Raw genomic sequence first — 288,358 nt, 5'->3', positions numbered from 1 at the left:
AAAAGCAGCATTGATTTTTAAAATCCAAGATTTATTTCTTCTGTGGGAAAAGTATAAAAGATAAGCATCTAATCAAGATTTTAAAAAACATATAAATATAAAAGTAAATATAGAAAGTTACCCAATTTTTTCATAGAACTAAGACAACTGTAATACAAAATCTGTAAAACAAAACAAAACAAGACAAACAAACAAAAAATGAAGGAAGGAAGAAGAGGGTGGGAGGGAGGGAGGAAGGAAGGACAGAAGGAAGAAAGGAAGAAAGAAAAACATATCAAACTTCAGAGCAAACTTCTTTATGCATCTGGAATCATAAACCTACTAAATTTAATTCACAGTATATTAAATGGCTCATGCGTCACAACCAAGAAACCTTCATTCCAGAAATGTGAGGATAACTTGATATCATAAAAGCATATTAACATAATATAACATGATATGTCCTTTTTCTTTCAGTGAGTAAAACCTATTTTATAATTACAATGGGTGAATGAAGGCTTTTGGTAAAATTCAATACTTTTTCTCATTAAGAGTTTCCGTGGCAACTTGGAAGAATAAGCTAACGTGGACTTCTTGCTTCACTCAACATGGAGAAATGGTAGATAATATGTAAAACATACAATTAAAGTAACAGGTGGGCTCCAAAGAAAGAAAAAACTAGGTACATAAACAATGAAGGAACTTAAAGCCAAAATTATAAACTAATATATTGATGACTTAGGGGATGGGGAGCGAGGGGTATCAAACTCCATTTGGCTCTAATGGCCAAAAATAGGCAGTTTTTTTTTTTGTCCATTAAGGGATAAGATATATAGTTTGGAGCCTGCATAAGGTGGGAGGCTCTGACTAAGATCATTGTATGAAGTTGGGACCTCAAAGGATGCTCTCCAGTGAAGTAGGAACAAGAAACACTCCATTCCCTGGACAAGAATAGTGATAAGGAAATTTGAATCTGCCTAGGACTCTGATTAGAGGAAAAATTCTTCCTTTAAAAACTAAAGCCTTGAGCCTGTGCTTTGCATAAGCAAGGAGCTCAAATGTACATTATCCAGGAGCTGTAGGTAAACCCAGGTCAAGAAATTATTGTAAAACTTGTTTGGGGCTAGCAAATCCCTGGAACCCTCAGCAGATGGAAGCACACACTTCCAACATCAAGAGTGTGAGCTGGCAAACTAAGACCCGGGGCCAGATACTGCCCATAACCTGTTTAATGTATGACTTGTGTGTTAAGAATGGTTTTACATTATGAAAGCAAAGAAGAAGGAGGAGGAGAAGAGAGATAGACACTGTATGACTGTCTGTGGTCTACAAAGACTAGAATACTTACTGTCTGGCTCTTTACAGAAAAAGCTCACCAACCTCTGATCTAGAGCACAAAGGAAACCCCAAAGGGGAAAATATCCCTCACTAAAGATCAGCTTACAATAAAAAATTACTATGTGACAAAGCCATCAGCTATATAGGAAAGTCAGTAGACTCAACAATAGTAGAATAAGCAGCCTTGCAAATGTTAGACAATAATACAACCTGAAGACACTATACAATAAATATTTTTAAATGATTAAGAGATAAGAGGAGGTAGATATTTAAAAGAACTTCTATAAAAGAAAAATCTAGTAATCGGAATTAAAATTCAAAGGAAAAATTAAATAGCAGATTTAAAGGCAACTGAAGAAACAATTAGTGGTCTGGAAGGTAAGTCTGAGAAAATTAACTGGAATGTAACACAAAGTTATAAAGGAGTAGAAAATATGAAAAAGAAGAGTCAAAAGAAGTAAACTAAGAGTAATTAGTTGTAGCTCCAAAAGCAAATGTTAAAGAAAATGACAGAGAATAAATATTTGAAGAAAAAAATTTTGTGAAATTTTCAGAATTGATAAAAAACATTGATTGATAAAAAATATTCCTTCAGCAGGAATATATATATTATATTATAATATAATATATATAATATTGTATATTATAATATTATAATATAATTTTATATTATATTATACATTATATAATTATATTATAATATTATATGATATATAATATATTATATAATGTTATATTATATTATAATATATATTTTATATATAATATATATACACACATACATATACAACTACACACTTTATGGTAAATTATAAAACACAAAAGAAAAAGAAAAAATTAAAAGTAAGCAGAGAGAAAACACAAATTACCACTGTGGCAGAGGTTGTTATATGTCCACCTGAATATATTCTAAATCTTCTGGAAAAACAGAGTTGTAGTTGGGCATATGGATGCTAATGCATATGGATGCTAATTCTATAAATAAAGCATGCCTTGTAGATTTAACTTTATAGTCATGTAATATTTTACATAATTATGAAACAAATTTTAAAATAATTATGAAACAAATTTGTTATGAAACAAAATTTAAAAATTAAAAAGCTATCTCTAAAAACGAAAAGTAAAAGGAAACAATCCTAACTTGTGTCTAAATGGTGGCATAACCACATGGAAAGAAACTAGTCAAAGTGACTTTAAGACATAGGAATTTAACTGTTTACCTCTAGTAGTATATAATCTAAGAACAAAACATTACATAAAAAATTTTAAACTATTTACAGTAATCATATTATTAGTGGCAGCAATGGTGTTATTGTGTGTGCATTGTGGGATAAAGCAAATGAGTAATTACGGTACTGCATTAGTCTGCTAAGACGGCCATAACAAATACCACCGACTGGGTGGTTTAATGGAAATTTATTTTCTCAAGGTTCTAGAGGCTAGTAGTCCAAGATCAAGGTGCCATTAGGGTGGGTTCTGGAGAGGCCTCTCTTTCTGACTTGTAGACAGCTGCCATCTTGCTGTGTCTTCACATGGTCTTTCCTCTGAGCACAGGCAGAGAAAGAGCTCTCTGTATCGCTTACTCTTCTTACAAGTGCCACTCTTATGACCTCATTTAACCTCCCTAAAGGCCCTATCTCCAAATACAGTCTCATTGGGGTTAAGGCTTCAACATATCAATTTGGGAGGGACACAATTCAGTCCATAATAGGTATACTTGAGAACAGAAATTTCTCATATGGGAGAAAGGAAATATGGATGTAAGATGAATAAGGCTAAATAAAAACTCTGTAGTCCTGAATTCAAATGAAACTATCAGTATCAGCTCATAATTTATTTTAATGAATAATTATTTATAATTGATATTAATTTTAATATAAATATGTTATAATTATATAATATATACTATATACAATATAATATATATTACATAAATATGTATACTACATCTATCCATTGAAAAGACATAGAAACAAAGACCAATCCACTAACAATGAGACCACTAGTACCCCAGATTATAGCCTATAAATACCATTTCCCATTAAAATGAACCAGAGCTCCTTAGAGAATGTCTGATTCCAGGCTTGAGAAGAGAAATGTACAAGCTGGACATAGAATATCTTATCATCCAGGTAGCAGAGAAGTTATTAAAGTTATTTCAAAGGCCTCAGGAACTGACTTGAGTAGTCTTCTCCTAGACTAAGATGGGATAATTTGATTTAGAAATTGATTTTGACTACAGAATATCTGAGCCTGATTGCCCATTCTGACTAGCAATTTTATGAATCATCCGATGTGGCTTTAAGACAGTAATTTGACTGTGTGTGTCTCATAGTACATACTCTAAGGACAAAAAAAATTACAAAAAAATTCTTAATGATTTCCGCTTCAGCTTCAAAAAATAGATCAGAATTGTTTCTGTTACTTGCAACTAAAGAAACCCAACAGATAGCCTGAGGAAAATTGCCTAGCACAAGGTAGGGCATAATAGATATTCAGTAAATGTTGGCCTTCTTCCTAGGAGTCAAAAACCTACAATGACTTCTTTTCAGATGTTAAAATCTGTACAGGAAATTTCCTCTCCATGCATGAGGGAAATTCTACCTCTGTTCACACCCTCTGTAGCTCTCCCCAATTCCTCCAACTCAAGGCAAGAATATCTGTAAACTGATTTTCCGTCAAAGGTTTTGATTGGAGCCAGTTATTGGTGGGGAGGGTCACTATGTTGACACGTCAGTACCCACGCCCTGTTCTTTTGTACTTTCTACTTCCTATCTGTCTTTAATATGCAGCCATGAGCTCTCTTATCTCTTCCTCAACATGGTGCTAGGAAGATAAGTGAATTTAGCACTCTTCTCTGGGCCTGGAGCTCTCTATCTACCAATATGCCTAAGATTTTGATTTGAAGAAAAGTAAAAGACCCCACATAGACTTTGAGGCTTAAGCCACAAACTCAAGCTCATCTTTTACCAGAAAACCCTGCATTGAGAATTATCAGGTGCTGGCTCAGCTATTGATTCTCATTTGCTGCTGTTCCTTGCTTTGCAGAGAACTCCCTTGGGAAACTAATGGCAAGAAGGAACTCTGAAAGGGCAGAGCTCGGGTATTCCTGGGTTCCCTGGGTCGGGGGAGAAGAGAGGTAACACCATCAAGTAACACCAAAACCCCTCTCTCATTCTTACAGAACCACTAAGAGGCAGGAAGCAGAAAGTGCAAGAGAGAACAGAGCATGGGTGCTGACATTCAACACAGGACACTCAAGTTTGTAATTAGGGGCTCTGACAGCTGGGAATAGGGTAGACAGAAGGTGAGGAGGAAGCAGGTGGGAGGAGAAAGAAGGGGGAGTAAGAAAATAGTCTCCTTTATGTTCCCCACTCCATTCTTCTTACCTCACTCCCCCCCCCCATTAATTCCCACCCACACATCCAAGGAAGAGAGTGATAAAAAGGGTAATGAGGATGAGTCAAGTTCATAGGTATTTTATTGGCCTCATCATTCTCTCGAGTGTACATGTCTTAGGAATTTCTCTTTTGTACCCCTGTTGTGCTAGCAAGGCTTGTAGTAAGCGGCTTATGCTATCTCTGTTCCAGAACTTTAGGAGAAACTTGTTTTGATCTCCTTTCCTTGACATGCTTTTCCTTGGATTCATCTTTTCTTGCCATCAGAAAGCTAAAATATATAGAAACAGTACTGTTCTATACGAGTGACCGATTATGTTTTCTTTGGCCTACATTCTTTATTCTGCAGTGAAGTTGAGGCTTATAAGTCAAAACAAAGGAACTAACTTACTGTCCACCAGTTTATACAGAACTCACAGTATATATGAGTTTTTTAAACTAAGATCTGTTAAAAAGAAATCTGTTTCAACAGATGACCATGTAAAATACCATGTGGTGAAAATGAATTCAGACTTATTAAATGATGAACTTGTTAAAAAAAAAAAAAGTTAAAATATAGAAGCTCAAGAAAGAGGTATAAACAAAAGAAGTATAAACTGAGGGGAAAATGTGCCAAGGAGATCACTTAGCCTACTTTTAATATTGAATTTTGCCTTTAAATTAGGCAAGAAGAATCTTTTGGTGGTTACTCCTGGCTTCTCAATGGCCTAGAGTAGTGTTTGAGGCCAAAATACCCTAATAAAATACATGCACTTGCCTGGCCCTGTCCTCTGAGCATGATATCTTCCTTGTGGACCCCATGGGCAAGGGCATAGCTCTGGCAAGAATGGATTTGGTTTTCAGAACCATGGGCCCAAGCCCAGTACTACCCCAAAAGGGTACCATGTCATCCAAAACAAGCAGCACAGGTGATGAGAGATTTGCCATTCTAAGACCACTGTGCCTGATGCCTTGGCAGGCGACTCCTCTGATCTGAGCCCAGCCGAGCAGTGGCTGCTCATAGGGATCAGAGGGAGAAAACACGCAGCTGTGAGGAGGACCTAGCTCCTGAGAATCGTTGCTGTGACCTCCAGGTCTGCTCTTTCCCTGGCTGTGCCTCCCGGTTTTCTGCTGTCTCAATCAGTCTCTTCCTGATGGACCTCCTGGTGCTCCCCAACTTTAAGGAAACCTATTCCCTATGGAAACTCTGAGAAATGCATAAAGGTGCAAGGTGATGGCCTCCAACAGTGGGACACATGTTCTGCCGATGATGTGGCTGAAATGTGAATGGATCACTCTACTTGGGAGATGATCCTCTCAGGACGAACTCCTGGACTGTTGCCGCCTTGTCTTGGGTTTGTTCCCAAGTCGCAGGTCCTCTGCTTCCCTCTTCTGGTCAATTGGAAGGACTCTTAATAGCCATTTATAGTTCAGGGAAAAGATTAATCTGTTGGTAACTAGTAATAAAACCAAATCATAATCTCCAAATAAACTTTGGACTTTCAACTCACAAAAAGCTACACCCAAGAAGTGGGATAATTAAAGACAACATGATTGCAGTTCAAATACGATCATGTTAGGCAGTCATGACATCTACTCTGTTGAGTAGACCTAGAGGGAAGATGTGAAGTCAGCAGTTCCCAAATGTGAGGTGCAATGTGCATTTTTTCAAAAAGAGAAATGATCTGTGACCAAATAAGTTTGGAAAATCTTAGGGTAAAGAAAGTTACACAAGTTTCTGTACTAAAAAAATCTCTCAGGGCCTTTAAATTAGAAACTGTGAATCCCTAAGGGAGATAGCACATACAGTTTTTGAATAACGAATCCTTCACTGAGGAGCACTCCAAGGGCTAGTGTCCCATCGTGCAGATGACTCTGACATTGCAACACTAGACATTGAAGAGATGTACTAAGAAAGAGAGATCTCCCTCCACATTATAAAATGACAGGCGTTATCTCACCCAAGCCAATACCAGGACCAATGATACAAATGGCCACCAATACCTCGCGAGTTAACATTAGGCTCAGTTTCAACCACCAAGCTCAGAGTTGGAAGGGACCCTAAGGTCCTAAATGTCTCTTGCAGTCTAATACCTTTATTTTGTAAATAAGGCTGGAGACTCAGAGAGCTATAAAGAAAGTATAGTCTCAAAACCCAATGAAGAAATATAACCACAATATTTCTCTGTGGGAGTCCAGTACTCATGACCATTTTCCCCAGAGGAGCTATCCATTGCAAAGAGTACACATTTTGAAATACTAGACCAGCAGGTAGAAAAAAAATGCTTAGCTCGAAAGAGTGTAAATCAGGCCATCCCCTTCACTGGAAAGATGAACACAAGATGTTGCAGCATTTGGCAAAACAAGACCAGATTTATTATTCATTTATAAACCCACAGAGGGCACTTTTATAAAAGTCATCATCCTCATTCACACATCAAATGGAAAGTCAGGAAATATAGTGTGTGTTAAACTGTAAAGTGCTTTGATGCTTTTTCATAAACGTTAATACATTTGGGAGAGCATCACAGCCTTCTGTATTAGCTAAGACTATTCTGGTTGCTAGTGACAAGAACCAGATTGAACTAACTTAGGCAGACCAACAAGGAGTGAAGGGAATAACTTATTGCAAGGCTCTCTTTCCGAAAGGAAGAGCTGGATGTGAGTGAAAGAGCCACCGGGATTCTCATTCTTTCTCTCTTATGTGCTTCTCTCTGTCAGTCAGTGTCACTCACTTCCTCTGTAGATGGGATCAGCCACCCCATGGGGTTTATGGCTGTCATTGGCTCACAGCCTCACAGGTCCCCCATCAGAAAGGAATGGACTCAAGTTCAAAAGTCCTTCAAAACAGAGAAGGGCTCTGATGGGCTTCTCTTGTTGAAGTGTTTCTTTCTGAGACAAGGGATATAGGATCTTAGGAGAGGCAGATGGCATGGTGGGTAAGAGGTCCAAACACTGACCTCTCTTCCCGCTAGCTATATAATCTTGGGAGAGTTCTTTAAGCTCTTTTACCTCAGTTTCCTTCTGTAAAATGGTTTTAATAATTGTGTCTACTTTATTAAGTTTCATGTGATGATTAAAGGAGATGAAACATGTAGTAAAGAATATTATGTAGTACTTGCCACAGGGTAAGCAATCGATAATCATTAGCTATTATCATTACTGGTTTAGCTGGCAGGGTTAGGAAGCCATGCTTAAATCACTCACTATGGCAATTTAATGAAGAGATTAAAAGCATAAACTCTGTGGTCTGATGATTTGGCTTCAAATTCCAACTCCCACACTTACCAGCTATACTTTATGCAAGTTATTCAACTACTTTGTGCCTTTGGTTTCTTCATCTATAAAAAAAGGGGGAATAATGGTTCCTACCTTGTAAGGTGGTTTCAAGGAATAAATGGGATGATAAATGTCAATCATTTGGCATCTGGCCTAGCACAGAGTAAGCATGCAGCAGAAGTTATCATTAGTGTTATCGTGAAGGCTGTGTAGGTGGTCTATGAAAAGATGACAGCTCTCATTTGAACCATGATATTAGAAGGAGTATTTCAGTCATTCATTCAACGAATATTTGCTGGGCTATTTCTGCTGTGCTAGGTACTGTGCCAGATGTGGAGCTCAAGACGCTCAAGGCCTGGCCTCATGAGGCAAACATTCTAGCTAGGCCTTCAGAAGAGGCCTGTCACTCTGGCCAGGAAAAACAATAGGTGTCCACCACACCTACCAACTGTTAAGACTCCTAACTTCTCTGTCAATAACCAGTCCTTCAGATTTCCTGTCTTCTGCCTTCTCTCAAAACATTGTCACCTTCACCATCATATCTTTCCATCTCCTTGCAAAGAGTACATCTTCCTATTCTTGATAGATAATTATCACTCTTATTTCTTGAATGTATGGGTGTACTGCATGTATAAATCCTATTATATATATACTTTCTTTTGGGTATTTTAAAGACCTGGTAGATCACTACTCTTGAGGGCTTGCCACCTTGACTAACCTTATATTTAGGGTATGTAGAACCAAGCATGCAGATGCTCAGTGTCACCAAAAGAGAGCCGAATCCTTTAAAATCAGTGAATAAACTCTTACATCACACTGTATAAAGAAATCATTTCCAGGTAGATCACAGATCGAATGGGAAAAGCAAAACAATAAAGCTTCCAATAGATAATATAGAAGAATATCTTTATGAATTCTGTGTCAGGAAAAATTTCCTAAACAAGGTACCAAAGCACTTGCCAGTAAAAAAAAAAGTTGAAAAAGGTGACTACATTAAAATTAAGAACATCTGCTCATTAAAGTATCCCACTGAAAGAGGGAAAAGACAAGCCTCAAAGTGGGAACAACATTTTGCAATGAGTCTAACCGACAAGGGGTTCATATCCAGAATATATAAAGAATTCCTACAAATCTATAAATCAAAAAGAAAACAAAAATAAACAACACAATGAAAAATGAGCAGAAGATTTGAACAGGCACTCCACAAAAGAGAAACCAAATCAACCACATGCGCAAGAAAGATGCTCAACTTCATTAGCTGGCAGGGAAATGCACACTAAAACCACACTGATATACACTCACTAGAGAGCCATCGCCAAGTGTTGCAAAGATATTGAACGTCAAGGACTCTGATACGCTGCTGGTGGAACTGTAAATTGGCATATTACCATAGAAAAGATTGACATCATCTAGTAAAACAGAAGATATGCATAATTTATGACCTAGCAATTCCCCTCTGAGGTATATGTTCCCAAAAAACATATGCTTATGTGCACTAGTATACATATTTAAGAATGTTCATAACAGTACTGAATAATAGTCCCAAGCTGAAACCACCTAAATGTCTATCGAGAGTGGAATAAATAAAAATTATGGTATATTCATATTATGAAATGCTATAGAGTGAGAAACTGGGTGGGGGAATACAGCTATATGGTGCATAGAAGATGAATCTTAAGGACATGATATCGAATGAAGACAGCCCAACAGTACAGGGCACATACTGTATGATATAATTTATATTAAAAATTTGTAAAGCAAGATTAAATAAATTTTAGGGACTTCCCTGGTGGCGCAGTGGTTAAGAATCCACCTGCCAATGCAGGGGACATGGATTCGAGCCCGGGTGTGGGAAGATCCCACATGCTGCGGAGCAACTAAGCCCGTGCGCCACAGCTACTGAGCCTGTGCTCTAGAGCCACGAGCCACAACTACTGAGCCTGCGTGCCACAACTACTGAAGCCATGTGCCTAGAGCCTGTTCTCTGCAACAAGAGAAGTCTCCGCAATGAGAAGCCCGTGCACCGCAACGAAGAGTAGCCCCTGCTCACCGCAACTAGAGAAAAGCCCCCGCGCAGCAACGAAGACCCAACGCAGCCAAAAAAAAAAAAAAGATTAAATAAATTTTAGGACAAACTATAAAGAAAAGTAAGGAAGTAAACGCTGTGAAAATCAAGAAAGTATTTACTTCTAGAGGGAGAAAGGGGTTATAATTATGAAAGGCTTTGGGGGTGTTAGCAATATTCTATATCTTGATACAGGTTACACAGGGATTTGTTTTACAAACTGTTAAATCATATTTTTATTTTTAAAACTTTTCTGTATGTTTGTTATATTACACTTACACGCACGAGTAAATATACTGCAGACATACTGAACAGAGATAGAAATTAATACAGCAGGATAAAGAATAGCATTGTTCAAGTTCAAAGTCACAGCTCTCTAAGAGGGGGCTGAAGGTCACCAGTTTAAGGATGATCACTATCCTAGAGCAAGCACTGATGCAACTTGAAGCTAAATGGGGCAAATGATGTCTTGCCCAACCACATTACATATTCTACTGGTATAACTTATAGAAAGAGATTTAGTTATAGAGAAAATATACAGCAAACATTAAACCCATAGGTTACAGATCATCAAGGCTAACAGCCTCCCAGAATCCCCATCTCAGAGTGGATGTGCAGCTCCATAAATTTACAGTTGGTGGAGGGGAACTCAGATGATGGATGGAGAGTGCCAGTTATCAGAGCCTCTGCTGCTGGGACACCCTCTACTCCTGGCATGCCACTTCTTTACTGGTCCCTAAGCAACTGACCGGCTTCCCAGCAGCAAAAGCTGCACCAGCAGGAACCGCAATCATTTCTGCCTTGCACAATCACCGTCCACACTCTTGTGATGCTGCCGTTTTGCATCCTCCAGGAGTGGGGAGGAGGAGGTTTGTTGGGTGGTTGGTTTGGTTTTCACTGAGAAGGCATAAGTTCCTATCATGAACATGCTCCCACATCTTCCCCATGATTTTTTGTCCATGGACTCTTCCTACATCACATTCCTACTGTCCTCACGCTCTCTCAGTGCCAGTAGGAGGGCAGTTTCCAAAAGTTATTGGGCTCGTACTACTTTTAATCTTTATAATGACCTACAAGATTAATGCATTTTTATCCCCAAGTGGGTTAGTATCTCATTTTCACATCTCTGCTTCCTTGCCCCTACATGTCCAACAACTTTGAAAAGCTCTATTTTTAATTCTCACTGAAATAATATCATAAAAATATTAAAGGTAATTTTGAAAGTAAATTTAACCTCTAATTTCATCATTCTAGGCCTTTTTAAATTTTTTCAAATTTTTGCTATGTATATAAATAATTATTCTAAATTAATCATAACATATATGCACATCTGTGTTTTGTTACATAACATCAGAAACATTTTTCTGGCACTCAAACATTAAATTTTCATTTGGGAATAATATTTAGTATTCTATTGAGAAGGTAAACAATAATTTACTTAACCACGTCCACACTATTGGATATTTATTTTTCAGTTTTAACTGATATCATGTGCAATGATACATTTATTAAAGCTAAGTTTAAAATTTTACATTTAGAGATTGGTTGAAGATGGCAGAGTAGAAGGACGTGCACTCACTCCCTCTTGTGAGAGCACCGGAATCACAACTAACTGCTGAACAATCATCGACAGGAAGACACTGGAACTCACCGGAAAAGATACCCCACATCCAAAGACAAAGGAGAAGCCTCAATGAGACGGTAGGAGGGGCAAAATCACAATAAAATCAAATCCCATAACTGCTGGATGGGTGACTCACAAACTGGAGAACACTTATACCACAGAAGTCCACCCACTGGAGTGAAGGTTCCCAACCTGGGGGTCCGGCAATGGTAGAAGGAATTCCTAGAGAATCAGACTGAAGGCTAGTGGGATTTGATTGCAGGAATTCGACAGGACTGCGGGAAACAGAGACTCCACTCTTGGAAGGCACACACAAAGTAGTGTGCGCATCGGAACCCAGGGGAAGCAGCAGTGATCCCAGGGGAGACTGAACCAGACCTACCTGCTAGTGTTGGAGGGTCTCCTGCAGAGGCGGGGGTGGCTGTGTCTCACCATGAGGACAAGGACACTGGCAGCAGAAGCTCTGGGAAGTACTCCTTGGCATGAGCCCCCCCCAGAGTCCGCCATTAGCCACACCAAAGAGCTGGGTAGGCTCCAGTGTTGGGTCACCTCAGGCCAAACAACCAACAGGGAGGGAACCCAGCCCCACCCATCAGCAGACAAGAGGATTAAAGCTTTACTGAGCTCTGCCCACCAGAGCAACACCCAGCTCTATCCACCACCAGTCCCTCCCATCAGGAAACTTGCACGAGCCTCTTAGATAGCCTCATCCACCAGTGGGCAGACAGCAGAAGCAAAAAGAACTAAAATCCTGCAGCCTGTGGAAGAAAAACCACATTCACAGAAAGATAGAAAGATGAAAAGGCAGAGGGCTATATACCAGATGAAGGAACAAGATAAAACCCCAGAAAAACAACTAAATGAAGTGGAGATAGGAAACTTTCCAGAAAAGAATTCAGGATAATGATAGTGAAGATGATCCAGGACCTCAGAAAAAGAATGGAGGCAAAGATCGAGAAAATGCAAGAAATGTTTAACAAAAACCTAGAAGAATTTAAGAACAAACACCTAGAAGAATTAGAGAACAAACAAAGAGAGATGAACAATAAAATAACTGAAATGAAAAATACACTAGAAGGAATCAATAGCAGAATAACTGAGGCAGAAGAATGTATAAAAGTGATCAGGAAGACAGAATGGTAGAATTCACTGTCACGGAACAGAATAAAGAAAAAAGAATTAAAAGAAATGAAGACAGCCTAAGAGACCTCTGGGACAACATTAAACATACCAACATTCACATTATAGGGGTCCCAGAAGGAGAAGAGAGAGAGAAAGGACCCGAGAAAATATTTGAAAAGATTATAGTCGAAAACTTCCCTAACATGGGAAAGGAAATAGCCACCCAAGTCCAGGAAGCACAGAGAGTCCCAGGCACGATAAACCCAAGGAGAAACACACCGAGACACACAGAAATCAAACTGACAAAAATTAAAGACAAAGAAAAATTATTGAAAGCAGCAAGGGAAAAATGACAAATAACATACAAGGGAACTCCCATAAGGTTAACAGCTGATTTCTCGGCAGAAATTCTACAAGCCAGAAGGGAGTGGCATGATATATGTAAAGTGATGAAAGGGAAAAACCTACAACCAGTATTACTCTACCCGGCAAGGATCTCATTCAGATTTGGCAGAGAAATCAAAAGCTTTACAGACAAGCAAAAGCTAAGAGAATTCAGCACCACCAAACCAGCTCTACAACAAATGCTAAAGGAACTTCTCTAAGTAGGAAACACAAGAGAAGAAAAGGACCAACAAAAACCAATCCATAACAATTAAGAAAATTGTAATAGGAACATACATATCAATAACTACCTTAAACGTGAATAGATTAAATGCTCTAACCAAAAGACACATGTTCGCTGAATGGATACAAAACCAAGACCCATATATATGCTGTCTACAAGAGACCCACTTCAGACGTAGGGACACATACAGACTGAAAATGAGGGGATGGAAAAAGATATTCCATGCAAATGGAAATCAAAAGAAAACTGGAGTAGCAATACTCATATCAGATAAAATAGACTTTAAAACAAAGAACGTTATAAGAGAGAAGGAAGGACACTACATAATGATCAAGGGATCAATCCAAGAAGAAGATATAACAATTATAAATATATATGCACCCAACATAGGAGCAACTCAATACCTAAGGCAACTGCTAACAGCTATAAAAGAGGAAGTCGACAGTAACACAATAATAGTGGGGGACTTTGACACCTCACTTACACCAATGGACAGATCATCCAAACAGAAAAGTAATAAGGAAAAACAAGCTGTAAATGACACAATAGACCACACAGATTTAATTGATATTTATAGGACATTCCAACCAAAAACAGCAGATTACACTTTCTTCTCAAGTGCATGGGGAACATTCTCCAGGACAGATCACATCATGGGTCACATATCAAGCCTCAGTAAATTTACGAAAATTCAAATCATATCAAGCATCTTTTCTGACCACAATTCTATGAGATTAGAAATCAATTGCAGGGAAAAGAATGTAAAAAACACAAACACATGGAGGCTAAACAATACGTTACTAAATAACCAAGAGATCACTAAAGAAATCAAAGAGGAAATCAAAAAAAACTAGAGACAAATTACAACGAAAACACAATGATCCAAAACCTATGGGATGCAGCAAAACCAGTTCTAAGAGGTAAGTTTATAGCAATACAAGCCTACCTCAAGAAACAAGAAAAATCTCAAATAAACAATCTAACCTTACACCTAAAGGAACTAGAGAAAGAAGAACAAGCAAAACCTGAAGTCAGTAGAAGGAAAGAAATCATAGAGACCAGAGCAGAAATAAATGAAATAGAAACAAAGAAAACAATAGCAAAGATCAATGAAACTAAAAGCTGGTTCTTTGAGAAGATAAACAAAATCGATAAACCATTAGCCACACTCATCAAGAAAAAGAGGGAGAGGACTCAAATCAATAAAATTAGAAATGAAAAAGGAGAAGTTACAACAGACACTGCAGAAATACAAAGCATCCTAAGAGACTACTGCAAGCAACTCTATGCCAATAAAATGGACAACCGAGAAGAAATGGACAAATTCTTAGAAAGGTATAACCTTCCAAGACTGAACCAGGAAGAAATAGAAAATATGAACAGACCAATCACAAGCAATGAAATTGAAACTGTGATTAAAAATCTTCCAACAAACAAAAGTCCAGGACCACATGGCTTCACAGGTGAATTCTATCAAACATTTATAGACGAGCTAACACCCATCCTTCTCAAACTCTTCCAAAAAACTGCAGAGGAAGGAACACTCCCAAACTCATTCTATGAGGCCACCATCACCCTGATACCAAAACGAGACAAAGATACTATAAAAAAAGAAAATTACAGACCAATATCACTGATGAATATAGATGCAAAAATCCTCAACAAAATGCTAGCAAACAGAATCCAACAACACATTAAAAGGATCATACACCATGATCAAGTGGGATTTATCCCAGGGATGCAAGGATTCTTCAATATACGCAAATCAATCAATGTGATACACCATATTAACAAATTAAAGAATAAAAACCATATGATCATCTCAATAGATTCAGAAAAAGCTTTTGACAAAATTCAGCACCAATTTATGATAAAAACTCTCCAGAAAGTGGGGACAGAGGGAACCTACCTCAACCAAATAGAGTCCATATACGAGAAACCCACAGCCAACATCATTCTCAATGGTGAAAAACTGAAAGCATTTCCTCTAAGACCAGGAAAAAGACAAGGATGTCCACTTTCACCACTATTATTCAACATAGTTTTGGAAGTCCTAGCCATAGCAATCAGAAGAAAAAGAAATAAAAGGAATAGAAATTGGAAAAGAAGAAGTAAAACTGTCATTGTTTTCAGATGACATGATAGTATACATAGAGAATCCTAAAGATGCCACCAGAAAACTACTAGAGCTAATCAATGAATTTGGTAAAGTTGCAGGATACAAAATTAATGCACAGAAATCTCTTGCATTCCTATACACTAATGATGAAAAATCTGAAAGGGAAATTAAGGAAACACTCCCATTTACCATTGCAACAAAAAGAATAAAATACCTATGAATAAACCTACTTAGGGAGACAAAAGACCTGTATGCAGAAAACTATAAGACGCTGATGAAAGAAATTAAAGATGATACCAACAGATGGAGAGATATACCATGTTCTTAGATTGGAAGAATGAATATTGTGAAAATGACTATACTACCCAAAGCAATCTACAGATTCAATGGAATCCCTATCAAATTACCAATGGCATTTTTTATGGAACTAGAACAAAAAATCTTAATATTTGTATGGAGACACAAAAGACCCCGAATAGCCAAAGCAGTCTTGAGGGAAAAAAACAGAGCTGGAGGAATCAGGCTCCCTGACTTCAGACTATACTATAAAGCTACAGTAATCAAGACAATATGGTACTGGCACAAAAACAGAAGCATAGGTCAATGGAACAAGATAGAAAGCCCAGAGATAAACCCACGCACCTATGGTCAACTAATCTATGACAAAGGAGGCAAGGATATACAATGGAGAAAAGACAGTCTCTTCAATAAGTGGTGCTGGGAAAACTGGACAGCTACATGTAAAAGAATGAAATTAGAACAATCCCTAACACCATACACAAAAATGAACTCAAAATGGATTAGAGACCTAAATGTAAGATTGGACACTATAAAACTCATAGAGGAAACCATAGGAAGAACACTCTTTGACATAAATCACAAGATATTTTTTGATCCACCTCCTAGAGTAATGGAAATAAAAACAAAAATAAACAAATGGGACCTAATGAAACTTAAAAGCTTTTGCACAGCAAAGGAAACTACAGACAAGACGAAAAGACAACCCTCAGAATGGGAGAAAATATTTGCAAATGAAGCAACTGACAAAGGATTAATCTCCAAAATTTACAAGCAGCTCATGCAGCTCAATATTAAAAAAAAAAACACAACCCAATCCAAAAATGGGCAGAAGATCTAAATAAACATTTCTCCAAAGAAGACATACAGATGGCCAAGAAGCACATGAAAAACTGCTCAACATCACTAATTATTAGAGAAATGCAAATCAAAACTACAATGAGGTATCACCTCACACTGGTCAGAATGCTCATCATCACAAAATCTACAAACAATAAATGCTGGAGAGGGTGTGGAGAAAAGGGAACCCTCTTGCACTGTTGGTGGGAATGTAAATTGATACAGCCACTATGGAGAACAGTATGCACGTTCCTTTAAAACCTAAAATGGAATTACCATATGACCCAGCAATCCCACTACTGGGCATATACCCAGAGAAAACCATAATTCAAAAAGACACATGCACCCCAATGTTCATTGCAGCACTGTTTACAATAGCCAGGTCATGAAAGCAACCTAAATGCCCATTGACAGATGAATGGATAAAGAAGGTGTGGTACATATATACAATGGAATATTACTCAGCCATAAAAAGGAATGAAATTGGGTCATTTTGGAGACGTGGATGGATCTAGAGACTGTCATACAGAGTGAAGTAATTCAGAAAGAGAAAAAAAATATCGTATATGAACGCATATATGTGGAACCTAGAAAAATGGTACAGATCAACTGGTTTGCAGGGCGGAAATAGAGACACAGATGTAGAGAACAAACGTATGGACACCAAGGGTGGAAAGTGGCGGGGGGGTGGTGTGATGAACTGGGAGATTGGGATTGACATATATACACTAATATGTATAAAATGGATAACTAATAAGAACCTGCTGTATAAAAAAATAAATAAAATAAAATTCAAAAATTCAAAAAAAAGTTTTACATTTATTCCTATTAAATTTAACTTTATTAGTTTTTGCCAATTACTACAACATATCAACAGATTTTTGAATTTTGACTCTCCTAATGTACCTTGTGATTCATGGTTTTGATGTCACTAACTAAGGCAGTGGAAATGACAGACCCAAAGGCAAAAGCTTGAAGAGGTTTATGTGCCAAAACGTATGCACTGGAATGTTCAAAATAGCATCATCCATGATATTTTCAAGCTGGTAACAGCCCAAATGTCCATTGGTTGTACAATGGACAAATTAATTATGGTATACTTACAGATGGAGTACTATACAGGAACGAACATGAATGAACTGCACTAGTGTGATTACTTGAATAAATCTTGCAAACACGGTGTTAAGAAGCCAGACACAAAAGAATACATACTCTATGTTTATAAAGTTAGAAACAGACAAAGCCGGGTTTGAGCCCTGGTCCGGGACGATCCCACATGCCGCGGAGCAACTAAGCCCGTGCGCCACAACTACTGAAGCCCGCACGCCTAGAGACCATGCTCTGCAACAGGAGAAGCCACTGCAATGAGAAGCCCACGCACCACAATGAAGAGTAGCCCACCCCCACTCACCGCAACTAGGGAAAGTCCACATGGAGCAACGACGACCCAACACAGCCAATAAATAAATAAATAAATGAATGAATGAATAAAAACAGGCAAATCCAATTTATGATGCTAGGTATCAATATACTCATTATCTTTAGGGAGGAGTTAGTGATTGGGAAATTGTGTGAGGTGGGCCCTCGAGATGCTGATGAATGCTTCATTCGTAGACCCAGATGATTACATGGGTGAGCTTACTTGGTGATAATTCATCAAGCTGTACACTTAGGGATTGTGTAGGGATTGTGAATTTTTCTGCATGTATCTTAGGCTTCAATAAAAAGTTAATTTAAAAAAATAGTGATAGGAATAATGAACTCAAAGGACTTCCCTGGTGATCCAGTTGTTAAGACTCTGTCTTTCCAATGCAGGGGGCATGGGTTTGATCCCTGGTCAGGGAACTAATACCCCACGTGCTGTGTGGTGTGGCCAAAAATATTTTTAAAATTAAAAAAAATTTAAAAAAGAATAATGAACTCAAGAGCTCATAGTGATGTTATCAATTATATTTAAATCAATTAAAAATAGTAATACAGGATTGGAGCTAGACTGAGGTGGTAGATAGTGAGTTCAGTTTGAATATATTGAAACTGAAGTGTTGGGAGGATGTGCAGTTGAAAATGTTCAGCAAATAGTTTTATATATGGGTCCAGGGCTCAAGGGAGAGAGCTGGGCCAGAGAGTGATATTTAGGAGTCATAAGCATATTGATAGTAATTGAAACCGTGGGAGTGGATGAGATTATTCACAGACAAGCACAAAGCAATGCGACGAGAGAACTTTGGAAGATTACCAAGACTTAGAGGAAGAAAGCTCATGATGGAGGTGAAGACATCCAGAGAGAGAGAGAAGATTTAAGAGAGAGCAGTGGTAGGAAAACCAGGGGAGGAAGAAACTTTTCAGAGGAGGGAATGGCCAACAGGATCAAATGCCAGAGACAGAAAAGGGTAGATAGGGACCAAGAGGTCTCCATCAGGTGTAATAGCTTGGTCAAAAGTGAATTTGGTGAGCGTAGAATCAGTGGCATCACCAGATCTGAGATGGGTTGTCTACAGGGTTTATCATCTAGGAAGATGGCAGAGTTTGGAGAAGAGAGGAAAAAATTAAATTAAGCTGGATGCCAAAGTATTCAGTGAAGGAAACATTCTATGAAGTGGTTGAGAGAGTCCTTTTATCATGAAGGTAGTTCTGCTTGAAACTGAAAAACAGACAACAGCTCTCTTCACTTGGCTGCCTAAGCTTTACCTCTTGCAGTCTGAATGGTTGTCTTTGTACCCAGTTATCCTTGTGTCCTCGGGCAGCAGAGTACTCTCATCTCCCACCCTGTCTGACAACTTTCCCTGCCCCTTGTTGTCCAATAACTTTACATTCTGGCTATTCACAATCTTTTTCTAAACTAAACATTTTCCTCCTCCAGCCCCAAACTTCAGATTCCTCTTGGACTTTCTGTTATATTCTAAAGCCAAATCCAGTTTCTCTCTCCTGGGGGAGATTAAGGTATGTTTTATTGACTTATGAACATATCAACTACACAGCAGAAGTCTGAAGAGAGAGAAGCTGTCCCAGACTCATGGGAAAATTGGGATTCTTGATTGGTCATTGAGGTCCTGACTCCAGACGTGTACTGTGTGCCCATAACCACCATGCTCAGAGGTTCCTGTGTTCATGGGACTTATCCTTTCACGTGAATAGAACATGAATGGGTGGGTGTACAAAAGGAATGGGGATCAATGTTTTAGTCCTTTCCCCTAAGGCTTTGATTTTATCCTCCACCTTCTGAGCAAAAGAAAAACAATCCCCAAAACCACTTCTCACTTCCTCTTTTACTTGGTTACTGCGTTCTCTTTCCATTCCTCCTTTTGGGGTTCACTCAAGTAGGTGGCACAAGCTAGATTGAGAATTCAGTGAATCAGAGTGTGGGAAAAGCCTAGGACAATGTCTAACATGCCCCACATGTTGGTTTCCTTTCTCCTGAAGTGGAAAATCTGGCGTTAGGTTCTGTCCAATCAGTTCCCATGGGCATTATCTTTCTAACTTTGGGGCTCATTCCAATAAATGTTTGACTTAATTAAAGAAGCATTTATAACCTGTCTATGAAACAGAAACAGAATCACGGACATGGACAATAGACTGGTGGTTGCCAAGGAGGAGGGAGGTGGGAGAGGGATGGAGTGGGAGATTGGGGTTAGCAGATGTCAACTATTATATATAGAATAGATAAAACAACAAGGTCCTACTGTACAGCACAGGGAACTATATTCAATATCCTGTGATAAACCATAATGGAAAAGAATATGAAAAAGAACATAGATAGGTATAACTGAGTCACTTTGCTATACAGCAGTAATTAACACAACATTGTAAATAAAAAAAAAAAGAAGCATTTATAAAGCACCTATTGTGTATACACAGCAACATGGGAAATATACAGAAGCAAGTATAATAGGCTGAATAATGTCCCCCAAAGATAACAGGAACTGGTAATATTACCTTATTTGGAAAAAGGGACTTGGCAGATGTGGTTAAATTAAGGATCTTGAGAGGAGGAAATTATCCTGCATTATCTGGGTGGATCATAAATGCAATTATATGTATCTTTATATTAATACCTGTACATGCTTATACAGGGAGGATGAGGAAGATTAGACATGTACACACAGAGGACAAGGCAATGTGAAGACATAGCAGAGAGATTTGAAGATACTGGCCTTGAAAACTGGATGATGCAACCACAAGCCAAGGAACGCTGCCAACCACCGGAAGCTGGAAGAGGCAAGGAACAGATTCTTCCTGAGAGCCTGTGGAGGAAACACGGCCCTGCTATCACTTTGATTTTGGTCCAGTGCTACTGATTTCAGACTTCTGGCTCCAGAACTGTGAGAGAATAAGTTTCTATTGCTTTGATTCACCAAGTTTGTAATACTGTGTTACAGCAGCCACAGGAACTAATACATCTAATAAGAGATTGGTAACAGATCTGGAACAGAGACAAGAATGGGGTGTGCTGACTTAAACACACACACAAATAAAACCAACAATACAGGGTGACGGGGTGAAATCTAATGTTGAAATGCATTAGTATCTTATGGTGTCGATGGCTTAGTTCCTGTGGAATCGTTGGTGGTCTTTCAATGCCTCTAACTCAGCACTGAACGCTTACCTCACACATGACATCACTTGTAGTGACAAGACCCAGCACAGGACCAAGCAGAACCTCAAGCTTAACAAAGACAGGAGTTGTGTTGGGGCTCTGGGAAGGAAACCATTCTCAGAAATATTGCTGAGACTGGAACTCTTGTCAAGAGTGAACAGAAAAGGAGTAAAACTGACTTTTTGTTTGAAGTACCCAGCTGGATAATGTGCAAGTCCAACGGCCTAGGGTAGAGCTGGAGGTTACCCAGCAACAGAGAGGCAAGTGGGCTCCGGGGGAGTGACCTGGAGACTGAGGAATCCCGCTGAATGCTGGCAGGTCATAGCTCTCTAGTTACCATCAGAGCCCTGAGGATAGTGATGATTTATTGCATCTTTAAAAGGTAAATATTATTTAATTGTGGAAAGGAAAGACTTGATTGAATTTCATTGGCACTATCAATAAGAACATGAGAAATGTTACCCTAGGTGATGAGAATGAATACATTCTCTCAGCATCACCGACCAAGATGACCAACAGAGGTACCCATGGAGGTTTGTGGGTGGACACTCTCAAAAGGTTGGGGATACGTACTTCTCCCCCCAGACGCCTCTACCTCCCCTTAAGAATGATCTGTTGTTAATACCATTAGCATCCATTCATCTTGTGATCCTTTGATTTGCGGATTTAGGACAAGGACTCTGGCTATTGCATTTTCTGCTTAGATGTTGGAAAAGGCAAGGCTTCCATTCAGAATTCAGGAATGGTCCGTGGTACCTTCATAACGTACTTCAAGCAGTCCCAGATTGAGGTCCCTCTTAGCACAAGCCTTGTCTCCATGACAGCTTATTTCCTGTTGCCCTCTGCTATTGAGAACAATGTGAGCTGTTCCAGTGACCAGTATATTATACCACCTCTGCTTGTGATTGTGTAGCCTGAATTAACCTTCCTGTGATTTAGAACCTGATGGGTCTGAATTTCATTATAGATATGACTTCCACACTCTTCTTCTCTGCTGGGGCACAGGGATTCACTTGGAGGGATGCTGTAATTACTATGTAGATTGCTTTCCTATCATTTGATTGAAACTTCAGGAAGAAGGAAGGTCATTAATGTAACTTCTTCAATTTCTCATTTTAGGAAATCTGGAAGCAGAGCCAGGTATAATTCAGAATAATTCAGCCCACTGAGCCACTCTCCTTGGAAAGCATAAATAGAGCACAGAAGTTAGTTCTGAAATGGATTGTAACCACGAGTCAGAGAAATTCTCAAAAGACCCATTTCTTGGAAAGAAATTTGCCAAATGGAGCAGGATCCACAGCTGCTCTTTAGGGTCTGTATTCCCCAGGGGACTGTTCTCACAACCCCACCTGCTTTGTCATCCAGCCAGGGGTGGCAAGTAGAGGGAGGCCTTTCTCCATCTCATGGCCGGTGTGAGGGTGGGCACCGTGGAGGCGAGTTCATGGGTCACCCTATGGTTCTCTTTAGAAAGAGAGCTGCAGGGGGCTTCCCTGGTGGCGCAGAGGTTGAGAATCTGCCTGCCAATGCAGGGGACGCGGGTTCGAGCCCTGGTCTGGGAAGATCCCACATGCCGCGGAGCAACTCGGCCCGTGAGCCACAGTTACTGAGCCTGCGCGTCTGGAGCCTGTGCTCCGCAACAAGAGAGGCCGCGATAGTGAGAGGCCCGCGCACCACGATGAAGAGTGGCCCCCACTTGCCACAACTAGAGAAAGCCCTCGCGCAGAAACGAAGACCCAACACAGCCATACATACATACATACATACATAAAAAAAAGAATGTAAGCAGACAAGAACCTCATTAAAATATTAAAAAAAAGAAAAAAAGAAAGAGAGCTGCAGTTTGTGTCAGACCCACGAGGAGGAAAACATGCATTTCCAATGCACTGCGCATGCCCTTCTGTCCCCAAAGCCCACTCAGCATCAGCCACTAACAGTAAGTCAAGTCTGTAGAAGGCAAGAGATTTGTCAGGCCAAATTCTCCACTGCAGCTTTTGGTCACAATACACTGAAGTGGGCATGGCACTGTGATTTCACTTCATTCTCCTCACCCAAGCAATATACCGAGGATGATATTAAGGACATTTACTGAAATATCAAGGTAGAAAGAGATCAGAACAAATCTAAATATCCAATAACAAAAACTGGTTAAATAGAGTGCATCTATGTAATGGGATACCATATAGCCAGTAAAAAAGAAAGAAGTTGGTTAACCTACACTGATATTAAATTACTTCAAAATACATTAAGTGAAAAAAGCAGAGTACAGAAAGTATGTATAACAGGAACACTTTATGTAAATACTATACATCCTAGTACAGTCATACAATTTTTTCTAGAATGTTCAAGAAAGTGTCAACAGTGGTTTCTTTTGGTGAGATGGAGATTTTTACTTTTATTTCTTTCTTTATATTTTTTTAATATTAAGTATATATTGCTCTTAACTTTATAACATTTTCCCCAAGTTTTCCTGGCCACCCCTCAGAGGATCTTTCCAGACTCTTCCTCTTGACTCCAGGGTGACCTTCTAGGGTTGTACACAAGCACCCAGCCCAGGGGACAAGTAGGGGTTGAAATTCAGCCTGAGGCGTCCTTGCCTGGCTGTGAATCCTGGCACCAGGTTGCATACACACAGAGGCCCATCTTTTCCTAAGTCCCAAAATGCCACCATACGGGCTGGTGCACACAGCTCTTCATTTTACCTTTCACTGCTGGCAACTCTTTATTTGTAACACAGTTTGATTTGGTTCTTGCTCCTAACCTGTCCCCCTCAACTTCAGACCATCCTTCACATCCTAGTCTCCTACCCCCTAGTCTAGGGCTCAGTCCAACTCCAGGCCCACCCACTGCCATGCCCAGCCCTGAACTCTAGCAGCATTCAGGGCTATAAAACTAGCTATGTACACAGAACTTTCTAGGGAGAAAGTTACCTCAAGCACAGGTGTGCCCAGGCACAGTGAGAATTGGGGGTCTGGAGCTCAGGTGGGACCGTGTGTGGCAGGCAGGTGTATGCATGTGAGGACAGCAGAAGGGCTTGGGAGTGGCAGAAACATTGCTGGGGCCATCTGCGGGCTTCGAGCAGCTTGGCTGGGTGGCCTCTTGACTCACCTGAAATAAAGTCAGGCGAACATATTCATGTTGCCCCAACTTCTGCATGTGAATGTGCCAATATTTATCACTCACAAAGAGTCATCTCTTAATCATCCACACAAATGGCAGTGAGCATTGGCACTTATCATTCAAAATAGCAGATGATCACAAAATTAGGGCTTTGGAGAGCTCTCCTTGGAATGTAATTGGTGATTCTTTTTAATGTAGATTTTTTTTCCAGCATAGATTTGCTTGAATTACAATTAACTTGTGTTCTCTGTTTCATATCTACTGAATATAGTAGGACTGAAGGAAGATAGAGCAAAACTACCAGAGATTAAATAAATTAACCAGAGATTAAAGATTTGTTTTGGATGATCAGCATAGAAGGGCTGAGTTCACTCTATTTAAAAACATACTTAGGTTTCTCTCTCTGTTATAACATAGCAGCCTTTCTGCAAAACTAAATATTCAACCCAAGGCCAAAGAAGCATTTCTTCAAAATGTTTTCCTATCTTTAATAAAATTCTTTTGTGTGTGTGGTATTAGCAAATATGATTTTACAAAGCATCCAAAACCTCTTATTTTAGTAGTAATCACTTGAATCTCTAATAAGTCAGCTTCAACCCACTTTCTCTGGTCTAACCTTCAGAGGGAAGCATCGCTAGCTTATGAACTTTTAGGATGTTGGCACTAGATACCACTAAGTAAGGCTTGCTGCATTGTCATAACTACAAACATAAACGGAACTTCACATTTTGCCTGTAGATTTTCAGGCTTAAGGTATCAGGAGAATGGGGTTTTCCAATACATTGATTACGTGCTCTATCTGTGTATGTGTATGTGTGTATACTCATCTTTTGTGATAGTTATACCTGATATAGAATATGGGCACATTTTATCAGGTAACATATCCACAGACCAATACTGTTCCTCACATGACAGAATTAAATTCACATATTAATGAATGGTACTATCAATATGACCCGTCCTCTAAAAAGTATAAAATAGATCATTGCTTTCTACAACTATCAGAGTATTGGGAAGCAGTAAGTTTTCCTTCTTTCTCTTTCATATTTTCATGGGGTCTCTACTGCCCCACACCCAGCAGTCTATTTACTACAAGTGACCCCAGAGTTTATACCTGGGGAAGGGATAAGCAGTGTCAGCCTAGCCCATATACAGGCACGTGACTCAAATACAAGCTGCAGCTTGGGGCTCACCAGATGAGTTGGTCAGGAGAGAAATGTCAATTTGAGCAGATGTGTCTTCTGTTTTTATAATACAGCTTAGAGAAATGGAATGGTTGTCATAGTGTAGGAGTTTTAGCGAGAGTTTTAAATTCAATAGAGAAGGAACCAAGAGGCACATAAACAAGCAAGGAATGAGAAAGGCATTGCAGAATTTAGCAAGAAACTGATGCTTCCCCCTCATCCTTTACTAAAAAGATTTTTAAGAAGCAGTGATAATAGCTCCAATTGCTACCAGCAAATGCCATGCAGAGACGACCAGAGTTGTTCTTTTGATTAGAGGAGCCTGGCTTGTAAGCAGCTTACTGTTTCATGCTTGAGAGTAAGAATGTCCAAGTCAGGTTTGTCTGGGTTTACAGGCAGAATTGGCCACTTACTGGCTAGGTGACCTTGGACAAGAGGTCCATTTCCTTACCTATAAAATGTGGTTAATAATAGCACCTATCTAATAAGGTGTCTAAGAGGATTATGGCTAATAATACATGTAAGGGGTTTTGCATAGCACCTAACACATAGAAAGTGCTCAATAAAAATTTACTCATCAATAGGCGTAAGTATTTGAAGACAGTATGTTCTCTTAAGTAGGCTAATCCACCCTGAATCTTTTTCAACAAATGCTCTCTCCGTAGAATATATACAAGTAAACGCCAATCAAGCCCAGGTGAAATGATCATAAATTCCAAATTAGTGGTGGCTTACATAAATGTGGTGTCGCTGTTTTCTATTATCTGTGTTAATACTTCTCTCCATTTGTATAGCTAATTGAGAGCTGAATGTTAGCGCTGTAATGCCCAAGTGGAACTTATTTAAGGAACAATTATGGCTAGAAAATGGTCTGTAAAAATAGCTCCCGTTCTTGCATCACATTGCTTCTTCCCAGCGGTGCCTTCAAGCCTTTCTGACAAACAAGCCTGCCCTCCTGCAGACCCAGGAGTCTATTCTGCTTCACACGCCCCAACAAAACTGCCAGCTGAGGTCTAATTGCAGAACCTTCATTACCAGGGATGATTGATACTATAAAAAGAACCCAGCTGAATTTTTCACATCCTGCTGGGTGAGCACAAGGGCGGCTCTCCTGTTCCTGCACCCCGCCCCCCCTCCTCCCCCGCCAGCAGTTATCCCTGGTACCTGTGTGGTCTGGTCTCTGCAGGAAGCTCCTAGCAGTTGACAAATGTTACCTCCCTTCTGCTCGGATCCTCCCTCCGCAGAAGGCGGGCTGATGACCATGATAGATAGGTCTGGCCTTCCTTCACAGCTGCAGACAGGATCTTCATTTCTTAACCTCCCCACTTAAGTGTCTTGCTTAAGGTCACCTGGAAGTGTGAGACCAGAGGAAGATGAGACATTTCTCCTGTCCCTGTAGGCCTTTGTGACAGTGTATCGGTGACTCTATCTGTAAATCAGCCTTTTCCAGTTACATTCTTTCTGTTAGTCCATCAACAAGCATGTGTAAAGCTCCTACTCAGTGTTCAGTACTGAGTTAATGACAGTGAAGGGAGATATTCAGAAGCAAGAGGACACTAAGGAATTTAAAATCTAGTTGGAAGGCAGAATTAGGCAGGACTGCTCCTGCTTCTATAGCTAATAACTTTAAGAAGAGAGTGATTTATGCAAATTTTATATGAAATTTATGAAAAACCTTTTTTCCATCTGTGTGTGTACGTGTGTCTGAGAGAGAGAGAGTGGGAAGGAGAGGACAGAGCACATCTATCTGTATATCTCGAAACAGAAAGACAGAAAAAGAAACGTCTGGAAGGATGTTCACCAAATAAGTTAAGTTGCATCTCTAAGACCTGCGTAGCAAAATGCCTGAGAGTGTAGTCTCTGAAGACACAAGGTACATTTACATCCCAATTCTGCCACTGACCGTGTTACCTTGTCCATGTTATATTTAGCCACTCTGAGTTTCAGTTTTCTTAAAGCGGGATAGTAATTGTTGTATCTCATAGGGTTCTCATCAGGATTAACTAGAGCATTGTGTAGTGCCTGGTGCCTGGCATTTAAATATAAGTGTGCAATAAATGTAACTGTTTACAGTGATAAGCTATGGAAAGAGAAGAGGATGGGAGGGGAAGCCTTAGAAAAGGCAAGACTTGAACGGGTCTCTGGAGAACAATGAAGATTTGGCTAGCTAGACGGGAAGGCTGGGGGGCGGGGGGGTGTTTTCAGGGTTAGGGAAACATTCTGAGCAGAGGCAGAGGCAGGAAGGAGCCTTATTTGTTCTCCAAGAAAGAGAAGGCTTGTGTGAAGTGAGAAACAATGTTGCATAAGAAGGGGACCCGAGATAGTGGAGGGCCTCAGGGATTTTGGATGCTGTCCAATAGGGAAAATAAAGCTCTTAAATGTATTTGAGCCACAAAGAATCTCACCAATTTAGTGTGTCAGAAAATCACCCTGTCATTGAGATGAAAAAGTGAAGTTAGAAGAGGAATAGAGGCAAGATGTGGCTAAGATGGTGTGATTTTTAACTTTCCTTACTCCCCCCAACAAAAATAGGGATGACCACTAAGATAGCAAAACAGACAAGAAACAAACTATCAGACTGGAAGGCAGCAGAGGGAAGACAGTTCTAAGAGCCAGAAAACCTAGAGATTACTATTAAGTACTCACCTTCACAAGGAGGGGATTTCATAAAGGTGTAAGTTTGACAGACCCAGCTGAGACTGTAAGGGGGGGCTTTCAGGCTCCAAATGGTGGTATAGTTGGCATGTGGCCAACTCCCCTTGAGAGGAAGAGTCAAAGTGAAGAACACTTTTCTACAAGATTTCAAAAGAGAAGTGCTCTGAATGGATCATTGCCCGCCCCAACATTACTGAGAGACAGGAAAATAGAATGTCAGGCCAGCAGAGGGTTGGTGCATTAATGTTACATGAGTCTAGAAGCCTTGTGTGAGGAGGAGGGAATGGATGGCCATGGGAGCAAAGGTTAGACCAAGGTGTCCCTTCCTCCTGCCTTCCTGTCAAGTAAGTAAAACTCTTGATAAAAACAAACAAACAAACAAATAAAAACAGTGCCAAGGACAGAAGTATGGGGACTCAGGCTATGTGGACAAGATCGTCTTATGAGGAGGCAGCAATGGGAGATGGTCAAACCCAGACTCTGATCTATTGATTCTCTTCCCTGGGGGGCCATCTCTGTCCTCCTTTAAATCAGCAGGAATGACACAAATAAGAGGCTGAGTTGAGGCTTCTCTCCACTAAGGGCACATAAACAGCCAAATAGCTGACACCTAGAAGCCAAAATGAAATTGCAGAGAAAAGTACCCTGATAGCTGAGGAATGCAGCCATTAATAAAAGAAAGGTAATAAACTGAATTATTCATACTAGATGGGATAGGCAGATTTAAAAAATTGAAATAGGTATAATATATACAAGCAAAGAGGGACAAATAGTATATTAACATGAATATAACAATTTTTTAAAAGATCAAGTAAAAATAGTAGGTAGGAAAAATATAACAGTTTAATTAAGGAATTCAAAGAGACAAAAAACAGAATGGCTACAAACAAATTTGAACCAGTGAACAAAAGATTAGGTTGAGGAACTATCTCACAAGGCATCAGGAAGAAATAAAGTGAGGAAAAGTAAACTAGAAAAGGTAAGAATAATGAAAGCAAAAAGTAGGGATTTCAATAGGAGTTCCAGAAGGAAAGAAAAAAGTAAACAGAGGGAGATGTGGTAGACTGTAGCACTACGCGGTCCCCAATGAACCATACCTCTCGCAATGTAGGGTTAGGCCCCCCTCTCACAGTGATGTTGAGTTTGATCATGGGCTTTACTTTGACCAATGGGATATCAATAAAGCAAGTAGAGATGTAAGTGCATGTGCTGGGGGCACATGTGATCATGTGAATTACCCTGACTACTTAGACTAATGTAACATCAGTAAACTTGAAGCAAGCAGAGACTTAAGAAGCACTTGTGTACACTGTCCTGACCATGTGAGGAAGCCTAGTCTAGCCTCCTTGAGGATGAAGGACCCCATGATGAGAGAGGCCTAGTCATCCCAGCTGTCCAGTCCCCTGGATTCCCTTCAGCTGAAAGCAGACATAGGAGTTCGAGACATAGGAGACATAGGAGACATAGAACCGCCCAGACAACTCGGAACCTTAAGAAATCATTGTTGTTCTTTTAAGCCACTACATTTTGGGGTAATTTCTTATGCATGCAGCAATAGATAATTCATACAGGAGGTATAGATAAATAATGACCCAAAATTCCCAGGGTAAAAGATTTTAGACTGAAATAAAAAATATTTGAGACTGAAAGGCTGATACAGTGCAAAAAGGATAAGAAAAAGAATTATCATCTAAGATTTATAGTGGAATGTAATAACTTCAAATTCCAAAAGGCAATTCTAAGAGCATATAGAAAGAGAATATATATCTTACAAAACAACATGAATTCACGTGACATCAGATTTCTAAATTGTGACCCTGAAATCAAGAAGTCAATGGAGTATTATTTTCAAGGAGAAAAAAAGGACTTCTAACATAGAGTTAAACTATCCCATTTAAACATGAGGATTCAATAAAGATATTCTTAGGTAAACAAGGCTACAGGAACTTTAACACACAAGACACACTCCTAAAAATATTCCTGGACCAAAAACTAATGAATTAAGTTAACAACTCAAGAAGTTAAATATAATAAATAAAAACAAATATACTTAAACAAATATATATAATATATAAAAACAAATATACATAATGAAGAAAAAAATCTTTTATTTGAAAAGATTTATAAGGTAGACAAACTTCTGGCAAGAGTAATGAGAAAAAAAGTGAGATGATAAAATAAATAAAACAATAATAAGGAAAAAATACCTAAAGACACGTCAAGGATCGTAAACAAATCAGAGTGTCATGAAGATCTGTATGCTAATAAATTTGACAACATAGATGAAATGGCAGTTGGGGGACTCCTCAGGCAAAATTATTGAGGCAAGAAGAAATAGAAAATTGGGGGCGGCGGCGGAATAGGCCGGGGCAGGTCGCACGCGCTGCCTTCTCCCCTGAAGAGAGACGCGGGGGGGTGGGAGGCGGGTGTGGAAAGCGGCTCTGCGCTCTCCCCATCGCTCCGCTCGTGCCCCAGCGTAATGGGGGCCACCCCCTCCCCCCAGCCGGCCCGGGATGGGGCGCGGGGCACGGTTGATGCTGGCCCAGGATGGATCAGACCTGTGAACTACCTAGAAGAAATTGTCTGCTGCCCTTTTCCAATCCAGTGAATTTAGATGCCCCTGAAGACAAGGACAGCCCTTTCGGTAATGGTGAATCCAATTATTCTGAGCCACTTAATGGGTGTACTATGCAGTTATGGACTGCCAGTGAAAAATCCCAAAATGCTTATGGACAAGATTCTCCATCTTGTTACATTCCACTGCGGAGACTACAGGATTTGGCCTCCATGATCAATGCAGAGTATTTAAATGGGTCTGCTGATGGATCAGAATCCTTTCAGACCCTGAAAAAAGTGATTCAAGAGCTCAGTCGCCAATTGTTTGCACTTCCCTGAGTCCTGGTGGTCCAACAGCACTTGCTATGAAACAGGAACCCTCTTGTAATAAATCCCCTGAACTCCAGGTAAAAGTAACAAAGACTATCAAGAATGGCTTTCTGCACTTCGAGAATTTTACTTGTCTGGATGATGCAGATGTAGGTTCTGAAATGGACCCAGAAGAGCCAGGCACAGAAGATGAGAGTATAGAGCAGATCTTCGAGGAAACTCAGACCAATGCCACCTGCAATTATGAGCCTAAATCAGAGAATGGTGTAGACGTGGCCAGGGGAAATGAACAAGACAGCACACCAGACAGTAGACACGGTGCAGTCAAATCGCCATTCTTGCCATTAGCTCCTCAAACTGAAACACAGAAAAGTAAGCAAAGAAATGAAGTGGATGGCAGCAATGAAAAAGCAGCCCTTCTCCCAGCCCCCCTTTCACTAGGAGATACAACCATTACCATAGAAGAGCAATTAAACTCAATAAATTTATCTTTTCAGGATGATCCAGACTCCAGTACCAATATATTAGGAAACATACTAGAATTACCTGGAACTTCATCATCATCTACTTCACAGGAATTGCCATTTGTAAGCAGTTTTTGGTACAATTTAAATATATACATAAATGTATATATACAGGCAACTTAAAGGGAAACTATAAAAACCAATTATAACTAATTGGTTTTTGGTTGTTTATCAGTTCACAGATGAAAGCCTATTGCTAATGATAAGCTCTTTGGGGAAATTTTACTTTGATTTAAAAAATTTTCCTCTATTGTATGAGTTTGGTTCTTTTTTGATTTTTCCCAGTTAACTCTCCATTGAGGACTGGCTAAGAGTTAAACTTTTAAGGGCATTTGATTGAGTTCAGATTTAAATGTTCAAGATGGAGGTATACATTTGTTTAGCTTTTTCTTTTTTAAGTGGACTCGGCTTTGGTTTGCTGGTATTATGAGTACAGGTGAACCAGTTAATTACCTGGAGTCCTGTTTCTGCGTAAGGCATGGCTTATATTTTTAGTTGATGGGGTGACTTTTGCTGCAGGTTGAAATGCATTTTGGGTAAACATTCAGAGTAGCTAAGATGAGAAGGCCTTCTTGGACATCAGTCAGAATTTAAATTAGGCTAATTTTCCTGAACTACCTGTTGTACAGCATCCTATGCTTTAGGTAACTACCACCATCAGAGTAGGCTCTTGAACCTTTCCTAGTTTTAAATTTTGAAGTGTATATAAATGTGTGGTATGGGTGTATGTGTATAGAAATGGAAAAAAATGTAATTTGAGTTACTCAATAGTGCTACATACTACTGTTAGATTGTGGTAAATGATAAAGTTTTTTAAAAGTTTGGTCTTATGCAGAATTTTTTGACTATTCCTAGTTGGCTAAATGATCAGTTGACTTTTCTTAGCCTCAGTTTAATCACCTTTAAAATCTGATTGTTTTAACTTGGTTGTTAAAAGATTCCTTTCAGCTTTAAATATTTGATTCTGATTTTGTTTCTGTCCAGACACATTGTCATGGTCACCTGTAATGTCACCAAAGAGGATCCCATTTCCTCCCAACATACCTCTGAAATACTATGTAAAGATTTAATCAGAGAAAATTTTATGGTATGTGATGATAGTTTTGAGTGCATTAAACATTCATTTTACTGTAAAAAAGGAAAAGAAGAAATAGAAAATTGGAATCAAACACTATAAATTAAAATAGTCATCAAAAGCTCTGTGCCTAAACACACACATACACACACACACACACACACACACACAAGTAAATTTTACCAAACTTTCAAGGAATGAATAGTCACTATCATCAAAGATGTTCCAGAAAATTTTTAAAGGTTAAAAACTCCCTAACTCATTTTATGAAGCTTATAGGAACCAGGTTCCAAAACTGGATAAGAAGTACAACAAAGCATTTCTATACCAGTAAGATCCAGCTGAAAAAATAATATAAGATACTATTTATAATAGCCAAAAAGCAATAAGGGAATCTAAGAATTAACCTAAGAAAAAAGAACTTCACCAAGAAAAAATTTAAACTCTATTAAATAACAAGTGAATTTGCATAAATGAAAAGATATGCCATGTTCATGGATGGGAAAATGCAAAATTATAAAGAAGTAATTCTCCCCCAAAACTATGTACCTAATATAATCTCAGTAGTACTTTCAAAATAATATTTTAAGATACTAAATGCTATATAGAATAAAGGTCTATAAGTAGTAAAGCAATTTTGAAAATAATGAATAAATGGCAAGAGGGAGGCATGAGAGGAGAGAAATAGGAGAGGGCTCACTATATCAGATATTAAGTTTATAATATAAAGCTGTAACAACACTATCAACAGATGAATGGATAAAGATGATGTGGTATATATACATACAATGGAATATTAGCCATAAACAAGAATGAAATAATGCCATTTGCAGCAACATGGATGGCCCTAGAGATTATCATACTGAGTGAAGTCAGACAGAGAAAGACAAATATCATATGATATCACTTATATGTGGAATCTAAAAAAAAGATACAAATGAACTTACTAACAAAACAGAAACAGACTCACAGACATAGAAAACAAACTTAAGGTTACCAAAGAGGGAAGCGGGGGAGGGATAAATTGGGAGTTTGGGATTAACAGATACACACTACTATATGTAAAATAGATAAGCAATAAGGACCTGCTGAATGGCACAGGGAACTATAGTCAATATATTGTAACAACCCATAATGGAAAAGGATCTGAAAAAGAATAGATATATATGTGTGTGTGTGTGTGTGTATATATATATCTATTCAGTTATATATATAACTGAATCACTTTGCTGTATACCTGAAACTAACACAACATTGTAAATCAACTATACATCAATAAAAATAATGAAAAAATAAAGCTGTAACAATAAATATATTGATACACTGAAAAAAACAACTCAGTGAAGGTAGACTGGAAACAGTGGGATCAGTTGCAACCTTGGTTGATCACAAAAGTGCAGGCAAAGAACGATGAGGCTTGGCATTATCCTGGTGGAAGAGCAGTGGGAAGCACAGCAGGGGTGGCTATGAGGTATATGTCATAAAAATGTCAGGAGGGATTTCTGACTGGGTGGATATGGGGGTTAAGGAAAAGAGAAGATCGGGTTGTGTGACAGGAGTTGAGCCTGCCTAGATAGACCAGGGATAGACTGTGTAGATCCTTTACAGGAAGTTAATCTCAGAAAGGTTAAGTTTAGGGGCAGCAGAGAGGATGATGAACCAGAATAGAAGGAGACCAATTAGGCTAACTGGAGAAACACCCATTAAACTGTTACAATAGTCAGGTTGAAGGACTGAACTAAGACAGTGGGAATTGGGAGGGGAAGGGGGAATTAGAGACAGGAGATATTTAAAATGTTGAATCTGAGTGACTTGGTAGATTAGCTGAAAGTGGATGGTGAGGGAAGGGGGTGGTTCAAGGAAACTGAGTTGTCTAGCTTTGTTAGGAGGTAAGTGGCAGCAGCATTAACCAAGATAGGAAATTCGAGGTGCACTGTTTTTGCTAGAAATTAATCTAATTTTGAATATGTAAGTATGGATGCTTCCAATTACACATGTCCAGTGGGTAATTAGAAATGTAGGTTAGGGCTAAGGATATAGAATTGAGAATCACCAGAGTTTGGGAATGTAACTGAAGCCATGGATATGCCTAAGATTTCACAGAAAATCAATATGGAAGGTAAATGTCAGGTGGTCGAGTTCTCCAGGAGACTGTGGTCTAAAGGCGGAAATTAGTTCTGCCTTTCAGAGGTGCAGGGAAAAGTGAGAGTCACATTTGGCGACTGTCAGATCACATCTGCTCTCTGTGGTGTGTTTTCCTCACTGACTGACAATCAGAACACAAAAAATATATGCAACACATCAAACAGACAAATCCACTCTGCATGGATCTGCCTAAATATTTAGACACAGCCAGGAAGTGACAGAAATTATTAAGAAATTGAAATTCCAATCACTAAAGGTGATCAGTGAAAGAGAAAACATCTCTCATTCCACCTCGACTGATGATCTCATTCATCATCAGACCAGTGGTTGATTTGTCACATCGAGAATGGGGAAAGGACAGTTCAACAAATGTGGAAGGTTCTCTATTTAACTGATTGTTTATACCTCATCCCTTAGTTCTCCTTTGGTGAATTTTCTTCGTGTGACGTCCCAACATGACAGGGTAGACTGAGGAAGTGAGCAAAGGGCAGGGCATAGGTAGGGTTAAAAGGATATTAAATTTGACATCAGTAGATTGAGCTCAAGTTCCAGCTCCGCTGGTTACAACCTGTGTGACCCAGGCTCCCTGAACCTGTTCTTATCTATAACATAAGAATATTAATTCCTGACATACCTACCTCACAGGGCACATGAGAGTCAAGAGCTAATGGAGGCCAGTTTTCGAATTGCATTCTTCTGGGTTCCAGGCTTCCTCAGTGGTCCCTCAGAAGCCACAACTCCAAGGGGGAGGGAGGGGAGGAATTATCCACAGGGGCAGGGCTCTGATGTCTTCTGGTCTGGCTACACCAGAGCAGCTCCACTTTTATCTGCTTTATATCATGAGGTGCCAAAGGAGATTTTGTTTGAGACTATGTATCTACTGCTAAAAACATCCTTGAAACTCACTCATACATATGAAAGGTCCACACATAAACATGAGCTATTATCATTAGAGGGTAAATTCACTGCTCTGGATAAATGTTGGATGAAAAAGAACATGTATCTGAAATTAGCTTTTTGGATTATCTGTGCTCTGCAATTCTGGTATCCTCTCTTGAACTTCATTATCAGATAATTAAGAGTTCACTGTGTGTGAATTTTCATTATAATAATTATAACTTGGCTCCTAGTACTACCCTGAATTACATCTCCTATAACACCCCTGACTTATTTATCTTGATTACATCTGTGGACGGGGTGCTGGGCAGCTGGGCGAGGACTGTTACCATCTTCCATTTTCCTGGTTTAATCACGATTCCCCATCCTGCAGCCCAGGAATTGTTAGGAAGAGGCAGTGTCCCAGCCTTTCCTCACTGCAGAGACACCATGCATGAGAGCAAACTGCCCCCCACCACCCAGAGTTCCTGTGAGAGAACTCAATTTCCCTCCAAGTTTCGGCACATTATTGCACACCATTAGACAAGGCTCTATCACAAGGGAGGGTACCAAGGTTGAGAAGCAGAGCTTAGGTTTTCTGCAGGCAGATCATTAATGACTTCCCTCTGGTGTGTCTTTTTTTTTTTTTTTTTTTTTAATTGAACCCAGTGTTTATATTTAATTAATTTATTTATTTTTATTTATGGCTGTGTTGGGTCTTCATTTCTGTGCGAGGGCTTTCTCTAGTTGTGGCAAGCGGGGGCCACTCTTCATCGCGGTGTGCAGGCCTCTCACTATCGTGGCCTCTCGTTGCGGAGCACAGGCTCCAGAGGCGCAGGCTCAGTATTTGTGGCGCACGGGCCCAGTTGCTCCGCGGTATGTGGGATCTTCCCGGACCAGGGCTCGAACCCGTGTCCCCTGCATTGGCAGGCAGATTCTAAACCACTGCGCCACCAGGGAAGCCCTCTGGTGTGTCTTAATAGGATTCCCAGGAGCTCAGGCTCTGAATGGTCTGTAGTGCTGATCTGCTGAGGAAAGGGAAATGGGTTAACAAAGGAAAAATTTCAGAGCTGCTCTAGTTTTCAAAAGAGCAGCATAAATCCTGATGGGTTTAGTGACCATGGAAGCCGGAGGTCGTTAATTATTATTCATGCATAAGAATATCAAGTTACCCACAAGTCTCTCCTTTTCAGCAATAACATCCAAGCAACGCCAGTCAGAAATAAAGGGAACATTTAATTTAAGAAAGCTCTTAAATTCTTAATTATCTTAGCCTCTGAAAACGGCAGACCTTTCAATCAACATCTCTCGAGGCAGTAGCTTTTGTAGTCAACTTTTTCAAAAATCTGCTTCCACCTCCTCAGGGATGTGTCACACAGCAGCTTGTTCTCTTCAAGTGTTGCTTTCTCTGATGCCACCTGGACATCCAGCCAGGACACCAGGAGGAAGCATTGCAGGTTTTTTTCCATTTCTTCTCAACCAGAGAAAAGGGAGGATTGGAATAGTGTTTCCTAAAGTCATGTTCAAGGCCTAGGTGGCCTCTGTCACAGTAGGAAAATGAGAAAAGTTTGGGCTCTCTAAATGGGAAGCAAGGACATCTTATGGAGGCTGAAGGGAAATTCCAGAATCCTTCACTGGCCCCAAGCTGGAGTAGGAAAGAGACGCAGAGCCCTGTTGGCCCCTAGAAGAGCCATAGGACCCCAGCTCCCATCAGCTTGTTTCATAGAGTTGAGAACAATGATAACTAAAGGGTAGGGAGCAAAGAATATGGTCTACACGTCAGAAGTCATTTGGGAACTTCCAGAACCTTACCAGGAACCGCTGATTTCTTCCTCAGATAACAGAAGAACACAAGAATTGCCATATGAGCCCCAAACATGATCCACCCAACCTAGAAGTTGCTTTATCGTGAAAACCCCAGAGGTATATGAGGGGAAGACATGCTGGCCCCAAAGCCTCAAATCCCAAGTATTTTCAGTGTCCAGCATGAGCATCTCTAAGAGCAAAGTCTCCCTAATTCAGGAGAGCTCTTCTGCAGTGTGGGCCGAGGAGAAGAAAAGGAAGCGGGGAAGAAAACCAGTCTTTGCGGAAAATCTATTTTGTACAAGGCACCTCTGATAGGTGTCTTTACACTGAGCACCTTTAAGGCTCCCAACAACCTTATGAATTAGGTATTACTAATCCCAATTTTTTAAATGAGGGAACTGAGAATTGGAAAGGTCAGGCACTGTGTCCAAGGTCACATCAGTAATACGGGGTAGAACGGAGTTTCTCTCTCTCATCCATTTCATTCAATTAACTAATTGCTAAATCCTTTTGGTTCTGCTGCTTAACTGAGTCTCAGATCAGTCTCCGGTCTGACTGACGCATCTTATTACTATGAGTCTAGTTCAGTCTGGACCATTGCAATGACCACTTAACTGGTCTCTCTACTTGTCTCAATACCCCTGCCTGTCCTGCTGTCCCCACCTCTGGGCCCCCACGTCACCCTCCACTGGCCATACTTTCCCTTCTAAAATACAGAGCTGATCCTATTACTCTATGCTTAGAAACTTTCCATGACTCTGACATCTACATGATAAAGACCAAACTTTGTCTTTGTGTGACTTACGAGGCCCTCCGTGGCCCGGCTCCTGCCAGCCAGCTCCTCCAGTCTCTTCTCTGGCCACACCTATTCTAACCTTAAACTCCACATACGTTAAATTCTCTTGCAATTCTCCAACATGCTGTTTCATGTCATGGAACGTGTCCCTGAACTAGGATGCCCTTACCACCTACCCTAGACTGTCTTGGTAAAGTCTTTTTTCTCCTTTAAGTGCCAACTCGGAACATCACGTCCTTTGGGAAGCCCTGATACCCACAGGCTTAGATGCTCTTCCTCCAGGGCAGTAACTTATAAACAGGTCCTTTATAGCAGTGATGACATTATATCATAATTGGCTTTTTAAGGATATGTCTGTATCCTCACCAGACTGAGCTTTCTGTGGACAGGAATTGTGTTTCTTCATCCATTTACCTCTTGTATTTAACAGTGTCTTGCCCATAGTAGGCACTAAATAAGAACTTGTCAAATAAAATGAATTGAATGATTAATGAGGGGAATTTTTAAAAACTCAGAGTGAAAAAAATGAATAGATGAAATTTAAAAAGAAACAGGTTATCAGACTCAAAAGCTGCACTATAAAGGAATTTTGAATCATTACTAGAATGTTAGATTTCTTTTGTAAACACACAAGGAACACGAAAAATAACTATAGAATAAACTTGATATGTAAAATTTGAATTTAAAATAGACAAGGTAATATTATTACTCATTTCAATTTGCAAAGAGTATACACAGAACTGTGATAAATTATATCATGTAATATTTCATAGTTTTCAAAGGATACTTATATATTCTACGTCATTTGAACTTAATGGCAACCCATGGGGTAAAACAGAGGAGGTATTTACTATCTCCATTTTTCAGGTGAGGAAACTAAGGATCAAAGAAGAACTAAGGACACATCCAAAGTCATACAGAGGCAGAGAGAGAACAGAACCCAAGAATTCTGAATGCAAGTTTAGAATTCCTCCCTCCCTACAGATGACCTCTGATAGCAGGCTTTGATCATTTGACTGACAGTGAAAATGTACTATGATTTTCTAGTCTCCTATTCTGACAGACTTCTTTAATCCCTTTCAGACAATAGGCAATTGGGTCCCATGCCCCTCAAGACCCAAGGCAGGTAAATTCCTTCAGGGTCAAGATTCTACTCCCTTAATCTTCCTAGCAAACAATTGGCACTGTGATTGATTCGGTGACCTCATTGTCTCAAGCTTTAGAGTCACCTTTCTGAAGACTGTGGCCAGAGAGGGTATAGGCAAGGAAAGGACAGAGCAAGGGTGGGAACAGAGAGCAGAGAGGTAGTGAAGGGATATAGAAGGAGGCAGACAGACCTAGGGTGTACAAATTCTACCTCTACCTACTCACTTTTCCATATAGATGTCCAGTTATTCCAGCATCATCCAGTGAAAACACTTTTCTTTCCTCATTGGACTATTAATAGTGCCTTTGACTGTATAAATGGTCTATTCTTGGGTACTCTAGTTGGTTCTATTGATTTATTTATCTCTCCTAATAGTACTCTGTCTTGATAGTGTAACTTTACTGTAAGTATTGAAGCCAGTGTAAGTCCTCAAACTTTGTTCTTTTTCTGCAATTCTTTGGGCAATCTAGGTTCTTTGTATATAGATGTGAGAGTTTGAGAATTTCTACAAAAAACCTTGGTGGGATTATGATTGGAATTGCTCTGAATTGATAGATCAATATGGAGAGAATTGACATCTTAACAATATTGAGTCTTCCAATCCTTAAACATGGTACAGCTATCCATTTGTTTAAGTCCTTTAAAATTTCTCTTTTGTAGTTTTGTAGTTTCCAGTGCAGAAATCTGACACATCTTTTGTTAAATTTCCTCCTAAGTATTATATGTTTTTGCTCTTATTGAAAATGGAGTTAGAGGTTTTTAATTTTTTCATTTTTCAGTTCTACCTACTGAGAGCAAATGTAAATTTACCTTGAGGTTAATAAAGCTTAAGCTTCAGAGTTCTCCCTTGCAAAGATCCTTTGCAAGATCTTTGGAGGTACCCTAGCAGTTTTATAATCATAATTTTGTATTGTTTTTCTTAAATAAGGCCCTTTCTTAAATTGTAAAAAATTCAGACCACACAAAGCTTAGATTCGTCCCCTGTATGATGGCAATGTCCTTGACTTCTCTTAGAGCCTCAGTCCTCTTATCTGTAACGTTGGGATAATGATACCTACCTCCTAGGATTATATTTTTTTATTGTGGTGAATGACATATAACACAATTTACAATTTAAACCATTTTAAAGTGTACAGTCCAGTGGCATTAAGTATACAATGTCGTACAACCATTACCACTATCTATTTCCAAGAATTTTTCATTACCCCAAAAGGAAACTCTGTATCCATTCAGCAATCACTCCCCATTCTTCCCTCCTCCTAGCCTCTGGCAACCACCAATCAGTTTTCTGTCTCTGTGGGTTTGCCTGGCTTCTTTCACTTAACATAATGTTTTCAAGGTTTCTCCATGTTGTAGCACGAATCAGTATTTCATTCCTTTTTATGACTGAGTGATATTCCATTGTAACATACCACATTTTGTTTCACTGTCCATCTGTTTATATGCATTTGGGTTGTTTCCGCCTTTTGGCTACTGTGAATAGTGTTGCTATGAACATTGGTGTATAAATTTTTGTTTCAGTACCTGTTCCCAATTCTTTTGGGTATATACCCAGGAGTGGAATTGCTGGGTCATATGGTAATTCCGAGTTTAACTTGTTGAGGAAACACCAAACTGCTTTCCCTTGTAGGGTTGTTTTCAGGATCAAATTAACCAACACATTTGTACAGCTTTTAGTATAGTGCCTGGCACATAGGACTCAATAAATCACTGCTGAAAGATAAAATTCAAATTGTTCACAAGTTATCGGCAATAGAGTACATCTGCTGTAAAATATGATATGTTGGAGGGAACAATTAGTCGCTGCTCTTCATCTTTTTGTGTGGAGGGACCACCATTAGAATAACATTCCAAGCCTTTGTTCCATCCCTTTTCTTACCCCTTCCAGGAAAAGAGGAGTGACTTTCTATCTGGCAGACCAAACAGGGCGGCGTGCTTATGTCAGCCCATTTCACTCTTCCCTAGGGATCTACATGCTTGTAGGGAGCAGGTACTCAGTCTCCCGTACTCTGCCATAAGTTTTAAGGGGCAGGCCCTTGTAACAGAGGTCTGAGGCTGTTCAGTTCTAAGGCTGCCATAGCAGGGTGGTGGGTAAACTTAATCTGGGTCATAGTACCAGCAAGCACACTTGCTAACAGACCTAAGCACCTTCTCCAAACACCTTCCTCATGAGTAATAAAGATTTTATTGTTGACTACTCAATCATAAAAAAGAATGAAATAACGCCATTTGCAGCAACAGGATGAACCTAGAGATTATCACACTAAGTGAAGTAAGTCAGACAGAGAAAGACAACTACCATATGATATCACTTATATGTGGAATCTAAAATATGACACAAATGAACTTATTTACAAAGCAGAAACAGACTCACAGACATAGAAAACAAACTTATGGTTACCAAAGGGGGAAGCGCGGGGAGGAGGGATAAATTAGGAGTTTGGGATTAGCAGATATAAACTATGATCTATAAAATAGATAAACAACAAGGGCCTACTATATAGCACAGGTAACTATATTCAATATCCTTTAATAAACCATAATGGAAAAGAATATGAAAAAGAATGTATATGTATAGCTGAATTACTTTGCTGTACACCAGAAACCAACACAACATTGTGAATCAACTATACTTCAATGAAATAAAGAAAGAAAGAAAGATTTAATTTTTGATTTACATTTGCCTGACCCCCGTGTGTCTCACACAATTGGTTCTGACAGTGGAAAGGATAAGGATATTACATACTGCTCCCCCCGCCAAAAAAACCCTGAACATATCCAGAAAAATTAACAAGCCTATTTCTAATTCCCATGTTCTTCTACCTCAATTATAAGTAGGTTAAAAGACAAACTTTAAATTGAGATCAAATATAATGAGTGATTATTTGTGTTTTTTAGAGAGTTTTTTATTCTTTTATCTTGGAAAATTTGGAATTAAAATAGAAAGGCTTTGGACTATTGTGTGGTATTGTTATAGTAAACCTTGAGTTAGAAAATGCTTTGCTTGCAATTCTTCATTGTGGAGAGACTTCATTTCAGAATCCCCATATTCTTAAATTAACAAACTTGAGATGGTATTTGTTTTCATTTTTGCGTTTAATAGGGCATAACATCACATTCATTCTTTTTTTCTCCTGGGGTGAGTGTAGAATTGATAAGCAGTGAATGTTTTCTTTTTAATTCAGTTCAATAAACATTTATTGAGCACCTGCTATGTGCCAAACACTGTGCCAGGCATTCTGGGGGAGGCCAAGATGAGTAACCTTCAGTTTCACATGCAAGGAGCTTTTAGTCTAGTGGCAGATGAAGGAAGATACTTACATAAGCAAACACACGGCAAAATTCAGCTGATCTGGCTTTAATTGGGTTTCAGCCATTTGGTTTAGATGATTAAAATCAAATACGTGTCACCAAAGGAAATTGGATTCAGAATTCTTATTTTATTACCTATTCCCATGTTGATTATCCTCCCTTCTGTCAGGCTAAATTCCTCTCTCCCTTTGGAAAATGACATGTTTCCTATAGCTGCAAACATATCATGAACTATTCAACAAACAGTTTTTTATCATTATGAACCATCTTTAAGTAGCTTAATTGTTTAGTCTTTGCTGCTATTTCTCAAGTAGGTAGCAGGCAACATCAGGCTGATGAATGAACAAACTAATGAATAAATAGAATCCTGAACTAAGGCTCAGAAACCATGAATTTTAATTTCATCTCAGCTGTATCCCATACAGAATTCCTTTCTCCAAAGCCACTTCCCAGCTCACACTGTCTAAATCCACACGACAGGTAGATTGAAAGGAGTAGAAAACAAAGTTATCCAGGGCGTCTATGTCTAGGCAAACCTAGGTATGAACATATCCTGGACAGATATAGGTACAGTCAAGGCCCAAATGAGAAGCAGCTGTAGCTAAATGATTTAGGATGGGGCTTTGAAGCCAGACTGCTCAGGCTTGAATCTTGGCTATTTCACCTATTAGCTGTGTGATCTTGGGAAAGTAAGGTGACTTGATTTTTTCATCTGTAAAATAAGGATAATCACAGTGTCTGCTTAATAGGTTTGCTGTGGGGAATAAAAGTGAGTTAATATTTGTATGCATGTGGACTGGCCCCTGGCACATGCTAAGGACCCAGGCACATCAGCTGAAACACAGTCACATGTGTGGAGGGATGAAAACACAGTCACAGAAGGAGGGATGAAAACAGAGCCCCCAAAGGACATGAAGAGGGCAGAATGAGGTGGAATGAAGTGAAACAAAAGAATGGGCAGAATGAAGGGAAAGTTATAAGATGGAAAAGAATATGAGGCAAATGCACGGCTCAGAGTGAGGTGATGATCCCATTGCAGAGTGGGGAAAGAAAGGAATGATGCCCTCCTGCTTCCTGTTCTATGTGATCTTGTGCAACTCACCTGACTTCCCTGCACCTCAGACTTTTTCTCTGCGAAACAGATGGGAGGCAGTAGAGTATAGTGGTTAAATACCAGCATCACCACTGACCAGCTATGTGACCTTGGGCAAGCCATTTAACCTCTCTGGGCCTTATTTTCAACTGTTCCATGGGGATACCAATATTCTTACCTTATAGGTACTATGGGATCGGGAAGTGTGTATTTAACTTGAGGTCTCAGGATATGTTTGTATATAAAGGCATTTTATAAACTTTGAAGGAACCCACCCCAATAAATACTAGGAATTATTATGGCCTTCAAATTTATTTACCATTTTTCATTTTGAGAGCACTATGGCCTAAACATTTTCTTTCTCTCATCATCCAACTGATTTTTGAAACTAATTGAGAATCTCGGTCAGTTAGAGAGATTTCATAGCTTCTATCTCTCCTGTCTGTGGGCTGACTTCCTAGCTAATTCTCTCCCTCTGGATAGCTGTAAAAGCAAGAAGTACTGCCAGGACAGCTCTTATCAAAATATTTTAGCACTTCTGCATCTGGTCCTGGCCATAAAATAGAAGTGAAGAAACACTTATGTAAAGCTTTCAGAGCTGTGAAGGAAAAAGAGAGCTCTTATTTTATTGGCTCTGGTTTGTATATCTCCAGGACAGGAAGGAAAAAAATAACTTAAAGATTTAAAGCAAAAAGGCATTCAGTGAAAGAAACTTAAAGATATGACATGAGCACCAGCAACTAAGATAAATAAGAGAGGAAAAAAGAGTGAATGTTGTTGAGTGAATTATCTTTCCCCTGGGCTCTGTTCAGCTTTGTGTACCAAGTAAACTAATGAGCTGGGCCTGTGGGAGAACTCAACAATCCATATGCTAACAAATCAGCTTTCCACACAATCCTTCCCACCCTTGCGCAACTGCTGCGCTGGCGGCTCACATACATACCAGCCAGTCTCCCGGGCCCCAAACCTCTTCCTCCTATTTTCTTTTGCAGCTCAATTCTTTCTCTCCCAGCCCTTCTCATGATCAAATAGGAAATGGGTAAGACAGCATTCATTTAATATTTATTGGGCATCTACCATGTCCCAGACACTGAGCCAGGATCCGGGGTATGAAGATGAATAAGACAAAGCCCTGCACTCAAAGAGTTCCCTGAGTGATGGGAGAGACAAGTGCAATGCCCCTTGCGAGAACTAGCCCGGGGGTGGGGGGGGATGTCCTGGGGGCACAGATGGGGTGTTATCACTCTCTCTGAAGGCCTTGGAAAGACAAAAGCTTTCACTTGGCATTTCTCATAGCAATTGTCTTAGATAGTCCTCATATCCATTATGGGGAGGTACTGTTTTTATCACTTTATAGATTAGAGAACCAAGGCTCAATGTAATTAAGTAACTTGCTCAAGGTCACAAGTGACTGAATCTAAACATGACAGCAAGGCCTCTGTTCTTTCCAGTAACCTTATGTTGTTGGCATCAGACAGGATGATAATGCTGGTGAGATTCAGAGGAAAGGAGAACGGAAGGAAATCCTAGGTGAAATTGTGGGTAACACGTGGCAGAGAGGGAAGGTAATTGCACAAAACAGGGAAGAGTGAGCAGGAGATTATATGAAGAAAGAGAGAGGAAAATGATGGTGTGCTGAAGCCTGCTCTTACTGACTCTCACATTCAGGATTTTTTTTTTTTAATTTTTATTTATTTATTTATTTATTTATTTATTTATTTATGGCTGTGTTGGGTCTTCGTTTCTTTGCGAGGGCTTTCTCTCTAGTTGTGGCAAGCGGGGGCCACTCTTCATCGCGGTGCACGGGCCTCTCACTATCGCGGCCTCTCTTGTTGCGGAGCACAGGCTCCAGACGCGCAGGCTCAGTAATTGTGGCTCACGGGCCCAGTTGCTCCACGGCACGTGGGATCTTCCCAGACCAGGGCTCGAACCCGTGTCCCCTGCATTGGCAGGCAGATTCTCAACCACTGCGCCACCAGGGAAGCCCCCATTCAGGAATTTTTCTAGCTGGTTTGCCATACCTTTGGTAGCTTAATCTGCCATAGTTGGAGGATCTGTAGAACAGAAATTGCCAAATGTTACAAATCAGCCCTTTTTTTTCCCCAAAGAAGCCAGTTTACCAGCACACCATTAGGAGGAAGCCATGAGAGAAAGAGTGAATGGTCATTGGAGAATTTACATGTACATGTCTTTGGCGGGGAAACTGAAGTCTCAAGTGATACACATCCCATCTGTTCACATACCTCTATTTCTAGTGATAAAGAAGAGAAAGCATGGAGAGTGTGTGTAAATGTTAACAGACTTTGCTTTCCCCTCTTTAACACACTGTAATAGAATTATTTGGATTGTGACAGAAACCAAATTCAAACTACCTTGAGCAAAAAAGGGACATTTATTTGATCAGGCCCTCCAACCAGGAAGTCCAGGAAGGAGATGGCCTCTGGGATCCCTGAGAGTTAGGAAGTGTGTCAGTTGCCAGCTCTAGATCTTTTTCTCCCCCTCCATTTTCAGCTTTGTTCTGCGTGTTCACCTAATTCTTTCCAATTACACAGGGGGGTTCTATGCAGAGGAGGTGAGAGTAGGAGAAATCTAGAGGGGAAGAAGGAGGAAGTGATCACAGATATTGTCAAGCTGGCATCATCCCTGCTTGGTGACCCCAGAGGATGGAGACAGTTTTTCCCATCCAGCATCCAACTCTGTTGGGAACAACTGTGATAGTCCTGGCTTAAGTCATATACCCATGTCTGGGCCAGTCACTGTGGCCAGAGGAATGGGAGCCTGATTGGCTAGACCTAGATGATGTGTGCATACCTGAGGCCAGAGAGAGTAAGGTTCTGTTTAGTAGACATACCTGGTTTGGGGTAGGTCAAGTGGCTGCAGTTACCAGAAGAAATGGGAAAGGTTAGTTAAGTGGACCAAATAAAAATATGCCCCCTCTACCTGCTAATCTTATTTTCATAAACATTAGCATTCTGGATCTTTACAGTACTTAAATGAGGCCCTTATGCTACATGGGGCAAGGACACAATCATTTGACTTCAGGATTATTTCTCTATCAAAGTTGATTTCCAACTACACTTAGAACAAAACTCAAAATCCCGTAAGGCCTTTTAAAATCTGGCTGTCTGCCTACATCTGCATCCCTAACCTTCATAACTATCACCCCAGAGCCACCCCGATCTCTTCTTCATTTACGTCGCTCCAGTTACACGGGCTTTCTTTCTGTTTCTAGAGAAAGTCAAGTTCATTCCCATCTCCCAGATTTCTAAGTGTTGTTCTTTCTGCCAAAAATGCTCATCCCCTATGGCTGGCTCCTTCTCAGACCTCATCTCAAATGTCACCTTTCAGAAGGACTTAACTATCATAGGTAAACTAGCTTTCCCCCCAACTCTAAACAATTTCTGCTTCTATTCTGTCTTATTTCACTTGCATCTATCACCACCTCACACTTTCTTTTTCATTGATGATTTGTTTCCTTGTTAAGTGACTGTCTCTGTCTACTAGAACGTAAGCTTAATCAGAGCAGGAACCATGTCTGTCTTATTCACTGTTATGTCCCCCTGCCCTGGCACAGTTCTTCATACAGAATAGTGCTAAATAAATACCTGTGGAATGAGAAAATGAATGAAATTGCATGTATTATGCTACTCTAACCAGCAGAATGAACTTAGGGCAAGAAAAGAGGTTCAGGCTTTGTGTGGTATTAACTCAGTTTCCTTGATACAATCCCCTCCCATCCCCTGTCTTCTATCCTTATTTCTGCTCCACTTAAACTGCTCAACAGTAAAAGATGCTCACTTGCTGACCAAATCTAATGATGTCTCTTTGATTCATTTCATCTTGATCTTTCTGCCGCCTTTGGCACCATTGCCCAACGACTTACTTGATTTTTCTCTTTCTAATTTCAAGTTCCACAACTTGATGCTACTTTCCTTCTACTCCTCCCTCTTCTGCCCTTCCTCATCTCTCCTTTGCTGGATCCAAGTCTTCCCATTAATCCTGGACAGCCATCAAATCTCAGTCTGTTTTATTTGCATATTTATCATCATGTGAACACAGTTAGGTCCAAAAGAAACTTCCAGAAGCCAAAAGATTTACAGGAACCAAAGCTCAGTCAACCAAGTAAGAGCAGGAACCAGAATTCACCAGTGTTGTCGACATGAGCCTGTAACTATTCTTCCAGGAACGTTAGTGTCGAAGTCGTTTATATACTGACTAGAATAGATTTAGGAGCATTACTAGGAGAATATCAATCTAGTCACAAAATCTGATGTCAGAAGATATGACCTTAACACAAAGAAAAAAAAAATCAGAGATGAGGACAAATATTTATGCCTAAAGTTCTACATCACAGTCTTATTCATAATAAGAAAACACTTGTAAGAAAAGCCAGTATTCAAAAAAAAGGGGAAGAAATAAAGATGTCGTTAAAATCAGATTTTTCAAAACATTTAATGCATGGGAGAATAGTCATGTTATATTACTGAGTGAAAATGGAGGACACAAAAATTTAAATATACATATACACATATATTTGGTATATGTATGTATACATCTATAGCTATAGATATAGATAGAGAAAACAAAGAAGGGTAGATTTATTTATGGGTGATTTTCAATTATGTTATTACATGTTTTTATACTTTTAAAATATTTTCTAAACTGTCTACAATAAGCAAGTATGATTTTATGATGCCATTAATTTTTAAAAGAACAAATGACTACTTTTCTGTAAATACCTTTATACATTTTTTGCATATATGATATATTTCACAATGTAATTTTTAAAAACTTGACTTTGGATCATTTGTGAGACCTGTTTTTTTCCTTTTTTTTAGTTTTTTAAAAAATGAAATATACAGAAAGTTCTGCAGGACTATGCCCAACACACAAGTCAGGGGGTTGTCAGTCCTCATACAAACAGGGCAGAGTAACTATAGCTACACTAAGGCACATGCATCAAATGTCCAGGGTGTAAGGAGGAAGTGGCAAGGGAAAATACAGAATGAACTTTTTAAGTTTCTGTCAGTGAAGCTTGGTCTTGTTTAACTAATGAAGGAACTTGTTTGACAATAGTGGTTTCCTGAGTTTTGTAGGCAAGCTTCATGATGAGAAAACAACTGAAACTACAGATGATGGGATGGATATATAAAAGACAAAAAGAGCTGATACGTAGAAAACGAGATGCTGATTCATAAGTTGAAATGCATAATTTAATTATTAGAGATAATCAGTAAATCTATATCCACTAATGGAATAAAATACAAATTACATAGTCAGCACAATTCAGTGCTTACACACTATGAGGATAATTCAAAACAATAAAGAACAGCTGCTTAGTTAATTGACCATTTCCATTTTTATTAATTGGAGAACTATATGGCAATCATTTAAATTGAAAAGAACTGTATTTGGTGGATAATACATTTAACCATTCCAGATACTTTCTTCAGTGAAATATTTATTTTCATTCTGTTATCAGATTATTTTTATTGTTGGGACTTTTCATGTTAAAAGCCCAAGCAGTACACAACACCTCTGGGCCCCTTTTTCTCATCAGAAAAATAAGGGTGTTGTAACGCTGGGTTCTAATATTTCATTCCATGGCAGTGGGGCTACAGGACTTCACAAAGGCTTTACCCCATTTCATGGAATTTGATGCTACATAAGAGTGTGATTATCATCTGTATCTTTGGAGTTCCAATTTTTCTTAATCAAGCAGCCTTAGTGATCTTATTGATAAGCTTTATAATAAGGAAATATTGTACACTTGAACTTATAAAATAAATTTACTCTGATGTTTTAAAATTGTTTTACTTATTGGGTAGAGTTCCACATAAGATTTTGTTGGGGAGCAACATGGCTTTACTGTTTTAACAACAACAAAAATTTGAAAACTTATGAGCTAGAGGAGCTCAAAGCTGTGCTCAGCTTAGACTCTGAGATTATATACAAGCAGCATCCCAACCTTCTGGTTTCAAAAAGTATTAGATCTAGGCCTTGCCCTAACCTGGCTCATCACCTTGAACTAATACCCTTGCAGGACCAGGGTCCATTCCCTACACTACTTTTCACTTTAGAAAAATCACTCAAACAATCTAATGGTCTCTTTGCACTTTTAAAACTGTCACACAAGGGAAGAAGTTCATGTTATATCATTAGATTAAAAAAGCAGTCTACAAAGAAATATGAATACTTCCTTCCCACTTAATATAAATATATAGCTGAATCTAGGTAGATAAATTCTAGATATATATAGGTAATATTATTTTTTACAGATCTTACCATGCAACATCACTTTTCGAAGCACTTTGTGTATATTAACTCATGTTTTGCCCTCACGCTGAGGTGAATCATAGTACTATTATTATCTTCATTTTATGGATGAGGAAACTGACATACAGCAACTAATTACATTACCTACCCAAGATTATACAAATGCATAGAAAGAAATTTCTGAAAGTATTTGTTCCAAAAATTGTAAGACTATGGGTAATGTTTGCACATTTGCCTGTGTGTAATTTCTAAAAAAGAATTTGTATTACTTAAAGGAGAGGATGTCAGAGTTCCCATGCCATTTTTCCTGGAGAAGCTCTCATGTGGAGTCTGAGTGATGGAAGAGGAACCCCTGGGATCACGGACCCTGCTCTGTTTGGGAATGGGGCAATGATCCATTAGGATTTGCAGACAGCCCTTTGTTCTGCGTAATACAGGATGGTAGCAATTTGTATTTAGTTGGCAGGAAGTGGTTACGATAAAATGTCCTTGGAAATAAAACTTGCTCGTACGGGCTGGCTCCCTTTTACTAAGAGTGAGTCTTCAACCTGCCCTACCAGGCTGTCAGTGTCAGCCCCAGATAAGCCAGGCTTGCAGAAATTATGTCTTCATCTACTTGGCTGCACGAGAATCGGGGATCTGGTGCCAGCTTGCGCCAGAATTGTGTTGAACTACTTATTTTTAAATTGTATTTATCTGCTTTAAGTCTCTGTGTTTAAGTTCTCCAATGAGACTGTGAACTCTTGGACGCCAGTGATGCTCTGGGACCTTATTTTTCCCAGAATGCATTGAGCAAAGAAGGTGTTTGATGAATGGTAGTTGAATGAAATAGAAGCATATATATATATATTTATATGTGTATGTAGATTTTGGCAATTTGGAATGTTTATTTTCTGTGTTAAACTAATGGGCAGCACATTGGTAAGTAAATTCATCACTTCAAGGTAATATCCTTTTAAAAAAAGATCACTTGGAAATGAGTTCTCTGACTGGGTTATGCCAGGTCACACTGTGGTGCTGTCAGCTACCTTAGAGGACCCAACTGCAAAGGTGGACCCCTCTGATGCATGCTCAATCACCAAAAAACAGAAGGGTCTTCTCCTCTTCCTGTCCTCTTCTTCCCTTCCGCTTTCTGAATAATTCAGTCCTAAAGCCATCATACAGGGCAAAGCAATATAGATATCAGATAGGTGGCCTACTGTTGGGTGTCAGAACTCAAGTAGGGTGAGAAGGGCGCTATTCAGGGAAGGGAGCAGCCAACATACTGGGGAGTTGATCAAATAAATAAATATATTAAAAATAATGAGGGCCAAGTTTCTCACTGTCATATAAGAGACTTAAAAATAAGGTAAAGGAGAAAGAATAAACACTGTGGTGTTGAATTGATATCAGAGGCATCAGTGTAAGCTCATAGATTTCAGTAAATATATATAAATATGGAAATCAATTCAAATGTGTATATTCATATACATATATGTGTGTGTATATACTTATATACATCCCTATTCCTTACCTAAATATTTTTCTGACTTTTTTATATTTTCAGTTCCACATTTGCTTTGTCTGGGATTTATTTTTGAGTACAGTGTGAGATGGAGTGCCACATTTTTTTTGACCACATAACCAGCCAATTTCATCAACAGTATTTATTGAATAATTCATCTTTCCTCATTGATCTGAGATACTTCCATTTCTATATTTTATGTTGACTATAAACATCTTAGAAAAGCAACTCTGATCGTCTCATTAATGATGGAGGAATGCTGACACAGCTCTACTTCTGACATCTTCTTGGGGTATCAATGGCCTATTTCCAACTGAGTGTCCAGAAGACATCCTTAAATTCAACACTTCCCAGACTAAACTGACCCTGTTTGTCCTCATGTATTCCTGACATTACCTAACTGCCCGGCAGACTCTCAACTATCTCTGACCGTGCACTCCCCTCTCACTTTTTGTCTCTTCCTCCTTTTCCTTTCCTCAGCAACTCTCGAGTTTAGATCATCAGCCCCTTTCTCCTGAGCTATTACAACAGTTTATAAATGCTTACCCCTTCTAAGTCATCCTTTGCACTGATTTCTGAATAATGAACACAAATAATGAATAAGTAAAACACAATATTAATAATAATCTGATCCTGTCCCTATAACACGGCAACTCAAAAACCTTAAGTTTTGTGCACCGTCTTAATTAAACACCACAGTGGAACACTCAAGGCCGCCGTGATTGACATACCAGACACTCTTTCTTCTACCCGACTTGAACTCTCATTACTCATACTAAGCTCTGGTCCTGGAATATGCCAAACACTTATCCCATTTTGTGTTGTTTCTTTTTCTCCCCCAGCCTGGAAAATCAAATCTCTTTTTAAAAAAAATCTATTCTCTTTTAAGGTCCGGCTTAAACACAGCCCTCTTCCATGAAGTATTTCCCTAATCCTCCAGTTGAAATTCACTACTTCCCACTTGCCTCCAAAGCACTTTGTTTATGCTTATGTGATACTATGCATTTCTTTATGCCTCATAGGTAAGTACTATACACCTTAGTTTTCAGATCCAGATTCTAACCCCTGAAGGCAGGACCACATTTTTGTTACCTCTGACCTCTGCTTATAGCTAACAGTTTTAGCCCACTTCCTTTGACAACTTGCTAATTGTATACCTCCCTTCCTTCATCCCTCCCTCCCTTCCTTCCTTCCTTCGTTCCTTCCCTCCTTCCTTCAATACTGATTTAATAAGTGGCAATTGTACACAGAGCACTATTCTAGCACTGGGGATACTGTGATTAACAAGACAAAGTTCTTGTCCTCATTGAACTTGCATTACACAAGGATTTGTATTTTATCCAACCATGACCCTATAACATAGGGGCTATTGTTCTCCCCCTATAAATTATTCCTCAAGAATGGCCACGTACTTGGTGAGTGGCAGAACTGAAATTCAAACGCAGGTCTGTGTGGTACCACTTGCCGCTAGCACCATAACCTGATGAAATATTTGGGGAACTGAAAAGGTACCTCAAGAGGATTAAATAAGATACCTCTTTAGGCACTGAGCAGAGAGGAAAACAATTATGTGTCACTGTTGAAAAAGCCATGACCCCCTTTGCCATCTCTACATGCTCAGGAAGTAAAGAGAAACTGAGTTTTACACCCAAATTGGATCCTTGTTCTGAGGGCCTGCATCGCTTTATTGCAGAAAATTGAACAGAAAGAAATTCCCATTTATCGAAGTAGAGGCATCTAAATACATACTTTACACTTAACATCTTCACAAGAATGCTTCAGGGTAGATAGTGTTGTCTTAATTTTTATAGGTGGGGAAATAGACCAAGGAGGGAGCATTTCATTTAAGCAACGGTCCACAGTCACATAACTGTTTCTGGCGTTATGTTTTAAATAGAACTTTTATAAGTATATATATAGAGAGCTTGTATAAATTGAATCATATTTAAAATGTACATGGAAAAGTTAGCGATTTTAAGGACTTCTTTAAAAGGAACATTATTCAATAAATGGTAACTGGATTTACTGATTTGCCAAAATAAGTTCCAGATGGATCAAAGATATACATGTAAAACACGAAATCACAGACATCCTATAAGAACACATGGATGCATATTTTTGTGCTTCTAGAATGGGCAAGACTTTAGAGAATATAACACAAAACCCAGAAGTAGTAAAGGAAAGACTGATAAATTTGATTACATAAAAATTAGAGTTTTATATAGCAAACTTCATTCCCTTAAAAAGAAGGCAAAATGTAGACCTCATCAAAGAACTACATAGGGATTTGGAGCCCAAACCTGCTACTAATACAGGACCGCATGGCCTGGCATGTCTTCTGTACATCAATCTTGCTTGACAACCTCAAGTGATAGTAAACAGCCAATAAAACAGGACTAGAGTCAGTATTCTACATCCTGAACTATTTGTTTCCTCCCAGTCGCAAGTTGCAACTAACTCACAATTTACTACTTGGGGGACCTTAATGTAGGAAAGTATATGATGTGCTGTCTGAGGCTTCGAAAATGGGAAGAATAAATGTGAAAGTGAAACATGTGGCCTGTTTGACAGTCAAGGCTGATTTGATGGATCTGAGTGACCAGATCCCTAGAGCTCCTTGTCACTCCTTCCTGAAGATGGGTCTCAGTCATAGAAGAGGGAAGAAAAGCAAGAATGAAAAAGCAGGTGAAGTCTATTTGATTCCTGGTGGAACTGGATTTTCTGCACAAGGTACTACTTTGGTATTGTTTAAAATTGAAGTATAGTTGATTTACAAAGTTGTATTAGTTTTAGGTGTACAGCAAAGTGATTCAGTTATATATATGTATATGTACATATATATGTATATATTCTTTTTCAGATTCTTTTCCATTAAAGGTTATTACAAGATATTGAGTGTAGTTCCCTGTGCTATACTGTAGGTCCTTGTGGGTTATCTATTTTATATATAGTAGTGTGTATATATTAATCCCAAACTCCCAATTTATCCCTCCCCCTCATTCCCCTTTGGTAACCGTAAATTTGTCTTCTGTGTCTGTGAGTCTATTTCTGTTTGTAAGTTCATTTGTACCATTTTTTTAGATTCCACATAAGTGATAACATATGATATTTTTAAAAGATATCTTGTTGAAGGGAAGCTGTAACTGAATTTGTGACTTTCCTTAGGAAAATTATGGAATTTATTAATTTAGAAAACTTTAGGAACTCAGAGGTTTATAGGGGAGTTTCTGTGTGTTTGTGTCCATTTGTATCGGCAAAATGCATATCCTCTATTAAGCTATTTCTTCAGCATGACAAACCTGAGCTTATTGGGGATGAGCAGTAGACTTTTTTGGTATAGCTATGCTTTTCTTCTTCATCATCATTGAAGTTATTTTCTAATGAGATTTTTAGAATCATGCTGACGCTTTATGATAGGAAGATAGCTGTTTAGGGAGGCCATTGACCCATCCCAGTCTAGTCACTTTTGCTTTGTGACAGAACCTCAGTGTTTGTGGTGTGTGTGTGTGTGTGTGTAAGAGAGTTTGAAGACCAGCACGATCAAAGAGCAATAACGCTTTGGGGCTCAGGCAGCTTTGTGATGGTATATCCTTCACAGAGTGTTACCCTGGGAAGCTGGCTGAGGGAATCTTCTCCTTCCCACTTCAGAAAAGATTACTGAGCTGTCACAGAACCCTGAGAATGAGACACAAGATGAGGAGGAGACGAGAGTAAGTTAGATCTTCACACCTGGAACCTTGAATAAGAAGGCAAGGGAGAGAAATTCTCTCCAAGCACGCATTATCAAGGTGGGCAGAGTCTGAGCTTACCAGCTTCATTAGTAAGCCAGAGAGGATGCGTACAAACGCTCACAGGAATTAATGGAAACTGCTAAAGAATGAAACCCAGGAAAGACTGGACTTAGGGCAAATCAGCTAGGAGAGGGGCTGAGGGCAGGAAGACTGTGCTCTGAGTCACTGCAGTTTGGGTATAAATGTCCATGAAGCCTCACAGGTTGACGAAGTCTGAATATTGTTACATTTTAGGGTTCCTTCCAGGGTTTTATGAATCCTAATGCTGTACACACATATAACAAGGACTAATTGTTCCTTCTAAGACCTAGAGTGAATTGGTATTTGGAAATGGCAGCAATACTGCAGGAGGCCTAAATAGGTATGGATCTCAGTTTGTTTGTGAGGGCCAGTGAGTAGTGAGGAAGTAGAAATTACAAACACCTGACAGTCTTCTTGAAAGACCCTGGAAAGGAATAAAGTGCTTGGCAAGTTTTTCGGAAAGGAAGAGAAAGAAAATGCAGCCTTGCTAGAGCTTAATTATTTTGCATCCCTTGGAGAGATAAGTATTGGAAAGTAGTCTTTTAGCCCTGTCCTCTCTACCTTGAATACTGAGTTTCTGTAGAGATTGAATTTCTTCCTGGATCAAGACAGGCAGTAAATGTCAGATATGACCAGAGTCCTTGGATAAAAGATCACCCAATGGATTTAAAACCTAAGCAGGTTACCTGCTGCCATATGCACATACAAGCTCATGTTCTGGGACAGACAGGGGTAGAATCCATGGGGGGTGGGGGTGGGTGGAGGCAAAATGTGGTGTGTTCCTCAAGAGTATTACCACGGCACTGGGGGAAAAAAACATTAAACTGCGGCTAGGGAAAACCACTTAGACACTGCAAAAATGGCAGGTGTCAGAAGTGAAATAGTAACAGCACCAAACACAGCTATGACAATAGCTCACATTTACTGCTTACTTACTAAGTGTCAGGCATTGTGCGAAGCGCTTTACAAGCATTACTTCATTTAGGAAATTGAGGAACGTTGACGGAGAGTGTTAGAAGCTTGACATTTGAGGTTATAGATATCCTAAGTCATGTGCTATTTCAGTAAGACTACCTAATGTTTGAGAACTCTTGAGCAGGTATTTGGAAATGTTATCAACTGTAGAGTTACACAGGCAAAATTGCTAAATCATCAGAGAGCCAGAAAAGACAAAAAAAGCTTACTTATTAAAATTGGAGACCCTATGATGGTAATGAAGAAGGTATAGATCAAGCTCTGTGTGAACAAGTAATTATTGGGGCTGCCTTGAGCAGAATATGTCCATCAAAACTCTGACTGGCAGTCTAAGAACAGACTCCTAATTCCCTCCAGCTGCCAAGACTAAGGACAGGAAGCAAGGAGTCACCCAAACCAACTGGGACAGCCACTGAACTACCAGGAAGACGAAGTCCTGACTAGATCTAGGGCTTCTGAGAAGACCTATAGGTGGCCTCTTGCCAGTCACAAGGCTCAGTCTTCCAAGAAATAATGTGGGGAGCAGTGCTCAGAAAACTGCAAAACAAAAGTGCCCTTGAATGGGTTATTGGTGTAGGGAACGAGGCTACATGCAAGAACACTGATCAGGTAGAAAACCCATCTTTAGTATTCACAGGGTAAAAGCATCATAGAGAGTCAGACACAGCAAAGTGGCTAACATATGAATTGGTCCTCCCCCTCACAATAGCAGTCACTAGGCGTGCAGAGATTCAAGGGTATCAGAGTGGATGCAAAAGGAACAAGGGGGATTTGATGTCAAGTGGTGTGGGACAGCGGATCACAAGCAGTTATTACCTCTCAATCACTCCACGACCTATACCCGACTCACCTCCTTTTACAAGAATTGGGTGCATTAGGATTATGTGGTTTCAGCATAAAGGTTTGACTTTACCCTCTTTGGAACTGTGAGGGCAAGGCTTGAATTTTTCTGAAGGAAAGGAAGAGGTAGGTGTGGATGGCAGTGTCTCTGTGCCTAAAACAAGAAGGTGGGACAAGGAGCAGCCGCATGGGCTCAAACCTGCTCTAGTTTATTCAGAGGGCTTGCTCCACACTGGGCAGCAGGCTGGAGCAGAGATCCAGAAGTTTTCCCCAACCCCTGCAGACTGAAGCCTACCGAGACAGACTCAGGAGGAGCCAAAGGCCTCTGCTCTTGAGGATGTTTCAACTGGTTTCCCAAGAATAAATTTAGAAATCTTAGAGAGTTTCGCTGCTGGGTGAAAAGAGAGGTTGAGAAGAATGTTATCCCCTAAAAGACCAACATTTTTCTTTCTATAAATGGGACTGAGTGGTCTTCAGGGAAAGCAGCATAAAAGAGAGCAGCATGAACCTTTTCCCTTTAGAGAAAAGTTTGCAAAGATTGCATTACTTGGGATTAGTGAGATTATCTTGAAGAATTCTAAAGAAATGTCAAAGTCTTGAAGTCCTATGGCCTATATTCTTCCTCATGGCAGAAGAGGGAAGACGGGGTTGAAAAAAAAACTATAGATTGTAGCAGACCACTGTCCAGAATACTTGCCCTAGACTGCCTACTGGAACATCAGTGATTTTCAGTGTCTATTTGAAGAGAAGCTTGTCAAAACCCTATGACTGAAGGGACCTAAAAGAGACCATGACATAATCAGTGTATAATTTCAATTGGAGAAATTCGGAAGTAGAATGACTTGTGTCTAGACCTGGATGTTATTAACAAGCATGCTTTGAAAACTAACATACAGTACTGTAAAGCAATAAGAAAATAACAAATGTTTATGGAGTGACTCTAGGCTATTATCTCCCAAACTTTAGCCATTCCCACGCTACCACCCTCAACATTTTTGCCATCTCTTTGTGCTTAACTTCACTTAATGTGTTTCTTTAAACCAATATGCACTTTAAACTTACATATACTCTTTTAAAGAAGAGACTTTATAACATGACTGTAAAAAAAAAAAGAAAACACTTGCCATAAATAGGAGGTAACAATAAAAACAAGTACTTATGTAATAGAAACCGAAACAATGCAAAAAAAACACCTCCAGCTAGATACTACTGCATGCCAGAGGCTCTCAGCCTGAGGCCTGCTCTCTCTTTTAAAAGGGAGATTAGGAAGTGATAGCTGTACAAGGACCAAATGGAAACTTTTCCCTTGAAGTAATCAGCAGGACTGAGAGAGAATTGGAAAGGGAATAACTTTCTCACTGTGTGATTCAATGTCATTTTGTCAGCGTCTGGGTACTACTGATAATCCTCTCCCATGCCACTTAAGCCCAAATCACAGTTTGTGTGCTGTGTACTTTGGGAAACACAGTTCTTGACCCTCCCAAGATGATGTAAACCTCATCCACCTTGAATGGAGTGGAAATACAGTGGGGAATCAGAGAAAGAAGGTATAAAAAAGTCTAGAAAACAGATTAGGAAAATTATGAAGCAGAAACAAAGCAGGAGCAAAAAATGAACAACCATAAGGCAAAATGTAAAAGAAGTTGAGGGGATAAACTTATTTGAATGTAAACAAAGACGACTAACAAAAGGAAGAAGCAAAGCTCTTTTAAGACTGAAAGTGGCTACCAAGTGACATCACATCCAACCAACATCCAACCAAGATAAGCATGAGCAGAAATTATCCAAATAAGCATGTGGACTAACTCTGTAGGCCATATCAACTGTCATTCATTGCCCTCTTTTCTTTTTTTTTTTTTTTTAACATCTTTATTGGAGTATAATTGCTTTACAATGGTGTGTTAGTTTCTGCTTTATAACAAAGTGAATCAGCTATACATATACATATATCCCCATATCTCTTCCCTCTTGCGTCTCCCTCCCTCCCACCCTCCCTATCCCACCCCTCTAGGTGGTCACAAAGCACAGAGCTGATCTCCCTGTGCTATGCGGCTGCTTCCCACTAGCTATCTATTTTACATTTGGTAGTGTATATATGTCCATGCCACTCTCTCACTTTGTCACAGCTTACCCTTCCCCCTCCCCATATCCTCAAGTCCATTCTCTAGTAGGTCTGTGTCTTTATTCCCGTCTTGCCCCTAGGTTCTTCATGACCTTTTTTTTTTTTTTCTTAGATTTCATATATATGTGTTAGCATACGGCATTTGTTTTTCTCTTTCTGACTTACTTCACTCTGTATGACAGACTCTAACTCCATCCACCTCACTACAAATAACTCAATTTCGTTTCTTTTTATGGCTGAGTAATATTCCATTGTATATATGTGCCACATCTTCTTTATCCATTCATCTGTTGATGGACACATAGGTTGCTTCCATGTCCTGGCTATTGTAAATAGAGCTGCATTCATTGCCCTCTTTTCTTGAGGGGGAGTCGAGATGGTGTGGGTGAGATGGCCTACAGACCCCTCTGACTGCCCACTGGTTTTTGGTTTTTTGTTTTTTGGCCATGCCGCATGGCTTGTGGGAACTTAGTTCCCCGACCAGGGATTGAACCTGGGCCCCAGGGGTAAAAGCACCAAGCCCTAGCCACTGGACCGCCAGGGAATTCCCTGCCCACTGTTACATCATCACAGGAGGGAACTAGCTGGCTCAAGTAACAGGACGGACGGGCAAGTCAGGTATTTCAGCTACTTCAAAACAAACACATGCTTCATCCCTCTTCCTGTCTTTCCCCCTTCCCCTGGGGAAAAACGGGAATTTGTTCAGCTGAATCTTACTTCTCAGATAGCTGTTTTGCATGTGGAATGTGAGTTGCTCATCACTTAATTTGTTTTTCTAGAAGGTAATAAAATGTAATTTATAACTGGTAGGCTCAATGGCCAGAGAGAGTAATAAAACTCCAAACCCAATGCATTGGTATTCAATACCCTTAGCCATTCCACTATATAATCTAGTTTACGGCACAGCAAAGATGGGTCACCTGGGGCTCCTATAGTTGACATTTATGCCTCGGAAAATAATTTCTAATGATTGGCGCAGGGTAAATAAATAGAAGACCAATAAAGCTCAAGGTAAAAGATATTTTTATATCATAGCAGAAGCTACATGTATGCTAACTAACAGAAAACTGTGTTTTGTTGCTTTAAAAATTCCACCATCTGGGTTATAACAGTGACTCAACATAATAACCATAAATATGTAATAATATACTTAATATATACATAATATAAGAAGACATAAATATATATACGTATTTTTTGAAAGCTTCAAAATGGTGTTTCTCAAATACTGTTCCAAATGTGATTTTCTGAATTTTCAAAGTTCCTTCCAATTTTGGTTTGTCCTCGCATTGAGAGAATGAAGCAGAATGATAAGACTTCCTAGATTTTAATGTAAAATTTAAAAAATAATAGTTTACACCTGTGTAGTGCACTGCAGTCTATAGAGTGTTTTCCCTACTGATCTTCACCGTGACCCTGTGAGGTAGGTAGACTGTACAGGGGAGTTGACTGGTCCAGCAGGGTTGAGTGACTTAAGCCCACACAGCCAGTGAATGAAGCTGACATTCAAAATGAGCATGGGTTGGGGCAGGTGCATTGCCAAGGGAGGAGAAGCTGTCTGTCCTCATTTCCAGGTCTCCTCAGAGACCTCACAGGTGTCCTTACTCCACTGAGTCAGCAAGTTGCGAGATCTGTCCCTAGCTTGTCAATGTCCCAGAATTTTGCTCTCAAAGTCAACTGAAGCACCTGGACCAAACCCAGAAGGGACCAAAGTCTACACCAAAAGGCTGGTCTATTAATTGTGAGAAACGTTACTACCATGTGAAGCAAATAGCATGCAGGTGCTGGCGCACTGCAGTACCCTCTGCCTGTGGCAAATCATGTGGGATGACAAACTGCAATCATGGGGTTCAGTGATGGGTGTGAAGGGAGGGGAGGATGTTGAGAAACAGGCAAGGAGAAACATGTACTCACATGTACTCACACAATGTGCCCATCATGATTTCTAATTCCATTATTACCAGTATTTATTATCATCAACTGTCCCATTCTAGGAAGGAGGAAATTTAGACACAAAAAGTTTAATTAACTTCCCCCAAGTCACACAACTAGTATGAGAGACAGGATTCAAACCCAGGTCTATCTGCTTTCAAGACTCTTGAGCCTTCTAGAAGGGAATGTGGTAGTGATGATAAGGATGGTGGTGATGGTGGCAGAGCAGATGAGACAGGAGAGGAGGTGAGGGAAGATGAGAAAGGAGGCGAGGGGGAGGAAAACAGGGAGATGCGGGAGAGGTAGTAGGGAGAGGAGGAAGAGCGAGCAAGAGAGAGAGAGAATCAAGAAAAAAAGGAAGAGGAAGAAAAAGAGAGGGGGAAAGTGAGGGAGGGCCAGGATATAGCCTCTAATTGAAGTGAATCTCAACATTTCCAGGGTCACCTTACCGTAACCCAAGTGTGAGCAATCAGCAAGACAGGATCGAGAGAGTACAGCTCTGCTCTATTTGGGGAGTAGGGCTGTTCTTCTGGGGGCAGAGGTAGGTGAGGGAGTCAGGGGGAGATCCAGGCAAGCATTGCAGCATGCAGTGCCAGGGTGCACTTCCTCCCATTTGGAGAGGAGACTGGACTAATCAGCCATTTGGGGATTTGTAGAACGACCAATTACAAGAAGCAAATTGTAGCTCATATCCCGTAGAAGTAACTGCACTGTAACACTAGACCGCTAATTTGGGATCCTGACCTCACTGTTTATCTTCTACATTAAATATCTTAACCATTTTAAACTCTCTGAGCCTCAGTTTTCCCATCTGTAAAATGGAGCTAAAACTACTTGTCTGACATTCCTTATTGTACCTAGCATTTCAGAAGCAATTACCAAGTGCCAGCACTATGCTCAGTGTTCTCTCGACAGGCACCACTGTTTTTAGTACTTAGAACAATCCTGTGATTCATAAAATAAATTATGATTTACTTGTTTTATAAATGATAAAGTCTTAGCGAGGTTAAGTATCTTGACTGAGGTAGGATTACTGTAGCTTTGTTATAAAAATCTCAAAGATTTCACCTAAAAGTTCTTTGATTCAAAGAGTAACTTAAAAAAAATTCTAGTCCATGAGACCCCTGGAACCTCATGAGGAGTAAAGCATGTTTGATTTCACTTCTAGGTACTGCCTCTCCAGATGGTGTTCTCACACTGGAGCCGAAGCACCTGATCTGAATTACGGCAGATAAAAGTGGGAAAAGAACTTCTCCTAGAGCAGGTTGGGGCCTACAAGCTTGCAGGGAATAGGTCTCTCTATGAGTAAAACCCCCATGTTAAGGGTCAGGTTGATTTCCTTTAAGTCTAGGCTCCTCGAATGGCAGCATCAGTGAATTTTTTAGTAGGACTCGTCATACAAAGTGGAAGACATTTAAATGATACCCTCCAAGTTGTAGCCCTCTCTAGAGGTGCCCTTTGTGGAGGGCATTCCATTCTCAGTGGAGAATGTCTGCCAGACAAGAAGTAGCTCAGGATTTGGATTTAAAGATTTCAAAAAAACTTCTTGAAATTACTTTTTAAAGAATGACATCAATACCCTATTACGACATATAATTTGATGACCAGTAATAGGGAACACATCCCTTCTCCTTTTGTAATTTTATAGCTTCCACATTATTTTTTAGAGGTTTAAATATATCATCTCTTCAGGACCCTGTAGATTTTAATTATCAAAGCAGCTACATCCGTTTTTATACCAAAAGCAGAGTGACCTTATTTTATAATGGAAACAAAGCCCAAAGCTTGGTCCCAGCAGCAGGCAGTTAATAGGTCATTCCATAAAGATTTATATATACTTTGTGGACAGAGAAGAATTTCAAGTAGGGTAAGTCAAACTTACAGACTCACTTATCTTTAATCACTTTAGGCAAGTTAAGATTTACTTCAATTAGAGGCTTACAGCCTGCCTAAATGAGGTTTGTTTTTATGAAGACGCTCCAAAACACTGCCATTAAACAATTTAGAGAAGAGTAAATTCAGCAACTAATTTTAATATACCTGCAGGGGAAACAAAAACAACCACCACATTTTCTTTTGTTTTAGGATGGAGGTAGCTTCACTGTGGGTTAGAGAAACAGGCAGTATTTCATAATTGCATTTATACTCCTGCCATAAGAAAATACTCCTCCAAAGTGAAAGCAAAAACTTGGACAGAAATAGTTGGAGGGAGGTGGGTATGTGTGTAGGAGAGGATGAGGGCACTCTTTTATTATCTTTTGGATTCAGCAATAGTAATATCATCTATTTTTCAGCTCACTTTAACGCTGTGAAATCCTGGAGAAAAAAAAATCTGCATTTCAAATCCTCAGTCTCCGCAGCCCTATTCCCACACCTGCTATCCTCTTCCCTCAACAAAAAAAATCTGTTGCCAGTGCCTTTGCTATGGTCCTTTCTTGTGTGGATTCTCTGGAATAACAGCTAAATCAGGAAAGGCCTTGGCCACAGCTCACTGCATCGGTGACCACCTTGAGGCCAGCTAGGGATAGACAGTCTCAGACTCTGGCCAGTTGCCACAGATGTAATTGCTTTGAAAAGCAGGTTCTCGTCACCACTAACCTCATGCAGAAAAATGAAAATGGGAAACGCGGTGATATTCTATTCAGTTTCCTCCTGCTCATTCTAGGAAATAGAACCAAGGCAACGTAGGATTGGACTGAAACGAGGTTTTTCTTAGCAAAGAAACGTTCCACATGCAGAATCAGTACAAAATGTGGTTTAGAGAGTATTCTCAAAAATATTAAAGGACCATTCTTCATCTTCCTGTCAGTGAGGGTGGGGGTAAGGTGAGGTGGGAGGTGGGGTGGGTCATAAATGGTTGACACAGAGACTAAGCCACATTATTCTTGTTTGTGAAAATAGCATTCAAATGCCTATAAGCTTTACAAATTATAATGTGGTCATTACAGATAGAAGTATCCTTTAAGCATGTTTTGGATGAGATATGAGGAAATGAGGTTGTTATGATGTTTTGAGATCTCTTAATTAAGACTATTAGAATTTTCTGCAAAATAGGGTATCCTTCATCTGCCGTGTGAAGCCCAGAGCACCTATGCTCTGGGGGAGGGAGATCACGAGTGGCTGGGCCTCAAAGTGAGAAAGACACTCAGCACAAGTGGAATGGAAGTGACAGCTTGCTACCAACTACACTCCACATCATGTCCCTGAGTCAGTGAATACATGTCCTGACTCAGTGAATACATGTCCCTAATAACCTGCCTTATTCCTGGCTCTCTTTCTCCCCCAAAGCTCATGCTGTTGGTTTATAGTCTCTTTCATCTGCCTGAGTGGCTGTGTCCCCTCGGTGGGGGGAGCCTGCTGAGGACTGCATGCCTAAATAAATAGGCAGAGAGAGGAGTTACACTGGTGGATTCCTGCCATGAAATCACAGCATTCCCTTCACCATGGGAAGGACAAGGGCCAGCCTCCCTACAGTTCAGATGTTATGCGAACTAGCAGTAAATATCCCCCAGATTCGTCAGACTAAGAGAGATACTGCTAAGCTCAGGGACCAGAAGAGCTCAGCCTCAGGAAACTGGACACCAGAATCAAATGGGAAATCAGGATGGGGACCAGACCTGCCCACCCAGTCGGGGAGAAGGCTAGCATCTGTTTTGTTTTGTTTTTTGACCTTGCTACGTGGCATGCGGGATCTTAGTTCTCTGACCAGGGATCAAACCCATGCCCCCTGCAGTGGAAGTGTGGGGTCTCAACCACTGGACCACCAGGGAAATCCCAAGGCTAGCGTCTGACAAGGTGGTTCAGTGCAGTGCTTATGAGTTCAGGCTGTGGGGTCTGACAGTCTGGTTCCTACTAACCAATTGATCTTGGGCACATTTCTAAACCTTTACAGTTTCAACGGCAACCTTGAGTTCCTTAATTCTAACAAGGAAATAACTATGTTCCGAGAATTACAAGAGAGAACACGTACGCATTGTCTGTAGTAAGCACTCATTAAATGCTAGATATTATCATCAAAGGCAAAACAGATTTGCAATACATGTAAGTCAAACCATTATACCATACACCTTAAACTTCTACAGTGTTGCATGTCAATTATATCGCAATAAAAATGGGGAAAAACTGAATAAATAAATAATAATACATTATTAAAAAAAAAAAAAACAGACATCTTTTCAAATGGCATCTGATGTGTGATTGGTGGTTCTTTTGTCCCTGACCCCGGGTTCTTGAATGGGGAAAAGGGGCACACTTAGCTGGGCTTTAAATTATGTCTTTTACTTCAGTTCTGCAAATGTCGACTTTGTGTTGGATTAATTTCTGTGCAGAGGAGCTGGTATGAATGTAGGCCGAGCTCTCAGTTGGCCATTTTTCCTGTATGTGCTACCTGGTCTCTACAAGTTGTCTAATCAATATTAATGAGTCAGAATTCATAAATGTCTACCTGAGAGAACGGCAGAGCAGTAACCTCTGACCTTTCATCCTGTCTCCCCTGTTTTCTGGGGTTTTGATAGTGACAATTATGGTCGTAACATCCATTTTTATTAAATAAGGAAAGACAAAATCAGGAAAATGAAAGTCTTGGGTGCACTTGGCCGTGCTGCTTTTCTAAACGTGTATTAACTATTAATATTAACTTTGTTCTGGGCACTGTGCCAGCTGTTTTCCTCATGCTCTATCCTTTAGTCATTGCAAGAACCTACGAGGAAGTAATCTTTACAACTTTCCTGAGGATCAGAGAAGTCAAGTAGCCTGCTCCAAGTTTCACAGTTGCAGGTGGCAGAGTCCTAATCTATCAATAGCTAGATCTAACTATTCATTCCTCAGATATTTTAGAGTGCTTGCTGTATAAATTCTGTAAGCTAAGCCGTGAGTCCATTCTCCGGCAGTATACGGAATAAAACCATTCGAAAGCAACCTTGTGGATAAATCTACCAGCCACCCCACCCCCAGTGCTTTTGACTCATTTCCCCCTGCACCAAACAATAGGATGTCTGTAAAGCTTGTACCTTCAGAGAAGCAGTAACCGCCTGAACCCTGGCTCTCCGGAAGTGGAGTGACTGCCTGCAGGTGTGTATGTTTTTCACCCAGGCTGGAATCCTGGCTTCTCCTCAGGGAGTTCCAGAAATCCTCAGCCTAAGGTCGATGGCAGTGACGACGTGGAAGCTTTCTGTTCTGGAGAAGCGTCTTAAGGTTCATTACATGACCACATCCTGCCTCAGGAGATTCTCACTTAGTGGCTCAGGGAAGGGACAAGGCCTTGCAAATTTTAAAAAACCCCAAAACATAAAAACAACAACAACAACAGCAAAAACACCTCCATAGGTGATTATGATCTACAGCTAGAAGTGAGAACCCCTGGAATTGGTTAATCAGATGGGAGTCATTAATCTCTCTGGTTAACAGAAAAAGGTAAAGAATGCCTGACACCAGTGATGGTGGGGATGATGATAATAATAAATAAATTAGTTGAATAAATGAATGCTTCAATGTAATCTTGGGATTTAAATGCTCCTAGACTATTTGGTTATTTCATTAGAAATAAACATATTTCCCTGCCTTTGCTGTGCCACAGTCACGTCAAGAGACCCAGCTCTTTTATGGAAAGTTACAACTTGGGACCTCTGTGTCCCTTACCCATCATTGACTTGCAGCTCTGTGCCCCTTGGTCCATCTTTCCTCCAGGTTTTATTCATATTGCTTCTCGGTGTTCTTTTTTCTATATTTATGCAGTGCTTAGTTTGATTGCTTACTTTGGTGTTAGTGGTTACTCCCCAGCTCTGCTTTTATCTGTATAAGGGATTTCTGCTTCTTCTGTTACATCAGCCTAAATGAACCTGATACCCAGAAGAGGCTGTGACTATCATTTTCCCCACTGCTTATAGGAATCCCTGGTAGAGAAGTTAAGTCAGGAGAGAAGTTCAGTTTAGATGCAGAGGACAACTTTGTATGAAAGGGCAAGAAAACCATTTGAGGGGTCTTCATTTTCCCCCAATTCATAAAAATAAGGGAACACTGTGGATATTTTGCTGAAAAATGAGAGAAAGCACTAAAGACCTTTCCAAGTTCCTTGTTATTATTGATACATTAACATAATGATTAACATTGCTACTGTGAAAATGATACAATTAATTTTTTTTTTCTGTTGGGTGCTAATCCCATCTTCAAATCTTGATGTAGTTGTAGAGGTAGTAGTAATTTCTGTGTAGTGTGTGTAAATCTTCAGCATTATTCACATCTACTGGTGCATCAATTCCTTCCTTCCTTCCTTGCATATATATTTCCAGGAAGCACAAAGATTTGAAGAAAAAAACTACCACCAACACAAAAACAGAAATGAAAACCCCCTTCAACTTTAATACATATCTGGCTCAACTAGAAATATAAAGAACTATAATTTTATTGATGTGGCCTAATTTTTTTCATGCTGTTTAAAACTAACATGTTACTATAATTTTGAAAAACATCAGAAGAGTGTAATGCATCTGTTCTTTCAACTTCTGTTATAGGGAAGAACCTTACAACATCTTGATAGTGGAATCTCTGATTTTAGCATTTCTGCATCAAGACAGAGATGTCTATATAGCATGATGGTAACCAAATCAGGTTTTAGGTAGGGTGATACAGCAACTGACCCTAAAGGAGAAGAGCCCTCTTCACTATTTTGCTTGCATTGCCCTTGAATGCAGAGGACTGCAATTGAAGGAGCAATATGGTCTGAAGTGAACTTGAACATAATGGCTCATAATAAACAGCAGACTCCAGGTATGAAATTTAGTGCAATATTAGCCCTCAAATAAGTGTTAACTTTAAAAATCAGCCACAAAAAGGGTTTTGTCTTTTCAAAACACATTTTTGCCATCACATGAGAGGCAGTGCTAGAGTCACACATCTCACTATGGCTCTATTCCTACCAGAAACCTTCTAGTCTGCAGACTCCCAAGCAGATTTCTCTTTAAGGCTCCAAAGGGTTTCTTGGCTGTTCAAGTAGTCCTGTTTCTGTATTATAGGCTCAAACTTCACTCCATGCATTAGAATATTAAATTGAAATTGCGCAGCATGTTTGGAACTTGGAACCTCATTTGCATTTTGGAATGGCTGTAAAATAAATACAAAAGCTTAAAATTCATAATTGGAAATCTGTAAGTTCTTTAAACTTTTTTCATGCTTGAAGCTACTGAATAAAGTGTCTTTGGAAAAATAGCTCCTAATTTCCAGCATTTGTAAGTAACCTCAGTTTGGTGTATAATTTGACACCCCTCCCAACTTAAGTCAATGCAGAATCATTGTTCTCTGAAAGATAAACACACATTGTAAACTTGGAATTAGTTTAAGGTAATTAATAACAACCAGGAAAAGAAAGGGAGTTATGTGCCATGAAATCTATGACTCTGTAAAAATTCACAGGTCAACAGATTGGTTTTCCTTATTCTTAAGACCAGCTGTGCACTAAGGAAAGTCATGACTACTTTATTACTGTAGTAGTTAGGCAAATAGGTACGTCTGAAAATCCATTATGTACAGAAAAGTATGAAAATCTACAATAAAAATATAAATAATCTTAAAGGACTATTATTATTATATGGAAAATGATTATTTAGAATATACACACATTTTTCTGATATTGTTAAAGTGTAATTTTCCCCCAGATGATTGAAACATTCCCTAAGCACCAATAGTTTACAACAGAATACTTTTTGGTAGACATCTTTTAAAATTGATTTACATATTCCTTGTATATTGAATATAATTTAACTTTTTAATGAACCAGTTTGAATGTCAAAATTGAGGGGCTGAGAGTTAAGTGGTATAACCAGAAACAAGGAAACAATATCTCTACCTTTCCCTACCTCCACCCACACCCCGCTCCCCCCACCTCCAGCAAAACCCTGCTCTTCCTCCTCATTGCTATGCATCAAGTCTTGTAGGGCACAGATACGGAGGCTATCTTTGATCCCCTCCCCTGCCATTCGATCAACAATGCTATCTGAATGTCCCTTGAAATGCCCACTAATTTCCTTCACCAATGACACTACTATAGTTCAGGCCATTAATATCTCTTAGCTAGAGGGTAGGAAGAGTTTTCTAAATGGTCTTCTTGCCTTTATGTGGTCTGACCACCCTGAAGTCCATTCTCCATTTTCTAGCCAGAGTGATCCTTCTAAAAAAGGACAACTGATCTAATCATTACTTTGTTTAGAACCCTTTAATGGCTTCCTATTACTCTCAGAATAAAACCCAACTCCTTAATGTGGCCTTCTTAGAGGCCCTTCATGATTCAGTCCCTATTACCTCTGTTTTTTTTGTACTTCTTGATCTAGTTGTGTCTGATAGATTGTTAAAATCTCCCACTCAGACAGTGGGTCTGTCAGTTTCTCTTTGTAATTCTGGTGGTTTTTCTTTCTGTAATTGAAAGCTATGTTATTAGGTACATTTGACTTTTGGTACTGACCCTCTTTATTTTATTTATTTGTTTTAAAAAAAAATTTATTTATTTATTTATTATTCTTGGCTGTGTTGGGTCTTCGTTTCTGTGCGAGGGCTTTCTCTAGTTGCAGCAAGCAGGGGCCACTCTTTATCGCGGCGCGCAGGCCTCTCACTATCGCGGCCTCTCTTGTTGCGGAGCACAGGCTCCAGACGCGCAGGCTCAGTAGTTGTGGCTCACAGGCTCAGTTGCTCTGCGGCATGTGGGATCCTCCCAGACCAGGGCTCGAACCCGTGTCCCCTGCATTGGCAGGCAGATTCTCAACCACTGCGCCACCAGGGAAGCCCCCCTCTTTATTTTTATTAATACATTTGGTTTAAAAGACGTTTTTTGGTCTGATATTGACAATGCTTCATTGACTTTCTTTTTGACAGTATTTTGATAATTTCTTTTTTTATCCCTTTATATCCAATATTTCTGTGGTTTAGTTTTGTTTTTTGCTAGCGTTACATACCTGAATATTATTTTAAACCAGTCTGATAATCTGACTTTTAATAAGTAATTTAAATCTGTTCAGTTATTGTGCTTGCTGATATTAGAATTTAATTCTACTATTCTATTTAATTTGTGTGTTTTGTTTGACGTGGCTTTTTCTTTTTTCTCCTTTTCTGCCTTCTATTGAATGATCAGTTTTCCCTATCAAATCTCCTCATCCCTTGCTACTCTTTTCTCTCTGCATGTTTAGAAGCTCTAGATCACTTTTTATTAATATAAAATATCTTATAGACAAAGTATTCAGACACAGTCATTATTTATATTCCTCTTCCAAACATGACAAAGACCTTAGCATGTTTTAACTACCCACTGTAACCATTTCTTTCCTTTTCTTTTAAACACTAAAGTAGCTTTGTTTTTTTATTGAAATATAGTTGATTTACAATATTGTGTTAGTTTCAGGTGTACAGCAAAGTGATTCAGTTATATATATGTATTTTTTCAGATTATTTTCCATTATAGGTTGTTAAAAGATACTGAATATAGTTCCCTGTGTTATATAGTAAATCCTTGTTGCTTATCTATTTTATAAGCATAAAATTATTTATGCTTATAAGCATAAATAATTATTTATTTATGCTTATTTTATAAGCATAAAATTTATTTTATTTTATTGTATTGACCTACCTTTGCTGGCACTTCTGTTCAGCCCTTTCTGTTCAGTCTATAGTAGCTTGTATCTGTTAATCCCATACTCCTTAAGTAGTTATTTTTAATTCTACCATCACATTTTGTTAATGTCTTCCCTCCCTAGTATCTTTTGTATCTTATGCTTTCCCTCTGGGCTTAATTTTCTCATTGGGGGAAGTACATTCTTTAATAGTTCTTTTGGTGTAGGTTTGTGGGTGGAAAACTCCCTTGCCTTTTATGATGGAAAATGTCTTTGTTTTGCCCTCTCCCTGAAATGGCAGTTTATCTGGAAATCAAATTCTTGGTTGATAGTGTTCCATTCAATACTTGGAGAAAACTCAATTGTTTTCTTGTTTCAGTGGTTGCTTTTGAGAACTCTAGTCATAGTCCCTTTGTAAATAATCAGTGGCTTCCCTTGGGTAACTTGAGATTTTATCTTTATCCCTATTACTCTGTAGTTTCACTATAGTGAGAAAAGTGTTCCTTTACTCTTATTTACCTTGCTCAGTACATATGGTGTTCTGATGTTTTGATTAGAAAATCTTCAGTCATTTCTTTCTTCTTCTTTTTTTTTTTTAATTTTATTAATTTATTTATTTATGGCTGTGTTGGGTCTTCGTTTCCGTGTGAGGGCTTTCTCTAGTTGCGGCAAGCGGGGGCCACTCTTCATCACGGTGCGCGGGCCTCTCACTATCGTGGCCTCTCTTGTTGCGGAGCACAGGCTCCAGACGCGCAGGCTCAGTAATTGTGGCTCACGGGCCCAGTTGCTCCGCGGCATGTGGGATCTTCCCAGACCAGGGCTCGAACCCGTGTCCCCTGCATTAGCAGGCAGATTCTCAACCACTGCGCCACCAGGGAAGCCCTCTTTCTTCTTTTTTAAAGTATAGCTTATCCACTCTTCCCTTCAGTTTTTCCTTCTGGACCTCCTATGAGACATATGTTGAAGGCACTCAATATAACCCCATGAATCTGAATTATTTTTCACATTTTAAAATCTCTTTATTTTTCTATATTATGTTCTGGGTGAATTCTTCTGGGTGAATTCTTCTATACTGTGTTCTGGGCGAATTCCTTTTTCTCTTCAACTTTCGCCAGCTCCAGGGTTAACCCCATGTATTGACTTTTTAAAAAATTTCAATGACCAGATTTTTATTTTCAAGATTTCTATCAGTTCTTTGCCATGTTTACCTTATTTACCTGTTCTTTATTCAGCTTATCTGTTTCCTAATTTCTTTTCTTTTTAAAATGAGTGCTATGCCTTCATTTATCACTTTGAGAATGCAAAAATATTAATTTAAAAAATCTTTGTCACACAGTACCATAGAGTTAATTATTATTTTTTTTTAAATTTATTTTTAAATTTTTATTTATTTTGGCTGCATTGGGTCTTTGTTGCTGTGCACGGGCTTTCTCTAGTTGCAGCGAGCGGGGGCTACTCTTCCTTGCAGTGCGCGGGCTTCTCATTGCGGTGGCTTCTCTTGTTGCGGAGCACGGGCTCTAGGCACACGGGCTTCAGTAGTTGCAGCACATGGGCTCAGTAGTTGTGGCTCGTGGGTTCTAGAACGCAGACTCAGTAGTTGTGGCGCACGGGCTTAGTTGTTCCGTGGCATGTGGGATCTTCCGGACCAGGGCTCGAACCTGTGTCCCCTGCATTGGCAGGCAGATTCTTAACCACTGCGCCACCAGGGAAGCCCCCTATAGAGTTAATTTTATTAGGAGTAAGTTCATATTCTGAGTGTTCATTTTGTTGGCAATCTTTCTTAGTATTAGACATCTGAATGTCTTTGGAATTTGGTGGTCAGGCTCATTTTGAGTGGAAAGGTTCAATTTGTTTTTTTCTGTCTTATTTTAATTTAGTGTGCTTTTTTTTTTTTTCCCCTCTCACCCTCTTTGTGCTCACCCCTCCAGGCTCAGTGATTTTTGCTTCCACCTGCCTCACTGAACTTCCATTATGGAATCGGGACTACCGTTGGCATTTTGATGCTCCTTCCCCACAGTGATGTTGGGGATATTGCAGAACTAGACACTTGGCCAGCTGCTTGGCTTGGTTCTTGATTCCAAGGCTGTGTTTTTGTCCTTCTGCTTCCCTGGGCAGTGGGTTGGCAGCAGTTTATTTTCGGCCTCCTCTCACAAGTTCCTGACTTTAAGAACTAAGCCTGGCTACTGTCCTCCACCCAGTTTGGAGCCTCTTTAGTTGCTGTCACCTTACAAGAGACACAAATCTTGGCTTTCGAACTTTAGACCTCAGTGGGCCTGTGGCTTCAGAGTTGCTAAGTGCTTTCTGTTTCAATTCCATTTCTGATCTATGAAAAGGATTATTTTGTTTTTGAGTTTGGTTATGTCTTTTTGGCTTTCTCTTTCTATATTTTACCTATCATTACTATTTGTGTGAAGTAAAGTTCGTGGATCAAAGCATGACCTTACTGCACCAACTTGAGCAGAAATCTTTCTATGTTTACCCTTCTGGCTTTATCTCTCACCAACCTTCCGTCTACAATCTATGTTCTAGCCATAATTACTTATTTGAGAAGATCAATGTATGTCTCGTCCCCCCCAGCCACTGATTTTGAATGAAATAAAACATAGAGGATGGTCAAGTGAAGGTTTTTAAAAAATGTCAGCTCTTTTACAGATAAGCTAATAAAGAACAAGTTCCTAGATCTGTAATCCCAAAGGGCTTAACGATACTCTCAGCCAACTCCTAACCACCACAAAATTTAGCCTCAGAACAGCCCACCAAAGGGGAATGTTGGGTCTGCAGAGCACACATGTTTACCCAAGATCGTTGCACTGGTCTGAGGCAGAAAGGTTAACAAGAGAGTGAAACCTCAGTAACTGGCACTTTTTAATAGATTAGTTCCATCCAGTCAAGGACTATGAGCCAATGAATGCAATGGTACTCACCAATCAAGTAACTCACTCCTTTGTGTGAAGGATAGTGGTGTAAGGAGCCAAAAGTTGTATTCTAGTGGAACACCCCCCTACACACATCCCCACCATGGAAAAACGGGGCCAAGGGGAAGGAGTTGCTGCTAACACATGCCACGCTATGCCTATAATAAAATGCCATGCACATGCCATGCCTATAATAAAAACAATAGTTAATATTTACTGAATTCCAACTATGGGGGAAGCACTATCATATACATTATCTCATTTAATTCTCATAACAACTCTATGAGGTATGTATTTTTATTTTAATCTTACGGATGAAGATGCTAAGCATAAAGAAGTTTTCCAGTGTTTCCAAGGTCACACAGGTAAATGGCAGGGCAGGATTAGGCCCAGGATTCTCTAGTTCCAGAGCCTAGATTCTTTTCATCATATGCAACTGCTTCCCATATTTCGTTTACCTTTTTTTTTTTTTAAATTTTTATTTATTTATTTATGGCTGTGTTGGGTCCCCGTTTCTGTGCGAGGGCTTTCTCTAGCTGCGGCAGGTGGGGGCCACTCTTCATCGCGGTGCGCGGGCCTCTCACCGTCGCGGCCTCTCTTGTTGCGGAGCACACGCTCCAGACGCGCAGGCTCAGTAGTTGTGGCTCACGGGCCCAGGTGCTCCGTGGCATGTGGGATCTTCCCGGACCAGGGCTCGAACCCGTGTCCCCTGCATTGGCAGGCAGATTCTCAACCACTGCGGCACCAGGGAAGCCCTCGTTTACCTTTTGATAACTAGAACATAGTATAGCACTGGCAGAGAGTGGATGCTCAATAGTGTTTAATGAATGAAAATATAAATCAATGACACGTATTGTCAAGATAACTGCCTTGAGTGGATTAAACACAACTTTAATATGATGATTTATAAAGAATGCTTAACCTCCTTTGGCATCAGATTGCTCTTTATAAAGGTGGATGTGGGCATCCAATTTTGAAGGGTTCTGTACGGGCTGCTAGGTTTGACCTACCTTTGCTGGCACTTCTGTTCAGCCCTTTCAATTTTAGGTCTTCTCCCCACTTTTGTCCCTGGCCCAAGCCTGTCGGTTGCCTGAAAGAGTGGGCTCCTTCTGGTTCCCGATCCTTTACACTTGTGAAACTACTGGTGCTTCACATACTACAGGCAGCCACAGCACCTCCAGGCAAAGACACGCTGTGTATTAGTTAAGACTTTACATTGCAAGCCACAGAAACTAATTGACTGCAAAAGAAATTTATAGGCTTGTGTAACTGAGAGGTTCAAAGGATGAACTAGCCTTAGATATGGCTGGGTTCAGAGCAGACGCAGATTTACTATGAGCCCAGTGAAGCTGAAGCTTCTGGCTTCCTCATTGCTTGGCCCTGTCTTAGGCACTGGGAGAGAGTAATGTGTTTCCACAGTCATATGTTTTTCTAAAATTTAAAAATTTCACTTTCCCCCTTCAAGAGTATTGGGGGTTTAGGGCCAGGCAAGCTATTTATTGGAAGAGTAAAGCAGGGAAGTTTCTGGATAAGTGGCAGGAACAAGCAGCTGTGGATGCCTGTGCATGTTCTGCTCCCTATGTTGGAACACCACCCTTCTTCCCTGCTGGTTAATCAAAGGCTCAGCTCAGGTGGCACTTGATCTAGGAACCTTCCTTGACACATGCCCAATCTCCCTCCCCTCACTCTGGTGCCCTTTCAGTGAACCATGAGCCTCTGGGGCTTTAGTCTAACAGCACTCTTCCCTGTCAGGTAATTGTCAGTGCTCATTTACCACCCCACACAAGACTTTGAGTTCACTGAGATAGGGATTCTGACTTCTCCAAACCTCTAGCACCTAGTAGAGGCTGTATCACACAGTGGTCCTTCAACAAATGTCTTTTATAAGCAAATGAGCCTCAAATACTTTGGCTCAGAGAGACAGGTGAAGATTTTTGGCTCTCCTGACTTAACATGGAGCTAAAGTGAGAGTTTCATAACATTGAACTTAGGTTATCCCTGACCTGTAGGAAAAAAGCTTTATAGAAGAATGCAAGAGTGGAAAGAGCAGGGCCAAAGCTTGGTTATTTTTCTACACATTTAGTGGTCATGTCTTTGGGATACTTTGGGAACCAGTTGAAACTAAGAAGGAACAAGTCATATAAGTAAATCAAAAGCCTCTTTTTGCATACCAGCTGTATTTTTTTCCTCTAGCATATGACTTCAGTTTCACTTAAAACAGAGCTAGATGGTGTGTGTGTGTGTGTGTAATAGGTGTTAATAGAAAAGTTAACGTATGATTGAACAAATACAATTAACTTTTGCATTGTAATATATAAGCGTATCCCAGTAATGGTCCTATAAATCTGAAATATGTCAGGGTAGATTTTGTTTTGTTAGGAATTGAACAATTCCTATTTCCTAGAATATTAATTAATTTACATGGATTTATAAAAGGGAAATTACCACTTTATCTGCCACTTTGGAATCTTGCCTATACCATTGATCAAAGCACAGCTACTCCTTGGAAATGAAATATTTTCTTTGTACTGTCTAGAATGAGATACGTCCCTGTTAAACATATATATGAAAAAAATATATATGTATATTTCATGTACGTTCTGCTTTCTGTTGATTGCCCTCAGACATGTGTTCATCTTGATACAACTGAGTCCACCTATTTGAAATCTGACCTTAACTTTCTCAAGTACCACTTTATTTAAAAATTATTTATTTAATTATAAAAGTAACACAAACAGAACACATGGGGAAAAACTATATATGATACCAACATCTTAACACAACAGCTATAATCTTTTTCAAATATTCCCTTTTAATTTTCTATATGCATTTTACGTACTTGTAATCATAATTTATGAATACATTTTCAACTTTCTTTTAAAAACCAACAAAACAATACTAATTCTTTTAAAACTCATTTGAGAGGGACCTAGTCTCTAGAAGAGAATACACACACACACACACACACACACACACTTTTTGATGCTGGTGTAGGATTATAATAACTGATAGCATCATCAAGGGCCTTAGAATTGCAGACTGCATTTGGACATCTGCAATAACCTCTAATTTAAATAATGTTCTTACTCTCCTGAAGGAAAAATGAATTTTGCAAAACAGGCAAGGGCTAGAAAGAGGAAAGGACACAGATAAGTCTTCTCCACTGGTTATGAGGTTGAGCCTGCTTAAGTCATGCTTGTCAACTAGGTTAAGGCAGGTTTCATGATCGATGTTTCTGTGGTTAACAATTTGGTGTCAACCTAGATAATATTTACCTTTCAAGGCTTATATAACTTGCTATTTCATTCAGAGGTCAATATTTATTTCCCCTGATCTTTCCATGGAAATTAATGACCTCAGTAGTTGGAAACCCAAGTGTTTCTCTTCCTTTGGCTTACAGAGAGGCTCAGCATTAGAAACTTATTCATAAAATTGGCACACTTTATAAAGACACATTGGGAAGGCAGGGAATTTCTTATACCTACTTTTCACAAGTGTCCAACAAAAATTTCATTTTGGATTGGGCTGCCAGCCTGACTGGGTGAGAGGTGGTACTTAACATTTTTATGTCTTTATTTGGTGAATCAATGACAATGACTTCTTTGGCATATGGTAGATAGTGAGACACGCAGAGCTTTTGGAAATACTGCGGACTGGAATTGTACTTCGAATTGTGCCAGTGAAGATGAGGATTTTTGCTTGATCTTTAACTAAGGCTGACCTTTTGTCCCTGCCGCTGAAGGGACTGCTCTCCAATTCCCAGTCATCACTAAGGATGTGTAGAGGCACTGACATCTTAATATCAAACAAGTGAGAATATTTGGGTATTACACAGAAATTTTTTGGACTTAATCACAACATGGTTCTTAAGATTATGGATAACAGAATCAACTCAGGGTGCTTTTAAGCCTGAATTTAAACAACATTGTTGTCTTTTTGGATTTTAGCACCTTCTCGTTCATACTTATTATCTTTTATGGGAGGGGTGGTGGTGAGGGGTGTGATGATGGGAGAACGTCTTCCAGAAACTGAACCACGAGGAAGCTGCTGTCCTGTAGGATCATATGGGCTGCTGTCAGAGACACCTCTGCCAGGAAACCTAACCTGAAGGTCGCCATTTTATTCTTAACACAGAGCCTGGCACACAGTTGGTGCTCAGTAGAGATGACTTGAGCTTCGGGTGCCCAACGACGTGCACATGGGCTGCAAGGAAGAAGTTGGAGACTCAGTCGTTGAGCCCTAGGGACCAATGGTCCATAACTGAAGACACCATCTCCACACAGCAATATTAAACGTTAACCTTGGCCATCAGATCCCTTTAGTCCTAGTAACCCTTGGATTGCAGCGAAGCCTTCGGGACCTGAGCCTCCCCGCCCTCCCCGCCCCCAACCTCCCAAACGCCGGGTCAATCCCACGAACTGGCGATGGCGAAGCCTGGCACCGGTGAAGTTATCAGTGAAGCGCGAACGGTCGACCTTCTCCCGTCACGTGCCCAGACGCAGGCTGCAGGACGCTTCCGGGGGGCGCGCCGCCGACGTGCGGGAGGGCGGGCGCTGGGGCCCGCAGCACCAGCGCGAGGCCGGAGCGCGGGCCGGGCCGGGCCGGGCGGGGCGGAGAAGGGGCGAGGGTGGCGGCGGCAGCGGCGAGGCCGGGAGCGTGCGCGCGCACCTCACACTCCGCCGCCCGGGGACGCCCACTCGCGAGTCGGGGCCGGAGGCAGGCCCGAGCCATCCGCCCCACCCCCACACGCCGGCTCCCCTCAGGAGTGTGCCTAACGGGTGTCGGCAGTCGGCTGCTCCGCGCCCTTCCGGCCTAGGGAGCCACGGGACGAGGACCGGGCCGCAGCTCCGCACCGCGTGGACGCGCTGCCTCTCCCGCAGCCGCCGCCGCCGCCACCACCAGAGCGAGCGGCTGCGAGCGACCGGAGGTTGCGCGGCGGAGGCCCCCCACGGCGGCCAGGGAGGAAGGAGACGCAGCTGACCTCTGCCCGCCCGAGGCGCGACTGCTCTCGCGAGCCCGGGGCCGCCGCCGCCCCCGGGCTGAGCGAGGAATGAGCAGGCGTCTGCCCCGGGTTCTCGGACAGGGGGGCCGCGGCTTTGCTTCTTCCCACGCCGCGGGGCCGCGGGGGCTCGGTCGCCGCGGCCGGGCGCGGCGTGGTCAGAGGCGGCCTCTCTCTGGGAGCCGACACCGGGGTTAACTTAACCAGCCGCCCCGAGGAGGAGGAGGAGGAGCCGAGCGGGGGCGGCCGCCGCGCCTCCCCTCCCCCCGCACACGCCGGGGCTTCTCAGTGGCCGCCGAGGAGGAAGTTCCGCTCCCTGACAGACCCGAGCGGTAGCGACAGCGGCCGCGGTGGCCGCGGCTGGGAGGGCGCAGGTATTTTGGACGTGGATGCCCTTCGCGCCAGCCGTCGAGGGAGCAGCGTCGGAGCTGTCGCCGGCCCCCGGAGCCCGGGGACAGCGTCGGGAGGCGCGGGCGTCCGAGCCCTCCTTCCTGCTTTTCGCCCAGCGCCGCTGCTTCGGCTTCCCGGCGAGGCGGGTGACCCTCCTCCCGGTTGACTGACTTCCGAGGAGCCCCTTGTTTTTCCACCACTGAGGTTCAGAGATTCTGTAATCGAAGCATCGGAGGAGCGCAAGTGAACCTTCCACAACTCCTTGGATCACGTCAGGCTCCCTTTTGGGGCGGGAAACCACGTTGGAGCATCTCCTGGAGGTTCAGGAATGGAAGAACCCACCTTGCATCCTCTGTGCGGTGTTGCTTGTCTGATCTATCCTTAGGAATGAAGAGGAGACTTGTAATCACCCGGTGAGGTACTGAGAGCCAGATGGCAAAGAAAATATCACAGGACTTAAACTAGGGATCGTTTGGGGGCCACACTCGTTTCTGCATGTAATAGGATGAGCGTGAAAGAGGTGCCCTATTGAAAGGCACAGCAGTCCTTTAAGAGGAGGAAAATTGAGTTTCCCCATTTTTGCCAGGATTCTGAAGACTGTTCAATGTATCGTACATTTGATGTAAGATGAGAACTTTATAAAATATTCTGCCCAAGAGCGTAAACGATGACTACCCCAGCGCTGCTACCCCTCTCTGGACGAAGGATACCACCTCTGAACCTGGGGCCGCCTTCCTTCCCGCATCACAGGGCTACCTTGAGACTTTCTGAGAAGTTTATCCTCCTCCTTATTCTAAGTGCCTTCATCACCCTGTGTTTTGGGGCATTCTTCTTCCTTCCAGACTCCTCAAAACACAAACGGTTTGATCTGGGTTTGGAAGATGTGTTAATTCCTCATGTAGATGCCGGCAGAGGGGCTAAAAACCCTGGAGTCTTCCTGATCCATGGACCAGATGAACATAGACACAGGTTTGTTTATTTCAGAAGTTCTGGTATTAACATTTGGCAGAGCAAGGTATGGTTTATTGCATCATATCTGTCATTTCTTGGCAGTAAAACGTAACTTTCCCTGAGTCGTGAGAGTTGTACTTTTTCACGGCTAGTTAGATAGAATCATAAACTGGAAGGACACCTAGAGCCCCATCCAAAGTCCAGCTCCTTCTTTTTATGTAGGAGGAATGTTTGTGCTCAGGGGTGTTGTGTCTGATGTGAACAATTGGGAATGGAGGTATGAAGACTTAACCTGAAGAAATAGTGACATATGCTGCGCCTTCATTTATTAAGAATGTGTTGCATTCAATCATTGTGCCACCCTGTGAAATAGATCCATGGAATCCTGACATCTCCTCTGGGTTCTCTCCCAAAGGGCTCTCGTCTCTGGCTGGTAGTTAAAGCTCAGTAGTGAATCTTAGCTTTTTAGGAAGACAAACACAGGCACAATGGATGTGTTTTGGTGCTCTGTGTGGAATCAGTTAAGTTAAAGAGATCACTGAATCTTAAGTCACTCACTTTGTGACTCTTGTAGACAAGGTTTGGTTATGTTTTACAATTTAATTTTGCTCTTTTTTTTTTTTCCTAAATGTGAAAGATGGAGTGTATCAAATAACTCTTAGAATTTGCTTGATTAAATGGTTCACATTCTTTAAAATCAGTAAATCCGAAGTGAGCTCTTGGGAGAATATGGGTAAACTAGGATAAAATGGGAGCTCTAGTTACAGTATCTTAAAATCGTTTATGCAATTTGTATCAAAAGAATCTGGGAAAGTAGTTTGCTTTCTTCAAACGTACAGTTTTTTGTTTTTGTTTTTTACCTGCTAAACCTTTCCCCTTTTTTTTCTATGTCTTAGAATAATTTTTGAGTATGTAAAAAAATCATATGTTTTAGTTCTCTTCTCAACTGATGTTAGTTTTAACTTTTCATCATGCACGAGGTTTTTGAAAAAGCTTGTGTTCAAATGTTATCCTAAGTTAAATACTTTAGAAAAATGCACTGTTGTAATGAGAGCTGGTTTTTCCTTTTTCTCAATCTAGTTAATTTGTTCTTTGCTTGCTGTTTCTTTGACTTTGGGCTGAACCTTATGGAGTAATTACTTCTAAAATTGTTCCATATCATTCGTCTGTAACCAAATTAATTTGAAATTTTTGCCATCATTTTCAACTTCTGTACTCTTTTCATTTGTTTCTTTTATTTTGCCCTTTGCTCTTGGTGACTTCAAGAAAAATCTGATATAATCTGTGAAATACGTTGCTGAAAAATTAACACTGAAAGTACTGATTTCCTTGATACCCTTATTTCCCATGTTATTTATATTAAGTATTTTTATAAAAAAAAGATGGTAAGACTAACTTCAGAGCTCTTTGAAGCCATGAATTAACTTTATTTAACTCTTATAAGTTGTCTGTCATATACTTAACAATTTACTTTATATTTTGTGTGGTCTAAAGGTTAAAAAATATGGCACTTTCTAGTTTAAAAACACTCACATAGAAAAATTCTTTGTTAAGTGGAATTTAAATTTCAAATTTGAATGAAAATACAGATATGTCCATTTTTTCCACATTTAAAAAGATCTGCTTAAATCTCTTAAAACAAGAATTCTAAAATTTATATAGCCCTTGAATACATATGCTTCTGTTTCGCTGTACAAGACTGTTGGATACTGTTGGATCCCTGAGTTTGGAGTGAGAGATTGGTTATTGAGTTCTCTTAACAAGGGATGGTGAGTGAGCCAAATTCTGGGTTTTGGGTAGTAAGAGTCTGGATAACAAGTGGTAAATGTGAGAACTTATTCAAATCTGTTTGGTTCCTGAGTTTTGGAAGGCAAGAATTCAAATAGAGTTCAGGTATTGAGGGATCCCTGTATTAACTGTGTGTATATTTTATGTGGTTATGTCAGTTTATTTTTTTTTAACATCTTCATTGGAGTATAATTGCTTTACAATGGTGTGTTAGTTTCTGCTGTATAACAAAGTGAATCAGCTATACATATACATAGAACCCCATATCTCCTCCCTCTTGTGTCTCCCTCCCTCCCTGCCTGCCTATCCCACCCCTCTAGGTGGACACGAAACACCAAGCTGATCTCCCTGTGCTATGCGGCTGCTTCCCACTAGCTAGCTGTTTTACACTTGGTAGTGTATATATGTCCATGCCACTCTCTCACTTCGTCCCAGCTTACCCTTCCTCCTCCCGTGTCCTCTAGTCCATTCTCTTATGTCTGCGTCCTTACTCCTGTCCTGCTCCTAGGTTCTTCAGAACCTTTTTTTTTTTTTTAGATGCCATATATATGTGTTAGCATACAGTATTTGTTTTTCTCTTTCTGACTCACTTCACTCTGTATGACAGTCTCTAGGTCCATCCATCTCACTGCAGATAACTCAGCTTTGTTTCTTTTTATGGCTGAGTAATATTCCATTGTACATATGTGCCACATCTTCTTTATCCATTCATCTGTTGATGGACACTTAGGTTGCTTCCATGTCCTGGCTATTGTAAATAGAGCTGCAGTGAACACTGTGGTACGTGACTCTTTTTGAATTATGGTTTTCTCAGGGTATATGCCCAGTAGTGGGATTGCTGGGTCGTATGGTAGTTCTATTTTTAGTTTTTTAAGGAAGCTCCATACTGTTTTCCATAGTGGCTATATCAATTTACATTCCCACCAACAGTGCAAGAGGGTTCCCTTTTCTCCACATCATCTCCAGCATTTACTGTTTGTAGATTTTATGATGATGGCCATTCTGACCAGTGTGAGGTGATAACCTAACCTAATTGTAGTTTTGATTTGCATTTCTCTAATGATTAGAGATGTTGAGCATTCTTTCATGTGTTTGTTGGCAATCTGTATATCTTCTTTGGAGAAATGTCTATTTAGGTCTTCTGCCCATTTTTGGATTGGGTTGTTTGTTTTTTTGTTATTGAGCTGCATGAGCTGCTTGTAAATCTTGGAGATTAATCCTTTGTCAGTTGCTTCATTTGCAAATATTTTCTCCCATTCTGAGGGTTGTCTTTTCATCTTGTTTATGGTTTCCTTTGCTGTGCAAAAGTTTTGAAGTTTCATTAGGTCCCATTTGTTTATTTTTGTTTTTATTTCCATTTCTCCAGGAGGTGGGTCAAAAAGGATCTTGTTGTGATTTATGTCAAAGAGTGTTCCTCCTATGTTTTTCTCTAAGAGTTTTATAGTGTATGGGCTTACATTTAGGTCATTAATCCGTTTTGAGTTTATTTTTATGTATGGTGTTCGGGAGTGTTCTAACTTCATTCTTTTACATGTAGCTGTCCAGTTTTCCCAGCACCACTTATTGAAGAGGCTGTCTTTTCTCCATTGTATATTCTTGCCTCCTTTATCAAAGATAAGGTGACCACAGGTGCATGGGTTTATCTCTGGGCCTTCTGTCCTGTTCCATTGATCTATATTTCTGTTTTTGTGCCAGGACCATACTGTCTTGATTACCGTAGCTTTGTAGTACAGTTTGAAGTCGGGGAGCCTGATTCCACCAGCTCCGTTTTACTTTCTCAAGATTGCTTTGGCTATTCGGGGTCTTTTGTGTTTCCATACAAATTGTAAAATTTTTCGTTCTAGTTCTGTGAAAAATGCCATTGGTAGTTTGATAGGGATTGCATTGAATGTGTAGATTGCTTTGGGTAGTATAGTCATTTTCACAATGTTGATTCTTCCAATCCAAGAACATGGTATATCTCTCTCTCTGTTTGTATCATCTTTAATTTCTTTCATCAGTGTCTTATAGTTTTCTGCATACAGGTCTTTTGTCTCCTTAGGTAGGTTTATTCCTAGGTATTTTATTCTTTTTGTTGCAGTGGTAAATGGGAGTATTTCCTTAATTTCTCTTTCAGATTTTTCATCAGTAGTGTATAGGAATGCAAGAGATTTCTGTGCATTAATTTTGTATCTTGCTACAGTACCAAATTCATTGATTAGCTCTAGTAGTTTTCTGGTAGCATCTTTAAGATTCTCTATGTGTAGTATCATGTCATTTGCAAACAGTGACAGTTTTACTTCTTTTCCAATTTGGATTCCTTTTATATGTTTTTCTTTTCTGATTGCTGTGGCTAAAACTTCCAAGACTGTGTTGAATAATAGTGGTGAGCGTGGGCAACCTTTCCTTGTTCCTGATCTTAGTGGAAATGCTTTCAGTTTTTCACCATTGAGAATGATGTTGGCTGTGGGTTTGTCATATATGGCTTTTATTATCGTTGAGGTAAGTTCCCTCTATGCCTACTCTCTGGAGGGTTTTTATCATGAATGGGTGTTGAATTTTGTCAGAAGCTTTTTCTGCATTTAATGAGATGATCATATGGTTTTTCTCCTTCAGTTTGTTAATATGGTTTATCACATTGATTGTTTTGTGTGTATTGAAGAATCCTTGCATTTCTGGGATAAACCCCACTTGATCATGGTGTATGGTCCTTTTAATGTGCTGTTGTATTCTGTTTGCTAGTATTTTGCTGAGGATTTTTGCATCTATGTTCATCAGTGATATTGGCCTGTAGTTTCTTCTTTTTTTGTGACATCTTAGTGTGATTTTGGTATCAGGGTGAGGGTGGCCTCGTAGAATGAGTTTGGGAGTGTTCCTCTCTCTGCTATATTTTGGAAGAGTTTGAGAAGGATGGGTGTTAGCTCTTCTCTAAATGTTTGATAGAGTTTGCCTGTGAATCCATCTGGTCCTGGGCTTTTGTTTGTTGGAAGATTTTTTTTTCATGTCAGACAAGCTTTTATTTTCAATGTGAACAATACTGTCAAATTTATCTGTAAAGGTAAGAGTAAAGTCAGATGTCAGTTAACATCATTTTGGGATGTTGAACTTTGAAACAGAATTTGTGTTGTGGGCTAATGAAGACTAGAATATCCATGAAGAACAAATTCTTCTTTTCTTTCGATGTCCACTTCTTTTTATGCCTTCCAACTGTACTCTCCAGAGCTGCCCTCTGCTGAGACCATGTCCAGTTTGGATCTTTCTTCTGGTTTTTCATTTCCATCCTCTTTCTCTTCATCAGCATTTTCATAATGATATTCACTCTCTTCTTCAGTGTCGAATGATACAGACTTTGGCATCACAAGGTGGTGGGAAACATGTCTCGATTTAAAATCAGAAGCAGAATGTAGTTCTCTGCCCTCAGGAGGATCAATCAAAGAAGTCCAGAACGACGTCAGGAACGTCAGACGAGAGGTTAGAAGTCAAAGTGGAATTTCTAGCTGGGATTGGGGTCGTCGCCCTCCAAGGGCCGGGTCCTGATGAGCAGCAGGAGCACAGCGGCCCGCCGCATGTCGGGACGCCATGGCTCCAACCGTCGGAGAACCCTGGAGACTGCTGCGGACCGGGAGGAGGGAGACAAGGGGGGGGCGCGGGATAACCAAGAGGAGCGGGGTGAGGAGCTCGTGCTTCTGCAAAGAGCCGCCTGTAAGGTGAGAACATCGAGGCCAAGGGGAGCGGGGAGGGTGGGGGTCGACCAGCGGCCGTGAGCCAGGGAGCGGCAAGAAGAGCAGCAGCCCAGAAGCTTCCTGTTGGAAGATTTTTAATCACAGTTTCAATTGCAGTGCTTGTGATTGGTCTGTTTATATTTTCTATTTCTTCCTGGTTCAGTCTCAGAAGGTTGTGCTTTTCTAAGAATTTGTCCATTTCTTCCAGATTGTCCATTTTATTGGCATATAGTTGCTTGCAGTAATCTCTCATGATCCTTTGTATTTCTGAGGTGTCAGTTGTTACTTCTCCTTTTTCATTTGTAATTCTATCGATTTGAGTCTTCTCGCTTTTTTTCTTGATGATTCTGGCTAATGGTTTATCAAGTTTGTTTATCTTCTCAAAGAACCAGCTTTTAGTTTTATTGATCTTTGCTGTTATTTCCTTCATTTCTTTTTCATTTATTTCTGATCTGATCTTCATGATTTCTTTCCTTCTGCTAACTTTGAGGTTTTTTTGTTCTTCTTTCTCTAATTGCTTTAGGTGTAAGGTTAGGTTATTTGAGATGTTTCTTGTTTCTTGAGGTAAGATTGTATTGCTATAAACTTCCCTCTTAGAACTGCTTTTGCTGCATGCCATAGGTTTTGGGTCATCGTGTTTTCATTGTCATTTGTTTCTAGGTATTTTTTGATTTTCTCTTAGATTGCTTTGGTGATCTCTTGGTTATTTAGTAGTGTATTGTTTAACCTCCCTGTGTTTGTATTTTTTACAGATTTTTTCTTGTAATTGATATCTAGTGTCATAGGACTGTGGTCAGAAAAGATACTTGATATGATTTCAATCTTCTTAAATTTACCAAAGCTTGATTTGTGACCCAAGGTATGATCTATCCTGGGGAATGTTCCATGAGCCCTGGAGAAGAAAGTGTATTCTGTTGTTTTTGGCTGAAATGTCCTATAAATATCAATTAAGTCCATTTTGTTTAATGTATCATTTAAAGCTTGTGTTTCCTTATTTATTTTCATTTTGGATGATCTGCCCATTGGTGAAAGTGGGGTGTTAAAGTCCCCTACTATGATTGTGTTACTGTCGATTTCCCCTTTTATGGCTGTTAGCATTTGCCTTGTGTATTGAGGTGCTCCTATGTTGCGTGCATAAATATTTACAATTGTTATATCATTTTCTTGGATTGATCCTTTGATTATTATGTAGTGTCGTTTTTTGTCTCTTGTAATTGTTTTTATTTTAAAGTCTATTTTGTCTGATATGAGAATTGCTACGCCAGCTTTCTTTTGATTTCCGTTTGCATGGAATATCTTTTTCCATCCCCTCACTTTCAGTCTGTATGTGTCCCTAGGTCTGAAGCGGGTCTCTTGTAGACAGCATATATATACGGGTCTTGTTTTTGTATCCATTCAGCCAGTCTATGTCTTTTGGTGGGAGCATTTAATCCATTTGCATTTAAGGTAGTTATCGATGTGTATGTTCCTATTACCATTTTCTTAATTGGTTTGGGTTTGTTATTGTTATCTTTTCCTCCTCTTGTGTTTCCTGCCTAGAGAAGTTCCTTTAGCATTTGTTGCATAGCTGGTTTGGTGGTGCTGAATTCTCTTAGCTTTTGCTTGTCTGTAAAGGTTTTAAGTTCTCCGTGGAATCTGAATGAGATCCGTGCTGGGTAGAGTAATCTTGGTTGTAGGTTTTTCCCTTTCATCCCTTTAAATATGTCCTGCCACTCCCTTCTGGCTTGCAGAGTTTCTGCTGAAAGATCAGCTGTTAACCTTATGGGGATTCCCTTGTATGTTATTTGTTGCTTTTCCCTTGCTGCTTTTAATATTTTTTCTTTGAATTTAGTTTTTGATAGTTTGATTAATATGTGTCTTGGCGTGTTTCTCCTTGGATTTATCCTGTATGGGACTCTCTGCACTTCCTGGACTTGATTGACTATTTCCTTTCCCATTTTAGGGAAGTTTTCAACTATAATCTCTTCAAATATTTTCTCAGTTCTTTTCTTTTTCTCTTCTTTTTCTGGGACCCTATAATTTGAATGTTGGTGTGTGTAATGTTATCCCAGAGGTCTCTGAGACTGTCCTTAATTCTTTTCATTCTTTTTTCTTTATTCTGCTCTGCAGTAGTTATTTCTACTCTTTTATCTTCCAGATCACTTATCCTTTCTTTTGCCTCAGGTATTCTCGATTGATTTCTTCTAGAGAATTTTTAGTTTCATTTATTGTGTTGTTCATCATTGTTTGTTTGTTCTTTAGTTCTTCTAGGTCCTTGTTAAACGTTTCTTTTATTTTCTCCGTTCTATTTCCAAGATTTTGGATCATCTTTACTATCATTACTCTGAATTCTTTTTCAGGTAGACTGCGTATTTCTTCTTCATTTCTTTGGTCTGGTGGGTTTTTACCTTGCTCTTTTCATCTGCTGCATATTTCTGTGTCTTTTCATTTTGCTTATCTTATTGTGTTTGGGGTCTTCTTTATGCAGGCAGCAGGTTCGTAGTTCCTGTTGTTTTTGCTGTCTGCCCCCAGTGTGTAAGGTTGGTTCAGTGGGTTGTGTAGGCTTCCTGGTGGAGGGGACTGGTGCCTGTTTTCTGGTGGATGAGGCTGGATCTTGTCTTTGTGGTGGGCAGGACCATGTCCAGTGCTGTGTTTTCGGGTGTCTGTGAACTTATTACGATTTTAGGCAGCATCTGTGCTAATGGGTGGGGTTGTGTTCCTGTCTTGCTAACTGTTTGGCATAGGGGGTCCAGCACTGTAGTTTGCTGGTCGTTGAGTAGAGCTGGGTCAGCCAGAGGCTGGCGTGATGTTGCAACAGTCTGAGGCGTGCTGTGTGTTCTCCGGGGAAGTTGTCCCTGCATCATGGAACCCTGGCAGTGGCGGGCTGCACAGGCTCCTGGGAGGGGAGGTGTGGATAGTGACCTGTGCCTGCACACAGGCTTCTTGGTGGCTGCAGCAGCAGCGTTAGCATTTCATGCTTGTCTCTGGTGTCCGTGCTGATAGTTGTGGCTCGCGCCTGTCTCTGGAGCTCGTTTAGGCGGTGCTCTGAATCCCCTCTCCTCGTGCATCCCAAGACAATGGTCTCTTGCCTCTTAGGCAGGTCCAGACCTTTTCCTGGACTCTGTCCAGGCTAGCTGTGGTGCGCTAGCCCCCTTCAGGGTGTGTTCATGCAGCCAATCCCAGTCCTCTCCCTGAGATCTGACCTCCGAATCACGAGCCTCAGCTCCCAGCCCCCACCCGTCCCGGCGGGTGAGCAGACAAGCCTCTCAGGTTGGTGAGTCCTGGTCTGCACCGATCCTCTGTGGGGGAATCTCTCTGCTTTGCCCTCCGCACGCCTGTTGGTGCGCTCTCCTCCATGGCTCCGAAGCTTCCTCCCCGCTCACCTCCCGTCTTTGCTAGTGAGGGGGCTTCCTAGTTTGTGGAAACATTTTCTCCTTCACAGCTGCCTCCCAGAGGTGCAGGTCCCTATTCTTTTGCCTCTGTTTTTCCTTTTTTCTTTTGCCCTACCCAGGTATGTGGGGAGTTTCTTGCCTTTTGGGAAGTCTGAGGTCTTCTGCCAGCGTTCAGTAGGTGTTCTGTAGGAGTTGTTCCACATGTAGATGTATTTTTGATATATTTGTGGGGGGGAAGGTGATCTTCAAGTCTTACTTCTCCACCATCTTGAAGGTCCCCCTCTCAGTTTATTTTTATATCGATTGTCACCGTATCTGAAAACACAGTCTGTAGTTATAAGAATTCTTTTAATTTGATCAATGAAATACATTTCAAATTAGAGATCATTCCAATAATAAGACTACAATGTAAAATATAAAACATTAATATATAAACATTAACATTTAAAAGTAATTCGGAAAGATAGCATTTTAACAGATATAGTTGGTACTAAGATCATGCTTATTTTGGATGTGGGTCAAAGAACCATCTTTCTTAATTTGGAAAATACAAATTGATGATTTATCTTAATTTCATATGTGTGGAGAGGAGTGCAGGATAGAGGGATGAGGAACCTTACTTTAACGGAGAAGTAATGAAAAATAAATCATGGCCGTTATTTCCTACTCACAGTATTTAACAGATACTTGTTGAATTGGCTTTTCTTAATTAGTGCAGTTAGGTGCTTAAGCTCTGGAGTCAGACTGCGTGGATTCGTACCCTGGTTTGTCACTGATTAGATGTGTGATTTTGAGCAAATTTTTAAACTCCATGCGTAAGTTGCTTCCTCTGGATGATAGTGGCATCACTTTATAGATTGTTATATTGAATGAGATAGTACACATGAAGTACTCAACATAGTTTTTAGCATTTAGTAAATGCTCAATAAACACTAGTTATTATTATCATTATAGCTTTAATTGAATATTTTAATTCTGAGTCTACTTACCTTAAAATATTGTACATGTTCCTGAAAAGTTGGGTAGAGATTAATTAATATTTTAAAAGTACACCAGACTCTTACTGTTTAAAGGAATATTTTATAACCAGACTATTTAGCAACAAATGTGTATTGCATGTCTGCTGTGTATCGGGCCCGACTTTTACGGAGCTTCCCATCTTGGGGGAGGGGTGGGAGGGGGTGACAGGCATTAAATAAACAAATTTATTTTTTAGGTGTGATGAGTGTTATGAAGGTGTACTCAGTGTTATCAGAGCATATAATGATGTGTTTTAGCCTGTGGAGTGGGGGTCACGGGGACAGGCAGTGGGAGTAGGGAAGGCTTCTTGAGGAAACAACTGCTGAGAAGCTTACAAGTAGGAGATTGCTAGGTCAGGTAGAGTTGTGGGAAAAAAAGTGGTCAAAACAGAGGACACAACATGTGTGAGAGCCCTAAGTAGTACTGTTGTTGAACCCAAGTTATGTGCCTGATGCTCAGTGAGGCCAAACAAACCAAAACGTCAGAGTTTGGAGTGGAGAAAGGTTTATTGCAAGGGCCAAGCAAGGAGAATGGTGACTCATGCTCAAAAGACCCGAACACCCAAAAATTTTGGGGGAAGGGTTTTTATAGGCAAAATTTCAGGGGAGAGCTGCAGGGTATGTGACCTACTTCTGACTGGTTGGTGGTGAGGTAACAGGGTGGTATTCTAGGAATTTGAATCATCAGCCTTCTGGTTCCAACCAGTCGGAGGTCCACATGCTTGTGCTCAGCCTGAAATTACCACCCTCCACCTGGATGGGGGCCTTAGTTCCTGTAGAAGAACTCAGAGATAGGTATGAGATTGTTATGCACAGCCCTGAGGAAGAACCAGGCCCCTGCCCCATCACTGCACTATTGTTTCTTTCTGCTGTTCCCTCACTTCCCTAATTAGTAACTGAATCTGCCCTGTGGAACTTAGGAAAGGTCTTGGAGGTGGAAAGCCTTTTTCCTACAAACAAGAAACCAGAAGCAGAAAGGGTTTTGTGCCCTGGAGGTCCCCACGGGGTCCTGCTCCGTTTCAGTATCATTGAGGATCTGAGAAATACTCTGATGCAGTATGGCTGGTGTAGAGATTAGTGGTGTGCGGCTAGGTGAAGAGACTAGATGACAGGTCAGATTTGGCCTCCTTATTGTTTGGAAAGTTTGAATGAGTTGCCAGCATTGACGTATCAGGAAAATTTCACACGAAAGTGTGGATTTCTGGCTTCTCTTGAAAAATGAGAGGATATGACAACATCCAAGTCTGTATTTTCAGATGGCAACACTCAGCTGGATCCAGGCAGCTGCTACTCCCTCTAGTGGGGCATGGACTCTTCATTTTATGCCACTCAATTAAGTTGCCCGATAAGTAAATTTAATGAATCAATATTTAACCTGGTTGTTGTTGAGTTTGGAATCCCTAGGCAGGATCCTGGAGAGTTTATAGTCAGGTATTTTGATCTTTATCTTAAGTACTATGGGAAGTCATTGAAGAGTTTTCATTAAAGCAAGGGAATGTCATAATCATTTAATATTTTTAAAAAATTTAAATAATTACTTTGGTTGCAGCGTAAACAGTGGATTGGAGAGCAACAGGAAGAAATGTAGTGAAATCAGTTAGGAGAGCCTAGGTCACAGAGGATATTGGCTTAGACCGCAGTGGTGAAAGTGGAGAAGGAGAGAAATTAGTGGAGAAAAGTAGTTGATTCAAGAGATGTTAAACTGTTAGGTTTCACAGAAGTTGGTGGTTGATTGAATATGGGGGCTAAGGTAGGAGGAGGAGGTAGTCCAGGATAACTCCCAGTTTCTGGCTGACATGGTTATGGATTACTAAGAAATATACACTGTATTTTTTAAAAAAATATTTGTTTTATTTATTTATTTTCCTTATTTTTTTTGGCTGTGTTGGGTCTTAGTTGCGGCACACGGGATCTTTTTGTTGAGGCATGCGGGATCTTTTCGTTACAGCTCACGGTCTGCTCGGGTTTCTCTCTAGTTGTGGCATGTGGGTTTTCTCTCTCTAGTTGTGATGCGCAGGCTCCAGAGTGTGGGCTCTGTAGTTTGCGGCACGTGGGCTGTCTCATTGAGGCACGTGAGCTCAACAGTTGTGGCACACAGGCTTAGTTGCCCCATGGCATGTGGGATCTTAGTTCCCCAACCAGGGCTCGAACCCATGTCCCCTGCATTGGCAGGCAGATTCTTTACCACTGGACCATCAGGAAAGTCCCAGAAATATCTGCTATATTTAACTAATACTTTAATTTATGTAATTGTTACTACATGAATTTAAGATAAAGTATTTTCATGAGAAAACCTACATGTTCCCTTCTGTTAAGTGGTTCATAAATAATCCAGAGTTTTCAAACAATATGTATCTTCCAGATGATGATGTAAAATGTATAGTTTGATGTTCATGACAGTCATGTTTAGCATCTGTGATTCTGAAGTAACCAAAACAGGTATTGGTTATAGTATACATGAATACTGTTATAAATATACATTGATACACATAAAGTATCATGTTCATAATTTGTGTACATAATAGACTTATCTAATAAGAATTTTACTTTTTTTCCCCCTGAAACAGGCCTGATAGTAACACTTTATTCACAGTAGTTTTATACGTATGTATATAAAATACATACGTACAATATATTGTCAGTGTGTTATTTACATTTTCCTATTTCTGTGTCTACATTTAGTTTTCATTTATTACATTCATTTTATTTAAACCTTTCTAATTTGTAAAATGTAACTATTATACAAAAATATATAAAAGAAAAATCCACACTATAACAGATAGTATTTATATATAAATACTCATGCAACCACCTCCCAGATTGAGAAAACAAACATTGTCAGTACCCCAAAAGCCTCCAGATCATCACTTCCCAAACCAACCCTCCTCAGTATTTCCTGGCCCCATTCGTGTGTTTGACTTATATGGTAATTACAGCCGTGTGTTTCCCTACGGTTTTACCACTAGGTAAACATTACTAAACAATATAGTTAAGATTTTCCTGTTTTAACTTTTACATAAGTGTATAAATGATGTATGTACTGTGTCTTGCCTTTTTTTGTGTGAAGGGGCTCAATATTATCTTGCTGAGATTCCATCATGTTGAAGTATGTGGTGGTAGTTTATTTTCATCACTATGTAGCATTCTATTATATGAAAATATTACAGTTTACTTAATTCAGTCTCTTATTAATGGCCATTTGTGTTATTTTAAGTTGAGGATAATATAAACAATGTTTCTTTTATAATAAGAATTTCATTAATTTTCACTTATGAAATTGACATTTGTTTTATATATTGGCAGTATATAAATGGGCTTTGTGGTTTTGTTTTGTTTTTAAAATATTTAGTTGAACTGCCAGTAAGTTTCATCCTCCAGTCAGGATTTTGAATTGAATACTTCAGGGTCGGGTGTATGTTAACTTCTGATAGTTTCCTCAGACGTAAAGAGCATAGGCTTTGGAGTTAGAAGGACTTAAAGTTGCATCTTGGTTCTACTAACTAGCTGTGTGACATTGTACTAGACATAATCACTCTAAACCTGTGCTGGACATACGGTAGTCACTAATGTCATGTGGCTTTTGAACTTGACACCAGATTGTAGCATGCTTTGGTGAGAGTTTCTCAAGTTTTTCATGTCATGATTTGTACTTTTTGCTTGATTCATATTTGCTTTCTGTTGCAAGGGTAGAGATTTTATATCTCACTATTGTGATTTTAGCTTTCTTATCATCTTTCCTCATGTCATCTCTCTTCCATGCCTCCCCCACCCCCACCCCACCCTCATCCTGTTCTTTACTTAGGGCTTACTGCTCCTGTTTTAGGGAGGTCACACATTTTATCCTCTAAGTCTGCTGGGCTTTCCTTTGTTATATATTTCCCCTAATTGGCTCGTGGTTATTTTTCCTACTTCCCTTTACTCAGATGTGAATAAGGTAAGATCAGTTTATACTTGACATTTATCAGTAATCTGTGGTGTAGATGTCTTTGTTGCTTTTTTCTGGATCTCCTTGCATATTGAGTGAATACCCTTTTCAACTCCATAGTTGGAGGGCAAATTGATCTGTATAGCTCTCAGTCTGTTCTCCTCTGTTCTAATATCTTTAGTCGTCTCAACTGTGGCGCTAGAGTAGATTTCACAATTCCGAGTACAATTGGCATCGTGGACAACTACTGAGATTCTTCTTGTTCTGCCTCTTACCACCTAGAATACAGTTTTTCATTCTACTTCCCCCATCCTCCAGGAGTTGTTCTCTGACATAGCCTAGCTAGTTAAATAATAAGGAAAGAATTGGGAAGAGACTGTGGGGAAAGGAAAGTTGAACAGTGCTCTGACTACATAAAGGTTTCTGTCCCATTTTATCATTGGGTCTCTGAGATAAGTTACAATTGGGGTTGTGTAGCAGTTTGGGTATTTTTTGTTTCATGAGTAAGATATGGTTATAAGTTACTGAAGAATTCTTCCAGATTCTGACATGATGGCTTTTATTTCTTTGATAGTCTGAGTTTTTATTATTTTCTGCATCTTTCATAAGTATTAATAGTAATTTGGAAGCAGCTGTGTTTTGGGTCTGCTCACCAGATGACATTTTGTATACCCTTATTTAAAGTCTAATTTTGATCCTAAGGGAAGTGATAGTGACTTTGCTTTTATTAGTTCAACATTATAAAATCACTGATATAAAATCAGTATGTTTTTCATTCTTTTCAGACATGAATAAAGTGTTAGTAAGGTATGGTTAAATTGCAGAATGCCAAGGTATGTCCTGATTTTCATGTTGGTCAGGAAGTGTTGGAAATTGCAGGAGATGACATACTGTTCAGTGCCCCAGAAGTTGAACGCTAATAGGCAAACATTATTTATTGGATGAAGTTAAATATTTTAAGGAAATAAAATTTGTTCAAACATATTGATACTTTATTTGCTTTAAAGCTATAATAGCCTTTCCAAAATTTCTCTTGGGTTTCATAACAAGTGTTTTAGGGCTATGAAATGTTTATTTTTATTTATTAATATTTCTTTTGATTTTTCTTATTAAAGTATCAAACATACAATCTCAGAATATTCCTTCTATATTATTAACATAGACTTATGTAGATTATGTAGCCTCTATAATATGTAGTCTAAGATTAGGTTTTATTTTTTATCATTTAGTATTATAAATCTGCTTGAATTACCTTGATTTGCTTTTAATCTTATTTCATGATAGTGTTCTTTGATCTACAGCAGTCTTGTTAATATTAATTTACCCATTAACAGCTGAGATTGCCCACATCCACAGATAGATTTATTCCCTTACTTTCCCTGCCTTTAATCTTTTTCCCATGTACTTTTATCTTTCTCATGTATTGTCTGTGACTGCATATTTATAATCATCTGCTTACTTATCTCTTGTTCCCAGTAGAACATGGACTCCTTGAGGACAAATGACTGTTCTTTTAATTATTTTTATATTTCCAATGCTTGAGGTACATTTGACCCTTAATGAAAGTATATATCTTTTTATTTTAAATTGAAGTATAGTTGATTTATAGTGTTGTATTGGTTTCTGGTATACAGCAAAGTGATTCAGTTATATATACATATGTTCTTCTTCATCTTCTTTTCTGTTGTGGTTTATTACAGGATATTGAATATAGGTTCCTGTGTTATACAGTAGGACTGTGTTGCTTATCTATTTTACATATAGTAGTTTGTATCTGCTAATCCCAAACTCCTTATTTATCCCTCCCTCACTCCCTTTCCACTTCGGTAACCATGTTTATTTTCCATGTCTGTGAGTCTGTTTCTGTTTTGTAAATAAGTTCATTTGTGTTGTATTTTAGATTCCATATATAAGTGGTATCATATGATACTTGTCTTTCTCTTTCTGACTTTATTTAGTATGATAGTCTCTAGGTCCATCCATGTTGCTGCAAATGGCATTATTTCACTGTTTTTATGGTTGAGTAATACTCCATTGTGTAAATATACCACACCTTCTTTATCCATTCATTTTGTTTGTTTATTTATTTGTTTTATTTTTGGCTGTGTTGGGTATTCGTTTCTGTGTGAGGGCTTTCTTTAGTTGCGGCAAGTGGGGGCCACTCTTCATCACGGTGCGCGGGCCTCTCACTATCGCGGCCTCTCTTGTTGCGGAGCACAGGCTCCAGACGCGCAGGCTCAGTAGTTGTGGCTCACGGGCCTAGTTGCTCCGCGGCATGTGGGATCTTCCCAGACCAGGGCTCGAACCCGTGTCCCCTGCATTGGCAGGCAGATTCTCAACCACTGCGCCACCAGGGAAGCCCCATTCATTTTTTGATGGACATTTAGGTTGTTTCCATGTCTTGGCTATTGTAAATAGTGCTGCTATGAGCATGGGGGTGCATGTATCTTTTCAAATTAGAGTTTTGTCCAGTTCTGTTGCCAGGAGTGGGATTGCTGAATCATATGGTGGCTCTGTTTTTAAGCTCTATTTTTTAAGGAACCTCTATACTGACTTTCATAGTGGCTGCACCAATTTATATTCCCACCAGCAGGGTAGGAGGGTACCCTTTTCTCCACACCCTCTCCAGCCTTTGTTATTTGTAGACCTTTTAATGATGGCCATTCTGACCAGTATGAGCTGGTACCTCATTGTAGTTTTGATTTACATTTCTCTAATAATTAGTGATATTGCGCATTTTTTCATATGCCTGTTGGCCATTTGTATGTCTTCTTTGGAGAAATGTCTATTTAGGTAATCTACCCATTTTTTGATTGGGTTCTTTGTTTTTTTGTTACTGAGTTGTATGAGCTGTTTGTATATTTTGGAAATTAAGCCCTTGTCAGTCACATCATATGCAAATATTTTCTCCTAGTCCATAGGTTGTCTTTTGTTTTGTTGAAGGTTTCCTTAGCTGTGCAAAAGCTTATAAGTTTGATTGGGTCCCATTTGTTTATTTTTGCTTTTATTTCTGTTCCTTGGGAGACTGCCTTAAGAAAACATTGGTACGATTTATGTCAGAGAATGTTTTGCTTGTGTTCTCTTGTAGGAGCTTTATGGAGTCATGTTTTATATTTGTCTTTAAGCCATTTTGAGTTTATTTTTGTGTATCGTGTGAGGGTGTGTTCTAACATGGATTTGCATGCGGCTTTCCAGCTTTCCCAACACCACTTGCTGAAGAGACTGTCTTCTCCATTGTATATTCTTGCCTCCTTTGTTGCAAATTAATTGACCGTAGGTGTGTGGGTTTATTTCTGGGCTTTCTATTCTGTACTGTTGATCCATATGTCTGTTTTTGTGCCAATACCATGTTGTTTTGTTTTGTTTTTCCTTTCTGGCCATGCCGCATGGCTTGTGTAGTTCCCCGACTAGGGATTGAACCTGGGCCCTGGCAGTGAAAGCACCAAGTCCTAACCACTGGACCGCCAGGGAATTCCCAATACCATGCTGTTTTGATTGCTGTAGCTTTGTAGTTTTGTCTGAAGTTTGGGAGGGTTATGCCTCCAGCTTTGTTTTTTTTCTGCAGGATTGCTTTGGCAATTCTGGGTCTTTTATGGTTCCATACAGATTTTAGAATTATTTGTTCTAGTTCTGTGGAAAATGTCATGGGTAATTTGACAGGGATCATATTAAGTCTATAGATTGCTTTGGGTAGTATGGCCATTTTAACAATATTAATTCTTCCAATCCAAAAGCATGGGGTATTTTTCCATTTCTTTGAATCATCTTCAGTTTCCTTTATCAATGTTTTATAGTTCTCAGCATATAAGTTTTCATCTCCTTGGTCAGGTTTATTCCTAAGTATGTTTTTATTTTTGGATGCAATTTTAAAAGGGATTGGATTTTTCACTTTCCCTTTATGATATTTCATTGTGAGCATAAATGCAACCGATTTCTGTATATTAATCTTGTATCCTGCTCCCTTGCTGAATTTGTTTATCAGTTCTAGTAGATTTTTGTGGAGTCTTTAGGATTTTCTATATATAGTAGCATGTCATCTGCATATAATGACAATTTTATCTCTTCTCTTCCAATTTGGATACTCTTTATTTCTTTTTACTGTCTGATTGCTGTGGCTAGGATTTCTAATACTATGTTGAATAGAAGTGGTGAACATGGGCATTCTTGTCTTATTCTGGATTTTAGCAGGAAGACTTTCAGCTTTTCACCATTGAGTATTATGTTACCTGTAGGTTTGTCATAAATAGCTTTTATTATGTTGAGATATGTTCCCTCTCTACTCACTTTGGTAAGAGCTTTTATCATGATTGGATGTTGAATTTTATTAAATGCTTTTTCTGTGTGTATTGAGATGATCATGTGATTTTTGTCTTTTTTTTGTTGATGTGGTGTATCACATTGATTGATTTGCATATGTTGAACTGTCCGTGTGAGCCTGGGATGAATCCACCTTGATTGTGGTGTATGATCTTTTTTATGTCTTGTTGGATTTGGTTTGCTAATATTTTGTGGAGAATTTTTGCATCTATATTCATCAGAGATATTGCCCTTTAGTTTTCTTTTTTGGTATTGTCTTTGTCTGGTTTTGGTATCAGGGTGACGGTGGCTTCATAGAATGACTTTGGGAGTGTTCCCTCCTCTTCAGTCTTTTGGAAGAGTTTAAGAAGGATCGGTGTAAGTTCTACTTTGTATGTTTGGTAGAATTCCCCATTGAAGCCATCTGGAAAAGTATATATCTTGAATAAATGATGTCCATGGCAAGGTGACAAATTCCACAAGAGAAGATATAAACAAAATGCTAAGAGGTATTGAGAGATAAGATGCAAAAGTAGGACGAATGATGTCTTAAAGTGAGAAGGATACAGTCTTTAATAAAGGCTCTTTATTAAAAATAATTTTAAAAACTCAGGAATTATTCATATTTGCCCTTTCTAGAAAAAACTTTTTCATACACATGTATCTAAGGTATTTTGCATGTCCTCACATTGAATTTTTCCTTCTTTAGGAAAAAAAATAACCGTAGAGAGTATGTGATGAGTGTTTTCACATGTTTAACTTTTAGTCTTTACATCAGACCTGTAGGTTAGGTATTACTAATCTTATTTTTACAAATATGAACACTTTAAAATTTAGATCATGCCATAGTTGGAAAGTTGGCACCACAGAAGCTAAGCATCTACTTAAAATCTGTAGTACATGGTAAACATTAATTTAATTGATTAACTGGGCAAATGTTATGTTTACTATTGTTTGAGGGTTATAAAAATATTTAACTTATGGTTTAGGCTGACTACATATTCTTGGCTAGGAAAATCATTTTGCTTGGCTAGGAAAATCATTTTGCTACTTTCTTTTTCCATAATTGTGCAAATTCTGTCAGAAAACTTTGTTTTGATTGTCATTAAATTTTTGCTGGATTTTTTTCCCTTTTAGAACATGGTTGTAATGAAGCATGGATGGAGATTTATTTACAGATTGGCTTTTAGGATTTATTGTAAAGCAAAATCCGCTTTAAAAGGCATTGATTCCAATGATTTATCTTGGAATTTTATGTAGTCCAGAAGGAAGGTATCATTGTATATTGAAAAGGGCATTGGGCTCAGTGTTAAGAGATAGGGGCTCTAATTTCAGTGTTGTCCTTACTTGCTGGATGCATTTCATCAAGCTATTTAACTTCTTTGTGCCTTATTTATGAAATGAAGGAATTGAATGAACCTTTAAAGATTCCTTCCAGCTCATGCATATGAAATACCAGTAATTTTCTGAAGTGGGGACTGAAGAATGTATAGTAATTTAGTTCAAGTCATTACAGATACTTTGAAAATAAAGTACATACTAAATAGGAATTAGTGTCATTTCTATATATAAAAATTAAGATTAAAAAAATCATTTTATAAATGACTCATTTATATCATATTATGATTATTTATATAATGAAATGTGTACCAATTTAAAGAGTGTAAATGACTGAAATGTTGTTTTTATACATTCTTATTTCTCATAAGTTTAAAAGTATAACTTATTGGACATTTTTTATACCAGCCTGAAAGTAATAGGTATATTTACAAAAGTATTTCCAGGTGTCATTTTTGAGCTCAGTTAACAATTACATCCCTCATATAAAACTTTAGGATAGATTCTATGGAAAACAAGAGTGCTTGAGAAACTCAGGCCTCAGACCCTGTGAAGGCTCTTATTACCCCAATGCCAAATTTTCTTTAAGATTATAATTTCCTAACCTCAGTATTGAAAGATGCCATTGAAAGTGTCTGTTCTTTTGTTCTCCATATCTTAATAAGAGCTTTAGAGATAAGTTATATAAATAGTTAAAAAAAAAAGGATGTGAAGTTATCTGGAGACTACAAAGAACAATGTGTGTATTGTTTTTCCTTTTACATTTTTGACATTTACATATTTACAATATCAGTCTCTGTTATTTGTGTACATCTCTTGGTCTCTCCTTAGTGATATCACATTCACTTATTAAGCAAGTGTTTTTGAGTATGATGTACCAAGCATTATACTAAGTATTGGGGTTATTGGAGAATATTACAGAGGATTAATTTTCAGTTGGACACTACTGAGGTTAAACCTTAGATTCAAATCTTAACATTGTCTTAAAGCATATATTATTATCTTTGGAGTCAGATTCTAGGGGTCTTAGAGATGTCTTTTCACCTAGGTGAGGCTCAAGTATATGCATTTAGGTCTTTGGTATTTTTTGAGAGTTCAGATAAGTTGTTGCCTTACCTTTCTTCCTTTCTTTTTTTCCTAATATGCATTTATGTCATTAATTTATGCATTTCTGACGTATGGACAGGGTTATCAGGAAGTGAGATGCAATGTTCTGAAGCTTTCTTTAATAAGGAACCAGACCCTGGCATCTAAAAGATGATGCCAGTCATTGTGCTAAATTGAGATTTGCTACAATTATATGTATTCGTGTATCTAAAACTGTTTATGTTTAGCTCTATAGGGTTATATTGTAAGTTTATAAAATTACATGTGTGTACATGACTTCTTTAATTACTTTGCAGTAAGGTGGCATCTGATATAAAGTTTATATCTTTTTGGTGTGTATAATAAATGTGAATTATTTTTTCTGTTAATTTGTGATGCCATTAATAAACATTTACCTTTTCATGACCTAGATTTTTTTCCTCCACTTAAAAAGATTGGTTATATCTAGGGTGCAATGAACATTGAGCAGCTGGCTCCTCTTGTACTTATACTGTTGGTGTAAATGTAAATTAATAGAATTTTTGTGATGAACAATTTAGTAATCAACTATTTTAGTAAATATCAACTACTTTAAAGTACATATTCTTTAATTTAGAAATTCTTCTAAGAACTTATTCTTGGAAAATCTTTACATCAGTGCACAAAGAAATGTTTAAGAATGTCCCCTGAAGCTATAACATGATATATTGTGAGTGATCCAAATGTCTGTTATCAGAGAATTGGTTAAATAAAAGATAATATATACCAGAATATAGAGTTCTTTTTTTCTTTAAACCCCCATGGATCTTTCCGATTACTCCCTAAAGTAACACACTATTTTAATAGTTTTATAATAATATACAATAGTATGTTTTGATAGCTGGTATAAGTCCTCTTTATCATTATTTTTTTTTAAAGTTATAAGCACACATAAAAGTCTTAACAGCTAATATTGTCACTGTATCCACTATTTTAAATCTTAACATTTTTCTGTTTTAGCTGAAGATTACCCTTCTTGAGGTAAACCTCTAGCCTGAGTTTGACATTGTCTTTCTCAGTACATGGTTTTGTACTTCTACTACATATATATCGATATAAATTATATATACCAATAACTATAAAAATATATAATTATAATGTATTGTTCTGCACGTTCTTAAACATTGTATATCTCATTCAGCAAGTTTTTTTTTTAATTCAACATTTTAAAAATGATTTATGTATATTAACATATCAGGCTCTGGCTTGGTTATTTTATTCACTTACATATTCTATTGTATGATTAAACTTCAAATTATTTATATATGCCCCTGTCGATAGATTTTTTTTAGGTTAATTCCGTATTTTTTACTGCAAAAACATTCTTGTACATGTGTTCTTGGGCACATGTGTGTTTTCTCCAAGGTAAAAGCTTAGCAATAGAATTATTGAATTGTAAAGTATATGCATCATTGTCTCCATAGTTTGTTGCTAAGTTAGTCTCTAAAGGGGTACCAGTTTACACTCCCATTTGCATCTTTGCAAACCATGGCATTGTTAAATTTTAAAAATCTTTAGCAATCTGATGCCAATTTTAGTTTTTAGTTCTCTACTAGTGAGGTGGAATATTTTTTATTTATTGGTTGTTTGGGTTTCCTCATCTTTCAGTTGCTTGTTCATTTTTTTGACAATTTTTTTTGAGATTGTTTTTCTTATTCATTTGTAGGAATTATCTATACATTCTAGATGAATTCTTCATTAGTTATATGCATTACACATCTTTTTGCAATGGATGTCTGATTTTTTATTTTGTTTATGGTCTCTTTAGTTTTATAGTGGTTTTAGTGTGATTGAAATTCATTATATTTTCCTTTATGGTATTTTGCTTTTTGGATTTTTACGTAGGGAATGCTTTTATACTCTGAAGTTACAGTCTTCTATATTTTCGATTTTGGTGGTTTTAAAGTTTTGTTTTTCACATTAGGGATTTAATCTACTTGGTTTTGATTTTTGTGTATGATGAGGTAGGGACTGAATTTATATTTATCCATATGGGTGTCCACTTTGTCCCTGTGCTACTTATTGAAGAGTCTTTCCTTTCCTATGGGTGTGTAATGCCATTTCTGCCATATAACAGTTTTTCATATTTCCATAGGTTTGTTTCTGGATTCTCTATGTTCTTTTGTATATTTGTTGAACTAGCATAACATACTGTTTTAGTAATAGTAAGTGTGGGGGTTTCCCTGGTGGCGCAGTGGTTAAGAATCCGCCTGCCAGTGCAGGGGACATGGGTTCGAGCCCTGGTCCGGGAAGATCCCACGTGCTGCGGAGCAGCTAAGCCCGTGTGCCACAACTACTGAGCCTGCACTCTAGAGCCCACAAGGCACAACTCTTGAAGCCCACATGCCAAAACTACTGAAGCCTGTGCGCCTAAAGCCCGTGTTCCACAACAAGAGAAGCCATCGCAATGAGGAGCCCGCGCACCGCAGGAAAGAGTAGCCCCCGCTTGCTGCAACTAGAGAAAGCCCGCGCGCAGCAACGAAGACCGAACACAGCCAATAAATACATAAATAAATAAGTAAAATAAATCTATAAAAAAAAAATAAATGTAGTTTTAGAAAGTTTTGATATTAGGAACTGCTTTGGACTGAATGTCTGTGTCCTCCCCAAATTCTTATGTTGAAATCCTGGTCTCCAATGTGATGGTATTAGGAGATGGGGCCTTTGGGAAGTAATTAGGTCATGAGGATTAAACCCTCATGAATGGGATTAGTGCCCTTATAAAAAGACACGAGAGAGCTTGCTTTCTCTCTCTCTGCTCTTACTACCATTTGAGAAGTTGGCAGTCTGCAGCCTGGAAGAGGATTCTCACCAGAACCTGACCATATTGACACACTGATCTTGGACTTCCAGCCTTCAGGAACTGTGAGAAATAAATTTTCGTGGTTTGTAAGCCACTCAGTCTATAGTACTTTGTTATAGCAGCACAAACTAAGACAGGTAGGGTGGGTTCTACGTCATTCTTTAAAATTGTGTTTGCCTTCTTGATTCTAAGCTGTTCCCAAGTATTTATTTTTTTAATTGAGGTAAATTTTGCGAAACATAAAATTAACCATTTTAAAGTGAACAATTTAGTGGCATTTAATACATTCACAGTGTTGTGCAACCACCACCTCTGTCTAGTTCCAGAACATTTTCATATCCCACAAGGTTACTCTAAACCCATTAAGGAGTTACGCCCCATTCCCCATTCCTCTCCACCATTACCTGGCAAGCCACCAATCTGCTTTCTGTTTCTAAGGATTTACTTATTCTGGTAAGTATTATTACCTATGTGGTAAGTATTTCACATAAATGGAATCATGCCATGTAAGACCTTTTGTATCTAGCTTTTGCTTTTTTCACTTAGCATGATGTTTTTGAGACTCAGCCACACTGTAGCATGTATCAGTTCTTCATTCCTTATCTGTTATAGGTCTATGCAGATATTCTGTTTCTTCTTGAGTCAGTTGGTAATTTGTGCCATTCTAGGATTGTATCTGGTTTATCCAGGTTATCTAATTTGCTGGTGTACAGTTGTTAATAGTACTCTCTTTTATTTATTTATTTTTATTTTTTTTAAAGATTTAAGTTTTTAAAATTTATTTTTGGCTGCGTTGGGTCTTCGTTGCTGCGTGCGGGCTTTCTCTAGTTGTGGCAAGTGGGGGCTACTCTTAGTTGCAGTGTACGGGCTTCTCCTTGCGGTGGCTTCTCTTGTTGCAGAACAAGTGCTGTAGGCACGTGGGCTTCAGTAGTTGTGGTGTGCGGGCTCTAGAGCACAAGTTCAGTAGTTGTGGTGCACGGGCTTAGTTGCTCCGCGGCATGTGGGATCCTCCCAGACCAGGGATCGAACCTGTGTCCCCTGCACTGGCAGGCACACTCCTAATCACTGCACCACTAGGGAAGTCCCTATAGTACTCTGTTTTAATCTTCTTTATTTTCGTAAAGTTGGTAGCGAGGTCCCCATTTTTATTTCTGATTTTATTTATTTGCTTCCCTTTTTTTGCTTTGTCATTTAGCTAAAGGTTTGTCAAATTTGTTGATCTTTTCAAAGAACCATCATCTGTCTCTTTTTTTACTATTCTCTATTTTGTTTATCTCTATTCTGATCTTTATTGTTTTTTCCTTTTGCTAGCTTTGGGTTTAGTTTGCTCTTGTTTTTTTAGCTACTTAGGTGTAAAGTTACATTATTAATTTGATACCTTCTTTTTAAATGTAGGTATTTACTGCTGTAAATTTCCCTCTGAGCACTGCTTTTGTTGCATTCCATAATTCTTGGTGTGTTGTGATTTTGTTTTCATTCTTCTTGTATTTCCTAATCTGCCATGTGATTTCTTTTTTGACCCATTGTTTGTTTAAGAGTATGTTGTTTAATTTCTACATATTTTGAATTTTTATTTTTTTCTGCTATTGATTTCTAATTTCATTTCATTGTAATCAGTGATACTTTGTGTGATTTAATCTCATTACATTTATTGATAATTAATTTGTGCCCTAATATATGGTCTATCTTAGAGAATGTTCCATGTGCATTTGAGAAGAATGTGGATTCTACAGTTGTTGGGTAGAGTGTTCTATATATGCTTTTTAGGTCTAGTGGATTTTTATGTTGTTCAAGTCTTCTCTTTCCATATTACTCTTCTGTCTAGATGTTCTAGCTGTTATTGAAAGTGGGGTATTGAACTCTCCAAATATTATTGTGGAATTGTCTATTTTATTCCTACATTCCTATTAGCGCTTGCTTCATATATTTTGGAGTTCTGTTGTTTAGTGTATATATATATATATATTTTTTTTTTTATTGGGGTATAGTTGCTTTACAATATTGTGTTAATTTCTGCTGTACAGCAAAGTGAATCAGCTATCCACATACATGTATCCCCTCCTTTTTGGATTTCCTTCCCATTTAGGTCACCACAGAGCATTAAGTAGAGTTCCCTGTGCTATACAGCAGGTTCTCATTAGTTATCTGTTTTATACATAGTAGTGTGTATATGTCAATCCCAATCTCCCAGTTCGCCCCATCCCCCCTCCCCCCTTGATGTCCATACATTTGTTCTCTACGTCTGTGTCTTTATTTCTGCTTTGCAAATAGGTTCATCTGTGCCATTTTTCTAGATTCCACATATATGCGTTAATATATGATATTTGTTTTTCTCTTTCTGACTTCACTTCGTATGACAGTCTCTAGGTCTATCCACGTCTCTGCTGATGGCACAATTTCGTTCCTTCTTATGGCTGAGTAATATTCTATTGTATATATGAACCACGTCTTCTTTATCCATTCCTTTGTTAGTGGACGTATAGGTTGCTTCCATGTCCTGGCTATTGTAAATAGTGCTGCAGTGAACATTGGGGTGCATATATCTTTTGGAATTATGGTTTTCTCTGAGTATATGCCCAGGAGTGGGATTGCTGTGTCATATGATAGTTCTATTTTTAGTATTTTAAGGAACTTCCATACTATTCTCCATAATGGCTATATCAATTTACATTCCCACCAAAAGTGTAACAGGGTTCCCTTTTCTCCACACCCTCTCTAGCATTTATTGTTTGTAGCTTTTTTGATGGCCATTCTGATCAGTGTAGTTTTGATTTGCATTTCTCTAATAATTAGTGATGTTGAGAATCTCTTCATGTGCCTGTTGGTCATCTGTATGTCTTCTTTGGAGAAATGTCTATTTAGGTCTTCTGCCTATTTCTTGATTGTGTTGTTTGTTTTTTTGATATTGAGCTGCATGAGCTGTTTGTATATTTTGGAGATTAATCCCTTGTCAGTTGGTTCATTTGCAAATATTTTCTCCCATTATGAGGGCTGTCTTTTCATCTTGTTTATGGTTTCCTTTGCTGTGCAGAAGCTTTTAAGTTTCATTAGATCTCATTTGTTTATTTTTGTTTTTACTTTCATTACTCTAGGAGGTGGGTCAAAAAATATCTTGCTGTGGTTTATGTCAAAGAGTGCTCTGCCTGTGTTTTCCTCTTAAAAGTTGTATAGTGTCCAGCTATACATTTAGGTCTTTAATCCATTTCAAGTTTATTTTTGTGTATGGTGTTAGGGAGTGTTCTAATTTCATACTTTTACATGTAGCTGTCCAGTTTTCCTAGCACCACTTATTGAAGAGGCTGTCTTTTCTCCATTGTATATTCTTGCCTCGTTTGTCATAGATTAGGTGACCATAGGTGTGTGGGTGTATCTCTGGGCTTTTTATCCTGTTCCACTGATCTATATTTCTGTTTTTGTGCCAGTACCATACTGTCTTGATTACTGTAGCTTTGTAATATAGTCTGATGTCAGGGAGCAGGATTCCTCCAGCTCCGTTTTTCTTTCTCAAAATTGCTTTGGCTATTCAGGGTCTTTAGTGTTTCCATACAGATTGTACAACTTTTTCTTCTAATTCTGTGAAGAATGCCATTGGTCATTTGATAAAAATTGCACTATTCAGGGTCTTTAGTGTTTCCATACAGATTGTACAACTTTTTCTTCTAATTCTGTGAAGAATGCCATTGGTCATTTGATAAAAATTGCACTGAACTTGTAGATTGCTTTGGGTGGTATAGTCATTTTCACAATATTGGTTCTTCCACTCCAAGAAAATGGTATATCTCTCCATCTGTTTGTGTCATCTTTGATTTCTTTCATTGGAATCTTATAGTTTTCTGAGTACAGGTCTTTTACCTCCTTAGGTAGGTTTATTCCTAGGTATTTTATTCTTTTTGTTGCAGTGGTAAGTAAATGGGATTGTTTCCTTAATTTCTCTTTCTGATCTTCTTTTGTTAGGGTATAGGAATGCAAGATTTCTGTGCATTAATTTTGTATCCTGCAACTTTACCAAATTCATTGATTAGCTCTAGTAGTTTTCTGGTGGCATCTTTAGGATTTTCTACTTATAGTATCATGTCATCTGCAAACAGTGACAGTTTTACCTCTTCTTTTCCAATTTGGATTCCTTTTATTTCTTTTCTTCTCTGATTGCCGTGGATAGGACTTCCAAAACTCTGTTGGATAAGAGTGGCAAGAGTGGACATCCTTGTCTTGTTCCTGATCTTAGAGGAAATGTTTTCAGTTTTTCACCATTAAGAATGATGTTTGCTGTGGGTTTGTCATATATGGCCTTTATTATGTTGAGGTAGGTTCCCTCTGTGCCCACTTTCTGGAGAGTTTTTATCATAAATGGGTGTTGAATTTCATCAAAAGCTTTTTCTGCATCTATTGAGATTGTCGTATGGTTTTTATTCTTCAATTTGTTAATATGGTGTCTCACATCGATTGATTTGTGTGTATTGAAGAATCCTTGCATCCTTGGGATAAATCCCACTTGATCATAGTGTGTGATCCTTTCAATGTGTTGTTGGATTCTGTTTGCTAGTATTGTGTTGAGGATTTTTGCATCTGTGTTCATCAGTGATATTGCTCTGTAATTTTCTTTTTTGTGTGATATCGTTGTTTGGTTTTGGTATCAGGGTGATGGTGGCCTCATAGAAGGAGCTTGGGAGTGCTCATTTCTCTGTAATTTTTTGGAAGAGTTCGAGGAAGTATCGTGTTAGCTCTTCTCTAAATGTTTGATAGAATTCGCCTTTGAAGCCATCTGGTCCTGGACTTTGGTTTGTTGGAAGATTTTTAATCACAGTGTCTATTTCATTACTTGTGATTGGTCTGTTTATATTTTCTATTTCTTCCTGGTTCAGTCTTGGAAGGTTGTACCTTTCTAAGAATTCATCCATTTCTTCCAGGTTGTCCATTTTATTGGCATATAGTTGCTTGTAGTAGCGTCTTATGATCCTTTGTATTTCTGCAGTTTCAGTTGTAATCTCTCCTTCTTCATTGCTAATTTTATTGATTTGAGTCCTCTCCCTTTTTTCTTTATGAGTCTGGCTAAAGGTTTATCGATTTTGTTTATCTTTTCAAAGAACCAGCTTTTAGTTTCATTGATCTTTGCTATTTTTTTCTTCGTTTCTATTTCATTATTTCTGCACTGATTTTTATGATTTCTTTTCTTCTACTAACGTTGGATTTTGTTTGTTTTTCTTTTTCCAGTTGCTTTAGGTTTAAGGTTAGGTTGTTTATTTGAGATTTTTCTTGTTCCTTGAGGTAAGATTGTATTGCTATAAACTTCCCTCTTAGAACTGCTTTTTGCTGCATCCCATAGGTTTTGGGTCATTGTGTTTTCATTGTCATTTGTTTTTTGGTATTTTTTGATTTTCTCTGATTTCTTCAGTGATCTCTTGGTTATTTAGTAGCATATTGTTTAGCCTCCATGTGTTTGTGTTTTTTACAGTTTTTTTTTTCTTGTAATTGATTTCTAATCTCAGCATTGTGGTCGGAAAAGATGCTTGATACCATTTCAGTTTTCTTAAATTTACCAAGGCTTGATTTGTGACCCAAGATGTGATCTCTTCTGGAGAATGTTCTGTGTGCACTTGAGAAGAAAGTGTATTCTGCTGCTTTTGGATGGAATGTCCTATGAATATCAATTAAGTCTATCTGGGCTAATGTGTCATTTAAAGCTTGTGTTTCCTTATTAATTTTCTGTCTGGATGATCTGTCCTTTGGTGTAAGTAGGGTGTTAAAGTCCCCCACTATTATTGTGTTACTGTCAATTTCCCCTTTTATGGTTGTTAGCCATTGCCTTATGTACTGAGTTGCTCCTGTGTTGGGTGCATAAATATTTACAGTAGTTATATCTTCTTGGATTGATCCCTCGGTCAGTATGTAGTGTCCTTTCTTTTCTCTTGTAATAGTCTTTATTTTAAATAAAGTTTATTTTGTTTGATATGATTATTGCTACTACAGCTTTCTTTTACTTCCATTTGCATGGAATATGTTTTTCAACCCCATCACTTTCAGTCTGTATGTGTCTCAGGTTTGAAGTAGGTCTCTTATAGACAACATATATATCAGTCTTGTGTTTGTATCCATTCAGCCTGTCTATGTCCTTTGGTTGGAGCACTTCATCCATTTCCATTTAAGGTAATTATTGATATGTATATGCCTATTACCATTTTCTTAATTGTTTTGGGTTTGATTTTTAGGTCCTTTTCTTCTCTTGTGTTTCCCCCCTAGAGAAGTTCCTTTAGCATTTGTTCTAAAGCTGGTTTGGTGGTGCTGAATTCTTTTAACTTTTGCTTGTCTGTAAAGCTTTTGATTTTGCCATCGAATCTGAATGCTCTCTTTGCTGGGTAGGTTAATCTTGGTTGTAGGTTTTTCCCTTTCATCACTTTAAATATATTCTGGCACTCCCTTCTGGCCTGCAGACATTTTGCTGAAAAATCAGCTGATAACCTTATGGGGATTCCCTTATGCTTTTCCTTTGCTTCTTTTAATAGTTTTTCTTTGAATTTAATTTTTGTTAGTTTGATTAATATGTGTCTTGGCATGTTTTTCCTTGGGTTTATCCTGTATGGGACTCTCTGCATTTCTTGGACTTGGGTGGCTATTTCCTTTCCCATGTTAGGGAAGTTTTTGACTATAATCTCTTCAAATATTTTCTCCGACCTTACCTCTTTCTCTTCTTCTTCGGGGCCTCCTATAATTTGAGCGTTGGTGCCTTTAATTTTGTCCCAGAGGTCTCTGAGACTGTCCTCATTTCTTTTCATTCTTTTTTCTTTATTCTGTTCCTCAGCAGTTATTTCAGCCATTCTATCTTCCAGCTCACTTATTCGTTCTTCTGGCTCAGTTATTCTGCTATTGATTCCTTCTAGTGTATTTCTCATTTCATTTATTGTGTTGTTCATCACTGTTTGTTTGTTCTTCAGTTCTTCTAGGTCCTTGTACAACATTTCTTGTATTTTCTTGATTTGTGCTTCCATTGTATTTCCAAGATTTTGTATTTACTATCATTACTCTGATTTCTTTTTAAAGTAAATTGCCCAGTCCCTCTTCATTTATTTGGTCTTGTAGGTTTTTACCTTGCTCCTTCATCTGTTTCATGTTTCTCTGTGGTCTCATTCTTGTTGATGGGTGGGGCTGTGTTCCTTTCTTGCTGGTTGTTTGGCCTGAGGCGTCCAGCACTGGAGCTTGCGGGCAGTTGGGTGGAGCTGGGTCTTGGTGCCAAGGTGAGGACCCCTGGGAGAGCTCACAGCAATTAATATTCCCTTGGGCCTGAAGTTTTCTGGTAGTCCAGTGGCTTGGATTTGGGGCTCCCACCACAGGGGCTCAGGCCTGACCTCTGGCCTGGGAACGAAGACCCTGCAAGCCACGTGGCGTGGCAAAAAGAAAAAAAAAACAGACAAACAAAGCCCAAGGCAAATAATAAAAACAAAACTGAGCAAACAAAAACAAAAACAAGCACACACACAAAAAAGAAAAGAAAACAAACAGACAAATAAAACCCAACATAAGTAACAAAAACAAATCCAAAGAAACAAAAAACGAATCAACAAGCAAACAACAACATCAAAAGAAACAACATGGAGAGCAGAAAACAAGAAGACACCCAAACAAGAGAGCCCCAAAGCAAATACCAATAATAAAAAATAAAACTAACCTAAACAGAAAACAAAAAACAAAACAAAATTAAAAAAACAGAGTAAAAGAAAAGCTGCTATTTCATTGCACTGTTGCTTCCGTCACGTGGTTGGCAAATGCTGTGTTCAGTCAGGTTCCAGGCTAGCAGAACAGAGTGTTGTGCACAGCAGGCAACCTTTCAGTTACTCTTTCCTGATATTATATTCTTCTTGCATGCCAGCACTTGCTCATCTCTATATCGCCAATGCTTGAAAAATAGCTGATGCTTCTTAAATGTCTTGAAAAGGACGTCATAGAGACTTGAGGTGTAGGTCTACCTCCTCAGTTCATGGCTGGCCAATTAGCTGTGCTTTCCCTATTCTCAGTTTGTCAAGTCAGAGAGTCTGGATAAGATAGTAAATGCACAAAATAATCCATCTTTCTAACTCTCAGTGTATATATTTTTATATTGTTGTGTCTTCTTGATGACTGGCCTCTATAAGTATCTTAGAATTAGGTATCAAGATTTGATCCTTCTACTTTCCAGTCTCCCTTTGGTACTGCCTGTTGGTTGAACCTAATAGGAAACCAGCTGACAAAAGGGAGAGAGGTAGTTTACAAAGTCTAAGACCCAGCATCATGAAGGAGAGCATAGAAGAGTGAATTTGGAATTGAGGATTTGGGTTTACTTACTGATGCTACCTGGCTTCCTTGTTTTTAGTGTGTGGACTTTAATTAGGTCTAGAAGTCCTAGACCTTCACAGTCAGTGAAGCAGTCTATGAAGGGCCGCTTTATAGAATTGGAGTTGAATAGCTAGCACCTCACCTCAGGCAAAATTTAATGCCTGTTGGGATCGGCCTTTTCTCTGGAGAGCCTTGCAGTTTCCTTCAGGTGGTGGTTTTGAACTGGGTAGATGATCAAAAGGACCTCTCCCCAGGAGCAACTGAGGTAGGTTCTCTCAGCTTGTGCTAGAAGTTATGGAAGTTACAGCAGTTCTCAACTCAGGTAGGTGAATAGCCTTGCAGGAGAGCAGGCTGTATAGGTTAGTCCCTTGCTAGGTCCCAGGTCTCTTCCCAGATTCCTGAAAAATACCTTCTATATGAGTGAGTAGTAGTAAATAATAATTATGGGCTGGTTGACTACCTTCTTGCATTTTATCTTGTTCTCATTTATGCCATTTTCAAAATAACTTGGAGTTTTAAACATTTAGGTGAGACTTCTCTATTTTTCAGTGGTATTGACGGGTCAGAATTTTCCATTGTACATTGGTTTAATTGCCTTAGCAAGAATTGAGAGGGAATGAGTCAAAGCTATGTGCTTAAGTCATAGTCCCAGAATACCTCTTCCATTTACATTAAAAAGAATTATAGGAGAGGAATCTTGGATACCAGTAGTAGAAACCAACTGTAATGCATGCAAAAAAAGGTATTTATTGGAAGGATATTGGCTTTCAGAATTGACCTAAAGTCTGGAGAACTAGGTTTAGTGTATAGTCGAGCATTAAAGGAAGTCACATATGCAGAACTGTAGTGAAGGTTAAGGAACAGTTAGTGTACCACTGTCAGTGCTGCTGGTCTCTGAACACTAGTTATGGTTTTGCTACCTCTGGATGCTAGATTCCTCTGTTTCCTGAGTGATTTGTAAAATTGAGTTCTCGTTTCTTTATATCACTTACCGTGGATCTGTAGTCCCAGCCAGAGCATATGATTGCCTAAGTGTAGTCATAGGCACTTGCCTTGCTGTTAGATGATAGAAAGATAAAGTATCTTGAATCTTCTGGCTTCTATAGGAAGGGAAGGAATTTTGCTACCAATATACTGGTGAATTCCTGAATTTAAGTAGGGAATTACATGTAAAGAGCTTAAGAAACATAAAGTAAACTGAAAAGAACCCTAAGTTTTATTACAGTGACTTGTTTTATAGTTAGGGATGAATTTCTTATCTGTGTTGTGCTATTTAGAAATGTAGATATAAATAGTCTTTCTAGACTCTACCTTTTCAGACCTTCTGTGCAGGGGTTTAAAACAGGAGTCGGTAATGCTCCCCTTAAAGGATTCTTGGAAACATGGGGGCATTTTTTGGTTGTCACGATGGGAAAGGTGGCACTATTGGCATTTAGTGTATGGGGGCCAAGAATGCTAACTATTCCACAGTGTCCTGGTGGTTGCACACAAAAAAAGGTTTGAATTGTCTTGCCCAAAATGTCCATATTGCCTTTGAGAAATACTAGGTTATATGGATTATTTTAATGAAGGGCCAAAAATTATTACTGGCCTCCTTTGCTTCATTGTCTTATACTTTAACTTGAGCATTATTTCTTGCTTCTTTGCTTTGCTTCTTGGTCCATTTCCTTACTTCAAGGGGCTTAATTCCTTAAAAAATTTTTTTAAATCTGGCTCTAACACTGTATAAAAAATTAACTCAAAGTGGGTCAGAGACCTAATGTAAGAGCTAAAACTATAAAACCCTTAAAAGTTAGGGGTAAAGCTTCATGACATTGGATTTGGCAATGGTTACTTGGATATGACATCAACAGCACAGGCAACAAAAGGAAAAAATATATAAGTTGGACTTCATTAAAATTAAAAATTGTTGTGCCATTGTTAGTTTGTAGACTGCAGGGCTTGAGCTGAGTGTCCGGGGCTGTCTTAGTCTGCTCAGACTGCCATAACAAAATACCATAGACAGGATGGCTTAAATAACAACTTTCTACAGTTTTGGAGCCTGGAAAGTCCAAAATCAAGGCCCAGCAGGATTTGGTTTCTGGTGAATACTCTCTTCCTGGCTTGCCGGTGGCTGCCTTCTTGTGCCCTCAAATTGCTTTTCCTTTGTGCTTGTGGTGGCATGGGAGGGTGGCAGAGAAAGATCTATTTCTATCTTCCTCTTTTTATAAAGCCACTACGCATCATGAGGGTCTCACCCTTATGACCTAATCTAACCCTAATCACTTCCTAAAGGCCCATCTCCAAATACCATGTTGGGGGTTAGAGTTTCAACATATGAATTTCTAGGGACACAAACATTTCGTTAGTGTGAATTTTGAAGGACACATTTAGTTTAAGAGATAGTGTCTTAGGGAGAAAACAAATAAACCTAGGTAGACCACAGAAACCAAATGTCAGTTTGAAGGGGGTCAGTTTGTCAGAGAAGGAGGGTGTGAGCCAATAAGACGAAAATTAGAGAAAGAAGAAGAAAATAAAGGTTCAAAACCAGAAAATGGGAAGGCAGAGCTTAGAGAAATTCCCTGGAACAAGGAGAGGTGGCTACAGCATTTGTTATTGAGTCTTACTGCTTTACATGTAGGCAGAGGGTACTTGGTAAGGATGCTTAAATTGAAATAGCTGCTTTGGGCCAGGTGCTGCACTGAAGCCTGAGTGGATGATACTTTATTCCATAAGCAAATAATGAATAACTTAACAAAACCGTTTTATAAAGAATATTTTAAATAAACTCTTTTCGTGTCTTGACAGATGACCTGTAGTGATGTTTTGTTTTGTACTGATGATTTTTTATAATTAGTAGTCTAATATATTAGTGTTGTCTTTGGCATCTCTGCATTTAATGATAACTTTTTGATGATCATAAATGATTTGGGGGAGAGGATCTTGATTATAATCAGAAAACCATTCAACTTTCATCCTTTATACTTTTTTAGTCAATCAAAGGAACTACTTAAAATACCAAATCACCTTCTAAGACCAAAAAACAGTGAAAGTCTTATAAAATATTGAAGCTGAAAGGAAGAAGGTGGGGAGGAGTTAGTATGCATGATAATTTCCTTTTCCTTTGAACTTTATACCCATTTTCAGTCCTCATTCATTGCAGAAAGGCCAGGCTTTGTTTTATATAGAACCTGCATACTGGGATAGTGATTTTACTGTTTTTTTAATTATGTATTTTTAAACTCCAGCAAAACAATTTGAAGGTCTTATAAAGTTTATGATGAGTGTTTACATATATTGTTTAGTTATCTGTATGTTTGCATTTATCTATGCTGAGATTTTTTTAAAAATTGAAGTATAGTTGATTTACAATATTGTGTTAGTTTCAGGTGTACAGCAAAGTGATTCAGATACATACACACACATATTTCAGGTTCTTTTCCATTGTAGGTTATTACAAGATGTTGAATATAGTTCTTTGTGCTATATAGTAAATCCTTGTCGATTATCTATTTTATAAATAGTAGTGTGTATCTGTTAATCCCACACTCCTAATTTATCTCCCCCCCTTCACTTTGGTAATCATAAGTTTGTTTTCTATGTCCGGATGTGCTTAGATTTTAATCTCAGGCTATAGGTGATACCTGAGGGTGGAGAGAAGTGAATTGACAAAATGTGTTTTTGTTTTGTTTTTTTTGCCTTGAAAATATATTATAAAAATTGGCTTGGTTAAAAAAAATACATGAGAGAAACAACAATCAAAATGATCACATGAAGGAAACAGAAACTTGTTATACAGCACTATATTTATTGTGGGGGGATGAAATAGCATGGTCAACATAGATGATCAGCTTGAAATAATATAGGGTCTGAGATACATAAAGAGAATTAAGGTGGTTCTCCATGTGATCATTCATTCATTCATCAAATATTTATTGAGTACTGTGTTTTAAACAGTAAGGATTAACATAGAGTAAGACAATGCCCTAAACTCAGAGAGCTTAAGAAGCTCACAGGAAAATGATAAATATGAAAATTTATAAGATTTATAAATAAAGGACTAAGGGAAGAGTGACCTCAGCATCATGGCTGCATCAGACATCCATCATCCCTCCTCACCCCTGCCAACAAAATTCTGGCATCCATTCACGTACAAAAACGCCTTTATGGGTACGATGGTACCCACCACCATACACCAAGGGATCCAGGAAGAGTCTCACCCATCCATGCATTGGATAATAGACCTTGGTCCCAGTTGTGGACCATGCAGCTGTGAACCAGCTCTAGCTTTTCTTGGATGTGGTCTGGAACCTCTGGAGAACACTGACTTAGACAATCATCCATGGATTAGAGAGCCTTAGTGGACATCTGGATTTCCAGAGGAGAAGTTCTAACACTCTGTTAGAGCAAAAAAAAAAAAAGAAAAAAAAAAAAAGAGTTTGGATTCATCCGAGTGGGTAAAAGGAACAGCTTCACTTTACCTGAATCACGCTTCCCCCAGTATGGCACAGCTTAGGAGAGAGCTGTGAGAATTAAGAGAGCCTTAATTCAACCTGTGGTTTCTCCCTCTGGGGAAAGGGAGAGCAGGTGAGTGAGCAACCAGCTTCCCTAGTTGTGCAGGATGCTGCCAAAGAGGCTCATTTCTCTCAGCCTATCCAGAGTGTTAAATTGTGAGCTCTATGACTGGGGGTGGGAAAAGAGTGGGATAGTGGCAGATAGGACTCTTGGAGAACATTAAAGGGATGTGGATCCTATTAAGTGCTTCATGGACTCCATCAAGAAGCCTGCCCATGAGTTGCTGGAAAAGCCTCACTTGTGGATTCCTCCAACTGGCCCATGGGCATCCCTAGCATCCCACATGTATCATTCACATACCCTCCCACTCTGCAGCTGGCTCTCTGTGTTCCTGAAGGTAGTGGTGAGAGCAAGCTTTGGAATTCTCCAATCTATGTGCCAGGGAGAGAACACAAACTTGAGCCGTAGTGCCACCTTTGGGAAGACAAAAGAGAGGCTGTCAGCACTCGGTCTGGTGCATTGCAGGATTGAGAGAAAGCATACAAGCTTAAGAATTCTGCCACAAGACGGAACAAGAAACATGGAGCAAGTGTATCCATAGAAGGTCTGAGAAAGCCCCAGAATCTCTAACAGGGCTGATGGAAGATATTTCTCCCCAGAAGGCAGTAAAGTCTGGAGGAGCTGACTGATACTTCAAATGTGAAGACAGCAACACAAAATTCTAAGGAACATGAAAAACCAAGGAAACATGACACCACCGAAGGATCACAGACTTTTAGTAACTGAACTCAATGACATGGAGATCTATAGTTACCTGATGAAGAATTCAAAAATAGCTGTTGTAAGGAAACTTGAGAAAATACAGACAATTCAACAAAATCAAGAACACAATACAAACAAAATGTGAAGTTTAACAGAGAGCTAGAAATCATCAAAAAGAACCAAACAGAAATTCTGGAGCTGAAGAATTTAATGAATGAAAAGAAAAAGAAAAAATGCAGTGGAGGGCATAAACAGTAGAATGGACCAAGCAGAATAAAGAATCTGTGAAAGAGAAGACAGGAACTTTGAAATTATAGTCAGAGGAAAACAAATAAGATATAATGAAAAAGAGTTAAGAAAGCCTATGTGATCTAGGGGATGTGTTCAAAACCAATTAATGAATTTTAATATTCCAGAAGAAGTGAGGGAGAAGGGGAAAGAAAGCAGAAAGCTTATTTAATGAAATAATGATTGGGGAGAGATTTGGATATTCAAGTTTGTGAACCTCACAGGTCACCAAACAAACCAAACCTAAGGAGATCTTCTGTAAGACATATTACAATAAAACTGCCAAAAGTAAAAGACAAAGAGAAACTAGAAATCTATAACAGGAGGAAAGCTTGGAAATTCACAAATATGTTGAAATTAACAACACATTCTTGAACAATCAGTGGGTCAAAGAAGAAATACAAAGAGAAATAAAAAAAAAAATCTAGAAACAAATGAAAATGGAAACACAACATACCAAAACCTATGGGATTCTGTAAAAGCAGTTCTAGGATGGAAGATCTAGCAAAAAGCAGTTGTAGCAATGTAGTTTTCTACATTAAGAAAAAAGAAAGCTCTTAAGTAAACAACCTAACTTTATACATCAAGGGACTAAGTGAAAGAACAAACTAAGCTCAAAGTTAACAGAAGGGAGAAAATATCAAAGATCAGAGCAGAAATAGAGACCAGAAGAACAAAAGAAGGGTAGAAAAGATCAACAAAGCTAAGAGCTGTTTTTTTTTTTTTAATAAACAAAATTGACAAATCTTTAGCTAGGCTAAGAAAAAAGACAGAGAACTCAAATAAAATCAGATATGAAAGAGGAGACATTGCAACCGATACTGCAGAAATACAGAGGATCATAAGGGAGTACTGTGAGCAATTATACACCAACAAATTGGATAACCTATAACATGGACACATTCCTGGAAACATAAAACTTACCAAGTCTGAATCATGAAGAAAGAGAAAATCTGAACAGTTCAATGATGAGTAACGTGATTGAATCAGTAATAAAAACCTCCCAACAAGAAAAAGCCCAGGACCAGATGGTTTCATGTATGAACTCTAGCAAACAATTAAGGACGAATTAAGGCCAATCCTTCTCAAACTCTTCAAAAAGTTTAAGAGGAGACAATAATCCTAAACTCGTTTAATGAGGCCAGCATTACCCTGATATCAAAGCCAGATAAGGATACTAAAAGTAAAGAAAACTATAGGCTATCTGATGAATATAGATGCAGAAATTCTCAAGAAAGCATTAGCAAACAGAATTCAACATCACATTAAAAGGATCATACACCATGATCAAGCAGGATTTATCCCTGGGTTGCAAGGATGCCTCAAATACACCAATCAACACGTTAATAGAATGAAGCATAAAAAATCATATGATCATCTTTGTAGATGCAGAAAAAGCATTTGGCAAAATACAACATCCTTTTATGATAACTCAGTAAGTTGGATATAGAAGAAACATACCTCAACATAAAAGCTGTATATGATAAAATAACAGCTAACATCATACTCCGTGGTGAAAGGTTGAGAGCTTTTTCTCTAAAATCACAAACAAGACAGGTACGCGCACTTTCACCACTCCTATTCAACATAGTACTGAAAGTTCTAGCCAGAGCAGTCAGGCAAGATAAAGAAATAAAAGACATCCAAATTGGAAAGGAAGAAGTAAAATGTCTTTGTTTGCAGATAGACTCCACCAAAAAACTGTTAAACTAATAAATGAATTCAGTAAAGTTGCAGGGTGTAAAATCAACATACAGAAATCTGTTATGTTTTTATACAGCAACAACAAACTATTTGAGAAAGAAATAAAGCAGTCACATTCACAGCAGCATCAAAGACAATAAAATGCTTAGGAATAAATTTTATTTATTTATTTATTTATTTATTTATGGCTGTGTTGGGTCTTCGTTTCTGTGCGAGGGCTTTCTCTAGTTGTGGCAAGTGGGGGCCACTCTTCATCGCGGTGCGCGGGCCTCTCACTATCGCGGCCTCTCTTGTTGCGGAGCACAGGCTCCAGACGCGCAGGCTCAGTAATTGTGGCTCACGGGCCCAGCTGCTCCACGGCATGTGGGATCTTCCCAAACCAGGGCTCGAACCCGTGTCCCCTGCATTGGCAGGCAGATTCTCAACCACTGCGCCACCAGGGAAGCCCAGGAATAAATTTAACCAAGGAGGTATAAAATCTGTACACTGAAAGCAATAAAACTTTGATGAAAGAAGTTGGAGAAGATGCAAGTAAATGGAAGATATCCCATGTTCTTGGATTGGAAGAATTAATATTGTTAAAATTTCCATACACCCCCCAAACCATCTATAGATTCAGTGCAACCTCTATCAAAATTCCAGTGGCATTTTCCACAGAACTAGAAAAAACAATTCTAAAATTAGTATGGAACCACAAAAGATCTTGAATAGCCACAGCAATCCTGAGAAAGAATAACAAAGCTGGAGGCATCACACTTCTTGCTTCTAACTATACTACCAGGCTATACTAATTAAAACAATATGGTCTTGGCATAAAAATAGATACATAGACCAATGGAACAGAATTGAGAGCCCAGCTAATATTTGACAAGGGAGCCAAGAATGTTCAGTGGGGAAAGAATAGTGTCTTCAATAAATGGTGTTGGGAAAACACCATTTCTGTTTTTTCATTAATTTATTATTTTTTTGTCTGGTTCTGATATCAGAGTAATGTTGCCCTTATGAGGTGAGTTGAAAGTATTCCCTCTTCAATTTTCTGAGCTTCTGTAAAACTGATACTAATTCTTCCCTAAATATTTGGTAGAATTCACCAGTGAAACCATCTGAACTGGAATTTTCTTTGTGGAAAAGTTTTTGACTACACATTCTATTTCTTTAATAGATATAGGCTATTTAGGTAATCTAGGTCTTCTTAAATTTACTTGAGTATTTTTTAATTTCTAACAAGGTGTGTAAATTGTTGAAATTTTGGTGTAACATTGTTAGTGATAATCATTTACTATCATTTTAGTATTTGTAGGATTGTAGTTATGCTTCTTTCATTGTGTTGTTGTAATTTGTGGCTTTTCTCCCCCTCCCCCTCTTATTAGTATTGTCAGAATTAATCAATTTTTTTAATCTCAAAGAACCAGCTTTTTTATTGCTTTTTCTCAATCTTCTGTTTTCTACTCTTTCACTTCTATCTTTATTATTTCCTTTATTCTGCTAATTTTAGGTTTAATTTTCTCTTTTTCTGTTTTCTTAAGTTAGAACTTGAGGTCCTTCATGTGAGATCTTTTTTTCTTTCCTAATATAGATTGGTTAATACTATGACTTTCCTTCTAACCTTTCTTCTTTTTTTTATAGAGGCATTTAGTGCTATGAATTTTTCTTTAAGGATTCCTTTAGCTTCATCCACAAAATTTTGATGTTTCCATTTTCTTTTAGTTCAAGGCACTTTCTAATCCCACTTTTTTTTAAAAAAATAGCTTTATTGAGGTATAATTCACGTACCGTACAGTCACCCACTTGTACTACACAATTCAGTGGTGTTTAGTATATGCATATATATATGCAACCATCACTACAGTCATTTAATTTTACTTTAGATTTTTTTTTTGACCTATGATTATTGATAAGTGTATTACTTAGTTTCCAAGTACAGTTGGCTCTTGAACAACATGGTGTGAACAGTACAGGTCCACCGGTACATAGTTTTTTTTTTTTTAATAGTAAAAATATTACAGTACTACATGATTCAAGGTTGGTTGAATCCAAGGACGCAGAATGCGTATAGAGAAACCATGTGTATGGAGGGTTGACTCTTAAGTTATATGCAGATTTTTGACTGCAGAGAGGTTTGGGGCCCCTAACTCCCTTGTTCAAGGGCCAACTGTATTTAGAGATTATCCAGATACCTTCATGTTATTGATTTCCACTTTAATTCTATTGTAGCAAAAAACATACTTTGTATGGTTTGAATCCTTTTAAATTTATTGACTTGTTTTACTGCTCAGAAAATGGTCTGTATTGGTAAATGTTCTGTTTGCATTTGAACAAAATGTGTATTTTGCTGTTTGGGTAGTGTGTTTTATAAATGTCAGGTCAAGTTGTTTGATTGTTTTTTTTTAATGTCTTTGCTGATTTTCTTCCTACTTCTTTTATGAATTACTGAGTGAAGGGTATTGAATATACATACTATATTGTGGATTTGTCTACTTTTCCTTTTATTTCTGTCAGTTTTACTTCATATATTTCAACTCTCTATTAGATATGTAATGTTTAGCATTGTTATATTCTCTTGCTGCTTTATTGACTCTGTTGTTATAAAACCCTTTTAATCTCTGCTCTGAAAGGTACTGTTTGATATCAATATAAGTTGCTCCCACTTTTTAATAAACATCTTTATTGAGGTTTTCTTTACATACCATAAAATTCACCCATATAGTGAACAGTTAGGTTGGAGCATTAGCTGCCTCCAGTAGGTTGATGATTTCCAAATCCATGTCTTCAGACCTGGACGTCTTAACCTGTGTGCTTTGCTGACCTTTTAAACTTAGCGTGTCTAAAAACCATACTTAATAATTCTTTCTTATTCTTTGCCTTTATTCCAAGTCACCTGTTCTCTAGTCTCTGTCTAGTTAATGGTACTCCTTTCTATTTAGTCACTATAGTGAAAACCTATCATCCTTAACTTCTTTTCCCTTTCATGTTTAATCATTTACCTAAACTTACTGGTCTTGACTTTCTAAGGTCACTGATATTTGGTCCTTCTCCGTATCTACTCTAGATGGATTTTATTAGTTTTTGGTCATTTTTTGCCTGGGTGGCTGCTGTGATCACCTAACTCCCTTTTGTTCTGCCAGCCTTGTATCATCTCCCTTTCTACCTCCTCCCCCAAGTCAATCCTGAGGAGGTGTTTTTCTGAAGATTTAAGTACAGGTATGCCATTTTCAATTAGAAGTACTTTAATGGTTTGCTTTTGTCCTCCGGTTGCAACACAAGTTCTGTTCATGATTGAGCTTTTGTCTTCTCTGTCTTCCTTATTATGCCCAGTCTATTCTATGCTACTGCACCCTTCTCCACCCTGCATACTATACCCTAGTGGCCATACCAACTTATTTCCTAACTGGTGTATTGTGTCGCTTCTTCCATATCTTTGTACACTATCCCTTCTCTGCTTAGTATGCCCTTATTTTCTTGATCTGCCTGGCAAACTCGGTTTTTTCTTTTTTTTCCTTTTAATTTCTATTTGAAGATCATGCCTTTCTAATGCTATTTCCTATGTAAATCTGTTTTTAGGTTGTACTCGTGTGCTTATTAGAAAATGCCTATGCTGTTAGATACCTCTTCTATCTAACCTATGGTCCCCTGGTACCTCACCTGTAGTTATTTACTTCCTCTGCTGTGATCTACCTGTTTGGTGCTTACTTTGTTTACATATTTATTAGATTGTGAACCTCCTGTGGGCAAATAATGTATCTTATTTTTCTTATATTCCCTGCATCTAGCTCAATGCAACTCACATTTGGTAAATATTTGTTGATTATCATTGAGTTAGGCTGAAGTTAATTCAATGACTGATAACTATTTAACCTGAAATTACCATTAATTCAAACTAAAATCCCCTAAAACCCAAGTTAGATTAATCTGTAACAGCTCTTTATGTAAATAAAATCTTTTAATAGCCACATAAATGACCTGTATCTAACTAAATTTAAGATAGAGACAGTGAGTTTGTGTTGATGGTTCATCAACTGCTTTATTAAAGTGAGAACACTAAAGAAGTTGGTATTTTGTGGGAGCTACATGACCAGAGTAATTGGATTTGGTGTAGAAGCTGAGGGTCAGTGAATTTCTCTGTGCTTTACCTTGAATTGCTTTCATCCTCTTTCAGGTGGCTGACAATTACTTGTATTGAGAAACAGTTGGACTTTTCTATTAACATGTTTTCTTAAGAATGGGATTCACTCTTATAGAATTTGTGAGCCCACGTGTGATAGAATTTGTGTTGTTTGGTTCTTAACTATAAATCAGTACACCAGAAGAATACATGATTTTGCTTAAAAGGGTAACATTCAGAAAGTTCTTTGTTATTTATATGACAGTGTTATTCTGTGCAAATGGGATATATTAATTTGCTATTGCAAATCATCTTAGACTGTATTTGTGAACAACTCCCTTATAATGGTTGATACCTCTTGGTTACTTTGAGTTTAAAGAGTTATTCATGACATTGAAGGAGTGACATTTCTCTTTGGAAGGGCTTAATTCCTTTAGGCACTTGCCACTGAGCTCTGTAGAATACTGTTATTTTAGTATTTTCTGTACTGGTTGCTCACTCTCCTATAGTTGTTTCCTAAAACCATTCTTGGCCTGTACTTGTACATAAGTAGCTATTTACATAACTGTTTCAACTATTTTTGTTGTGCTTTCCTGGATCCTCTGAAATATCTTTAGGGTGTTATTAAAATTTAGGGTGTTTGAAAGGTTATTTAGTATCTAACCTTGTTATTAAAAACAAGGGCCATTGTATGGGCATTGTCTTTTATCTTTTAAAAGATAGAATTACATTGTTGATTTATTCAGCATTTTTTTAAAAGTTACTTCATAGGGACTTTGGTGAGTTTTCATAGAATTTGGAGATTAGTAAGAGTCAGTTTAGTAAAATTCCCTTATAATGGTTGAGGGTAGTTAATATATGCCAAAGTCTTTAAGGGCTCTCATGTTTCTTAAATCTAGGTCAAAGAACAGGGCCTGGAAATCTTAGCAATGAAATAATGGATGTGAATGAAAGCTGATGTAAAAAGTGTTTCTATCAATATGAGGAAAGAATGTTATCAACAGGAGTTTAAATGCTTGGAGTCTAGAAAGATGAGACCCAATGAGTAGGAAGAGAAGGAAATTACTGAGTACCTTCTGTCTGTTAGATAGTTTCTTTCCCTTCCTTGTTGTACTTTTATTTATAATAATTTGTAGATTCTTTGGATTTTCTATATAAAAAGCATGTTATCTGTCATAGAAGGCATTTTTTTTGGAACTTTAATTTTGTTCTTATATTTTAATCTTATTTTCATCTCTTGTTTTACTTTGCTGGCTAGAAGTACAGTCAAACAGAAGTGTGATAGTGAGCATCCTTATTTGTTTCTCTCATTTTGAAGGAAACGCTTCTAAAGTTTCACTATGAAGAATGATATTTGCTGTAGGTATTGGAAGATATCTTTTATTAGATTGAAGTTCTCTGTTTCTCCTTTGCTATAGAGTTTTAAGAATGGGTGTTGAATTTTGTCACTTTTCTGTTTCTACTTTGTACAGTTTTTCTTTAATAATAGATATATTACGTGGATAGAATTTTCTGATGTTAAACTATTCTCACTTCTGGGATAAGTCCAATTAGTTATGATGAACTTTTTTTTCTATTTTTTAAATGTTACTGATAACTTTGCTAATATTAAAAAAAAAATCTGTGTTCATGAATGAGCTTAGCCTGTGATTGTCCTTTTTCCATGGTAATCATTCAGTTCTGTTTTGGGCATGTTAAATTAGAGGTGTTTGGCAAGTGTCTTACATGATGTTAGAAATTTGGATCTGGAGTACTTAGTAACATGGAAAAGACTGACTATAAATATTTTGATATAATAGTTGAGGAAATACAGCTGGATAATGTTGAATAGGAAGGTATATAGAGTAAGAACAGAAATGAGGATGGAGTACAACATTTTGGGGGTGCATCGATGATGGTAAAGCCAATGATTAGAGGCTTGTTGGAAAGGCAGGTGTGAGAAAGAGGGAGTTCAAAGGAAGGAAAAACTTAGCTCTCAGTTTTTAACTGTGGTGGATAGAAGAGTGATGTGAGGTTAGAGAAAGTGGAAACAGCAAATGTAGTACTCTTTGAAAAAGTATCGTGGTAAAAGGAAGGAGGGGGGACACCAATGAAGGTGGAGGGAAGTTTTTATTTATTTAATTTTTTAAGGGTGGATGAGACTTCATGTTTGTTTTTTTTTTAAAATTAATTAATTTATTTATTTATGGCTGTGTTTTTGGGTCTTCGTTTCTGTGCGAGGGCTTTCTCTAGTTGCGGCGAGCGGGGGCCACTCTTCATCGCGGTGCGCGGGCCTCTCACCATCGCGGCCTCTCCTGTTGCGGAGCACAGGCTCCAGACGCGCAGGCTCAGTAATTGTGGCTCACGGGCCCAGTTGCTCCGCGGCATGTGGGATCTTCCCAGACCAGGGCTCGAACCCGTGTCCCCTGCATTGGCAGGCAGACTCTCAACCACTGCGCCACCAGGGAAGCCCGAGACTTCATGTTTGTAGGTGAAGAGTAAAGCTCTAGTAAAGAAGGATGCAGTGAATATAAAAGGGAAATGTATATTCACCTAAATTTTTGCCAAACAAGATTTCAATGTAATTTTATCTATTCTTCTGTAATCTAGGATTGTATTTGTCTTTCAGTATGTTTCCAAATATGATTTATTTAAACACTCTAATTGGAGAAGGAAATCTATTACTTGGTTAGTTTATTTCTGGCCAGTCAGCCCTCAGGTACTGACGAGAGTCTCAGGGAAAGAGAACATCTAGGGTGGAGAGTGGCTCAAGTAAAGACTAGGTCATTCACCAGCCATAAAAATCACAAAATAATAGTGGCTTAAGCTTACGCAAAGTAGAAGTCTGTTTCTGATCTATAGGGCAGTTTCAATTAGGGAAGCTGAAAAATAGAATTTTTATTTTGCAGGAGCATATGCTTAGCTAAAAATTGATGGCTCTAAGACTAAGGAGGAAGGGGGCAAGATATTGAGAGAAAGGTATCAGTGTCTACACAGTAGAGACAATCTCTTAAATAAAATTCATCTTTTGTGTGAAAGGCAGTATTTGCATAGTTTAAGAAGTCAAAATGCACATGTTTGTACCTAGGCTCTCTACTTACTAGCTCTGTGACCCTGAGCAAATTCCTTTTTCTCTTTGTGCTTTAGTGTTTTCCTAATAAGATGGAGAACAGTGTTAAATATAAGGTGCCTCATAAATTGGTATGAGGATTAAATAAGATAATCTAAGTAGTTGACTAAGTCAGTGCCTGGTATATCTAACCCAACAACAATTATTAGTTTTGTCATTTGCCTTTGATATTCAAGGATCAAGGGTGTGTGGAAGGAAAAAACAAAAACAAAACAAAACGAGACAACAACAACAACTAAAAAAACCCCAAACCTGATATTACTTATGGGATATCAAAAAGTGATTTAACTATTACACATAGGATATAATTGAAAAAGTAATTTCAAATCTCATGAGAACCTGTAGATTTAAGATTAGATTTTTTTTTGGAAGCCTTGGATGGTACCCAGAGTTAGCCAAACTGCAAAGTTTGAGGGCACAGTCCTCCACAAGACCACCCTTACTTCGGATACCACCTGAAATTTCAGGGGACTCCCAAAGCCACCCTCAGGTTTGATAATTTGCTAAGACTCACAAAACTCACTGAAAGTTATTACACTCATGAAAGGATTATAGATTACAGAGAAAGGATGGAGTTTAAAATCAGCCAAGGGAAAGAAGCACATAGGATAAATTCCAGGAAGGTTCCAAATGTGGAGCTTTTGGTGTCCTCTTCTTGTAAAGTCAGGACATTACTCTCCCAGCATCAATGTGTGACAGTATGTGTTGCCACCCACCTAAGCTCACGTGAGCTTTGGCGTCCAGAGTTTTCAAGGCATGATTAATTGATTTCCCACGTAGTTGAACTCAGTCTCCATGTTGGCTCATACTTTGTGACCCAGAACTCTTACCCTAAGTTGTATTGTTGGATTTTTTTAGCATGGCCAGCCCCCACCCTCGGACTATTGGATGTGGCCAACCCCATCCTAAAATCTGGTGTGGGCAGCATCCACCATAAACAAGGACACTTCTATGAAGTTTGACAGATTACCTCCCAAAAGCTGAGGACAAGGCCAGACTTCTCTTTGGGCAAGGCCAAATTCTTTACTACATAGAAAGATATAAGGCGCTGAAGAAAAGCAAGAGACATTTGCAAATGGAAGTTCAACATGATTATCTGTTGAAGATATCAAAGTTAAAAAAAAATCTTAAAAACACATAAGTAAAAGAAAGATCATTCAGGTGAAAATAAACATCCAGAACATTTGATCCAGCTGGTGTAATTTAAAATCTAGAAATTTGGGCACTAAAGCAAAATTCGAGGAGCTCCTTGAAAAGAGATCAAAATGAAAATAAAAATTTGAGATATATAGGGGAAAAAACTAGAAAGAAAACTCATGGTGCTACTAAATGATTATTGTGGAAAGATGTTCTTAAGGAAGAAAGGAAAAGCAGGAATAAAGTGCATTCTTTGTTAAGTTGTGGGGATTGCTGCATTCACTTGTATTTTGAAACAAAGAGATTGGAGGATTTGATATAATTAATGGTTTATGTTTGTATAGAAAATTACAATTTATTAAACACTTGCACTTACCTTGGATAAGTGTAGCCAAGTGTATTAGGATAGTATTATTTGTTTTCCTATTTTTATTGAAGAAAGTACTGATGTTAGAGGTTTTCGAGTGATTTGTGCCAGGTTGCTGAGTGAGTTTGGGGCAGAGATGGAACTGGAATCCTTGTCTCCTGACTTTTTGCTTAAGTACTTCTACTTCAAGTACTTTTTTCCCAACTACAAAATGATTCTTCTTGGATCTGTTCTCTAGGCCTAGGCACAATGTTTTCTGTTGGTAAGGAGGGGGAAGGGGATTGGAAGGCGATTGGGTGGTACCTGCCTGTATTTACCTTGGTTATCTTATCTAAGACTTTATTCAGCACCTGTCTGCTGCTGATGCCCTCATCTGCCTGAGTCTCCTGAACAGATCAGCCCAGAATTACCCTTGGATGCACACTGGGGCCAACCTTGGCTCCTCTCTGCCATACTTTTTTTATATCCAGTCTGTCTGCAGGCCCTATGGACTTTTTCTTGCTACCCAAATGACCTTGTTTGTCCCTGACTCTCTGGCTCTGCTGTGATTCCTCCTCTTATCTCTGTTTTCCTCATTAGCCCCTTTTCACAGCAAGGTATCCAATTTTCTTTTTCTCTAAACATTTAACATTTTATTTTAAATACTAGGCTGTGAATTGTTTTTTTTCTCTCTTGATATACAGTTCTGTGATTTTCAGCACATGTTCACATTTGTGTAACCACTGAAATAGGATATATAACAATGCTATAATCCAGGAAAACTGTCCTGTATTTATTCCCTTATAGTTAACCTCTCCCCTTATCCATAACTTGTGTCATCCACTAATATAGTCATCATTCCTCTATTTTTGTCTTTTTGAGAATGTCAAGTAAAAGGAATCATATAGAATGTAACTTTTGAGACTGTCTCCTTTCACTGACATAATACCTTTGAAATGCATTCAAGTTGTGTGTACAAATGGTTTCTTTTTATTGCTGAGTAGTATTCCCATAGTGTGGCTATACCACAGTATAAAGTGGTTTGTTTAACCATTTACTTGTTGAAAGACATAAGGGTTGCTTCCAGTTATTGCCTGTTATGAGTAAAGTTGCTATAAACATTTTTGTATAGGATCCACCCCCCAATTTTTGAAATTGTGGTAAAATATGCATAACATAAAATTTACCATCTTAACTATTTTTACATGTACAGTGCAGTGGTATTAAATACATTCATATTGTTGTGCAACCGTCACTACTATCCATCTCCAGAACTCTTTTCATCTTGCTAAACTGAAACTCTATACCCATTAAACAGTAACTTCCTATTTTTTCCTTTCGCCTAGCCTCTTGCAACCACCATTCTACTTTCTGTCTCTATGATTTTGACTACCCTAAGAATCTCATATAATTGGAGTCATATAGTATTTGTCTTTTTGTAACTGGCTTGCGTATAAGTTTTTGTGTGAACATAAGCCTTAATTTCTCTGGGATAAATGTCCAGGGCAATTGCAGGATTCTGTGATAGTTACATGTTTAGTTTTTAAAGAAACTGCTAAAGTTTTCCAAAGTGGCTGTACTGTTTTACAATCTCACCAGCAATGTTGTAAGTCCAGAGTTTGAATTCAGTTTCTGGAGAGGTAACTTTGGTGACCCCCTTAGAGTAGTCATCATTGGATGATTTGGAAAATAGTAACTACCACTCCTATATTCATTCATGTGGATTGGGGTGGAGGTAGAGAAAAGATTCAGGGCTGGGTAGAAACCCAGCAGGTATCTACTGCAGTAGCGGTTTCCAAACCTGTATGCACACCAGAATCATCAGAGGAGCTCTTAATAATACAAATTCATGGGTCTCATACAGACCTGCTAAATTGGAATCTGTATTTTTAACAAGGGCTCAAGAGAATTTTAAGTGGTCATCCTCACATCAGTTGGACCATTGTGTTACAAGATCTATGGAACTTCCAAAATTTTAGAAGTGTATGATGTATATTTAACAAATAAAAAATTTCCCATCCTCTTATCTTTTCTGCTTCTCTCTCTTTCTTTGACCCTATGTTTATATTTTGTCCCCTCTTCACGTCAGTTTATGAAATGCTCTTATTTATTTATTTACTTAAGCTTTTTTCTTTATTTTTAATTGAAGTGTAGTTGACTTACAATGTTGTATTAGTTTCTGGTGTACAGCAAAGTGATTCACTTATACATATATATATTCTTTTTCATATTCTTTTCCATTATGGTTTATTATAGGATATTGAATATAGTTCCCTGTGCTATACTGTAGGACCTTGTTGTTTATTATTTGGTCCCCTCTTGATACTTACTTCTATTTTTTATTTTCTCTCCCCGATCTAGTTTTTCACTGGTCTCTCTTTTCTCTCTCTCTCTCTTTTTTTTCCTCATGTGTCTACTAATAAGTTATTGATTGCTATTTTCTGTTTTCACTTGGCCCTTAAATTGTAACTTTCTAGGTTCCCTTTTTCTCCACTTTGTGAGGTGGTTGCTCTTCAGCATCTAGAGCTCATTTTATTTCTCATACTAAGATATATTTATCCTCTTCTTCAGGCAGGTAGATCCAAGTCTCTCTCACGGATCATTCTTTTTAATGGCAGGAGTAGAAAACAACTATCAGGGTTTGGTGGAGGAAACTTTAAGTTTTATGTTTATTTTTCTCCTTTTCTTATAGGGAAGAAGAAGAACGTTTGAGAAATAAAATTCGAGCTGATCATGAGAAGGCCTTGGAAGAAGCAAAAGAAAAATTAAAAAAGTCAAGAGAGGAAATCCGAGCAGAAATACAGACAGAGAAAAATAAGGTAGTCCAAGAAATGAAGACAAAAGAGAAAAAGCCAGTGCCAGCAGCTCCTATACCAAACCTTATAGGAACACATGGTGGAGACCCAGAAGATAATGACCTAAGAGAGAAAAGGGAAAAAATTAAAGAGGTAATTATCTGAGATTTGTGATATGGGGTGGTTATGGATATGGATATGTGTTTGACTAGATTTAAATGATCTGTGTATCTATCTGTCTGTCTGTCTATCTATCTATCTATCTATCTGTCTGTCTATCTATTTATCTATCGGGCTGGCCAAAGGTTCCTTTGGTTTTTAAGTAAAAAAAAAAGACACATTTTTCATTTTCACCAAGAACTTTATTGAACAGTGTATTCACCGTTTTGTTCCACTACCTTCTGCCATTTTTCAGGCAACTTCATAATTCCATCTTCCCAAAACTTTTTATCTTTTTGAGCAAAGAACTATTCCAGGTACCTTTTACAGTCTTACGGGGAATTGAAATTTCTTCCATTAAGAGAATTGTGCAAAGACTTAAGTAAATGGAAATCGGAAGGTGCAATGTCTGGTGAATACGGCGGATGAATAGAACTTCCCAGCCAAGCTGTAACAGTTTTTGCCTGGTCATCAAAGAAGCATGTGGTCTTGGGTTATCCTGATTGAAGACTATGCATTTTCTGTTGACTAATTCTGGATGCTTTTCGTCGAGTGCTGCTTTCAGTTGGTCAAATTGGGAGCAGTACTTGTTGGAATTAATCGTTTGGTTTTCCGGAAGGAGCTCATAATAGAGGACTCCCTTCCAATCCCACCATATACACAGCATCACCTTCTTTGGATGAAGACCGGCCTTTGGTGTGGTTGGTGGTGGTTCAGTTCACTTGCCCCACAATCTCTTCTGTTTCACATTGTTGTACAGTATCCACTTTTCATCGCCCATCACAGTTTGTTTTCAAAACAGAACATTTTCATCATGTTTAAGTAGAGAATTACTATGTGGAAATATGGTCAAGAAGTTTTTTTTTTGCTTAACTTATGTGGAACCCAGACATCAAAGCGATGAACATAACCAAGCTGGTGCAAATGATTTTCAATGCTTGATTTGGATATTTCGAGTATGTCGGCTATCTCCTGCGTGGTATAACATTGATTGTTCTCAATTAATGTCTCGATTTGATTGCCATTAACTTCAACTGGTCCACCCGACCGTGGAGCATCGTCCAGTGAGAGATCTCCAACATGAAACTTCACAAACCACTTTTGACATGTTTGATCAGTCACAGCACCTTCTCCATACACTGCACAAATCTTTTTCTTGTGTTTCAGTTGCGTTTTTACTTTTCTTGAAATAATAAAGCATAATATGCCAAAAATGTTGCTTTATTTCTTCCATCTTCAATATTAAAATGGCTGCACAAAAATTCACCAGTTTTTTTTTTTTTTTTTTAAAGCACACTGACATGAGAGCTGTCACCATACAATCTAATAAAATTGTTTGGAATGAAGTTAAAGACAACTAAGCGCTACTAGAGCCATCTTACAGAAAAAACTGAACGAATCTTTTGGCCACCCAACCCAATATCTATCTGTATTTGTACCATCTATGGTGTCATATTTTGATCTTGTTTGTTTTGAGGTCAAAATTGTAGTTCAGTTTGCAAGTTGGCAGTAAGAGCTAAAACTCTCTTAATATCGATTATAATTATAGAATACTTAAAATTTTTGATATAATGTTGTTTGGATAGTTACATTACTCACCCTGTGTTCAGAGATCTTTTGATGTTCAGTATTTTATAAATAATGTAGAATAGATCCATAACAATTTATCATTTAATAAGAAATTTCTTAAGTGTTTAGTTACTAGGAACTCTGCTAGATATTATGTAAATCTTCTCATAAACATGTTTCTGAAGAGTTAACATTATGTCTGCCATCTTTCAAGGAACGTGTTGTGATACCGTACTGCAGATTAAGAACACATCCTTCCAAAGAGTCTCAGTGGATTGAAGAGTAGGGAAGGATTGATTTCAACATTTTTGAAATTTCTTTTGGTCTCAGAAGTCTGTCAATTTGTTATTCTAGGAGTTATTTGGAGGTAAAGAGAATACCAGAGGGAGAGGAAATCTAGTGAATATTTTAGTAGAACTTTGTTAATTAGAACTCCTGCTAATTCTGGGTGGAGTTTGTAGTTGTACTGCTTATGAAGAAAAAGACTTTGTTAGAGTGTAATAGCATCAACAATATTTCAAATCTATTGTTCATCATAAAATAAGACAATAAGTTTAGTTCAAATAGATATCTATTTGGATATATTCTAGTAATGAATATGGAAGATTTGCAGGTATTTTAAGCGTGGCCTTATGAATTGGTATAAAATATGTCCTCTGATTTACCTCACCTTTGGATTCTATGTTTTATACTCAGGCTGCTTGAGGCACTTTCTTTGGACAGTGTTGAGGACTTTGATACATTTCTTTTCAGATGCCTGACCTTTTTTTTAGATGTCATTAGAATTTATTGAAATACTGTCTGATGTACATAATAATTCAGATAGGTAACAGTGTGTGTTGAGAGGACCCAAGACCACCCACAGGCTCAGTGATTCACTGGTAGTACTCAAAGAACTTAGCAAAACTGTTGCCTTCATGGTTTTGGTGTATTCAGCTGAAAACATACAGATTAAAATCAATAGAAAAGACACATAGGACAAAGTCCAGTAGAGACCAGGTACAAACTCCTAGTTGTCCTCTCCCAGTGGAGTGATACGGACAGCGCTTAATTCTTCCAGAAATAATTTGTGGCAATGTGCACGATGTATTGCCAACCGGGGAAGTTCACCCGAGCCTTGGTGTCCAGATTTTTTTCAAGAGTTCATTATGTAGGGTTGGCTAATCTTAGTTCTTCAGCCCCTCCAGAGGTCATGCTGATACCGTGTGGTTCAAGGTCCCCACCATAAATCACGTTTTAGCATAACTATCTGACATGGCCCAAGGCTTCACGTAAACAAAGATACTCTTAACAGGCAGGATAATAAACGTTTAGAGGTTACTTTCCAGGAGCGTGGTACAGGCCAGACCTTTTTTGAGGATGTGCAGGGTTTGGACAACCAGACCTGCTAAGTGAATCCTGTAGAGCATACCATATTATCCAGGGTTCTTGTAAATTAACATACAACATATTAAGAATCCCTGTGTAGGCTCCTGTTAAACATTATGGTTACTGACTTAGTAAGCAGAGAAAGTTGGGATCTAAGCCTGCAGGGGAAGAAGCTAACAGGAGGCAAGGTGATGTGAATACCTGCAGAATATCTGAAAGTTTCAAGAATTAGAAACACCATTTACCTCTGAAGGCAGGGGTATAAAATAGAGCTGGAAAAGGATTATTTGAAAGTTTTTAAAGGAGCTCTTAAACCTTAGATCCCTAGTTCTCTAGCCTAAGCATCCTAGCTGCTGTCCTCCCTTCCCCAAAAGAAGACCAAAAGTTTACTTTTGGATGGATGAATTAGGGAAGATCTAGATTTTGGGAATACCAAGTATGGCTGAGGGGAAAGGGCAGAGGTCATTCTAAAAAGTGAAGTGGCCATAAAAAGAAGAGAAATGAAATTGAGTTATTTGTAGTGAGGTGGATGGACCTAGAGCCTGTCATACAGAGTGAGGTAAGTCAGAAAGAGAAAAACAGATACCGTATGCTAACACATATATATGGAATTAAAAAAAAAAAAAAAAGTCATGAAGAACCTAGGGGCAAGACGGGAATAAAGACACAGACCTACTAGAGAATGGAACTTGAGGCTACGGGGAGGGGGAAGGGTAAGCTGGGACAAAGTGAGAGAGTGGCATGGACATATATACACTGCCAAAGGTAAAATAGATAGCTAGTGGGAAGCAGCTGCATAGCACAGGGAGATGAGCTCGGTGCTTTGTGACCACCTAGAGGGGTGGGATAGGGAGGGTGGGAGGGAGGGAGACGCAAGAGGGAAGAGATATGGGGACATATGTATATGTATAACTGATTAACTTTGTTATAAAGCAGAAACTAACACACCATTGTAAAGCAATTATACTCCAATAAAGATGTTTAAAAAAAAAAAAAGCGAGTGGTAGGGTTGGAGGGAATTAAGTGAAAAATGGATTCTGAATATTGAGACAACTTTATCCTGCTCAACTCTTCGAATTCTGGCAGCCAGGTTTATTTTCAATAAGCAGGAAAATGAAGGACTTCTCTCTGGGGAGACTTGACTGGCCCAAGAGGAAAGACCTAATCTATTCCTCAGTGAAACACCCCTGGGTTTCACCTGAGCTCCCTAAGATGAGGCTCAATCAATAAGTCTTGCCTCTTCACTGACAGCCTTTGATTATCTTGTAAGTGCTTCACTCATATGTGAAGAGAAAACCATGGATCACTAGACATGTAAGGAAAGTTTCTCACATGAGTCAAATGGAAGAAAGGAATTTAGAGGATACAGAAACCATACAGGGAGCAGAATACATATATCAAAAAAGAATTAATATCTTTAGGATGCCAAAAAATTAAATTCATGAAATGAGAATAAGTTATAAAAAGGAACATTTACAGAATAAGAAAGTTCTTGGAAATTAAAGATATTGATACATTAAAAAATTCAGTAAAAGAGTTGGAAGGTAAAATTGAGCAAATCTCTTGGAAGGACAAAAGATTAAGAAAACAAGAAAAATGATAAGATCAATCTGGAACATCTAACAAGTGATTAATTAGGAGTTTTGGGAAAGGAACAGGGAAAATAGAGGGGAAGAAGTCAAAGAAACAATTCAAAGCTTCCTACTGAAATTTTAGAAAGAGAGGCATAAAAAACAGATCCTAAAAGTTTACAGAGAAAAAAATAGTTTCACCCAAAAGATTTGGATTGTACATAATGGCACATTAGATTCCTCAACAATAATATTAGAAATTGGAAGAGAATGGAGCTAAGGCTTAGGAAGAATTATATATTCAGCCAAATTATGAATCAAATCTGAGGGTAAAGATATTTTTAGATGTTTTCTCAGATTGCTACTGGAAAGTATGCTTCAGCATAAAAATAGGAAGATAAGCGATTTTGGAAACAGGATCTGTCACTAGAGAGAGGAAGGTCAGTCTCAGGATTGTGAAAAAGGGGGATCAGCAGGATGATGGCTGTGCTTCAGGTTGAGAGAATGGAAGTCCAGGTTGGAGTTAGGAGGATAGAGAGCCTCAGGAAGGATTTATCAGGGAATAAGATGGAACTGATGGTTTATCTGACGTGTTTAATTATATTGAGACAAGTTTTGAAACTCAAGTATAATTTGGAAGTAAATTAATAATTGTTACATTTAAAACTACATCAACAAAAATACCCACCAGACTTCAGACCAGTAGTTAACAGCAAGGAAAACAAAAGTTGAACAAAATAATATAGTAATTGTAAGAAAAACATGTTGCTAACTACATTGGAAGGATGTGAGCCAGGGAATATATGTGGGGAAGTTTTATGTGGAGGTGAGCTGATAGTGTATACGAAAGCTAAATTATCTTAACTATAGGGGAATATAGTAAATAGCTAAAACTTTTTTTAAAATCAAGAAATAGCACTAAAACATGTACTTAGAAATACAGTGGTAAATAGAAAAACAGGTGAAAGAATTTAAGTAATTGGCTCAGGAAAGTGGAAGGAAAGGAAAGTGGGGAAGATAGGACAGGCTATTAGATTTTTTAAAAATTCAACTTTATTGAGACATAATTTATGTACAATAAAATGTATTTATTTTAAGAGTATAGCTTGATGAGTTTTGACAGATGTATATACTTGTGTAACAACAGTGGTGATCAAGCTGTGAATAGGTCTGTAATCTCAAAAATGGTTTATTTGTGCCCCTCTTCAGTCAGTCTACCCCATTCCTTGGCCCCAGGCAACTGCTGGTCCGCTTTTTTTTTTTTTTTTTAATTTTATTTATTTGTTTATTTATTTATGGCTGTGTTGGGTCTTCGTTTCTGTGCAAGGGCTTTCTCCAGTCGCGGCAAGTGGGGGCCACTCTTTATGGCGGTGCGCGGGCCTCTCACTATCGCGGCCTCTCTTGTTGCGGAGCACAGGCTCCAGACGCGCAGGCTCAGTAATTGTGGCTCACGGGCCTAAGTTGCTCCGCGGCATGTGGGATCCTCCCAGGCCAGGGCTCGAACCCGTGTCCTCCGCATTGGCAGGCAGATTCTCAACCACTGCGCCACCAGGGAAGCCCTGCTGGTCCGCTTTTAATCATTATAGATTAGATTTGTCTTTTCTAGAGTTTCAGTGAAATGGAATCATAAGGTATGTGATATTTTGTTTCTGGGCTTTGGCTCAGCATGTTTTTGAGATTCATCTATGTATATTGCAATAAAGGTAATTTTATTTTCTTCGTAGTATTCCATTGTATGGCTATACTATGATTTGTTTTATTCATTCACCTGTTGAACATTTGTTCAACCTTTGGTCCAGTTTTTGGCTATTATGAATAAAGTTGCTATGTACATTTGTGTACAAGTCTTTTTGTGGGCATATGTTTTAGTTTTAGTTTTGACATTTCAGTCTGTGATCTGTTGTGAGTTAATTTTTTTTGTTTATTGTGTGAAGTAAAGGTTGTGCTTCATTTTCTCCCCATAGGGCTTTTTAGTGTTCCAGCATTATTTGTTGAAAAGATTATCCTTTCTTGATTGAATTACCTTGGCACTTTTGTTCAAAATCAATTGACACAATCAACAGATGTTGAGTCTCTTTCTGGACTCATATCTATTTCATTAATCTATATTCCTGTCCTTCATGAGAATATGACACTGTGTTGATTAACTTTTATAGTTAAGTTTTGAAATTAGGTAAGTCCTCCAACTTTGTTCTTTTAAAAATAGTTTTGGCCATTCTAAGTCCTTTGCCTTTATTGAATTAGCTTTTCTGTGAAAATAAAAGGTTGCTGGGATTTTGATTGGGATTTCATTGAATCTGTAGATGATTTGGGAAGAATTGTCATCTTAACAGTATTGACTTTTTCATTCCCTGAGCATATCTGTCCACTTATTTAGGTTTTCTTTAATTTCTCTCAGCAGTGTTTTGTAATTCTTAGTGTATAGTTCTTGCACATGTTCTATTTCATGTTTTTTGATGCTAGTATAAACGGAATTGTTTTTGAATTTCCATTTCTGTTCATTACTAGCATATAGAAATATAATTTATTTTAGTTTGCTGAACTTGTATCTTATTTACTGAAGTCATCTTCTAGTTTTAGTGGCTTTTTATTTTAAGATTGCTTAGGATTTTCCTTGTACATAGTCATGTCATCTGTGAATAGAGGTACTTTTCCTTTTTCCTTTTTGATTTTTATGCCTATTATTTCTTCTTATTGCCATGGCTAGGACTTTCAGTACATTGTTGAAAAGAAGTGGTGAGAATAGATGTACTTGATTTGTTCTCAACTTTAGGAGTAGGGTCTTCTACCATTAAGTATGATGTTAGCTGTAGGTTTTTTTGAAGATGCCCTTAATTAAGTTGAGGCTGTTGCCTTGTAGTTGTAGTTTACTGAAAGTTTTTTTCATGAATTGGTGTTGAATTTTGTCAAATGTTTTCTCTACATCTAAAAAGATGATTGTATGATTTTTTTCTTTTTATTCTGTTAACATGGTGAATTATAGTGATGGGTTTTTGAATGTTAAATTAGACTTATATTCCTGGGTTAAACTGCACTTGGTCATTGTGTAGTATCCTCTTTATATATTATTACTTTTTGTTAAGGAATTGTTAAGGAATTTTGCATCTGTGCTTTTGAGATATATTGGTTTTTAATTCCCTTGTAATGTCTTTGCCTAGTTTTGGTGTCTGAGTAATGCTGGCTGCAAAAAACAAGTTGATAAATGTTTTAATGAATATTATATTTGATATACCACAGGCTACTATTACATAATTCAACTAATATATAATTAAATACTCTGCTATTGTGTAACTTAGTACTCCCTGGCTTGTAAGAAACTCAGTTCAAACTAATTGATATAAAAATATTTTTTAGCTTAGGGGCTCTAAAGTAGAGCTTCAAGTTTGGCTGAATCCAAGTCTGTAGATGTTATTGTCAATAATATGAATGTCTTTTTCTGTTTTGTTTTGTTATTTAGTTTCTACATGTTGGGAGAGAGTTAAACCCCATTAGCTCCAGGATTATATATTACATAGATCTTGAGATTGCAAAATGAGAGTCCCTCTGTCTGCTGGTGTCTATAACAATATGTATGAAAGGACTTGATAGCCTTTATTTGAGTCACATGTACTCAATCACTTTGTGTAGGTCAGGGGTTGGCAAACTACAGCCTGCTGGCCAAATTCGGACTGCTGCCTATTTTTTAAAAATACAGTTTAATTGGAACCCAGTCATGCTCATTTGTTTATGTATTGTCTAGGGTTGCTTTTATTTTTTAAAAATACAGTTTAATTGGAACCCAGTCCTGCCCATTTGTTTATGTATTGTCTAGGGCTGCTTTTATGCTGCAGCAGCCGAGTTTAGTAGTTGCTATACATACTTATGGACTGCAAAGCCTAAAATATTTACTTTATAGGAAGAGTTTGCTGATCTTTGGTCTAAAGGTTATGGATACTCTAGCCAGGCTGTGTTAATTGGTTGTGGAATCAGAGCCGCTTTTTGACAGCTTTGTCATAATCACAGTGAGGGAAGGAGAGCCGTTTCCAAAAGGATTGGCAGTTCCTAAAAGGAAAGAATGCCAAATAGACACCTTTCTCCCCAATAAAAACAGTTTTTGTATTTCACCTCATTTTTTGTTCTGTTGTGTAGACTAAAGGTAAACATGGTTATGTGTGTTTTCACACTGATACAGGTGTTAATAGAATAATATACTAAAGTAGGAGATACGGGAGAATGTGTAAGGATATAGTAATAGAATCTCTAAATTATGTGAAATATAAAGATAGCAGTCTGTGAAAAATATAAATTGATGGGTTATAATTTTTCCTTTCTCAGATGATGAAACATGCATGGGATAATTACAGGATATATGGATGGGGACATAATGAACTGAGACCCATTGCAAGGAAAGGACACTCCACTAATATATTTGGTAAGTTTACTTTTTCTTTTTTTTTTTTTTGAATTTTATTTTATTTTATTTTTTATACAGCAGGTTCTCATTAGTTACCCATTTTATACACATCAGTGTATATATGTCAATCCCAATCTCCCAATTCATCACACTGCCACCATGCCCCCGCCCCCCCACCACTTTCCCCCCTTGTTGTCCATATGTTTTTTCTCTACATCTGTGTCTCAATTTCTGGCCTGCAAACCAGTTCATCTGTGCCATTTTTCTAGGTTCCACATATATGCGTTAGTATACGGTATTTGTTTTTCTCTTTCTGACTTACTTCACTCTGTGTGGCAGTCTCTAGATCTATTCGTGTCTCTACAAATGACCCAATTTCATTCCTTTTTATGCCTGAGTAATATTCCATTCTATATATGTACCACATCTTCTTTATCCGTTCGTCTGTCAATGGGCATTTAGGTTGCTTCCATGTCCTAGCTGTTGTAAATAGTGCTGCAATGAACATTGGGGTGCACGTGTCTTTTTGAATTATGGTTTTCTCAGGGTATATGCCCAGTAGTGGGATTGCTGGGTCATATGGTAATTCTATTTTTAGTTTTTTAAGGAACCTGCATACTGTTCTCCGTAGTGACTGTATCAATTTGCATTCCAGCCAACAGTTCAAGAGGACTCCCTTTTCTCCACACCCTCTCCAGCATTTGTTGTTTGTAGATTTTCTGATGATGTCCACTCTAACTGGTGTGAGGTGATACCTCATTGTAGTTTTGATTTGCATTTCTCTAATAATTAGTGATGTTGAGCAGCTTTTCATGTGCTTCTTGGCCATCTGCATGTCTTCTTTGGAGAAATGTCTATTTAGGTCTTCTGCCCATTTTTTGATTGGGTTGTTTGTTTTTTAAATATTGAGCTGCATGAGCTGTTTATATATTTTGGAGATTAATCCTTTGTCCATTGATTCATTTGCAAATATTTTCTCCCATTCTGAGGGTTGTCTTTTCATCTTGTTTGTAGTTTCCTTTGCTGTGCAAAAGCTTTGAAGTTTCATTAGATCCCATTTGTTTATTTTTGTTTTTATTTCCATTACTCTAGGAGATGGATCAAAAAACATCTTGCTGTGATTTATGTCAAAGAGTGTTCTTCCTGTGTTTTCCTCTAAGAGTTTTATAGTGTCTGGTCTTACATTTAGATCTCTAATCCATTTTGAGTTTATTTTTGTGTATAGTGTTAGGGAGTGTTCTAATTTGATTCTTTTACATGTAACTGTCCAGTTTTCCCAGCACCACTTATTGAAGAGGCTGTCTTTTCTCCATTGTATATCCTTGCCTCCTTTGTCACAGATTAGTTGACCATAGGTGTGTGGGTTTATCTCTGAGCTTTCTATCCTGTTCCATTGATCTATATTTCTGTTTTTGTGCCAGTACCATATTGTCTTGATTACTGTAGCTTTGTAGTATAGTCTGAAGTCCGGGAGCCTGATTCCTCCAGCTCCGTTTTTTTCCCCTCAAGACTGCTTTGGCTATTCGGGGTCTTTTGTGTCTCCATACAAATTTTAAGATTTTTTGTTCTAGTTCTGTAAAAAAATGCCATTGGTAATTTGATAGGGATTGAACTGAATCTGTAGATTGCTTTGGGTAGTATAGTCATTTTCACAATATTGATTCTTCCAATCCAAGAACATGGTATACCTCTGCATCTGTTTGTATCATCTTTAATTTCTTTCATCAGTGTCTTATAGTTTTCTGCATACAGGTCTTTTGTCTTCCTAGGTAGGTTTATTCCTAGGTATTTTATTCCTTTTGTTGTAATTGTAAATGGGAGCGTTTCCTTAATTTCTCTTTCAGATTTTTCATCATTAGTGTATACAAATGCAAGAGATTTCTGTACATTAATTTTGTATCCTGCAACTTTACCAAATTCATTGATTAGCTCTAGTAGTTTTCTGGTGGCATCTTTAGGATTCTCTGCAAACAGTGACAGTTTTACTTCTTCTTTTCCAATTGTATTCCTTTTATTTCTTTTTCTTCTCTGATTGCTGTGGCTAGGACTTCCAAAACTCTGTTGAATAATAGTGGCGAGAGAGGACATCCTGTCTTGTTCCTGATCTTAGAGGAAATGCTTTCAGTTTTTCACCATTGAGAATGATATTTGCTGTGGTTTTGTTGTACATGGCCTTTATTATGTTGAGGTAGGTTCCCTCTATGCCCACTTTCTGGAGAGTTTTTATCATAAATCGGTGTTGAATTTTGTCAAAAGCTTTTTCTGCATCTATTGAGATGATCATATGGTTTTTATTCTTCAATTTGTTAATATGGTGTATCACATTGATCGATTTGTGTACATTGAAGAATCCTTGTATCCCTGGGATAAATTTCACTTGATCATGGTGTATGATCCTTTTAATGTGTTGTTGGATTCTGTTTACTAGTATTTTGTAGAGGATTTTTGCATCTATGTTCATCAGTGATATTGGTGTGTAATTTTCTTTTTTTGTAGTATCTTTGTCTGGTTTTGGTATCAGGGTGATGGTGGCCTCATAGAATGAGTTTGGGAGTGTTCGTTCCTCTGCTATTTTTTGGAAAAGTTTGAGAAGGATGGGTGTTAGCTCTTCTCTAAATGTTTGATAGAATTCACCTGTAAAGCCATCTGGTCCTGGACTTTTGTTTGTTGGAAGATTTTTAATCACAGTTTCAATTTCATTGCTTGTGATTGGTCTGTTCATATTTTCTATTTCTTCCTGGTTCAGTCTTGGAAGGTTATACCTTTCTAAGAATTTGTCCATTTCTTCCAGGTTGTCCATTTTTTTGGCACAGAGTTCCATGTAGTAGTCTCTTAGGATGCTTTGTATTTCTGCAGTCTCTGTTTAACTTCTCCTTTTTCATTTCTAGTTTTATTGATTTGAGTCCTCTCCCTCTTTTTCTTGATTAGTCTGGCTAATGGTTTATCAATTTTGTTTGTCTTTTCAAAGAACCAGCTTTTAGTTTCATTGATCTTTGCTATTGTTTTCTTTGTTTCTATTTCATTTATTTCTCCTCTGATCTTTATGGTTTCTTTCCTTCTGCTAATTTTGGGTTTTGTTTGTACTTCTTTCTCCAGTTCCTTTAGGTGTAAGGTTAGATTGTTTATTTGAGATTTTTCTTGTTTCTTGAGGTAGGCTTGTATTGCTATAAACTTCCCTCTTAGAACTGCTTTTGCTGCATCCCATAGGTTTTGGATCATCATGTTTTCATTGTCATTTGTCTCTAGGTATTTTTTGATTTCCTCTTTGATTTCTTCAGTGATCTCTTGGTTATTTAGTAACGTATTGTTTAGCCTCCATGTGTTTGTGTTTTTTACGTTTTTTTCCCTGTAATTGATTTCTAATCTCATAACATTGTTGTCAGAAAAGATGCTTGATATGATTTGAATTTTCTTAAATTTACTGAGTCTTGATTTGTGACCCAAGATGTGATCTATCTTGGAGAAGGTTCCGTGTGCACTTGAGAAGAAAGTGTAATCTGCTGGTTTTGGATGGAATGTCCTATAAATATCAATTAAATCTATCTAGTCTTTTGTGTAATTTAAAGCTTGTGTTTCCTTATTAATTTTCTGTTTGAATGATCTGTCCATTGGTGTAAGTGAGGTTTTAAAGTCCCCCACTATTATTGTGTTACTGTCAATTTCCTCTTTTATAGCTGTTAGCAGTTGCCTTAGGTATTGAGGTGTTCCTATGTTGGGTGCATATATATTTATAATTGTTATATCTTCTTCTTGGATTGCTCCCTTGATCATTATGTAGTGTCCTTCCTTCTCTCTTGTAACGTTCTTTGTTTTAAAGTCTATTTTATCTGATATGAGTATTGCTACTCCAGCTTTCTTTTGATTTCCATTTGCATGGAATATCTTTTTCCATCCTCTCACTTCCAGTCTGTATGTATCCCTAGGTCTGAAGTGCGTCTCTTATAGACAGCATATATATGGGTCCTGTTTTTGTATCCATTCAGCGAGTCTGTGTGTTTTGGTTGGAGCATTTAATGCATTCACGTGTAAGGTAATTATCAATATGTATGTTCCTATTACCATTTTCTTAATTGTTTTGGGTTTGTTATTGTAGGTCTTTCCTTCTCTTTTGTTTCCTGCCTAGAGAAGTTCCTTTAGCATTTGTTGTAAAGCTGGTTTGGTGGTGCTGAATTCAGTTAGCTTTTGCTTGTCTGTAAAGCTTTTGATTTCTCCATCGAATCTGAATGAGATCTTTGCCGGGTAGAGTAATCTTGGTTGTAGGTTCTTCCCTTTCATCACTTTAAATATGTCCTGCCATTCCCTTCTGGCTTGTAGAGTTTCTGCCAAGAAATCAGCTGTTGACCTTATCGGGGTTCCCTTGTATGTTATTTGTCATTTTTCCCTTGCTGCTTTAAATAATTTTTCTTTGTGTTTAATTTTTGTCAATTTGATTAGTATGTGTCTCAGTGTGTTTCTCCTTGGGTTTATCCTGTATGGGACTTGCTGTGCTTCCTGGACTTGGGTGGCTATTTCCTTTCCCATGTTAGGGAAGTTTCTAACTATAATCCCTTCAAATATTTTCTCGGGTCCTTTCTCTCTGTCTTCTCCTTCTGGGACCCCTATAATGCTAATGTTGTTGTGTTTAATGTTGTCCCAGAGGTCTCTCAGGCTGTCTTCATTTCTTTTCATTCTTTTTTCTTTATTCTGTTCCACAGCAGTGAATTCCCCCATTCTGTCTTCGAGGTCACTTATCCATTCTTCTGCCTCAGTTATTCTGCTATTGATTCCTTCTAGTGTATTTTTCATTTCAGTTACTATATTGCTCATCTCTGTTTGTTTGTTCTTTAATTCTTCTAGGTCTTTGTTAAACCTTTCTTGCATCTTCTCGATCTTTGCCTCCATTCTTTTTCCGAGGTCTTGGACCATCTTCACTATCATTATTCTGAATTCTTTTTCTGGAAGGTTGCCTATCTCCACGTCATTTAGTTGTTTTTCTGGAGTTTTATCTTGTTCCTTCATCTGGTACATAGCCATCTGCCTTTTCATCTTGTCTATCTTTCTGTGAATGTGGTTTTAGTTCCACAGGCTGCAGGATTGTAGTTCTTCTTGCTTCTGCTGTCTGCCCTCTGGTTGGTGAGGCTATCTAAGAGGCTTGTGCAAGTTTCCTGATGGGAGGGACTGGTGGTGGGTAGAGCTGGCTGTTGCTCTCAGGTTTATTTTTTCTAATCACTGTTTTCATTTTCTACCTTCATTTTAAAAGTAGGATCTAACTTTTTAGGTACTTTCTAAAACCTGAGTGCAGTAGTCCCCTCTTATCTAAGGTTTTGTTTTCCCTCTGCAGTAGTCAGTTACCTATAGTAAACCTTGGTCTGAAAATATTAAATGGAAAATTTCATAAATAATTCATAAATTTTAAATCGTGTGTCTTTCTGAGTAGCGTGATGAATCTTGCACCATCCTGCTCCCTCCAGCCTGGGGTGTGAACCATCCCTTTGTCCTGCTTGTTAGTCACTTAGTAGCCATGTGGATTATGAGATCAACTGTGGAGATATTGCAGTGCTTGTGTTCAGGTGACCCTTATTTTACTTAATAATAGCCCCAAAGCACAAGAGTAGTGATGCCAGCAACTTGGATTTGCTAAAGAGAAGCTGTAAGTGCTTCCTTTAAGTCAGGTGTCCCCAACCCCTGTGCTGAATACCAGTACTGGTCTGTGGCCCGTTAGGGACCAGGCCGCACAGCAGGAGTGAGCGGCGGGCAAGCGAGTGAAGCTTCATCTGCCGCTCCCCATCGCTCACATTACTGCCTGAACCATCCCCCCTCACCCCCTGCTCCCCGTGGAAAAATTGTCTTCTATGAAACTGGTCCCTGGTGCTAAAAAGGTTGGGAACCGCTGCTTTAAGTGAAAAGATGAAAGTTCTTGACTTAATAAGGAAAGAAAAAAAAAATCGTATGCTGATGGATCTAAGGTTAGCAAGTATGTTGTATTTGTGAAATTGTGAGGAAGGAAATACTGTGCTAGTTTTGCTGTTATACCTTAAACTGTACAAGTTATGGCCACAGTGCAGTAAGTGCTTAGTTAAGATGGAAAAGGCATTAAATTTGTACAATAAGAGCTTTTAAGGGAGAGAGAAAGAGACCACATTCACATAACTTTTATTACAGTAAATTATTATAATTGTTCTGTTTTTTTATTAGTTACTGTTGTTAATCTCATACTGTGCCTCATTTATAAATTCAACTTTATCATACGTGTGTGTGTATAGGAGAAAAAACATAGTATATATAGAGTTCGGTACTATCCTGGCTTTCAAGAATCCACTGGGGGTCTTGAGATGAATCCCCTGTGGATAAGGGGGAACTGTTGTATTTCTGTGGAACTATAATTTGAAGCAACATGTATTTTTTGGCAAGTTTCAGTCAAGATTTAGTTATAGTTGCTTTTGAAAACACAGATGTGATAGATTTTCTATTTACATACAGATGTTTTAGTCATTTATTTGAGTATTTTGAAGCTTTTTCTGCATTGTTTTACTTTAAGGAAGGTAGGTACCTATTTGTAATTTTTTATCTTCAACGGAATACCAATTCTGATACTTGCGCATTTTAGAGGAGGAGAAAAAGGATGGGAAATTCCAGTAGTGCTATCTATGTATGTTAAAAAAAAAAAAAAAAAGTAACATGCCCAAGGTGACTCATTCGGTAAATTGAGTGAATTATATTGTACATTCACAGTTCCAAGGGAAAAATTAACAGTGTGTGTGTCTGGATGGAGGTCTGGGGAAGAGGTTTTTTTTTTGGCTGCGTTGGGTCTTCTTTGCTGTGCACAGGCTTTCTCTAGTTGCGGCGAGCAGGGGCTACTCTTTGTTGCAGTGTGTGGGCTTCTCTTGTTGTGGAGCACGGGCTCTAGGCGTGTGGGCTTCAGTAGTTGAAGCATGCAGGCTCAGTAGTTGTGGCACGCAGGCTCTAGGGTGTGTGGGCTTCAATAGTTTTGGTGTGTGGGCTTGGTAGTTATGGCTTGTGGGCTCTAGAGCTCAGGCTCAGTAGTTGTGGCACACAGGCTTAGTTGCTCCGTGGCATGTGGGATCTTCCCGGACCAGGGATTGAACCTGTGTCCCCTGCATTGGCAGGCGGATTCTTAACCACTGTGCCACCAGGGAAGTCCCTGGGGAAGAGCTTTGTTTAACTTGGATTTGCTCTTTCTACCTCTCTTGAGTTCAGTTCACTTGTTAAACTTATCAGTTTAAAAGAGTAAGTTAACTTACTTAACAACTTTTACTTAATTCAAGGATAAGTCTTGAGAATTACCAAGTTGTTCTTTATAGTCTTCACTTCTTTCCCCTATTTTAGATGCTTCTTGGTGTGATGGATATCTTTTAAATAACAGGTGAAAGCAAGAAAATATTAATGGGGCAGAAAGCATATACATTAGTCATATGCAGTGCAATCATCTTTACTAATTGTAATGCAACACCACAGTAATCCAAATAACATTTTTTAAAAATTGTGACTCTGGAAGAGTTTTTCTAGCACTATGATTTCTCATAATTTGTTTGATACTTGATTGTTTTCTGTCAAAAAAGAAAATGACTGAAAAGATCATTTCTCCTGGGTTTGAGAGATGTTGGGATGGAGGAATAATGGAAAAAAATTTTCCTTTAGGTAATCAAAGACACCAGAGATCTCATATATGACATTTAATTTAGTGGCTATCACTTAATGAAACAGTTTATTTCTTCAGCAGAGGTTATAGAGTGATCTGAAGAGTTCCTGTTGCTTTGTGGATGCCACAATGAGACATTAGTGTACTAAAAGTCATTATATTTAGTGATTAATTAAAATTAGATCCTCTCTGCAAGTAACCATCCCTTTATATTAAACTCAGTGGTAAACTCTGAGCCCTTTTAAAAAATTGGAATATGAACATGTATCAAACATGAGTTGGATGTTAATTTTCTGCTTGGTTTTTTAAACCTTATTTCTCAGACCATCTAATGTAGTAACACTTATCAGATAGATACTGGTCCTAGGCAAGGTAGTAGGTAAATAATATACATTTATTTTATTTAATCATTGCAATAACTGTGTAAGGAAAGACTATTTGCTGAATTTAAACCCCGATAATGTCTTAAAATTTTATTCCGTGTAAGTCAATATAAATCATTTCTTTTAGGGAGCAAAAGGAATGTTTCTTAAATGAATGTGATTTCTGTTAAAATCCTAATGGGTAAGTTTTGACTTAATGTTTTTCTTTTTAAAAATAATAGCATTTATTTTTTTAGGAAAGGTGGTTTTAATTTGTGGTACTTTTGTCAGACTTCTTCAAAAGTGACCTTTGTAGACCACTGTTTAGTTAGGTTGTTAAATGATGACCAGGGCAGCGGCAGCTTCAGATTATTGTCAGGTGAGTTATTGTCAGCTGCTCATTAGGATCATTAAGCTGATTTACTGGGTAAACAAAGTTATTTGTGAGGTCATAGAAATTAAAGGAGCTTAGAGATGGAAAGGGTGACTTTACAAAATGAGCCTTTTAACTCATTAAAAGAGCAGAAGCAATATTTTGTCAGTTTTGGTCCGCCATTTCTGAGGGATCATCTTGTAATGAGTAGCAATTAAGTATTTTCCAATAAAAAGTTGTACCTTTTTATTGAGTCATCAGGTCAGTTATTTGCTTTAGAGATTCTGTGATTGGGTTTGTGAATAAACTGTATTTTCCTTTAGAACAATAGTCACATACACGTTATTAGTAGCAACATCAGTAGTATTTATATAATGCATATTGTGGTGGACTGAGTCTTGTCCCCCATCAATTCACATGTTGAAGCTCTACCTTCCAATGTGACTGTATTTGGAGGTAGAGCCTTTAAGAGGTAATCAAGATTGAACGAGGGGCCCTAATCAGATAGGGCTGGTACCCTTAAAAGAAGAGGAAGAAACACCCAAGCTCTCTCTCCCCCTGCACGTGCACCAAGGAAAGGCCATGTGGGTATGATATAGTGAGAAGGTGGACATCTGCAAGCCAAGAGGAAGGCGCTCCTCTAAAAACTGGAAGCTTGATCTTGGTCTTCAAACCTCCAGCACTGTGAGAAAATAAATTTTTGTTGTTTAAGCGTCCTAGTGGATGGTGTTTTGTTATGGCAGCCTGAGCAGACTAATAAACGTGCTATATGCCAAGGACTGATTTAAGTGATTTATGTGCACTATGAGACAGGTACTATTATTATTGTTCCCATTTTACAGATGAGGAAACTGAAGCACAGTTAAGGTTAACTAACTTATTCAAGGTTGCACAGCTAGTAAATAATGTAGCCAGAATTTGATTACAGGCAGCTTAGTGCTAAGGTTCATGCTTCTAATTGATATTTTATTCTGCTTCTGTAAACTTTAAAGATAGAAAAAAATTAATACCAGCACATGGGAAAAATCCATTATGACAAAATTACAGTGAAATGGTAGAAAAGTGAAAATGCAATCTGTATTATTTTCAGTAGTCAAAATTAGTTGCTTATACTTTTAGAAAAATTTTTGAGTGGTTACATTTTTTTCCCAGCCAAATAAGCTAAGTGGGAATGGATCCTTTATTGTTTATTTTGTCTTATATTTTTAGACATGTAGTTAGTTTATTAAAGGATTAATAAAAAAGAGTTTGACTCTGTTTCCTACTTGCTCTGTTCCTTTTCTGCATGTCATATTCTTGCTAGTGAGTATGATTTGAGATTTTTTTTAAAAAATCTGTTTTTAACCTTTTTATTTAAATAGAAGAAGTCTAAGGGAGGAGTCATAGTTCAGAGTGTCTCATTTGACCTCCCAAATTCAGTATGCCTTTACAGAAACAGAATGTTAAGAGTTGGGAGGAATTTTAAAAGTCTAGTCTATTACTATAGGAACATATAGGCAGGTATTGAACTCTTAAAATATTCTAGATTATAAGGAAAACAATTTAAAATGTGTGCATTTCCTGTCTCTTAGCCTTGATTATTAAAACATTCTTTTATATGGTAACTGAAATCATATTCCTCTGACTTTTGTCTAGTTTGTCCTTGGCATCAGAGGATTCTTTATGTACAGATAACAGAAGATCCATTTCAAAATGGCTTAAACTAAAAAAGAAATTTAATCGGCTCAATGATGTTCTAGAGTAGATCTGATACCAGCTAAGCTTTTTTCTTTATCTCTTTCCTCTATTTTCCTCTTTGTGTTTGTATCTTCAGGCTGGCTTCATAGAGAGAGGGCTGCAGCAACTTGAAGCTTCATATCTTCCTACTAACACATCTATAGAAAAGAGAACACTGTAGAGAAGAGAGCACTTGGTTTTCTCAGAAACCACCTTGTTTCTTGTTTATCTGGGTCTTGTGTCCAGCCTTGACCCGAAAGCTATACCCAGAGGGTTGGGATAGACTCCTTTGGTTTTGCCTAGTTAGGGCTCAGCCCTGGAGCTTGTGAGTGGGAAGAGGAAAATGTTGACGGACATAAGTTATCACTGATAATAATTTTTCCAGCAGTGATTAATAGTCACAATGAATTATTTTTACTTAGATATCCTGGAGAATTGAAAGATTTTTGTTAGGAATAGATCTTTTTGCATTTAGAAGAATTTTGATTTGGAACAGAATGTTACTTGATCTTACAATGCTTTTTGAAGTGTACCTTTTATTTTCAGTGTATGTGTGTATGTATAAATTCTTCTTGATATTTATAACTTGCTAATGATTTCTAATATTTTGTTGAGGATTTTGCATTCATATTTTGGGAAGGATATTGTTTTGTATTTTTCTTGAACTATTGTCTTGTTTCAGTATCAGTGTAATATTGGCCCAATAAAATGAGTTTGGAAGTGTTCTCTGCTCTTCATTTTTCTGGAAAAGATTGTGTACTGTTGGTTTTATATTTTTCTCAAGTTTTTGATATAATTTGCCAGTGAAACCATCTGCATCTGGAGCTTTTTTTTCTGGGAGGTTTTTAAACTACAACTTCAGTTTATTTCACATCCTCTATAAGGGCCATTCGGTTTATCTGTTTCACCTTGGGTTAGTTTTGGTAGTTGATGATTTTGAGGAATTGGTCTATTTCATCTAAGCTATTGATTTTGTGTGCATAGAGTTGTTTGGAGTATTATCTTGTTACCTTTTGAATATCTGTGGCAGCTGTAGTTATAACCCTCTTTCATTCCTAATATTGGTAATTTATGTTGTTTTTTCTTTGTTTGTCCTGCTAGAAGTTTATCAATTTTATTGATATTTTCAAAGAAGCAGCTTTTGGTTTCATTGATCTTCTTTATATTTTCTTTATGTTTTCAATTCTTTGATTTCTGCTCTTTGTTATTTCCACTCTTCTGCATGATTTGGGTTGCTTTTGTTCTTGCTTTTCTAGTTTCTTGAAATAGAAGCCTAGATTATAGGTTCATGATCCCCTTTTCCAGTGTAAGCATTTAGTGCCATAAATTTTTTGCTAAGTGGTGCTTTAGCTGCATCTGAAAGATTTTGATATGTTGTGTTTTCATTTTTATTCAATTCAGTATGTTTTAAAACTTCCCTTGAGTAAGTTGTTTAATTGCTAAATGCATAGTGATTTTTCTTTTCTCTTTCTGTGATTGATTTCTAATTTAGTTCCATTATGGTCAGAGAATATACTTTGTGCGATTACAATTCTTCTAAATTATTTAAGATTTACTTTTTGACCCAGAATATGGCCTGTCTTGGTGAATGTTCCATTGGTGCTTGAAAAGAATGTTTATATGTGTAGTGACTGTTATTGGGTGTAGAATGTTCTGTTAATGTCAGTTAGATCTCATTGGTTTATGGGGTTGTTCAGGCTTCTTCTGTTCTTGCTGATTTTCTATCTAGTAGTTCTGTCAATTACTGAGAGACGGGTGTTGAAGTTCCCAACTCTAATATTGGATTTCTTTCTTACTCCTTTCAATTCTGTCAGCTTTTGCTTTATATATTTTGAGGTACTCTTGTTAGGTGCTTACACATTTAGGGTAATTATATCTCCTTGATAGGACCACCAAAGCCCTAATACCAAAACCAGACAACGACATTACAATAAAAGGGAACTGTCGACCAATGTTCTTCATGAACATGGACACAAAAATCTTTGACCAAATTAGATTTATCTTAGTAAATCTAATTCAGCAATATGTAAAAAGAATAATACCTCATGACCAAGTGGGGTTTATCTGAGGAATGTGTGGTTGGTTTAACATTTGGAAATTAGTCAATATAATTGAAGATATTAAGGGACTAAAAGAGGAAAATTTTATGAGCATCTCAGTAGATGCTGAAAAAGCATTTAACAACACTCACTATCCATCCATAATAAAAACTCTCAGCAAACTTGGACTGGAAGGGAACTTTTTTAGCCTGATAAAGAGTATTAAAACACACCCACCCACCCACACACACAAGAAAATTCTAGGGAATCTACCAAACAACAATAAAAAAGTACTAGAATGAAAACTAATTTAGTAATGAGGCCATATGATACAAGTTTGATATACAAAATAAATTATATTTCTAGATATTAGCAATAAACAGTTGTAAGTACAATTTTAAAATAATATCATTTGCAGTAGCATAAAAGTATGAAGTATATGTGGATGAATTTTACAAACTATGTGCAAAGTCTATACACTGAAAACTGTGATTATTGAAAGAAATTTAAAAGGACTTAAAGGAGAGAGATGCCTTTACGAGTTGGAATACTCGGTATTGTTGAGATGTTAGTTCTCTTGAAATCCATATTTAGATTTAAAGCAATCTAAGTAAAAATGACCTTTCCACATAAATTGATAGGCTGATTCTAAAATCTGTATGAAAACACAAAGCATGTACAATAATCAAAATAATTTTTAAAAAAGAACAAAGTTGAAGGATTTACACTACCTGATTCTAAGATTTACTGTAAAGCTTCGGTAATGAGGACAGTATGGTTTTAGCATAAAGATAGACATAGAGATCACTGGAAAAGAATAGAAATAGAACTGCACATACATTTTTAATTGATGTTCAACAAGGGTGCTTTCAGTGGGTTATAGGTAAGTCTTTCCAATAAGTGGTGTTGGGTCAGTTATATATTCATGTAGAAAAATAAAAACCTTGACTCTTCAACATTGTATACAAAAATGAACTTGAAATGAATCATAGATCTAAACATAAAAACTAAAAGTATAAAACTTCCAGTAAAAAATATTTGAGAAAATCTTTGTGACCTTGAGGTGAGCAAAGAGTTTTTAGAATACAAAAGGAATAAACCATTAAGGAAAAAAAATTGATAAATTGGACTTCATGAAAATAAAAAATTTCTGCTTTGCAGAAGACATTAAGGAAATGAAAAAGCAAGCCCCAGAATTGGAGAAAATATTTGTGATACATGTATAAGGATGTATTCAGAATACATAAATAATTCACCAATAATTCACCAAAGAAGGTAAATGAATAGCCAATAAGCACATCAGTCACCAGGGAAATTAAAATTCAAACCACAATGCAAAATCCTACATACCCAGTAGAATGAATAAAATTAAAAAGACCAACAATGTCAAATACTGAGAAGGATGATGGAACAAGTAGACCTCTCATACATTGCTGCTGGGAGTATACAGTGGTCCCTATGGAGAGCAGTTTGACAGTCTCTCATAAAGTTAAACACAAACTTACTATACCCCCCAGCAAGTCCATTCCTAAATATTTCCAGGATGCTCACAAGTGAGATCAGCTAATAGTTTTATTTTTCTTACTAAGTTATATTTTTGCATCAATGGTATGCAGAATTCGTAAGTTGAATTTTAAGCTTTCTTTTCCTATGTTCTATCAAAATTTATGTCGGAGTTATCATCCTTAAAATTAAAGTAGAATTTATTCTATGAAGCTTCTAGAGTGTAATACTTTTATAGTGCGTAGCTCTTTGAAAATTTCTCAATTTCCTGTTTCTTGGTCTGCTTATCTAGATTTTCTATTTCCTTTTTCATAAGTCAAAATAATACCTATTTTCTTAGAAAATTGTCAGTTCCACTCATTTTCAAATTTATTTGGAAGATATGGCTAAATTAGGCTTTTTTAAAAATAGTTTTCTTAATTTCCTTTGTATCTGCCTTTTAATATACTCTCAATTCCTTTTTTTGTGTTTTTATATTCACATGACTACTTTTAAAAAATCAGTTGGTCCTGGATTTACTGTATAGTTATTTTCGTAGAACCATCTCTTGAATTTATTATTTTGACAGTTTTCTTTATTCCTAATTCATTTATTTCTTTAGCTTTTCTGATTCTTCTACTTTGTTGCTCAAGTTTATCATTCTTTTTCTTATTTTCTTAGTAGAACATTTTCATTTGTTCTTATTAAATAGTATACAATTTTTAAGTTATGAGTTTTTCTCAGAGAACTGGTTCAGTTGACTCCTATGTTCTCATAATAAATCTTTATTAATGTTTTATATATTCTGTAGTGTCATATTTTAATTCTTATTTGACCCAAGGGTAGTTTTAGACCCTTTAATTTTTTCCAGTTGAAACCTTGAGTTGTCTAGATAAACACTCACAGTGATAGCCAGTAATTTCAGTTTTGCCTTTTTCTTCTTTGTGCTGTTTAGCTCGTGGCACAAACCTCTCCTTGTGGAACCAACTAGAATTGGTATAAATATATGGGTCAGGCCTTTTTCCATTTCAGAGTAGTCAGCACCTTAGAGGAGCATACACTTACAGAGCTAAATAAATAACTAGAGAACTGAGCATAACTACCTATAAAAATTGAAATAAGAACAAAAACAGGGACTCCTAAGGATTTAAAATAAGGATGATAAATATTGTGGACAAAATACAAAAATAAAAAAGAGGTACATATTTAATTCAAATGATTACGCAAGAGATAGGGATATATGGGTGACTTAAATGGCTTGATTAAATTTTTATTATCTTAATTAAAAGCTGAGGAACAAGAAAAGCGAAAGGAAAGTATGTCTGTAATAACCCAGTTAATATCAACATGAAGGGAACTGAGTGGGGAGAAGACCAAGGGATTTATCAGAGTGTGGTGTAGTACTTGTTTTATTAGTGGGAAGATATACTTCTTGATAAGTTGAAGAAATTATTAGGAGCACATGAATAAGAAAATGTGATGTAGGTTGAGGACAGTCATTATAAGAACAAATTTGTATAGCCTTAAACCATCACAAGAAAACACTATTTATTTAGGAGAAAAAGGAATGGAATTAAAAAGGAAAGAAAAGAAGGAATACTAAGTGGAAAATGTGAACCTAAGTAGTGTCGAATGCTGACTCCTAAAATATCACCAAGATAACTTGTTGATAAGACAAAGCTGACTTTAATGCTTACCATGGTAAGGGAGATCACTACCTCACCAGAGCCATAGTAAGCCTGTCAGACGAGGAAGGACAAAGTTGAGATATATATTGAGATTTTAAGTCTTGTTTAACAAGGACCTTTCAGTTGGGGAGTTATGGTTGATTATGGCTTGGTTATGATTGGGTAAGGATCATGATATAATAGTTTTGGATTGGTGAGTGGAGAATTTAGAGGCAAGAGGTTTAGAGTTTTGGAGTGTTAACCATCATTTGATACTTTCTGTTAAAGAGTTGATGGATCTTTCAAGAAGTTCCTGGAATGAACAATAACTTATTTTGCAGCTTCTCTCTTTCTGAGCAAGAGTTTCCTGGAAGAGTAAACTCATGTTGATGAAGACAGTGTAACAATAAAGTCATGTTAATGTAGACAATAAGCTGTGTGGGTGATTTTCATTCTCAGAAGGTAGAAATAATAGTTGCATTCCTGGGGTTAGGGAGGACCCAGCTGCTCCATGTTATTTGTTCTTTTACTACACTACTAGATTTGTCTTGCTAGTATCTTATTCAAGATTTTTGCAGTTATATTCATTAGTAAGATTGACCTGTTCCGTTTTCTTGTGTTTACAGTATCTGGTTTTGGTATCAGTTAGGCTAGCTTAGTTGAATTAGTTCCTCCCTCCCTGAAACATTTTCTTTTAAGATCAAGATGATCTCTTTCTTGAAGATGGGTATATCTTACTATTTTGATTTTCTCTACTCACATTTTATTTTATGACTTCTTTTTAAATATGTTCTACCTGCTTTTTGATTGTTAAGGACTATTATAGTTTATATTCCACCACCGTTATATAGCCTTGCTACACTTTTGTTATTATTTTAAGTATATTTTTTGCCCTTTCTATGAATTTGTACCAAAAGAGCATGGTTCCTGGTTGTCTTATGACTTAGCTTATCATCTTGAACCACCTTCCCCATTTCTTAAATTAATCCTCTTTTTTTTTTCCCCCAATCTATCTCAATTAAGTAGATAGATATCTCATTTTCTGACCAGGAAGAAAATTAAGGAGAATTGTAATTTTAGTTTCTCTTTATCTTCCTATTAGTTATCAATGTGTCATCTTTAGGAAAATGTTTTAAACAATGTATATTATCTATTCTTATGGAAAAGTGAACCATGTTGGGTATTTTTTTTCATCCTTATATTTCTACTTTGATTTACTTTTTTTTTAAATAAATAAATTTATTTATTTATTTATTTATTTATATTTTTGGCTGCATTGGGTCTTCATTGCTGCGCGTGGGCTTTCTCTAGTTGCGGCGAGCAGGGGCTACTCTTGGTTGTGGTGTGTGGGCTTCTCATTGCTGTGGCTTCTCTTGTTGCAGAGCACAGGCTCTAGGCTCACAGGCTTCAGTAGTTGTGGCACACGGGCCCAGTAGTTGTGGCTCACGGACTCTAGAGTGCAGGCTCAGTAGTTGTGGTGCACGGGCTTAGTTGCTCCACGGCATGTGGAATCTTCCCAGACCAGGGCTCGGACCCGTGTCCCTGCATTGGCAGGCGGATTCTTAACCACTGTGCCACCAGGGAAGTCCTGATTTACTTTCTAAATATAAAAAATTAAAATAGACCTTGTATGAAGGGCATCTTTTTAATGACATTTTCCCCCCCATATATAGGAAGTTCACAAATGGGTGCTACTATAGTAGATGCTTTGGATACCCTTTATATTATGGGACTTCATGATGAATTCCGAGATGGGCAAAAATGGATCGAAAACAACCTTGATTTCAGCGTGGTGAGTATACAATTCATAATTTATTACATTGACTATGAAAAGACACTGTAACAATAGTTTTGAGTGTTATACTAGCAGTTTAAGGAAATCCTAAGTCCCCCTTCTTCTTTTGCGATTGTCAGTTGTTCAATTTTTGCGTAAAATAAACACCCTTTCTCACCATTTTCCTTTTCCTTTTCTTACCCTTATCATTTAAGGTAATGTGTTGCATGTGTTAAGGCAAGAGTTAGGGAAAAAAAGCACATTGAATTAGAAATATCAGGAAACCATAAATTACTTTATAAATATTAAGTGTTTTATTATTTTTTAAAGAAATAATGATTTGGTACAGTTTTTTTAAACTTTTTTAAAAAATCTATTTTATTTTTTAAATTGAAGTATAGCTGATTTACAGTGTTGTGGTTTTGGCACAGTTTTGAAGAGCCTTCATAGTTAGGCACATGCTCATCCTTCCAGCATTTTGGCATAGTTGTTAAGTAGTGCTGCTTAGGTTTGAAGCCCAGCACAGCCACAATTCTAGTGCTACTTGGGAAACCTATCTATAAGTAAGTGCTACTTATTCTTTCTAAACCTGTCATAAAATTGCTATCCTATTGCAATATTGTAAGGATTATTTGAAATAATCTGGTACATATTCAGTGTTCAGTAAATGTTAGCAGTTATTTTCATTGTTACCAGTTTTCACCTAAAAGATGGGTGGACTATTTTGTCATATTCATTTTCATCTTTCATGATATTTTTACTTGCTGTTCCTTCTGACTGTAGTGAGAAACCACTCCTTATGTGTTTTTCTCTTTGGCGAACTCTGTATCATTCAAATTGTGATTTAAATCCACAATTATTTCTTCTCTGATGCCTTTCCTGATGCTAATTAGACAAAAACTGATTACTTTCTTTTATATTATTTTAGCATTTTGGACACAGCTCAGAACAATTTTTATTATCAGATTTAGGTTTGGCTGTGAATGACAGAAAATCTAGTATAAAATAGCTTAAACAAGATACATGTTTATTTCTCTTTCATGCAAGTCAAGTACAAAGATAAACAGTTTAGGGCCGGTTTGGGTAGCTCCTCGATGACCAAGGACCTAGGATCCTTTGTTTTATTATTCTGTCAACTTCAGTATAAAGCTTCAACCTCATGGTACAAGATGATTCCTCAAGATAAGGTGGATAAACCTTCCAGCTGCATAGAGGAGGAAGGGATAGAGACAAGATATGTGACTGCTCAGAAGTTGGTTACCCCATTTTTGCTTGTATATTATTGAGTGAATCTAACTCATGTGGCCCCACCTAACTGTAAAAGGGGATTGAGAAATGCAGGGTTTTTTCCCCTGTATAGTTATGTAGCTCTTAGAGATTATGTACTTCAAGGTCATGAAGAAAAATTCCTGTATTTAATTCTAAATGTTTTAAAGTTTTGCTTTTGCATTTAGGTCTTTAGTCCTTATATAGTTGAGTTTGTGGCTAGGTTAAAATAGGCAACTACCTATTGATCCTAGCACATTTATTTCTCTACTATTTATACATGCCACATTAGTCATGTATTAGTTATATTAGTCTATTCTTTTCTACTGGCTTTTCTCTTTATCCCTACATCAATATTTTAGTAGTCTAAATATTTATTATAGTCTTAACTATTTTTATAAGAAAAGCTTAATATCTATATCTGAATCTTGATATCTGATCTTATTCTACTAGGAAATTATCTTAGCAATTATCGGTTCTTTGTTCTTTTAAGCTCTGGAAAAACTGTGTTGAAATTTTGATGAGGATTGCATTCAATTTATAGATTAATTTGGAGAGAATTGGCATATGTGAATCTCAAATACTCGTGTTTGTTAACATGGCAGCTTTATTATGCCTAATAATTTGTTGGTATATTGTTGTGTCAGTTGGCTCAATCAAGAACCAGAACTGTACAGTTTTTTTAATTAGAGGATTTAGTGTTTAGAATTGTTAACCAAGTAATGGGGCACTGAAAAGACAGAAAGAGAACATTGTGGTATTACAAGAGGTAGTAACTACAATAAATGGCTGCCATGCCTGGAACTGTGAGAACGATGGGGAGAGGTTGAGATCATTAAAATTTACTAGCTTGGGACTCTGTTTTTGATACCGTAGGAGTTCTTAAAAGGGGCTTCTCAGAGCTGGGACTCAGACCTCTGAGGAGGGGGTACCTAGTTAGGGCTTGGTATCTCTAAAGGGCACAAGGAGGCTGATTTGGGGAATGTGTCTGTGGCAGGGGAACTGTAACCTGGAAGCAACTGCCACCGCCAGGGTGAAGAACCATGGCTGGTTTGACACTGTCAGAAACTAGAAGTAGACTGGAAGGAATAAGTTCCTTTTTCTTCCTTCAGCTTTGTATTATCTTTGTAGAACCTTCTATCATCAGCAGGGCCTATAAGGAAGCCAGATGCATTTGAAGAGTTCTAGTTTCAGTATACCGAAGTAGAGTGTAGAAGGATGGATTTGAAGCTGAGAAAAAATAGCTTAATAATCAGCACGGTCATTTTCCATTCTTTCACTTTTACCCTTTCTGTGTCATATGTTTTAGCTGTATATTTTACATATAGTGCGTATTTAGATTTTGTTATTTTTATCCAGTCTTGGAGTCTTTTAACTGTTAAGCTTGAAATATTTACATTTAGTATAACATATTTTTAGAGTTGAATCTTCAATCATTGTTTTGCTACCTATATCATTATTGTACTTCTCATTTGCCTTTATTTTCTGTCTATCTTATTTGGATTAAATTACTTCATGTCTCTTTTTCCCTCTACTAGTTTGACTTTATACTTTCCATTTCCATTCATTTTGGGGTTACCCTTAAAATTTTAATAGGTATACTTACCAAAGTTTAAAATTAATCATTTTCTCTATCCTCCTTCTGAAAAACATAAGGATCTTAGAATGCTTTAATTTAGCTCATCTCTCTCTTGTCTTATGTGTAATTGTTGTCTAGTTGGTCCCAACTTGTATTTGAAACTTCCAAATTAAGTAATGAATAAATAAATAAATATATTTATTGAGTGCCTTCTCTGTGACAGACACTGTTCTAAATCTATGGATACAGGAATGAACAAAACAGAGTCTTATCTCTGTTTAAGGAGAGAAGTAGTAAATACATATTCAAGATATATTGAATATAGCGTGTCAGATAGTGATAAGTGCTTACTCTTAAAGAAGAGTAAGTAGGATTGGAGTAAGCGGTGGTGAGAGGTTGCTATTTTATATCCATTGGATATTGAAGGTGACGTTTCTGAGAAGAGACCCAAGGGAAGTCATGTGGATATGAGACAGCCAAGCTTTCTCCTAATAGATATGATAGCTGAGTATAGAATTAGAGGTTGATGATTATTTTCTCTTAACCTTTTAAAGATACAGTTCCATTGTCTTCCTGTTTCTGTTATGCTATTGAAAAGCATGCTATCAGTTTAATATTTAAAAGGTAATCTGTCTTTTTTCCCCTTGTTTTAATATTTTCTTTTTTTGCTTTGTTGTTCTGTAATTCCATTGCCATTCTGTATTTAGACTATTCCTTAAAGGACTCATGTTTTATCAGTCTGAGGACTTTTGTTTTCATCAATTTAGGAAGATTCTCAGTCATTACTCCTGTGAATAATGCCTCTCCCTCAGTCTCTCCCTTCTCTCCCTCTAGAAACTTTTCTTATCTTCTGTCTCTTGTGAGGGAAGATATGAATTTTACAAATAAGAATTATATAATATTCAGATGATGATAAGTGTTAATTGGGGAAATAGTACAGAGTAAGGAATATTAGTGATGAGGGATTACTTCACAATTTTATATTGTATGGTCAGAAAAACTTTCTAAGTGACATTTGCTTAGAGATCTGCAGGTAAAGTATAAAGACTGACGCAGAAGTGAGTTTGACAGTTCTCAAACAGCAGGTAGACCCGTTGGGTAATAATAAAGTGAGTCAGAGGGACATGGGTAGGAGATGATGTCAGAGAGGTTGTGGGGAATCAGATTATGTTGGGTCTAGTAAGTCATTTTACTCTGAGTGTAACCAGAAGTCATTGTAAGGTTTTGCACAGAGTAGTAACCTATGCTAACTTAAGATTTAAAAGGTTCACCACTGTGACTATATGGTGCTGAAAAAGTAGGGTGCTGAGAAGAGGGTAAGGATGAAGTCAGGGAAACTGGTTAGATGGTATTATTGTTCTAATGAGTGGAGAAAGGCCCTCTCTCCCTCTTTTCCTTCCTCTCTATATTTAGTGAATGTCTACTATGTACCCTGCAGTATGCTATATATTGGGAATATATGAAGTAGTATAAACCACTTTGCTTTTGAGGATGGGTTAGGATAACAGTTATGTTATTAAAAAATTACATTATATTGTGAAAATTCTATATTAGAGAATTATGCTTGTGTTAGCAAATGATTTCTGCCTATGAATGTTGGAAAGACTTCAGGGTAATATACATTTCCTTTTAATTTTTATTTAAAAATTAATTATGAATGTTATTTTTCTGTTAGTCAATTTTGTATATTCTATGGATTCTTTGGTTATTTTCTTTGCCACTTCTAATTTCTTTCCATGCATTAGAATCTTCTTCAGCAATATCTTTATCCATATTTAATACAAACCTATAGAGTGTATGTGATAGGATTATTAATACTGGTATACTTGTGGCAAATTTCCTTCTGTTTGTTGTTTGCCTTTTAATTTTGTTCATGATTTTTTTTCTTATAGGTAATTTTCATTATGGGGAAATTCAAGTCCTTCTATCATCATTTATTATCAATGCTATTGATTTTATGCTTACAAAGTACCTGCTTTCTCAAGGAAGTATAGATATATTGTCACATTTTTTTCTACTTCTTTATTTCAGTTTTCTTCTGTATTTACTTCTAAATCATTTGGATTTCATATATATATATATGGAATGAGTATCCAAATTAAATTCTTACCTAGGAGTCAGTTTTTTCAACATTATTAATTGAAAAATCTATCATCTTGCCATTATTTTTTGGTACCTCCTTTAACATTGATTAAGTTACATATACTAGAAAAACATTTAAAATTCATGAGGAGAGATAGAAGTAAAAATGGACGTTATAGTGTAGTGATTAGAACAGAAAGGGACCAGTAGAGAGAACACTATTCCAAAATTCAAGAAGTAGAGGCTTTCATGAGGGACAATAGTCAATAGCATCAAATATCTTGATAATTTCACAATAATATGTAAGGCACATGAAAATGGCCCATTGGTTATGGCAATTAGGAAGCTGTGCTGACAGCAATAGAGGAGTTTCAGTAACATTAACAAATGGGAGGTGAGATTGCAGTTTCATGAGAAACGAAGACATAGAAAGTGGAAAAAAAACATTCTCCCCAGCATGTTTGTGAGAAACATATGAAGGCTTGAAGATATTTTGAAACCTTTACAGCTTTATGTATATGTGAATATTTTCAATATGTTTTCACAGAATTCAGAGGTGTCTGTGTTTGAAGTCAACATTCGATTTATTGGAGGCCTACTTGCAGCATATTACCTTTCAGGAGAGGAGGTGAGCAAAATCAAGTGATATGTTGTTTGGGGGGAAAGGGTTGTGAATGGAATTTAGTAAAATGAAAGATTTCCCTAGCATCATGTTGTCTTTTTTTTTTTTTTTAAAGGAATTCCTTTATTTTTATTATTTATTTATTTATATATTTATTTTTGGCTGTGTTGGGTCTTCGTTTCTGTGCAAGGGCTTTCTCTAGTTGCGGCAAGCGGGAGCCACTCACTATCGCGGCCTCTCGTTGCGGAGCACAAGCTCCAGACGCGCAGGCTCAGTAGTTGTGGCTTATGGGCCTAGTTGTTCCACGGCATGTGGGATCTTCCCAGACCAGGGCTCGAACCCGTGTCCCCTGCATTAGCAGACAGATTCTCAACCACTGCGCCACCAGGGAAGCCCCCATGTCATCTTTTTATTTTTTTAATAAATTTATTTATTTAATTTATTTTTATTTTTTGACTGCGTTGGGTCTTCGTTGCTGCGCGAGGGCTTTCTCTAGTTGCGGCAAGCGGGGACTACTCTTCGTTGCAGTGTGCGGGCTCCTCATTGTGGTGGCTTCTCTTGTTGCAGAGCATGGGCTCTAGGCGTGCGGGCTTCAGTAGTTGCAGCACTTGGGCTCAGTAGTTGTGACTTGGGAGCTCTAGAGCGCAGGCTCAGTAGTTGTGGTGCATGGGCTTAGTTGCTCCCTGGCATGTGGGATCTTCCTGGACCAGGGCTCGAACCTGTGTCCCCTGCATTGGCAGGCGGATTCTTAACCACTGCACCACCAGGGAAGCCCCATGTCGTCTTTTTACATTGTCTAGTATTGAACTAATCTACAGGTTTGCTGAAATAATTAGATCTTCAGGTAGAGCTCTATTTCTTGGGAATAATGATTTTTCCATTTTGAGAATCTCAGTGAAACAAATTCATCACAGATCCTAGCGTTATATACACTATGTCTCCTCTGTAGGAGTTATCCTTCTCCAGGATTTGCCATTGCAATTAATTACATGGTTGAAACAAAAGTAGAAAATATATTAATAAGATTAGAATTAAGGAATGAATCAGTAAGAATGAATATGGATCCTCCTAAGTCCAAAAATTAATTAATAAAACTGCCTATTTAGAAATTGAATGCAATTTATTGCTGTAAATTAAAACAAAACAAAACAACAACTCTGAATTCTCCTTTATGGAAGTCTTGGTGTAATACACACAGACACACTTGAGACTTACGGTGATGGGGAAGTGGCTGTAGGAAATTGCTTTTTACTACTCAGATGGGTTAAAGAGTGGAGTTGGAGAGTGTGAGAAAGAGAAATTAAAGACGGGAATAAAGACACAGACCTACTAGAGAATGGACTTGAGGCTATGGGGAGGGGGAGGGGTGACAGGTGACAGGGTGAGAGAGTGTCATGGACATATATACACTACCAAATGTAAAATAGATAGCTAATGGGAAGCAGCCGCATAGCACAGGGAGATCAGCTCGGTGCTTTGTGACCACCTAGAGGGGTGGGATAGGGAGGGTGGGAGGGAGGGAGATGCAAGAGGGAAGAGATATGGGAACATATGTATATGTATAACTGATTCACTTTGTTATAAAGCAGAAACTAACACACCATTGTAAAGCAATTATACTTCAATAAAGGTGTTTAAAAAAAAAAAAAAGAAAGAAACTAAAGGAAGAGGTTATAGTCATTTCTGTTTTGTTTTCTGAGAAACTACTTGGCACATAGATTTAATTGATTTGTTGGTCTAAATGATTGTAAAATAGCTTTGTAAATTTAAGAAAGCTCACTTTTTATTATATGTATTGTAAAGATGGATTTTTATGGTGTCTTCAGTTTTTATTTTTTGTGTTTAACTTTAAAGTGGTCATTTTTAGGATTGTTTTTCCCCTTATGGCTTTTAGATTTTGGTCTTTAGAAAGCCTTCCCTATGGCTGTATCATTACAAAACAAATATTTCCACTTTTCTTCTGGATTTTTATGATTTTATATACTTATATTTAATTATTTCATCTATCTTTGTGTGCTTTTGTGTGTAAAGAGTGAGATACCCATGTACGACTTTTTCTGTAGAAGAAATATGTTTGAAGATGATGGTATTTAATATATAATATTAGATAAATAACATTTCTTACTAAATATATGATTTTACTGTCAGCCTTTACTATGTAATTTGATTATACCTCCAACCTATCTTTCAACTGTTAGAACACCTCAGTTCCCATTTAATAAAATAAAAGGTCTATACTCTTGCAAAGAGGTTTTCAAACTTCAGTGTGTTTCAGGGTCACATAGTGTGTTTTATAAAGATGAAGATTCCAAGCCCTACTCACAGGACTGAAATTCAGTTGGTTTGAGGTGGAAACCATTATTTATGGTTTTAATAAAGTACTCCGTGTTAAACGTGATTTTGGAAATGCTGGTTCTATACTTTGAGAAACTCTGACCTAGCTTATATGAATAAAATCATTGTAAATTAATTGATAGGATTTTTTGGTCAGGTTTATTGAGGTATTATATAGAGTAAAATTCACCCACTTTAGTGTATACTTCTTTGAGTTTTGACAGTGCATACAATCTAGTAAGCACCAGCACAAGTGAGATATAGAAGAATTCTATCATCCCAGAAAATTCCCTTTTACCATTTTATAGTTACCCCGCATGCTACCACCAGCCTCTGGTAACGACTGATCTGTTTTCTGTTCGTACAGTAAGGAGTACTGGCTTCTTTCATGTAGCACAATGCATTTGAGATTTATTCATGTATTTAGTAATTCATTCCTTTTTACTGCTGTATGGTATTCCATTGTGTGGCTCTAACAGTTTATCCATTCACCAATGGATTGGTTTTTAGTTTTGGAGATTCTGAATAAAGCTGCTATAAATATTTGCATTAGGATTCTGTGGGATCATAAATTTTTATTTCTCTTGGGTAACTATCTAGAAGTGGGATTGCTGGCTCAAATGGTAAGTAAACTTTGGAAGAACTCGCCAGACTTTTTCAAATAGTTGCCTTCCATCATGACCAGTACTTGGTATTGAGAGTTTCTTTATTATTTTTAGCTATTCTAATAGGTGTGTATTAGTATCTCATTGCGGTTTTATTTTACTTTTCTCTAATGACAAACCATGTTGAGCACCTTTTCATGGGCTTATTTGTCATTCATATATCTTCTTTAATTGTTCAGTCTTTGGCCATCAAATTTTTTTTGTTTTCTTATTATTGAATGTTGAGAGTTTTTTGTATATTCTGTATATTCTGGACATAGGACTTTTATAACCTATGTGTTTGCAAATATTTTCTCTCTGTCTTTGGCTTTTCAGTGTCTTAACAGTATCTTTTGAAGAACTGAAGTTGTTACATCTTGAAGTAGTCCAATGTATCAGTTTCATCTTTTATGGTTCATGTGTTTGGTATTTTATTTACAAAGTGTTGCCTAATCCAAGGTCACAAAGATTTTCTCTTGTTTTCTTCTAAATGTATTATAGTTTTACTTTACTATACTTTTAAATCTATAATCCATTTTGAGTTAAATTCTATATGCTGTGAGGTAGAGGTTGAGATTCATTTCTTTCCATATGGATATCCAAAAATTCTAGCACCATTCGTTGAAAAGACTAGTCTTTCTCTATTTAATTGACTTTGCACCTTTGTTGAAAACAATTGACCATATATGAAATCAACTGACCAAATGTGGGTATACTTCTAGACTCTGTTGTTGATCTGTGTGTCTGTCCTTTTGCTATTACCACACTGTGTTCATAATTATGGCTTTATGGAATTGAAATCATGGTCTTTATGGTCTCGTAATCAGGTTGTGTGAGTCCTCCAACTTTGTTCCCCTTCAAAATTGTTTTGGCTATTCTAGTTTTATTTTCTATATAAATTATATAATCAGTTTCCTGATTTCTACAAAATATCTTACTGGGATTTTGATTAGGATTATATTGAGTCTATCAGTAAGTTTAGGGAAAATTGATATCTTCCAATCCATGAACATAATATATCTCTTCATTTATTTAGTTCTTTAATTTTGTTCATTGGTGTTTCTAGTTTTTACAGATCTTATACATATTTTGATGGATTTGTATCTATTTCATATTTTTTGATGCTATTAAAAGTGGTACTGTATATTTTATTTCAATTGCTGATTGTATATATGCTGCCAGTATATATAAATATAAGTGCTTTAAAAAACCTTTTAATAAAGACTTAAATTTTCAGCTGACTCAAGACATTTTGTTTTTGTCTAGATAACTTTTCTGATACTATCATTTATTTTAAAATGTGGTAAAATGTACATAACATAAAAGAATAACATTCACATTGTTGTACACTATGCAGTTGATTTTTATATTGACCTTGTGGCCTGAGATTATCATAAATTTACTAGTTAATTCTAGTCACTTTTAAATGGATTTTAATAGATTCTTTGGGAATTTCTTTGCAACCAATCATGTCATCAGTGAATAGAGATGTTTTATTTCTCTATATAGAGAACAGTTTTATTTGTATAGTTCTTTTATTTCTTTTTCTTGCCTTATCACATTGCCCAGAACCTTCACTAAATACAGAGTTAAATGGGAGTAGTGAGAGTGGCATCCTTGCCTGGTTCCTGATATCAGGGGAAGAGCATTTAGTTTTTCACCATTAAGCATAATGTTAGCCATAGGGTTTTTTTTTTTTTGTAGATACCCTTTATCATTTTGAAGAAGTTCCCTGCTATTCCTATTTGCTGAGGTTTTTTTAAATCATGAATGGATGTTGAATGTTGTCAAATGTTTTTATGGCATTTAATTAGATGATTATATGGTGTTTCTTCTTTATCTGTTGATAATGTGAATTATGCTGGTTGATTTTTGACCATGAAACCAACCTTGCATTTTTGGGAAGAAACCCCACTTGGTCATAGTGTATTATCCTTTTTAAATATTGCTGGGATTGATTTGATAATGTATTGTTGAGAATTTTTTTGTATCTGTGTTCATATGGGATATTGAGCTACAGTTTTAATATCTTTTTGTGTATGTGTGTTTTGTATAAGAGTAATACTGACCTTGTAAAATGAGTTCGGAAGGGTTTCTTCTTTTTTTCCATTGGAGAAGTTTGTGTATAATTGATATTATTTCTTCCTTAAATGTTTGGTAGAATTTCCCAGTGAAGCCACATGGTGTTGGAGTTTTTTGTTTTTGTTTTTCCCACTAAGTTTTAAAATGTATGTATTCAATTTCTTTGGTAGATATAACACTGTTCAGGTTATTTCTTCTTGAGTGGCTTTTGTAGTTTGTGTGGCTTTTGTTGTTTGTGTATTTCAGGGAATTTGTTTCCTCTAAATTGTGGACATAAATTTGTTTGTATTACCTTGTTATTATCCTTTTTATATCTGTAGGGTCTTTAGTAATGTTCCCCATTTCATCTTCTCTTTTGTTGTCAGTCTGGCTACAAGTGTATTAATATTTTTATTTCAAAGAACTAGATTTTGTTTCATTGACTTTTCTCTATTTTTGTGTATTCAGTTTTATTAATTTTTTGCTTTTATCTTTACTTACTTCTTGCTTTGGGGCTAAGTTGCACCTCTCTCCCCATTTTTTTTCCTGTTTTTTTCCAGTTCCTTATGGTTGGAGCTTGTTAGCTCATTAATATGACAACTTTTCTTATTTTATTTTATTGATTTATTTTTATCTTATTTTTTACTGAAGTATAGTTGACTTAACAATATTCTATTAGTTTCAGATGTATACATAGTAATACCATATTTTCATAGCATATACTCCATACAGAGTTATTTTAAGATATTGACTATATTCCCTGTGCTGTACATTACATCTTTGTAGCTTATTTTTTCCCAGTAGTTTGTAAGCATTAATATCATAGATTTGCTTCTCAGTCTTTCTTTAACTGCATCCTATGACTTTTGATATGTTATGTTTTTATTTTCCTTTAATTCAAAATGTTTTCTAATTTCTCTTCTTCCTTTTTGATTGCTGAGTTATTTAGAAGTACGCTGTTTAATTTCCAAATATTTGAGGATTTTCCAGATAGCATTCTGTTACTGGTTTCTAGTTTAATTGTTTAATTGGCAGTGAATAGAGAGCAAATTTATTGAATTTTTTGATGTTTGTTTCATGGGCCAGAATATGGTCTATCAAAAAGAATGTATGCTTGAAAAGATGTGTATTCAGCCGTGGTTGGGTTAAAATGTCAATTAGGCCAAGCTAGGTAATAGTGTTGCTTGATCTTCTGTAGTTTTACTAATTTTCTGTCTACTTGTTCTGTCAAATACTAAGTTGAGGAGTCTTGAAGCCTCCAACTATAATTATGGATTTGTCTGTTTCTCCTTTCAGTCCTATCAGTTTTTACTTTATGTATTTTGGAGATCTGTTCTTAGGTGTGTACATATTTAGGATTGTTATGTCTTCTTGGTGAATTTGTTTTTTTATTGTTTTAAAATTTTTCTCTTTATCTCTGTTCATATTCTCTGTTCTTTAGTTTGTCTGATACTGTTATAGTCACTCTGACTTTCTTTCAGGTGGTATCACATGGTATATCTTTTAATGTATGTGATCTACTTTTGAGCCTGTTGAAGGCTTTTTTTTTTAATTGGGGTATAATTGCTTTACAGTGTTGTGTTAGTTTCTGCTGTACAGCGAAGCTTTATGTATACATATATCCCCTCTTTTTTGGATTTCCTTCCCATTTAGGTCACCACAGAGCATTGAGTAGAGTTCCCTGTGCTATATACAGCAGGTTCTCATTATTATCTATTTTATACATAGTAGCGTATATATGTCAGTCCCAATCTCCCAATTCATCCCACCCCCCATTCCCCCTTTGGTGTCCATACGTTTGTTCTCAACGTCTGTGTCTCTATTTCTGCCTTGCAAACAGGTTCATTTGTACCATTTTTCTAGATTCCATATATGCATTAATATACGATATTTGTTTTTCTCTTTCTGACTTACTTCACTCTGTATGACAGTCTCTAGGTCCATCCGCGTCTCTACAAATGACCCAATTTCATTCTTTTTTATGGCTGAGTAATATTCCATTTTATATATGTACTACATCTTCTTTATCCATTCATCTGTCGATGGACATTTATTTAGGTTGGTTCCATGACCTGGCTATTGTAAATAGTGCTGCATTGAACATGGGGTGCATGTGTCTTTTTGAATTACAGTTTTCTCAGGGTATATGCCCAGTAGTGGGATTGCTGGATCATTGTTGAAGGCATTTTGCATCTCTGTTTTACCTTGATTTTTAAAGTTATTATTTCTAATACTTCATTTGACCTTTACAGTTTTCATTTCTCTGCTAAAATTCCTCGTTGTCTTCATGTATGTTTTCCACCTTATCCACTAGGTCTTTTAACATAGTAATTATAGTCATTTAAAATTCTTTGTGATTATTTCAACCTCATTAAGTGATTTGTCACTTGCTTTGTCTCTAGAAAGTGGATTAATTTTTCTTGCTTTCTTAAGTATTTAATAATTTTTTATTTAATGCAAAATATCATGTATGGATGGTACAGTGAAGACTGAGTTTAATAATATTTATGCCTGGAATAGCATGACTGTGCTATTAGTGTTAGGAGCTGAGTCAGTTTAGTCTGAGTTGAACCAGGTTTGGGTTTTTTATTGCTAAGGTTACCTACAAAGTACCACTGGCTTCAAATTCCTCTAACACTACCTTGTAATTAGAGTGGGCCTGTTATGCAGGCAAGTTTTTCTTAATGCTCTTGCTCTACTGTCCACTTTAGGCATTCCCTGTATGCCTGTGCCTCAGAGAGGGTCTGCTTCTACCCCCTGTTCCTCTCCCAGCGATGAACTGCTGTTACTTGCTACTCCATGCTTCCTAATATTTACCAGGTTAAACATTATATGATGTCTTTGAGATAGAGCATTTTTTCTTACTTTCATGCCTGTCTGACTATGTAGAGGAAATACTAAATTGTTTATGTGTAGTTGACTAATTTGCATACTAAAAAGCATATGATTCAAAATTACCTATGAACAGCTTATGAAAGAGAAGTGTCAGCCTCTGCCATTTCATTAGGCTCCTTATCTGAAGGTTGAAGCAAAATGTTGAAATTTTGGTTGCTGTTGTCATAGGAGAACACTAAAATGCTGAAAAAGTATACAATGTTACCAGTATTTCCATTTTTGCAGTTTTAACTCCTCAGACTTCAGGAAGAAACATTTTGAAGTGGAGGGAAGCACAAGTACTTTGGAGCTAGAGGTTTGAGTCTCCATTCTGCCTCCGTTTCATAAAAATATTTGTCAAGCTATTTACCTTCTGTAATTTAAGTTTCCTCATTTATAAAAGAACGAGAGAGTTCACCTGAGAGTTGTTGGGGGGATTAAATTATGTGAAGGTGCCTAACAATATCACCTGACTCAATAGATACTACTTTACTTTTTTTTCCCTCTTCCTTTGACTTTTTTCCTGTGTGGTAAATATGCTGTTTCTAACAGCTGGGAAATCCTTCTACTTATTTAAAAATAGATAAGTTAATTTCTTAGGATAGAGTCTACTCTACTAAAAAGTAGAGAGAACGTTTTACTTTTTTGACTTTCTCATACAATCAGATTTCACTGACCATTTTACTTTTCTACTTGATCATTTTACACTGAAAGCTCTGATCCATATCTATTCCAGGAAACCAAAAATAAATCCCTGAAATCTGCTAAAAATAAATAAAACATTGAATATAAGATTATTCTAATACTGGATAGCCAATAAATTCCTATGTCTCACATAAGACAGAAAAGTAACTATAATTTATAACATGGCAAAGCGCCTTTCTTATATTTAGATAGAGTGTAACTAGAATAAAGAACATTTTATATGCATTCAATGTTCTGGTACGGGGAACCAAATGAGGGTTATATGCCATCCTAACAAAGTGTTCCTCTGTCCTGTGATTTATTAATATTATAAATGTGAATCTTTATAATATTTTCTCAGAACAAGGCTATTTATTTTAAATATTCACAAGTTTAAAAATCTTGATGATTTATTATGTTTACTTGAGCCTCAAATATATGACATTTCTTTTACAGTATTTTCTCATTTTTTAACAGTTATCAAAGTGGCATCCCTTCCTAAGATAACAATGTAATTTATGTGGATAAATGCATCTGAAATCTGTCAGATAAAACAGAGAAATGGTTATGTAGAGATTAGTATGTTTCACAGAATATAAACACAAAATAAAAGAAACAACAACAGCAAACTTTTTCTTTACTAAAACACAGTTGTGTACTTCATTGCCTGTAGGTAAGATCGTTTCTGAATAAGTTCAGGGATATTTTCTTTTTTACTTTTGGCTGCGTTAGGTCTTCTTTGCTCCGCATGGGCTTTTCCTAGTTGTGGCGAGTGGGAGCTACTCTTTGTTGCGGTGCGCGGCCATCTCACTGCAGTGGCTTCTCTTGTTGCGGAGCATGGGCTCTAGGCATGCGGGCTTTAGTAGTTGTGGTGTGTGGGCTCAGTAGTTGTGGTGCACGGGCTTAGTTGCTCCGCGGCATGTGGGATCCTCCTGGACCAGGGATTGAACCCGTGTCCCCTGCATTGGCAGGCAGATTCCTATCCACTGCGCCGCCAGGCAAGTCCCAGGGGTATTTTCTAAGGCAAATAGAGTGTCCCTTTTTTGCCCTAAAGTTCTGAATAAAAAAGGAGAAATGTTACAGTGTTAATTTTTCCTGACTTAAATATTAGCCATTATTGTCCTTATTGCACTAATTCTCATTTTATTTTTGCTTCAGAAGTTACTGCAATTTCCATTGACAATTCGACCTCTGCATTTTCTGTAGATGTGTTGATAATTGGATAAAACATTCCACTAAGCTTTGCTGACCTAGATACCATTTTAAATATACTCTCCAACATTTCATCTTAAATGTGTGAGTTCATCTACACATTTGTATACATTCATACATGTTTAAAGTCACAGTACTAATACCAATTCACAGTTGATTATGATTATGATTACTGGTTTGATAAGAAGTTAGAGTTTACCACATGATCATCCCAGTAGATGCAGAAAAAGCATTTGATAAAATTCAACATCCATTCATGATAAAAACTCTCACCAAAATGAGTATAGAGGGAACATATCTCAACATAATAAAAGCCATTTATGACAAAGCCACAGTCAACATAATACTCAATGGCAAAAAGCTGAAAGCCTTCCTGCTAAATGCTGGAACAAGACAAGGATGCCCACTCTCACCACTTCTATTCAACATAGTATTGGAAGTCCTAGCCACAGCAGTCAGACAAGAAAAAGAAACAAAAGGTATCCAAATTGGAAGGAAAGAGGTAAAATTGTCATTATATGCAGGTGACATGATACTCTATAGAGAACCCTGAAGTATCCACACAAAAACTATTAGAACTAATAAATGAATTCAGCAAGGTAGCAGGATACAAGATTAATATACAGAAATCTGTTGCATTTCTTTACACTAACAGTGAAATATCAGAAAGAGAAAGTAAAAAAATCCTGTTTAAAATCATGTCAGAAGACAGAGTTTAGGGCTACCACAGGTGCTAGAAATTTAGGGGTAAAATCCAGGACAGGAGGGAGCCACAGAGGAGAAGCCCCAAATTCTGCATGCATGAAACTGTGTATTTAGATCACTTTGTTTTATTTCCCTATATGTTTATGGAACTATACCATAATTTTCTGCCTGAAATAGACGCTCACCCTTCCACATTCTCTGCCTGGTAAAGAACTTAAAAGTTCAAAGTTTGTTTATTTTAAGCAACTCTATTGAATGAAGTTAATTTATATACAATAAAATGTACCCACTTTATAGTATCTAATTAAATACATTTAAATTTTAACAAATGTTTGATATGCTGTTGGAGAGAATACAAACGATACAAACTTTTTGGAAAATGATTTAGCTTGTGTCAAGTAAACATTTAAAACGTAAAGTTCTCTGACCCACTAACCCACTTCTAGGAATATATTATCTAAAAGTAACAACGTGGATACATAAGGTATACTCAGAAGGATTTTTTCATTGCATTAGTGTTTGTAGTATCCAATGTTTGAAAACGTGTAGTAGGCCAGCGTTTGCAAAGACCTGAATATTCATCTGGGGGCATGGTTGAATAAATTGATACATCTACTACTATAGAATACTGTACAACTATGAACATAAGTTTGATATATTTCAACCAGTAAACATAGGCTTGATATATTTAGTGACAAAAGCAAGTTATAGAACAGTAGCTTGTGGGGGGTGTGTGTGTGTGTTTCCATTCATCCAGTCAGTTAGCCATTGCAGTATTTGGGGCAAATAATAATAGCAACTTGGACTAAGATGGGCTGTAGAGATGAGAGAGATAAATGATATCAAGGAAGATGAATTCAAAAGGGTTGGGTGATATTGTGCAGGGGGAAATGAGTCAGAAGGAGGTGTTGGTCCCGCCTCCAGTTTTCTGGGTTTTGGTACTAGACTGATGGTGGGGCAGTTATTAGATATTAAAAACTTTAAGAATACTGGATTGGGAGGGGAAGCTCATCAGTTTGTTTCAGGTGTTTTGAATTTGAGAGGATTTTGCTATATTTAAGTAGAAATAAGTAGTAGACAGATGTAATGGATCTGGTACTCACTGGAGAGGTGTTGACGGGTGATATAAATTTGGGAGTCACTTGCTTTGCTGATAATTGAAAACAGGCACACATGAACTTGCTCAGGGAGACAATTTAGAAAAGGAAGAGAAGGAGACTTAGAATCAACCCTCAAGAAGCACAACATTAAAGGTCAAGTATGAGGAGGATGAGTCAATGAAGGACGCAGGGAGATTGTAGTATTATTGAATACAAGGGAAGTATTTTAAGGAGGAACTGGTCAATAATGTCTGAAAATGCTCTTTGCTCAAATGTGTGGCTAATCCTTAGCAAGATCCCTTTAAGTAAAATGATGGGGGCAGAAACTAGGTTGAAATAGGTGGAGTAGTGAGTGATAGGAAAGGAAATGGATACAGTAAATTAGGCAGTTTTGTAAAAATTGGAAAGGTACTTACGATACTATGTTAGTAGCAGGAAATGAAAGAATAAAAATCCAATTACTTAAAAATTGTATGTTTGAACAGAAAAAAGGAGGATGGTAATATATCAAAATATTTAATAGTATTTGGTTCAGAATAGAGGAACTGGTGTGATTTAAATTTTTTTTCCTTTTCCTGTTTTAAATAAGCAAATATTTAATAATAGGTAATAAGAAAATATGGATTATTTATTTATCAGTCAGGATTCGATTTATAAGAGACAGAAACCATGCCAGTTATTTGAACAGAGAGAATTTCATATAAAGAGTTATTAACTGGGTATAAAGTTAACTAAGAAAGTGCTAGATTAAAAAGAATACTCTAAGGTATCATGGAGGTGGCTCCTACAGGAAGCAACCATGGCTGAGGGAATATGGGCAACAGGTTTTAATTACTGAAACTTAGAAACTTCAGAGAAAGGGCTCTACATAGCTGAAACTCAGACCTCTGATGAAAATGTGCTGGCAGGTGTCTTTGGAGTGAGGATTGAGGGTGATGAAGCTGGTTCTGCAAGTGTTGGAAAAACTGCAAAGTGGATTCAGCTGCTGCTACAGGAAGGCACTTCTGTTACTGCTGATGTGGAAGGTTCAGGAAAGCCATCCACTATGGGGCCTGAGCATCTCTGCACACTTTTGCTGGGAATACCAAGAATCTATAAGCCCCTGACTGCTCTTTTCCCGGGTCATCAGGCTTATGCTTGCAGGGTTGAATTAATGTCTTACCCTGGACAAATAGGCTTGCTTTCACTTAGTATAAAGAGATTCTCCAAACTCAGTGTTCTTCTGTAAGGCAGCCCACTGTATGTGCAGGAATCCATCATGGGCCCTTTGGGTCATCTCTCTGCGACTTAGGTGGGGGTAAGGGTGGGACGTGTACGACCAATGGAAGTAAACTTGAAGCTTTGGCTGCTACTTTGCCATGAATAATGTAGTCTTTTTATCTCTGACACAGTAGTCGTCTGTCTTCTGCCAATATTCATGAAACTGTGGCAGGCTAACTTGTTAGCAAGTAGAATAAAATCTTAGATTTCATCATGAGTTATGAAATATTGTTTGCAGGCTCATTATGAGTGGGAGATGTGTTTCTACCTCTGTGTTAACCAGCAGTTTTGTAGTATCCCTCACTTGGTCCTAAGGAACACCTGTGTAGCCTTTAAGGATGCCCCTGTTCATGGTGATAATGAAAATTCATCTAGAATGCAGTATAGAGAGCCAAAGGGAGAATAAGAAAAAGAGTTGAGAGATATAAAATAGATTGAGAAATATTAATGTTTATTAGGAGTCTCAGATGAGTTTAATGGAATAAATGATAGAGAATCAATATTTGAAAAAATATCAAGAATAAGGAGGAAATACTAAAAGCTACCAAAGAAAAAGGGCTGATTACTTACAAAAGAATGACAGCTAACAGCAGAGTTCTCCACAGCAATAGATGCCAGAAGACATTGGAAAAATATCTTTATACTGCTGAGATAAAATAACTGCCAGTGCAGAATTTTATATTAGCCAAATGATCATTCAAGAGGGAGGACAGAGTTGTGCAATAAATTAATAAAACATTTTGAAGAATTATTGATGATAAAATTATGATTAAATAATGCACAGTATAAAATATGTCTATATCTGTATTTATATCTAATATAGTGAAATAGTAAAGCAAGTACATGCACTTGAGCTGCACTGCCTGGGTTTAAATTCAGACTTACCGCTGTATGACCTTGGGCAAGTTAACTTCTCTGTTTTATACCTCAGTTTCAACCCTGTAAAATGGGAATAACAATAATACCTACCTCATTGGGTTGTTGTGGGGATTAAATGGATTAATATATATGCTTGCCATTATCATCATCATCATCATCAACCCAACATTTTTGTAGAATATTGTAAAGAGTCCTTAAAACTTTTATATGTTAACATTGAATATCTCAGGGAGATGGGGTTGGTATGGAGGAGAGAGAAGATAATTTACTTGTTTACTTTAAATCTCTGTATACTTTGGCTTCTTAAATTAATTCATTCAACACTAGTTGAGCATCTTGACTACATTAGGCACTCTTTTAGGTACTAAGAATACAGCAGTGAATACAAGAAAAAAATTCCTGTTCAACCATGGCTTACATTCTGCTGTGAGGGTAAAAGGCAATAAACAAGGTATATATGGGAGAGAGAGTGTGTGTATACACACACTTACATACACATATATAAACTGTTAGTGATAAGTGCTCAGGAGAAAAATAAAGCATGGAAGGGGATAAGGGGTTTTTAATTTCAAATAGGATGATCAGGGAGTGCATGTGAAGATAACATTTGTGTAAAGAGCTGCAGGAGATAAGAGAGAGCCTTGAGGGTTTCGTTTATAAGAGCATTTAGTTGAAAGGAACAGCAAATGAAAGTTAAAATTAGTGAAGAAAAAGCATTACTGGCATTCTCAGAGAATAACAAAAGAGGTTAGTGGGGCTGAAGAAGGTTACTGGAGCAGGGAGAAAGGGAGTGAGGCCACAGAAGTAATAGATTTATTTGGAAAAAAAATGTTTTGCAGCCTTTTAAAGAGCTGTGGCTTTTACTCTGAATGAGATGGGAAGTCATTTGAGTGTTATGAACTCTTGACTTCTATTTTACATTCTAACTCTACTAGGTTGAAAACAGATTATTACTTTAGTAAATACTCCAATTAAAAAAGAACAACTAAAAGTGTACATGGATTCTAATATCACTTCCCTCCTCAAGAATCTACAGTGCTTCCGTGTTATCTGTTGTGTTACCCTAAGTTTCATTGCTTATGTTTTAAAGCTCTTCATAGTCTTGCCACATTTTACCTGTTTAATCCCATTTCTTCCAATTCTTCCAGACCTAGGTAATTCTTCTAGTCCTAATTTTTCTAAACCTAGGACCAGTTTTAGCATAGTTCCATTACTTACAATTTGTTCTGGTAAAAATAACTGGGAGATTTTACATCATGGACAATGAATACATAAAAGTTTTTTTTCTATAAATAAATGTTTTGGAAGTCTTCATTTAAGTGTTGTTGAAGCTCTTAAACATGTAAATAATTGATTCACTTTCATCATCTTATTAGTCAAGAGTCCTAGTTGCAGAAAACAATCTGTTTTATCTAGTGATTTATTAGAGGGTACTGACCAGCTAACAGAATCTTTGGGAGGGCCATGAAATCAGATATTTTTGTTATATAGCTTGGAAACATGCAGGCAGGAGAAATGCTCAAGCATACCATGTGGCTTTCATGGTATGATCCCGCTCCATTCCCTCTGTTGCCCACATGTTATCTTTGAAGCTAGGCACCAGTCACTGGAACTTCTGTCAGAGCTACCACAGAAGAATCAGACACTGTCACCACTGTGCTTGAAAGATCACTGCTTCAGATCATTTACTTCTTCCTTCCAAATATTGCATATTTATGTATACTCAGCAATGCCTAGGCCTTGTCTCGAACTTTAGCTGGAGTGGAGTCTGGGAAATGTTACGTATAGTTATCCATCCTCTGCAATGTATGAAGGTATGCTTGAAAGGTTAGAGTGAGTGTTGAGTATCTACCACATTCATAATAAAAAAAATGAAAATAAAAATGACAATGGAGTATCCTTTTTCAGTTATCAGATTAGCAGCAATCAAAAGTTTGACAACTTTTATGTTAACAAAAATACAGGGAAACAGCTGGTCATAAATTCTGGTAGAAATATAAATGTGATTAACAAATACATAGCATTAATATTAGTTCTTAGATAAGAACTTAGTCCCTTTGTCCTCATGGTGAAGCATGAGGTAAAGAAGCAATACTCTTTACTGTATAATGTAATTTCTCTTTACTAACATATAAATGTTAATACAGAGAGAACTGAGTTTTCCATTTGCTTTTCTGAATTAATGGAATGAATATGAGAAAATTATTAAAACTTTTACCTTAAATTGTTACGTTTTTCACTGGTATTTTTGTGTTAAAGTAAGTATCCAAGGAAATGGTAAATTGTAGATATATGAGAATATCTAATTAAAAGTTCTGCTGAGTTTTTCCTTATTTAAGGAATCTTGCAAAACATCTGAATGTCGTATTGCTTTGTCTACTTGCACATACTCCTCTCTAATTTATCCCCCCAATAATGTTGGTATGCTTTGTTAATATAACGTCAACTTAGAACTTCGATCTAGTCCTGGCTTTCAACTACTGACTTATTTGAAAAATCTAATAATATTTTAACAAAAATACTTGACTGCAATGAAAAGATGGAATGTCCAATGAATTTGAAATTAATTTGAGAGAGGATAGATTTGGGGCATATAGAAGAGCACGCCACTTTTCCTAGTAGGGTATTATGACCTAATCTCAGTTTTGAGTCTCTATAAGTCAGTAGTCTCCAAAATGAGGTACACAAATCTGTTGGTATATGCTAAAAATATTAGAAATCTTACTATATATGTCTTGGTAATAGTACATGGTTTTGAAAGTTTGAGAGCCATTGATATTTAGGCAATTTATTGTTTTATGTACCAAAAAAAGCAGCAGCTGAGACCAAGGGGTGAAGCATTTATAACTCATAAAATAAACTTGGAATGTGAACATAAACATTTTCTTTTCTTTTAATAAACGTGGCTGAACCTTGATGGAGAATGTTGAGATATTAACAAGCTTATAGTAATTCAAGGGCATTTATCCAAATTGGGTTGCATCTCTTTGTTTTGTTTTAATATTTGTACTAAGCTTGTATACCATGGATGAAGATTTCATAGCCTAGTGTTTTCTCTCAGATTTTTTTGCCAGTTGAAAATACAGATGATATCAACACCAAAACCATGTCCTTCCCTTTCAATTAATTGCAGTTTCTGGCCATTTCACGTTGGGTAGCTTTTTCCTCAGTATCCATCCACTTTACAACCATTTTCTCTGATTGCTGTATGCTCTGTGGTACCAAAAGAGATGCCATTTTTTTCCCTCGTACTTTCATGTATCCAGTACATTGTGGTGTGCATCCTATAAGAGAGCAGGAAATATTATTGACAACAGTAATTTCATAATTTATGAATGTTCATGTTTTTATCTCAGATATTCAAGCTTAAAGCAGTCCAATTGGCTGAGAAACTCCTTCCTGCCTTTAACACACCTACAGGGATTCCTTGGGCAATGGTGAATCTGAAAAGGTAAATTCTATTTTTATGTGGTTATTCCTGTTCTAAACAAATTAGATTAACTGATTTTTTGACCCTTTAAAAAGGTATTAGAAATTTCTAATGATCAGCCCCCATCATACTTTTTAAGACTTAAACTGTTTTTCTCTTCGTATGTACAGAAGCATATTTCTTTAAAACATTGTCTGATTTTTAAAATATGTTCTTTACTTTGAAACAGTTTGCTTGCCGTAACCGTATTCCAGTTTCTACTGCTTGTTTCTCTAAGTCTAGATTTCTGTCTCTTACAAAATAGTTGTTTCTTTATGATTTGCTTATTCATTTCCATTTAGTGCTGTAATGGATTAAAAGTGCTTTCCCTCTTTTGTTTTATGTACACGACGTGTTGATCTTTTTCTAAGTCAAAATGGAACACAGTATACCTTAAAATCAGGGCTTCCTATTGCTGAACGTCTTACTGATGATAAGGGAAGACATAATTCCTGACGTTGACTATAGGGTCCTTTTTATGGTATTTACACTGTTGAAGTTCAAAGTGAGGCATGATTCTGTGACAGCTTTATTTGGGAAAACTAATCTATTTTAGTCATTTCTTTCTAATGGAGAACTTTATAAAGTTTTAATTTTCACTGAGAAATCAGTATTTAATACTGAACATGACATCTAACTTTACTATTCTTTGATGTCATGCAATATATATAATGTAAACTCCCTGTTTGTGAGGAAAAAGCTAGCTAGAGTTCCAGACCAACCTCCACAAAAGGATGTGGTCACATACCTGTTCTCTGTCCTTAGTTTCATGACAGATTTTCTGATGTTTCCTTCAGTAGCATTGTCAGAGTCATATCATATAACTTTCTTAGATAATAAGAATTTTAACTTAATTAGCTTACAATTTAAGTCTGAGATGAAGAAAGACTGCAGGATATCATTATTATTATTATTATTTGTCTATATAGAAAATAACCGAAAAATCCAGCATTGCAGAACTTCAAACTTAGATTGAGATGAAAATAGAAGGGTTTTCAAGGACCATGTCTTGAACATAAGTTTAATTTTCATGTTGTTTCTTTGTATATATTCATACACATACATATTTTACTTGGGTTTATAGATCACAGATGTAATTATTTACCTATTTTTTAAAGGTTTTTGTTTTTGTTTTTTATTGAGTTCTACATGTGTCTCACAAACAGCCTTTCTTCCAATCTTGCTGTCTGAAAGCCAACTCATGTTAATAATCTAACATTATTTATCTCCTACAATATGATATATAGCATACAGAAGCACAAACATAGATACTGGTGGAGCTTTTAAAATTTTTTACGGTTTGTTTGGATACTTGCTTTTCTACTTCTTATTTTTCTCACTCAACAAAATCTCATGGAAATACTCTTCCAGGTCATGCCACAGAACTTTAAATCAATCTTTGTGATGACTACATAGTGGAATATAGGATATATTATAATACAAAGGTTATACCATAATTTGTTTAATCATTCCATATCAGTGGTATTTGTTTATTTCCATTGTTTTGCTACCATAAACATTGTTACAATAGCATCCTGTTATATGTGTCCTTGTTTAGTGGGGAATTTTCTCTGAAAATGATTCTTAGGAATATGATTGCTGTATCAAAGGGCATATGTCTCTTTTATCTTTGTGGGATAGATTCCCAAGTGTGGAATTGCTGGATCAAAGCATATATGTATTTTTAAATTTAGTAGTTACTCCCCAGATGTTTTCCAAAAGGCTGTAGGTCATCACATTTCCATCAACAATGTGTGCGAGTACCAAAATGTCTACAAGTATATGTTCTGTTTAATTTTCAAGAGACTGATGGCTATAAAGTGTTACTATTGTTATTTTCATTTGTATTTTCTGCTTAGTGAATCTGAGCATCTTTTCATAAATTTGTTGAACATCTAGATTTGTTTTTTGTGAATTGTCTGTTCCTAGTGTTGATTGGATTGTTTGTCTTTTTCTAGTTAGTTTATAAAAGAGCCTTGTAGATTATAGAATTATTTCTTTTTTCCCTGTTCTACTACTTGTTTGTTAGCTTTATTTATAATAATTTTTCATTCCTAAGTTTTAAATGTTTATATATTCAAATACATATATATCTTTTATAACTTCGGTGTTTTCAATCTTGGTTAAAAAGATTGTCTTCACCTATATTTTATAGTCTTCTGGATTTCCATAAAATGTTTTTATAATACTGCTTTTTTAAAAAAAATCATCAAATATGATGTTGGCTGTAGATTTTTTAATCAATTGCCTTTATCAGATTGAGGAAGTTTTTTTCTCTAGATAAACTGTTAAAATAACTTAGAATAAAATTATTCAAAAACTCATTAGATACTATTCTTACTAGGCTCTTTGTGAGGTGTTTTCACAATCTTAAATGTCATTTAATTTCCTAACAACCATGTGAGCTAGGTATCATGAACTCTCAACACATAAATAAAACATATCAAATTGAATTGCCAGTATACAAGTAGATATAAAGGGGAAAGTTTAACAAGTACATGGTACTGGAGAGACAGAGGTTAGTGTTTAAGGCTGCCAAGGTGAAGGGCCCTTGGTAAACACCCCAGGCTTTCAGCTGAGATCCCAGAGGGCCAGTTCCTAGAGGGAGAGGTGAAACTGAAATAGACTACCCTTAACAAAGCCTAAAACCAAGGTAATCTGCCTATACTCAATCTATGTTTGAGAGGAAACTTAACCTTCTGAGAAAGAAGATAATATCCAAAGAGTCTACACTTTTTCATTTATATAGTTTGGCTTCCAATAAAAATTTATAAGGCAGGCTAAAAAAAAAGAAAAAAAAGTAAGAAGATATCCTAGACATATATCTGCACAAATGAAATGTACACAAGATTATTCAGTGTGAAAGTTTTCATAATAGCAAAATATTAGAAATTTGCCAAAGGACCACTGTAGAGGATTGATTAAATAAGTTATGTCTATTCATATAACATAGTAGTTTTCATACAGGCATTATGAGCATTTGAGGCAGGACAGTTCTTTATCAGGATACTGTCATGTTACATCTTTGGCCCCAGGACAATAACTGTAAGTTGTACCTTCAAGGTTTGAAACAACTCAGAATGCTCTCACACATTTTCATATGCCTCTGGGGTGAGGCATTTCAATTGAAAATCATTAATGTCATGGAATTCTGTGCATCTATTAAAAAATAAAATGAGAAAGTTGTTTATGAACTGATATGGAACGCCTACTGAGGGACATCTTAATAGTAAAATCCGACGTACAGAGCAGTAAGTATACTTTGCTATGTTTTGTTTAAGAAAGGAGGAAAATAAGAATGTATAGTTGGATTGCTTATATATGCATAGAAATTTCTGTACTTATACATAAGCTAATGAATGATTATATTTGGGGCCTGTAAGGGGAAGAGAGATGAGAATGGGGTGAAATATATTTAATGTATACTTTTCTACATTGTTTTGCTTTTTAGAACATGTGGATATTCTATTAACAATAATTTTAAAATAATAAAATTTTAGATATAAGTAATCTATTGTTTGAGATAATAATTTCTAAGAGATATATTTAAAATTTATGTATTCATTCAAAAAAATGTTTCATTTTTTTCCCCAATCCTGTCTCCTTTTACCTTTTCTTTCATTCAGTGGAGTAGGGCGAAACTGGGGCTGGGCATCTGCGGGTAGCAGCATTCTTGCTGAATTTGGTACGCTACATATGGAGTTTGTCCACCTCAGCTACTTGACAGGAAACCCGATTTACTACAAAAAGGTTAGTTTTCTTGCCTTCTTTTCTTTGTTATAAAAGAATCCTTTAGGATTCTACCCCAAAGATTTGATTAATGCTTAGGAAATGTTTGCCTTTTTAAAAATTATGTAAAGAAATGTCCCTTCTATTTAGAACATATTTAAAATATTTACTGTTATTTGAGAAGATATAACCACTAGTAAGTTTTTTAAAAATTCCATTACTATCTCTATTTAGCATTGTGCTGAAGTTCCTAGTTAGCATGGCAAGATGAGACAAACAAAATGAACAAAAAGTTAAAGAATTGAAAAGGAAGAAAGAAAACAGTAACTGTTCACAGATGAGATGATTACCTAAAATATTAAGACAATCTACATATAAATTATTAGAAATAAGAGCTTAATTTATATTTTGAATAAAAGGTCAATATAAATATTAAAAATCAGTAGAATTTCTCTGTACCAGCTACAGCAGGCAAGAAAGTATCATTTATAAAAACATATCTTATGTGGTAGGATGAAAGTATAAGTTTCCCACAAATAAATCTAACAAACGATAAACAAAGTTCAAAACTATTAAGTGACATTAAAGATGACCTAAATAAATCGAGAGATGTATTATGTTCATGTACAGGAAAACAATATCATAAAAATTTCAGTCATCTCCAGATTGATCTATAGCATCAATTCAATGCCAATCAATTCCCCAATGCCTTTTTTTTTTTTTTTAAATGCAACTTGACTATACACTTCTAGCACTTAAATAGAAGAGAAACATTCAAAATATTCCTGAAGAAAAACATGTTGGGTGGGTTTGTATTACCCAGTTATCAACACTAACAGTATAGTGTTGGTGCATAGAGACAAGTAAGACTGATGAACAGAATAAATAGCCCTTAAACAGACCCACATATTTGTGGAAATGTTGTAACAATGGTAGCATTGTAGATTATAACAATTCTACGAGCATTAAAGGTTTAAATTTAAAAGACAAAATCTAATAAAGTTGAAAATACATATACTCTATAACCCAGCAATTCCACTCTTTGGTATGTACATTTATATCACATACATAAAAACAATGTTTATATTAGCAATTTATATGATAAGATTTAATACAACAGTGAAAACAAATTAATTATGGTCACATTCATCAATCAAAAGAGTATAATACAACTTTTATAAAGTTTAAAAGAAGCAGAGCTGAACAAAATATCGTTTAGGGATTCAAAAGTGATTTTAATAGAATCAGGATGATGATGAACAAAATTCAGAGCTGTGATGATATCTAGGACAAGGGCAGTAGTATGTGAATGGGTAGCAGTAAACAGAACAGCAAAGGTTATGTAGTGTTGTATTTCTTAAATTGAGCTGTGAGTAGAATCTATATATATTCCTTTCTGTGTATGAAATATTTCATCAACTGAGAAGAATTTTCAGTTAAAGATAGCAAAATGGAGCCAGATGACAGAATTTTCCTTTTCCTGATTAAATGAACAATAACAGTGAAAATAATAAAGACCAGCAAAAATTCATCAATAACAATGTAAGAAGGAAAGGCTGTAGCCTCATGTCATAAACATGTGATGGAAAAAAAAAAAAAAAAAAAGCAAAAGATATCTGCTATGATACTTAAGTCTGTTTCCCACCCTATCTTGAATCCTTACTGGGCAGAGAAAGAAAGTCAACAAATTCCTGGTATTCCCTATTAATCTTACAGGGGAGACCAGTGCGTAGGGTGTCCAGTATATAATTCCCACAGCACCAGAGGGGTTCTCACCTTCCATCCTTCATGAGCACATAGACTTCAGGAAATGAGCTAGTACACTAGTACTCCAAATCTCAAAGTGTATCCAGAAGGGGAGAATATCCCCGTGCACACACACAGTAGGAAGAAATTTGAGGACAATTCAGCTATACTCTATCAAACCAAAGTTCAGGTCCGAGCTGACCCAGTTAAATGTGAGCAAGATGAAAGAGAAAGCATGGCAATTATACAGACATACTGCAGGAAGCAAAATCAGGGCAGTAAATAGCATGTAAAAGACTGATAAAGAACCCAGTTTGAAATTTTAAAGGTCTCTGTGAGCAATTCATACTATAATAGAGATTGAATTCAGTAAAATTAGAACTCAAAACCAAAATAAAACAGTAAAATACAAGAAAATTGTAGCGCTAAAGAAACAAATTGAGACGTTACGTAATATATTTCTGAAAAATAACAAATAACTTGTACATAGTTGAAAACTGAATTACTGACATGGAATAAAAGCAAGAGATAATCATAGCGAAAACAAGGAAAAACAAAGAGATTAAAAAGATGATAAATTTGTAAAACAATCTAACCTATGGTATTTCTTTTCTTTTTTTTTTTTAATTTTTGGCTGCGTTGGGTCTTCGTTGCTGTGTGTGGGCTTTCTCTAGTTGTGGCGAGTGGGGGCTACTCTTCGTTGCGGTGCACGGGTTTCTCATTGTGGTGGCATCTCTTGTTGTGGAGCACGGGCTCTAGGTGCGTGGGCTTCAGTAGTTGTGGCGCGTGGGCTCAGTAGTTGTAGCACGCCGGCTCTAGAGCGCAGGCTCAGTAGTTGTGGCGCATGGGCTTAGTTGCTCTGCGGCATGTGGGATCTTCCTGGGCCAGGGCTCGAACCCATGTCCCCTGCATTGGCAGGCGGATTCTTAACCACTGCACCACCAGGGAAGTCCTATATGGTATTTCTTAAGTGGAGGACCTAACCCATAGAACTCACCTAAAAGCAACAAAAAGGAGAAACAGAACTATGAACTCCATTTTTAACAAAATTAGGAGATACTTGATACTTCATGTAACAAAATAGGAAGAAAGGTTGGCATAAGCAATCAAGGTCAGAGAGAGGTTTGGGTAACTGAGGAGAGGATATTGGTGGCTACAGATTTCAAAAATAAAAAGCTAATAGAGCAGTTCTCTAGATTAAGTGGTACACCTTGAGGTACAAAACCAAATCCTCGTTAGCAGCAATGAGAACAGGATCACAGACCAATGGTGGATGCTTCTTTGGACCCCACTAAATATGATGTGTTGAGAAGCTAGAAAAACAGAATTCAGTTAGGAATCTCACTGACAAGCTGTATTTGTGCCCATACACTTTGGTGAGGGAAGAGAATGAATGACAGATTCTCTATTATGCGTAGTGCTGCATTGCTAGTTTCAGTTGCCTGAGGAGAAGCAAAGGCTTAAAAAAGCACATTCACATTTGGACTCTACTTATCCTTTTATGTCAAAACTCATGTGAATTGCTGGTTCAAGAAAAATAGTAATGAGTAAGTCATCAAAAAAGAACATGTATAGAATTTATACAAAAATATTACCAGAAAAAAAAAAGAAGGAAAAAATGTGAAAAATAAATGATGGCCAAACAATGCTTATCAGAAAATAGCAACTGAAGACCTGGACCAAACATCACCATGAGAGAGAAGATAATGAAGCTCTCATCTCTGTGAAACAAGAATATAAGATGTGATATCATTAATAAAGTATAAGAAAAAATTAAGTTATCGTCAAAATGAAGGGCAAAATGGAAGCAATACAAAGAAAGCATTCAAAATATACTAAGAGACTTAGAAGACAAAATTGAGACAGGCTAGTAAACATATGGAAATGAAAAGATAGATAAAAAGATTTAGAAAGGAAATAATAGATGTGGAAGAGAAGCAGAGAGGATTCAATGTATGCATAATTTTCAGGAGACAAAAGAACGCTAATTTTTTCGTCTTTCTTATTCATAACAACATCATCCTGAACTGACTAAACCTGGTTCATGGAATTATTCAGATTGAGATTGTTGTACATAGAGTTGGTCTCAAACATGAATGAACACAGGTAATAAGCATCCCTGAGCCCATTCCTAAAACTGCATGATGACAGAATCCAGCTGAGTGAAAGATGATTGGAAACTTTGTGTTAAAAGGATTAATGTTATAATGCTCAAGTCCAGAAAATAGTGAAGTATATATAAGGTCCTGTGAAAAAGAAAATGTTTCCCCAACTCATTTATACCAATTAAGTTATCCTTCAGATGAGAAGATAACATTCTCAAATAAGAATACAAGAAATGGAATACCTTTGTGCTTTTTTTTTTTTAAGCACTTAAAAAATCCATCATCCAGTCTAGAGATGAATCAAAACAAAGTCCCTGGGAAAGTCTCTAGCTTCTTAATATGTTTCATGATTTTTTCCCCCCTTAACTTCAGGATATCTTTTAGGAATTGGAAGTTTAGGAATTTTAGAAATATAGGGATATCTATTATGGGATCAATATTTAAAGTTCAGCAATTTAGTTTTACTTTATTTACTTTTTCATCTATTAACTTCAGAGTGGTTTCATACTTTTTTATTACAAATGTCCTATTATGATTATATTTCTATGAAATTATTTCTGTTCTTATGTTTAGTTATGTACACATTGAATATGTCTGGAATGATGTTTATCACCGATGTTTCTGATTGCTATTTCTGGATAGTAGAATGTTGGAATTTAAATTGGTTTCCGTCTGTGCTCTTTTCTTTGTATTTTTATTTCTTGACTTTTAAATAACGCTCATATTTCATCTTATAAAAATAATGAGTCATTAGAAGCCTTTCCTTACCATCTCACACACGCACACACACACACGATTGGGTGGTGGGATGGCAGTGTAGGCTCTGAGTGAGGAGAAAAACAAAGCTCAGATTAATATAAAACCTTAATGATTTTTTTTTCATTAATTGCATTCTTAATTTTATTTTGCTTAGGTCATGCACATTCGGAAACTACTTCAGAAAATGGATCGTCCAAATGGTCTTTATCCAAATTATTTGAATCCACGAACAGGTCGCTGGGGTCAGTGTAAGTATTTCTATTACAACTGATGCTTTGTTGAAAGATTGAAACTTGTGCTTGATGTGTTGATAAATATACTACATGTAGTGTTAGAAACCTCAGTTAGTGTATAACCCTGTGATCTGCTAGTGCTGTTACCTTTGGCAAGTTTCTAATCTCTTGTAGCTTCAGGTTTTCTACTTGTAAAATGGAAACATGAATTTCCTCTCTCACAGGAGTATTTTATTTTGTGTATGTGTAAGTACTTTGCTAAAATATAGTGTGGCATTTGCGAAGGGTTGTACTTTTAAGCCCTTATTTGTAAACTATATCTTCATGTAAATAAGAGCATTGCTTGATATAAGTATGTAGTAACGGAATATGAAGAACAGTTGAGCGTGTTAAATGACTAGAAAATGGGGTGATTGCTCTTGGACAGGCCATGTCTGGTCATTCATTTTAAAAGAAGGTATCAGTGTCTTATTTACCAGGCTCTTGAATGAGACTGGAGATAGGGAAAGAATATATAGGACTTGATCTGAATTCAGGCAGCTCTCAGGCTAGCAGGCAGGGTAGGCAGACACACTTAGAAGTAGTTGAAATATAATGTGATAGATGTTGTATTGATAGTAGAGGAATGTACCAATTGTTAGGTGAGACTGTGGTAGAAGTGATTTCCTCTGTCTCAGGAGACAGTGTTTTGTTTGGGGATGGGGTGATTTTCTTATTAGAGTTTTAGAATTGATCTTTGAAGGAATTGATTTTTTAAAAACAATAAATAATAAATGTTTTCTGTTAGTTCATGAAAAAAACAAAACACAAATGGACAATATACAGATGTTCATATTTAATCCTAAAAGTGGTGCTAATGAGGATGATATGTGGAGACAACGTAGTGTAACAATACACTCTTTCTGTACAGACTGGTGCTACTTTACTAGAATGTACAAAAGACTCCCATCTGTAGTACCATATTTGTAGCATCTCCATAGACTGGTCATCAGAGACCTTTGTCCCTCTGTCTTCCCACTTCACCAAGTCCCTAATCAAATCAATGAAGCTTTTAAACAGAAGACACTGTTCTTTATCAGATCTATAAAGGAAATGGACACATCCCTGTATCCAGTGCTTCAAAAAGTATTAAAATTTGTATGACCTTTGAACTAGTGACTCATTTCTAAGCATTTATTCCAAAGAAATTTTCAGATATATATATATATAGAAAGAGAGAGATAGATATAAATGTAGATACATACACACACACACACACACACACACACACACACACACAGCACATATATATGTATATAGAGAGAGGTAATTTACAATTTTGGAGTTATTTATAATAGGGATAATTTGGAAACATTCTAAAGCACTCCATAGAAAGTCCAATGGAACTTTCTATGATGATGAAAATGTTCTATTTCTGTCCTATCTAATATAGTAGTGGTTATTAGCATGTGGTTATTGAGCACTGGAAATGTTAGTATGGTTGTGGAACTGCATTTTAAATCTTATTTACTTTTAATTAATTTAAATTTAATTAGCTATTTGTGACTAGAGCCTACCACATTGGACAGTGCAGTTTTTAAACATCCTATGAAAGAGATTTGGTTAAATTATAATCCCTCCAGATCTGATATACAATATAGTCATTAAAAGTTACGCTATAGAATACTTGACATAGATAAATATGAAATATCTAGAAAGATATTGAGAAAAGGAGAGAAAACAAATACCACAAGGATAGAAACCAAAGTGCTACCTGTGGGTTTTTACTGAATGTTTGTTTTTGTTTTCTTCTTTTGTTTACCTCTATTAATCTAAATTTGATAATGGACATGTATTACAAGATTAAAAACATTTTTAAATAAAAAGATGCTATTTTCCACACCAAAATCTTAGAATACTGGAAAAAATAAATCACTGTTTGAGAATTGCCAGCCTTTGAAATGACCAGCAGTATCTCACTGATGGCATCTTAATTATTAAAGTTATAACTCTTTCTCTTCATCATATGGTGTTGTGAAAACTAGATAGCCACATGAAAAAGAATGAAGTTGGGCCCTTACCTTTATCAGATACAAAACTTAACTCACAATGCACCCAAGACCCTAAATTTAAGGACCAAAACTATAAAACTCTTAGAAGAGGGACAAATCTTCATGACCTTGGATTTGGGAGTGACTTCTTCAAAAGCATAGGCAACAATAGAAAAAATAGATAAATTGGATTTCATTAAAATTAGAAACTTTTGTGCATCAAAGGATATTGTCATGAAATTGAAAGACAACCCACAGAATGAGAGTTTATTTGAAAATAAATGAGAGTTAATATTTGCAAATCATATATCTGATAAGGGCTTAATATCCAGAATATATAAAGACCTTCTAAAACTCAACAGCAAAAAGACAAACACTCAATTAAAAAATGGGTAAAGGACTTGAATAGATATTTCTCCAAAGAAAATATTCAAATGGAAAATAAACACATGAAAAAAATGCTCAACATCGTTAGTTAGTAGGGGAATGCAATTAAAAGCATAATGAGATGTCACTTCACACCTACCAGGATGACTGTAATCAAAAGGACAGATAATGAGTGTTGGTGAGGATGTGTGGAGAAATTGGAACCCTCTCACACCACTAGTGGGAATGTAAAATGGTGTAGCCACTGTGAAAAACAGTTTGGTGGTTTCACAATAAGTTGAACATAGAATTCCATATGATCCAGCAGTTCATCTCCTAGGTATCTACCCAAAAGATTTGAAAGCAAGGACTCAAACAGATACTTGTATGCCAGTGTTCACAACAACATTATTTGCAATACCCAAACGTAGAAACAACCAAAGTGTCCAACAGATGGATAAACAAAATGTGGTATATACATACAATGGAATATTATTTAGCTATAAAAAGGAATAAAGTTCTGATACATGCTACAACATTGATGAACCTTGAAAATATTATGCTAACATGAAAAACGCCAGTTGCAAAAGGACAAATATTGTATAATTCCAGTTACATCAGATATCTAGAGTAGTCAAATTTACGGAGACAGAAAGTGGATTGAAGGTTACCAGGGGCTTGGGTGGGAGGAGAATGGAGAGTTACTGCTTAATAGGTACAGAGTTTCTATTTGGGGTGATGAAAAAGTTTTGGAAATAATGACAATGTTTGTACCACATTATGAATGTAATTAATGCCACTGAATAGTACACTTAAAAAATGGTAAAAATAGTAATGTTCATGTTATATGTATATATTTTACCACAATAAAAAATTGCAGTAAAAAACAATTCTTTCATTCATACTTGTTTTTTTCCCACAAAACAAATCCAGATGACTTCTTTAGAGTATGTTCACTCTCAGCATTTATTAATTTTGAGAATGTTATAAAAAGAGCTATTCACTGGTTGTTTTGACAAGAGGTCTTTAAAATTCTAGGGGAGCTATCCTGATATCCCTTTAGCAGCTGCAGTCCTTTTAAATTGTCCAATTTGTTCCTTTTAGTGTTTTTGTATGTTTCGTATCAGCTTCTGAAAAGTGTATCAAATTCCATTATTATCTTTGAGCAGTATACATCTGTCATAACTATAAATAGTCTGCAAAACAAACAGTGAATTGAACTGAAATTTAACAATTCAGCTTTGGCTAACTGTATTATAATTAGAGTAATGATAATGCACACAGCAATCACAGAGAATAGTTATGGTAATTACCTTCAGGAAAAGTACTTGGCAACAGATATAAAAGAATATAGTAAGCAACCTAGATTTAAAGGCACATCATTAATATCGTTTTTTTTACTTTATTTTTTCACTAGTTTTCTAAGTACAATACTTAGCCTATGCCATTTAATGACTTAAGTGAAGAAAATATAGGAAATTGATCATTACTGATTCACTAAATTTTATACTACTGATTTAAAAACTGTGAAAAAAAGCAAGAATGGGTATAATATTTGGAGTTAGAAGACTAATTCAGGCTTTCCTGCTTAATAATTTAGATAAGTTATTTAACCTCATGCCTTTGTTTCTTCATCTGTTCTAATTGTACTTATTTTAATAAGACAGTTGTGTGGGTCATATTTATGAGATAATAAATATATTTGAAAATGCTTCATAAACTATAACACATGATACAAATATTAATTTTTATTCTAGAATTTCTTGTAAGAACACTTCAAGAATTAACTTCTTAGAAACCTGCCATTAACTTCATGACATGCTAAGACAGATAATACGAACCATTGGTATTTAGTAATACTTTATAATGTGTTATCAATTTCTGAATTTCAAAAGGACCTTGGAGTGACCTGGTTCATCAGATTTGACATCTAGGCAGGCATGGTTCAGTGGTTCAAATAAGAAAGTCAGACTGCTGGGTGATAAATTCCATAGTTAACCAAGGATTGCAGGCTTCTGCTGTGTATTTATTTATTAAGCCTATAAACTTCCACTGGAACACGAGTCTAGAAGAGCTGGAGAGAGCCTGTCAGGCAGGACTGAGACTACATCCTATAACCTAAGTAACCTGTAACTAAATCTGTAATCCCTAGCAATAATTAACATATCTAAAAATCATTTCCCCTAAACCATGATGCCAAAGACTTTTGCTTTTTCCATCTTTTTCTCGTTATTTCACCTACTTTAATTTTGTTATGTTTTCTTCTTTATGTTTTCTTTTCCTGCTCATTTATTAATCCTTAGATCTACAACATATCCAGAAATATATGTTTGAGACCAAAGTGCAAAATTTAAAAATGCCCTACATGTTATTTTAATGACTTTTACAAGTGTCATGCTGCTAAGTACCATTTGTGTCCTTTGATCACTTCATACATTCTCTCTGAGTAAACTCCGTTAGGGCTCAAATACATTTTTATAAATCCCAATTTTATAACTCCCAAAGTTATACCCCCAACTTATCTCTCTCTGGATTTCCACATGTTTGTTATATCCATTTAGCTATGCAGCTAGTCCCTCAAATTCAGCATGCCCAAGATTCACACTCCTTCCACTTTAAGCCATTTCCCCCTCTAGTATTCCCAATTTCAGTGAAGAGCACCACTGTTCACTCCTTTGCCCCAGCAAGAAATCTAGACATCATCCATGATTTCTCTTTCTCCATTCTTTCAGTAAACACCTGATAGATACCAAACCAAAAGAGTGTGGTAGAGTCAAGAAAAATTAGATTATTTTAAGATGTTAATAATAAGAGCTAGTTTCAGTTGAAGGGTAGAAGTTGATGAACCAAGAGGGGGATTCCTGGAAAGGAAGCGGAAGTGGTTAGTGTCCAGAGCTAGATGGAGTGTATAGAGTAGAGAAGGAACATTTCTTCCTCTTTAACAGGCAAAGGGATTAGATAAATTGATAGATGGGGGTATAGAAAGTTGAAAGATACATTTTTGGGGTGAATGATCTGTATTTTTTTATGTGAATTTGAAGGCTTGGTTGTCTGCTGAGAGTAAGGAAGAAGGTAGAGCTGTAGAGGTCTTTTGAAGAAGAGATTTCAAAAATCTGCTTTAGGCTAAAAATAGAACTACCATACGACCCAGCAGCCCCACTACTGGGCATATACCCTGAGAAAACCATAATTCAAAAAGAGTCATGTACCAAAATGTTCATTGCAGCTCTATTTACAATAGCCAGGACATGGAAGCAACCTAAATGTCCATCATCGGATGAATGGATAAAGAAGATGTGGCACATATATACAATGGAATATTACTCAGCCATAAAAAGAAATGAAATGGAGGTATTTGTAGTGAGGTGGATGGAGTTAGAGTCTGTCATACAGAGTGAAGTAAGTCAGAAAGAGAAAAACAAATACAGTATGCTAACACATATATATGGAATCTAAGGGGAAAAAAAAAAAAAAGGTCATGAAGAACCTAGTGGCAAGACGGGAATAAAGACACAGACCTACTAGAGAATGGGCTTGAGGATATGGGGAGGGGGAAGGGTAAGATGTGACAAAGTGAGAGAGCGGCATGGACATATATACACTACCAAACGTAAAATAGATAGCTAGTGGGAAGCAGCTGCATAGCACAGGGAGATCAGCTCGGTGCTTTGTGACCACCTAGAGGGGTGGGATAGGGAGGGTGGGAGGGAGGGAGATGCAAGAGGGAAGAGATATGGGAACATATGTGTATGTATAACTGATTCACTTTGTTATAAAGCAGAAACTAACACACCATTGTAAAGCAATTATACTCCAATAAAGATGTTAAAAAAAAAATCTGCTTTAGGGAATGGGAAAGAGCACTAATCAAGGGGTCATAGAAAAGTCGACAAGCAATGCTGAGGTTCTCATTGGTGGTGAAAATTGTGAATTTGGGGATAACAGTAGAGTAGACTGACAGATGGGCTGATGTTTTACTGGTTGCGTGCAATAGGTGAACAGTGGAGCAAGGATCCTGAATGGTTGGACAAGAGGATCACCTGTTGCTTCCTTTCCTAACCAGCCTAGACTGCATAGGATCCAAAATAGTGTGAGAATACGCGAGTACGTTTAGTCTTCTGTGTTACCTGTCCTACAAATCCCAATACTTGTATCAATGTAGCCATGTACCTTTCGCATTCATCTACAGAGTCAGCTGAGCATTGCTGATGAAAATCATCAGTAATACAGGGGAAAGTCATTATAAATTTATAATTTCCAATTCTAACTGGATCACCAGTACCCCTCCCAACTCTAACTTTGATCAGTTTACTTTCTTATTCTTTACTCTCCTTAAGTCTTCTGTATAAACCTCCTATCCATCCTCATCTCTCTTTTGACTGTTGCTTTATTTTCAATTTCCTGGGCAGTTTTAGTTTAGGTATGTCTTTAGTAAAAAGTATTTATATAGATTAATAAAATAAACTTTAAAAAATTCCTGTGTGACAGTCTCAGTTTATTTTAAAAGATGAGTTTAATTTAATTTGTTGATGTTACTGATAGGTTTGGGCTGATTCCAAATATCCTTTTTATTTTGTTTACTTGCTTTTGTAAAAACAGTTTTATTAAGGTAAAATTGACATAAACTGTACATAATAAAGTATACAATTTGATAAGCTTTAAAATAAGTATACACTTATGAAAACCATCACCACAATCAAAATAATGAACATATCACCCCAAAAGATTTCCTCATACCCCTTTATGATATTTTCCTCACTCCCTTTCTCACTCCTTCCTCGAGCAAGCACTGATCTGCTTTCTATCATTACAGATAGGTTTGTATTTTCTACAACTTTATATAAATGCAATCCTTTATATGTACTTTTTATTTTTGTCTGGCTTCTTTCACTCAGCATTATTATTTTGAGATTCATCCATGTTGTGTATATCCGTAGTTCCGAGTACAGTTCCACTTTGTTTATCCATTCACCTGTTGATGGACATCTGGGTTATTTTCACTTTGGGGCTGTTACAAATAAAGTGCTTTGAACATTCACACACAAGCCTTCGAGTGGACATGTGTTCTTCTTTCTCATGAGTAAATATCCAAGAATGGAATGTTTGTATCGTATGGTAGGTGTGTATATTTATCTTTTTAAGAAACTGCCAAGTTGCTTTCCAAAGTGGATGTACCATTTTACATTCCCATCAATAGTGTTCTTCCACATAATCACCAATACATGAAAAAGACTACTAAATATGTGAGATACCACATCCAGGAGAAAAAGATACCCTAGAAAATTGGATACATATTTGAAGAGAGTGATTATGGTATACTCCTACTGGACTGAATTTGAAGTATGTTGGAAATACGGCTGTCACTATAATGTTTAAATTATTGGTCTTAATATAGTCATTGTAATTAAAAAACATTATTTTTTATCCTCTGTCTTCTCTTTCTTCCACCTCCATCCTTCTCTTTTCTCTTTTGTTGCAGATCATACATCAGTTGGCGGACTAGGAGACAGTTTTTATGAGTACTTACTAAAAGCATGGTTGATGTCAGATAAAACAGATCATGAGGCCAGAAAAATGTATGATGATGCTATTGAGGTAATTATTATCAGAACATTTACCTACTTAACATATCGAATATATAATGTATTTGATAGAAATTGATGAGCATCTGTACATATTATATACATTCCTTAGAGTTTGTTAGTATTTTAATAAAATAGTCATATATTAAGTTTTTCTTTATTGTGGCACTTTAAAGAAATTGTTGAGGAATTTAGTGTAACATATTTATGTATGAAAATTTATCTTAATTACTTGTAGCTATTTTCTACAGAGACTGGAAAAGCTAACTTCACATACTTTTCCGTAAACATTTCTTTTTTGAAATGACCCATTAAACCTACATATTGAGAGCCTTATGGGTAAATAATAAGGACAAAACACTTTTATAGTACTTTTTACGTGCCAGGAACTGTTCTGACCCCTTTTACATATATGAAATCATTTAATCTTCTCTACAATTTTACACATGAGAACCTTAAGGTGCAGAGAGGTTAAGTAACTTGCTAAAGGTTGCATAGCTTAGTTAGTGATGGAGCCTGGAACTCGAGTCTAGATCCAAAGCCTATGCTCTTAACCACTATTCTGTATTGTTTTATATTTATGTAACCCCGTATCACAGTGTAAAAATTTAAAATTGGAACAAGTTTCATTCTTGGAAACACTTTAATGTGATACCTCCAAGTGGAAACTGTGAAATAGAAAAGTGATTTAATCACTTTGTAAATTATTTGCTTTCTGATCTAGTATAAATCCCTATCCCTTTAATAATTTAATCACTTTTAAAAATTGTGTATTTTGTATGTAACACCATTTCTGACTCTAGTCAATGATCCATACTCAAAGTTACAGTTGTTTTGTCTTTAAGTTAAACCAAGGATCTTACTACCCATTTATATCCTTACTTTTTGAGGAACTAATCCCTATAGTTGTTTATAAAAATGCACAGGAGTTGAACTAATATGTGGCATTATAGTGCCCATTGTAGGCATTCAATAAATGTTTCTTGAAGGAGTGTGTTGACTAAGAAGTTGAACTAAATGGATGTGTAATCAGGAATCTCCACTTTAGTATGTGACTTCTAAAATTCTTTATGAAGACCTATATTTTGAAAAGTTGGAGAATTTTATTCTGTTATTAAACTTTAAACCTAGAAATTTTTATGATGCAAGAAAAGTCATTATCTAGGAAGAATGTAATATTTTTAGAATTGCAATGTTGAAAATAGCCACCCTTAGTCATTCCCACTAGTCTGTGGGTTCCTTGAAGACAGACTAATTTGTTTATTATTGTCTAGCATGACCTGAAACAATAGGTATTCAATAAGTATTTGATAAATGAATGACTGTATTTACTATTTTTATTTTTGAGAAAGTGTGACATGTCATATACCATGTAATCATTTTTTCTTCATAGTTTGCTGCTTTCTTGTAATATTTTGAATCTAAAACCATTTTCTCTTATTTTGCATAATGTTTCCTAAAGGAAAAAGAGCATGATATTTGTCATTGCTTTTTTAAAAATTTATTTATTTTTTCTTATTAGTTATCTATTTTATACATATTAGTGTATATATATCAATCCCAATCTCCCAATTCATCCCACCCCCACCCCCCCGCTTTCCCCCCTTGGTGTCCATACGTTTGTTCTCTACATCTGTGTCTCTATTTCTGCCTTGCAAACCGGTTCATCTGTACTGTCATTGCTTTTTAAATCATATATACTTTGAAAAGCATGATACCTGTTTTGAAAGTTAATCTCATAAATTAAAATTATTTTCCATGAATCATCTGCTATATGTTATGTGTCCTAAAAACCTTTCTATATTTGTTTTCTGTGTCCTGTTTTTATTAGTTCTTAAGTCTAAAATGAGCACCTACTACGTGTGTTTAAATAACCAGTTGGCTAACTTTCATTTTGAGACATGTGTGCAGTTTTTGCAATGTTAATTATCTTCGATGAGTGTTAATTCTGTTAGGAGACAGAGTATATACAAATTGTAAAATAAATGACATGTGGTATGCACAGAAGAGATAGGAATGATTATGAATTTTAAGATCCATTCTAGTTTGAGATAAGTCATTTTTTAAATTTGTCTTTCTGAACTAATATATTTAAATTATTTCATCCCCATCTTACCTTCCTCTACACTTATGGCTACCCATATTCCTGCTTCCTACATCTTAGCTTTCTTTTTAAAAATTATGTAGTTATGGGTTTTATATTTAGTCTTTATTTAAAATAATGAAGAAAAATTATACCTTTTTAAAGGTCCTTTTGGAGCAAGAAATTAATGCCACTATTTATGAGGATTTGTTTAACACTTTTTAATAGAAGAGCAATAATATTACTCTTAACTGCCATTCAAAAATTTTTATATAAGTTGAACTCTTAGACATTTGCCTTAATTTTACTGAGAGAAGGGAGCCATACAAGAAATTTCAGGGGTCTTCAAGTGAATTGTTGGTAAAAAGTTTACCCACATGTTAGATGCCGGGAGGTCCACAAAGATGAAAAACATTGTCCCTTTACTCAAAAAACTAATGTTTTCATTTGTGCTTCATAGTACTATGGTTAAAATAAAACAACAATAAACATTTATAATCCAATGGTAGTCCCTTATTATTTTGCTTATCAGCTACCCCTTCTTCCTCTAATAGGTCGAATACAATTATCAAAGAGTACCATTTATTTATAAAATGACTTATTAATTGAACAGTTGTTGAATGCATACTACACTTATAGGGTTTGTGGAGTGTAAGGTGATGAATAAGGCATAGTCCTTGTGTTTCTATAGAACAAACATTATTGTGATAAAGAATATAGAATAGGGCTTCCCTGGTGGCGCAGTGGTTGGGAACCTGCCTGCCAATGCAGGGGACACGGGTTCGAGCCCTGGTCTGGGAAGATCCCACGTGCCGCGGAGCGACTAAGCCCGTGAGCCACAACTGAGCCTGCGCGTCTGGAGCCTGTGCTCCGCAACGGGAGAGGCCGCGACGGTGAGAGGCCCGCGCACCGCGATGAAGAGTGGCCCCATGAAGAGTGGCCCCCGCTCGCCGCAACTGGAGAAAGCCCTCGCACAGAAACGAAGACCCAACACAGCCAAAAAATAAATAAATAAATAAAATAAATATAAATAAATAAATAAATTAAAAAAAAAAAAAAAAGAATATAGAATAAATTTTTCAAAAGCTGATTGTTATTGAGCTTGTCAGAAAACATCCCACAATAAAAATGAGTTGAGTCTTATTACGTTTTATTGTCAGAAAAGTATAGTATTTAATTATGTATAATAATTTCTACCAAAGAGAACTGGATTAATGCAATTCCTTATACATTTACAAAGAAGTGCCTCTAAAGGTAGAGAATTATTCTTTAGCCCCTCTCAGCAAAGTCTAAGAACATGGTCCAAAGGAACAAAGCTCTTAACTTTTTCATTTTTAAAATGAAATGTGATTGTTGGACTCTACTTCATGTTATATTCAGGTTTAATGTAAAATATTTATCTTTCCGTTCCCACTGCTTTAAGGAAAGTTGACATTTCAGAAGAAGTAAAATTGACATTGTCCCATGGCCTCTCTTAACCCTGGCACAGCATCCAAAACAAATGCCTAAGTCTGTGAAGTAAGGGACTAAGGAGTTAAGTTTGAACTTTCAACTGTTTTTCTAAGTTTTATAACATATAATGTATCTCACCTAATATGCCTTTTAAAAACACTTTGACAAGATGTATAGTTACATGAAAAAGAAACCATTTTAACTGATTATCAAAATCACATTTTTCGATTAACTTGGGTGTTTTCTTCCTATTCATTTTTTGTTGTATGAAATAGAAAATAAACTGGTAGAGCCTCTGGGTTATAACTTGTCATCCTGACCTCAATTGACTGATTATTATGAATTTCATTTAGAGCAAGAAGAAAAAACCTGTAATATGGGTAGTGTTGTGTTGAAAGGTAATCTTGAGACCAGTTTCCTCTCTCCCACCTTGTCTCATTATAGTTGTGATTTGGATATTTGTTCAAGATTATGTGTAACTTGATTGCTCACTCCCAAACTTAATTATTGTAAATTAAGTCTTCCAGTTTGGGAAAGTTACAGCTTTGTAGAATTTCATATTACCAAGGTTTTGTGTGAGAAGGATGTAGTAAGTTTGAATACTAACACTTTTCCTCTAAAATTTTGAATATCTACTCTTTCTTATAGGCTATAGAAAAACATCTTATTAGGAAGTCTCGTGGAGGTCTTACCTTTATTGGAGAATGGAAGAACGGGCACTTGGAAAAGAAGATGGGGCATTTGGCCTGCTTTGCTGGGGGAATGTTTGTACTAGGAGCAGATGGTTCCAGAATGGATCAAGCTGGACATTATTTAGAGCTAGGAGCGGAAATTGCACGTACATGTCATGAGTCATATGACAGAACTGGTGAGAATATTAATAATGCTAATTACTTAGTGTAAAATAACTTCTAAGATAAAAATATGCCCAGGAATTAGAAGGGAAATATATAGGCAGTTTTCACTTCGAAATAATTTATTCTAACACAGTAAATCATTTTCTTAAAAACTTGAATTTTAATTCTGAAAATTATGTTCCTGCATCTTTTTAAAAATTATTATTCTGAATTCTGTTTTTGTTAATAAAGATTTTGAAGAAGTTGTTTTAAAGATAATAGGTAGGGCTTTTAGGGATGTATGGGCTAACGTTGTTTATTTTAATATAGAAGAATCCATTTCATCCATTTATTTCCGCTTCTGTAAAATCAGTTGCTTAAAAGAATACAGAGTTGATTTAGGTTACATGCCTTGCCTATAAAGTTATTAGTTATATTGAGTGTATAATTGGTATCTAGATAACCAGTAGTTTGTCTCTTGGTCAGTTCACCAATAATTTGAAGTTGTTTGTGCCTTTAAAACGAACCTCTTATGTTGCTTTAGGCAAATATGTGATATTTCTGGGCTTCAGTGTCCTTACCTAAAAAAATGAGACGATTCTCAGTTCTACAGGTGACAAAAATTGGTTCCTGGGGGCAAAAAATATCTTTAAATATAAAGCATACACACACACACACACACACACACACATACATATAGTCATAGATAGATAAACAGTATATATTTGTTAATAATATTTCATGGAAGGAGAAGGCAATTAGGTTTAAATAAAAGCCTGGAGAATAGGGTTGAGAAACACTGGACTAGGTCTTCCAAGTTTTTCTCTGGCTTTAAAACTGTATTTTTTAAAAATTATTATTATTATTGTTATTTTAGTTATTTTTGACTGCATTGGGTCTTCGTTGCTGCGCTTGGGCTTTCTCTAGTTGTGGCGAGCGGGGGCTACTCTGCGTTGCGGTGCACGGGCTTCTCATTGTGGTGGCTTCCCTTGTAGCAGAGCACGGGCTTTAGGCGCGCAGGCTTCAGTAGTTGTGGCACACGGGCTTAGTTGCTCCGCGGCATGTGGGATCTTCCCGGACCAGGGCTTGAACCTGTGTCCCCTGCATTGGCAGGCGGATTCTTAACTACTGCTCCACCAGGGAAGTACCAAAAATGTATGTTTCTATATGAAATAATGGAAAATGAGTTCCCTGAAAAACTAAAAACTAGGAATTTCTGATTGTGATTTCAGAAGTTGAATTGTTGCTTTAGTTAAATAACTGAATTTATGTTTTAGGGTTAATTTATCATTAGGTACCATGAAACAAATATGGTTGGCTTAAAATTTATCCTAGTTCATAAATCTGTCAAGTTATTTTTATATAATAAAGAATTGAATTTGTGGTGAAATTGACCCTTCAGTTCTCTCAGTAACTAAATCAAGGATTCCATTTCATGACAAAATATAACTAAGTCAAAGGGACATTGAAGCAGATGTTATTTTGTGGTGGTTTAAGTTAGTATATAATACATCTAAAGTCTGTTATCTGAGTTACAAATAGAAGTTAAAATATATTGTCATGTTGTTGATATAGAATATCAAATATATACTTAAAATAAAGCTGAAATTAGTAAAACATTGAGGACCAGAATGGATATTAAGTGTTTGTACTAGGACCCATGATAATAAGACTTGTTGTTATGCAGATTTTGACCACAAATCAAGTAAAGATCTAAAATAGTAGCATTTCATGCAACAGACATATTAAAATATGGTATATTATGGTTATTATATTAATCATTCACTCCATTAAACATGGAGCACATATTATGTGCCAGGCGTTATGCTGGATTCTTACAGGTTGAAGTGTGAACAAGATATCTTCCCTACCTTTGAGAAATTCATAGAATACCAGAGTTACGAATGGATTCCCTATATTTCTGACTTTCACATTTCATAATGCTGATATGAAACACTGATATTATGAAAAGAACATGTGAACTAGGATGCAGAAATCCCATGTTTCACTATTTATTATCTATGAGCTTTAGGCCAATCATTTAGCCTTCCTAAAGCCTCAGTTGCTCCATCTGCAAAAATTGGGGTAATAATACCTACGCTGTCTTCCTCAGAATGTTGTGAGTACAAATGAAAAATTTAAAAATGCAGTCTATGGTTGTTGCTGTCATGCTTGTTCTGACGTCATTTTCACATTGCCAGTCAATGAACCTGTGACCCTCTTTGCCATGGTATGCCCCAAAAGATTACTATTTGATTTGTATCCTATATTTTCACATCTTTCACTGTTTTTACTTATCTTTAATCTCACCTTAGATCCTTTAATTAAGAAGTGCAATTCTAGTTTTGCTTACTTCCCTACCATTACATCTTCTGCTGTATTTTCTTATAGCTATGCTATAATTTTTGGCTACCTTGTTTAAAAATATATTCACTTCTTAGCAGTTATTTGGGCTAAATTCATACAATAATTACTGCCTTGGGATTTCACTTCAGTTTGTTGAAATTATAATTAACATTATTTCAAAATCTGGTATTCTTCATATATGCCACTTACTGATAAACATGGCCTGCTGCTTAATACTTAGCTGGGTTTGTAGGAAATGTTGCTGAATCTTTTCAAGAGACTGAGCAGTAACTTAGTGGTAGTTAAAACATTATTATATCTACATGGGAAGCTAGATTGATACATTGTTTTAGTTTATTCTGAGGTAAAATGCAAAAGTAATGTCAAACCAGATCTTAGACTTCCAAAATATAGTACCTTCTTGATCTGGGTTTCTAGATTAAAAAAAAAAAAATTGCTGGACATCATTAAAATAATGACTATTATATAACTTAATTTATTTCATATTGAAATTGGATAACACCTTTCTTAGACTATGTGCTATCACATTTTGGGGGGAAATTTAATCTGTTTAGATACATATAACATGTCCAATGGACAAAACATCCATTGAACATGGAGTAATGGACATATTTTAAGAGTTTCTACAACTATTTTTTCCTTAAGAGAAGTTAATAGGAGGGAAGGATACAGGAAAATAGTTTAAAAGTTTTTCCCTTACTATTAGCCCATTCAGACTGTATTCAGATTGCCTGTCCCAGAATATTCCTCATGCTTTTTAGCTTTTGTTGAATTTCTTTTGTTGACTTAAGTGTACTTATTTTTCCATCTTTACAGATTCTACCTATCTTGGAGGACTCATGAATTTTTCTTTTCCCATGACTTTACAAACTAATCTGTGCCTTCTTTAAAATTATCTTTTATTTTCTTACAACTGACTTTTATCACATTTGATATTTTACTTCAGTTTTTTTCTCTGTGCATGTCTCTTTCCTTTACCTACATTATATGATTTTTGCATCCTCTAGAGTTCTTTTTACCTAGACAATAAATTATGTATGATTTTGACTCAATTTTTACTTGTTGGATTAGTTATTTTCCTTTTAGAAATGATATATCAAATGTAAGTGGGAAATGTAAGACAGGGAGTAGAAATTAAGTGCAAGGTAGAATGTTATGAAATTATTTTTTTACCGCATTGCATAGACAAAAGAGCACCTAAGAAATAATGCCCTCAGAAACATGAAGGCAATGATTTGACAAAAATAATGGATGTGGTATGTATATATGAGGCTTGTGTGTTTGTTACTCACCAGCTCCTCACAGAACAAATATGTTATCTTGCTGGTATGTTTTATTTGTGAAGTTATGAATGACTGATCAGTGAAATAAAATTTTTAGTAAGAAATCTAAAATATTAGTTCCATGCAGCCAATTTCTACTTCAATTCAGGTGATAATATCATTATAATTACAGAAGTTATTATCTAATTTAAAGTTAGCCTTAAGAGTAACATTTGAAAACTGTATGATCAATTAACACTCATAGTCTTTGAGAAAAGAAAAACAAGAAATCCAGACAGAATGACTTATCTTACTATTTATTGGATTACCATCATCTCAGTGCTTATGATGTTTGACTTTTATTATTTTTAAAACGTTTATTAAATGACAAATAATATTTGATTGTATGCCAGACCTTGTCAATAAGCTGAGTAGAAGTTTTCTTACAAAACATTGATAATTTCTTAGTTAGTCCTAACCTCAAATCCCATTGAGGAGGTGGTCAGAGCTGTGTGAGCACACATAAAGTTTAGCATGTAATTTCAGAGGCTTCTTTGGCACAACATTAATCTCCCTCTTCCAAAGCCTACCGTAGAGTTCATGATCCTCAGGTTAAAAACCCCTGCTTTAAGTTCTGCTTTAGTTCTCCAAGACAGCAGTAAACAAACTGTGGGTATTAACTCTTCTGGATCACACGCCTTGCTTTTAATAGAGCTGTCTACCATCACTATAGTGTTTTTTTGTTTTTTTTGTTTTTATTTATTTATTTTTGGCTGTGTGGGGTCTTCATTGCTGCACGCGGGCTTTCTCTAGTTGCGGCGAGCGGGGGCCACTCCCCGTTGCGGTGCACGGGCCTCTCACTGTGGTGGCCTCTCCTGCTGTGGAGCACGGGCTCTAGGCGTGAGAGCTTCAGTAGTTGTGGCTCACGGGCTCAGTAGTTGTGGCTCATGGGCTCTAGAGCGCAGGCTCAACAGTTGTGGCGCACACGCTGAGTTGCTCCGTGGCATGTGGGATCTTCCTGGACCAGGGCTCGAACCCGTGTCCCCTGCATCGGCAGGCGGACTCCCAACCACTGCGCCACCAGAGAAGCCCACTATAGTGTTTTTGATTTTGTGTTTTTCTTGGGGCTGGGGAGTGGTACGAAATGCTTTATTTTCACCTCCTTTGAATTGTGATTATTTGGAGTTTATGGCGTCACCCTTGTAATGCTAAAATTTGGCTGCTGCAACACATGTCATGCCAACAACTATGGCATGATTTTGTTTATGGTATAGTTCTTGCGCTCCCTTTTCTGACAAAATATAAAATTGTCCAGCATTTCTTGAAAGAGGCGAGAGACTTTGAAGCTATTTGCCACTGGTACAAACTAGTAAAAAGAAAGAAAGATGGCAGCTGAGAGCGGTAATTGTGTGTGACTCCAGCACCCCAGTGGAGGATGGTTTTATATTGCCAGGTGTAGGGTGCTGGGTGTGATTAGAAAGAGGTTCTTAAAAAGCCTTTCATGTAGTGCTGTATTCCAGCCTGAATGGAAGTCATATCATTTAAGGAGCATTATGTAATGTTGAAATCTATGTGTTATGGCCATGTTTTTAAAATTTTAAAATTTTAATTTAACTATAGTTGATATACAATATTGTGCTAGTTTCAGGTGTTTATTCAAACTGATAAATAGGCAATTTACTGATGAAATTTTTAGTGGTTGGCGTTTTGAACCTCTTCCTAGCTGTATATATAGAAACTATAGGCAAAGAGAGATGATTTTTAAAACTGGTTTAAGTTTTAAAAATGTATTGTTTCTTACTGTGGTATGCTTTAAAAGGTTAGGGACTAACTAAATCTAATTCAAAATCTGAGCTCTAAAATGTTTTCTTATATGTATGTGTTATATCAAAAGGACTTTTAAATTGTCTTGACTTTTTAAAAAATAATTGTGCACAATACCATTACCTGTCTCATTTGATTTTGGACCAAAACAGAATATGTAATGTGTTTATGTATAGCTTGGCATTTGTTTCCAAAGGATTACTAGACTTTTGTCAGTTTAGTTAGATATAGCAGTATGTTGATGTACATTATTTATGAGAAATATTTCACGTCAGAATAATAGGAATATTTATAAGAAAATCAAATGCGGATCTTTTAAAATCACTGATTTTGCAAAACAGCAACAATAAAAATAAGACAAACAACAAAACAACTTTACTTCATGCTGCATTCTTTCAGGGGGAGGAAAAAACTCTGGCAAACAAACACAAATGGTTTATTGTGTTCATTTATTTCTTTTGTCATGTTACAGCATTAAAGCTAGGTCCTGAATCATTCAAGTTTGATGGTGCAGTAGAGGCTGTGGCAGTTCGGCAGGCTGAAAAGTATTACATCCTACGTCCAGAAGTAATTGAAACCTATTGGTACCTGTGGCGATTCACTCACGACCCAAGATATAGGGAATGGGGCTGGGAAGCAGCACTGGTAAATAAGCCAATATTTCATTTTATGTGCAAGAGTGTTCACTTAAGCCTCCTGTAGTGCCATTGTATCCTCATCCATGTTGCCTCATGTTCAGTAATTATAGGGCTGCTTTCATTTTTTTGATGGAAAAACTGTTAGTTTCTTAAGCAGTAGAAATAAACCTTAAAATCCAGTTTAGTTCTCTATTAGAACTATTTTCCTCCTAGTATTCACTCATTATTCTTACTGAATAACTAAAGGAGTCATTTAAATGGCAGTTTTTCACTATGATTATAAAATTTCTACACTTGCCTATTAATGCTTAACCTCTGGGGGAAAAATAAAATCATTGTGAAATTGCCCAGATTCACAACCTGGGTAGATTAACCCCCATTCACTTCAGCTTGTGTTCAGAGTATTTCCTTAGTGGCACCATAAGAAGGACTAGTGAATTGTTAAAAATTTTCTACATTGAAAGACAAAAAAACCCCAACACACTCTCTCTCTTTCTCTCTCCATATATATATATATATATATATATATATATATACACACACACACGCACACACACGTGTGTGTGTGCGTGTGTGTGTGTGTGTATTTGAAATGAGGAATTTTTAATGGTTAGTAAGTAAAGTAAGCAAATTGTTTACTCATAAAATGCTAGCCTTTCAGAGAATTCCATTGTCATCAGTACCTGGGAGGAAGAGAAATCATTAGAGTTTTCATGAAAGTATAGCTTATCACTGGGAGTGGAGGTGTTTTATTCTCTAAGACATACTAATTATGATAAATAGTACTAATTATGATGGATATTCATATTCAAATTGTTTAGCTTAAACTTGCAATCTAGATAGAATGAGGACATTCTAGGTGAGGTAAGTAGTGTTAGTAAATTGCTCAGACAAGAATGTGCAAGATGTGTTTTAGGGCAGAATATAGACCAATTTATGTAAAAAGGTTTCACAGGGTCAACTCCAGAGAGAGAAGTTTGGAGCCATTATGTAGATGGCCTTACATGCCAGATCAAGGCATGAATACTTTACTCAGTGCTTCAGGAATAACACACACATACTTAGTTTTCTCAGTTACTATATAAGTGTTTCTCATTTGGCACGTGGGGATTAAAAGTCCTTTGCCTATCTAAAAAGCCCCTCAGATCTTCTTTTTCTTCACCATCTCCTACCCACCAAAGCTCCCTAACTTTAAGAATCCATTATGGGACTACTAAAGGTTTTTGAAAGGGGAAGGAACTACTGAAGACTTTTTAGTGGGGAGTAACAAAACAAAAGGATCTGATTATAATCTGCAAATTGGTGGGTCTTGGAGACCACTGCGATAATCTAGGAATAATGTGATAAAGACGAACTAAGGTGAGGACACTTATGTGTCATTTGTCATTCAGACATAGATGGTCCTTATGGAGTTTAACAATAAGAGAATATTAATGGAAACAAGGCAGTTATGAATACAGAGCAGGAACAGATGAAGCATTTATTGATGCTACTTTTCTCTGACTACCTGGGTCCAAAATTGGAAACACAGCTGCTAGTGAAACTCTCTGTGCAGGAGGGTCCTGCTGCAGTTGAGAGACAGACAAAATGTTGGCACAGTGGTTTGGGAATAGGACACACACACATACACACACACACACACTTCTGTTGTGTAGCAATGGCTTTTACTAACGCTTACATATATCAGGCAATATTTTATATAGGGGAAATAGGTAAAGTAATTCTGCAATGAATATGACTTGAATGTCCACTAATATTTAATGCTTCTTATTTAGAGGAATATGGGAGATGTATCTGAATCATGTGGGGCAGGGAGGTGAGGGGTGGTGGCAGAAATGCATCTTCTCATTGAGAAACACTAAAGGATAATTTATCCTTTTCCTAAGGTTCTTTTTTTTCCTGTGCACCTTCTTAAAGGTTTGACAAGCTCAAACTTTAACCCATATCTGTCCATATTTGAATTACAGAGTTAAAATTTTGCTTCTATAGCCTATATGGACACACACAAACTCTGAAGAACAAGAACTGAAATAATTATACTTAAAATTCAAGTTTCAAAAGTATGATGTGATGAGAAGGGGGTGCCGTGTGGAGACAAAAGAGAAGAACTCACATCTTAAATAGAATTTTCCTTCTTGCCCACCACTGGCTCCCACGTTGGGTTTAAAGAAAGAAAAGGGAAGACAAGCTGGGACAGAATAGTGGTATCTCATGTCTTCTGTAGCTTTAACTATTCCAATTTACATCTTCAAATTTCCAAACTTGAATATGTTATGCATGAAAACGTGCCTTTGAGAAATGTCTCTAAATGGCTTAAAGATTAGTCATGCCTCCCTGATACTTTCACAGTATCCTTAAACCGCTCTGATGTTCTGCAGTGGTAAAGATGCATGATCATTGTGAAGAATATGTGTTTAAAAATGTATTCATGTAAATTGATACAGCCACTGTGGAGAACAGTATGGAGGTACCTTAAAAAACTAAAAATAGAACTACCATATGACCCAGCAATCCCACTACTGAGCATATACCCTGAGAAAACCATAATTCAAAAAGAGACATGTACCACAATGTTCATTGCAGCACTGTTTACAATAGCCAGGACATGGAAGCAGCCTAAGTGTCCATTGACAGATGAATGGATAAAGAAGATGTGGCACATATATACAATGGAATATTACTCAGCCATAAAACGAAACGAAACTGAGTTATTTGTAGTAAGGTGGATGGACCTAGAGTCTGTCACACAGAGTGAAGTAAGTCAGAAAGAGAAAAACAAATACCGTATGCTAACACATATACATGGAATCTAAAAAAAAAAAAAAAAAGGTTCTGAAGAACCTAAGGGCAAGACAGGAATAAAGACACAGACGTAGAGAATGGACTTGAGGACACGGGGAGGGGGATGGATAAGCTGGGACGAAGTGAGAGAGTGGCATGGACATATATACACTACCAAATGTAAAATAGATAGCTAGTGGGAAGCAGCCACATAGCACAGGGATATCAGCTCGATGCTTTGTGACCACCTGGAGGGGTGGGATAGGGAGGGTGGGAGGGAGATGCAAGAGGGAGGGGATATGGGATGTAGGCATACATATAGCTGATTCACTTTGTTATAAAGCAGAAACTGACAGACCATTGTAAATCAATTATACTCCAATAAAGATGTAAAAAAAAAAATGTTTAAAATACTTAGAGAAAAATACCAAACCCTTTGGTAAGGAGACTTTAAAAACCAAGCTGTAATCAAAATGGAACTATATAAAAATTAACAATTTGATTAAATAAACACTTTTAGTGTTAATTAGCTTTTCATTAGAAAGGAGGAAGACCAGACAAGTAAAATCTTATTCTGAAACTGTCAAATTCTCATAGAGATCTCTGTAAACTTTTGACTATGGTTCCTTAACTTGCCCTTCAAAGTTTGAAATTCTATGGAATTGACTCTTTTGTCTCATCTCTTTCACAGGCTATTGAAAAGTATTGCCGAGTCAATGGTGGATTTTCTGGGGTGAAGGATGTATATTCCTCTACTCCTACGCATGATGATGTACAGCAGAGCTTCTTTCTTGCTGAAACATTAAAGTAAGTAGATGCCTTAAAAATTTTTTTTTAATTGTGGGCGGGTTTTGCTCTGTGGTCACTACATGATGAATTATGACTATGTGATGTTACACTAAATTTTATTACAAAAATCTTTTTATGTAATTGAGTCTTCAATTTTTAGCTACATCTCATGAAGGCATTTTGTCAAATAAGAGTACCTTTATTTTGTATTTAGCTCTTTACTATGCATTAGAATCACCTAGAAGACTTCTTAAAATACAGATTACTGGGCCATACCCAGTTTCTGATTCAGTAGGTCTAGGGTGGACCCTAAGAATTTACATTTCTGACAAACTCCCAGGCAGTACGGATGATGCTGGTCCTGGGATCACACCTCAACTCCCTGTTCTAGCTAATGAAATCTGTTAGGAACAATCGTAGAGTTTTGATGGTTACTAGAGGGTGTATGACCATAGCCACTCATCCTCCCAATGAGGTTTCCTGTAAAGGTATCTGTATAAAGGGAATAATTGAAAAGAAAAAAGACAGCTTTATTATTTGGGCTTATACTCAAAATCCCAGGCAGAATTTTATAATCTTTCCTGGAAGAAGGTGGAGACCTTAAATATGTCTACTTCCCAAAAACCCTGCAAAGTAAGGTCCTTAATACCTTCTTTTAAATTTCACATTTCTATTTCCAGTCAGTCTCTACCTGAATGCCTCATAAAGTGTCACTACATTTGTTCCAAAAAATGTTATTTCCAGACATTGTTCAGGTTATTTGAGGATATATCAGTAGGCAAAAGGGACAAAAATTCTCAGTCTCTTGGACTTTACATTCTAGTATACTTCTAGCTTACATTCTGGTGTATTATGGTTTAAATGTACATGCCTCAAACTACGTTTCTTATCCTAAATGGCAATCTTACTCCAATTTTTCTTTTATTATCCCTGATATTTTTATTTTCCTATCTTTTCAGCTTGTACGTTATGGTTATTTCTTTTTTTCTCATTCTAATATATCACTTTCTTGTTATATCGTTTCTTTATTTTGCCCCCTCGTTTCCGTATCTGTAGTTGACCCTAGACCAAAGCCTTATTTTGCTGAGATGGTTTAGTCAGTTCCCTACCTCCAGTCATTTCTTATATTTGTTTATCCTGTGTGATTAGGCTTGAGACTGTACGAGATAGTTGAAAGAGCACTGGACCGGAAGATAAAACCGCAGGAGCTTTAGTTATACACTTGCTACAACGTAGCTGAATGAACATGTCAAAATAAAACTTCCTTGCTTTCAGTTTTCATAGCTGTCAACTGTGGAATTTGACCCAAATTATGTAAGCTCTCTCTCTTTTTAAAATTTTTTTTACTGTTTTTTAAGCCCAGAAAAATCGTAAGAATAGTACAGTGATTGTATCTTTCACCTAGATTTACCTTTTGTTAATTTTTGCTGCATTCCCGTACCCCCATGTATATGTATACATAGACACAGTTCTACTTGTTTGCTTATTTATTTATTTGCTTTATAAGTTGAGAGTTACCAGCATTCTGTTATTTACCCGGGAGTTTTTAGGAAAAGGGCATAATCTTACACAATCACAATACAGTTATCACGCTTGTGAAACTTAACATTCATACAGCACTGCTGCTTAGTATGTAGTCCATTTTCAAATTTCTCAACTGTTCTAATAATATACTTTATAACTTATAACCCCAACCCAGGGTCCAATAAAGGATCAATTGTTGCATTTGCTTGTCATGTTTCTTTAGTCTACTTTAACCTAGAACAAAGTTTCCTTATTCTTCTTTTGTCTTTTATGACATTGACATTAAGTATTCAGGCTACTTGTTTTGAAGAATGTTCCTCAATTTAGATATTTGTGATTATTTCCTTATGATCAGATTTAGGTTAAACATTTTTGGCATGAATATTATATAGATGATGTGACCTCATTTCATCTCATAAAGAGGCACATGATAACGGTTTAACTCATTATTGATGATTTTAAATTTGATCATAAGGTTAGATTTGATTCTAAGGTCATGTAAAGAATCTTTTTTCTTTTTGTAATAAGTGATCTGTGGAGTGATAACTTTGAGACTGTGTGAATATCCTTTTTCCAACAGTCTTTCTCACTCAGTGTTATTAGCATCTTTCCTGAGCATCTTGCCTGAAATGAATATTACTACAGTAGTGGTAAAATGCTGATTTTGAGGCCTCCTCTAGTCTTAGAAATTACTTGATTTTCGACATTCATATACCATTTTCTTCATGTCACTCTTCTCCTGCTCAAAAGCTCCAATGGTTCATTCATCTCTAGCTTCATTTCTCACTTCTTTTCTTTATATATTCTATCCTTAAACCAAGTTAATCTATCTGTTTATATATCTATCTATCTATAATTTGTTCCTTTGCATTTCATTGTCTATTTCATATTTCTTTGGCTCTGGCAGGAATGTCTTTATTCTTTCTATCAGTTAATGCCCCTCTCTAAATAAAGTTCAGATCTTACCTCTTGCAGGTTGGCTTTCATAATTAATTCTCAAATGCCTCCTCAGTACAGACCTTGAGCACTTTAGCACATGGGGTAGGGCTGCAAATACATATGTGCCATGCTGCTTTTCCCCTTGCAGTATATGGGATATCACCAGTTGACCTTGGTACTTTTACCTGCCAAGTTCAAGTTCAGGAAGAATCCTTCTCAATGCAGTACTCTAGGTAACCAGTTATATATATACACACACACAAATACATTTGGATCAATAAAAGTAGAAAAAGTCAAAGGAGGAATCATACAGGTATTTATAACAAAACCTAGGCTACGAAAATTATCACAGTTGAGCACTACATTCATTTCACCTCAGCTCAATTGTTGCATCTTTATTTGAAGGTCTGATAAACTGAGAAAAGTGTACATGTTGAGGATACATTTCAGTCAGTTTTTCTTGAGTTCATATATGTCAGGTATTAAATGGCTAAGAAAAATCACAGGTTAGTTGGAAACATAGTCTTCTCAATGAATTTATTATTAAAAGAAAAGAGAAATACATAAAATTAAGACCAAGTTTACCACCATGGTGTGTCTGCTTTCACTGGTATCAGAATCTCCAGGGCAGAAGTTGTTTTGCGTGTGTGCACCTGTCTGTGTATCTTGCTTGTGTGCTTTTTCCCCCTTCCTATTGTAAAATTCAAAATTTGAATATAATGGCAAAATTCTGGAAAACTATATATATAAGAATATGTCAAGACTTTTATATAGTGAAAGCTATGGAAAAAGATGTACATGGATGTTTATTGAAGTTATAAAAATAAAGAGTTACTATATGTTCAATATTAGTTGAAAGGTTAAATAAATTATGACACATCCACAACGGGTATTATGGAACCAATAGCAATTATAGACTCGTCACAGTATAATGTTAAGTAAGCTATTAAGTGCACATATACATATATAGATGCACATCTTTTTTTTTTTTCTTTTCCTTTTTTTTTTTTTAATCAGTCATCAGTTTTATACACATCAGTGTATACATGTCAATCCCAATCGCCCAATTCAGCACACCACCATCCCCACCCCCACCGCGGTTTTCCCCCCTTGGTGTCCATACGTTTGTTCTCTACATCTGTGTCTCAACTTCTGCCCTGCAAACTGGTTCATCTGTACCATTTTTCTAGGTTCCACATACATGCGTTAATATACGATATTTGTTTTACTCTTTCTGACTTACTTCACTCTGTATGACAGACTCTAGATCCATCCACGTCTCAACAAGTGACCAAATATCGTTCCTTTTTATGGATGAGTAATATTCCATTGTATATATGTACCACAACTTCTTTATCCATTCATCTGTCAATGGGCATTTATGTTGCTTCCATGACCTGGCTATTGTAAATAGTGCTGCAATGAACATTGGGGTGCATGTGTCTTTTTGAATTACGGTTTTCTCTGGGTATATGCCCAGTAGTGGGATTGCTGGATCATATGGTAATTCTATTTTTAGTTTTTTAAGGAACCTCCATACTGTTCTCCATAGTGGCTGTATCAATTTACATTCCCACCAACAGTGCAAGAGGGTTCCCTTTTCTCCACACCCTCTCCAGCATTTGTTGTTTGTAGATTTTCTGATGATGCCCATTCTAACTGGTGTGAGGTGATACCTCATTGTAGTTTTGATTTGCATTTCTCTAATAATTAGTGATGTTGAGCAGCTTTTCATGTGCTTCTTGGCCATCTGTATGTCTTCTTTGGAGAAATGTCTATTTAGATCTTCTGCCCATTTTTGGATTGGGTTGTTTGTTTCTTTAATATTGAGCTGCATGAGCTGTTTATATATTTTGGAGATTAATCCTTTGTCCGTTGATTCGTTTGCAAATATTTTCTCCCATTCTGAGGGTTGTCTTTTCGTCTTGTTTATGGTTTCCTTTGCTGTGCAAAAGCTTTTAAGGTTCATTAGGTCCCATTTGTTTATTTTTGTTTTTATTTCCATTACTCTAGGAGGTGGATCAAAAAAGATCTTGCTGTGGTTTATGTCAGAGAGTGTTCTTCCTATGTTTTCCTCTAAGAGTTTTATAGTGTCCAGCCTTACATTTAGGTCTCTAATCCATTTTGAGTTTATTTTTGTGTATGGTGTGAGGGAGTATTCTAATTTCATTCTTTTACATGTAGCTGTCCAGTTTTCCCAGCACCACTTATTGAAGAGACTGTCTATTCTCCATTGTATATCTTTGCCTCCTTTGTCATAGATTAGTTGACCCTAAGTGCGTGGGTTTATCTCTGGGCTTTCTATCTTGTTCCATTGATCTATGTTTCTGTTTTTGTGCCAGTACCATATTGTCTTGATTACTGTAGCTTTGTAGTATAGTCTGAAGTCAGGGAGTCTGATTCCTCCAGCTCCATTTTTTTCCCTCAAGACTGCTTTGGCTATTCGGGGTCTTTTGTGTCTCCATACAAATTTTAAGATGATTTTTTCTAGTTCCGTAAAAAATGCCATTGGTAATTTGATAGGGATTGCATTGAATCTGTAGATTGCTTTGGGTAGTATAGTCATTTTCACAATATTGATTCTTCCAATCCAAGAACACGGCATATCTCTCCATCTGATGGTATCATCTTTAATTTCTTTCATCAGTGTCTTATAGTTTTCTGCATACAGGTCTTTTGTTTCCCAGGTAGGTTTATTCCTAGGTATCTTATTCTTTTTGTTGCAATGGTAAATGGGAGTGTTTCCATAATTTCTCTTTCAGATTTTTCATCATTAGTGTATAGGAATGCAAGAGATTTCTGTTATAGATGCACATTTTAATATTATTTCAATAACATCAAAATGTATACTGTGATTTAGCTTAATTGGTGTTATTCTTTTAAATCCAGTTCTGGTTTTGCTTTTGTAATCAGGTAAAAATTTTTTAAAAATAAATTAAACTGCAGTCACATTTTCCTGTCTCAAATTCATTTGCTGTCTTTGTGCCTAGAATCAAAAGACATTTTTTGAGCTGCAAAAAAATTTAGAGATCCAACATACACCACTGCAACCCATCCCTCCCCTCTACACATAGACATTCCCAATGCTAAAAATCTCTTTACGACATACAGAATATTTTGTCATAAAGTCTTTTGTTAATCTCTAGTTAACAGGCAGCTCACTGCCTCATAAGGCTAACCCATTACATTGTTCAGAAGCTTTCATTGTTAGAAATATCTTTCTTATATTGAGTTAAAATCTGCTTCACTGTGCGTTCCATTCAGTGATCCATACTTTACCATTTGGAAATACGGAGTCTTCTACATGGATATTAACTAAAAATACTTGTATTTATCAGGCTAAAGGTGACAAGTTTCTGTACTATTTCTTTCTGATACCAGTCTGGTTGACTTCTCTGGAGATGATTCCATGGTTTTCTAGACTGAACACTGCATTTAAGATGTGAATAAACCGGTGCAGAGTACCAATTGCTAATTTGGTCTTTATACCTTCATCAAAGCAAGATACTATTGTATTCTGTTTTCTGGTAGCCCTGTCAATATAGCTTGAAATTTTGATATAGGTCATTTTTTTTTTTTAACATGAACTAAGATAATTATTTTCTATCTTACATTGGTATGATTAGCTTTTATGAAATTTATTATATTTTACCTTTATCCATTATTAAATCTTATTTTGTTAGATTTAACATATTCTAATTTACTGAAATTTTTTTGAACTCTTGAGTTTTTCATTTAATGTATTAGCTATTCTAGCTTTGTGTCACTTACAGATTTAATAGGTATGCCTTTTCTGTATATACCCAAGTTAATCAAACATTAAAGACATCTAACCTATGTATTCTTAACCAGTTCATACTTACCTATCTTTTCCCAGCTCTTTCCCTTAATAGCTGTGTGATGTTGGACAAGTTACTTAATTTCTCTACCTCAGTTTCATCATCCGTAAAAGAGGAATTACTAATAGTATCACCTCAAGGGCTTGTTATGGGGATTAATATAGCAAAGCCCTTAGAATTATACCTGGCACAAAATACAAGATAGCAGGTATAAAGTCGCTATAGGACAGTAGGGCTGGGAGCTGGGGAAAAAAGGTAGATGTGAAGCAATGGAGAAGGACAAACCAGAACTCACAAGGACCAACGATCCCACATATGTGTCTCACTGCCTCCAGCGTTGATAAACAGGTGACTTGCAGAAGTAGCTGGCACCTTCTGCCATGGGGCTATACATGCCTGGCCCTGGAATTGGAGAAATTGATGAGGAGCTCCAACAGGAACTGCAGAAATTGCAGGTCTGGCAGCTGCCCCACATCTCCGAGGTGAGCCAGGTAATCACTGACAACATGCATAACTTTAACAGCACGTGGCAACCCTGCACTGCCCCTCAGAGCATTATGGCTCCTGCTTTACTTCAGCCTCCACATCACATGCGTATTTTTTTGTAGCCAACCCTAACCCAGAATCATACAGAGAAAGTAATTCTGACAAATATAGTTCCAGCTTAGCTATGCTGACAAAGTATACAATCACCACAGGAGACAGGTCCCTCCAGATAGTGAAAAATATTATAACCTACTTTGTATCATATAGTATACAGTATTTGTATATAAAAGAGATCATTTTAAAAGTATTATAAAGCTATACTAATTAAAAGGGTTTAGTACTAGTACAAGAATAAATGGAACAGTGGAACAGGATACAGTTTGGAAATAGGCCCACTTATATGTGGAAATGTTATCTTTGAAAAATGGCAGTTCAGATCATTGAGGAAAAATTAAATAATTTAATAAAGGAAGTTAGAAAAATTATCCATTAGAAAAAAAATAAAACTGGATTCCTGTAAATACTAAAACTGATCTTATAGAACATAGCTTTAAATATTAAAAATGAAATAAAATCCTGAAAAAATTTGGAAGTTTTTTTTCCTCCCAACTCTGTGGGTGAAGATGGCATGACACAAAACCCAGAAACCACAGAAGAAAAAGATTAAAATTTTTAACTACAGAAAAATGGACATCTGTAAGAAAAAAAAAAGAACATTAAACAAAGTAAGACAGATGACACACTGGGAAAATATATTTGCAATACATTTGATAGTCAATGGGTAAATTTTCTTAAAAAGTGAAATTATTAAGGAATAAGTATTAAGTTAAAATAAGTAAAGGCAGTTCACTGCAAAATACAGATGGAAAATACCATAAATACATGAAAAATAAATATTTGACCCACTCATAAAGAAATGAAATAAAACTTATAATCAAATACCATGTTTCACTATCAGATTACTTAAGATTTTAAAAGTTTGCAATCTGGTGTTAACAAGGATGTATGGGTCCAGTCACTTATAAACACTGGAAGTGAGAATGTGTGTTGTTTGACGTGAGTGGTGAAATCTGAAAAAGAACCTGTTGAAACATTAAGAGCACATTAATTTTGCTTCAGTAATCCTACTTCTAGAAGTTATCCTACAGGTATACTTCCCCAAATGAGAAAGATGGATAAAGAAGATTGCTCCTTACTTCCATATTGTTTATATTCTTTGCTCTTATACTGAATAATTAAGATTAAGTGCTGCATGTACCTTTTTAGTCACATCTCCTGTTACACCACTTTCCCCATGCATTTATTTGATCCATACCTGCCTACTGTACATTTTCACTTATGTGTTTTTACTCTTCCATTCCCTTCTGCATGAAATTTATCATTCCTTTTTTAAATCCCTTACAAAATCCTATTACTCTGTCAAGGTCTAGCTCAAATATCACTATCTCTGTGAGTCCTCTCCAACACTAAGACAGAATTAAGCCATTTTTAGGTATACTTACAATACTTCCTTTGTTCTGATAGTCTATGTGAAATATTAATATCCTCACTGCTTAGTTTCATGTTTGGGATACAGTATACATACATTCAACAGATGTTTGTTGAACTGTACAGAATTAACAGCATAGCACTTGTCACGTTAAAATTAGTCATATAAACATCTATCTCCTCTGTCTTGTGTAGGTCCTCAGAAATCAAGGCTAATGTGGTTGTCTTTAATATAGATATTTTTTAAAGTGTAAAAACAGTATGTGGATATAGCAAAATGAATTAAGTAGTATGGAACAGAAAAAATGAAAAATAAAAGTTTCTCTGTATTCCACATCTAGTTTCCCTTCCCAAAGATAACTACAGTTGACCCTTGAATAACAGAGGTTTGACTGTGCAGATCCACTTATATACAGATTATTTTCAATAAATATATTGGAAAGTTATTGGAGATTTGTAACAATTGGAAAAAACTTGCAGGTGAACCGCGTGGTCTAGAAATATTGAAAGAATTAAGGAAAAAGTCAGGCACATCATGAATTCATAAAATATATGTACATACTGGTCCATTTTACCATTTACTGCCATAAAATATACACAAATCTATTATTAAAAGTTACAATTTCTCAAAACTTACACAAACACTTAGACTATAGATGGCGACATTTGCATCCAGTGATTCGAGTATATGCTTAAAATGCCTAGTGATGGACCAGTCCCTCCCATCAGGAAACTTACACAAGCCTCTTAGATAGCCTCATCCACCAGAGGGCAGACAGCAGAAGCAAGAACTACAGTCCTGCAGCCTGTGGAACAAAAACCACATTCACAGAAAGATGGGCAAGATGAAAAGGCAGAGGGCTATATACCAGCTGAAGGAACAAGATAAAACCCCAGAAAAACAACTAAATGAAGTGGAGATAGGCAACCTTCCAGAAAAAGAATTCAGAATAATGATAGTGAAGGTGATCCAGGACCTCGGAAAAAGAATGGAGGCAAAGATCGAGAAGATGCAAGAAAGGTTTAACAAAGACCTAGAAGAATTAAAGAACAAACAAACAGAGATGAACAATACAATAACTGAAATGAAAACTACACTAGAAGGAATCAATAGCAGAATAACTGAGGCAGAAGAACGGATAAGTGACCTGGAAGACAGAATGGTGGAATTCACTGCTGCGGAACAGAATAAGGAAAAAAGAATGAAAAGAAATGAAGACAGCCTAAGAGACCTCTGGGACAACATTAAACGCAGCAACATTCACATTATAGGGGTCCCAGAAAGAGAACAGAGAGAAAGGACCAGAGAAAATATTTGAAGAGATTATAGTCGAAAACTTCCCTAACATGGGAAAGGAAATAGCCACCCAAGTCCAGGAAGCACAGTGAGTCCCATACAGGATAAACCCAAGGAGAAACACTCCGAGACACATAGTAATCAAATTGGCAAAAATTAAAGACAAAGAAAAATTATTGAAAGCAGCAAGGGAAAAATGACAAATAACATACAAGGGAACTCCCATAAGGTTAACAGCTGATTTCTCAGCAGAAACTCTACAAGCCAGAAGAGAGTGGCACGATATACTTAAAGTGATGAAAGGGAAGAACCTACAACCAAGATTACTCTACCTGGCAAGGATCTCATTCAGATTCGATGGAGAAATCAAAAGCTTTACAGACAAGCAAAAGCTAAGAGAACTCAGCACCACCAAATCAGCTCTACAACAAATGCTAAAGAAACTTCTCTAAGTGGGAAACACAAGAGAAGAAAAGGACCTACAAAAACAAACCCAAAACAATTAAGAAAATAAATGGTCATAGGAACATACATATCGATAATTACCTTAAACGTGAATGGATTAAATGCTCCAACCAAAAGACACAGGCTTGCTGAACGGATACAAAAACAAGACCCATGTATATGCTGTCTACAAGAGACACACTTCAGACCTAGGGACACATACAGACTGAAAGTGAGGGGATGGAAAAAGATCTTCCATGCAAATGGAAATCAAAAGAAAGCTGGAGTAGCAATGCTCATATCAGATAAAATAGATTTTAAAATAATGTTACAAGAGACAAGGAAGGACATAATGATCAAGGGATCAATCCAAGAAGAAGATACAACAATTATAAATATATATGCACCCAACATAGGAGCACCTCAATACATAAGGTGACTGCTAACAGCTATAAGAGAGGAAATCGACAGTAACATAATAATAGTGGGGGACTTTAACACCTCACTTACACAAATGGACAGATCATCCAAAATGAAAATAAGGAAACAGAAGCTTTAAATGACACAATAGACCAGATAGATTTAATCGATATTTATAGGACATCCCATCCAAAAACAGCAGATTACACTTTCTTCTCAAGTGCGCAGGGAACATTCTCCAGGATAGATCACATCTTGGGTCACAAATCAAGACTCAGTAAATTTAAGAAAATTGAAATCATATCAAGCATCTTTTCTGATAACAACGCTATGAGATTAGAAATGAATCACAGGGAAAAAAACGTAAAAAACACAAACACGTGGAGGCTAAACAATACGTTACTAAATAACCAAGAGATCACTGAAGAAATCAAAGAGGAAATCAAAAAATACCTAGAGACAAATGACAATGAAAACACGACGATCCAAAACCTATGGGATGCAGCAAAAGCAGTGCTAAGAGGGAAGTCTGTAGCTATACAAGCCTACATCAAGAAACAAGAAAAATCTCAAATAAACAATCTAACCTTACACCTAAAGGAACTGAAGAAAGAAGAACAAACAAAACCCAAAGTTAGCAGAAGGAAAGAAACCATAAAGATCAGATCAGAAATGAATGAAATAGAAACAAAGAAAACAATAGCAAAGATCAATAAAACTAAAAGCTGGTTCTTTGAGAAGATAAACAAAATTGATAAACCATTAGCCAGACTAATCAAGAAAAAGAGGGAGAGGACTCAAATCAATAAAATTAGAAATGAAAAAGGAGAAGTTACAACAGACACCACAGAAATACAAAGCATCCTAAGAGGCTACTACAAGCAACTCTATGCCAATAAAATGGACAACCTGGAAGAAATGGACAAATTCTTAGAAAGGTATAACCTTCCAAGACTGAACCAGGAAGAAATAGAAAATATGAACAGACCAATCACAAGTAATGAAATTGAAACTGTGATTAAAAATCTTCCAACAAACAAAAGTCCAGGACCAGATGGCTTTACAGGTGAATTCTATCAAACACTTAGAGAAGAGCTAACACCCATCCTTCTCAAACTCATCCAAAAAATTGCAGAGGAAGGAACACTCCCAAACTCATTCTATGAGGCCACCATCACCCTGATACCAAAACCAGACAAAGATACTACAAAAAAAGAAAATTACAGACCAATATCACTGATGAATATAGATGCAAAATTCCTCAACAAAATACCAGCAAACAGAATCCAACAACACATTAAAAGGATCATACACCATGACCAAGTGGGATTTATCCCAAAGATGCAAGGATTCTTCAATATATGCAAATCAATCAATGTGATACACCATATTAACAAATTGAAGAATAAAACCATATAATCATCTCAATAGATTCAGAAAAAGCTTTTGACAAAATTCAACACCCATTTATGATAAAAACTCTCCAGAAAGTGGGCATAGAGGGAACCTACCTCAACATAATAAAGGCCATATACGACAAACCCACAGCAAACATCATTCTCAATGGTGAAAAACTGAAAGCATTTCCTCTAAGATCAGGAACAAGACAAGGTTGTCCACTCTCGCCACTATTGTTCAACATAGTTTTGGAAGTCCTAGCCATAGCAATCAGAGAAGAAAAAGACATAAAAGGAATACAAATTGGAAAAGAAGCAGTAAAACTGTCACTGTTTGCAGATGACATGATACTATACATAGAGGATCCTAAAAATGCCACCAGAAAACTACTAGAGCTAATCAATGAATTTGGTAAAGTTGCAGGATACAAAATTAATGCACAGAAATCTCTTGCATTCCTATACACTAATGATGAAAAATCTGAAAGAGAAATTATGGAAACACTCCCATTTACCACTGCAACAAAAAGAATAAAATACCTAGGAATAAACCTACCTAGGGAGACAAAAGATCTGTATGCAGAAAACTATAAGACACTGATGAAAGAAATTAAAGATGATACCATCAGATGGAGAGATATACCGTGTTCTTGGAAGAATCAATATTGTGAAAATGACTATAGTACCCAAAGCAATCTACAGATTCAATGCAATCCCTATCAAATTACCAATGGTATTTTTTACGGAACTAGAACAATTCATCTTAAAATTTGTATGGAGACACAAAAGACCCCGAATAGCCAAAGCAGTCTTGAGGGAAAAAAACAGAGCTAGAGGAATCAGACTCCCTGACTTCAGACTATACTACAAAGCTACAGTAATCAAGACAATATGGTACTGGCACAAAAACAGAAACATAGATCAATGGAACAAGATAGAAAGCCCAGAGATAAACCCACGCACTTAGGGTCAACTAATCTATGACAAAGGAGGCAAGGATACACAATGGAGGAAAGACTGTCTCTTCATTAAGTGATGCTGGGAAAACTGGACAGCTATATGTAAAAGAATGAATTAGAACACTCCCTGACACCAAACACAAAAATAAACTCAAAATGGATTAGAGACCTAAATGTAAGGCTGGACACTATAAAACTCTTAGAGGAAAACATAGGCAGAACACTCTTTGACATAAATCACAGCAAGATCTTTTTTGATCCACCTTCTAGTGTAATGGAAATAAAAACAAAAATAAACAAATGGGACCTAATGAAACTTCAAAGGTTTTGCACAGCAAAGGAAGTCATAAACAAGATGAAAAGACAACCCTCAGAATGGGAGAAAACATTTGCAAACAAATCAATGGATAAAGGATTAATTTCCAAAATATATAAACAGCTCATGCAGCTCAATATTAAAGAAACAGACAACCCAGTTCAAAAATGGGCAGAAGACCTAAATAGACATTTCTCCAAAGAAGACATACAGATGGCCGAGAAGCACATGAAAAGCTGCTCAACATCACTAATTATTAGAGAAATGCAAATCAAAACTACAATGAGGTATCACCTCACACCAGTTAGAATGGGCATCATCAGAAAATCTACAAACAACAAATGCTGGAGAGGGTGTGGAGAAAAGGGAACCCTCTTGCACTGTTGGTGGGAATGTAAATTGATACAGCCACTATGGAGAACAATATGGAGGTTCCTTAAAAAACTAAAAATAGAATTACCATATGATCCAGCAATCCCACTACTGGGCATATACCCAGAGAATACCATATTTCGAAAGGACACATGCATCCCAATGTTCATTGCAGCACTATTTACAATAGCCAGGTCATGGAAGCAACATAAATGCCCATTGACAAATGAATGGATAAAGAAGTTGTGGTACATATATACAATGGAATATTACTCAGCCATAAAAAGGAATGAAATTGGGTCATTTGTAGAGACATGGATAGATCTAGAGACTGCCATACAGAGTGAAGTAAGTCAGAAAGAGAAAAACAAATACCGTATATTAACGCATGTATGTGGAACCTAAAAAAATGGTACAGATGAACCGTTTTGCAGGGCAGAAGTTGAGACACAGATGTAGAGTACAAACGTATGGACACCAAGGGAGGAAAGCTGCGGGGGGGGGGGGTTGGGGATGGTGATGTGATGAATTGGGCGATTGGGATTGACATGTATACACTGATGTTTATAAAATTGATGACTAATAAGAACCTACTGTATAAAAAAGTAAAATAAAATTCCAAAATTAAAAAAAATGCCTAGTGATGCTAATCATCTCCATGTGAGCAGTTCATCTCTCTAGTAAATTGTGTATCAAGAAAAAAGTGGTCTCTCACAGTTTTAAAGTATATTTTTCATCATGTTTAGTGTAATGCTGTAAATCTTGAATAGCACCATGGGACCCCTACAAAGTGACACTAGTGATGCTGGACATGTTCCTAAGAAACAGAGAAAAGTCATGACGTTGACATTTCAAGAAAAAGTTGAATTGCTTGATATGTACCATAGATTGAGGTCTGCAGCTGGGTTTTCTCACGACTGCATGATAGATGAATCCAGTGTTAAGGACGAGTGTGAAAAAAAAAAAAAAAGAAATTCATGAAGCCATCACTGCAGCTACACCAGCAGGCACAAAAACTTTGCACTTTTTGCAAAATACCTTTTAATCTTGTATTGAAAATGCAGCTTTTTATGTGGGTGCAGGATTGCTATAAGAAGCATTCCTTTAGACTCTAATATGATTTGAGAAAAAGCGAAGTCAGTATATGACAACTTAAAGCAAAAGGAAGGTGAAGGATTTAATGCCTGTAAAGAATGGTTTGCTAATTTTAGAAAGAGATTTGGCTTAAAAAATGTCACGATAACACAACAGGAGAAGCAGCTTCTGCTGACCAAGACGCAGCAGAGGAGTTCCCAGACACCATTAAAAAAATCGTTGAGGAGAAAGAATATCTGCCTAAACAGGTTTTAATGCAGACAAAAGTGCCCTCTTCTGGAAGAAAAATGCCACAGAGGACATTTATTAGTAAAGAAGAGAAGTAAGCACCAGGATTTAAGGCAGGAAGGGATAGGCTAACTCTACTGTTTTGTGCAAATGCAGTTGGGTTTATCGTAAGAACTGCCCTTATCTCCAAAGCTGCTAATTAACCCTTGAGCCTTGAGGGGAAAAGACAAACACCAGCAGCACGTCTTTTGGTTGTGTTATACAATAAGAAGGCCTGGAGGAGAACCCTTTTTCTGATTTTGTTCCATCGTTGCTTTGTCCCTGAAGTCAGGAAGTACCTTGCCAGTAAGAGACTGCCTTTTAGGAAAGCAGCAGGGGAGGGGGGTGGTGGTGTGAAGAAGTGGGAGATTGGGATTGACATATGTACACTAATATGTATAAAATGGATAACTAATAAGAACCTGCTGAATAAAAAAATAAGTAAAATAAAATTCAAAAAAAAAAAAAAAAGAGAGACTGCCTTTTAGAGTTCTTTCATGATTGGACAACGACCCTGGCCCCCTAGAACCCCAGAGTTCACCACCAAAGGCGTCAAAGTGGCCTACTTGCCTCCAAACACAACATCTTTAATTCAGCCTCTAGATCAGGGGGTCATAAGGACCTTTAAGCCTCATTTCACACAGTATTCTATGGAAAAGGCTGTCAGCACTGTGGAAGAGAACCGCAACAGAGAAAACATCATGAAAGTCTGGAAGGATTACACCACTGAATATGCCATCGTTATTAAAGAAAAAGCCATTAAATTCTTGTTGGAGGAAACTGTGTCCAGATGTTGTGCATAACTTCACAGGATTTACAACAGAGCCAGTCAAGGAAATCATGAAAGAGATTGTGGATATGGAAAAACAGGGAGGAGGCGAAGGGTTTCAAGATACGGATCTTGGAGGAATTTAAGAGCTATTAGACACCACACCAGAGGAATTAACAAAAGATGAGCGCTTCCAAACCAGTGGCAGATGATGAGGAAGAAGACATGGAAGAAGCAGTGCCAGAAAACAGATGGACCTTAGACAATCTGGCAGGAGGGTTCCGATTATTCAAGACTGCTTTTGACTTCTTTTATGACATGGACCCTCTATGATATGGGCACTGAAACTAAAGCAAACAGTGGAGGAAGGATTGGAACCACATAGAAACATTTTTGGAGAAATGAAAAAGCAAAAAAGTCAGAATTTATGATGTGTTTCCATAAAGCTATACTGAGTGCGCCTGCCTCTCCTAGCTCCCCTTCCACCTCTGAGACAGCAAGACCAACCTCCTCTCTTCCGCTTCCTCCTCAGCCTACTCAACATGAAGATGATGAGGATGGAGACCTTTCTGATGGTGGTCCACTTAATGATTAGATCATCATGTTGTACAGTTAATAAACTTATCTGTTGTGCATGTGTGTGAGTGTCTCCGTGTGAAAATCTAATAACTATACGGCAAGAACTGTATGGAATGAGATGTTTTTGTGTCATCATCATCGTTTAAGTATTCATCGTGTAGAACATCATGTGCAAGACTTGTACTGCATTCCCACCAACAGTACACAAGGGTTTCCTTTTCTCCACATCTTCACCAACACTTGTTATCTCTTGTCTATTTGATAATAGTCTTTGAAACAGGTGTGAGGTGGTAGCTCATTGTGGTTTTGATTTGCATTTCCCTGATGATTAGTAATGTTGAACATCTTTACATATATCAGCTGTTGGCCATTTGTGTGTCTTTTTGGGAAAATGTTCAATTTCTCTGCCCATTTTTTTAATTGGGTTGTTTGGTTTTTAGCTATTGAGTTGTGTTAGTTCTTTATATATTTTGGATATTAACCCCTGTCAGATATATGATTTGCAGCTATTTTCTCCCATTCTATAGGTTGCCTGTTCATTTTTTGGATTGTTTCTTTTGCTGTGCAGAAGCTTTTTAGTTTGATATAGTTCCACTTATTTATTTTTGCCTTTGTTGCTTGTGCTTTTGGTGTCATATCCAAAAAATCGTTGCCAAGACCCATATCAAGGAGCTCTTTCTCTGTTTTCTTCTAGTTTTACCGTTTCAGGTCTTAAGTAGCTTCTGATTGTATCACTTTATCATTTCTAACTGTATTTTTTAAAGCATTCCTGATTATCCTATATAAAATTTCAGTTTGTCCCCTTATTCCCTCATTTTCTCTTACTTTAATTTTCGCCATAGCACCTATCTTCTAACATACTGTATAATTTCCTTAGGCATATAGGAATATATGCCTTAGAATACAAACTCCACGAGGGCGGTGATATTTGTATATTTTAGTTATTGTTTTATCCCCAGCATCAGTGGTGGAGCCACACATAGTTGTTTCAGTATTAAATATTTGTGGAGTAAAGGATTGAATCATTTGATTCTGAGAGAGAGCTGAAAAACAGCAATTTTATAAGATCTTGCAAAAATGGGAGTGGGATGGAGAAGAGAATAATAGAACTATTTTATTTCCTGCTTGAGGCTCAGGGCTTGAACTCAGAATTCAGTTAGTGCTAGAATATAGCTAATAATGAGCGGGTCAAGAAATTAATAAAGCAAGAAGGAAAGGCACAAGGCAAGATGTGAAAAGTGGAGGAGTCAGGGCAGTTGATCTGTTTTCAGTAGAGAGTCAAAGGTTCAGATGCCCACATGAAGGAGAAAAGCAGAAACAGTACAAACTGCTGATAGAAGTTACAAAATTGGTAAACCTAGGGCAGTGGTTCTTAAACTTGAGCATGCATCAGAATCACCTGGAAAGCTTCTTAAAACAGATTGCTGAGCTCCATTGCCAAAGTTTCTGATTAGAAGGTCTAGAGTGGGGTCTGAGAATTTTCATTTGTAACAAGTTCCCAAGTGACGCTGTTGCTGCTGGTCTGGAGGATCACGCTTTGAGACCACTGACACCTGTGACTCAGTAAACCACTTATGGAAGCAATTAGGGATCAAGGAATTACCTATGCTGACAAGGAATAGCTAGTATACCATGAGGTCAGGTGGGCAAATCATGGCTATATTTATGTGGTCCGGTCTCCTCAAATGGTATACTGAAGGTATACCATATTTTTTAATCCCTCTTAGGACTTACCACAGTGTCACTGCAATCCACATATTAGACACTAGGGGACACACACACAGAGTGAATTTCACTTGCGCTGTTTAATATAAGCATTTTTTTCAGTTTGCAAGCTGTGTACTTTGAAATATCCTTGCCAGTTTTCTTTTGCTGCAGTAGAGGGAGCTACAATTCAAATTGTACTTATGTAGCAATAACACATAATAAGATTATTTTCCTTTTCCATCATTCTTTTTTCTTAACTTTAAAAATTGACATATATACACTATTGATACTATGTATGAAATAGATAACTAATGAGAACCTACTGTATAGCACAGGGAAATCTACGCAGTGTTCTGTGGTGACCTAAATGAGAAGGAAATCCAAAAAAGAGGGGATATATGTATATGTATAGCTGATTCACTTTGCTGTACAGCAGAAATGAACACAACATTGTAAAGCAACTATACGCCAATAAAAAATAAATAAATAAAATTAAAATTGGCTTTATTAAAATATTCTAAGTGTACAGTTCATTGTATTTTGGCAAATATATAAGCCTGGGTAACTACAGCCACAGGTAATATAGAATATTTCCATCCTCATCTTGCAGTGAGTTCCACCCCAACCCTGAACACATAGCTGCTTTGTGTTACTATAGGTTACCTGTTCTAGAATTTCATATAATTATGCACTTTTTTTTGTTTGGCATTCTTTTCAGCATAATTTTTTTTAGATCAGTCAGTGTTGTTGCATGTATCAGTAGTTCATTCCTTTCTCTTGATAGTATTCTGTTGTATGGCTATACCACATTTTCTTTATTCATTCACTTTTTGGTGGTTCATTAGTCATACGCTTTTGAAAGGAATCTAGAAAAAAAAAAGGAATTATGTTTGTTTACCATTTGACTACACATCAGTGTCTTGCTCTTAGTTTTTTCTATCTAGGAATTGTAAAATTTCTCCCTTAAAAGTAACTAATGCCATCTATTTTGCTGTTACCAAATAATTACTATCAAATAATTTGCTATTAAATAAAATTCTAAATGTTTTTAATCTTGGTGCTTCTTAAAGCAGAGATGGCAAATATAGAACTGTAGGAGCTAAAATTTGTGGCAACAATCTTCCTCTCAAAACTCAAGTAAATATTGTTGACTGAAGTTTTTTGTTCTAAGCTTGTCCTGGTTTTCAAAAAATTCCAGTGAGACTTCTGTTTCTCCCTTTGCAAGCAATTTTACGCATGTTTTTATTGATATTTAGCTAAGTTGGCTAATTAGGTACTTTTTCTAGGGGAATATTTTAGTATTATAAGAAAGCTAGTAATACACAAATAGAGTAACAGATTTGTGATAAATTACCAAAAATGTTAATTGTAGCATCTAGAAAATGAGTGTATATGGGTTTCGCTGTAAAATTCTTTCCAAGTTTCTGTAGGTTTGAAAGTTTTATAATAAAATATTGAGGTGGGAGGAAGGAGGAAAAGAGCCAGTAAATTGTTATCCAGGAGACAGATATTATTGCTGATGTTGTTACCATATCCTATAGTAGTTCCAATTCTTCTTTTTATAGCTACTGTTATCTTCCTTTGCCTGTAAAGTTATTCTCAATATAAGCAAATGAATGTACAGTTAGCCAGCTACCAGACTGTTAAAGCTAATTCCCTAGTGAACAAGGTTTTGAAGTAGGTTCAAAGACAGTTGTGATAATGGTTTTGTCAACAAAGCATCAAGAGTAGTATGATTCAAGTTTGTCATCAAAAGTGTCTAAGTAATATTTTGTGAGAGAGGAAGAATCAATGAGATAGATTATTGGGGTAAGGATTCTTAGACAGGAAAAAATAATTCAAGAGGGAAGACTCAAAAAAACAAAGCCACTATTCTCTTCCATTTATCTTTTTTAAAAATCTTTTATCTTATCTGTAATTGTATCCTAAAGTTAACTTTCTACCATGAGAGGGCTATTTTTCCAGCTGGATGAGAAAAGAGCATTAAATCTCCTGTTCTCTGCTATTCTCTGCTCACTTACCCCTGAAGCCTGGTTTATAGACTAAGTCAAGTCAAAAGTATTTATTAAGGAGCTGTTCTCATCTCAGAATTGTGCTATTTGAGAATTAAAGTGTATGAAACATATACTCTACTCATGAGCTTGCAATGTAGTTAAGAAAGCTCTTACTTCTGGTCATGGGCAAACTCAGTACAAAGTATATATACAGTGCTAAAGAGAATATAAATGTTTTGGAAATTCAGAGAAAGGAACTTTGGTGTGAGCTAGAGTAGTTATGAAAAAAGATTGAAATGATGCTAAGTGATACATAAGATGTTAATAGGTGATATAAAGCAGAAAGTCACTTCATGAAAAGAGGGACCCAGCTTGAGAAAATAAATGCTATCTTTCTTTAAAAATACAGTAAGAAAAGTATCCTGACTAAAGAATATTCAGTAGAAGTAATGGGAGATAGGATTCTAGAATCAAAATCAGGGAAGCAACAATATGGATGAACATTGAGGACATTATGTGAAGTGAAGTAAGCCAGTCACAAAAAGACAAATACTGTTATGATTCCACTTACATGAAGTATCTATAATCAGATTCATAGAAAAAGAAAGTAAAACGTGTTATCAGGGGCTGGGGGAGGAGAAAAAGGGAAGTTGTTGTTTAAAGGGTGTAGAGTTTCAGTTTTGCAAGATGAAAAAGTTTTGGAGATATGTTTCACAATAATGTGAATATACATAACACCACTGAATTTTAAAATGGTTAAGATGGTAAATTTTATGTTCTGTGTTTTTACCACAATAAAAAACTAGAGAATCAATGGCATGCTACAAAGGGAATTATAAGATAAAATGCCAAAGCATCTGTACTTTAACTCCAACCCCTATAGCTTACCCTGGAATGTAGTGAAAGGAAAACAAATATGACTGAGAGAGCCCCAAAGGGAGAAAAGTAACTTGTTATTTTAAATGATTGCAAGGATCCAAAGAAATTACACATCAAGGTACTACAACGAATGTGATTTTGTAATCAATATTAATGTTCTTTCAGGAGTGATAGAGAGAAACACAACAGAATAGATATATAATTTTAAAGAAGGGAAAAGTTGGATTGAGAAAAATAAAGATAGATGAACTTAATGTCCATTTTCACAAAATTCTAGAAAGTCATAGTATGAAGTCTTTAGAGAAGAATCAGTGATCATGAAGAGCCAGAAAGGGTTCCTAAGAACAAGTTCTTGCTGGATAAACTCTAATGATCTTTTTGAATCGGGTTAATAATAGAGGGTAAGGGATTCCATGAACATAGTTACATAGTGTTCAGCAAATCATTTGACAAAGTATTTCAAAATGGAAGAGTTGGTCTTTTGCTTCCTCCAAGCTGAAATACCAGGGATCATATTTACCATTCCTCTTGAAACAAACAGATAAACTGTGTTTGAAACAATGGTTTCAAAACACTGGACAAGAGGCAATGAAGGACTGTAATCTCTGAGAGATGGGACACAAGCCCAGGTGAACCCTGTGTTTGCCCCCAGCTTGCTGTCTTGATAGAGTTTCCAGTCCACTGCACAGGAAGGGGGACCTGAGGCAGAGTGCACCAGATTCCTTTAGGAGATGGAGCTGTGATTCCAAGGAAACTAAGATAGCTAGTGTTCACAGGAGAGTACTAGAGAGGAGAGAGCTGCACAGAGATCCCAGGAAAACCCCCTGGAGTGTTCAGTAGAATGAAGGAACTACCTGAATTGAGGGAAGGACTCATCTGTGAGGGATTAAAGGGAACAGTTTATGGTAATCACATAGGACCAGGAATAGTGTCTGGTTTCAGTAGCCTGACTGGAAAAACTCCTAATTTATGGTGCACCAAGTAGAGTACTCAGGAAAGTCCTGCCTCAGTAGAGGCGGATAATCTGCAAACATATCTAGCAACCAACAAGGTAAAATTCATAATGTCTGGCATCCACTCAAAGATATCATGTATGCAAAGAAGCAGGAAAACATGACCTATCATGAAAATAATCAATTGAAACTAACTTTGAACTCATATAGATGTTAGAATTAGCAGACAACATTAAAACAGTTATTATAACTATATTCTATACACTCAAAACATTAAGTAGAGACATGGAAGATATAAAAACCCAAATAAAACTTCTAGAAATGAAAACTGCAGTGTCTGAATTGGAAAATAAATATAGCAAATAGGATTAATAGCAGATTAGACATTGCAGAAGAAAAGATTAGTTAACTAGAAGACATAGCAATAGAAATCTAAATGAAACAAAAACAAAAAAAAGAATCTTATAAAAATGAAAAGAGCATCAGTGAACTGTGTAACAACTGCACGTAGCTTAAAATATATGAAACTGGAGTCTCTGAAGGAGAAGACAGAAATATGGATGAAAAAAAAATTGGCCACACTCTTTCCAAGCTTGATGTAAACACCATACTCACAGATCCAAGAAGCTGAATAAACTTCAAGGACAAGAAACGTGAAGAATACTTTGCCCAAGGCACATTGTACTCAAATTGCTCAAAGATAGTGATAAAGAAAAAAATCTTAAAAGCAACCAGAGGGAAAACACAAATTAGGCAAAAAGGAGCAAATATAAGAATGACATCAGAGTTCTCATTGGAAACAAGACTAATATCCCTCTGAACATAACTATAAAATAGCTAAACAAGATTTTTTATAAATCAGATCTACAACATATTAGTTAATACATCATGACCCAAATGGGTTTATTCCATGTATGGAGGCTTGATTTAACATTGGAAAAATCAATCAGTGAACTGTAAAAGAAAAACCATATGATCACCTCAATAGACAAAAATCATTTGACAAAATCCAACATCCATTCCTGGTAAAAGTCTTAGCAAACAAAAAACAGAAAGGAACTTCCTTAACCTGAAAAAGGGCATATATGGAGAACATATATCTAGCATCATACTGAAAAACTAAAATCCTCCTAAGTTCCTCTAAGGTCAGAAACAAGACACGGATGTCTGTTCACTTCACTTCTATTTAGCCTTGTATTGGAGGTTCTCCAGTGCAGCCAGACAAGAAAAAGAAATAAAAGACATCCAGATTAGAAAGAAAGAAGTAAGCTACCTTTTTTTTTTTTTTTTTTTTTGTAGAGGATAATTGTTCTCTATGAAAATCCTATGGAGTTTCTCAAAAAGTTACTAGAACTAATAAGTCAATTTAGCAGGGTTACAGATAGAAGATTAATATATTAGAGTCAATTGTATATACTAGCAGTGAACAATCAGAAATTGAAACTGAAAAAATTGCCACTTATAAATATTGAAATATTTAGGGATAAATCTTGCCAAAACACATAAAAGACCTATACTCTGAAAACTAAAAATCATTGCTGAGAGAAATTAAAGACCTAAATAAATGGAGAGACTCACTTTGTTTATGGTTCTGAGAATTCAGTATTGTTAATTCTCCCTCAGTTGTTCTATAGTTACGCAATCCCGGTCAAAATCCCTGGAGGCTTTTTTGGGTAGAAATTAATAAGCTCTTTCTAAATTTCATATGAGAATGCAAAGAACATGGAATAACCAAAACTAGTTTGAAAAAGAACAAAGTTGAAAGCCTAATACTACGTGATTTCAAGACTTATTATAAAGCTATCGTAATCAAAACACTGTGGTATTGGTATAATAGATAATAATAATTGATAGCCAAATATATGAAAAAATGGGAGGGAATTGATTTTTGACAAAGGTACAAAGAGATGCAGTGCAATGCAATGAGAAAAGATAGGCTTTTCAACAAAAGGTGCTAGAATAATTGGATTTCTGTATGCATATACAAAAATCAGCTCAAAACGGATTATAGACCTAAGTTTAAAACCTAAAAATATACAACTTTTAATAGAAAACATATGAGAACATCTTTATGACCTTTGGCTAAGCAAAGATTTCTTAGATATTATACCAAGCATAATCCATAAAAGAACAAATTGATCAATTGGTCTAAAATTTAAAAACATAAGCTCTTTGGAACAAACGTATGGACACCGGGGGGGGGGGGGGGAAGTGGCAGGGGGTGGTGGTGGTGTGATGAATTGGGAGATTGGGTTTGACATGTATACATTGATGTGTATAAAATGGATGACTAATAAGAAAATAAATAAATAAATAAACATTAAAAAAATAAAAACATAAGCTCTTTGAAAGACATTTGAAAGGAAATGAAGTAAAATGATGAAAAGTCAAGTCACAGACTGGAATCTTTGCAAAGTATATATCTGATAAAGGACTTGTTTCTAGGTTATATAATAAATTCTCAAAACTCAAGAATAAGATAGTATGCAACCAGTTTAAAACCAGGCAAAAGAGTTAACAGACACGTCACTTATGTCTTCAGAGAAGATGGAAGGATGACAAATAAGCTCATGAAAAAGTGCTCAACATCATTAGCATAAATTAAAGCTACAATGCGATACCACTACACACCTATTAGAATGTCAGAATTTACCCACACCTGAAGATATGTCTCTTTAATTTCTGGAGTTTGGACTTTTTGTGTGGAGATACAATGCATGGAGCATCTTAAAATTCTGAGGAGAAAGTCAAGAGAGTCATGGAGATTCTGATTACTGGGGAAAAAATTAGAAACGAAATCTCCTGCCTTTACAAATGTAGCAGAGAAAGAAAACATTTTTATTGTTGAATAAGCGTTAAACCAGACTACAGTTTCCATCACAGGCAGATTGCAAAGACAGAAAGAAATCTTACCTTTCTATATAACTAGGCAGATACATCAGTTACATACATGTTCTGAAGATAAATGATAATTTATCCTTCTGTATAAGTACAGTTGACTCTTTTTTTTTTCTTTTCTTTCTTTCTTTTTTATTTATTTATTTTTGGCTGTGTTGGGTCTTTGTTGCTGCATGCGGGCTTTCTCTAGTTGCGGCGAACAGGGGCTACACTTCACTGCAGTGCATGGGCTACTCATTGTGGTGGCTTGTTGCGGAGCATGGGCTCTAGGCGCATAGGCTTCAGTAGTTATGGCTCGCGGGCTCCAGAGAACAGGCTCAGTAGTTGTGGCACATGGGCTTTGTTGTTCTGCAGCAGGTGGGATCTTCCCGGACCAGGGCTCGAACCCATGTCCCCTGCATTGGCAGGTGGATTCTTAACCACTGTGCCACCAGGGAAGCCCTACAGTTGACTCTTGAGCAACACAGGTTTGAATTGCATGAGTTCACTTATACGTGGATATTTATCAATAGTAAATATTGGGTTGGCCAAAAAGTTCCTTCGGTTTTTAAGTAAAAATAAAAGTTTTCATTTTCACCAAGAACTTTATTGAACAACGTATTCACTGTTTTGTTCCACTACCTTCTGCCATTTTTCAGGCAGCTTCATAATTCCATCTTCCCAAAACTTTTTATCTTTTTTTGAGCAAAGAACTATTCCAGGTGCCTTTTACAGTCTTCCAGGGAATTGAAATTTTTTTCATTAAGAGAATTTGTAAAGACCAAAATAAATGGACATTGGAAGGTGCAATGCTGGTGAATATGACAGATGAATCAGAACTTCCCAGCCAAGCTGTAACAGTTTTTGCCTGGTCATCAAAGAAATATGCAGTCTTGGGTTATCATGATGGAAGATTATGCGTTTTCTGTAGACTAATTCTGGATGCTTTTCATCAAGTGCTGCTTTCAGTTTGTCTAATTGGGAGCAGTACTTGTTGGAATTAATCATTTGGTTTTCCGGAAGGAGCTCATAATAGAGCTCCCTTCCAATCCCACCATATACACAACATCACCTTCTTTGGATGAAGGCTGGCCTTTGGTGTGGTTGGTGGTGGTTCACTTCATTTGCCCCACGATCTCTTCCGTTCCACATTACTGTACAGTATCCACTTTTCATCATCCATCACAATTTGTTTTAAAAACGGAACATTTTCGTGACGTTTAAGTAGAGAATCAAATGTGGAAATGTGGTCAAGAAGTTTTTTTTCGCTTAACTTATGTGGAACCCAGACGTCAAAGTGATTAACAGAACCAAGCTGGTGTAAATGATTTTCAACACTTGATTTGGCTATTTTGAGTATGTTGGCTATCTTCCGCGTGGTATAACGTTGATTGTTATATCTCAATTAATGTCTCGATTTGATTGTTATCAACTTCAACTGGTCTACCCAACCATGGAGCATCATCCAGCAAGAAATCTCCAACATGAAATTTCACAAACCGTTTTTGACATGTTTGATCCGTCACAGCACCTTCTCCATACACTGCACAAATCTTTTTCTGCATTTCAGTTGCGTTTTTACCTTTCTTGAAATAATAAAGCATATGCCGAAAATGTTGCTTTTTTCTTCAATCTTCAGTATAAAAATGGCTACACAAAATTCACCAATTTTGATGTTGTTTTTTTTTTTTAAATGCACGCTGATATGACAGCTGTCACAATACAATCTAACAAAATTGTTTTGAATGAAGTTAAAGACAACTAAGCGCTCCTAGAGCCACATTATGGAAAAATCCGAACAACCTTTTTGGCCAATCCAGTACTACAGTAGTACGCAGTCCGAGGTTGGTTGAATCCATGGATGTGGAGGAACTAGGAATACAGAGGACCCGGGGATATTGTACTCGAATTAACCCCCACGTAGTTTAGGGATCGGGGTACTTTCTTGACAACACAATTTGCTATACATAGTACATTCTAAATTCACATGGTGATTGGGGTGGCCATCTGTGTTAATTGCCTTTATCCAGTGGAAAAGTAATACTTCTGTATTTATGACAAAGGGGTAATCAGAGCTTGGAGAAAGGTACCTAAGCTAACCTCCCACAGTGACAGAGAGATTGGGGTGCTATCTTCCTTGATGTTTATATTTCAAAGGCATGGCTCCCAGGCCTTTTAAGAAAAACATTCCTGGATTGTAAAGCTGGCAAGAGGTTTAGGAAGCTTTTAAAAAGATTTTACATACATATCAAAGGGACAGTTAGAAGTTTTCTCAAGGCAGTGACCTAAGGATAGGGAAAAAGGGATAAGGTCTTTTGGCACCAGGAAAAATTTAATATTTTTTCATTATAATCTTTAAAAACCCAGAGATCTGACAGTGTTTTACCGCTGAATTAACCAACCTTTGTTACCATCTACCTCTGGGCTTTTTGTTATGTGAGATAACCCCAACTGTTTATGTATTGATAGTTTAGGTATCCTCTATCCTATAAGAAAGTCATCCTAAATTATTTGACCCCTAAAGGCAGAGGAAGATGAATTTTCCCCAGCCCCCTTATGTTTCACGACAAAGCCTAAACCATTGAAGCATACCAGAAATGTTCTGCCTCCTTCAGTTTATCTTTTAAAAAATGCATTTGAATCCACAATACACCCACATTTGTTTCAATATTTTTTCTTCCCCACCCTTTCCCGCCAAAAAACAACTTTAAGATTTGAGAAAAGATGTGGGGAAAGGCAGAGAGAGGCAGATCTTTTGGAGAGGTTAATAATTGTATATTTTAATGTATCATCTTTTAGAATATAATTTCCACTGAGTGTCTTTAATTTGATTTCTAACCAGTCTATTCTAAGACATTATTTAAACATTAGGAGTATAAATGAAATGGAAGGTTTAAGTAAATTATTTTTCAAACAATCTGAGGTTTTATTATGAGTTACTTGCAGTCCCTAATGCAAGCCTTTAGCATTGTAACATCTATCCATAATACCCTGGACATTGCCACTGCTAGTTGTGAAAAAGAATAGACAAGTCGGCAAGGCTCATTTGATAAACATAAAGGATTAAGTAAAGAACATATTAGCTTGGTAGTTGGTTCTTTTAGCCTTACCATTTCTCCATAGACACTTAAATGTTTCTCCTCAGATTTTGTTGACTGTTCTTTCTGTAAAACTTTCCTATTTGGTGGTTACCGCCAACACTTATGTTGAGATGACTTCTGGCACCATCACCTCCTCTGAATGTCTTGTCTTTGTAGATAAGAGAAAGATAAAAGAGATGTATGTGAGCAGCATTTCAAAATAGCTCTAAAAAGTCAGCAAGACATCCAGTAAAACTGAAGTACTAAATAGCACCTTTTTATATACTTACAGGCCTTTGTCAATGCCATTTGTCATCTATTATCTCTAACTTTGAACTATAGTTTTAAAAAATCCTTATTAGAGGAAAAAACGTCTAGTAGTCTGATAGCTAATTTAGATTAGACTTTCCTCAACTTTCACAGCAAAGATCACACTTCTCCAATTGTTCTATTTTTAAAATCCAAGCTAAAAATCTTAAATTTAAGTCAGTAGTAGTGTACCATGTCCTTGACATGAATTGTTTAGCTATATTACTGTACTTTTAAACATTTATTTTGTTATAAATTTTAAAATATATCTGTATATCTATAGTCTAGCCTCTGCTCTCTAGGGATTATTTGACTCTCCAAGAAGTAGTTAGTTTTATTCCAAACCCCTACTTAAGGTCCAGAGGTGTCCTAAGGAGGGTAGACATGGAAGTTGTATTAGTTTCCTAGGGCTGCCATAACAAATTACCACAAACTTGGTGGCATTACAGAAATTCTATTCTCTCACAGCTCTGGAGGCCAGAAGTCTGAAATCATTTTCTTCTGAAGGTGTTCCTTGGATGGTGGGAGCTTAACTTCAGTCTTCGCCTCTGCCTTCACATGACTTTCGTCCCTATATGTCTCTGGGTCCAAATCTCTCTCTCCTTTCTCTTATAAAGGTAGAAGTCGTTGGATTTAGGGCCCATCCTAAATCCAGGATGATTTCCTCTTGAGATCCTTGACTAATTATATCCCCAAAGACCCTATTTCCAAATAAAGTCACATTCTGAGGCTCCAGATGGACATGAATTGGGGGGCGTGGGGATGTTTAACCCACTACAGTAGTATTAAGATTATTTTTGGGCTTCCCTGGTGGCGCAGTGGTTGAGAATCTGCCTGCCAATGCGGGGGACACGGGTTCGAGCCCTGGTCTGGGAAGATCCCACATGCCGCGGAGCAACTGGACCCGTGAGCCACAATTACTGAGCCTGCGCGTCTGGAGCCTGTGCTCCGCAACAAGAGAGGCCGCGATAGTGAGAGGCCCGCGCACCGCGATGAAGAGTGACCCCCGCTCGCCACAACTAGAGAAAGACCTCGCACAGAAACGAAGACCCAACACAGCCATAAATAAATAAATAAATCAAATGTAGCATTAAAAAAAAAAAAAAGATTATTTTTAAAATGATTGTTTAAAAATAATAATACCACTTTCTGTTATCTAAAACTTACACAATCACTATCTTATTGATTTTTATAACTTGTGTGTTTATGTGAGGTACTTCTATAGCATCCCCAATGGAAAGGAATCATTTTGCAGGAAACTGCATTTTCTCTCTATTCCTTCACTTACTCCTCTCCCAAGATGAGATTAGAATGAGCCTGATACATTTGCCCACATTTAACCAAGAGACATGGAACTACACACAACATAGCTCTCCTGGACATATTCGTGCCCAGAACACAAAGAGCCTGTGCTTCTGATCTCCATACAGTAAGCTGACCCAGCAGAGTCTCTTGCTATGTCCATCCAAGTCTTTTTTCAGTGCTAACTTCTCTGCCTGTAACCTGGTGAATAAATCAGTCAAGCAGATCTCAAGGTCTAGGATCAAAGTGAAATTAGAAGCACTGTCACTCTCCATTCCAGCTTTACCAGTTATAAAGTTGATAAGCAACCCTCCTTTTACCCCAGTGCTGTGTTTTTACTCTGTCACCCAGAACTATAACAGTAAGCAGAAAAGATATTAATGTGCCTATTTTTAAAATAAAGTAAGTTTAGCTAAAATATTGTAAAGGGATTCTTCACCAAAGCCTAGTAAGGCCCAGCCATTGCTAAGATCAAGAGTTAGAACCCAGATTTCCTGACTCTGTATAGCTGTTTCTTTAGGCTTACTTTGATGACCCCCTAATAGAATTCAGATTAGAATTTGCCCAATTATAGTATATAATATTCTTACCTATAATGGTAAGAATCATTTTGTAAACTATCATTTTTAATTTCTAAGTTACCACTGTGGCCTGCAGTGTTTATGGAAAGGTATAAACATATGCCTTCATATAAACAATGCTATTACCTATTGGACTTCTCTGGTGGTGCAGTGGTTAAGAATTTGCCTGCCAATGCGGGGGACATGGGTTCGAGCCCTGGCCCGGGGAGATCCCATATGCCACAGAGCAACTGAGCCTGCGCTCTAGAGCCCGCAAGCCACAACTACTGGAGCCCGCGTGCCCTAGAGCCCATGCGCTGCAACTACTGAGCACGCGTGCTGCAACTACTGAAGCCTGCACACCTAGAGCCCGTGCTCCACAAAAAGAGAAGCCACTGCAATGAGAAGCCCACACACCGCAACAAAGAGTAGCGCCCGCTCGCCACAACCAGAGAAAGCCCGTGCACAGCAGCAAAGACCCAATGCAGCCAAAAAAACCCCCCAAAAAAAATGCTATTACCTATTAAGAGAGACTAATTATTAAACCTCCTGTAAATCCATAATGTTTCTGAAACCTTTATTTAAGTTTGTAGTACCTGCTCCAAGAACTTCTAAAACTAATGTATTAGGAGTATGTGAAAGTCCTTGCTGTGTCCAAATAATGTGCTTTACTTGTTCCTTCAGTGTTTATTAATAAATATAGATTAATTAATTTCTAGTTATACTATGAGGTCTCTAAGCTGCCAAAACATATGATTGATATTATATCTGATTTTTAAAAGAAGGTCTCTAAAAAATTCTGAATTGGTTTGTTTTATGCCATTTTACAGTTTGTTGTTTTATGTGTTTCAGGCAGGTGTATGGGATTTGCTTTTTAACTGCCTTATTTCAGAGGTCTCGTTCATCTTACTGGATTTTCTTATGCACTCTTCTGGAATATTTTGTGTCTCTAATCATTTGAATGGATGAGGTTCATTTTCTGGTGTGTTTTTCATCAAAGCTGCTCAAAATAGGTCATGGGTGTCCTCTGCCATTATAACTGAGATCACTTGATCTTCCTGTTGAATTCTAATTGAAACTCATTTTCCCCTTTTATTTTCAGATACTTGTATCTTCTGTTCTCCAGTGATGACCTTTTACCTTTAGACCACTGGGTATTTAATACAGAGGCTCACCCTCTGCCTGTGTTACATTTAGCCAACACCACACTTTCAAGAAATCCTGCTGTTCGATGAAAGCAGCTCCAGAAAGACCATTCTCACCTGTGTTTTGTTTACATGGACCACTACAGAAATTAGTCTGGAGAGGGGCCTTTTGAAAACCTGGACCTCTTAACTCAGCATGGCAGGGTGAAACGTGACTATTCCCCGCAAGACTTTTCAACTTGTAGATATTTCAACTTTGAAATGATTCCATTTTATACCTGACCAAAACATATTCTGGTGTGTGTAGGACAGAGACCTGATGTGCTTTGATTCTTAACGAGATGGTCACATGAGAAAGTATGCCTGTTACTGCTTATTGCTTTTAGAGTCCTGGAATCTGGAGGCTAGATTTCCTGAGAATAAGCCAAGAATGTGGAGCACCTTGCAGGAGTTGGAGATGGCCTTTGGAACCAATTATATATTTGTTTCCTCCCAAAGTGGAGCAGCTCTCAAGTCAAAATATTTACACATTGTTTATCCCTTTTTTCTCCATTTTTAATAGCGGAATGAGTTAAAATAAATAAGAACAAGAGAACAGTGTAACTGCATCAGCAGCAAGAAGACTCAAAAAGGAAACAGAATACCTATCCCTGTCTGAATTTTCAAGTTTCGTATTAGATGACCAGACTGGCAACCATTTCAAACCTCAGTCTATCTATTCCATTGAAATTCCTTGGTTAAATTTGTTTTCTCTAGAGGCATGGTCTCACAAAGAATACTCTTCAAGTCTTTGTCTCCATATGGAATCATTGAAACTGCTGTTTATCATAACCATTACTTACGAGCCTGGGTTTGGGATTTTGTGCATGTTGTTCAGTCTAGTGTTGGTAGCATGACAAAAAGTGGGGAAAATGCCGCAGTTTGTTGCCTTGAAACCTGTTCTAAGAGAAAGCCTTGGTTTTGTTGGTAGGAGATTATTTTTCCAAAGCAGCAAATCTACCAAGTAAATTTTATCTACTTTAACCTCATTACAAACTTAGTAGAATCCCTCGATTTACAACTCTCTTTATGTGGCTTGGCAAAATTCACTATACTGTCATGCAGCTCTGAATTTACCTTGATGAGGCAAATTACTTTTACAATTTACTAAATCAAAAACAAAATATAGTGAAACTTCCTTAAGTATTTTTGGGACAGGGGATCCTTTATTATCCCATTAGATGAGGAAGCTTTTCACAAATATTTTATGTAAAAAATAAATTCAACTTTTTTTCTCCAAGGGTATTTACAGAAATTCAAAGAATTAATCAGAATAGCTTCAAAATAATTTTTAGTGACTAAATGTGGTATAATTAATTACATTACGCTAAACATGGGATATATCTAAGGGGCTTTCTCTTACCATCAAAAGATTTTGCAATGATATTTCTTTTTAAAGAAATTATGATTTCTCTACATTGGGATGGGAATCACTTAAATTTTATCAAGAACTGTAAGATAAATATCTAAGACTTAATAAATTTTCTGTCCCTTGAATTTATGTCGCAGTGCAAGACACTTTTTCTTCCTTACCTTTAATACAGACAGCTTCCATTGACAGTAATAGTTGGGAGTAATATGATTAGTCTAGTATTTACTCTCAATTTGAAGATTTCATGAAACAGTGTGCAGGAAGCCCACCTTAGAGTTCTGAAGGCTTATTTTCTTATTTTGTGTACTCTTTTACTAGCATGTGGTAGATTTAAATGGGAACAAGATTTAATAAATTAATATAATTAAATATTTTTTAAGGGTGATCATCTTATATCACGCATAGTCAGGCAGTCCTCACAGTTTGGCAAATGACCCATAAATGATAACCACCTCAAGGTTTTCAGCATACATAGAAAGTAAGGATGTAGAGCCGGTTGCATTATTTAAATCTTTAGGAGAGTTAAATTTTAGTACATATTTTGAGACTATAATACCTTTTACTAGTTGAAAAATTAAAATCTTTAAATGAAAAGTGTAGATGACTAACTTTAGAAGAGAAAGGGGAAAGTATTTGGTTCTCAAAAAATGTTAGCTTTCCTCCTAAAAATAGCAGAAGCCCACTTATGAGTCACTAAAAAGAATGAAAAACTTGACTTGGCAAAAGACCCAGAACAGCTGCAGAGATGTCAGTGAACCCTCCCTCACTTCGTTTAGAAGAATGCTGAGTCAAGGGGCCTTCTTGGTTCCCCAAGAACTGCTCAAGGAATGAGAAGACAGAACCCCCGCCCCAAGTACTCTGTTCGTGTTTCTCGGATGAGTGGAGCTCGGGAAAAGGCAGAGAAGTGTACAGGCATGGCCAGTTCTGGTACAAGCAAAAAGCCTGAGGGGGACAAAGGAAGAGTCTTCTTCATCATCTCCCTACCTTCCTTGTGAGAAGACTAGAGCTTATGAGTATGCTTCCTTTTTTTGTTGTTTTTTCTTCTCTGAATACCAAAGGCAATTAAATTTAAGTCAGCTACAAATGACTTGCCAGTGTCATGTTTTATTTTTGTTATAGAGCAAAAAAATTATTTTCTCCAAGATCCATCCTTCTTCCATAGTATCCCATATTCTGCTTAGTTTCCAAGAACATACTTTACTTTGTTCTGTCCTTTACAGTCCTCTGCATTTTGTAGACCTTATTACTCAGGTTAAATACTCATTACATTTATAAGACCTTCTGCAGAGAGCCCAGAAATGCTCCTTTCCAGGTGCCTGCTCAAAAGCAGATACATTACTTCGTGCCTTTGGCACAGGTGTGCAGAGTAGATAGATCATTTGGTATATGAGAAAAAAGAATAGAGATGCTGAACACCCCCTCTACCTTCTATATTTATTTTTCTTTTAGAATTTTAGGATCATACTTTTTGGTTCAAACCAGTATAAAGTTGTTAAAACCAAGAGAATGTGGTCCCAATCAAAAAGAAGTCTTGGTGCAGAAAAGTAAGTACCCAGTCACAGGGTTCTTACTTTCTCGTGGGTTGCACAGATGTGCTGCTTTATGTCTCTCTGACACCAACTTATTCTTGTCTTTGAGCAGATGTTTATATGTAAAAGCAAAACCTGGATGTTGAAGGAATATATTCCTTCTGTGGAATATTGACCCTGATTCTCTATGATGTCCTCTAGGACAACCCAGGGCTTCACTTGGTAGATTTTAACCAAGCAGTTTAAAATTTGATCATTAACTTCTCATCTCCATTCTCCATTGCCAAAGTCTTTGTCAAAACTACAAATTTGTTGCTAAAAGGTTGTGCTTGCCATTCTCATCATGGAGTTTCTCCTTAGGCCTGGATTTCTTTGAATGAATGAGTGAGTGAATGAGAGGGTGAGTGAATAAACACAGGGTACCTAATATGTGCCAAGCGTTGTGCTAGGGCACTTTCAAGTATTAGAACATTTTGTGATTCCAGTGGCATTTTCTGTATAAGAGTTGTTCATACCATTTTAAGTGTTTTCCAGTATGATTCATGTTACAAAATCCTTAATTTTGTATTTCATTTAAATTAAATAAGGAAAGAAATGGTTTATAATATATTTTAAACAATGTGTTACTATATAATACTAACAGCTATAATTGTAGTTAATAACTAAAGTCTCTTGGCAAATGTCAAAGAAATACTTGATTTCTGATGCAACTTTAACTAAAATATCTACTTTAGAAATAAAAACATTCTTATTTTGCTATTATCACTTTAATTACATAATTAAAAGTTAATGTTTTATAGAAATGCTGGTTATTTTATATTCAAACATTTTGTCACCTAATTCATGGGTAAAATTTGCAGTTGTGAATTGTTCATGCTCTGCTGTGGTTCCTAGTAATGGTCCCATGCTGTTAAATAGAAAGAAAAATATACTGAAATATTTCTGAGTTGCTAATAACAGTTCCTAGTAATGGTATCTTGAGTTCTTATTTTTTCTTTAGGTTTCCTTACCCTCAAATTGGCTAGCTCATATCTTATCCACTCTTTACGTAGATACATACATAAATACAGTTGTACGCAGAGATTTTTAATACCGTCTCTGTCTGCTAATTAACAAACACGGTTGTTAACGTGTTTTGGCTGCACAAATTCTCAGCAGAATATTTGAGGAACCAAATATGATCTGGAGGTATTTTAATGCACTTACTTGGTTCAGGAACATTGGTGAAGATGATTTTCTGTTCCTTCAGCTCGTTCAGATCACACTCTTCGTGATGTCTAATGGATCAGCAACCTTCCTCCAGAGGGCTAGATGATAAATATTTTAGGCTTTGTGAGCCGTGCAGTCTCTGTCTTTACTACTCAGTTCTGCTGTTGAACTGTGAAAACAAGTATAGACAATATATAAAGGAAGGGATGTGGCTGTGTTCCAATAAAACTTTATTTACAAAAACATGGAGGGCTAGATTTGGCCCATGGATCATAGTTGTTAACCCTTGATCCCAATTTACATTTGTATAAGACCCTATAATCTTTGATATGCATCTTTTATCTGTGTTTTGAGTACATAATTCATTTTTAAAGCAAAAAAAAAAGATGTGTGTATGTACGATTGTATGTATTTGTGTAACCTAAAGCTATATATTTTGTTGTCTTGAAAACAGCTATACTCTACTGGAGTCTGTTCAGGTTTCAATATGGTACAACTATCTTGAAAGAGGCATTTTTTTGTTCATGGGGTATGCTAGCAGCCCTTATCCTTGCCTTGTCATTTAATGCCACAATTCCAGAGTCTCTGTGTAAAAGGAAGGGTCTCTGTGGTGTCAAAATAGTATATTTGCTCCAAGTTCTGCCTGCTTATTGACCTTTGGACCAACGACTGTGGATTGCTGGAGCTGCAAAAATTCCTCCACTTGAATACTCGTAGAGCCCTATGACAAGAATATGATAGAATTTCTGACCGCTGTGCTAAAGAAACCAATCTCTTGGAAAAATTTTAAGCAACAGGAAAAATGGGTTATGTGCCTCAGTTGCCACTTGGCAACCACTATTACTTTTTTAGAGTGCAGAAAGGTACTGCCCTTATTACCTCTACAACAGCCTAAATCTGAAGAGTGCAGAGAAAAGATGTATCCAAAAGAAGAGTTCCCCTTCCTCTTCTTGCACTTGCCTCAAATTCTTTTCAAGTCAATAGCATTATTTCCGAATGTCAGTGTGCATCATATTTAAATTAAAGCATCCTCAGCCTTAGCCTTTTAACTGTTTAAGAACTAATCCATTTTAAACTTTGAGCACAGCAGAACTCATGAAATTACACGACACCATATTGCTAGTATGTACGTATGTACATTGCAATGCACCAATCATCCTGAGAATAGCTTTTTCACGAGGAAGTTTATCAAATATTTCACTGTATTTGGAAATTCTAGAGGAGGGGAAGCCTGTACTCAGAGTGATAGGGGAGCACATGTTATAAATGAGCTACCTTTCTAGGTCCAGCGTACTATACAGATGGCTTCAGCTCAGTGTGAACGTTAAGTGTGAGTACACAAACACACCCACATACATACATGTTAATACGCAGAGGATTTTAAACAATTTGAATGCTACAGAATTCTACTGCAAATTGCATCCCAGAAAACTCCATGGAGATAAGCTCAGCTCTTCCTGGGAAAAGTTATTTTTTAGAAAACTTAGAAATCAGTTTTTGTTTGGATTAACTGAATAAAGCATCCCCAATTTTAATACTGGATTTGGAAGTTGAAATGCCGTTCCTCAATCTTACTGGTCTCAAATTCAGTGGTATAATTTTTCCCTAAACTAATAAGAGGGGCAAGTATAACCTCCTAAATCGGTACCCACTGGCCGCTCCTGAACTGATTTCCAGTTATGTCCTCCATATGTAATTTTTATAAAGTAAAGGTAATATTGTATGTTAAAGATTAAATAAAGATGTTCTTTAAGTGAAAAGTCTGTTTAGCCTTCATTTGTACCCAGGATGACAATACAGTTCAATCTTCCTATTTTCAGAACAACTTTGGCTTTTACAGTAACTGGTAACCTTCAGTCTCCCACATTCAGAGAGTATTTCTTTTGGTTCAGCTAATCTTCACATTCCTTGATGTTATAGAAAGATGGGGAGATTACTTAAAGGGTAATTTTCATGCCATCTGATTTTAAGAAAACAAACTATAGGCCTATGCGGCAATCTTATAGTATGACTGTGCCTGTTATCTCTAAGACCTAGTCTAGTCCAACCTCTGAGACCATCAAGCTTAAAAATTGCCTTGGGACTTCCCTGGTAGCACAGTGGATAGGACTCCACACTCCCAATGCAGGGGACCCAGGTTCGATCCCTGGTCAGGGAACTAGATCCCACGTGCATGCCGCAATTAAGAGTTCGCGTGCTGCAACTAAGGAGTCTGAGTGCCGCAAATAAGACCCGGTGCAACCAAATAAATAATAAGTAAATAAATATTTTTTAAAAATTGCCTTAATCACTGGATCTCATTCTGTCACATTAAAATCTGACCTGACCCTAAGAATTCTTAAGTGATTCTTGAGCAAAAATAAGCCTAAGGGGCTTGAGGAATAGAATCAGCTAAACTATAGATAGTGGTTTAATCTATTGATACTGTAAAGCACAGGATATTTAAAACTCTGTACCCATGGAGCGTCAAATAGGGTAGTAGTAAAGCCCAAAATAACAACCAATTTACATCATTGAGGTCTACTTCTTCCTGGCACAGTAGATTTTAACTTGATCAAAATTTTAAACTAGGAAATTTAAATTATAGATGTATCAAAATTAATTATGGACTTATCTTTTCAGAAGCAACTAAAACAGGACCAGATAAAAGAATAAGATCTCTGAGTGACTATAATGTGATAAAATCTGGGCCTCTGTCTGCCAGTTATCTGAAATTTTCGTCATTATTTTATTGGGTTACAAAACACTGTCAACATGCAAATAGCAATCATGTTAAGAGTATGGGTTCATAGAAACAGTAGATTGGTGATTGCCAGGGGCTGGTGGGTGGGGAAGATGGGGAGATGTTGGTCAAAGGGTACAAACTTCCATTTGTAAGATAAACAAGTTCTGGGGATGTAATGTGCAGCATGATGGCTATAGTTAACACTATCGTATACTAGAAAGTTGCTAAGAGAGTAGGTATTAAATGTTCTCACCATACACACTCCAAAAAATGTATGTGAGGTGATGAATGTGTTAACTAACCTTATTGTAATCATTGTACAATACATACATATATCAAATCATATACACCTTCAATTTACATCATGTTATGCCAATTGTATCTCAGTAAGGCTGGGAAAAAAAAAAAAAAGATTGTGGGTTCAGATGGTGAGAGACTGTACCTTGTTAGCTGACCTAACAAATTTCTTAAATTTTTTTTTGTGATAAAATATAACTTAAAATTTGCTATTTTAACCATATTTGTGTACAACCCAGTGGCATTAATAATTACATTAACAATGTTGTGCAACCATCACCACTATCTATTTCCAAAACTTTTTCATCACTGCAAACAATCTCTGTAACCATTAAGCAATAATTCTCCATTCTCTCCTTCCCTCAAGAAAATTTCAATTTCTTAACCCGAAGAAAATCTTAATTTTTTGTCTGTAAAAGGAAGATAATACCGATTTTTTAGGAGAACTAAATAAGAAAAAATCCATGTACCTGGACTGAAATAAGCTCACAAACAGCAAATAGTTGCTGTTTTTAAATTATTTTCATTAGCAGCAGATTGGAGTAAAAATTCCGAAAGAAATAGAAAAGAATTAATAAAGAGGGGAAAGGCAGTAAAGAACCAAGAAAACTATGTAGTTCTACCTCCTTGTTTTATACGTAAGGAAATTGAAACAAAAGGGCATAAAGTGAAGGCATTAGATGATCTCTAAAGTGGTTTTGCAGTTTCATCATTCATGATTTTATGAAGTGTCTCATGAAATCTTGTTATTATTAGTGACATGCAAATATATTAATATATATGAACTAATCAGTTTAAAAACTGTACAGTAGAAGTTACTTTTTGTTAAAACACATACACAACACCAACAAATAAATGCACTGAAAGTTAACAGCAATTATCTTTCTTTGGCAAGGATATAAGAGAATTATTTTTTGCCATTTGCTTTTTAAAATTAACTTTATTGAGGTATGACTTACATAAAATAAAACTTTCCCATTGTAAGTGGGAATATCGGTGATGTTTAGTAAGCTTATAGAGCTACACAACCCTCCCACAATCCACAAAGATCCTGCATGCCCATTGGCAGATGGTTTCTGTTCCTGTCCCAGCCCTTGGCAACCACTAATCTGCCTTTCGTCTTATAGATTTGTCTTTTCTGGACATTTCATGTAAATGGCATCCTATGTATACAGTCTTTTGCATCTGGCTTCTTTAACCTAACATAGGGTTTCCAAGCTGTATCTGTGCTGTAGCAAGTATCAAGAGTATGTTCCTTTTTATTGCTGAAAATATTTCATTTCTATGGATATACCATAGTTTGTTTATCCATTCATCACTTAATAGACATTTTGGTTTCCACTTTTTGGCTATTGTGAACAACGCTGTTATGAACCTTTCATACAAGTCTTTGTGTTGACATATGTTTTCATTTCTCTTGTGTTTGGACCTACCTAGGGGTTGGAAATGCTGGATAATATGGCAAAGTTATGTGTAACTTTTAAAGAAATTTCCATACTGTCTTTCAAAGTGACTGTTTTTACATACGCACCAGCAACGTACAAGGGTGAGAGTACCAGTTTCTCCACATCCCCACCAACATTTGTTACTGTCTTTTCTATAGCCATTCTAGTGGGTGTGAAGTTGTATCTGAATACGGCTTTCATCTGCATTTCCCTAATGACTGATGATGTTGAGTCTAGGCTATTAGCTGTGCATATGTCTTTGGTAAAATGTCTATTCAAATATTTTGCCCATTTAAAAAAAGTGGACTGTCTTATTGAGTTGTAAGAGTTCTTTATATATTCTGTATTTCTTTTCTCTAAGATTGTGGGTTTGTCGTCTTACAATATTTTTTAATGCTCTATTTTGAGTGCAAAATACTCTGATTTTGATAAAGTGTAATTTAACAATGTTTTCTTTTATGGATTTTCCTTTTTTTGCCTAATCCAAGGTCACAAAGACTTTAGACCTATGTTTTCTTCTAAAAGTTTTATAGTTTGAGCTCTTACATTTAGGTGTATGATTCATTTTGAATTAACTTCTCATGTATGATAAATGTCTAAAGTCATTTTTGCATGTAGGTATCTAATTATCCCAGTACTATTGATATTTGTTGCAAAGGCTGTCCTTTCCCTATCAAATTGCTTTGGCACATTTGCAAAATATCAATTGATCATAAATGTAAGGTTTTGTTTCTGGATTCTTAATTTTGTTCCTTGATCTGTGTCTTTCCTTATGCCAATACCACATTATGTTGATGACTGTTGCTTTAGAGCAGTGGTTCTGAATAAAGGGATAATTTTGCCCTGCATCCCCCAATGTCTGAAGACATGTTTGATTGTCATGACCTGGGGGGATTGGGGGGATGGTGCTACTGGCATCTAGTGGATGGAGGTCACAGACAAGAGACAGTATTTATTAGCTACTTTTTTTCCCCTGAAAATAGGTCACTCTCCTGTTTCTTTGCATATCTTATATTTTTTTTAATTGAAAACTGGACATTTTAGGTAATGTTGTAGCAACTCTGGATTCTGATCTGATCTCCTCCACCCAGGGAGGTGGTGATTGTTGCTACTGCCATTTTTCTGTTTTTTTGTTTAGTGATTTCCCTGGACTAATTCTATAGAGATCACCTTTCCTGGGGTGTATGACCACTGATATCTCCGCTCAGTGTTGTATGTTTTAAATCTTATTTATATTTTTAAATATATCTTCCTAGGAGTAAGCCCTGCGTCAGCATAGCTTAGTGATCAGCCAGTGATTTGTCAGAAGTTGTGCTCAAACATCTTTAGCCAGTAAGGGCTTCCACCCTTTGCCAGTGGATCTGTGTGTAGGTTGTGGAACACATTCAAACTGTGTGCATCTTACAAGTTCATGTAGCTTTTACTTTACCTTGGGCCCTCACTAGTGATAACTGCCTGGGTCCAAGGCCTCACATTCAGCCAGGAATGTATACAGATAGCTAGGGCTCTCTCTAGTCTCCCCTGAATATATATTCTGCCTTGCGCTTGCTTGCAGCCTTCCAAACCACCAGGGACATGTGGCAAGGTGCACCATGTTTGTGTCATTCCATGGACCTATCTCCCTGTTAAATTCCTGGACAGTCTGCCAACTGTTGCTTGTCCCAACCAGAGCCAAAACCTCAGGCTATCTTTCCAGTTCTTTTGCCACTGAGATTGCTATTTCTAACAATGCCCAGGAGAATGGAATTTTTCTGCACTCGCTCCACTCCAGTTTGTCCTGCCTGGGAGAACTGCCATGCTGATGGAGCTGGAAGGACATGGAAGCAGCCCTAGGCTGAAATACTGCAGACACACTGTTCTTACCCAAAGGTCAGTAATTTTTCTTGAATAAGTGCTTCTTGATTTGTTGTATGCCTTTGCTCAATTTCTAGAAAGTTTATCTATGTTATTCCTTTTGGGGAAAGAGGTTTGCTCCTCACTCTGCCATTTACCATTCCAGGAATAAGTAGAAGATGGATGGATGGATGGATATTTTTATTGACATTCTTTGTAAATTCCTCTGGAAATTTTAGCTTTAAAGCCCTGCTCTTCCCACCTGAAAGGCCTTTATCCACTTCTATCAAAATTCTACTCATTTTTTTGTGTTCTCACACAATGCAACTTTTACAGAACCTTCCCTGACTTCCCTAACTTCCCTAACTTCGAGCGATTTCTTCCACATTTGTACATCCATTGTTCTTATTCTTAACTTTCTTATGATTTATCACATACTACCTTACATTTATGTGTGAACATGCCTTTACGTCCCCTACTAGCTTGTCAGACGTTTAAGGACATAGTATGGTAGTCATCTTTTAACCCACTTAACAACTTATATATCTGTCGAATAAGCACCCATTTCTCAGACCTCAGTACTCTCCACCAGATCAGGCTGCCCCATTTAAGGGTCCATTTCTCTTGATTTGGAGTTTTCTTGCAGCAAAAACTTTATCAAAGCCTATACACTAAGGTCGGTGCTTTGTGACAACCTTGAGGGGTGGGATAGGGAGGGTGGGAGGGAGGGAGATCCAAGAGGGAAGAGATCTGGGAACATATGTATATGTATAACTGATTCACTTTGTTATAAAGCAGAAACTAATACACCATTGTAAAGCAATTATACTCTAATAAAGATGTTAAAAAGAAAAAAAAGCCTATACACTAAGAAAAGTCTGAACATTAGAAAAGGGATATGTCATCTATTGTGTCCTTTTTATGCAAATATGGGAAATACACAGTGCAGCTGGTACACAGAATATCAGAAGGGCCTAGTGGGAAGAACAGGGATCTTCGATTAGTCAGGAGTCCAAAATTGTAGTCTATTATCTTCCTCTGAATGATTGTAGGGCCTTAGTCAAGTTATTCAACTTCTCTGGACCTCCGTGTATTTTCTATAAAATGAGGAACCTGGACTAGAAAATTTGTATGTGATTCATGAGATAATTAATATGGTTATTATATAGCACACACATTTACTGAACTTTTACCTGCTGTTTCCAGAAGCTCTAATAAGCTTCAAGTATACAGAAATCAAAATAAAATCTCCATCCCCAAACAGGGATTGGCCTGCTTAATATTGTGACAAATGCTCTAAGAGAGGAATGCATTCCATATTATAGGGGCAGAGTAGGAGGAGCATCTCATCAAGCTTAGGATAGGTTTGGGAGGGGAGAAGATAATCAAGAAAGATTCTTCAAGAACCAGACATTCGAATTGAATTTCACAAGGAAGTAGAGTTTGAAGGTAAGAGGGAAAGGAGCTATTTGATAAGACAGAGATACCTGAAGAAGGAAGGGATATGAGATCCAAAGCACAGGTAGGAAGACTAGCCTTGAACTTGAGAAAGTACACCCATTTCACTGAGACCCATAAAACAGTCCTCTCATGCAGTCCTTTTCAGGCCCTGAGATCACATTGTCCATGAGCCAGGGTGGGCCAACAGGGGCACCCACCAAGATCCCAGGAGTGGCTGTCCCTTCTGAAAGTCTAGGTTCACCCACCAATATCAAGGAGCCCATGAGATACACAAAATGAATGTTATTTAGGGAGAGGTTAAGGGAGTCCCCTGGAAATATCTTTCAAAAATACTCATCAAAACTTTGGATGACTCCAAAACAAATTAGCATGGGCACAGTATTTTGAAACAGTTCAGCAGTAAGTAGCCAGAAATGTATGCCACCACAGGGTGATAATCTCAAAAAAAAATTTTTTTTTAATCTTCAGCTGTTTGAAGCCTGGGAGGCTTGAGATGCAGTGAAACCTCTTGCTTAAGTTTTTCAAAACACCCTGACGTTGATTAACATACAGATGCTACAGCTCTTGGCTGCTCAGGAAAGCCTGTTACTAAGAAATTGCTGGGACCTACAGCAGCCTCAGCACAGGGTTCCACCCACCCCTCGGCTCATGCCCCCACCGAAACCAAGTCAGTGATGAAACGTTTGCCAAACAGAAGACAAATATTGCCTAAAAAAGACTTTTCCTTTTCTTTCCTAATATGACCTCCCTTCGGCTTTGAACTAATAGGTAAGACTTATTAGAAGATGAAAAACATCTCATACCAGAAGATAGACGTAGAAAAATTCTAATTTGAACCCTACGAATGATTTTAGCTCACATAGGCAATCGATATGTTGTGAAATAGTGTATTTAATGACACTTTATAAGTCAAATTCTAATTGCTTGCAGTTATTTATACAACTCTGCTTAAGTCCTTCTGGAATTATTTTTTCTTTAAACGTTTATTGAACATCTATGTGTCAAGAATCGTGCAAGGCACTGAAGATACAGAGCCAACTTTGACACTTAACTTGTGGATCTGCTGGGCTAGAAGAAGATAGATTGGCAAGCCAGAAATTATGTTTTCCAGTAAAGGTGTGTACCAAATGCTCCCGGAGTTTAGCAAAGAGAAACTGCTGCTGGTGGGGAGGCAGGAGGATGTGACAGCAACACGATTACCGATAACCAGCCCTGATCAAGTCTTCCCCGTCTGTGAAGCAGGGGAAGTGAGTTTCCTAAGCAAAGACTAGGTTTGAGGGCTGGGTTTGTACCTTTTGGAGCAGGCAGAGCTACTTGGTGGTGAAGAAAGAGTGCCAAGGAACCAAACCATCCTCACTCGAGCTTTCAGAGAGGAAACATTTGACTGAACTTTGGGGAATGAGAAGTTTGTTGGACGTGGTAGGAGTCCAGTTGCAACACACAAGGGAAAGTCATTCTAGGAAAAAGAATATGATCATATTTAAGATGCTGAGGCAAGGCGGGATTACATTTTAGAGCAACCAGTCCTTCCAGGCAGGGCTGCATGACATGTTTGCATGAGCTGGGGGGAGTAGAAGGGGAGGGGACCCAAGACGTGACAGGGGCCCAGTCACCTGAGACCTTGTGTCTGCTGTAGAGAGTTTGGCTTTTATGCTGAGTGAGATAGAAGCCCCTGGAAGACTGAGCGAGGTGCGACGTGATCAGCTCTGTGCCTGTAAAGCGTCCTCTGACTTCTGTGTGGAGAACAGATTGTTGGGGGACAGTTTAGAGGCTACCAAAATAATCTAGGTGAGGAATGGTGGTGACTCAGACCAGTGGCGGGGATGGTGATCGGGTCTATAATTTGAAGGTAAAGCTGACATGATCTGTTCGTGGGTGGGGGTGAATGTGAAAGAGAGAGAGGGCAAGGTTGACTGCAGAGTTTCTGACCTGAGCACCCGGCAGGATGGAGTTACCACTTACAGAATGGGAATGATTAATATTTAGGAGGGGTGAAATTAGAAATTTGTTCTTGAACATGTGAATTTTGCAATTCCTATTAGGGCAAAGCTGCAGAAAGCTCGAGGCACAGGCTTGGAGACTGGGTGGGAACCAGGGACTCAGGAAGCCAGGACACAGAAACCCCTGGGCAGGAGGCCACTGTCAGACACAGCCTCCATCGTGGGACTATCGCAGACCTGTTCTTAGTGGCCCCTTGCTTTGCAGCCTCATGTGAGGTTGGAAGTTTGTGTTTGGTGAACAGTGGAGAAGGGTCCAATTGCTTACTCTGGCTGGCAGGGGCAAGGAGCTTTCTGCCCATCGAGAATCATGTAGTAAGGGATTCCCTAAAATTTGGAAGTTCTAAGTGCTGGCAAGAAACAACAACAGAAAAGACAGATATTCTATAAAGTCAAACACTAGGGATTCAAATCCCAGGTCTGGGGCATATTCACTTGGTGACCACGAGCCAAAATCCAACATGTCTAAGTCTCAATCTTCTCATCTGAAAAATGGGATAATACATACCTCTCACAGGGTGGTTGGGAGGATTAAATAGCTTGTCCCACATGGCACCACTAGGCCAGGCCAGCTGAGGCTCAGACCAGCCTTGCTTCCTGAACAGCTGTCCCGCTGGATGGGAGCCCAGGCCAACAAGGAGTCAGGGCTTCACTCACAGACCCACCACTTGGCTCCAGCCTTGCTCAGCAACTCCCAGTCTACCACCGCTTTTATAGGTAGAGGGTCGTTGCCATACATCCTGTGATGACTATAAATCCCTCTATAATTCAGGCTCTCCTCATTCAGATTAACAATAATGCCCTTGTATCCCAAGCCCCTCTAAAATGTCAGGCACCCTGCTAATCGCATTGCAGACATCGTCTCATATAATCCTCCTAACAGCATGAGGTAGGTACTATGATCACTCCCACCTTCAGATGAGGAAACAGAGCCTCAGAGAGCCTAAGTAGCTTCCCCATGGTCGTTTGAAATGAGAGCGTATACTCCTAACCGCTAGCCATACCACCTCTGACACGGGCTGACGGAGTCCACCTGCGGGCCCAGCGCTGGCCACTTTAGCTTAAGCATGAAGCCAGCCTTCCCTGAGAGCCCACTGGAAAAAGTAGAGGGATCCTGCAGTTCCCTTCAGAGCTGGGTGGGCCTCTTCTTCCCCATCCTGGTCCAAGCGTGTTGCCAGGCCTGGGTGAGTCTAGCTGGAGCGCTGGGCTGCCCACGGGGATCTGCACCTAACAGATCTCAGAAGCCTGGCCAGCCTCCACCCTCAAGGGCTCCTTGGGGTTCCCGTGTGGCCCTGAGGTCCCTCCCTGCTCGGGCTGTGGCTTACAGGAGCTGTGCTGCCCAGGGTGCAGTCCCTGAAGACCTCAGGAATGAGGAGAGGACGAGACACTGCTGGAAGCTTCCCAGGCTTGTCAGAGATACTCTCTTGAGGAAGGCACCCGTGTGTGACGCAGTGTGTGCCATTGCCGTTGGGCATTCAGGGCCCAGCACACTTCAGACCAAATACTGGGAAACACAGCCCTGTTTGTGGAGGACAGAGGGAAGCAACTCACACCTGGCTCCAGTGGAGATGGCACGTTACATTTGACCCCTTTCATGAAACAAGAAGCACAAAATGAAACATTCTGAGGGTTGGGTATTTTTCCACTTGGCAAACATCTATGATTTATAGGGCAGATGTTAGTCGTCGCTCACTCTAGTCCTTTCCTTCTTCCTCCACCCACACTCCCTGTCAGCCCAGCTCAGGCTGAGCGCCTAGATCAGCTGTGCCCACTCAGCCTCCCTTGGTGGAGGAACCAAGGGAGACCACTTGCAGAGGAGAACCCCCGACTTCACCCAGAGCCCTGCCCCTATGCTCCTAGGCCAGCAAAGTTTCTTAAAAAGGAAGAACAGAGAGGCGGGGTCCTCCTTGGCCTCTCCAGGACCCAGGTGATGCCAGAAGGGACCTCGGTTGACATGCTTCCTGGTTTCCCAGCAATATCAGGAGAGCAGAGGATGCAAAGGGCAAAAACACCCAGCACACGTTAGCCGCCGACTGTGCTTCCCATAGCTTTCTCCCTCTTGGGCTTGAGAACCACCAGCCTCCTCCTAAAATAAGCTAGAATTTTCTTTTAAATCTAGCTTTAATGGGTCCTAGATACTGTCCTTGAAGATAATTTGCAAATTAGGAAACCAAAAAAAAGAAAGAAAGTGGGAGAGGGAGGAGGCTCTTTTAAAAATTCATTCATGCAACTTTTGTTTATTTACAAAGCACATTCAGTAATCATTAGTGCCAAGTTACTGGAGTGTTTACAAAGATTAGTTATATTTAGTCCCTACCCTTACAGACCTATCACTATATTGTCATTTCAACTTTGTTCTCAGGTTGCTTTGAATCAGGAAAATTGCCCTGGAAAGGGCTTCATTCCATCTAGGCTTTTTGTCAGTAGAATTTAAATCTGGGTTTTTAGGCAAAAGTGACTCAGCTAACAATTAGGCTAAAGACATTTTTAATTAGAGTTAGCTGAGCCAATATGGGTTTAATTCAACTGAGCAAGCATTGAGTGAGCATCTGTTATATGGCAGGTACTAGGCTAGGCACCAGGGGTGTGGAGGTGAATAAGATACAGTCCCTGTTCTCAAGAAGGTCACAGTCTAAATATATCCAAACTACAAGGTGAATTACATGCCATAAAAAGGCATGACATGCTGTGGGCAGAGAGAGTAAAACCACGTGGCTGGAAATTCTGAAGAAGTTGGCCTTAGACAGTTAAAACAGCCCTCCTCAATTCTGCACCCTCTTCTATCTGTCCTATCCTCTTTTTGTCTCCCAGCCAAGCCCATTCATTTAATCATTCATCCAGAGATTCACCAAATATTTATGTCCCAGGCACCATTCTAGACCAGGGATGCAGCAATGAATAACACAGATAAAGGCCTAACAATTTGCGTACATTCCAGTAGGGAAGGGATGGGTAACAGATACCAACAAGTGAATAAATAAATATATCATAATGTCAGTGATGATGAGTGTTGTAAATTAAAACAGGGTGGAGGAGACAAATAGTACAAATGGGGAAGGCATGTGTATTCCATCTCAAATACAGTGTTAGAGAAGGCTTTTCTGAGGTGGAGACTTTGGAGCAAAGACCTGAATGAAGTGGCAGACAAGCCTGGGAGCTCCGGGGGAGGAGTGCTCCAGGCAGAGGGAACGGCAGAGGTAGAAACATGTTTGAGTGCCACGTGGCAGGAGCATCATGAATGAGCAGAATAGCAAGGGAATGAGGATGGAGAGGCAAGCAGGGACCAGGTCTGGAAGGGCCAACACCAGGAGTTTGGATCATGTTCTAAGGGTGATGGGAAGCCACTGGAGGATTTGGATAGGGACTCAGATGATCTGATTTGTGTTTTTAAGAGATGCTTATGACTGTGGGGTTGAGAATAAACTGTAAAAGGTCAAGAGGGGAAGCCAGGAGGACTTGTGAAATCTTTTCAATTTGAGAAACAAAAGTAGAGTTGACCTTTCTGATATAGGGAAATAGCAAGAGGCGTAATGCTGGAGCGGGGGACTTCCGGGGCTTAAGTTTGGACGTGGCAAGTGTAAAATGCTGTTAGATAGCTGAGTGGAGATACAGAGCAGGCAGTTGGGATACTTGGATCTGAACTTCAGGGAGCAGGATAAATAAAAAGAAATCCATGTCTAGACATACTGTAGTGAAATGACAAAACATCCAAGATGGGGAGAAGACCTTGAAAGCAGCCAGAAAGAGAAGACAGATCACTTGAAAAGGACAGTTAGAATGACGCTAGCTTCTCAACAGAACAATAGAAGCCAGAAGTTGGACCATGAAGGGTTGAGTGAAAATAGCTGTCAACTTGGATTTGTGTACTTCTCGAAAAGTATTGTTCAAGAATAAGGGCAAATTATATATAGGAAACAAAATTGAGAGCGTTTACCACCAGGAGAGCTATACTAAAGAATAAAATTCAAGGAAGAAAGTGATGTCAACAGGATGGTATGATGTACAAGGCAAAATGGGAAGCAAATAAATGGTAACTATATCAATAAACTCAAAAATGTCTTTGCTGAGTTAAAAAATATTCTAAACAGCACTATGTGAGTTCAGAGAGGGAGGAAGAGAGCTGAATTCTAGAAGAGGAAGGAAGATGTAGTTCAACCTTAAGACTTTAGGTTAAATATGTATGGTAAACTTTGAAGGTAACCACTGAAAGACCAGAAATAGCACGCAAACATTCCAAATGTGTAAAGAGAGAGAAAAAAAGAAACAAAGGAAATAACTTGAATTTTTTAAAAGGGCAAAAATGGAGAAAAACAGAAATTGTCAGGTTAAAATAAAACCGTGATAGGCTATTAATGCCAGGCAAGACTAAATGATGAGGACATGGAAAAGTTAAGTGCCCCCATTGAGGGGTTTAACATAAGAGGGTGACTCATCAGACTTGTGCTTTAGAAAGATGAGACTGCCTGGACCATGGAGTGTGGGCTAAGGGACGAGACAGGAAACAGGAATAAACATTAGGAAGCTTCACCATCATCTGGGCTGGGAATGATGAGGGCCCGAGCTGAGGCTCTGGCAGCGACAGCAGGGGTAGGCAGGGTGGACGGGGGAGATGAAAAAGACATGTCAGTTATCCTAAGATAAAGCCCCAAATGGCCCTGCCCTTAAAGTCAGAATGACAGCCTCGGGCCTCTGATCTCAAACAGGGACACGTAAGCCCTTGTGCCGAAACCAGAGCTGAATTCTGAGCTCAGCGTCAAGGCCTCCTGAACTGTGAGAAGCTGACCCTTTTTCACTTACAAGTGACATCGTTGGTGCTCTAAGCAGCCTGGGCCTTCTAATCCTGCTGTTGAGGGAGGAGGTTGTCAGATTGTCACACTGAAACCCTGTCTCTGGAATTGTCATTTGAGACTCTGCTCTCTCAGAAACTAGAAAAACACTGGGGGAGAGAGAAACACACACGCACACACAGTATCTTAAAACTACCAGCTCTAATGTTATCGGAGTTAAGATTTCCTCCCTCTGAACAAAGCTTGGATGATATCAAAAACCCTGCTCTCACAAGTCCTTCACACTTCACCATGTGAGGAGATCTTATTATTTTATTAGGCTGGACGCGTTATTATTTCTCACATTTCCTCTTACTGATGAGGAGACACCAACCTAGAAATGGATGTGGCTTGCCCAGGATCACTCAATGGTAAGTGGCAAAGCTGAGAATGGAAACCAGCTTGTCTGGTGTGGAGCCAACTCTTTCTGCTGTCAGGTGTGAGAGCTTGTTTTGGTGGTAAGAGGGAGCAGTGGAAGGGAAACTGGCCAACTCCAGCCGATATTTCCACCCAGCCCCACCCACTAGTCTTTCTTCTTTGGTTTGTGTGTTTTTCCAACAAAGAAGGAAAATTTTTAGATAAATATAAAACCTGGCATTTAGGTTTTAACAGATTTCTCAGTTCAAGAGGCAGAAGGCAATTCCTGCGGGGTGGGGGGCACAACATCCAACTAATAGCAGTTCCTGAGAGAGGAAATAGAGGAGAAAATCATCAAAGAAATAACGATAATTTCTTCAAACTAAAAAACATGAACTTATGCATTGAAAGGATTCTGAGTGCCCATCACAAAAGGTGAAAATAGACTACATATGTGAAACTGTGACATTTCCGAACACTGTGAACAAAGAAAAAATCTGAAGAGCTTCTAAAGAAGGTCAGTTGGATAAAAGTCAGATAAAAAGGATCAGAAACAGAATAGGTTTAGATTTCTCAATAGTAACCCCGGAAGCAAGAACATATAGAACATTACTTTCAATATTCTGTGGGAAAATTATTTCCAACCCAGAATTTTATATTTGGTCAAACTATCAAGCAAGAGGCTAAAATAAAGACATTTTCAGACAAGCAAGGTCTTAAAAATTCACCACCTAATAAGAGATGCTGAAGAATAGCAAGCTAAAATTGGTAATTGGCTGAAGCCAAAAATCCCCATTATTGAATGAACTTCTGAGACACATGACCAAACCAGAAATTTTATTTTTAGAGTTTACTTAGTAATATAATTTTATTATTAAATGTTTTAGAGGTCAAGTTTTAAAGTTTTGCATTATAATGCAGTAATGATATTTTGTCAGCACATCAAGTTGTTAGATTACTCCTATGATCATTATATATGTCATACAAACAGATGCTCACTTTCAACTGAGGCTTCTTAGAAGAGCAGCTATTTTTATTGTCTCCTCGCCAGCACAAGGTACCCCTGATGGTAATGATGCTCCCAACATATTAATCTTTTCTTTTCTCTGTTGTAACTAAGGTACTGCTTATTTCAAGTCCTACTTGAAAATCTGGTTGCTGATGAAGATGTCATTTGATTGAAGCAGTCCTGCAAACTGAAGTTTTGTACTGTTGGGATATTTTCATAAGGAAACTTCAGATTTTTGTTCTCACTTAAATTTGTATTTCTTTAAACCTGGGATAATCAAGTATGGAAATGAAGTAACAGAACTGGGTTTCAGAATCTTCTATAAATTTTCATCTGGGGAATTCCCTGGCAGTCCAGTGGTTAGGACTTGATACTCTCACTGACAGAGCCCAGGGTTTGATCCTGGTCAGGGAACTAAGATCCCACAAGCTGCGTGACGTGGCCAAAAAATTTTAAAAAATAATAAAATAAAGGTAAACAAAGATAATGGAGTTTTGAAGTTGTTAAAAAATTTTTTCATCTGGATCTAAGATTTTACTGCATGCACACTAATTTCAGCATCTTTCCTAGAGAAGGATGAAAAGAGGATTTCAACAGATATAATTTAGGAAAAGGCTGCCCTCTCAAGGTCCATTATTTTGGTTATTTTCCGGCAGATTCCAGCAAATGAATTATTTCTTTGCAACTAACCTTTGGGTGTCAGCAAATCCCACCAACTTAGTATTATTACCTGACACACAATATTAAGTCATTTAAAAAAGTCAAGTCATTTTTAATATGTAATAGCTGCAGTTCCGACTTGTTTGACCATCTCATATCAGTAAATGGCAGGTCAATTTCAAAGTCACGTAGTTTCTCTTTTACAGAAGAAGAATGATGAAAATGGCCCACTATCTTTTTGCTTCAGCCTGGAATTCTGTTCAAATATACTGTTATAACTCTTAATATACAACTTAAGGATGTACACGACGTTTTTTGCTTGTAATTTCTTCACTTTGATTTTTCTATTGTCAGTCTAAAGATTGGTTTTCTAGTCTGTGAAAATGTCTTCTATCAGTTTCACCATTCTCTTGGTGAGACTGCCTTTTCCTACCCCCACTCCCTGGTTGTACTCCTTGGCAAGCATTCATCATTAATCCATTGTGGTGACAATCTCTAAAAAACAAACTCTTCTGCTTGGTTCTGCTTATCTAAATGACTGAAGTACAGGTTACAGAAGTAGCACACTGAATAACATTATGAAAATTTATACTTCCAGTAATGGTGGGGTGGTTTGTTGCAGATCAACTCTCCCACCAAGAAAAAGTATAAAAGCTAGACAAAATACAAAAATGCATCTCCTTGAAGGCATCAGGGAGCTAGATGCAAGGTACCTGGGACTTGAGTGGGCAGATCCCTGAGAGAAGAAAGATGCATCGAGATGAACCCTGTATTCTGCAGTGCTTTTCTTTGGAGACATTTGCGCATTTGCCAATTTAGGAGCAGCACAGAACTGAGAAGCTAGTGAGCTGAACAGAGCTTTCTGTAGTCTAAAAAAGCTGAGGCAAAAACGATGTGAGTCCTGGGATCACCAAGAACAGGCCCTAATAAACACCCCAGATTTCCCATTAGGACCCCCAAGAGCCTGACTCTGGGAGCCAGGGTAAACCAGAAATAGATGGTGCTCACAGAAGACTGAAACCCAACCTTGAAGCAGTACAACCCCACACTGGATTAATATAACCTGTCCTTCCTCAAACTCTATCAGAAAGCAAAAGTAACTCCCCTCCAGAGGAATATAACATCATCCAGAGCCTCAAATCTGCTCTACAGTTTTTTACACATAACAGTCACCATTCAAAATAGAAAATAGAACCATGTAACTGAAATCAAAGAGAAAAAAAAACTTACAATATAAACAGTCTCACAGATGATCCAGGTATTGGAGTTTATCAGACATGATTTTTAAAATAATTGATTAATATTTTTAAGAACAGATGACAATATGTAGAATTTTACCAGAGAACTGGAACCTATAAAAACAGTCAACTGGATGGTGCTCTGTGGTGACCTAAATGGGAAGGAAATCCAAAAAAGTGGGGATATATATATATGTATAGCTGATTCACTTTGCTGTACAGCAGAAACTGACACAGCAGTGTAAAGTAACTATATTTCAGTAAAAAAATAAAGAGTCAAATGGAAGTTACAGGAGTAAAAAATAAAATAATTGTAACTAAGCATTACACAGATTAACTGCAGATTAAATACAGCAGAAGAGAGAAGTCATGACTAGGAAGACAGGTTAATAGAAAATATCCATACTGAAGTGCAAAGAGTGAGGGAAAAAAAGATGGAAAACATAAAGAAGAGCATGAGGTATATGTGAAATAGTGAAAGTTCTAATATAAATGCAACTAGAGTCTCAGAAGGAGAGAAGAAAGAGAATGGGACAGAAGCAATATTTTAAGAGCCGCTAGCCAAGAATTTTCTAAAATTCAGACAACAGATTTAAAAGTTCTATGAAATCCAAGTAGCATAGATACAAAGAATAGATACATCAGAATGAAAATGCCAAGAATCAAAGACAAAAGCAGTCAGAGGAAAAAAAAATACATCTTCAAAGGAGCAACAAAAATACCAATAGCTGACGTTTCAACAAAAGCCATGGAAGATAGGAGATACTGGCATGATACTGGTAAAGTGTTGAAGAGAAAATAACTGGAAACCTAGAATATCCTTCAAAACTGAATATGAGATAAAGACATTTTCTGGGGGACAAAGCCTGGGAGAATTTGCTGCTGTACTGAAACAAATGTTTCTTTAGGAAAAAGAAAAATTATCCCATATGGAAGCCTGGGAATGCAGGAGGAATGGAGAGTAATGGTCAGGGTACATAAATGGGTAAATCTGAATGAATATTGACTGTATTAAACAGCAATAATTTCTTGTTGGGTTGAAAATACATGTATATTTAAAATACAAAAAGCAAGAGGAGGTAAAGGGAATTAAAATGTTTAAGTCCTTATCTTATGAAAAGGAAAAAAAACACCAGTTTCCTTTTACTACTACTACTCACACCAATACTGCTGGTCACCAAATGTGTGGATTTTTTTTCACACCAACCAATTCTCCAACGCCAGCTGGGTGTCCCACAACTTGATTCTGTTCTGATTCTATCTACATGGAGTTACCATCAGACCCCACAGGTTAAGGGCTCAGCCCCACAAGACTGTCCCCACTGCATATGCCAATCACAACTGTGGGTCGCCAGGTTACCCACATGTCTGTCTGACTTGGCCACAAATGAAGAGTTCCCAAGACCCTGTCCTCAGGTTCAATAATTTGCTATAAGGGCTCACAGAACTCAGGAGAACACTTATGTTTACCTGTTTATTACATAATAAAGGATATGATAAAGGATACAGATGAATAGCCTGATGAAGAGATACATGAAGAGGTCCAGAAGGGCCCTGAGAGCAGGAGCTTCTGTCTCTGTGGAGTTGGGGTATGTCACCCTCCCAGCACATAAATGTCTTCACCAACCTGGAAGCTCTCTGAACCATGTAGATTTCTATGGATGCTTCATCATGTAGGCATAATTGATTATAAACTCAATCTCCAGCCCCTCTTTTCTCCCTGGAGGAGGGGGTTGCGACTGAAATTTCCAAGTTTCTAATCATTGGTTGGTCTTTCTGGTGACCCAGCCTCCACCCTGAAGCTATCCAGGAGCCCACCAAGAGTCACCTCATTAGAACAAAAGATGCTCCTATCACCCAGGAAATTCCAAGGGGTTTAGGAAATCTCTGTCAGGAACCAAAATCAAAGACCAAATATTAGGACGAAAGATGTTCCTAGCACCTTTATCACTTAGGAAATTATAAAGAGTTTTAGGAGCACTGACCAGGAGCTGGGGATGAAGACCAAAATTTATCTCTCTTATTATATCACAATATTATACCATATGTGGGAATTAGTAAAGTACTAATTTATGGTAGACTTTAATAAGTCAAAGACACCTGTTGTAAATTCAAAGGGTAATCATGAAAAGAAAAATAAAAGCTAATGGAGTGGAAGAAAGAAATAATTAATAAAAAATCTTGATTAACTTAATAGAAGACAGGAGAGAAAAAGCCACATAGATCAGATGAGACAAAACACAAATGATGAGATGACATTTAAATCCAAATGCCTCAACAATTACATTAAATATAAATGAACTAAATGCAATTAAAAGCAAATATTGTCAGCAAGGAGTAAAAAACTAAAAACTAAGTTATATGATGCTGTCAAGGGATTCAGTTGAAATATAAGGATAAGAAATGTTAAAAACAATAAAATGGATTAAGGTACACCATGGAAATACTAATCAAAAGTAAGCATATATCAGAAATATTACTGATATTGCCTTTTCTGCATAGCAGATATTAGGAGTAAGTTTTCTAATATCATAGTTGTTTTTTTTTTTTTTGACCTGGAATTCATAGCTTGAACAAATCTCAAAAATACATCATCTTTAATTACTGAAAATTAATGGCATTCTATTCAGTTCTTTTATCGAGTATATTGTTTACGTTTTTAACCTCCTAGGACTCAAAACTATGAAAAACTATCTTAAAACACTCTTGTGATGTCTATTACTTTGAAATCTGATCAGTGAGAAGAAAATATGTTTTGTGTACCTCGTTTTTGTCCTAACAATTTTCTTTTTTATACATTATTTATATACTGTATTTAGACAGATGATGGTTTATCATGGATGATGTTGTACATGGTTTTGGAGTTTTTTTCTTTCTTATGGAATGTTGAGGGGACAAAGTACATCCTCACAAGCCGTGACAAATTTTACTGAAATATCTTTGGCCTAAATGGAATTAAGTGACACAAAGCTAAAAATAGTTCTTGAAATTTGTTAGTTTTGTGAATGCTAGTATATCAGACCATTCTATAATGATTCGAGTCGTGCTATAATCTAAACTCTATTATTCTTTTATATAGTATTTAGCTTTTTATTAACATTTTTGGTTCAGAAATTTCTCCCTATAGTTATTTTTCTAACCCACTCTTTCTTACACTTCATATCAATTGACAATCTGTTTCCTATATCTTTAACTATTTGAATTTTTTTTTTGGCCATGCTGCACACAGCTGGCAGGATCTTAGTTCCCCCACCATTGAACCTGGGCCCTCGGCAGTGAAAGTGCGGAGTCCTAACCACTGAACCGCCAGGGAATTCCCTATTTGAATTTTTAAAATAATTGTTATTGTACGCAAAATTATTCATTAATTATGGTAGTATTTCAATTTTGCAATAATATTTATATTCAACTAATGTATAGAGTTAACACACAAGGAGGTTCTCTCTCCAAAATACATCAAAAATGATTATTTATATTTGAAGGTGAATATTCTAATATTAACAGTAATTTGGATGGCATGACTTATCATATTGCTGACATTTTTGCACTAATTATATATGGTAGTTACTCTCAAGGTCGCATGATTATTGGTTATTACAAACTCATGAATGCAAGAAATTATGCTGAAGCATGCATTTCGCTCTTTGGCCTTTTTTTTTTTTTTAAATCTTTATTGGGGTATAATTGCTTTACAGTGGTGTGTTAGTTTCTGCTTTATAACAAAGTGAATCAGCTATACATATACATATATCCCCATATCTCTTCCCTCTTGCATCTCCCTCCCACCCTCCCTATCCCACCCCTCTAGGTGGTCACAAAGCACCGAGCTGATCTCCCTGTGCTGTGCGGCTGCTTCCCACTAGCTATCTATTTTACATTTGGTAGTGTATATATGTCCTTATATACACTACCGCTCTCTCACTTTGTCCCAGCTTACCCTTCCCCCTCCCCGTGTCCTCAAGTCCATTCTCTACGTCTGTGTCTCTATTCCTGTCTTTGGCCTTTTTAAGTCTGAGGCTTCATAGCAAGGCCAAAATTGAACTAGTATGCACCCTATGCATATTATGCCCCATTTCTTAGGCAGTCTTCTACCAAAACAAAGGTGTAAACCAAGAAAGAAGAAAACCTGAGATTCAGGAAACAGGAGTTCCAACTTGAGAAAGGGAGGAAGAAAGTCTCCAAATTATGGTGAAAGGAGATTTTAGGACAATAGTTGTGCAACAGGTATAGCTAGCAGCCAGTCCCAAACAGAACAGGTCAGGAGGATCCAGAGGCAGAGCTCCAGGAAGTGGAAATTGACAGAAAACCTGATGGGTTTGACTGTTCAAGGGAATTTTAGATGGACAGATGAGAGCTGGGCTTGCATTTTGTAATAAGTATATGGAAAACTGTATCAGACACAAACTCTGTGAGCCTCTTCTGGCTATTCCCGTCACTGGGCCAACTAGCCAGTTCCCAGAGTTCATCTCCTTCCATCACTTCCAGTGTTGGATGAAACACTACACCACAGGGTGTGGGATCTGGTATCCCAAGTGGGCAGCCCACTAAGGAACTGGATAATGCAATCTGGAAGTACAAGGGAATAAATTCACAGGGGGTGAATTTTACCAAATGAGAAACCAGAGGGAAGAAGGAGCCAGACAGATACATTCTCTCTTCTTCTTTTCCATAGAGGACACTGGGCATGGCTCATCTGGAGAAATGGCAGGTGCAAGTGAACATACCTGCTGAGAAACCTGCTCTGTCTCTTAGTGGCTCTTGTGTTGCCAAGCCTGATAACATACCACTTTGCATTGCTTCCCATCTTTCCTTGCCTCCCTTCCTTTCCCCTCATCCTCACCCACCTGGATTTGCATCTCCCAAAGGAGGTTTATGCACTTTAATCCCTACTGCAGACTCCGCTTTTTGAAGGACCTAGCCTAAGATTAAAACTGAACAAATGACTCAACAAGAAACTTCAACAAAAACTAAAAGTAGTACAAGGAAGGAAAAATAATACTAGTATAGCACGTGGCTCAGTCATAACATTATGAATACTAAATATCCAACAAAATTTGAGATATAGCTGTACTGGAAGGATGGTGGGGGAAGAGATACCAGTATGTGTAGTAGTGGTGGTTAAAGAGACCTAAGTTCTCATCTTCCGATGGAAACAATTAGACTGAAAAATCTGAAAAACTGAAAAAAAACAAAACTAAAAGAAACAACTAACAGAATTGAAAAATGATAACCCTCTTGGTAAAGGGAAATGGGGAATTGAAGACAATTCGTTTTTATCATACTGAATTATTTGACTCTTCAACCATTTACCTTTATAACTTGAATTTTAAAAGATACATTTAAAAATACATCTCAAATGCAGGAGTGTGGTTTTGTTGTTGTTCCCTATAAAATCAAATTAGGGTAAATATGTGTTTAACTTTTAAAGAAACTTCCAGTTTTCTGGAGTAATGGTACAATTTTTTATTCCCTCTAGCACATGAGACTTTTCCCCATGATGCCTCCTCAAAGGTATGGCCATTTCGTCAGAACTTCATGGCAAACGGCGGTAGGTAGGGAGAGTCTGGGGGGCCCTGCGTCCATCTGCAGTGATGTTTATGAGCCCCAGACTGGTACTGTGTGGCCCTCACCCCAAGGCCACCCTTGGCATCAAACACCAGGCTTCCACCTGCCCTTGTGCCTTGCAGGTATCAAGCTGCTTGCCAACTCTGGCAGCCAAGCCAATTCAGAAGCTAAACAAAGGCAGGGGACAGAGGAACTTGGAAGCAGTCTGTATAATGAGAGCTTATGTGCCAGCTAAGAAGCCTCACAGTTTCTCAGGATGGTGTTGTTCAGGCTGATGTCCAGGACAGTGTTTTCCAGTACAAATTCCATGTGCGAGGGGGAGAATTGTGTTAGACTGGGAGACACCAACTGTGGAACAGGAGAATGAGCACTTATGATGCACCCACTAAGTGCCAGGTGCCCTGCTGGGTATTTTATGTGCATTGTCTCTGAGCCCCACTTAACTCTGCAGGGTAAGCTTTGTTCCACCTTGCAGATGAGGACCTGAGATTCAGAGAGGTTAAGTAACTGGCCAAAAGGCACACAGCACTAAGTGGGGAATCAGGATCCATCTACCTTCAGAGTCCCATGTCTCTCCACTAACATTCCTCTGGCCCCTTACCAGAAAGAGACCTCAAGTGGGCAGCTGTGCGAGGTTGAGAACTACCAGTTGGTGTGGAGGTTCCCAAGGAAAAGTGTCCCAGAATCTGTTTGCTCTCAGATCACTGCCACAAGACTGGGCTACAGGATAACTTGCCCCACAGTAACACCTGGAAAGCGTTATGGCTTTCCCCATCATCATCATCATCATCGTCGTTGTCATTACGGTTGCTGTGCTGCCCAGCTTGACAACGGATGAAACCCTTGCACATCCCTTCCTTGATTCGAACTTACGACACCCTGGGCAGGAGGAGTTATTATTCTGCCCATTTTTCAGATGAACAAAATGAAACTCAGAAATCCTTTCTCCTGGAGCCCTCCTTTCTAGGGAGCTACCTTTGGGCCACAGAGCTCTCAGGGCAGCCCCTCTGAGGGATGGGGTGGGAAGGCAGGGAGCAGGCTGCCCATCCTGGCCAGTAAGGGGCCCTGCCAAATATTTGTGGGTGAGTCCTCACCCAGGTGAGGGAGGAAGAAGGCAGGCCGAGTGGATTACTGAGCATTTGAACTCAGCCTCAGAACAGCAAATATTGATTCAAGAAGCTGCCCAAAGGAGCTGACATTTTTATAGTCAACAAATAAAGCCGAGCCCCTCCCAGCCCCCCTTCGTCAAAGGCCCTTTCTCCCCACAGCTGCCAGGGCACGTTTCTGTCATCAGCACCTGGGAAGAGGAGGAAGAACCAGTGGGAAATGTCCACAGGGCCCTGGCTGACGTCACCACTTCACCTTTAGAGAGAACGAGGAGCCCCAGGCCCCAGGGGTGGGACCTCAGGGAACCAGCCAGCCAGCCGGCCCCATAGGTGCCAGAGTCCCTCTGGGTAGAGAGAACCTGGCACTAGAGCCCCCAGAGACACAAGGCACACCTCCCACACGCAGCTTCCTCCTGTGGCGGCTCTTGGGCTGCTTACCACAGCTCGGGGCCCTCATTCACAAGGAAGGACCCGAGGCCCAGAGAGATAACTAGGTCTCCAAAGTAAACAGTGAGAGAACAGCGAGGTCTGCCCAGGTCTTCCGCTTCAAGGCAGCGGGGAGGGTCAGCTCTCACCAGGGTGGAAATGAGAGGTGATCAGCCCTCTTGGCTCTGCCTATGTGACCCAGAGCCTGGCATTCATGCGCCTGCCCTCCTGCATCACTCAGGAAGGTCCCTCTACCTGCATCCCTCCCTTTCCGAACCCTTATGGACCACCCATCATTCAGGGCCTCCTTGCTCACCTGTCACCGCTTCAGGACATCCTCCCAGCTCCCTCCCCCCTCCCCCCCACCTCGAGGCGGCAGAAATCACTGCTCTTTCCTCAGTGCTCCTGAAGCACAGGCTTGCTTCCTGTCTTGTCCCGCTTAGGCTGTTTCACTCTGGGCGGCTCCTTCCTCGAAAGCGTCTCTTAGTCCTTCCAGGCCAAGAGGAGCAGGAGCTGTGCTTGATCCATTCCCGTTGCCCCAGAAGAGCCCAGAAAAGGGCCGGGCGTTTGAAAGATGCTCCATCAGTGCCTGTGGAATTGAATCAGATCAATCTAATACTCAGACACCACTAAGAAACCCTAGGAGCAAATTTAGCTGCATCTGGACTCAGGAAGGAAGCAGACAGGCCCCAGGTAGGCCCACCGCAGGAGGGAGCCTTCAGCCCTTTGTTCCTTTACTTGTCACCTTGCCACTCAGCCTCCCTTCATCCATCCACCCATCACCTGGGTTGAGCGTCTGCTCTGGGTCAGGCCCTGGTTGGGTGCTGGGAAGGCGTGGGGAGGAGGGGTGATGGTACACAGCTCTGCATTCATCTGGAGCTTCTGGGCACGCCAGGGTACATGGTCCAGGGAACACAGGAGGCCTTTCCTCTCCCACGCTGGTCTGTGGGCCAATCTGTGAGCCGTGGCTCTAGAGACTGTGGCTTTTGGACTTCATGGAGTCAAGGGCAGCCCTTCTCAGAACCAGCCCAGGCAGAACTGTAGAGTAGGCTGTGGTCCTCACTACTACCATTCGCCAAAGGCTCTCCACCTTCTAGGCACGTGGTAGGATTAGATTTCCAGGTCCCCTGTGGTTGGGTGGAGGCATGGAGCTAGTTCAGGGCAGAAGTGGCACAGACCCCTTCCGAGATGCATATCTCATCACCTGCATGAGACCCTCAAGGACTCTCTTTTCTCCTGAGTAGGCCCAGAGGCCATCCAGGGACCAGTAGTGGGGCAGCCCTGCTACCCTCCACACCTGATGTGTCCAAGGCAACTGCCCCATGTGTCACCATTTCTCCAGACAGCAGGAAGGGGACAGAGGGCGTGCAGCTAGCTGGTCTTTAGGGAAGTGACTTAGAGTTGTTTTTGTTGGCATCTCTCAGCCTAAACTGTCACATGGTCACGCATCCCACAGTGGCTCCTGGGAAATGTAGTTTCTAGTGCAGCAGCCTCGTGCCCTGCTGAAACTCAGCGAGGTTTATTACTCAAATGGAAAAGGCGGCATGGATGCTTGGGGCAGTTAGTGGTCTTTGACTCACTGTCGCGCTCTAAACAGCGCCTGGCTCTCCTCCGCAGGCCCTGGCTGCCCACAGCCCACCCCCGAGCTGGCTGGACATGGGGACCGCTCCTCATCCTTCCGGCTCTGAATGACCTGGCGCAAAACACGTCTCTTCCAGGCCTTCCGTTTCCTCATTTGTAAAAGAAGGGCTTTCAACCAGTGATCACTGAGGTTCCTCCCAGCACTGACATTTGATGACTTGTGGTTTTGGGCAAGTTATTTAACCTCTCCAGATTTCCATTTCCTCATCTAGAAAAGAGAGATAAAAATAGTTCTTACCTCAGAGGGTTGCCGCGAAATCATCTAGGGTTATGCCTGACATATAAGAAATAATCCATAAGCGTCTGCTATATCAAAATAATCTGAGTTCCGCTTGTCAGCTCCTTGGAAAGAATCTGATGGACTTGCTCATGCTGAGGCCTAATACAGGGTCAGTGAGTATCTGGCACAAGTGCTGCCATTATTCTCTCTCTGAAACAGACATCACCAGTCAACCAAGATATTCTCTGGACGAGCCAGGGTGCAGCCTCACCGTCCGCAGCGCCGCCCTTCCACAGCCCCCGTTCGATCCAAGGCTCTGTCCCCTCCTTTGGGAAGCCTTCCTGCTTCAACCCCACGCATGTTCCCAAAGCAGCCTACACATACCCTGTCGTGGCTTTTTTTAGGCTGAGTTGCGATTTTTCCTTTTGCTTGTCGGTGCCCCGACTACACTGTGAGTTCCATGAGGCAGGGACTGCATTTGGTCTCTCAAAGGTCTAGCCTGATGCCTGGAACATTGTATATGTTAAAAAATGAATCCTCGATCCTGTGGCCGGCGAGTGGGGGAGAAGTTTGGGGGACGGGCAGTGGGCCGTAGGACTGCCTCACTGACGACCATATTCCCTGCCTCTGGAAGCCCCTGCAGGAGCTGTGGGGCGGGTCTCCCCAGCCAGATCTCCCCTGCAGGGCTGGCCGGACACTTCTGAGGGAGCTGGGCCAGCCAGCACACGTGGGGCTGGGAGGAGGCCAACAAACAAGCAGGCCTCCAAGACCGCTCCGAGGAAGCTGCCCTCCCCGGGGTGCGCAGGTGTCTGCCTGCGCCTCAGGCTCCAGGCTCCAGGGCACTTCCAACTTCACGACTAATGGACCTGGGGGAGCTCAGACACCTGCTTTCTGCTTTCACAGGCCACTGCTCAGCATCACCTTGGTGACAGAACGGAGAATGGGCAGGGGAGGTCAGGGGCAGGAGAGGGCCAGGGAGAGGGCTAGCCATCTGCCTGGTTAGCCCGGAAGGGTGCCGACTGCAGGGCCCAGGCAGGCCGGGATGGGACGGCAGCCACAGCTGTGCTGGGGGGAGCCCGCCGAGCTGCGTGGAGAGCTCATAGACAGGCAGAGGCATGGCAGCTCAGCACCCGCCGCTTCCCGGTCCTGGCACAGAACCACGCGGCGCCATCTGACTTCCGGACATGGGTCCCAGGGGAAACAGTATGTGATCTGAGGGGCCGGGAAGGCCTGTGTGTAACCACGTTTCTACCCTCTGGCCTGTGACAGGCCCTGAAATGCCAGAATCGGGAGGAAGCCAGGTTGCCTTACGAAGAATACCTCTTGGCCTCCCAATCTATCATTGCAGCCATTTTATAGATAAGGAACCTGAGGCTTGGGAAGGCTGACTTCCAGAGGTCACATAATTTGGAAACGAGGTCACATACCTCCAGGCATAGGGCTTGTCTCTCTGTCCTGCAGGCCTCTGCAGTGAGGACTCATTCCTCAGGCCGTCCTTGATGCCATTGTCCTGCAGCAGAACAGATCTGATGGGCAAGGGTCACCAAAGGATAACTAACAATTATTAAATATTTAACATTTTCTGTCCCTGATCTCAGGTGATCCAAACAGCACCTGGGCCAGGGGCTGGGGATCAAGATAGGAGCAAACCACAGACCCTGACCTCCAGGACTTTGGAGCGGGAGGTGGACCCAGAGCTGCCGTGTAGTGGTGCCTGTGGAGTGTTCAGTGATGAGCTGGGGCTTCTCCACTGGCAGCCTCGGGTAAATAAGAATAATCATACATGCATACATACGCCTGTTATACAGGGAGAAATGTGTTAAACTCCATTTGTGGGCTCTCCCTTCACCCCCACCCCTGCCATGCCTGCCACCAGCCCTCTCCGGGCTCAGCCAGTGCCGTCCATTGCTTCTGGGAGGGTTAGGATTGTTCCAACAGGAACCGTACGCGGCCCCTGGAAGAGAGGTGCCAGCCATACCCCTAGGCTTGGCTCAGGGCTTCTGACCCTGCATGGCAACCCCTCAACTTCAATGACCCAAGATACCTCGGCAAATTACTCATCTTCCTGAGCCCCTATTTTCTCATTTTGTGAAATGGGGTCAGGATTCCACTTTGCCTGGAACGTCCTGTGTCCTCACCTGTACTTATTCCTCAGAACAGATTGCTAGAAGTGGGAGTCCTGGATCAAAGGGCATCAGCACTTTTTTTTTTTTTTTAATTTTATTAATTTATTTATTTATGGCTGTGTTGGGTCTTCATTTCCGTGCGAGGGCTTTCTCTAGTTGCGGCAAGCGGGGGCCACTCTTCATCGCGGTGCGCGGGCCTCTCACTAACGCGGCCTCTCTTGTTGCGGAGCACAGGCTCCAGACGCGCAGGCTCAGCAATTGTGGCTCACGGGCCTAGTCGCTCCGCGGCATGTGGGATCTTCCCAGACCAGGACTCGAACCCGTGTCCCCTGCATTGGCAGGCAGATTCTCAACCACTGCGCCACCAGGGAAGCCCCGGCATCAGCACTTTTAAGGCTGGTGCTGCATATTGCCAAATGGTTATCCAGAGAGATTGTGTCAGTTGAGAATTCCGCCAGCAGTAGGTGAAAGCACTTCTTTCCCTGCGTCCTCTTCAACATGGAGAGTTAGCTTTTCCAGAGTGTTTCCAGTTTGATGGGTAAAAAAGGCACCCACCCTGTGATGAAGCATGCTGTGCTGGTTTAAGTTCAGGTTCTAGGGGCAGACTGATGGGTATAGTCCCGGCCCTGTTCACACTAGGCCACACTCCTTGGCCTCAGTTTCTTCATCTGTAGGATGGGGTTACATTGTGGAATTGTTGTGAGAATTAACTACCTTAATGTAAGCTATGTGGAGCATGGTAGGTGCTTAATAAATGTATCATCTCTATTTCTTTGGCTAGTGGTAAAGTTGAACTTTCATATTTCTTATCTTTCTTCTCTGACAGATAATGTGTTTGTTGTTTGTCCACTCTTCTATTGCAGTACAGGACTTTTTCTTACTGATCTTTTAATAAGTCTTTATCTGTTAATTACATGAACACTAGGTCCTCTAAATTTTAATTCCAGATGCCCATCACCTGCGAGTTTTTAAAACTTAAATCCATCTCTGTGGGTGAGGCCTGGACGTGGGAATTGTTAGCATTCCCGAGGCCATTCTCCTAGGTAGCCAGGGCTGGGATATGGTGGTCTAGTTTTGTATCATCATCTGCTTGCTAATTTTGTTTTATAGGCAGCTTGGGGTTCAGAAGTTTAAATGTTATGTGTGCAACCATGTTCGTCTTTCTTTTCCTTTATGATTTCTTCAGTATCTTTCATGTTTAAGGGGTTCCTCTTGTTTCTCCTGGTTTGCCTTTCCCATTCAGATGGTCACATGTTTCTTCTGTTTCTGCGGTGGCTGCGCTTCTCACTTCCTGTGTGATCTTGGCAGGGTGCTGGACCCTTCTGGGCTTCTGTTTCCCCAAAATGAGGGGGGTTGGGCTAAATCAGACTTTCCCAAAGGCATCCGAGATGCTTTGTGGAAAAAAGGTTTCCTGGCCAAGTAAGTTTGGAAAATGCACATTATGTCAAAAGTTCTGAGAAACAGCACAGAAAAGCAGGGTGACCCAGCAGTTTCTCTCCTGGGTATATGCCCAAGAAAATTGAAAACATGTCCACATAGAACTTGTACACAAATGTTCCTAGTGGCATTGTTCATAATAGTTAAGCAGTGAATACAATCCGATGTCCAGGAACTGATGAATGAATAACCAAAATATCCACACAATGGAATATTATTCAGTCATAAAAAGGAATGAAGTGCTGATTCATGCTCAGCATAAACAAACCTTGAAAACATTATGCCAAATGAAAGAAGCCAGTCATGAAAGACCATGTAGTATAATTCCAGTTATACGAAATGCCCAGGTTAGGCAAATCTATAGAGACAGAAAGTAGATTAGTGGTTGCCCTGGGCAGAGGGACTTGGGGGGAAATGGGGAAGGACTGCTGATGGGCACAGGGTTTTTTGGGGGGCGAGAAGAATGTTGTAAAGTTAGATGGGGTACAGCTCTGTAAATACACTAGAAACCACTGAACTGTACAGTTTAAAGGAATAAGTTTTATGGCATGGGGATTATGTTGCATAAAGCTGTTAAAAAAGAAAAGAAAAGAAAGGAAAGGAAAGAAAAAGGAAGGAAGAGAAGAGAAAAGAAAAGAAAAGAAAAGAAAGGTTAGGACTTTGGAAGAGCTGGGTGTTTCCCAACTTTGTGTCCACCTATTCCCAGGACCTGGACCAAGATTTTTTTTAAAACCTTTTCAACCCTTAGTTTCCTCCTCTGAAAAGCACGGCTCAGAGCACGACTCTGCATTGTGCAGATGAAAAAGACACTTCTACATCTGCTCCTTGCAGCGTCTCCAGGAAGAGGCGGAAGCCAGAGAAACGAAATCTGAGGCCCCGCGAGGCTGGCTTGCCTAGGTTCACATAGCCACTAAGTGGTGTGGTGTCGGGATTTGAATGTGTTTCTCTCAGGCTGGGCACTTGGAATGACGCTGGCCCAGCTGGGCTCATGGGTTGCAGAGAGATCTGCAAAAATAATGCAGAGTGTGCTCTGAGAGCCGAAAGGGGCTCTGGAGATGGGGTGCGTGCTAGCCAGTGAGGATGGGAGAGGTGTGTCGGGGAGAGCCACGCCTGTACCCACTTCCTCTGAGGCTGGAACAGCCTTGTCCGGACCTGCAGCCCCTGAGCTTTGTGTTCCTTCTTGTTGAAATGGAAGGCTAGGCCTTATCTCATGGCAGCTGGTGGGAGCTCATGGCAGCTGGTGGCTGCACTTCTCACTTCCAATGGCAGCCCCTCCTTTGAGTGCTTACCAGGTGGCCTGCACTCTGCTAGACTCAGGGCCTCACTGGGCTGAGGCTCGGGAGAGCCTGTGAGTTCAGTGTGGTCACCGTCTTTCACAGAGGAGCAAACCAGCCGTCGTGCCACTGTTAAATAGTCCTTGCAGAGATTATTAAAGGCTATATAATATTCTGTCTTAGGCATGTACCTTCTTTCACTGTTTCTCTAGTAGTTGACATTCGTTCCTATTTTATTTTAAAATGCGAACAACGCTATGATGGACAAACTTACATATAAATTTTTGTGCACCTCTCTGCTTATTTCCTTGAGGTCGATGCCTGGAAGAGGAATTACCAGGTGAAAGGGTATGAACTCATTTACTGTTCTTCGTGTGTTGCCAGGCGGCTTTCCAGAAAAGAAAGGCTGAGACATCCACATTCCCACGAGCAGCATTGGCCACGCCAGTGGGGGTAGATTAGTAACCAGCTTGGGCGTCTGTTCTCTCTCGTCCATTTGGATGATTCCTCTGAAAACTGACCTTATCTCACACTTGTTAAAACTTATCTTAACTAGTAACTGGAAATACTCAATTCCATGAATCTGTTCTATGGGTTTATGGAAATCCCCAGGGCACCTTCCCACGGAAGCCTAATTGGTAAAGTAGATAATAAGTCAAGAGGGAGTTGATTTATCATCTCCCCCTCAGGTGCCATCTGCTGCTTGAAAATGCCCGTCCGTGTGAGAAGTACGGGACTTTGAGTCTGTCGTCTTCCAACCAGTCAATCGTAACAATTCCTAACGTGTATGGAGTATTTACTCAATAAGCTGTGTGTATTAAGTAATTAATCCTGATAGTAATCCTATGAGATAGACCTTATTAGTATGCCCATGTTAACAGGGAGTTGAGGAAACGAAGGCACAGAAAGGTCGAGTAACGTGTCTAAGGTCACACAGTGAGTAAGTAGGTGGTAGATTAGGGATCTGATTCCAGACAATCTGACTCTACAGACCATACCCTCACCCAGCACAGTGTACCGCTGCTGTACTGTCTGGTGGTGGGCAACAGGCACTCTTGGTCAACCAGTCTTGAATCGGCAGGAGGGTACAGAGACCTGAGACCCCATGGCTGGGGCCAGCTTCTGGTCAGCCCCTGTGAGAACAGCACTGACAGGGAGATTCAGCAACACCTGAGACGACCTAGTGAGGTATTGGTGTCCATCAGAGGAGGCAAGGTACAAAAAACAGATGGAAAATGGTTTTTATCCATTTTCCTTTGCGTTCAGTGGAAGGGGATGTTTCCCTGTACCTCTTCCTTGGCTACCAAGAGTGACCAGTACTAAGGATCGATGTAGCCACCAAGATTCTCCAGGGTCCTACCTAGCCGCGCCCACTACATTCTGCCCCCTTCCCAGCAGGGCTGTGAGGAGTGCGGTGTGTGTGGGCACGTGTGTGCCAGTGTGTGTCGCTCGTGCTCACCTCCCGGTTTGCTGAAGCAGCGTTGAGCCCTGGGCCTGGCCTGGGGAGGAAGCGCTGTGCTGGCCTGGCATGGCACTGGGCATGGCATGTGCTCAGAGAGGCGACAAAGCCGGGAGGGGCCTGATGGGTGCCTGGGGAGTGAAGAGATGGCTCAGTAAAGGCCTCAGCCCACCTCTTCCATGAGTTCCCACCGCACTGTCAGCTCTGCGAGAGCTGGGGCCCTGCTGCTTGTCGGCTGCCACGTCCCCCGTGGTAAATAGTTGACAAATGTTAGATGGAGGCAGGTGCGCTATGAACAGAGGCTTCAATTTTTTGGTGTTGGGAAAATAGACATAAAGCCCAGGCAGGGGAAGTCGGACGTGGAAGAAAAGAGCCGTGAAGGGAAGTGACGTGAGATGCTGTGTGGGGCACCGGGGATGACGAAGGGTAACCTGGAGCCCGCTTGCCGGGAAGAGGTAAGAGGACGTGCCGGCTGAAGGAGGGGTGTGAGCAACGCAGGAGGGCTGCACCAGGGTGTGGGCCGTGGTGAGAGAAGAGGCTGGAAACAGGGATGGGGGCCGTCTGGGCATCCCCCATTGCGGGGTGCATCTCAATTGCCGGGAGGGCTTGTTAAAACACAGGCTGCCCGGCTGCACCCCCAGGGTCTCCGATTCAGTAGGTCTGGGTTTGGGCCGACAGTCTGCATTTCTAGCCGTTCCTACTGACAGCTGCACAGTGCCGAGCTCCACCTTCCTGCTGCCTTGGGACACCCTGGCCCTGCATCCCAGGCTGAGGCTGGAGCTCAGGAGCATCCCCGCCAGGGAGCTTCCCCCTGTCAGCACGTGAGGCTGCCTCGAGTGATGTGGACGGATGAGGCAGGAGGCCGCCCTGTGGTTTCCTGCCCACACGCAGTCACATCTGTTTTCCTCCAGAAGCGAGGTCCTTGCGTGAGCACACAGTGGAAACGAGACGGCAAGAGCAGCATGAAGTAGGGCCCCAGCGAGCCGTTGTCCCAGCACGCTGCCTCACCAGAAACAAGGTGGGCTTTTCTCGCCTGTCTCCATGTTGCCTGCAGATGGCTGCGGATGCCCGCAGCAGGCTGGGTTTGGAGGAAGGCCAGGAGGCGAGGCTTCAGAACTAGAGACTCCTTCCATAAGGAGACTCCTGAGAGATGCTGGACAAAGCGTACACATTCACATGCTCCGGGATGAGAAGACCAAGTCAAATGCCCATCCCTGAAAGGGAACCCACCGGCCACTGAGATGCCAGTCTGCACCCCCCGAGCTGTGGGGATGGGGAGCAGGCGTCCTCAGAGCGAAGACTTAGGGAATCAGAGGTGAGACCAGAAGAAGCAGTGCACGTGTAGAACGGGTTCAAGACCCACCTCTGCAGCTTAGGAGTGAGCAGCATCAACCAAGTTACTGAACTCTGAAACTCTGAAACCCGCATCTGCAGCCAGGATACTGAAAGCGTTCAATTCAGTAGGTTGGGGTGGAGATAACAGGGCATGAAATGTATGTGGAGCACTCCTGGTGCCCTGAGGGGTCTTGTTCGGGGCCAGGGAAGTCCCCGCATGGGAGGCTGTACCTGGCCCAGGCCTCCTCCTGGGCAGCAGGTCTCGGGAGGGCCCGAGGCCCGGGGAGCCAGGCTGCAAACCCGGCAGCAGAGCAGCAGGACGGCAGGTGCTGCCTTTGATGTGTCAGGCTTCCCTTCACGAGAGGGCACGGCTCACAGACTCTAACCACTCAGGCTTCCTGTGCTCCTGCGTGGGTTTCTCAAGAGCCCAACCCTACAGGCCCCGCCTGCCCTGATCCAGCCCCGGCCTGGGATGCTGGGGGGGAAGAAGAGTCAGGGATTCCTTTAGGCCAGAGTTTCTCAAACTTGAGTGTGCCTCTGAATCACCTGGGGGCTTGTTAACAGACTATGGGGCCCACTCCCAGAGGTTCTGACTCAGTGGGTCTGGAGTGGGGCGTGAGAGTCTGCATTTCTAACCAGTTCTGGGGTGATTCCCGCTTTGAGGACCACTGTGTTAGGCTCAGCTCTGCCAGGGCTTCTCCCGATTCCACCCAACACGGTGCTGGGGCTTGGCACCGTTCGCACCCGATGTCACCGGCGAGGGGCTCACAGGAACCTGTGCTGGCTGGTGACTGCTGTGGGGCTCGGTGTGCAGGCCCCCAATACCTACTGTCATGGCAGAGGCTGATTTCTGTTCCTGGCCTGGCCCACAGGCCTCTGCCCTTCTGCCATTCCTCCCCAAACCAGCTCTACGTCCTTAGCCCTTGGCTCCAGTAGGGTACCCAAACCTGGACTGAGTTCGGGGGCTCCTTGCCCCTTGGAGAGAAGGAACTCTTTCGTTCCTCTTCCCTTTGCCTTTTGCTTAGGACACAGCTCCGTCAGCCTTTCAGGCCTCTCCCTGGGCCCCTCCTCACGTTCACCCCAGGATGGCCTCCCTCCTCTCAGGGCCACCCTCTCGTGTCTCTGAAGCCCCAGCCCTTCCCCCACGTCCCCCTCACCACGCACATACCTCACTGGCCGTAGGCTTGATCTTGCTTGGCTCTGTGGTTGGCCAGGGCCCCCGGTCCGGAGCTTTCCTTCAGCTCCACGAAGGGGGCAGTAAGGGAAGGGCCGAAGGCTCAGGATTGCGTTGGTCCTGGTGGGAAATGCTTGCCTCCTGTGGATCTACCTGCAAAGTACGTATGAAGCAATTACTTAACAAAGGGAAAGGCAATAAAGGAGCTCAATAAATATTTTTTGAATGAGGGAACACAAATCTACTCTCCATGCTGCACACTCAAAAACGCCTCTGATGAAAAAGCACTTTGATTCTGGGAGCCCTGCAGGTGTGCGTGCAAAGCCCTTGAGTGCTGACCCAGAATGGGAAACGGGAGCCCCTAGGCAGGAAATTTCTCTGGCACAGTGATTTCTAGTGAGTCCTGTGGCAACTGATGTGCCAGGCTAAAAACTTCTACACACCCCAAAAAGGGACCTGGGGATGATACGCTTGGGAAGCACTGAGTGACAAAGTGTCAGCTGGTCCCTGTACTAGGGAGACTTCTCCGAGCCTGGATCAGGGAGGGGCTTGCTCAGGCCTTGAGGACAATATCCCAAGCTTATTGGCTCCGAGGTTCGTCTGCTGGATACCTGTCTGGGAACCTGGGGGAAGATAAATATGGGGGCCGGAATGATGGCAGTTTTTATTTCCTAACAGAGCTCCATAGGCACCAGCATTTGTGCCCAATGAAGGACAGGGTTTCCTTTCCTTCCAGGCTCCCACCAGCAAGGCCAGAGGGAGGCACTACCCTCACCCCTGACTCCCAAAGGGGTAAGTGCTGAGGACCATGAATAACCTGATGACCTGGGGTCAGAGGTCTCCTCATATACGCATGCACACATCTGAGCTCTGGTTGTTGGCTGGCTGGCTGGCAAAATGAATGAATGGATGGTTTTCAGTCTCTGCATGTTTGACAGCCCCAGTGCTGAAACAGATGTTGCCTTGGCAGTCCCCAAACCAAAAGCCCATTGACTCAACTTGCTTTGGCCAACTCAGCCCTGAGCCCTAGGGAGCATGGACACAGAGGGTGATACTATTCCTCCAGAGGCTAAGATCTTGGCATCCTTGGCCTGGTTTAACTCTGTTCGGGCTGCTATAACAAAAATATCACAGACTGGTTGGCTTAAACAACAAACATTTATTTCTCACAGTTTTGGAGGCAGGGAAGTCCAAGAGAAAGGTGCTGGCTGACTCTGCCTGGTGGAGCCCACTTCCTGGTTCCTAGTCAGCTGTCTTCTCGCTGTGGCCTCATGTGGTACAAGCGGTGAGGGAGCTCTCCAGAGTTTCTTTCACAGGAGCACTAATTCCGTTCCTGAGGGCTATACCCTCAGGACCCAATCACCTCCCAACGCCATCTCCTTGGGGGTTAGGTTTTAACATATGAATTTGGGGGCACACAAACATTTAGTCTCTAGCACTCTACCAGCTCCATCCAGGGCAACCGTTCAGTCTGGTCATCCAGGCCTTCCAGAAGCACACAGATGATTATACAGATGGACGGATGGGGGATCAGCACTGCCCTTTATGGGGGTCGCTCAAGCCTTGATTTGCCATTTACTCCTGTGTGACCTCGGCAGCCACTTAACCCCTCCAGCCCTCGTTGCCTCACCTCCCTGACACCCTCAGGGGGCTGCTAGTGAGATGGAATGTGGTCACGTGTGGACACTTGTAAGGTCCGTGGAGAGTGCCACACACCGTGCAGACGTCAGGGGCTGTGACTGTGGTCATGCAGCTGGTGAATCACAGCCACAGGGATCTGTCATCTTCAGGCTGGAAGCGAGGTCTCCTGGACTCCCTTGTGCTCCAGTCGCCCTTGGCTCAGAGCCCTGCTGCGGCCCCTGTCCTTTCCTTGGGCTGACCCTACTTCCACCCCAGACCCCTACCAGACTTACTCACCTTGGCCTGGGGGAAACAGCACCTTTTCTGCCTGGAGTCCCAGGCCATCTCTTGGCTTCTGGACAAAGCAGCCCATTTTCAGCCACTGCCGCCCCACTCACCCCATCCCTTCCCAGCTCCTCTCAACCAGTGACCTTCCTCACAGCAGCCCCCTCCTTCCTTCGCCTCTGAGGTGGCACTGACCCTGGCAACAGAAAGACCTCGGTTCTGCCACGCTCGCATTGGGCAATGACTCAACCGCTCTGTGACCCATTTTCCCTGCCTGTAAACAAGGACCCTGTCGCCCTGCAGGTTGCAGTGAAGATAAAGCAATGACATGTGTGATGTGCTGGCTTAGTGCCCAAGACATGGCATTTGCTCAAGAAATGTGAGGTTTCCTCTCCTCTCCAAGTGCACCGCAGGCTCTGCTCTCAGAGTCTCTGAAGTGAGGCTCCCCAAGCCCCCACCAGAGGCGCACACAGATAAAGCATGCAAGGCCTCTGCCAGGCCACCTCCTTCAAGGAAGCTGAGTCTGAGTTGCTCCTCAGCCTTTTTCTGCCGTCTTTTCTTGCCCCTGAAGACAGAGGTGGCTGACAGTGTCCAGGCTTAGATCACCCCACCCGGAGCCCTCGGAGTCAGGTAGAGGGGGAGAGAGTCTGGAATCCACACGACGAACAGCGGGCCTTGACTGGCCCCTCCTTACACATCATCTTGGGACAGATGAACCCCAGAGACAGGGTTGTCCCAGCCCAAATCCACAGTGAAATTGGCTGGGCCCTGCCCCTCCAGCACGGGGGACGTCCACTGCCGCAGACAGCTTCAGATTCCTTCAACGTGGTTCAGCGGGAATCAGCTCCATTTAATCTCCATGCACCGTGCACCGAGCACCTCCTTGGTACCTCCTAGGGATGCAGGGATGAGTAGAGCACAATTCCTGCCCTCCGGGAGCTGCCAGCGTAGGTGATGAGGAGGATGCTGACAAGCAGCACCTACACCAGCGGTGCTCCACCTGCAGACGTCTATAAGGAGACTGATGCCTGGGCCCACCCAGAACACGGAACGCAGGCACACGCACGCACGCACGCACGCACTGGACACCAGCTCTGCCCTGTCCACAGTGCCTGGCCTGTGGCTCCTCCAACCCTGTACCAGTTCTTCCGGGCACACTCCTGCCTCTAGGTTTCTGTTGTCTGGGACACTCTTTTATGATGTCAGATTTATTGAGGTATATAATTTATACAAGTAGGATCCACAGTTTTTAAGTGTACAGTTCGGTGAGTTTGGACAAATGTATACAACTGCATAGCCTCCTGCCACAGCCAAGATATAGAACATTTCCCCACCGCACGAAGTTCCCTCAGTTATCCAACAGCTGGCTCCCTCCCTCCTCGGGTCCTGTTTAAATCACCACCAGCATTTATTCCCTCTGTCCTGCTTAAAACTTCTCCCCAGCACCAAACATCTTGTGTACGTATATACTTACGTATGCATCTTATGTACTCTCCATCCCGTACGTGATTTTTCTGTTTGGTTTGCTGTTGTATTCCCGGTGCTCAGGAATTAGAGCTCAGAATCCCCAGTCCAGAGAGAGAGAGATAACAGAGAAGGGGGGGGGTTGTGGGAACAATGGGGGTGCCTCCCTCAGCTGGGGGGACAGACCTGGAGGGCAGCAGGTGGAAAAAGGAGGAAAGGACGTTGTCATCTGAGCATCAGAGGTCGTATGGTGGGAATGATGAGAAGTGGCTGGAGAGGTGAGCAGAGAGCATCAGGTCTGCTGGACAGGGAGTTTCTCACGCATTTGACCCCCTACCTTATTCCCCAAAGCAGCCTCCTCCAGAGGAGGATCGATAAGGGAGACTTTTAAACAGGGTCTGATCCACATATTAACGGGGACTATCCAGGTGCATCTCAGGGGCAGGGCTGGAAGAGCGACAGCCCTACAGGCTGGCCCCTAGGAGCTGGGAGGGAGGTGATGGTGGCTGAGATTGGGCCTGGGCGGTGGGTGGGAGAGGAGAGAATTCAGTGAGGGCAGCAGTTGGTGGCAGCGGTGTGGGGGTGGTCAGTTGTGCTGGGGGCCAGGAGGCAGACTTGGAGCTTGGACTTGATGCCCCGGGCAGTACGGTCCCGATGGAGTCAGGCCTGGGACTGGAGCAGTGTGGAGTGTTCTTAGGAGATGGGGTTTCAGTCCCCACAATATTCCTAGCTTGAGAGGGACATCAGTGGGCTGTTCTTCTGCCTGGAACCCCCTGGGCTAGGGGTCACGCCTGGCTCAGTTTCTCCTGCAGGGCCACTCCTCCTCGGCTCCTAGCCTGCAAGTGCCAATCTCTCAGCTCTGGCCACACTCTGCCTTTTCATTCTTCATGCTGCTGGTGCTTCAGATGGCCACCGGCCAGGATGGCTTTCTCACTGCAGGACACCAGTGGGTGACTTCTGAGCCCCTCTGGAAGCTTCCTTCTGACTCACCCTTCCAGAGGCCGGGCATGTCCTGATACTTCCATGAGGCTGTGTGATGTTTGGGACTTTGTCTTGAGGTCTATCTTAGACATTCAGCCCCTCAGAGGGCTTGAGCTAGGACTTTAGATTTGCTTTGCCAGGGAGGTGTGAAGGATTAGTCAAAAGATGTTGTTTTGTTGTTGTTGCTTTCCATGTCAGCAAATTTTAGCTGAGGCTTCACTCCGTGCTTAGCTCTGTGACAGGAGCTGGGGATGTGGAGATAGAAAAGACACACTCATTGCCCTGAGCACAGCAAGGGAAGATGACATATGAGCCAATAAACCACAACAAAGAGAGGTACATAGATGTAGAGCACACTGTGGGGCATCTCAAGAGGCTGTAATTGAATATGGGAGGGAGTGTTCAGGGAAAGCCTCCTAGAGGAGGTGACGTTTGAGCTGGGTTTTGAAGGATAAATAGGAGTTCATTCGTGGTGCATACTCGGGAAGGCTGGCAGGTATTCCAGCAGAAAGAAAAGTTTCTGTAGGGCCTGGAGGACTGAAGGTCCATGATGGGTACAGAGCTAGGATCATTGATAAAGTCCTTGCTGGGTTGCTGGGGTGACCAAGCATGACTGTGGGGAGGAAGACGCTCATCTTGGAGAGCAGTGTGGGCAATCCTTCACTGACTGCTTTCAGCCTCAAATTATGTCTGATTGGCATTCGCTGGCATTCTGCCCCTGCCATCCTTTCCCCGTGGCCTTCTCTTGTCTTTCCTCTAACTCCCCTGTCTCCCTCTGGGTTTGCCCCTTCTATGATAGTCTGGGACTGGGTGCGAGGCACTGCGGGACCCTCCCAGCCACACAGCAGGGTCTAGAGCTGCTCCAGCAGCTCGTGGAGAGGCAAGAAGCAGGGCAGGGACTCCTGCAGGCAGCTGATGCCCAGGGAACTAGTGGGGATCTGTCTGTGGGTGACAGGACCCCAGCTTTGAAGGGCAATCTCCCCACCTGCTCACTGATCACCACGGGGCTCACAGCAGGGCTCTACCTCAGAGGGCACCTGGGATCCTAGTAGGAGGGCTGCTCAGAACCAGGCATAGGAACCAGGGCAGAGAAGATGGAGCCAAGCCCATGGGGTAGGGCAGAGGCAGAGGCAGTTAGGGATGCCTGCTCTGGGCAGCAGCATGGGGCCTCAGAGGGCTACATGGGAGCCCGGAGCTGCCAGGTGGGGCTGAGCCCGTTGCTAGAAGACCTTCCTCTGATGTAGACACCTTTGTCAGGCTGGAGCCAATAGGTAGGAAGGAAAACCAGCTCCATTACCTTGGGAAGGGAGGTGCTTCACATTTTTGACTGTTTTCCTTCACAGAATGTTGAAGGCTTGGCAGGTGGGAGAAGCTAATGTTTCACATCGATCCCTAGTATTTATCTGGGGCTTTCCATGTGCCAGGCACTGTGTTATGTGTCTTGAAAACCCTGCCTCATTTAATCTTCATATTCGCTCTGCTCCGCGTGGGAGGTGATGTTATCATCCCCACTTAGAGACGAGAAACCACAGCTCCGGGCGGTTAGACGCGGCCAGGGCCGAGACACTAAGTGCTGGTGAGACTGGCAGCTGTGCCCTGGACCACCCGACGGTGCCTCCTTGTCCCCCGGGCACAGAGCCGTGCCCACGCTGTGTGCCTGCCCCGCCCCACTCTGCTCCCCACTCTCCCCGAAGCGTGTGCTTTGGGGGAGGGGCTGGATGGGTCCCTGCAGGGGGCGGGAGAGCAGGGCTGCTCTGAGCTCAGCAAGCCCTCCTGTGCCGCCTCTCCCCTCCCCCCGCTCAGCAGAGGCCCAGCCTGGGCGTCTGTACATTGGGTTGGCCCTCCTGGGGCTGAGAAGCCACTCGAGGCTGAGTCACGGAGATTTCCTTGGGATTAACGCTCCTCTGAGGCCCATGGTACCTGGTTGTGGCAGAGGCAGTTGGCTCTTCCAGCCAGGCACTAATCCTAGTGAATACTTGGTATTTCCAGTCATTCCAGCTGGAATTAAACTTAAATCCAGCCCCAGAAAGCACGGCCAGGAGAACGGGAGCTGAGTTGCCAAAGAAACCAGGCGTCCGGCCTGCTCAGACACTGGGCTCCCTGCTCAGGGCCGGGGGGCCATTCATGCCCCGTGAGCAGGAGGGGCAGAGACCAGCGCAGCGCACATGGCGCCGCCCACCCAGGCACCTCCCTCCCTCGGCCCGCCTGTCTGGCGCGTCCTTATGTCCCTGTAAATTACCACGTGGTCAGACGACAGCCTCTCAGCCAGGCTGACTGAGGCAGCAGGGGTCAGAGGCTGGGTCTAGCCTGACTCGACAGCGATCACGGTCCCTCTGCCCAGTGTCACAATCAGCGATGGTCGCAGAGGGGCAGCCCAGGTTGGCGGCGAGGAGCAGGGGCACTGGGGCTGGTGCCTGAGCCTGACTCCACTGCCCACTGGGTGACCACTAACGCGTGACCCTCTGGGCCTGAGTTCTCCTGTTTGGAAAAACGAGATAATGGGTCCCTCAGCGGGTGATTGTGAGTGTTCAGTGGGTTGGTACAGATGAAGTAGCTTGGAACTGTGCCTGGCATATTGAAGCACTGTGTGCTTCCGTTATTCTCTGGGCCTCGGTTCCCTCACTTGCAAGATGCAGGTGAGGAAGGGGCTTGACCACCACGGGCCCTCATGTTCTGTTGTGTTCTCTGGCTGTGACCAAGGCCCCGCCCCCAGAAGAGCACTTACCCTCCAGGGGAGGAATCGGCTGGACAGACAGCATTATATGCTCCACAAGCCACACCCGGTCCAGTGGCTGTGCCTGCGTGGAGTGTATGTATGTGTGCATATTTGTGTATACGTGTGTTTATTTGTGGACATGTGCATGTGTGTGTTTGTGGGTATGTGTGTACACGTATACACAGGTATATTGTGTAGGTGGGTATATGTATGTGTGTGTTTGTGTGGATACGTATGTGTGTCTCTGTATATGTGTACAGGTGTCTGTGTGTATATGTGTGTACATGTGTGCATGCAGGTACATGGGTATGTGTGTGTTTGTGTACAGGTATGTATGTGTTTTGCGTGTTGTATACATGCGCATGTGATGTGGGCGTGTGATATATACATGTGGGCATGTGTGTGCACACGTGTATACGTGTATCCAGGTGGGGAGCACAGAGAGCCAGCCCATTTGGTTCTTTGTTGAAGCTCAGTTG

The 288,358-nt window shown here is 38.5% G+C and overlaps 2 protein-coding genes across 7 annotated transcripts; both read left to right on the top strand.

Moving 5' to 3' along the window:
• Positions 1 to 30,748: 30,748 nt before the first annotated feature.
• LOC133088258 (histone-lysine N-methyltransferase, H3 lysine-36 specific-like) lies at positions 30,749 to 31,751 on the top strand. Its single transcript, XM_061186108.1, is given in 2 exon segments — positions 30,749 to 31,054; positions 31,057 to 31,751. Coding segments are annotated over 2 exon segments (984 nt in total). The 5' UTR covers positions 30,749 to 30,765.
• A 46,729-nt stretch (positions 31,752 to 78,480) lies between these two features.
• On the top strand, positions 78,481 to 271,833 carry MAN1A2 (mannosidase alpha class 1A member 2). Of its 6 annotated transcripts, XR_009700363.1 has the most exons (15): positions 78,481 to 80,202; positions 130,489 to 130,744; positions 139,573 to 139,669; positions 156,603 to 156,721; positions 162,178 to 162,258; positions 179,362 to 179,456; positions 183,101 to 183,224; positions 187,968 to 188,061; positions 195,922 to 196,037; positions 200,208 to 200,427; positions 206,321 to 206,493; positions 209,959 to 210,074; positions 251,406 to 251,538; positions 268,527 to 268,561; positions 271,765 to 271,833. XR_009700363.1 is itself a non-coding variant. In XM_061183625.1 (14 exons), exons 1-13 carry the CDS (start codon positions 79,901 to 79,903, stop codon positions 251,500 to 251,502), a joined length of 1,890 nt encoding a protein of 629 aa, XP_061039608.1. In that variant the 5' UTR covers positions 78,481 to 79,900; the 3' UTR covers positions 251,503 to 251,538; positions 260,067 to 260,147. The 6 variants fall into 6 exon arrangements, 5 of the variants coding, with proteins under 5 accessions (XP_061039608.1, XP_061039607.1, XP_061039611.1 ...); XM_061183625.1 differs by lacking the exons at positions 268,527 to 268,561; positions 271,765 to 271,833 and adding an exon at positions 260,067 to 260,147; XM_061183624.1 differs by lacking the exons at positions 251,406 to 251,538; positions 268,527 to 268,561; positions 271,765 to 271,833 and adding an exon at positions 241,011 to 246,962.
• Positions 271,834 to 288,358: the final 16,525 nt, after the last annotated feature.

This window comes from Eubalaena glacialis, chromosome 3 (assembly GCF_028564815.1).
Source record: "Eubalaena glacialis isolate mEubGla1 chromosome 3, mEubGla1.1.hap2.+ XY, whole genome shotgun sequence".
Taxonomy (NCBI): Eukaryota; Metazoa; Chordata; class Mammalia; order Artiodactyla; family Balaenidae; genus Eubalaena; species Eubalaena glacialis.
This window is presented reverse-complemented; position numbering and strand designations above follow the sequence as displayed.

Coding starts and splice junctions, on each gene's coding strand:
- MAN1A2 (XM_061183624.1), top strand. CDS start 79,901: ATGACTACCCCAGCGCTGCTACCCCTCTCTGGACGAAGGATACCACCT. Junction 139,670..156,602: donor ACACTCCACTAATATATTTG/GTAAGTTTACTT, acceptor CCCCATATATAG/GAAGTTCACAAATGGGTGCT. Junction 206,494..209,958: donor GGGGCTGGGAAGCAGCACTG/GTAAATAAGCCA, acceptor TCTCTTTCACAG/GCTATTGAAAAGTATTGCCG.